The sequence below is a fragment of the Diadema antillarum genome, unplaced genomic scaffold (assembly GCF_040938485.1).
Source record: "Diadema antillarum isolate AM-2024a unplaced genomic scaffold, OU_Dant_1.0 seq00000717_RagTag, whole genome shotgun sequence".
NCBI classification, from domain to species: Eukaryota; Metazoa; Echinodermata; class Echinoidea; order Diadematoida; family Diadematidae; genus Diadema; species Diadema antillarum.
Genome location: NW_027271621.1, coordinates 727058 through 1015415, shown reverse-complemented (window position 1 = coordinate 1015415; position 288358 = coordinate 727058). Strand labels below are relative to the sequence as shown.

At 38.4% G+C, this 288358-nt stretch overlaps 6 protein-coding genes and 1 long non-coding RNA gene across 7 annotated transcripts; 6 read left to right on the top strand and 1 right to left on the bottom strand.

The window, feature by feature from the left end:
- Nucleotides 1-27182: 27182 nt before the first annotated feature.
- Nucleotides 27183-39166, top strand: LOC139737955 (lactadherin-like). Its single transcript, XM_071648620.1, has 11 exons — nucleotides 27183-27280; nucleotides 27769-27909; nucleotides 29392-29499; nucleotides 30566-30856; nucleotides 31150-31176; nucleotides 32102-32286; nucleotides 33274-33429; nucleotides 35164-35311; nucleotides 36430-36599; nucleotides 38799-38939; nucleotides 39161-39166. Exons 4-11 carry the CDS (start codon nucleotides 30694-30696, stop codon nucleotides 39164-39166), a joined length of 996 nt encoding a protein of 331 aa, XP_071504721.1. The 5' UTR covers nucleotides 27183-27280; nucleotides 27769-27909; nucleotides 29392-29499; nucleotides 30566-30693.
- Nucleotides 39167-39517: 351 nt separating this feature from the next.
- On the top strand, nucleotides 39518-41061 carry LOC139737973 (uncharacterized). The gene is made up of 3 exons (XR_011711409.1): nucleotides 39518-39617; nucleotides 40234-40401; nucleotides 40934-41061. It is a non-coding gene; the product is annotated as an uncharacterized lncRNA (long non-coding RNA).
- Nucleotides 41062-43353: 2292 nt separating this feature from the next.
- LOC139737954 (zinc metalloproteinase nas-39-like) lies at nucleotides 43354-52138 on the top strand. The gene is made up of 11 exons (XM_071648619.1): nucleotides 43354-43457; nucleotides 44128-44356; nucleotides 44781-44950; nucleotides 45478-45597; nucleotides 45913-46076; nucleotides 47112-47289; nucleotides 48414-48576; nucleotides 49179-49411; nucleotides 50530-50708; nucleotides 51552-51747; nucleotides 51945-52138. Exons 2-11 carry the CDS (start codon nucleotides 44139-44141, stop codon nucleotides 52136-52138), a joined length of 1815 nt encoding a protein of 604 aa, XP_071504720.1. The 5' UTR covers nucleotides 43354-43457; nucleotides 44128-44138.
- Nucleotides 52139-57295: 5157 nt separating this feature from the next.
- On the top strand, nucleotides 57296-89052 carry LOC139737953 (uncharacterized). Its single transcript, XM_071648618.1, has 16 exons — nucleotides 57296-57323; nucleotides 58678-58788; nucleotides 60157-60267; nucleotides 60707-60823; nucleotides 61889-62041; nucleotides 62458-62601; nucleotides 63239-63358; nucleotides 64086-64197; nucleotides 65932-66081; nucleotides 66365-66436; nucleotides 66877-66948; nucleotides 68711-68788; nucleotides 69216-70004; nucleotides 70329-70606; nucleotides 72719-73002; nucleotides 88903-89052. The coding sequence occupies exons 1-16, from the start codon at nucleotides 57296-57298 to the stop codon at nucleotides 89050-89052; spliced, it is 2769 nt and encodes a 922-aa protein (XP_071504719.1).
- Nucleotides 89053-89279: 227 nt separating this feature from the next.
- Nucleotides 89280-89846, top strand: LOC139737952 (putative nuclease HARBI1). Its single transcript, XM_071648617.1, has one exon. It carries the CDS (start codon nucleotides 89280-89282, stop codon nucleotides 89844-89846), a length of 567 nt encoding a protein of 188 aa, XP_071504718.1.
- A 56312-nt stretch (nucleotides 89847-146158) lies between these two features.
- On the top strand, nucleotides 146159-157155 carry LOC139737951 (uncharacterized). The gene is made up of 11 exons (XM_071648615.1): nucleotides 146159-146335; nucleotides 146941-146998; nucleotides 147535-147646; nucleotides 148892-149041; nucleotides 149484-149555; nucleotides 150159-150230; nucleotides 150960-151037; nucleotides 151463-152251; nucleotides 152559-152836; nucleotides 156139-156422; nucleotides 157006-157155. Exons 1-11 carry the CDS (start codon nucleotides 146159-146161, stop codon nucleotides 157153-157155), a joined length of 2220 nt encoding a protein of 739 aa, XP_071504716.1.
- A 17960-nt stretch (nucleotides 157156-175115) lies between these two features.
- LOC139737972 (GATA-binding factor 2-like) lies at nucleotides 175116-262131 on the bottom strand. The gene is made up of 7 exons (XM_071648640.1): nucleotides 262055-262131; nucleotides 255832-256141; nucleotides 233214-233352; nucleotides 207689-208312; nucleotides 193679-193824; nucleotides 190688-190810; nucleotides 175116-175667 (listed from the first exon to the last, which is right to left on the bottom strand). The coding sequence occupies exons 2-7, from the start codon at nucleotides 256090-256092 to the stop codon at nucleotides 175290-175292; spliced, it is 1671 nt and encodes a 556-aa protein (XP_071504741.1). The 5' UTR covers nucleotides 256093-256141; nucleotides 262055-262131; the 3' UTR covers nucleotides 175116-175289.
- Nucleotides 262132-288358: the final 26227 nt, after the last annotated feature.

Here is a 288358-nt window from a genome sequence, read left to right as displayed (position 1 = left end):
AGTCAGCCATTTCTACCACTGCTCGACTAAAATAAAAACAAGTAATCACAGTAAAATACACACACACGAATATTCAGACGATAATTACTGTAGAATTCCCGTTCACTCTACTCACAGAAACCAAATTAATCTGTAATTAGAAGGTTGGTTCTTTCATAACGAGGTTACATGATTGATGAGTGTTTGTATTTCATCATGTGCAAATAAAGGGAGGCGACCTCTCATTTGTGGATATATCAATTTATAGACTTCGCCTAATGGCGCTCTTAGGATATTAAATGTTCATCAGCAGAAGTCAGAAACGTCAAACTATATGATGATATCTCGAGTTTCACATACGACTGGATGGACTTGTGCATGTGACATGGCAAATTATTTGACAAGTCTATACAGTACTATGAATCATAATGATACTGTAATAGCAGTACGCAGAAATTTTTTCGGGGGACGGGGTGGCAAGAATATGTTCAATATTTCGTGTGGGGTGGGGATGGGGAGGAGACACGCAAACGAGGGAGCGCAGCGGTGGGGGGGGGGGGGGGGGGAGGTATTTGAGAAGGGTTATCCCACCCCATCACACACACACACACACACACACATGATAGCTTTTGCATCTATACAATTAAAATTCAACGATGTGATGTATGATGCACACTTTTTCTTTTGAAAGTATCTAAGTACAAAGTAGAAAAACTGAATATTCAGGTTCATGTGAATGGCTACTTTTCGCGCGTGCGTCTTTTACTGTGTATAAAACCTATGAAACTGGACTGGGGGTTGGAAGCGGAGCGTGCCCCATCCAACATAAGGAAGCTTTTGCATTTTCACAATAAAAAAAAAGAAAATAAAATAAAACGATTTGGTTTACAATTTTTGTGGAATAGTTGGAAATTTTGTAAACAAAAATGTCTAAGAAATAAATGTTCAGGGACAATATTAAAGGACAAGTCCACCATCATATACATTAAGATTGAGAGAATGCAGCAATATTAGTAGAACACATCAGTGAAAGTTTGAGGAAAATTGGACAATCCGTTCAAAAGTTACGAATATTTGAAGTATCTGTGCAGTCACTGCTGGAAGAGAAGACTACTACAGTGTATGATGTCACATGCGTACAACTATATAAGGAAAATAAAACGAGAATTTCACAAAACTTTACTTTTTGAATAAAGTGCACGGTTCTTCGACTTGCTACTGACGTATGTTAAGGGTAATATTATTCCCCCTGCCTTCTGAAAGAGAGAAGTCGAGTGTTCTTTTGTTATGGGAGAAAAATGGAAATATGTTGAATTTTCTTTATTCTTTCTTATATCGTTGTACTCATGTGACATCACAAGCTATAGTAGCCTTTTCATCCAGCCGTGACTGAGCAGAAACTTCAAAAATTCATAACTTTTGAACGGATTATTGGATTTTCCTCAAACTCTCACTGATGTGTTCTACTAATATTGCTGCATTCACTCAACCCACATGTCTGTGAAGGTGAACTTGTCCTTTAATGTCTAAATTTGGGTATCAGTCACCTCTTTATAGAAACAAAAGGAAACGATTTGATATACACTTTTAAGGTTGATGTGAAAGCCTATGCCAATAGAGGGCAGGGGATTCCTCCTTCCACTTGAATGAGCTTTTGCATTTTGGAAATTAAGATTCAACGATCTGTTACATACGCTTTGTGGAATATCTGGATAATTTTGAAGAAAACAGTAAGAAAAAGAAATATATTCAGGGATAATTTGAATGGCTAAATCCTGATATCTGCAACCACTTATTCCGCGTGTGAGTCGTTTTACTGTGTACAGTATGATGTTTATGGAGGAGTATCGAGCTTGGTGAAACCTTGGGGTATCTCCTCTCCGCTCGAGGGAGTTATGGCATTTTTAGAATTGAAATTCAACGATCTCGTGTACACCCTTGGTGGAGTGCTTAAATAATGAAGAAAATAAATGAAAAATAAAAACTTATAGACAATGTGAATAGCTGAATTGTGGTACCTGTCACTTCTTCTTGCGTGTGTGTCTTCACGGGTCTGGGGCAATTACCCCCTCGGTAATTACCCCGGACCCTTCCCCTGGCTCTAATCCTAATCCTAATCCTAATCCTGAACCCAATCCTAACCCTAACCTAAACTCCTAACCCTAAACCTAACCCTAATCCTAACCTTAATTCTAACCTTACCACTAACCAGTATTTAGACGGGGCCAATTTCCCTCTGGAGGGTAATATTGCTGTCTTCGCTCTGTAGTACTGAGTCTATGGAGGTGGATAGCGTTTACCGGCAATGACAAGATAAACACTAGTTCATGAAGTCGTGAAAGATAATATTATTAAGACAATGCCGTGTGTCACAACAGGATAGCGAGATTCGATAAAATCAAATGTAAGTTACCCACACAAGAAAATCAGAAGTTATTTCTGCAGTCACTTCGGTCATTTTCTTGTTTACTGTTCAATCATTTGAAAATCGTAAATCCGAGTAAAAATACAAACAAGCAAACAAACAAACGGGGAGGGGGTTGGCAATTTCGAGGGAGTACCCCTCTTGCCCCACCCTCCTCTCCCGCAACGTACTGTCATGCATACTGTGTAGGCCAACACTGGTCATATTGGTGATTTGATCACGAAGATCCATCACGGGTCGATGCGACTGCTTCAGCTAACATGAGGAAGATGTCTAATCGGCGTCTATCTTCTTCAAACAGATACAGTATGCGATAACCTTTACACGTTTAGCAGTGTTGCTCACACGTATTGAGCACAGGTCTATCTATGCCAGCTTTAATTCTCAGAGCTTCGTACGCCTATTGTATCGTGTGTTTTTGCACATGTATTTTCTGTTGTGGATTCAGCGAAAAGAGGAGACTGATTGTAATAACGTATTTCAAACAATTTCATGTTCGTATGTTCTCGTACACTTTTGATTGCATCCAAAGGCTTTCAGCTCTTTCTTTTACAAAATGCTTACATTTAAAGGATACATTTCAAGACATCCAAGAGATCAAGTTTCTCATTATCTAACATTCCCGTAATTTTCCTTGCGTGTCATGCAGCTGCTCTTTCTTCACTTTCGAAGTCAACAGTGAAGGGAGCGTCAAAATCTTAAAAAGGAAAGCAAACGATCATATTGAAAACAGTCACAGACATGAGTGAACAGTGAAATGTAATTATAGTTGAGGCTGTCCCTTCTCTTGACAGATTAATTTCCCCGTCTCTTGAGTGGTCGACAAGCATGGTCAGAGAATCACAAGTCACTTCGCCATGCAGGCGAACAGCAGTTTTTGTCACCCTCTAAAACCTTCTTCAGTTCCGTTGATGATTCCGTTTGCCATTCGGCGGAGGAAATAAAGCCGGCCCAAAGTAAGCAAATAAGTGTCATGAGGCATTTTGAAAGGTATTAATTTGTTTGCTGCCACCATTTCGCTCGTTATGTCATCCAATTTAATAATCTTTTACACAGACGATGACCGAAACGCCTACGACTTTTTAAAGGTTGATGTCAGTGTACACAGTAGATGGTCATCACATTGTGTCAGATTGCACTTGCTCCCTTTCAAATTGTGAAAAATGATACATGCAGTGTGTTTCAGTAAAAAGGGTCCAATTTCTTTTACTACAAGCCTTGATTACCAAAGTGGGAAACCGTAGTTGCACACCTTCTAATGTATCAATCATAAGATATCAGATTGACTTCATACTGACAGGAAAAGAAAAACATAAACGAGAAATGTATAGACAAAGATTTTTAAATGGCCGCCTCGAAGTGAACGAACCAATAATTATTCCATTCTTGTTAACTTAATAACTTTGGCAGCATAAGAGAAAATTGTTCCTCCTACACACAAAAAACCCAACATTGGCGAATTATATTTATATACACAAGCTGAAGATGGAATATTTAGAAAGTGATGTCATAGACACTAGATCAGAATGACTACATGATACAGATGCAACGCAACATGTCTCTTGACATTAATGAGGTTGTCATTTCTTTAATATTCTTTATAAAGCAGATCTGTAAAGTCATGGATGACGACTGTGTACATCGATTGGATACATGAAGCATAAGTAACTGTCTAGGACTTTATCGAGAATTTTAAAGCAAATTTTTACAGCATATTTATACTCACATGCAGATTATCATATACCATTCATAATAATGATATATAACCTCAGACGTATCAGAAGAAAAAAAAACTTGGTGAGGACAGTATCAAACTAATTGTCCATGCAGCCATTAATACAATATTAATGTAGACAACCGTGACCATAATGACGGGTGTTTTATGGGTGACACGACATTTGCTCCTGCGACAGTATTGTTGCTCCGATTTTATTTTCTCCAAGGACTTATTGTTAGGGTTAGGGTTGTGAGAGGGTAAATTTATAGATTTCGTTTGATGTGAGAATAAGGATTAGGATTAGGCTTATATTTGCAGGTATAACTGATGTTTGGCTTAGCGTGCAGATATTCTATGGGAGCAATATTGTCACAGGAGCAAATGTCATGGAACCGTTTTATGGAAGCCCTGCGTCGGGCGACTGCTGCAAGTCCGAAAAAAAAAAATGTTCTACAAGAATAGGTGAATCTGTATTAGATCTAGATTATCGAGGATAACTCCTCTTTTGATTGGCATTCTCCCCCTGGCATTTCCCCTAACATATTTTTACTCATGATGTACGGTACCCTTGACATTTTCACCCTTACCATTTTCCCCTAACATCTGTGCCTCTGACACTTTTACCTGGCACAAGTGTATATAAGAAGTGATAAATCTTGACACGAAAGAAATATATTCGTGGTCTCGTGCAGTGACAGTTTTAGAAATTACAATTACAAAACACTCCTCTGAAGGATGAACATGATAAAGAAATTCATCACCCCTTTCATCAAATTGATATTGCTAACATTTCAGATATACAAGTATCGTATATTTGTTCAATGCTAATGTTACTGCAGTACATATAGATTAGATTGCATTTCATAAACTGTCACTCAGTTCATAGTCAGTTATTTTAGATTGTGGAGCTTTACTGCGTCAGATCAGGGAGGTGGAAGAGATAAGTCATTTGTTTCCAAATTGTTGACATTATCATATCTATATAAAGTCAAAACATTGATAGATGTGTGTTACTATCATTAGAGTGGAAGAGGCGCATCTAATATGGTGGAGACAATTTGAACGATTGAGCCCTGGAGGAGTTGATTTGTAGGGATTAAGGGACACGTACAAGATACTTTCATTTATGTAATAGTATGAAATTATTCTCGCTTCGACAAATCAGGGAGGTGAGACTCCCTGGACAAATCAAAAGTTGATCTGTGATGATTACATATTGGTAATCGAGAAACTCCGCACCGACACGAGGCTTGAATATTTCATGGGTCTTGCCGTACAAATATCAGTTCGTGAAGAATTTGAAATTCTGAAGGCAGAAAACAGTAAAAGTATACGTTGGTTCGAGGGTTGACAACAGATGCCAAACCCTTTTATATCCTGTTGTAAAACAAAGTGTCGATTCAAATAAACATACAAATCAATAAACTCTGCTCAATTGCTATTCTGAAAACTATATTAAGTTATTTACCTATCTTTAAAAAAAAAATTGTGATGTCACAGTAGGGATAGTTTTACCTGTGCCATTGAACCATGGACTATAGGCAGGGATGCCTGTTGGTACTAAGGCCTTCAACAACTGAGTGCATCGGAAATTACCCGCGTCATTACCGAATTAAAAGAGACACATTACATCTGAATATCCATCGGTCGTCATGGAAATTGATGGCCTGTCACAGTTCCTTGTCAGGGATATTGATCAATTCATTTCTCGAGGTGAATGATTATATATAATCATTGTAGGGAAGTGCTCCGTCCGGCCATTTTGCAGCGAAATGTATATTATTGATATCCAGGCAGAGAGGCCGTAATTAGAACGCATGTAATTAGTCTCAAGGTGTTATGCACTACTGATCTTGGCACAGATTTGCAAGGTCGCTCGGTAAACTACCATCTAGGTATATTAGATAGGATTCGATATATTCATTGCCTTTTCACACATTTTTTCATTTTTTTTTAAACAACTGGATTCCAGAATCATATCACAGTAGACTAATATACATGTACAGTACATCAGTGTCATATGAGATGATTGTTAGAGTAAACATATTAATCACAAACATAAAAAATGAGCAAAGAAAATGGGATTCCATGAGGATTAGAACCCGAGACATCCGGACGGCTTGACTAGTGCTCTTACTGACTGAGCCATAGAAAGCCCTGTATAGTACTAGTATACAGTGTTCTCTGAAACCCCTCAATTTTCATTGCTCGGTCAGATGCAAATACACGTACATGTAAATGTATTACGTATGTAATAACATAGGTCTAGCAGTCCGAAGGTCTAGGGTTCGAAATAATGATGGAATCCCATTTTCTCATTTTCATTCATACAATAGATTATTATTATTATTATTATTATTTCTGGTCAGTTTCCCTTTGTTTCCATTTAGGTCCTAATATGACATTCTAAACAAATAAACTGCGAATAGATTATTTCATCAAAACACAAAATATAACATGTTAATGGAAATGTTCACTGTTTGATGATAAAAGGAGAGTTCCCCAATCCAGAAACAAACTCAGAACTTATCGTAATTTAAAACATTCTATGAATACTTCTAATTATGTTATTCAGTGTCAGAATAGATCTAACAGGCGAGCATTAGCTCTGTTCAGAAGTGGTTGTGCCCCTATTGCCCTTGAAACCGGACGTTATAAAAATGTCCCACACGATGAAAGATTTTGTAAAATCTGTAATTCTGGTGATGTAGAAGATGAGTTTCATTGTTTTATGATTTGTTCGGCATATGATGATTTCAGATCACAATTATTCAGTATTATATCAGGAAGAGATCCTACCTTCCCTCAGTTACCTATTTACAATTCCTTTTTGTAAAGTCATCAGAGTCACTGTGCTGTCCAGTAGCCAGTTTTGCCAACCTTATTTTAACGTGCCGTAACAATTTATCATATTCCCACAACTGAATATCTCTCTTATGTATTATTTAGCCCACCATATTCTCTCTTTTGTTATGTTAAATTATTTTTTATTGTCTGTATGTCTTACATGATACATTTATATATTTTGTATTACTTATCATGTTTGATGTACATGTATCACTCATAGGCCTTTTTAGGCCGGCCGTCCGTGTGACGGGTGTGATTTTTAAAGAATAAACTACTACTACTACTACTGTTACCTTATTTACATATTCTTATGTACAGTGCCCTTCTGTGATACTGTTGTATAGTGTATGGGGTGTGTGCAATGTAACAAGTGAGTGTAAATGTGCGTGCGCTGTATAGGAATGGTTCCCTTACGTTTAATGAGATATAATCATGTTAAATGTCTTGTGTGTAAATATGAATTTAGGTAGGCCTATAGATATTTCTAAGTATGTCTATGTCTAAGTAGGCCTAATCAATTTCAATGAAACTGAAGTGCCGTGTATATTTGACAAGCTACAACTCTGTTAAATGAAGTTGATTTTTTTAAGGCGATTGTATTTCATCACCCAGTGCATAAGTGGGCGGAGACCTGGGGCGTATTTTCATGAAGCCTTCTGTCCGACAAATTTGTCGGACAAATTTGTCGGACAAATTTTCTCTCAGCCAGTCAGATGCAAAGATTTCAGTAGCTTATAACAGTTTGTCAGAAAAAAAAATATAACAAAGCGCTCCATGAAGTGTAATGCCCCCCTCTCCCGATCTGTTTAAATTTGAAAGTGAGTGTGAGTGACGCTCTCCTACACGTGAATGGTACAAGTTCTCAGGAAATAATGAAACCCAAATATGTATGTCAAATGAGAAAATGCAGCAACATTAGTAAAAGACATCAGGCAGGAAAATCGGACAATCGGTTGAAAGTCGTGATTTTTTTTTTCAGGTGCCGCCATCACATGATGAGAAAACAACAAAATTTTGTGACGTCAGACATGGACAACAATATGAAGAATATAATGACGGACTTCAAGAACAGAACAGTTATACTAGCGTATTATCCATTTTTAGTGTCTTCCTATACAAAATAACTATTATCTTTGGTTTACGTTATTCTGAATTGATTAAACAGTCATTGTCAACTTAAACCCATGAGTCACCTATTGTCGTTTCGACATTTTCCAAAGTAATAGCAGTCTTCTGCTTGTTCTTCTCCTGAACAAGACGTGGTTTGCATGTGCACAGCTGAACTTCGTCGAAAATCTGTAATTATAATTTTGGTTATTTTCCATTTCAGGAGTTGTTCGTCGCACTATCTGACTATACCGCTTATAGCACAAATTTTTGCAACTGTCGAATCTAGCGCATGAATAGCCATTTAAATCGGTAATGACGGTGTCGTCAGTGTATGTATTTATTAATTCAAAAGTCGCCTCGCATTGACACTATACTGGCGAGAGAATAATCGCAACCCGTTGGTGCTTTGATATTTCAAATTCGCAGCTTGTTTAAAAGTCTCCCGTTATGTTGATGTTGTTATTTTTATATACGGCAATTCTTTTGCCTCTCTCTCCCATCGCAATTCGCACACACGGTGTACTATTGCATAGGTAGGTCCTAGTAAATGCAAATGAGATATATTACACACATTAAGTGAAGCTCAATATCGTGTTTGTCTAGAGGTTTAATACATTATTATAGCTTCTTTGAATGAAAATTATCGCGATATGAAATATTGCAACATTATACGAAGAATGTTACTTACTTATAGGCCTACTTGTGATGATTGATTCTGTGTATTTCATGCAGAAAGGCCTTTGCTGAATCATATATTCTTATAAGTTCGCGCATGTGGAATACAATGATACCCAGCAGTGTTGCAGTGGGCCTCAAATATCCCATTTCTATAGAGGTGAAAAGAGTAACATGTTTGCCAGATACCTGATCTGGATGCTTTGTTAATACGACGAAGGTCGGACAACGTTCTATGAATTCTTCATGTGTAGATAATGTAATGAAAGGCTACAATATTCACAAACATCCGAAGCCGATATAATGTATATTGACTTCGAAACTCACGTAGGGGAAAATGTCAGCGTCAGTTGCATTAATGTTTCAACAAGAAGTTGAATATGTCCCTGCCTTTTCAAGTGAAAAAGAAATCGTGAAAACCGTGTAGGCCCTACAGTACGAAATCATAAAAGTCAAGTAAGACATATGGTTCAGAATAAATTGACGCGATGAATACATTAAACCGATTCTTAGTAATGGAAAAAAATTGACATCTACAACCCTATGTTGTTTTAGAGGAAGTATTCATTCTGCAGGTTGTCTCGTTGTGGAAGGTTCGGATTTTTGTATGAGCTCTTTTGTTGTTGTCAGGATTGCATAACATTAATAAAAAAAAATCCAGTAAGTCTGTTTCAAAGGCAACCATCTGCACTATTTCAGCCGAATATAGCATTATATCGACAAGCGTTTATCTAGTTTATCAAATGCTTCGTCGGCTTTTCGAAATATCTGTAAAGTTTCTCATGTAAAAATACTATTAGCAGCGATATAGAGTGATAATCATGATATTTAAACAAACATAACAAAAATTACAAATAACAAAAACTATTAAGAAAATAACAATGATAAATACAGCATTTAGAACGATATCGATATTTGTTTGTTGTGCCTTGTCAGTAGACCGTTGTAGAACTGAAAACTTGTTAACATAATCCTTTCCCCACTCACTAGAATCAATGTCTAAAGACTGTGATAGATTGCACGTGACAACTACAGGAATTTATGAAGATCATTTCGGGCGGGGGGGGGGGGGGGGGAACCTTGCTCCGAACTATAAAAAAAAATCAAACACCAAACAGAAAAATATGAGAGTATAACTTATAATTATTATTCTTGTGACGCTCTTCTTTTCATTTTCTTTGTCACATTGGAACAAACAAACAAACAAAAAATCATCTTTCCGAACGCTTTGTTTTATCCCCAGTATTATTTTAAGATAACGTAAGAAAGCAGAACACAAGCTGCTTTCAGAATATGTGAGAAACATAAAATCATTTACATGCACGTGTGTATGTATAGTATATACGTATAAACCCATACAATCATGCAGATATACTGCTGCTGAATCATTCAAAACCACACATTACCACTTGAACACCCGATCATTCCATTCCCATGATTATGGAGTCAGTCATTTATACGGTATGACTATTATGTCTCTTAAATGAAATTTGGTTAACAGATCTGAAGTTCCCTCATTCGTCGATTCTGATCACGCATCCATTATCGGCGCTCGCTCTTACAGCATCCTCGAATGGGTAGAGAGAAAATTAATGGTACCTCTGCGATCAGAGAGTCAACCATTGGACGCAAGGTAGCCGTATAAAAGCAGGATTCCAAGTGCGGCGCTTCTTCACATTGCTGTTGGAAAGCTAAACACGTACTTACCTACCAGTATAAGCACAATCGTAGTTACCCCCAACAAAGGCGGTGAGGATCTATAGGTCCAGGATCAAGAAATCATGCCAGAATGATCTTGGATCCGTGTTTGTGTGGCGTTGTTTTGCTAAGCTTCTTCGGAATCGGTAAAAATTGAAATTTTTGTCTTTACTTTCGTAGTCTGGTAAAATTGATTTCACAGAATATAGAACGTTTTCCTTCTTTAAGTAGCTCAGTAGTGACTATACTAACTTTCAAGTAATATCATATTGTTTTGAGTGCCTTACTTCTCTTACTTCGTTGAATTTTTATTTTGCCATTCAAGATATTTGCACATCGGGGAGCATATGTTGAGTGAAATACTGCTGTATAAAACTCTTTTTAGTCATCGTTTTACATTGCATTGGATTTTTTATTTTTTTGGTATTTTATACAGCTGTCAGACAGAAGTATATGTATTGAATGGTGTAAAACGTTGCTTGCTAAATAGAGAGATTACTAGTGGTAAGAAAATCCGCCATATGGAAGGAAATGAAAGATACGATAGACATGGAAATTATAATGTCAACAAGGATTCATTGACAAAAACGAATACAATCGAGTCTATTGTGATCGGTTACACAAATTATCATTCTAAGAACAATGGATTTCGAAGTGGTTTTTATTAGGAACAGAATGGTACATATAAAACCAATATTATGACTAAGCAACAGACCTGTTGTCCATCTGATTTAAATGAAAGGTGTATATGTTGGTATGAAGCTAGAATTATAGTCAAATCTGAGGTACCGAAGAGACCTGAAGATGTATAAGTGGTTTGGGAATATTGGGTCCTTATATTCATCGCAAGGTAAAGAAACGACATGATTTCCTTGCAAGCCATAAGCCGTGTTTACACATCATGTTTGCGACAAAGAAACTAGTTAGCACTACAGATAACTTGCAACTAAAGAGCAACTTAACTAGAATTTGAAAGAAACTACGCACGCACTAAAACCTACCCGACATCATTTAACTGTACTTTGATTTCATGAGTTCAATGTTCCGATTAATGTTGCTATTTTTCCAGTACGGTTATGCGCGACCTTTAAAAATGATACCTGTCTGGTGAACATAATATTCGATCTGTAACAAAAAATGTATAGATTATGACTGTGACGTCTGGCTCACGCAACGGCTTGACAGGACCAGCCATCGGAGTACATCACCATGATTACGATAATGGTTTGTTCGATGTCATTAACCAAGCTGGCATGATAACATTTCGGAAGCAGAAGAAATTGAGCTTTTGTTAAAAGTTGTTAATGTTTCATTATCTGTCAAATGGTGTCCGGATGGAGTGCTCCGTAGGTAGTGCAGAGTGAGCACTATCAGTGCTAGTTGGAAATAATGCATCCAGTTACACAAACAACTAGCTATCATTGTCATTATTATTATTACTCTCTACATTCTTTAGATTGAGAAGAGGGACAAATCCAAAATTATATCGAAAATCTCAGTCTAATAGATTTAGAAGTTTTACTTTACTCAATATATGTTTGGACTGGTCCATCACCACAATCTTACAGATTTCCAATCTAAGGAACTTAGAGAGTATCATTGTTCATGTCGCTGATGTAAACATATTCTGTTACCTTTATGGTGTCACCAGTTTCATTGAGTTCGCCCACAAATCTGGCTGATTTTCCACACCTTGCCGGAGAGAACGGATTAAGGTGACATTAAATAAATTATGAAGGTGGCATGAGAGGGTAAAGGAATCGATCCGGTCTCTTCCTTCCCCTCTCCCCCTCCCTCACATTCTCTTTTTCCCATTTTGCCAACCCTCCTCATAGAGTCTGTTCTCTCCTCTATCTCACCTTTTGTCTGTCTGTCTGTCTGTCTGTCTGTCTGCCTGTCCCTCTCTCTCTCTCTCTCTCTCTCTCCTTTGTTAGCCATTTTTGTTTCCCCTTTCGTCCTATATATTTCTTTCTCTCTAAATTCATTCGATTGAGATGAGGGACTAATCCAAAATTAGATTGAAAATCTCAATCTTTTAGATTAGAATTCAATCTATTTTCGCAATCTAATTCTGGATTTGTCCCTAACCACAATGTTACAGATTGATTTACAATCTAAGTAATTTAGAGATTTCCATTGTCTTCATGTCTTTCTCTCTCTCTACCAGCCATTCTATATATATATTTCTCTTTTTTGTCTGTCTATCTATCTGTCTGTTTGTATCTGTCCTCTTCTCTCTCTCTCTCTCTCTCATCTATCAAACACTCTTCACTTTGTTGCATTGTCTCTAAACTCTCTTTTCCGATCTCATCATTCACTTTTTGTTTCTAAGAAAAAGAAATGATGTCATGATAATGGGTTCAAGGTATACAGCGCCATGAACTTTGTGAGGTGATTTTCAACCCAGGCCTTCACTCATAATCATTATTGTGCATGAAAATCAGATTTTATCGTATAGAAAACTGTACCTCCCTTTTTATGTTGCATTTTAGTGCTTACTATACTACTCTTAAACTCAGATGACATGATAATTTGTGAGTGATTAGCATTCTTAGTAGGCTTATTGATGCTTGGTTTGAATGATTCTTGATGGCGTGAAGTAATATACTTGTTTCATTCTCTATGCGTACAAATCTTAAATCACGTTTGACGTCAATAACTTCATGTACATACTTGCTGGATGTCTTTTTGTGTAATATATCAGCTCGTCAGAGACAGCAATCATTATTGACAACTCGTATCTAAGCATCTCGCTCCACGTTCGATATTTTTGTTATTTTTTTTTTTGCTCAAAGACATGAAAGCAACTATCAGTGGATTGATAAAACGCAAACTTGCCATGCTTTTTAATTGCATTTCCCCATTTTTTAGCAGTCTTGTAGTGTTTGCCATACAACTTTTTCGTTTATATCTAAAATGAATTGATATGTTCATTGATTGGGAATCTGAGCAAATGTAAGGTCAATGGATAAGTACAAAAAAAAAAGGACACCGAGAGGAAATTTTTTCTTGTTTCAGATTGCACACTTCATGAAACAAAATATTGGCAAAAAAAAAAAATCATCAAAGTGAAATTTGATACATACCCCCCAAATGAATTTTCACCCGACCCGTGTGGGTCCCGATACCAGCCAAAATTAACCTTATGTTTTGCACTTTTTAACAGACAACTTAAATCTTCGTTATCTTGAGGGTTTTTTTTTTTTGCGCACGATATATACAAAATTTTGAAGTAAATGCATCAATAGCTCATTCATTTACATATTTCTATCAATAATTGTGCGAGAACTGTCTCGCAAAAATTAGAGAAAGCCACTAGTGTCGAATAGAGATATACAGCGTGATGTAAATGTGTACTACTCTTCTTTGTCTGCATAACCCCAACCCCCGCAGTATCAACGTATTTTTATATCAGATACGCTGTTAAGATGATGATTATGACAGGTTTACACTTTTTGAATCCGTTTTAGTGCTGAATACAAATTGCAGCGCTGGTAACTATTTACAATAACCTGAAAATAAACACCAATTCCTTGGAGGTCATGCTCAAAAGCACATTATTTATTTTAAAAAAACAGGAAAAGGACAGAAATAAACAGTGCATTAAATCTTTGAGAAAAGAGAAAAACACGAATGTTGCGGGCTAATGAAATGATTTTTCATTGGACAAATCAAAAGTTGATCTGTGATGATTACATAATGGTGATCATAATGGTGATCGATAAACTTTTCACCGACATGACGCTTGAATAAGACTTTATTTTCAATGATGTCGCCGTACAAATATCAGTTTGTCAAGAATTCAACAATTAAACTCTTCTTAAGCACTGTCTTGAAAATAATATCAAGTCATTTATCCATCTTATGCGGTAGGGATAGTTTTAATTGTGTCATTGAACCATGCACTATAATAGGCAGCGATGCCTGTTGGTATGTACAGTATAGACCTTAACAACCGAGTGCATCGGAAATTAGCCGTGTCATTACCGAATACATCTGAACATCCATTGGTTGTTATGGTGATCGATAGCCTGTCACAGTTACTTGACAGGGACTGATTAATTCATTTCTCAAATGGAATATATATATATATATATATATATATATATATATATATATACATATATATATATATATATATATATATATATATATATATATTTGTGATATGCGCAGTTAGATGCTGATTATGACATGTTTACACTTTTTGTTCTGTTTTAGTGCTGAGTACAAATTAAAGTTCATCATGCTTATGGTATCTACTTGCAATACCCTAGATATAAACATCAGTTCTTTGAAGGATACGCTCAAAAGCACATTACTTTTTAAAACAGGAAAAAAAAAACATACGGTGCATTAAATCTTTACGAAAAGAGAAATACACGAATGTGGCGGGCAAATGAATTGCTTCATAATCAGTATGCCAAACTGAGATCAGATGAAAGTTGCGCTCTTTGTTGTTATTATTGTTTTTAAAATCGTTTTCTTTTCTCTGATGTACCCAGCGATGGTGGTGATGCTTTTAAAAGACAGCTCTATCTCTTCACATTGACGCAGTGATATTATTGCTCATAGTGTATTGTTCTGCACTGTTCTTCCGATTCAACATTTTGATTCTCTTCACCCATCCTTTAGTTCGTTTGTATTTACTTCATCTCCGTGTTATTACAGACTTCATTAACCACTGTAAACGTGGTAAGGTGAAAATGTTCGGTTTGTTTTTGTGAACTCATTTGATTTCCATTATATCATTTTAGTGCTACCTCGATTTGCTTTAAGTGGTTCCACGAACATCAAGATGTTTGCATATTACGTGTATATTCATGTGTATGTACATGGAGGAGGTGTATATGCAATGCACATGCATGTCGTTGGTTGTTTGGTATCTATTTCATGTACATATTCGTATTTACTCTGTTGTTTTATGTCAGTATGTCTTTCACGCGCTTGCGCAAATGAGTATTGTTACTTTGCAAAAAGTTTTGTATTAATTGGACGGGGGATCGAATGCAAACGTTCCACAGAATATGCAAAGATCCATTAGTGAATGACAACTTATAACTTACATGGCTGTCAAAACTTCAGATATGAACAATGATATGATTGCAACTGATTGACAGGTAGAGGGGGTAGATTGACAGGTAGAGGGGGAGGGGTAGCCCTATATATATATAACGAATTGCGAGTAAAAATAAGAACTGATATTGATATTGAAGGTTGTGAAAGCCTGTTTGTGGAAATCATTAATGATAAAATGAAAAATAAGATAATTGGTGTTATATACAGGCCACCAAATCATAAAACCGAAATGTTTTTAGAAAATTTTGATGAATGCCTCAACACGATTACACAAGAAAATAAGGAAATTTATATTATGGGCGACTATAATATTGACATGACGAAAATAGATACTTTAGCGGTAAAATTAAAAACTATTCTTTTTTCATATGCTTTCCATTCCCATATTGATAACCCAACAAGAATATCCCAAACATCTAAAACCTTGTTGGATAATATTTTTTCTAATAACTTTTCTGTAAATAAATTCATTAATGGTATTTTATATTATGATATATCTGATCATTTACCGATATTCATTATTCTTCGTTATTCTGAAAACGTCAAAAGTATTTCAAAACCCAGGCCGATAATGTACAGAAAAGAATCAGACGAGAATATTGAATTACTTAATCTTGATTTAGTGAAGGAAGAATGGCAAGAAGTGTATCTTCAAAATAACGCCGATAAAGCTTATGATATTTTCCTAGATAAACTTTTATATTATTATCGAAAAAACATTCCTTTAGTTAAGAAAAAACACGCAGAAAGAACAAACATCCCTGGATTACAAAGGGAATCATCAATTCAATAAAAACCCGTAATAAATTGTATAAACTGGCGATTACTACCCACAATACAAAACATTTTACAGATTACAAAAAGTATAGAAATATACTCAGTAATTTGATTCGTATTTCTCGTAAAATGTATTATTCTGATAAGTTTGATAATCAAAAGGATAACGTAAATGGTTTATGGGAAACTATATATGAAATAACAGGTAAAAATAATAAGGAAACATCGTCCGTTTTTTATAATGACAACAAAGAACTCATAAACCCTGATGAAATATCTGATGCTTTTAACTCATACTTCGTAAATATTGGCCCCCAATTAGCTTCAAAAATAAAAAACAAACATGTTCATTCAAACTTTACTGAATTTCTTCCACCAAACTGCGACAAATCCCTTTTCTTTACCCCAACAGATGAGGAAGAAATACTGGAGATTGTTAACAGATTAAAGCCAAGTAGATCTAGTGGCCATGATGAAATAAGTGTTTATATACTGAAGAAAATCATCAAACAAATAACCACACCTTTATCTTACATTTTCAATCTTTCACTGTCTTCTGGAATATGCCCAAACTCATTAAAAATTGCGAAAGTAGTTCCAATTTTCAAAAGAAAAGACGACCCTTCTCTTTTAACAAATTATAGACCAATATCGTTATTACCTAGTATTTCTAAAATTCTGGAAAAAAAAATATTCATAAACGCCTGTACATTTTTCTTCATGTAAATGACCTACTTATACCTAATCAGTTTGGATTTAGAAAGGGCCATTCCACCGATTTAGCTATAATTCAATTGTTAGATAAGATTACTGAATCTTTTGCAAATAAAAAACATTTTATAGGAATTTTCATGGATTTATCAAAGGCTTTTGATACCATAGATCATGATATATTAATTTACAAATTAAAAAGATATGGTATTCGTGGTTTAGCACTTTCTTGGATTATTGATTATTTATCCAACAGAAAGCAATATGTACTATTTAAGTCATCTAAATCTCCGAATTCTAATATTGTATGTGGTGTTCCTCAGGGATCAATTCTTGGCCCCCTACTGTTCCTTGTATATATTAATGATATAATAAATACATCAAAAACTCTTAAATTTATACTTTTTGCGGATGATACTAATATTTTTTACTCCCATGAGAACCTTGAAACACTGTTTAATACTCTGAACACGGAAATAGACAAAGTCTCCCGATGGTTTATATGTAATAAATTATCCCTTAATGTCTCTAAAACAAATTTTATACGTTTCAAACCTACTGCTTCACAGAACATTAACAGCAGTTATAATATCAATATTGATGGATTATCTTTAACTGAAGTAAGATTTACTAAATTCTTAGGAATCACAATTGACTCGAGTTTAACTTGGAACGATCACATTCATAATATCCACACGTCTGTCTCAAGAACTGTAGGAATTTTATATCGACTGAAAAACTTCATTTCTCAAAATTCCCTGACTATTCTATACAATGCATTGATCTTACCACATATCACATACTGCAATATCGCTTGGGGAAACTGTGGCACAACTAAAATTAATCCAATTTTTACTCTCCAAAAACGTGCTGTACGTTTGATTACCAATTCCCGTTACTTATCCCCATCCAATCCCCTATTTCGTCAACTAAAAACATTGAAAATTGAGGATCTTCACACCTTTCAAACTGCTGTTTTTATGTATAAATATACATTTAATTGTCTTCCAAAAATTTTTGATGGCTTCTTCACTCCAAATTTCACCGTTCATTCATATCCAACACGTCAGTCGTCCGATTACCATCTCGAAAACCCCAGAATCATTTTAGCTCAAAAATCATTAAAGCACAATGGACCAGATATTTGGAATTTTTTACCCCCTAATTTAAAACAACGTACGTCGTTGAACATTTTCAAACGAGAACTAAAAAACACCCTCATAATCCAGTATACTTCTGACACATAAATATTCATACCACCTGGTCAACAAACACCCTAAACAATGAGTTCACGGCCATAACTGAAGTAACATTCACCTCATCACACTGATACACAAAATAACACTCAACGTACAAACCAAGATTCATCCCAACACAATGCACACCGCACTGCACCGCACGCCCTTCGCACAATTACTTCCCACTCAGTGAGTGGCAAGATTTTCTTTATGTATCTCTTCGTTGAGCCCATTGCACAATTACCCCCCACTCAGTGAGTGGCAAGATTTTCTTTATGTATCTCTTTACCTGGGGCCATCATCCTCGTCAAGCTTAGCTTATGATGATGGTCCCCTGCATTTCATTTTTATCATTTCCTATTGCTTCCTTTCATATATGATATTCGTTCTTGAAAAAAGAAAGAAAATGTATGTAAGATCCAAACGTTACGAATATTAGCTGTGTTAATGACTATGTAAGTATTTTGTTGATTTGTTGATTTGTATTGATTTTGAAATGCAGAAATAAAAACTGAACTGAACTGAACTGAACTGAACAAATTACCCGACATCGACGTAACATCGACAAAACATCTCGACGGAAGAATTTCATGAATTTTGATAAAATAATGATATGAACACTTGTGATGCGCCGGTATCCATCATGAATAGATGCTCATGGCGCAAGAAAGAAAGGCAGAAAGAAAATACCAGTTAAAAAGAGGTATGAGAAAAGGAATAAAGGAAATGTTTACAAAAAAGCTTGTCTAAATAACCAGGTTTTAAGTGAGCTCTTAAACTCACTTAGAGAGAACAGATTACGAATGATTTGTGGGAGTCTATTCCATAGGAAAGGGCCAGCATACAGAAATGTATGATTGTTGTCATTTTCGAAAGGAGAGGCCTTTGGGATATGCGACATGCGAAAAAAAACCGCCAATTAGATATGAGGCTATTGTTTGAAGTTTTCAAAACAACCTCTTTGAGTTAAAGGGACTGTACAGTACTGGTTGAGACCTAATTTCAGGTTTCTAACATTTTTAGGTGAGATAATAAGAAATCTCATTCAAAATATGAAAGAGCATGCAATTCTATGAGAAATTCAATGTTTATTTGATAAAAATTGGTTTTGAAATGGCTGAGATATCCCAAAAAGAGCGATTCTAATAAAGTGTGGGACCCACACTTTGTAACGATCGCTTTGTTTTACTTTGTTTTTGGATGTTTCAGTTATTACAAACCCGATTTTCATCAAATAAACTTTGAAATGCTCTTAAAATGGTATGCTCTGTGCTATATCATAAGTGTTTTCTGGTATCTTGCAAAAATTTAAAAGCCCAAATTCTCATCTCAACCAACACTGTACTATCCCTATAAACTCTGAAAAGTACATTTCGAGATAATTGATTTAGTGATGACATTATGCCGCTTTTACAGCTCACATTAATTATGCATAATGCTCGCTTGTACTGTCTCTGCCAATGACCGCTAAAAGGAGAGGCCCATTTATGGGATGGGTGTTTGAAACAGTGTTCTCCAAACTCGTCTGTATTGCGAGGTGTCCATCTGAATTCTCGCTATTAGAAGACGACTGTTATGTTGGTAATAAACTATTATTTTATCCTTTGTCAAAATCCCTGTTAAACCCCTCTATGCCCGTCGATTCCAACAAGAATAAATGCAAATGTAAATGGAACCAAATATACTGATAATAATGAACACCGAATGAAAGGAACAAATTTTACAATGTTGAATCTACTACGTTTTCTTGTATAACATTGTGTACCACGTGGCTTGAAGAACATACAGGCGAGAGATAATTGTCCGCAGAACTCAAGCTAGGACTCAACCAGTTTTCATCAACCTATGCAGTCTAAATGTTCAGCGACGATGTTATAAAATCACATTTCCATCTACGACTGGTTATTGTCAAAGACGATGTTTCATGACATCATCATTGACAGTCCAGTGCAAATTAAAGAAATTATGTTCTCACATGAAGTAATACTGCATGACGTGAACCATTTTTAAAAAGGTGCAATGAGGGAAAACGAGACCTTGAAATTGAACTTGCGTCATTTTTACGTCGGCGAGGATAAGCAAGATAGACCGCTTTCAAAGACCGGACGTAGTCGTAGTGATGAATAACTGACAGAATGAGATAAACGAATACCTAAAAACATTAAGATATATTACATTAATTCGTTTTAAAATGAAAATTATTAAGTTACAGCATTTCAATTTCTCTGTGCTCTTCATGCATATCTCGTCTCTGGTCCTGTCATGACAGGCAACTTCATGTAGACGGAATTAGCTCTCTTCTCTTACAACGTGTGCGTAAACAACTAGTCGTTTTTAAAAATAATATTAGTTTTGTTGAAAATGTTGTGCTTTTCACATTCTTCATTACAAAAAGAAGAAGATGAAGGAAGCGAAAATCTGGTTCGTTTTACAACAGTTACCACCTTATCAATGCCAGGGGCCGAGGAATATCTTTAAGTGTGCATGTATGTGTGCATGGGGGGGGGGGGGCACTCTGGGGGAGGGGGGAGGTGAGCTATTACCCCCTCCTTCCCGTTTCCCTCTCTATGTGATACTATTTCTCCGTATTGCCCTTTTTTTAAAGAAAAGCCCTGAATGTTGCTTATCTTCCATCATTTCCTTGCAGTTTCTGCTCAGTGGGACTGCATCAGTGTTCTCAATGCGACGGAATACTACGGTAATGTTTCCGAGTACTGCACGTATTCCAGCTGCGGCCATTCCTGCGTAAATGGACCACCGTGGGCCGGTATAGGTTGGTGCACTTTCTTCTATCCTGAAAGAACATTATCGTACTACATATTGTAAGAAACACAAAAATATCGAACCAAGGCTCGAACCGATGATTTCAGGTGTGTTGGGCAGGCCTAAAATGTAAGTCAAAGTGAACAGCACTCTATTTGCACTGGAAATGGACTCCTCTCACAGTATACCACAAAGTTCGAGTGTGAGTGGAATACGTTTGGAAGCACTACAACCCTTTGTTAAACGCACGCACTTTAAGAATGATCGAAACGGTATAATGTGCTCTCATATTTCCCACGGTAATCACTGTTTAAACAACCAGGCTGAAGGTAGAACATTTTTCTGTGTCTTGGGATGACTCTCGTAAAGCTCTGCACATGTAAGCAGACGTGCAAAATGCATGAAAAGAAACATATCTTCACCTATCATTGTTTTAGAAAAAGCTGTACCACTTGGTAAAATAATCATTGAGATCATGTTTACGAGGTAAGCGTAACATTGCATGATCATGGTTGCTTGAATAACAATACCCGGCTGATTGTTCATGTAAAGATGTAGTAAAGTGTGGCGTCACATCCCGAAGTTGGCACAATATGGCCATACGAATACGGAATTTTTCAATTTCGCACGAAGTTGTACCACAACAGCCGAAGCAAATACGATGCCTACAGAAGGTCACACGATGACATCCGAGCCACACAATAAGGCTACACGAAGATGCATTTTTTTTTATAAATTACAAAATACATCTTCGCAAGATCTTCGAGCAATTTTATGGCTTGCCAAAGATTTTGCTGCCGCTTACGACATTGCTGCCTGAGCCTGAGAAACTCCATCGGTGGGTGTCAGACAATGGCTCAAAATGCCCTCATGAATGAATATGTCCATTATTGTGTGTCCGTTTTTGATCAATTTCGGGACAGTGTGACGCCTAGGCTAGAGTTGGCTGGCATCACACTGTTGGGACTGCCCTGAAATTGACAGAAGATGGTCATACGGATATGGAATTTTCAATTACGCGAGAAGTTACCCCCGAACTTGATTAAAAACCGATCAAAAGCGATTTCAAGCAAGTAGATGTTTTGGTAGTAGCCTGAGAAGCTCATCGGCAATTATACGATGGCTTGAAGATGCCCTCATGCATAACAACTGCATAACCCAATGTGTATACGATCAGAGCAGAATTTGAAGATTTCTTTTCGTATGTCCATCTTTGCTCGAATTCGGGACACTGTGACGCCGGCGTTGATACAATACTCGCCGGAGACAAATCTAGTCTTCACTTGCTCCGTGCCTTCACCTAGCCTGTAAATGACACTTACGCTCGGAAACGAGGGATTTCTCTGTCTAGTCCTCAAGTATCATGTCAGGAATATCAGTCTGAAGTGCTCTTTAAAATGTTTAGTCCAAGCGAGGGAGCGCAGCGACTATGATCATGCAGGGGGAGGATTAGGTATGGGAGTATTACCCCTCCCCATTGCACGAGCGATCCTTCTCACTTTTAGAATTGGAATTCAATGATTTGGTACACATTTTTGGTGGAATATTTGAAAAATGTTTAGTCAAGAAAAGTTCGACGTTCTTTATTTCTTATCAAATTGAAAAGAAAACTGTTAAAAAAAAACAACCTGTATTCATTACTTTGCTTGGTGATTTTCACATCTACTGTTGAAATCATTTAGAACAGCTAAGTGCAGAGACCGAGAGGGGGAGGGTACCAATAGGGAGATTTTGCATTAAAAAAACAAGAAATTAAAAAAATCTGGTGCACAATTTTGATTGCATATGGGAAAAATGAATTGTTGATGAAAATGCTATACGTTGATTATCTATATCAATATGCACCCAAAGAAAAAAAATGGTTTGTGATATTTTTGTGTTCTTTATTTCTTATTAAATCAAAAAGAAAAATCATACAAAAACCCTGTATTCATTAATTTGTTTGGTGATTTTCACATCTTCAGTTTAAATTATTGAAAACAGCTAAGCGCAGCGACCGAGCGGGCGAGGGTACTAACTCCAACAAGAGAATGATTTTGCATTTCTATAAAAAAAAAGAGAAATTAAAAAAATCTGGTCTACAAGTTAGATTGCATAATGTGTACACGGAAAAACTGTTAATGAAAATGCTATACGTTGATTATTTATATTAATGTGCACCCAGAGGAAAACAAATTGTTGTTGTGGGATTTTCACATCTAATACTGAAAATTCTAACATCAACCAAGCTACGGATGGGATAGGATATTTCCCTTTTCACAGGAAGGAGTTTCTGCAATTTTAGAATCTATTCTCAATAATCTGCTTCATAATTTGGCGGGGCGGGGATATATATTATGGAAAATTCAAAAAGGATGATACGATACGTTGGTGATTTATTTGATTTCCACTAAACAACAACAAATTAGATTTAAAAAAACTGGAAAAAGTGGAGACAAAAAATTTTGTTAAAGCCGACCTGCGTGCCAGCGGGACCTGCTGATGTAAATACCCAGCAGGACGTGCTAATGTACTAAAACGGAGATCACAACAACAATGACGAGACAGTTTACGGGAGTGCAGCAAATATTCTTAGCTTCATATTCCCTTAGGTGAAATAAGTGATAATGACAAAGAGATATCGTCAAAGGCATCCACTACTTTAAGAACGGACGATGACCAGTCAACATTAATACCGTTAATGTGTATGTGTGTGTATGTGTGTGTGTGTGTTCGTGTGTGTGTCTGTATGTGTGTACAATGGTGTAGGTATGTGGGTGGGTATGTGTGCGCAACAGTCAATTACGGGATGAATCACCTCACCAAGCCCATTAGTCGTCAATAGTGATAATTTGATCCTCCGTTAGGGCTGACTGATTGCATTTTGAGCATTTTGTGTGTTAGGCTGGCTTCGAGGTTTTGTTTTTTTTTGTTACCTTTTTTGTTTCAGTTTATTTTTTTCTTTTGTATGCTGCTGAAAAAACCAACCTTTCACTTGTCAATATAACAACTAAAATATACAACTCAATTAATGTTCCAAACATAAATGTAAATGGGAAAGACGAAGATAAGGTTCATATATACAGCAGTGTACGGAGGAGATGAGAACTGAAGAGATCTCTCCAGGCAATTGCCAGGCTAGCAGAATTTGCTAACTAGCAATACAAAGGGGAAAAAACCCAAACAACACAAGTAATTATGGATAAGAGAAGGATAATGTGCATGCACTTTCCGAACTGAATAATGGAGTACCTATTGAGATGGAAATGTGTTTATGAAGTGCTGTAGAACAATGCAGAAAGCATTGCTCTATAAAGTGAATGAATGAATTAAATGAATGATTGAATGTTATCATTCGCCCTGGTGTGTGAAGACATTGTTGCAGCATAATCTTGATAAAGGAATTGAAGCTCATCACCATGAGCTATGCGATACATTAAATGACTCGTATCTATTTTAACAAATGAAAGCATGAGTGTCATATAACATGGATGCAGAACAGACGTGGCAAACCTATGAAGCTAGGTAGCATACTAGAAAACACTGAAAAAAGTCTGATACATGTACCTACAATTTTCAATCTTTCTTTTTCCAGTCGCGGCCATAGATTGCGGGCATTCATAGCTAAAAAAGGACATTATCTTGGCAGGTTGAATCGGTTAAATCCACTTCTTACCCATAGCTAACATCGCATGTTTGTTTCAAGTTACATTTTGTTCCACGTTTTGTGTTTTGCTATTTCTTTTCTTTTCTAGAGACAAGACAGTTAAATCTTACATTAATAATTAAAAAAAAAACCAATCATGATTTGTTTTTGCCAGTTGTTCATGAAGTGCCCTTGAATAGTTGGATATAGACGGCCCGTAATGGATTCCGTTATTTGATGATCTATTTGTAGATGGAATGCTTCATCTCTTTAATCGATTGTAATGGACTGTAAACGTTTCGATAAGGTATAGTGGAACAATGAAGTTACATCAGATTTGAACAGGATCTTAGCTGTACAGGCAAAGGCTTCGATAAAACTTCAACGCATGAATGTTCATTGAAGACTTTGAAAATTCTATATAATACACTAGTATATTGTTATAATATTTGTTCAATGGGTCGTTTGCGACAATCTCGTATATGACAAAGTTGCATTGATAAGAGGACACTTAAACGTACACTCGTCATGTGCAGTGGAGAAGATTCATGTCATTACGTCACGAAGCATGGTGCCGCTGCGCTTCTGATTCGATGTTTTCTCTTACGACTAAATGAATTTGTCGAATGGCTAATGGTGTAATGTTTGCTCTGTAGAATTGGTCCGTCAAACAGCCAATAGTCCATTTCGAGCGAGATGTCAGATCATTACTTTCAAGAGACGGAGGGAGAAGCAAGAGAGAGAGACAGATTCAGATTCAGAGAGAGAAAGAGAGAGGGAGAGAGACCACACACACACACACACACACACACACACACACACACACACACACATACACGTACATACATTTATACATCGAGATTGGAAACACAGCGCCTGAAAAATATAAACTTTGGAATAGAATCTCGGTGTACGACGGAGAGCAAACTTTGTGGTACAGTAATTGTATAGCTGTAATTAGAAATTTCCAACGACTATTACGATTGTGGCAAAACTGTCACCTAGAGCCGTTAGGTACACAAATGGAGAATACGTTGTTTATCAAGTGGTTTGTATTTAAAATGACGATAATGCCTTTCTTGAAATGGACGTAATTGTCGAGCTTTTTCAAATTACAGAGGTCGATTAAAAAATCCGAATACATTTTAGTAGTATTCCACTGTATATTGACATCATAATCATGTTGTGTTTTATATCTTTTCTCGAAACCCTGTCGTTTTGCGTACAACCTTTCACTATGGTTACCTACTCTAAAATTCCTTACCAGCTCGAATATTGTGTCCTTGTAAGATATAATATCAATAGTATCAAGTCATATTTTCTATGCCTGTGAAGCCCTCTCCATTAAACGTGAGATATGTAGTTTCCTCTCCTTAACCACTTTCGATGTAATCACGAAGACAATCGAATATTTGAATTGTCATAATGTTATGTCAACATTATGAACAGATGTATCTGCATCACACAAAGTATTATATATCGCATCTAAAGGATTAACGATGGGAAATAGAGAGAACGGGTTTTTAAAAACGTAATGGTCTTTGTGATCTTCTGTCTTAGTGTTCATATAAATAGAGGAAAATCTAATTTAAGAGGAGAGAAAATATTGATAAAGTCAACAACGATCGGAGACACTGAAGAAAGACATCGATGAAGAATGCTCTATAATTGGAGAAATGATGGAAAATGACTTTCGAATGTCGACGGCAGTGATTTATCTTAAGCTTTATTACATAAATGAGCCCTATGGTTCTTTAAGCACAGTTATTCCCGGTAGGAACATTGGTTTTGAACGAATATACTGAGTTCATCTGTGGCTATCAAATTTCTTTATATTTTTGAAAATGTAATGATCTTTGTTTCACGCAAGTGAATGAGAATAATTCCTTTTTAAACTTTTTGTTCTACATTATAATGAGAATGATTATTTTTGTTGCTGTTGCAATACATCAAAAGGAAGTTAAAACCATATTCATGTCCCGTTTTTATATGTATCTTAATATTTCTACATGGTAATTAAATTTCTAGGCTGTATATACGATTAGTTCCATATTCATTGTTTCAAATCTATACACTTAGAGTTTTCAGTGTGTAATTCAGTCCAATTTTGAAGCATTGTAAAGTATAAACAGCAATTCAGCCTGTTGGCTGCTATATGTTTAACTGTATAATGTTTTTATCAATAACAGCTACTTAAATTCAATTCAATTGAATATCGAATCACTAACAAGATTGAATCCAGAGAAAGTGAAATGCATGATGCAATGTTTGATCATCTTGACCAAGAAGCCACACCATCAACCCATAAAGCCTAGAAAAGCGACCTTAAAGTCATGAAATAACCAGCAGAGCTTCCTTGTGAACCTTTGTGATGCTGATTAAATATTGTAGATAACCATCAGTGCGGTCGAATAATAGCTCAATTCAGCAAAATATCTGTCAGTTCTCTCATGGTTATTTTCAAGTTGATTTCATTATACCTCCAAGCATCCGAAGGGTTTACTTTTCGTCGTCTCTCTCCTTTATTTCAGCAGAATCCCAAGACGCAAAATGTCGATTCTACGATGGCTGGATTTTGCCTCAGTGTTATTCAAGCTACGGTTGGAGAGAGAATTGTGATATTCCATTGTGTAATGGTAATGATCTCTAATTTCAATGCATTTCAATAAAATCCATTTTTATGATAATCATTTTAATGTAACTATCCTGATCGTTGATGAAAATTGATAGCGACACAAATAAGAAGACAAAAGACATAATAAATCTATCGTCACAAAGTATAAAGTTGATTTGAAAAGACGGGATCATGACAATTTGGTTCAATATATCATTTCAGCCAACATCACACTGATCTAAACACTTGTACTTTTTTTTCGTATCATCGTTGCAGCAATTCATGTTTCATTGTATTTGATGTTTAATTTTGGATATTTTTTTCTTCTTGTTTAGATTTTCCACTATCTGAGTCACTTTTGGTCTCGATTCGGGGCACCACCGTTTAACTATCTTTGCAAATTTGATGATATTATGTGTGATTTCTATTTTTATTGTGTGTGTGTGTGTGTGTGTGTGTGTGTGCGTGTGTATGTTGTCCAATTATTTTTCTTTCTTGTTTTTGACGCAGAAAGATCAGGCTGCTATTTTGAAGACACCAATGGCACGGATTATAGGGGAACTGCGCAGTACACAGAAAATGGTTACAGATGTCTGCACTGGAAGGACGTTGACTTGGAAGAGTTAGAGGACGGCTCCTTCTTGGAATACGGTGAACATTTCTTACTCACAGTGATGCGCTATAAAGATATCTTTAAGTGAATCTCAAGATAGATGCTTACAATCAGATGTTCCGCATACACTGCATAGCAATGCTTATATTTGGATTTCAGATTTTGAAGAAATGAAACTATGGTGACAGGAAATAAAATTCGATAAATTGTAAAGAAGAAGGGGTGTGGGGAAATCTCCACCATTGCATAGCAGAATAGCCATTCTATACTCTCTTTCCTTAAAACAAAAACTGTCATTTTGGAATCACCTTTTTTTAAGACGACGAATAAACACCAACTTCACGAATTTCATAAGGATGTCTTTAATGACCATGTCGCCTATCCTTTATAACAACAAACTAAAGGCTTACATGACCTCCGGCTCTATACAAGCTTGCTTCTACGCAGGCCCCATCATATTTTTTCGCATTGTGATCTCAGCCTGTTCAACTCGCATGTATACAGACCTTGTGTTTGTACCAAGACAAACTTTTGATCATTCCGGTGTAGTTCTATTATGAATTATGTTATGTATAATTTTCGTATCAATATACTTTATATTGTGATATAAGTGAGAAATATGAAAATGAATTGAAATGAACAAAAAATGAAATGAAAAATGTGCAATGAAAAAATAATTCAACAATACGAAATCTTGCTAAGATGTGAATTTCGGAATTAAAATTTTGCTTTTGAAAATATCCTGAAATAGTGCTGACTGATGTATGCAAAACAAGCTGAACACATGACATGATGGTAAAAAAAAAGATACATATATCTTGTGCAAATTAAGGGTTTAAGCCAACAAAACACTTGTAGGACTAAGGAAACACTACTTATGACACCAATGATTTTCAAATGTGTTTGCAGTCAACGTTGCATGTTTTTGTGTCAGAACGTGTAAAGCCTCAACATCCCACTGCTCCCTGTATGGTAATGTTCGTTATTTCAAAGGTAAGTTAATCCATAAGTGAAATAAGATTCGCTATTCCGAAACAACGAATAACGCAACTTAGTTCAATTTAGGAATTGCGAACATGATTATGGAGTAACAAACCTTCGGAATAACAAACTTTCGAAATATCTGCAGCCGGCTTTGTGATATCCTGTTTTATGACAATTCTAAAAATAAAATAATTTTAGTAAGTAAAAGCACAACAATAAATGGGTCATCAATATCTGATTGAAAAGTTTATTAAATGTTACAGATTAGCTAATTTCTGTTGAACAATTTATTAACAGTTGATATGAATTTTGCAAATGAGTGAGTTGGTGATACCATCTTGATCATGTTTTCAATATTTTTGGTGCTGATAAATTCCACCCTTGCAGACTAACTTTTAATTGGTCCAGAGTTGTCATAGTGATGTGAATTAGACTTAATTGTTTCCTAGTTTAGACTTGATATTGAACATCATTGCACTTTGAAAGATTCACTCGTTAATTAGTTTAATACATAGACATATTTCTTTTCGTTCAAGATCTGAGGGAAAATTACTGCCGAAACCCTTTGGGCCTCGACCGACCATGGTGTGTATACGAGGATTGGAACGGAGAAGTGGACTGGAGCTACTGTCTCATACCAAAATGTACGTAAACTTTAATGAAACATTGTTAATTGAGATGTCGCTTTTGTAAAATGGCAACATGGTTTTCTATCTGTTATGCTATTCTTTGCATCTCCATAAGACATGTAAGAAGATGGACCTTGAAACCTGGCAATTTCATAGTTCTGTGGAAACGTTCCATTGTTGCTATAGTCATACTCATCAGACTTTTATTATAACTGCGTAGAATAACCATTGGTATCATAATATATTATATAATTTATCAGGGCCTACTTTCAGACTATCATCTTTATTAGTGCTATCATCGTAAATGTTACGCAAGCTTCAAATTTCAAAAATGACTTTAAAATCGTGATTGTAAACATGGAGAAAACTCAGATCATATTACATGACAATAGAAATCTACGGTATCTAGCATAATTCTTTTTTTTTTTCCATTGCAGAGCCTTTGATTGTTGGGTTAACTGCAGTTTTTGCTCGAATTTTGAAGTTTGATTAGAGATCACTTTACGTGAACACTGAAAGAAGCAATCAAATGCCCATAAGAACTCGGCTACAAAGGACCACCAGTTCCCTCTGGATGACTGGGCAGTGTAGAAAAGAGCCTTGCCTGAAGAAACTACCGTTGTTATCTGCTAACTCGGACCTTGGACATAATTTTGTCACAGGATAGTCATATTCTCTGATAGGCCATCATTTAAAATCATATTTCATTTCGCAAATCAGTAATACCAAAATATTAATACAATGAATATATTTATCACTCTCACACTTACACTCATGCTTACACTTGACCAATGCTTCTTAACCAATTCATTACAACATTTTCCAACTTACAATTCGCTGAAAACCTGAACCTCCTTTATGAGCTAATTCTTTTTTGAATTTTATTATCATTTTCATCGTTATTACGATTATCATTGTTATTATTATTGTCATTTTTATCTCATTATTATTATTATTATCATTATCATAATTATCATTATTGTCATTATTATTATTGTTAGTGTCATTATCATTATCACCATCATCATCATTATTATTAGGTACAGTATTTCGTAATCAAAATCATCACTCTCTATTACAGGTAACTCCAGCGTGCTGGACGAGTTCGTCCGTTTCCCGGACCTGTACATTCGACAGGTGTTGGGTCGCTCTTTGCAAGTTCACTACCACTTCTTCGACGACTTCGAGCTGGATTTAGAAGAACGATGCATGCGCGAGTGCGTCGAGCGCACCGATTTTGTGTGCCGGCAAGTGTTCATTTCGTTCCAGTGGAAGCAGTGCGTGTTCGCGGAAGTTGGCGAATATTACGAAGGTGACTTGGTGAACGGTTATACTCTCACCCACAGTGATCTCTTCGTCAGGAAATCCACACGTAAGTCCTCAATTTGTAATAGTGCAATTGGTAACATTGTTAGAAAATGTTTACTTCATGGTAATCGCGGGAATGACAAAAAGCATAATCATATTGTAAAAGTAACTTAAAGACGGCACTATACACTGTACTGAGAAAAGGATGAGTGCAATTATGTTTGCGAGCATGTGCGTGTGCCTGTGTATTGATGAAGTGGGATAATAATCATTACCCTCGCCTTGAAAATCATTCGCTCTGCATAATATAAACATTCATTTCTTTCTATGTTTTCCCCTCCTGATTGTAATTTACAGATTGTGACGGGTTTCTACCGGATTTTGGTGAGTGATGAATCTTTTCTGTTCATTCTCTTTTGTTATGTAAGGTTTTATTATCTCAAACAGAGGTTTTCTTTTTATAAGTAGTGACTAGCGAGACTAGCATTATACGTAGGTTGCCTAGTGGATCAACACGTTTAATGTCCATATTGTAATATTGACTATACAGACCAGGTCTGTAAAGTCAAAATTACAATGGGGACATGCCTGTAAAGGGAAATGTACAAGATTCAAACATACATTATTTTTGTTTGTCTACCTTTATAACATAAATTGCCCTGACAAGATGCTTGTCTGACTTTGAGTGACACATGGGTGTCTTAACAACAAACTATTGGATGTAGAGTGCATTCCAAGTGTGGGAATATATTGAGTATAATTATAAACAGGTTGAAAAAATGAAAGAAATGGGGTTCGTTGTTCCTGAGGTTCGTTAAATTTAGATTTACGTAAGTCCATCAGAAACTCTAAGTAGAATTATTGACGTTTAAATTTATTTATTTTTCAAAGAAAGCCCTTCTTCTAATATTCAATACTGTTTGGTTATTACCAAGTAACAATATCATTTTGATATGAATGGAAGTACTAATTCTCGTTGAATTTACGTTCAAAAATACAAGAATCACCCCCACATAAAATCTGTATATGTGCTTTGCCTTGCATTTTTCCATTGTATTGAGTATTCGTGGATATCATGAAAATGAGGAAAGGAAATTGACTCCGAACGAGATATATAGCTTCTTTAAAGCATGTAAGGGGCACATTCTTTTGCGACGCTTTATCAGCATATGAAAATTAGTATGACATACACAGTACATGCCGTGTATCGGTGTGTGTGCGCGACACATGGTATTTGGGCGTATATATTTTGGTGTATACACTGTACTTGACCTGTTGACACGAATTCTGCTTCGTCTCTTTCACAAAGAAAACAACAACAAGTGGGCTGCAAGCAAATGCGTGTTTCCTCTTGGAATGGAGGCGGGTTGGATAGGCGATGATGACATCGTAGCTTCGAGTTTTCTGGACGAGGACCACGCCCCACATAATGCGCGTCTCTATGGCAACTCCTCCTGGATACCCGACCCTAAGGAAGAGACACCGTATATCAAGGTAATTCATTGCAATAATGATAATGATGGTAATAATTTTAGACGATACGAATCTCGTGGCATAAAACAAAATATATCATATGAGTTCAACCTAATATTTTAAAATTTCTACGTGTATTTTTTCAACAAGTGCTTAAGTGTTTTGTTAGGGTAATTTGACAAATACTATTTCATAAAGATGTCCCTCATGATAAGGTTCATTACAAGAATCAAACAAGAATTTCGAATAACCATGACATGTTTTAATATCTTAAAACACACATACAAACACACACACACAAATGTTTCGTGTCATGAACCAATTCTCATGAAGCACAATGACGAGGTATAACGACAAACCTCTTACACGTATGATAACTGAATATTAGATTGACAACCATGACGATTGACAACCACGACATCATTTAATATCGTTAAAACACACATACAAACACACACACAAATGTTTCGTCTCATGAACCAATTCTCATGACGCACAATGACGAGGTATAACGAAAAACCTCTTACATGTATGATAACTGAATATTACATTGACAACCATGACGATTGACAACCATGACATGTTTTAATATCGTTAAAACACACATACAAACACACACTCATATGTTTCGTCTCATGAACCAATTCTCATGACGCACAATGACGAGGTATATCGAAAAACCTCTTACATGATATGATTACTAAGTATTAGATTGATACTACATATGCGATAATCATAAAATCCGAAGGAAAACAGATACAGAAACAGCAATATTACTGGTGATCAAAAAAAAAAAGAAGAAAGAAAGAAAGAGAAAAAAACAGGGCTTTACCTTTATAGCCTGCCAGTTCATGAAAGTATCTGAAAGTTAGATCTCAAGAATATCAGAGGTACATATCTGGCTATTATGTGCTCATGAAAACTTTAGATTTTATTTTCCAACGTACTGTCTTAATGCATATCATCGATAAGATCCAAGTGGTTTGGGGTTTTTTTTTTCTGCCACAGGTTTCCTTTCCTGAGCGCATGGTTCTTGTTGGTCTCCTACTCCAAGATGGCAGACACCATGATAGTTTGTATACACTACAGTTTCAACTGGCCTTCCGATTAATGGGCTATGACATTCCAAAGCTGTATTCCGTTCAAGGACGACGAGAACCGAAGGTAAACAAACAAGCACACAAAAGCACACCTCAAAACATAACACGTCCATGAATTCGTTTTGGGTTTTGCATTTCTTTCGTGAACGAATAAATTTTGTTTGCGAATTCGCGTATTGGCTCCAATGTAACGAAGAATAAACAATGCAATATTTCGCCAATATAAAGGAGTTTATTGAGCAACTCAATAAACTCAACTTGAGTTGCTCAATAAACTCATTCTTTCTTTATATTGGCGAAATATTGCATTACCGGTTTATTCTTCGTTTTATATATATATATATATATATATATATATATATAAAGAAATCCTGTACTATCTATATCAATTTAGTGATGTGGTACCGACAGCTTTTATTGCATCCCCTTGATGACTTTTGCCATGGTAATTTCTTTCCTATAATATGATACGATATATATATATATATATATATATATATGTTGCGAATTCACGTATTGGCTCCAATGTAACGAAGAATAAACCGGTAATGCAATATTTCGCCAATATAAAGAAAAAATGAGTTTATTGAGCAACTCAATGAACTCAACTTGAGTTGCTCAATAAACTCATTCTTTCTTTATATTGGCGAAATATTGCATTACCGGTTTATTCTTCGTTATATATATATATATATATATATATATATATAAAGAAATCCTGTACTATCTATATCAATTTAGTGATGTGGTACCGACAGCTTTTATTGCATCCCCTTGATGACTTTTGCCATGGTAATTTCTTTCCTATAATAATATACGATATATATATATATATATATATACAAATATATATATATATATATATATATATATATATATATATATATATAATCATACATATATATATATATATATATATATATATATATATAATCATACATATATATATCAGGGCTCGACACTAACGGTGGCCCGGTGGCCCGGGGCCACCAAAAATGAAAGTCGGGCCACCAAATTTCAAAAAAGGGCAAATTTGGTGGCCCGCCTCGGGCCACCAAAATTTTTTGAAAAGTATGTCAATAAACTCGCAACTTTTTGCGCCGGAAATTAGCAGTTAAATTTGTTTAAAGGATGGATGAAAAGGACTGAATGAGTGCCTGAGAGTGAGTGTTGCAAGTTTGTTGAAGTTTATTTATGAGTAGATTACGTCCAACTTCTAACTCTTACTATCATAAAACTTAAATATTTGACTCCTTAAAAAAAAAGACTTTTAATGTTTTTTATTTTTTTTTCGGAACACCAAATTTTTCTCTCGGGCCACCAAAAATTTGAAATTTAGGATTTTGGTGGCCCCATCGGGCCACCAAACAAAAAAGCTAGTGTCGAGCCATGTATATATATATTATATATATATATATATATATATATATATATATATATAATATATTACTCACGCTTGTATTAAAATGGAATATTGGAAGTAAATGAAGTGTCAAAACAAACAAGCAAAGAACCAGAGAGGTTTATATCATCTCTTTGGTGTTTCATCTCGTCAGTAATTGTTCTCCAGAGGTTATCTCAAGTTTTGTTGTGTGAAGAAGTGCTCTTAATTATTAAAAAAAAAACACCTCTATATGAGGGTATATATATGTACACTAAAATCCCTTCTGGAATAGTTGTACAATCATAAAAACACAAAAGAAACGTATTCACAGTCGGGTATTCCTTTACAACAACAAAAAAAAAGTCAACGAAAACTGAAGTCTTTGCAGTAACTCGTCATTTTATGTTTCTCCAGAATTTCACTGTTAACATGGATCCATCGTGCGTAACTTTTGTTGAATTCCCAACACCAATCTGGACAACCGAGTTACAACTGTTCCCAAGCACATCAGGGAATGAATCCATCGCTCTGAGACTGGAATTCCTTGGTTGCAAAGACAATGGTAATAACGCCCTATTAGATAATAGAAACTTTAAAGAGGAAGTTCTGAACAAAAAGCATACTTTACTAATTTGAAACAAAAAATTACTTACGTTCCGTATATAAAATTGCAAGTAGGCGAAGAAGCTAATTTCAGCTTATAGGGCGGAGAGGTTGCTCAGTTGGTAGTGTATCTGCCTTGCAATCGAATGTCACGAGTGCGGGCGCACTTTCGAATTCTAGTAAGTCTTGCTGAGCAATGGTGTGTAATATCATGTCGTCCCTTCTAATAGAAACAAAACACTCTGTCCCTCGGATAAGACACTAAAAAGAGGTCCCGTGTGTGAGAGAGTCACAACTTACGCACCCATATATGGCAAGCCCAATGTCCTAAATCGAAAAAAACTCGAAAGTAACTTAGCTTTTCGGAGATAAAGTAAGTTTATCCCTTTTATGGGACATTATTTGGATTGTTTATCCACCAATAAACCTGTTTTATTGCCAGAAATCCGTCGACAGTTTTTTTTTCCCGAATAAAAAGACAGTTGACACTTGCCATACAAGTAAAAGATCCCCCTTAAAGGGTGGTACAGTCTTGGTGGAGATGAGAATTGGGCTTTTAACTTTTTGCGAGATACCAAGAAAACACTTATGATATAGTACAGGGCATACCTTTTTCATAAGAGGAATTCAAAGTTTATTTGATGAAATTCGGGTTTGGAATATCTCAAACATCCAAAAACAAAGTGCAAAGTAAAACAAAGCGATCGTGATAAAGTGTGGGTCCCACACTTTACAAGAATTGCTCTTTTTTGGATATCTCAGCCATTTCAAAACCAATTTTCATCAAATAAACATTGAATTCCTTATAGAATCACACGCTTTTTCATATTCTATAAGAGGTTTCTTATTATCTCACAAAAAAATGTTAGAAACCTGAAATTAGGTCTCAACCAAAACTTTATGATCCCTTTAATTCATTCATTCATTCATATGACTATGAGTTACAAAATGATGTGATAGTTTTTAAAGTGTTAAGTAGCATTATGACCTTAGATTCCAATGAAAGTAAATGGAAAAAATTATGTTAATGAAAAACTGAGTCTGAATTAAACAGACTTTCTTGTTGACTCTCTTCAGAATGCGATAGCAGACTGGGCGTCGGCGGAAATCAGATACTAAACGACCAGATGACGTCATCTAGTTACGTTGATATGGAGCACCATCCAGCCTACGCAGGATTTAACCCATTCCGAAGAGGTGGAGACGGGTGGATGCCCCGCCGTAAGGATCTGGACCCATGGTGGAAGGTTAAAAAAAAGAGAGCTAAACAAAACAACCGCCCCCCCCCCAAAAAAAAAAAACCCAAACAAACAAACAAACAAACAAACAAACCAATGCTGTTTTGTAGCATTTTCCTTTTTCTTTTGCGACTCGCCCCACCGCTTAACTTATAATGTAGGGATGTGATGCGAAGACGACGTTTTCAAATAAAGTTTCAATCGTTTTCTTTCTCATAATGTATATACAGGACTGTGTATATGCATGTGAAAGGGTATATAATTATGGTCACCTTTTATATCAAAGAAATTGCTACACATTAAAATTCTAGGGCATCTGGTCTAAGAAATGAGTTTTAAAACAAATTGAAAAGGCATATCATTCATTTTGACTGTGACTACAACATTGCATTCGTTTATGGTTAGTGTACCACATGTTGCTTTAAAAATGCATGGTCGTGAAATATTGTAATGTTTAACTCGCATCAATAATGTATTCTTATAAAACTTATCATATTGCAATGTTTAACTCGCATCAATAATGTATTCTTTTGACACTTATCAACAAGGTTAAGATGTAAAGAAGATACTTCATTGAACAAATACTTAGTAATTATGCATATGTTTCAGCTCACCATTCGTGGAACACAATACATGTAGAAAATTAGAATGTCAAAATGAGTATGCTGCATTGAAGTGAATCAGTTATGGGCTAGCCATGGAAATGCGATGGCAATATGTTTTTTACACAAGAGACGAATCATCTTCATTTTTATGATTCTTTTTTTTTGGGGGGGGGCTGTACTAGAGTAATTGAAGAGTTTTATAGCAAATCGATTTATCTCCATTCTTGTTAATTTGAGATATTTGCGATTAAAGCTGCTAAAAAAAAAGGAAGATGAAACAGAAAAATATTACAAGAAATTATAAAAAATTGTACAATCATAACTTCAAGGATGTTCCTTTTAGTTCATACAAGTGAGGTATCAATGGAAAAGGTTTAATTTTGCTCCATTATCTGATGGACTTTATTTCGGGATGTTTAAAAATGGCACAACCCGTGTTGCGATCAAACTTTTCAAAATTTGATGAAAGGTAGTTATCATCGAGATATGGTACCCCTTTTTCGTAAGAAGACGTAGGTCATGGGGCCTGTGCAAAGTCTTTACGAAATTAAAAATCTTGTAGATAAAGGGTTAAGTTAGGGATCGAGAGGTTATGACATCTCAAAAGAATTTTTCTGAATATCACTTGATTCTTGAGCTTTGATATCTGCTCTCTGTTGTGCTCTTCATCTCAAGCTTTTTGCATCTACGACAACAACAATTATCACTATTCAACACAGATACGGAGGAAACTTCACCAGCAATATTGTATTATCTCAACTCTATGTAGGCATTGTCCGCGTTGCAAATGGATTAGTTTCACTATTCCATTAACATGCTTTTTTCCGGGATATTTCTATAGTACAAAACTAGTCCTATTACTTTAGCAAAATTTCAAAAGATATCTAATTCAATATGTCACAAAAGCATCAGTGATAAAATGAGGCTTAATTCAATGCCATAATGTAGACTAAGGCAACGAAAAGAGACCAACAGAATAGGATATACATTTATGATGAAAATAGATAAATAATCGACTCAAATAGAGTGAAATTGGAGCAGACTCAAAGAGAAGCCTGAATTCACTTACCCACTACGAAGTGCACGGATCCCTGGTATGACGTCAATCCGTGAGAAACTCACATAACGATTGCTTTTATTTGGCACCATGTCTATACAACTCATCAGGATATCAAAGTACAATCGCACCCATCAACCGTAAGCATAGTTTAGTCAGTTTACTTGTAACCTCAGCCTGTATACAACTCAACATAGAATATTAAATTTACTACAAAGTGATGCGTCCATGTTAATCAGTTGGAAGACGCTGTAAAGTAATGATATATTCTAGGGAAGTTCTTGAATCCTTACTGAGCGGTAGTATTAGCTGAGCTAGTGACCATGCAACATGGAATATAAAGAATGTCTTTTCAAGATGATTGTTTCCCTTGAATAATCGTATACATTTTTAGTAATCGTTGATGGATAACCTGTATACGTCTATTATAAGTTAGGTGTTTGATTTTATGGAGTTGAATAGTTTAATGCTTCTTCTTGTTCCAGTGACCATCTCACTAGAGTCAAACCAGTAATACTGATATCTTTTGCTTTCCCCGCATCCAAGCTAACTGTTCGATCCGACCATAAGATTATGGGTATCATCACTCGAAAATGCTTTGACCAAAATGGTCGCCAGGGGTGGATGGACCGCTTTGACTTGTCATGGACGCCACTTGGAAACACCACACTGAACCGCCTTAACAATGTAAGTTCAAGGCAAAACATGATGATAATACTAACGACATAAAGTACAATACATCAAGACATACGCATACATACGTATATACGTATAGATGTAATACATATGTAAATTTTGATATTCTTTTCATCCTTTTTCTCATACATTCTTGTTGAAACAAAAAATCGGTGTGTCGAGATGCGAACTCCTTAACTCTTCTCCATCTTTTGTTTGATTTCCTTCATGAGTTGTGACTCTCTCATACTGCACGGTACCTCCATTTTGATTTTGATGATTTGATTTTGATTTTCTGTCCTATCCGAGGGGCATAGTGTTTTGCCTCTTACTAGAGGGGACGGACGGCATGCACACAACATTATTAGAGTCACCACACAACATAATTATTTCATTTTGAAAAATCTAAACAAAATCCAGTAAAGCGACTTTTGACCAACAACATCTTTCCCAGTTAATAAAGACTTTTCTAGTCCCCCCCCCCAAAAAAAAAAAAAGTTAATTGAAATGGACAATACTAATCTTTTCACATGGAATAGCTCACCCTCACATATGAAGGAAATAGTTCCTTGGCTCGGCTCTACCTCGATCCAGTGATAACGCGAACAAGAGTGGTTCAAATTTATCCAACCAGCTGGGGTGGAGACTATCGTTGCATGATGCTGGAGCTTATTGGTTGCGAGTTCTCAGGTGAGTGTAAGAAAGAAACGCAATGATTCTTGGTCACTCAGCAAAGTGTATGGTAAAGGAAATATTATTTTTTGCACGGCATGCGACTGGTTGAAAAAGAACCACAAGTTATGTACGAATGTGGTTAACGGTCATGTGTTAGGGTATGTGGACATGAATTGTTGCGTGAAGAATCATTGCTATGACTATCAATACACTATCAAGTTGATGTAAAAGATGGTTCTGTGGCGCACTGTTCTAGATAAGGGACGACCTCGAATGCGTAGCTGACCCGTCAAGCAATCGTATTTCTTCTAAGCCTTTGCACAGTGTAATAAGACTACACTTGGTCTCTATATGCCTTCTTCGTGTATACGATTTATAGGACTATACCTCATGTGCTATCAGTTAAAAATAACAAAAACAACAACCAATGGAGTGCAATGCGCAGTATTCTTGTTGAACCATCATTATTTGTGTGGTATATCAGAAACATATATCCATGTACTGTAAACCTTTTGGCGTGGCTACCAGGCAGGCAACAAAGTGGTATTCTAGATGTTTCATATTACGCATTTACATTTGTCTTGCAGAGTAAAAACAGTGAACTATATGCTTTCTATTCAATCTGACGTAGAATGTTCTAGTCCTTTGCATCCCGTGGGAGCAGCGAACGACATCTTGAATATATCTTGCAAGGGGTGCACAAGAGGGACAGAATCGAGATGGCGTCTCCACGTCTACGATGTTAATGGGTCAAGTGGTGTTCAGTTCTTGAGGGGTTCCAGCGACGGCGTTGGCATAAGTAAGACACAAAAAGATTCCACACGTGTCTGTCCGTAAAAAGTGTGCATGTGTAATTTTGACTGCCATCACCAAAAAACTAATATCGTGTAAAAGGTGATGAGTTAAAGAAGTTATACAAAGGGTATTGGTGCTTGATTGCATTGGCATAACGTGACAATCGATATTTTCGCTTGATCATTAGCAGACAATTCTTTCATCGGAAATCCTGTTTTCAGTTGAATCATAAACGATGTTGTACATTCATCTTGCAAGACATGATAACTGTTGCATGATCTGCTATGCAATATTCTAGAAAATAAGCTCTTGGAATACATAATCAGACGTCATCGTCATACAAATTCTCTTCCTGCTGTTGGGATAACAATTAGTGGTTCTGTGTGTATAATCTCAATACTAGTGAATTGTACTTGAAATCGGGTTCGATATTGGTGAAGAGTTCAAAACGTTTATGTTAACATTCTTCGAGGTAACTTTACAAACTTTACAAAGTTGAAGTATATGGAACATATTATTATTGATATTTTTTTCAGAGTGGCTCCAAGTGGACTTCGCGAGGCTTCAAATCATCACAGGTATAATCAATCAGGGTGGGACATCTAATGGCTCTCTCCTCTTTGAGGAAGACGGGGATTTTGACGAGTTTGTCATCGAATACCAGTCCGAGGAGAGCGAAACGTGGCGTACCTACCTCTCTGACTCAGGAAAACAAAAGGTGTGATATTTTCATCACTTACACACACACACACACACACACACACACACACACACTCATACACACACATGCGATATAAACCTAAAATGGCATAAAACGCTTGGAACATCCTGACGGGGAAGTGCATATAAATATATATATATGCATATATATATATATATATATGTATGTATTATACATGTATATCGTATAGTTATATACATGAATTTTATACACAAGTGCGTTTGTTGAATAGATGAGTACAGCGAGATATCACCTGTTGATATGCAAATTAGTAACAATAATAACTGATATAATTTTTCATGCCTCCGCAACGAAGTGGCCGGAGGCATTATGTTTTCGGGTCGTCCGTCCGTCCGTCCGTCCGTCCGTCCGTCCGTCCGTCTGTCCGTACGTCCGTACGTCCGTCCGTACGTCCGTCCGTCCCGTTTTGTTTTTGTCGATATCTCAAGAACCGTGTGGTGGTTTTACATCAAACTTGGTATGAGGGTATATCCTTGGGGGATAATACTTTGTGTGGATTTTAGGGTCACAGGGTCAAAGGTCAAAGGTCACAGGTCATTTTGTGAAAAAAATTGAAATTTCATGTTTTTCTCCATATCTCGCAAATGGTTCAAGGTATCTTCATGGAACTTAGTATATATGCTTGTACCGATGGGCAGTGATTATCTAGGGAAGTTGGGGGTCATGGGTCAAAGGTCAGGGGGTCAAAGGTCGAGGTCAACTCCTCAAAATATCACTACTTTCCTTAAAATGCAATATGCCTGAAGGTTTTTTTTTTTAAACTTGATGTATGGCATTTATTACCCGATATATATTTTTGGGGAAGTTTCTTGCCTAAAGGTCAAAGGTCAAAAGGTAAAAGGTCAAGTGAAAGTGCTAAATTGCACTTTTTCCTCCATATCTCGAAAGTAACTCAAGGTATCATCATGAAACTTAAATATTTATGCATGTTCAACCTAACAGTGATTCTCTTTGGAACTGTGAGGTCAAAGGTCAAAGACCAGGTTGAGATAATGCTATTTTCCCATTTGATACTGAAATTATACTTTTTCTCAATACCTTGAAAATTACTCAATGCATAAACTTATAAAAGGGTCAAAAGTCAAGTAAAAATCATCGATTCCCCAAATACCTGCACTCTTACATTTTAATCATTCATCCAATTGAACCTAGTTCTAGGAAAGTGAACATTCAGCACATTTGTGTCAAACCTGTCATTTTAATATTTTGCCAATTGTGTGAAACTGTCATCACACATTGTGAAGACATTGTACTATAGACCTATTAGGAGAACCATGCATTATGGCGGAGGCATATCAGTAGCCGTAGCGATATATCTAGTTTGTGTGTTCTTCTTCTTCACCCCCAAAGGTCCTTGGAGACATCAATCCTTTTACAGTTTTAAAGGAGATCTCCGGATGATTTTCATATTTTTACATCTGAACAATGATAAATTACTTACACTGAGTACAGAGTTCCAGAATTTATAGTGATTGGGATGAGGAATAAGAATGTTTTCAAAATTTATAACAAATTGCAATGAACAAGGATGATGACATGGCAGCCTCACCATAAGAATGCATGAGTTGGGGCTCAAGGAAACAGAACAAAATAAGAAGGCCAGGTATGCATACATTCTACACAGGTGAACTTGTCGGTCAAGCAGTATTGTAATGGAATTACACTGCTACATTTCTGAAATACGTGAGGCTCCTAAATCACCAATACTGTTCAGTGTAATTTGTTTAATATTTTTCAGAGTATTGGTTTCTCTACTGAAAGACCACAATATATTCCACAAATATATCATGGAGCTGGCGATTTATGTATTTCACGATGTGAAATTATGAAAATTGTCTGGAATATCCCCTTAAGATACCCTTGTCCTAAATTCATGACAACAAATGTGAATATACATAGAATTTGATATCTATGTCGGTGTTATATATTTCTCATGCAGTCAGTTACTGTAGATGCCCTTGCTGCTTTGGCGAAATAGGTAAACACAATATCTTACCCCCCCCCCCCAAAAAAAAAAAAAAAAAAGAAATAAAAAATAAAAAATAAATAAATGAATAAATAAATAAAAAAATAAAAAAAAATGCTGAAATAATTTCGCGTTTACCAAGAGATAAGTTAGAATTGTAACGATTTTTCTCACATCATTATTTCTGGGTCTTTTTACACACAGATATTTAATGGGCTGAAAGACCCGTTTTCTCTGACAATCAACAATTTGCCACGCCCCATCCTGGCTACTAAACTCAGGATCGTCTTTCAGCGTGGAATAGATGATTCCGGTGGAATCCGGTTTCAACTACTCGGCTGTAGGTTAGGTGGTAAGTCGGAGAAATACAAATATGCTAGATTTGCTCAAATTTTCTATTTCTTCAAAAATTACTTCATTAATATGATATTACTTTGATATTGGATAACGGTACGATGCGATAAACAAGTCTCGACTAATGACATGAAGTTCCCTTTCAAAGAATAAAACACCTTTCCTTTTTTATTTGTAAAGAAGAACGTGATATAGGAAATTATCTATACCAAGACATACTTACTTATGTAAATACTTGGGCACTCCGATTAATCTTGAAAATAACAACATCATTATCGACATCACTGTTATTATAAGAGTGATACTTTTATAAAAACTAATCTCAGCAACTGCCGAAATTAAATAACATTTGTAGAAATATCACGATGACACATAAATATGTGTCCATGTTGGTACAGTGGCGATGTGGAATCTGACTGTAGAAAAGCGCGGAATTTTACTAAAATTCATTACCTTCTCATCTCTTTGAATTAATTACCGGAACGATGTAACAATTTTATTGATTAATCACTTTCAATCTGATTTCGCTGACAAAGTTTAAGTAAGTACCGTAAGGCTTTTCATACCATCATTATTGTTATGGCTTTTATTCCGTACTCTCGCGAAATCTCTTAGGCGATTGTTATTGTGTGCGACTTCTCTGTATTGTCTTAATGCTTTGTCCGAAGCCCCCAAGACTATGTGTGTATCGAATGAAGTCTTCTATGCTGGTTACTGTCTGGGAGTCATTAAGAACGACACGCAGGGGGCATGTGACAAGATATTCCGACCGGGCAGCTACGCGGTGGCTGTCAAGACGAGGAAGGTCCAAGAGTTCTTGGACAGTCATCAAAACACGCTGGCAGCGAGCGCTTCGAATTTGGTCATTGGTCTCACGGTCACGGCAAACAACTTGAGGTGATTTCCCGGTCAGAGCTACAGTCGACAGAATCGTTTTAAATCACACTTCTCAACTTTAACGACACTGAAAATTATGAAAGACTCTTTTTGGGTGTTACTTGTTTGCTGGCAATATGTTCGAGAACACGAGAGTGTGGAAACTGCTTAATGAAGTATGCATTCAATAAGCTGGTAGGTGTCAAAACTATTACAAAGTCCCTGTCGTTGCATTTGACTAATTTAATCAATTGGTCTACTTGCGCATGATTTAGCGTCGTCATGACAACCCCTGACACTTTAACAGTTCGTATTATATCAATAAAACATAACATTCAAACCTGATGACGTATTACAGTAAATGGCAAAGACTCACTTCGGCTGTGTTCTTGGTTAATTTATTAGTTGGCTTGCCCCTTTTTGTTCATCTGCGTTCTGTTTACAGATGGCCAGACAATACGCCAGCTCTATACACTAATTTTGCATCCGAAAATGTTTCTGAAGAGAACGTGAATAATACCACAGAGCAGTGTGCGTATATCAACGTGTTTTCCTGCTCCAAATGGGAGCTGTACAACTGCCTGCCGGCCGGACGGTCAACAATTTGTCAAGCTGGTGTGTACGCTTTCAGACGTTTACATTCTAAATGTTTTTATTATTGCGTCTTGCACAAGGCTGTAGAACGCAAGATCCTAAAAAAGAAAGAATATATATATTTATATGCGTGTTTATGTATTCACATCGATTAGTGTATTCAGAACAAGATTAATGTGATTGGTCGGATTGGTGCCGTCTGCAATTCATTGATTTCGTTATAGCTCACTGTCATCGACTATATACTTTTTGACTTACACAGGAAATCTAATGTTAAACAATCAGTATGTTATAAATCGATGTTATGATACACCTCATTTAAGATGACAAATGGCACATGCTCTTTAATTCATTACTTAGTATTCCATAGACGATACAAACACTCCGAATGCATACTGCAATTAGCCCTTGTGCAATTTTAACACTGCCTCAGTGAAATGAAACTGCATATGACTTAGGCTAATCATGCATTGTGAAATTGAGATGTCGATATCCTCAGCGAACCTGTTAAAATTGTGTCTATTTCATAATATTCTCAATTGTGTCAGATATAAACGAATGCGCAACGGACACTCCGAAATGTGAACACACTTGCGTGAATCATGATGGAGGTTACCACTGCGCATGCTCGGAGGGATATCGCATTGAAAGCGAGTTTGCATGTAAAGGTGAGCACTGTGTTTTGATCTCTCCTTTTCACCCATTCATTGATTCGTTCACATGCAGTAGAAATTGCAGTAGAATTTTCACTCTAAAAATGGTGTCATGAAATAGTATAGATGGACAAATTGAAAAATTGTTAATGATATCTGCCAAAGCAGAATTTTGGAAGTAAAAAAAAACAAGTTGCTTGTATATCGCAAAGGTACACTTTCTACATAACAGAGAGCATAATAATAACGTGATAAAAAGGATCACGATTATGATTTACGATACTTCTGAATGGCGCTGATCTGATCAGACATTCTTTGATATTTTGCAAGATGTCTGTGCGAGTGCCAGGCAAGAAGGACATGAGTGGACTATAGAGGGCGGCAGAAAATGTGTGTCCGAGTACAGATCGGCTGACAAGTTGGAGGATGCTCTCGAGAACTGCTTGGCCTCGGAGGCACGTCTACCGACGATACATGAGATTGCCGGTTTGCAGGTTTGAAAAAAAAGAATCCTTTTGACTGTCCCTTAATATTTCTGTCCATGGCGATCTCGACAGAATACTTGTAGACAGGGAGTCCCTAAGACTGGTGATCGTTATCCGAAGATTCATGAATCCGAAGGTTCGTTATTCCGAAACACAACAATTCCCTGTAACCTATATAGAGATTTGTTAATCCGAAAATGAGAAAGAGTTCACTTACTCGAATATTTTGGCGTTTTTACGAAGGTTCGTTATTCCGAAGTGTCATCAAATCGCAAATGAAATGAGGTTTTTTATTTCGAAGCTTCGGGTGGATGTGCGTGTTTTTATCTAATTTCATTGCTTAATATCTTCTTCTTTTTTTGAACTAACACACCTGCATTTCTTGTCTGTAAATGAACTTTATTTCAATGTCAGAATTACAAACTTAATCTCATGTCCGGATAATCGAACATTATTTCATTTTCTGATAATCGGACCTTCGGAATAACTAACCTCAATTGTCGGAATCACGAATCTTCGGAATAAAGAACTTCAATTCGGTTTTTTTATTATATTGATCGTCGGTTCAACCAACCTCTGAAAAAACGAACCCCATTTCATTCTAGAATTATCGAACCTTCGGAATAACGGTCTTCGGAATAACGAACACAAAGACTCGTAGAGTGTTGAGGAATAGGATTATGTAAAAATGAACACAAACGATTAGTTCACAAGGAGTCATGTAACAGATCTTTACAGGATTGATTAATTCTTAATCGCTTTTGACTTTAACTTCAGACTATCCACTCCAAATCACTATTGACTGTATTTCTGAAGTACACCTATAGCTGTTTATCCCTGAATCATCAATGTCTGGACAGTAACTCTCCAACTTCATTTCAAACAGAAATAAACATGGTGAAAAACACACAGCAGCAGCGTCGTATCTCATCGAATCTACTCACACCACTTGTAGAACACATTAATCATACCTCTGTATCTGTCGAGCTTTTACCATTCTACACTGTATTTGTGTTTAACCTTTTCATTTACCCAACACGATAGGAGTCATTACGCCTTCCAATGGGGAACCCATGTGTTGCGTGTGCTGCGGAGATGGTAGAGGCGACATCTACACCAGATGGGAGTTCGTCCGACTCTGTGGTCCTGTGTTCTCAAAACGGGAGCTCCTCTGCTCACTGGCAACACTGTGATGGCCCACTCAATTACGTCTGTATAAAAGGTTATACATGTTTATAGGCATATTAGCAGAAAAGGAAGGGAAAACATAACGTATCAGTCCGTCGTCAAATCGAAAGCAAAAGTAAGCGTGAGCTTTGACGCTGGAACCAGAAGTAAGTCACAACGTTAGCATGACAGTTGATGCCTTGGGCCTTAATGTTAACAAGGCTCTTGCCGCTGATACAAAATTATATATTGTTCTAGAGGCCTGAATGTCGTCGGATAAATGAATTTGTAGCAACGTTGCTTCTGCTGATCTTATCAAATGTTATGTGACACCCAATTGGACTCCTGTATTTACACTAATTTCAGGTATATTTGACCATGTCATTGTAAGAAAGAAGACCTTTAAAAATCTCCAGGTTCATGAATATCTAAATATACTGAGCCTAACTCTCCTGACTTGATTTCATCCACACTTTCAATCTGGAAATCGCAAACCACTGGTATTGATCTACGCTTTTGATGTCAGTGCCGTTTAATCTATTCCTAATCTTTTCCTTCCCGTTGATCATTATAATCGTTTATGCAACAAATTATTGACATCCGTCTGAATGACGAAATTAGAAAAAAAATATATATACGGCCCAGCTGTATACCATGCACTAAGAAGCTCAAGTTGAAATTACAAAAAGAACTCTTTTCTTTTTCGCTATTATGCCTTTCTGCCTCAGATGAATCTATAATTTCACTAATTGCAAAACATTGCATCCGGTATATTTTCTTTTATATCCCTACAATGAATCTTTAAAAGCACAATAAACTTGCTAAATCACTGGAGATCGGGCATATATGATGCAGGGCACTATACCATGGATGGCGTGACGAAATAGCACATTTTTGTCCTTTGTTATTTTGTTTTCAACATCATCAACATCATTATGATTGGTCACATGACATGATGAATCACTGGGAAAGAGTCTAATTAATGAGAAATATATTACCATATTATCCTGTTCGCATTCTTCCGGCCACTGTGAAATAACAATACATGAGATCTGTATACCAATCATACGTTCAAGTAGTGTTATTTCTATAACAAGATATATAATGTATTATATAATTAGTACGGCTGCAATGATTTAAAGAGTGTTCTGCATGTCCATGTGTTCTCATTCCCGCCAGATATGTCTTACATCCTGATTGAGGAACTGCAGAAGCAGGGTGAACACTCAGTAAAAGTTACCGAAAAGTTTGGTTACATCGCCCTACACCAGTACCCTCCGTGGTTTGAAACGAACTCACATTTTCATGTATCTTTCCTGATGAAAGAAGACTTGAGCATTTGGTAAGAATATATCCCTTATCAGCTATATTCAAAAGAAATTGTCTGTACAGCTTTTGCCTTCCTTTTTCTTATATGCAGCATTCTTTTGTCTGTATGTAGATTATATCAAACAATGTAAAATGAAGTGTGAATATAGATGTATTTTGGTGTTGATGCATTGGTTTTACAAATTCTATGAGGTATCATGATAAAGGATATATTCATAAAGGTATTTAGAACAGTTGTAGAAGTAGTATCAATATGGACGAATCTCATAACGTGAATTCATCGTTTAAACGTTTTGCTTGCATTAGTCATTTCAGTGACCACGCTTATGACTGCTACTCAAGATACTCATTTCCTCAAGATAATGAATGACGTATTGATTTCATTTCATCATTCATCTTGAGGATCCAAAATTGCAATTTATATGCAACTTTTTTCAAATGCCTCCCGTATTTCTTCACAAACTTTTTGAATTTATCAGACTGACAGAAGAGTGCAATTAAGAACATTGTAATCAGAAAATCAGAAAAGATTTGTGTGGGGTTGACATTTTTTAGGTAATCTTGAAATAAATGTAGAAAATTGTCATGTGTACCCAATCTAATAATCTGTTTCAGGCTGAGTGTTCTTTGGATCAACCTCTTGTCTGATGAAGAGGGCGGATGCATCGACCATCTCCAAATATATGACCCTGACCCCTCATCAGATATTTACGTTGACATCTGCGGCTCTCCGCCAGGATTTAACCTCTTTCTCTCCCGTCACGTGAGCATGAACGTCAGCATTGGCGTCTTGCGAGCTGATCGAGCGCAGGACACGACGGGGTTCAGTATGGTTTTTGAGGCAGTTGGTAAGTTATAGAGAATTGTATTTCCTTTGTCGTTTTTTTTTGTATTGGCAAAAACATGCTTCATTACTGTTCTTTGCGTGACATTTCAGGAAGGTGTTACAATTGGAATTGTGGCATATACCTTTAAAGGGCATTCATATACCAGTGGGTTATTACATCAAGGTCGAAATCGTTTTGAAACTCAGGCGGACGTCAAAATTCATCGGGGACTGTGTCTTAATCCGTCTCTGTTTCTACCAGCCAAAATTGTGAATTCATGATGTGAAGTCTTGTAATCAGTTCATATATCATTCAATCAGGTAACTAATACGTATATCATTACCAACTTTCCCTCTCTTCTGAAGACACTAAATGTATGATTTTCTAAAACTGTTTAAACCGTATACCGTTGTCATTAAACATTGATTCACAATTGTTATTATTGCCAAAATGATAACGGCTCATCCGCTTATCCGACCCCAAAACCTGCATGAGAGAAGAATTTGCAATATACCTATATATTTGTTTTGTTTTGTTTGTTTTGTTTTGTTTTGTTTTGTTTTTTTTTGGGGGGGGGGGGGCATTTCTTTTTCTCTATGTTTCGGTCATTTGCTGCACCCATGCTCCTCATCTCAATCTGTAGCTCGAATTTTATTGGCTCCACAAGCTTGCTTTTTAGTAGGTTCCTTTATATTTCTTTAGCATTCATTCCCATATTCCAACTTTTATCTATCGACCACTGTGTTTTATATGTTTGCAGTATTCTATGTATGTCTCCTAGCTGATGGATATTATGTATAGGCCCTATTTCATTTTTGTAACATCATGCCTCCTAGCTGGATATCATGCATTATTCAATTTTGTTACATTTGATGTATTTTTTATTATTCATTGAGAAATATGAAAATAAATGTAATGAAATGAAACGAAAGGAAGTGAACATAAGCGTGTATTTCAAAGCTTTTTTATTATTAACAATGCTGTTGAAATGATCAAAGAATGAAGATGAAATAATGAAACATCATTACATGATAATGGACAAAACCGGAGTTTGGTAAAGTGAGTTTTGTAAAGTGCGTTGATCATTCACCACCGTTCATCGTAATCTCGTGTGTTCATTTTCGGTTATCCAACGTTAGATTGTTCACAGATTGAGTGCACTCCTGGCTGCGGTTCGACTTCGCTAGAGTACACTCCATCAGAAAAGGTTCTACGTACCATGAACTTTCCCTCCAAGTTACAAGCCTTTAGTGACTGTAATACTACCATCGATGCTCCACAAGATACATTCATAGCGATAAAGTTCCTTGGATATCAGGTAAAATGGCGTGCATTGAAGGTAATGTTCGCTGATATCGAGGGAAAAATGACGATTTCTACGTATTGTCAGAAGAGGACGTTGTCTTCGTAACTTGCTATCGAAGCAGTTTCCCTGCGTTGGTCATGTCAGGCGGAGAGAATCAGTTTATCATCATAAGTTCAGGCAAAAGCTTTTTTTCCTGTTTCTTTGACGACTGAGCTGTAAGCTGAACGTTTAAGTTCAATTCCAGACTACAGTGATTATTCAAGTTGACTGGAGCCATGCAGATCAAAGAAACAGAAAAAAGACAGCACAGGTGGACTTAAAATGGCCCGAATTCACGAAGGTGGCACAAATGAAACCATGGTTTAAACCATGGATAAAAACCATGGAGCGCCAAGTGTCGCATGGAATATCTCGTTACGAAATCAGTCCTTTTTTCCATGAAATGATTATTTTGTAACGAAATGACAACATTTTGTAACTACATGAACATTTCATCCACGAAATTATGATTTCGTTAACGAAACGGTCATTTTGTCGACGAAATGACCAATTTCGTTACGATATATTCCGTGCGACACTTGGCGCTCCATGGTTTTTGTCCATGGTTTAAACCATGGTGTCATTTGTACCACCTTCGTGAATTCGGGCCAATATGAGACCGTCTATATTTTGTTTGTCTCTTTTAACAGCATAAACGTAGGCGTTGTAAACGAAGCGAAACAAGACCACACTTGACCCTATATAAGATGAAACACGTGCTATTTACAACTAAGTTATCTTGGTGACTATATAGGCTCGGACTGTATAGGCCTGTGTAAATTATGAGGTTATTCTCTTTTGTTTTCGTACCATCAGATTCGTGATCCCACTTCGGGTAAATGTGAAGATAGGATCATCTTCACCTCCCCAGTTTGGAGCCATCCTATCGAGTTCTTGTGTCGGGACGATATCCCGCCTGTCTTCTTTACCAACGCCAGCAGGATCTCCGTAGAGCTTGTCACTGGTTTCGAGATGGTATCATCTGGCTTTACCGCTGACGTCGAATTTTTCAGTGAGTCTGTGAGCTTTTGTTAGTAGACAAAACATAAATTTCGATAGAAGCGTGTAGGAAAGAAAAATCTTCAAATGCTGTTTGTGAATGGGCTTGAACATAGAGTTAAAAACAATAACGTCTCACTAGATATATGGAATTATTTAATTTAAGGACTAGGACCAACTCTGTCTGCTACATATTTTTGTGTATTTCAGAGAAGCCTGCGTGTGTTGTCAAACCAATGGAGACCTGTGACTCATCACCTTACGACTGTGAGGGAACTTCTGGTGTTATTACCCTCACCGAATTACCCGTGGCCCACCCACAACCACGCTTCCTGCCACTGGAATGTTCGTACACCAAAGGGTTCTTTCATCCGTTTCTGGGTCACCAACAGCACTTTCTCTGACACGTCTTCATGCGAGGAGTCGTATCTTCGCATTTCTGAAGACATCGAAGGCGACTCTTTCGTTCACGGCGACTTTTGCCGGGATAGGAGACCGAATTCCACTGTCGTGGTTGAGAGCTTCCTAAACGAAGTGGATGTTGAGCTGAGAACCAATGGCGATGCGGTGGTGATGCTTGAGTTCGAAGCTGCATTTTGCGAGGAACCCAGCGACTACACATTTGAGGGTAAAATAAAAAACAACTCTTATCGATCATCATAATGATAACGGTAGTCCAATCTAGTCTTGTCTCTTCAGTGTTTGTACTGCTCTCCCAAAAGGCCCTATCATTATCAGTGCCCAGTACGAAAAAAAAAAAATATTTTTACATCAGGGTCGAGAAAGACGTCGTGAGTAAAAAAAATCTCGCCCACGGACGTAAGCATGGTTGGTATTCGAACTCGAAACCTTCCATTTAAGAATGGGAGGCCTTTTTAACTACTAGTATATGACAGTGTTTTATAGACTTTTTTTGCGGGGGGGGGGGGGGAGGGGGTTCGGGCGTTGGTGATATTTAACAAATCCATGCATAATCCAATAAGCCTTATCAGAGGTATGTAATTATCATGGAATGAAAACATGAATTCCCAGAGAAGTAGCTATCTGATGATTAGTATTTACTCGTGGACGACTGCATATAATGGGTTATTCTTATCTGTACTGTTTTTTAATGGATATACCAAGGGTTATGGATAAGGGCTATACTTATTTCCTTCTAATTTAAGGGAAAAGCTTCTTACCGGTTTTAAAATGATTGCTTATGAATGGAATTAGGCGTTACAAAGGTGACTGCTGTGCACAGGGTCTTTAACGTGGTTTTCCTGTTTATTGGTCATGTACGGCAGGGTGCTGCTACATACACACCATTAATTTTTTACTTTAATCATGTGCATCAAGTTGAGCATTTACACAAGTTTTGGTAAAACTTAACTGCCTGAAACGACGAGCCAATTTCTAACCATTGTAACTTGAGAGGGAAACATCATAACATGTCATAATGTGTGATTTTATTTTCTACTGCGACAGCATGGCGTTTCATTAATTTTACACTACCTGTGATGATTTCACGGAACTCCTTTTGACAATTGTTTACCTTTTAAAGATTGGTCTTGTCCCGACGCCGATGGACCCAGCTGGATGAAGTTTGCAGATTCGTGTTATCGATTTGTAAACCATTCTCAGAAGTTGACATGGGAGGCTGCCGATCGGTACTGCCGGAGTTTGGCACCCGGATGTCACCTCGTTAGCATTGGGCACGAGAAGAGATGAAATTCATCCACGCCAATATGGTCAAGAAATGGACACAAGGCGGGACGAGCACGTACATCGGTCAGAAATAATATGTCACATCATGGTCAAGTTGGTTTACATGAATAGTGTATATAGAATCAAACGACTTGAACTTTAGAATGTTAAGCTTCCTTTTTTCCCCTTAGCATCAGTGGTATGAGTTCCGATCGCATACTAAAATTGTCAAAAGTGATGATGTTATCACCTCACAAATCTACCACCGAACTACACCAAGATCTCCATAAAATGTTCCTCCTACTGTAATATGATATCAATATGAACTACAGGATTATTTTGTTTCAAATTATTGCAGCTTATCATAGCCAGCAACCAAAATAACAAAGTAACGAAAACTATCAAAAGAACTGAGGTTGCAGTTGCTAAATCATTGATTAAACGATGGTTTTACAACATCTGGTGTACTAGCGATTGGGAAGATTTTCAGGCGATGATTATGATCGCCTCGTCGAATTCATCATTATTTATGAAAACATCTGAAACTTTAAAATTCCTTAACGTCATTGTTTTCGGCCACGATTTTGATGAAACTGCTATCATTCTATTTGTAAGAATCTAATCAATCTACAAAGGTTAACATCATTGTGGTATGGAATTATAGATAACGACAATTTCTCTCTGTAGCTATAGTAAGAAGCAGCTAAAAGTGTGAAAAGGTAGCATATCACATTCAATTTTGGCACGTAGCATATCTGTGCATATCCAAGTAATAGTTTTTGTTTTGAACATGCAGGAAATATAACACGCCATCTGATATCCGATCATAATGTACACAGCTGTCTTCATTCTGCAGGCAATGGTTTTCCTTGTTACAATTAGGTAATAGATATTTTCATCATTAGTGAAACGTGATGTGTAACTCCAACGTTTTCTATGATAGATCATTAGCAGATTACGGTTACGTTTGTTGCACGCGCGTTTAAATAGGAATAATTCATATAGAAGTGTATATTACTATTAATGATGTACATAATACATCTTCATATGACTCCTGTATACCACTTGTCGTCTGGTATATAGGTCTTGGAAGTCGGGATGAAAAAGGTATATTTCACTGGACGGATGACTCCCCTATGACCTATACGGATTGGTTCATACCTTCAATAAGGTACTGAGTAGTAGCCACATACTGTGTAGGTTGGAAAAATGTCTTTAATGTAGTCTAAATCTAAACCTTCTTACATATAATAGATAGATAGATAGATACATACATACATAGATACATACATATTATATCTCTTTGTATGTGTATATATATATCCGTACGTGTGTGCATGTCTTTATTTATAAAAAAGAACGATATATCGTAGCACTTGCCAAGAGGATTATGAGAGGGTTGAGAAATCGAGCAAAAAAGGGGTCACTTGTAGTTAACAATCACAATCTAAGCGATTAGCATGCCATGATATTAAATTCGTTGTCACACTGCAGCATATACCCGTAATTAATTCGTAGGCCATATCGCTGTAAACTTCAAAAGTAAAATGCCTGCAAAACGTACAGATATAGATTCAGTACTCAGAATGTGCGTATAAAAACTAAGACGATGTTCCTCCGTTTGCTTTGTTTTCCTTCCAGACCAATATTAAATGTTTTAACTTATTCCAACACTTGGTGGAGTCATGGGCTGCGTTTATCAACTTTCTCCTGTTTAAACGGCTTTCGAAAGCCCTTTCCAAAGCCCTTTTGAAGCCCTTTCCAAAGCCCTTTCCAAAGCCCTTTCCATAGCCCTTTCCAAAGCCCTTTCCAAAGCCCTGTACTATTAATGTTCCGCTTGTTTTCTGAGAAGGGACGGCGAAAAGCAATTAACATCATAAAGACATATCTTCCTTTGAGAGTGACGAGTCATGATGCAATGCCACATGAATCAATTGTCTTCCTATCTGTGAGGGCAGCTCCAGTTTAGCACATACTTCAAATATTTCTGAGTGGCGGCATTAGACTTTGGCTGCGTTTATCAACTGTCCCCTGTTTAAACGGCCTTCAAAAGCCCTTTCCAAAGCCCTTTCCAAAGCCCTTTCAGAAGCCCTTTAGAAACGGCTTCCAAATAGTTGCGTTTATCAACTCTCTTCGCGAACACGATAACTGGCCTGTCACAGCACAGCTGCATTGCGCAGTTCGACCCGAGGAGAAGAGGTCATATAAGGCGTGCATTGTTCGTGACTGCAGTACAATACTACAAAGCCGTTTCAAAACAGCTTTGCATTTATCAACTTCAAAAGGCTTTTACAAACAGGTTTCTGAAAACCTGTTTAGGAAACCTGTTTGGAAGCCACAAATTTGCGGCTTTCGAAAAGGCTTTCCGAAAGGGCTTTCAAACAGCTTTGCGTTTATCAACTCGTGAAAATTCCTTGAAAGCTGTTTGGAAAACCTGTTTCTGCCGAGAAAAAGAGTTGATAAAATCACCCATGGTGATGTGGGCCTACCTATGCCCGAATAAGCCAAGTGGGCCTACACTCTGAATTAGGCACGGCACCCGCAAACTAATACATTTGTATTTGTGTTGGCGTTATGGACACTCAAGACGACGTATCCAAAGGAAGCACGCCTATACAGTACATCCTCTGTCTTATAGAGAATATTACGTAGATGAACCGTTCCGTAACGTTATCATGACCACATAGGCCTTTGTACAAGATCCATCAGTTGCCACAGCCAGTATGGGTGAACTTCACAGATAGGTGATCTTCATACCAAGAACATATTAAACTGCTGCCGCCGTGCTTGCTGTTATGCCATACTTAGATCAGGATCACAGATTGTTTGTACCTGGCGGCTATCCGGAGAGGCTGTTAAATCTGTGAGAGGATACTGACTTTGTAAGATCCCTGACTTCCCTGCCCCCTTACTCTTCTTGTTTCTTCGAAGCGATCTTTGGTCAGCTGACGGTACAGACGAGCGGCCGGTCAATGAGCCAGATGGAGGACGCTTGGACGGCTGTGTGACCATCAAATTGACCAGCATTCGGTCAACCGCCTTGTGGAGTGATATTCCTTGCCTTTCGAAGGATACTGACCAGTTCATATGCGAGCTGCCTGCAACTTCGGCCTCAACGTCCGGTTCGTACACAAAGTCACCGAGCAACGTTAGGAATGGAATAAAGTCATCTACATAAAATTATGTCGTTAAAGATTAATACAACTTTTATTTTTAAGTACAATGACGTTTCCCTTTGACCTCTGCCCTTTCACCACTGAAATTTTATTCAGATTATTAACTTATTTTCTAGCATTGATAACGTGGAAAATTCCTAGATAACGCTGCAACTGAAAAATGTATTTTTTATACAATGAAGTGGTGACCTTCCAAGTTTATTCTCCGAGGATTTTGCTCAAAATCTTGTCAGCGCAGCTACACCTCAACTAGCGTATACCTGTTTCTGGTAACGAGAAAATCCAATGAACTGTGCTTCTTAAATCGCGTGTGGTACGGACGGAGAACGCGGAAACAGGACTCGGCACCCTTCGGTGGTAGGGCATAGAAACCTTAGATATCATTACAAAATTTGGTACAGCTCCTTTTTGTTTTACATAAGAAAGTGGCACCACTTTTTGTTGAATAATTTTCATCATTGTTGATAATTCGTTGCAGCAATGTCGTGATTGCAAAGCATCATTATACTGTGCTTCTTAAATTGCGTGTGGTACGGACGGAGAACACGGAAGCATGACTCGGCACCCTTTGGTGCTAGGGCATAGAAACCTTAGATATCATTACAAAATTTGGTAAATTACAGTTCATTTTTTTACATAAGAAAGTTGCACCACATTTTGTTGAATAATCTTTTTCACTGTTGATAATTCGTTGCAACAATGTCGTCATTGCATAGCATCATTATGTGTATGTGTGTATGTATCGATCAGTTTCGATCAGCAATGTTTATGAATGTACAATAACACAAATTTGTATTCTATGTGCACGTGATTCAGCATCTGTCATGTCATGCTGAACAGGGGGGGGGGGGGTGTTTCATAAAGCTGTTCGTAAAGTTACGAACAACTTACAAGCGACTGGTGATCAGTTCTGATGTGCTATACTATATAGCACATCAATACTTATTTCAATAATTCAGCACAAGAACTGATCACCAGTTGCTCGTAGGTCATTCGTAACTTTACGAACAACTTTATGAAACAGGGCCCTGGACTTCTATGATTTCGAAAGCTAAAGAACGTCATCCGAAGGACAGGGAAAAAAACACTTAGCGGACTGTTCTCGATATGGCTTCTCTGTGATCAATTTTTAAAAGATTATTTATGATAAAAGCTGTGGAACAAACCAGGGGCCCAACTCACTGAACAAACAGAATAAATCAGTGTTCTTGTTATAATATATATATATATATATATATATATATATATACATATTAAAGGCTCCTGTATGATTCAAGTCAGATATTCACAAATTAATAGTGATATCTGAATATTGTGGAATTCGCTTTGCAGAACACGTGCAAAAGATGATAAACGTCACACAGCCGACTAGCATTCCGGCATGTCCACCGTCGATTGTTTAGCTGCGACTCGGGAGAATGTGTTCACCTTTTCTATCAATGTGACAATATCTTGGACTGTCGTGATGGTAGCGATGAACAATCATGCGAGAATGGTAAAGATTGACAACTCTTGACAGGCCAGGTGGAAAGTAATGTGGCAGATAGCTACGATCTTAATGGGCCAGAAATCACACAGCAATGAAAACCCAATGGAGAGATTATTCAAATTTCGTCATTCCATGGACTGAACATTTACTTGACCTTGAATTTTTATGAATTCCAGCACAATATTGTGCCATGAATATGAATTTGTGTACTCCTTTCATAACACAATCAGAGCTCCATGGTGGTACTGTTCATAGTTGCCCTTATAACTGACCCGTAACTTGCGACTCCTACACAAACCACAATTTTGTATGTTCCTCACACGAACTTTTTTGTTCTCTGATTGCGCATTTTGGTAACTAATATCTTTAATTAAAAAAGAAAATAACAAAGTCTAATGTAGCCCGAAGGAAAGCTGTGGCTACGCAGATTTGTAGAAATAAACTGTTGAACGTGTTGTACGTTTTTCTTGAAACTTTGCTGATGTGTCCTAACAATATTTCTGCAATCAGTGAACCCATAACCAATGATAAACCGTATGATGCTGTAAAATAGTTTGCCATAACTGACCTCTTGTTTATCTCTCCTTTACAGTGACGACCTCAGACACACTGTTCTTCTGTAACGATGGCACCAACATATCAATATCACACTATTGCGACAATGTGACGCACTGCGCAGATAACTCGGACGAACACAATTGTAGTAAGTTGTGACGAGAGTCTGCTCTTTTCAAGCGAGAGCACTATTTTGAACCCCTACCCCCCCAAAAAAAAATGCAAAAAGAAGATTTCCAGCATGATGAAGAGAAACATAATGCCATGACGCGGCAAAATCTGGTCGCTTGAATTTGGACTTATAGATTCTTGTCAACAAGTAAACGTAAAGCCCGCCGCACACTACACGATTTTGCCCCGATTAATCGGTCTAAGACCTTAAGACTAGAAGTGTGACGTCACAGTCTTGCCGTACGACTGGGTCTTAGCGCCAGTCGTAGAGATTTCACATGTTGAATTTCTACGACCGGTCGTAGGCTTTCAGCCATTCACAATGCAGTAAAAATGCAAGCGCACGCAGTGCGCACTGCGCGCGCTTTACAATCGTAAGCCTGCTCGTAAGGTTCGGTCGTATAGTGTGCGGTGTCCGGTCGTACGACTGGTCTTAAGACCCAGCTTGGCTTAAGACTTTAAGACCAGTCTGATCATGTAGTGTGCGGTGGCCTTAAGAACCCCTCAATGCCAAAATCCTTGGTGTAATATTTTGACGTGTTTCGGTTTTAAGAAGGTCTTTGCTATCATACGACAGAAGTACGACAATATTTCATGCTTGGATGAGCACCAATTTGGCAAGGGGCGTGAAAATTAGGTTACACAGGAGTTCACTACCCATTTTTGCTGAGAGGAGAACGTCTCAGACAGACTTTCCATTTTTTAGTCATCCACATGACCCGCCGGGTGCACGTCACGAGACCGACACCCACGAGTCATACAGCCCACAAGTCATACAGCTCACGAGTCATACAGCCCACGAGTCATACAGCTCACAAGTCTTACAGCCCATGAGTTCGACACTAAGCCAACAAGGCCCATGAGAGCGACACATTACGCGCTGTGTTGTATCTGTCGAACTCGTGGCCTGGTTTTACTTAGTGTCGAACTCACGGGCTTTATTTGCCTAGTGTCGAAAACATGGGCTTTATGACTCGTGAAATGTATGACTCATGAATCTGTTTTCAATGTCGAACTCGTGGGCTGTATGACTCGCGGGTGTCGGTCTCGTGGGATGACCCCGACCCGCCTTCCCTTCCCATGCAGAGTCTCGTTCTTTATGCATGTCACTTACTGCTTTATATACCGAGCCACCCGCTTTATTGCATGAGCTCTTCCATCTCTCTGGTAATTCTTCTCCATATTATGTGGTCTATGTTGGCTGGTGGCCGTAGAGTTTGGTGTACTGCGATGATAACATTGTTCACATCGTCGAGTTACTTTTTGACACAGTACGGTCCCCTGAGTTTTGCTTTCAGTAATTTGTTTTCTTAGGCTTTTCTGTATGTTTCTTCCTTTATGTCAGAACCGTACAACTGCAGCGGGTTTGGGTGTGACAATGGTCGTTGTATCCCGTTCAATCAACATTGTGACTTGGTGGATAACTGTTTTGACGGTTCAGACGAAGCTAACTGCGGTAATTTTCTCCTTGCACTTGTAGTATGTAGTTGCTTTTGAATCATAAAAGCCGTCTAGTTTCTACCTCAAGAATGCTGCCGTTAACCCACAGGAAACACAACGTGGATTCATTACATACATAGATGTATAGGTACAAATGGGTTTGATAACGCATCGATATCAACATTGTTGATGAAAATAATGCTCTCATCGAAAGTGAAATTGTGCAGCATTCTTATAATTAGCGGAGGATCCCTTTTCTTCCAAACCAACTTAACTTTTGGGCTCCCCTATTAGGTTTGGATTGTGTAATTCCACGATATATCGATATAGGCAGCCTTTGCTATTTGTTGACATGATTTAGTCACTTTCGATTTGTGATTTTTATAACATAGTTATCATGAATTTGATAAAGCGATGAATGACACGAACTCTCAAATCCTTCATATGCACATCAGAAGCGTCAAACGTTTCCTTCACATGCTACAACGGTGATATTCATCCGCGATGGGCCAAGTGCGACGGTATTGTAGACTGTATCGGTGGCTCGTTTGAAGATGAGCCGGAAATTTGCGGTAAGCACCTTCACCAACTAGGCCTATCCCAATTTCGTATTTTTTCAGACAAAATGTATATTCTATCTTATAATGTTGGTCTGATGTATGAATAATCTCGTCAAAGATTTTGTAAGGTGATTGAATATTGCGAACTACAGCGACAAAAATTCCTTTGCTTTTGGCAAGGACTATTTTGAAACGTAGTTTTATCAACAAATATTGACACTCCCTCCTGCAGTGCAAACAGTGTTAAACTTTTTGCGTCGTGACTCAGAAAACGAGGAATAATTCGTTTCTAGGCATTTAGGAAAAAAAAGTAGCATGCTTTCCTTTCTCTTGAACTATGATTATGCAACTGTGAGCTACGGCATACAACTACCTCGTATTTTTTTTAAAATCTTATTGGCTCGGAGAGGTTTATAATTTGGTGGTAGTAGTAGTGTTAGCAGTAGGAGTAGTATTAGTAGAAGTAGTAGGAGGAGGAGTGGTAGTAGAAGTCGATAGGTAAAGGAGTAGTAGTAGTAGTAGTACTAGTGCTAGTATACTGTAGTATAGTAGCCGTAGTAGTAGTGGTAGTAATGGAAGTAGAGGTAGGCCTATCATCATACAGTAGTAGTAGTAGTAGTAGTAGTAGTAGTAGTAGTAGTAGTAGTAGTAGTAATAGTACTAGAGGTAGGCCTATCATCATACAGTAGTAGTAGTAGTAGTAGTAGTAGTAATAGTACTAGAAATATAACAGCAATACTGTTGACAAAAGGAAATAGCTTAGGAAAAATTAATCCACATTTATCAACAATGTCTGTACTTGAGAATTCTTATAAGTTCACCTTCAAATTTATTGCTTTAAATGGTCCCTGGATATCAATCCATTACACCGCTCCGTATCAAATGCTAGATAAACCTTGCGTTAGGCATATTGCTATTTCATTGATATTTTATGAGAGGGAATGTAATCTAGGCGCACATCTGAATGTATACAGTAGTATATGAAACAAACAAGAGTTCAGCTAGGGTGTCCGTAATTGTGTCTTGACAAATTACACTCTTCGTTTGTATTCTGTGGTCACGCCTTGTTCCCCACAGGCTATCGAAAGAAGAATCATTCGTGCAATGTGGAAGGCGAACTGCAATGCAATAACGGCGCTTGTGTGAGTGCAGATATCCTCTGCATCTACGATATCAGTCAGAGTGGCTACGTCAAAGGCTGCCGGGACCTTTCTCACCTCAGATCATGTGGCAAGTAAAGTAGCATTCTATATCCGTGACAACACGCTTTGAGCGAGCCTTCTTGCTTGCAGCAAGAGTAGCAAGAGTGGAAACTGTTACGAGAACTAGAATAGTCTTGCATATTGCATGAATTTCATTTACAAATTTCCAAAATAATTATTTTCCAGAGAGCGGGTACAGTAAAGAGAAAGAAGAATAAGGGGACGGGTTATTACGTTGTGTTGAATTATGAAAAATGTCTTGACAATTAGTTTGACTCTGATGTCACATGCTTAGGTGTTACTGTCCCCCGGTACTTTACACGGCTGCGGTAGTGGTGATGACGATGATTGTGACGAAGACGATAGTTAGAAATTCTGATAATTAATGATGATGATGTTGGTTAAAATCTTTCAGACTTCGTCTTAAATCCGTATTTCTTTCAGAGGATTTCCAGTGTCCGGAGTACACGCTGAAATGTCCAAACTCGTACTGCATACCTCTGCGCTTCAGATGCAACGGTCGCTGGGACTGCATCGCAGGGCAAGATGAGCTGAACTGTGATACGTCATCACCCTCATTGGCTGCCGGCGAGTATTCCCTACTATTCCCAAGCACCCAGAGAAACTAACTTTACTTTTGATTCACATCTATGCGATGAAAACATAATGCAGAAGTGATAATTTTGATAATAATGATAATGATAACAGTCATGAAATGATGAGAATGATACAGCTGAGATAATGGTACATAGAGATCATAAAATATTGGTATAAAATTTGTCACGGTTAACATCATTCCAGGCATGAATAAAAGCAATATCGTCGTTTTACACTACCCCCGCTTTAGTATCAAGGAACTGAAGTCAATACAAAAGTTGATAATTGGATACAAACCTGGGTTTTCAGCTCACACTTAAAATTGAAAAATATTTTTTTAAAAATTGATGACGCTGTAAGTCGTGCAGTTGATTCCTCATCATTAAGTCAAAATTATGGCATTGCATTGAATCTTTTTTTCTTATCATGAAACATAACCTAGTGTATGATGAACATGGGATACATTGTATATTCTGTAATTACCTGTATATCAAGTTGATGCTCGTTACTGAAGCTTTTGAATCCATTTCTGTTCGTATCTGTGTTATGGACCAACTGAGAAGATATTGCTCTTATGTATGTACTGTAACTAACCGTCTAATGTGAAATGTCCATATTGTACCTTCAGACCATGTGGCGTGTCCGAAGGGCACGTACAAATGCCACTCGTCCAAAGTCTGTCTGCCGCAGAGCGAGGTGTGCGACGGTTTCGCCCACTGCCCTGACAAGGATGACGAACAGTTCTGTGGTAAACAATTGTTGAGAAATATTATTAGTAAAAAAAAAATCAATTCAATTCAGTCATGTTGCCAGTGCCTTTTTCTATTTTTTTTATTCCTAAATTGTAATCTTTTCGACATTATTCAGAGCTGTTTATTTGCATTTTTTACAGTGCCTGTTAAAGGGTTTTCAAACTTGATACGTTGATATGATATCAGAGAAGGGATGTTAAATAGCAGTAACGAGCTGGTAATTCCACTTATCGTCCAATGTGACTATTGTTGCAAATCAGGATAGAGGACAACTTTATTTCATAAAAGTGAATGATTTTTAGTAGGATGAAGCACTCATAAACGGGTGCGCATTCACCACCGCAGAAGATATAGGCTTACTATTTACCATAGACGTGATAAGGAAGCAGGCATTTATTTCGACATTTTCTCCACTTGACGATTTTCATTTTTCATGTACACTGCTATGAATTTCTCAATTAACAGATGTGTCCATATATTTTGATACGGTATATTGAAATTTACTGAACAATATGCATTTATCTAAATTCATGTATATATATATATATATATATATGATATATATAATATATATATATATATATATTACATATACATCACATATATATATAATATATATAATATATATATGTATATTATATATATCATATATATATATATATATATATATAATACAAACATACGTATATGACCATGTGTGCGTTTGTTTGTGTGTTTATTAAGATGTGGACTGCCCTCCAGATTGCATTTGCATTGGTCTAGCGTTCATCTGCATCAGTCCAAGAAGCTCGAACATCGACAAAGAAATACGCTTGCCAGAATCTGCAAAGAAAATGTAAGTTCCTTCCCTCCCCCTCCTCTTCGTTTATATACTCGTCCTCTTGTACGCGTTTTGTAGGAGAAACTTCCAATATCTACTTATGTGAACAACAAAGGAGGCCTTGAAATTATTCAATTGCTTCTCTCTGAGTTGGTCTGGATATATGCAGCTATGTTTAACATTCAAAGGACAAGAACCCAAGAACTTAAGGGTGAATGAATCATCTACATGTGGATTGAGTGAATGCAAAAATATCATAACACATCATTGAACGTTGAGGAAAATCGGATAATTCATGTAAAGCTTATCAAATCTTATACGTGTTATAGTTTCGGTGCAGCCATCGGTGGATGAGAAGACTATACAACATTATTGTGATGTCACATGTGGAAGATGACATGAAGAGAATATAAAGAAAATTCAACAAGTTTTTACTTTTCTAGCGTAATAACGGAGCACTTGACTTCTGTCGAAAAGAGGGGTAATACTAATTCTCTATTACTCTTATCTCATATCAGTAACAAATCGAGGAAGTGTGAACTTTTCATTAAAGATATCTAATTTTGGAAATGTGGAAACCAAAGAGTGAATTGTAACATCGCAATGACAATTCTTTAGACACGACCTTTTAGTAGAATTGACCATCTTGTTTTTCTTAATTGGACAAAATGTTGTGATCACCAGTTGTCATTATGGCTAGAGACCCCAGCTTTGAAAACTATGAATTTGGAGCTATGCAGTAAACTAAATTACAATTGATATATCATTATATTTACAATCGTGCTTTCTTCACGGAGGTGGTTCTTGGGGCTGCAGTCCCTATAAAGATTTAAACTTTTAATTCAATAAAAAGTTGTGAAAATAAATTTACATGTAATGAAATCAAAATAACACATTTCACTGTCAGATATTTTATTTTTAACATGTACCACACGCGAGGCAAGTTTTCATTTCCATTAATTCGATCGAGTTGGGCACCAGGTCGATTAAGTCCAACCTGCAATGAAATATAAAGTAAGAAATTATATTAATGTTAGATATACATTTGGGGAATTGAAAATCCCATTATGTTCACATGTCACAGAAATTGCGGAATTGTTTGTTATTTTTTATATCTATTTTTTAAATGAATGTTTTTTTTTCCCAAGTAAACGGAAAATAGAGATGGAATAACACAATAATCACTTCTTTATAGTAAGTTCTTTCTTCTATATCGGGTAGTGACACTATCAAGCTGTGTTCACAGTAATCTCCTATAGCTTATTAAACTATGCATACACGATTATAGGAATCTTTTTCCCCTACGATTTTGTTCTATCAGTATTGCTATTTCTTCTGCTTGAAGAATGATTCTGTGCATTATGTTATTATGTTCATTTGTGACAGAAATTGCGGCAGTGTTTGTTGTTTTGCAATATATGTTAAATGAACATTAAATGTTTTGTGCAAATAATTAGAAAACAAGTGAAATAACACCATGATCACTTTTAATTTCATAACAAAAGAACATGAAAATGCCTACTGCGCATGATAAAATACATACTGTCTAAGAGCAAAACGTTTTCTGAAATACATTTTCTATGAATCCTAGGATACACTCGTTTTGCTTATCTCATTAATGACGGGCTGTATATATTACATGCGTGTACAGAGCTTATGCTTGGGTCACATCGCGAGATACTCTTGTTTCTGTGGAAGAAATCTCTTATAACGAGATAATTAATTATAGCTTACATATCTCCTCGCCAGCATCATTAGGTCTACATTCTTGCAATTTCTGACGAACGAATCCTCAGCCTACGGAAGCACAACCCCAATCCAGGCTGTCGATGAAGGCATTGTGTCCGTTGTTGGCCCATCCGGATTTTCACCCACGCGCTACCCTTTCCTTGCCGAGCTGTGAGTGTTTTTCTTTTGAAAGGGAAATCCATTGAAACTTTTGACTATTAAATAAAGAAAAAATGAAATGGGAAAAAAATTGCCTGCTACTATAGGTAAAGCATTTTCCTTCATTAAATAAGATGTTTGCACGAGTGTAGCTCTGTGTCAATGATCATCTCTTCTTGTTTGTAATTTCTTGACTTATTTTACAAAAGTGATTTAAATTGTTTGTAGATTGTTATAAGTATTTTTTTTCTAATCACCCGTGACAGCGATGTTCATATCCTTTATCAATCGACAGGGAACTTGTGTCCTCTAACATCGAACTTATACCAGCTGCGGCATTTAGCAACAATGGAGATCTGTACAGTTTGTGAGTATCATATTGACTGTTATCGATTGTGATAAGGGAGATCAAAGTTTCGAACTTAATTTCTTCTGTCTACCTCTATTTTCTCTCGGATTTGTTCAAAACAAGCTTATAAGATTTTTAGTAAAATTCCAGTAAAATGAATAAGATTGAAGAGATTTTTATAGACACTTTATTTTCAGTTACTACCCCCCCCCCATTATGTACCTATAGGTTGCATGTTGTACTTATCTTTATGATAAGACTAGTAATCTTTACTTTTACATGATGTTTACAAGTGTATCGTTGTGTGCTTTTCATTGCCATGATTGCCGGGTGTGATTCAAATTTCAGTATATTGATATGGTGTCATTTCTATACGTAATACAGCCCTGTAGTGGAAATAAACGTGAATTGAATCCATTGTCAAAAACGTTTACTTTGATTCTTATTTCTCTTTTCAGATCATTACTCGGAAACCCCATATCGAAAATCGAGAAAGGCGCATTTAGCAACCTTAAGAATCTGCGGAAACTGTAAGATTTACACAATTGACTGGGAAGATTGATGATGGTGTATAAATGATTACGTACTCCAGCTGCATGCAATTGTACTTCAGTTCAATACATTGTTTTATTTTATTCGTACAAGGAAAATAAAATAGATATGAGTATTATCATAATAAATACATCGAGAATGTTGAATGAAATGCAGGAATGTGGTCGACTGTAGTCTTCTTCTCATCATTGTCACGTTATTGTCGCTGCTCTTCCGAAGGAGTTCTGATTACTGACGCCTTGCGGCTGGAAGTATTTGTTTGATTTGATTTATTTCCGCATTCAATCACATACAAATTGAATGCAAATTTCAAAAGCACAAAAAAAAGAATAGCAAGTGCAGTTAAATCAATCGATAACAGTACTCATATAGATACACATAAGTGGCTGCATTGAGCAGTATACATACACAGAAACAAAAAAATAAAATATATAGCATTTTTCAGTAAATAACAGAGATAATTGATTGCAGGAGACCACCATCGTAAGCGATTAAGCTTGAAGTAGATGGGGCCTCATCATTTCTTTTTCATAATGAAAAACAATGAGTGTGGATTGAGTTGATTTTTTTATACATTTCAGATTTTGATGTGAGAATTAGTTTTTCTGATGAACATATTTTTGTGATATGCAGGCCTAAAATATATGTTTCATTTATGTTAAATGATGAGTTGTCATGATGATAGTTACAGTGTATGAAAATAGAAATATTGTCGACTGAGTTAAGTTATTCAGTTTTTCATTGCACTTTTTTGAAATTTGACACATGTGATGAATGTGATGTGCAGGTGTGTAAATTATATTTTTTGTTAAAATTAAACTCAATAAACGTAGTTGAAATGGTAACGGTATTTTTTATGATTAGCTGTGTAATGATATGTTGACAGTGATTTTTTTTCTTGTCCCCCATTTTTCTGTTTCTTTTTGTTTTTGATAAAGTAATCTGAGTATGGATTTGGCTGGTACCCTCATTGATAAAGTGTCATCATTAATGGAATAGTAACGATATGTTCTTTTTTATCAATTGTTGAGCAGTGTGTTGCCATGTTGACAAGATTTTTTTTTCTCTCTTTTTTCTCGTTTTTGTTAAAGCAATTTTAGAATTGATTGGGCTGGTACCCTTATTGATTAATCACTTCTTGTGATTTGCCACATGTGACCACCGTGAAGTTTATATATATATATATATATATATATATATATATATATATATTGTTTGTACATAGCACTGAAATAATCTGTTTTTATGATTATGATTGTAAAACATGTGCAATTCAGCCTTTGGCTGCCAGACATGATTTTTAATAAAACCTCTTCAATTCAATTCAAAATTTGTGAATAGAAAAAAAAATAACAGCTGAATTAATTCGAGGAATTATCAGCCATGGCTGTAAAACCGTCATCGAACACGACGCTATGATGAATTTGTAGCGCCCATCAAAAAGACAAGCTCGAGCTCGGGAGGTGTTACAGACTTTGTTTAAGACATAACCCTGCCGTTGGCTTTCCGTCATTTCTTCTGTGAAGCAATCATGTTCTATATCGAGAAGGACAACACATCTGTCACATTTATAAAAGACAAATCAAGCCAATACCTCCACCCCCAGGAAAAAAAGACGAATCGCTAACTTTTGTAGTGAGAGTTGTCATAATCAAATATCAATATTTTATATAAAGTAGATTACGCTCTTGTCTAGGTTTTAATCCTGTCCCCCAATTACGGTTATATCTTTTACATTAGGGACCTTCGGGACACCGACCTACCAATAAACAGCGACATACGTGAAGCTCTGCAGGAAATAAAATCTTTGGATTCAATGTAAGTTCTTTTTTGAAGACTTCTGCTTTGAGCAAATTTTTGGCGATTTCCAAGAGGTTGAGATGAATCGTATAATCGTACTCCCATGATTGTGTGTATAATTATAATCAATTTAATGCAGGCAGCAATTGAGTTTGACGTTGGCAAATCTTTGTCAACGGTTAGCTCCACACTAAGTCACCTCAAATATGAATGTAGGAGAATATAAAGCAATGAAATAAGATGATTCGTTGTGAATCCAAATGGGAAATTAAATGAAAAGTAGGAATGCTTCAAAATATTCGCAAATGAGATGTAGTTGTGAAATCTTAAAGGGTCATGAGAACTCTGACTTCGTTTTCAAAAAACCTTTTCAAACCGCTATTTATTCTTTAGCGGATAGAATGTGAAAGAAGAGTAAGTTCAATTTGTTTAATTCTTTATTCAGTTACGCAGATACTTTCACCATGTGCTGCATCATGGAATTGACACCGGCTGATTCGGATGACACAACCGGCTGTTTCGCACCGGCAGACGAATTTTCGTCATGTAGTGACCTTCTGAAGGACACTGTACTCCGTATTTCCATGTGGATATTGGGCATCAGCGCCATGGCGGGGAACATCTTCGTTATCGGACTTCGCGCAATCCGTAGACATCAGGTTGAAACCAGTCGAATCCAGTCACGACTGATCACTCATCTAGCCATATCCGACTTTTTCATGGGCTGCTACATGATGGTCATAGCGGGGGCAGATTTTTACTTCCGGGGCGACTACGCAATCCATGCTGATGCATGGCGAGCCAGCCTCCTGTGTCGTCTGGCAGGGTTCATCTCCACCTTGTCCAGCGAAGTATCCGTCTTCATCATCATGCTAATCAGTCTAGATCGGATCCTGTGTATTGTGTTTGTCCACCATCGGGATATCCAATTCTCTAATAAATCTTGCAAGATATGGCTAGCAGTTGTTTGGGTAATTTCGCTTGTCATATCACTTATTCCAGCAGTGGTCCCCATCCCTTATTTTCAGCAATTCTACGGCAAATCCAGCGTGTGCCTAGGGTTACCTCTAACGACAGAACGACTGCCTGGATGGGAATATTCGATTACTCTGTTTCTTGGTCTGAACTTAGTATGCTTCGTTGTGACAGCATTCTGCTATGTCGCTATCTTCGTGGCTGTTCGCAGATCCGCAGCTAATTTTTCGAAGAGCAAAGATCATGGGAGACATACCAAGTAAGCTGATTTGCTTCATCCATAGAGAATCGTCATCTCTATAGTCATTTATCAATCAATGACCAATGTAACATTGAATAGAGAAAGGAACGTTTCAATGAATATTCGTAATAGGAACAAATTTCTTCCCTAAGTTGTAGTCGCTAAAAGAGCTCATAAAATCGCAATCTAATCGACACCTGTAGGCCTATACTAGAATGGTGATCTTTTCTTGAGATAAGAAAGAATAATCATAAAAACTTACGTGTAACGAATTGCATATGCTTGTTTGTGTTTAATTACTACTTTATTGATTTCATGTGCTTTTACTCTTTTTTTTTGTAGGCGTGGAATGCAAGTACAGGTCAAATTGGCAGCCAAAATGGCGCTGATCGTAGGCACTGACTTCATTTGCTGGATGCCTATCATTATCATGGGGTTCCTGTCGGCCATCAGAGTTGTTGAGATCCCTGCAGATGTCTACGCCTGGACAGCTGTTTTCATTCTCCCACTCAATTCGTCTCTGAATCCCTATCTTTATACTCTATCCACTGTTTGGCAACGCCATCGGGCGCGTCAGCGTGCAAACTTGAAAACTGATTCGGATGGCGTTGTAGAGACAAGTACGTATTCTAGCTTACAAAAAAAAAACACCCAAAACTCCAAAACAAATAACAGTTACATGATTAGACATAACATGTTTCATCTTTGACACATCGGAGCCTATAGGCAGTATACTCCGGAGATCATTTGTATTATTCTTTGTCGGTAGCAGGATCTTAGAGCTCGGATGGAGGCATCATTGGTAAGCCTTGATGAAAAGCAAACCTTAAATACAAGCTATAGGTAAAGAGTTCTCTAAACACACCCAAAAGTTGTATTTACCTGTGACAGTCTCGACGACGGGATGTCATCTTTCTCAAACACTGGCTAATTGGCAACTGACGATTTGGCGCCAATCAGCAATCACCAAGGTCAGACATCCAAGTGATAGCGCAATCGTATGAAATGTCAGACAGTTGGTATGCACCCCCATCCCGGTTCATGTTGTGGGGGGTTCTTTTACTCCAAATGGCCTCCCTGATGCGTCTGTTCCTAAAGCAATTTTCTTGACGAAGCTCTCGATGAAAGAGTCCATATTGGCGTGCGTTGGTGATGATTATCCTGAGAAGAGTAATGTTCTGAGTTGGCATCAATTCCTTGTAATATGAATGGAGGGAATCGTATTAAATTCTGCATTGGTTTCCTGTCAATTATCATATTAATATTGTTGTAATTGTCTGTGATGCACCAGTCGGAAGCCCATTTGTTCAAGTCTCGTTACAGGCTTTCGGCACAGGTGTCTATGAGCTTTGGATTTTTATTGGTTTTAAGTTTTAATAATTGTTATTCTTTTATCTAAAACATGAACAGTTGATCTAAGCCTTTAGCCTCGGAAAAGTCCACCAGCATACGAAATTTGTGAGAATGTTTTTGGCCAAACTTCCAGGGTTGAGAGGGATTCGCTAGTTTTTCATGGTAAACTAGGAGGATCATTGACACCATCAGTTATCAAGATGAACATTAGGAGCAAAAGTGTTGTTTAGCATCTCAGCCTTATCTCCCGTCCAACTGAAAGGTTGATCATCACTTTGTAGTGGGAGTGCATCATAGGATTTACTATTGTCAGCACGATTCAACAAATTTCCATCACTGCTCGTTGTCTGCTTTACCTGTAGATTTGAGTTTCTACTCTAGCTGCATGCCGTGAGGAGTTCACATGAGCACGTCGTAGAGAGCGCATTCAGATTTGGATTATAATCATAACGTGCAATATCAAAGAATCTCGTGTATGGTCTTTCTACCACATTTCATTGACCTTTTGATTTCTTTGGACTGCTAAATGACACTCGTCATTCACTCAGGGTTTGTCAGAGTGCCGATGCTTAGCTGTTTTGAAAACACAAGTTAATGAATAGTGTACAAATGATGCACAGGATAGAGTGCGTTAGTGGAGATGTAGCGCACTCGAGGGTATTTACAATTGTGAAACATGCACTACATTGTAAATACCCGAGAGTGAGCTGCATCTCCACTAACGCCACGAAATAATTCTGTGCATCATTTGTTTTATAAAATGGATCGAAAACTAACAGCATTTTTCACGTACCTTTGTGGGTCAATACCAGTCAGCTACATGTAGCACTCACTTAAGAGTCAAGATGTCCGAAGATGTTCGTCCCAAACATTTACGCACGTCGCACCCGGAAATCCCGCACATATAAGTACTGTACGTATAAGAGTATACGTACGCCACACATGTTATGCATACAAGAAAGGCCGGCCGGCAGCCCGAACTAGAAGTTGTTTACAGGATTGACAGCGCGTATAGTAGCGCGCGACGCACTTGTAACAACTGATTGAGTGCGCACTGCTAGTGTAAACATTGTGACGTCAGGCCGTGCATGTTAGTGAGAAATTAATACACGCACACGTGACTCATTTCAGCGCTTCCAATTGACTACAATTCTTGAACCCATTTTGTAACTATTGTTAATTGTCCTTGATAGAATAACATCATGCAGTGACACTTTGCCCTTTTGAGAGAAATGTGTAGCCTGGTAACCAATAAGCTCTTCTAACTACATGTAGTAATATTTGTAACAGCATACATAATGATATAGAAGTGTTTGTGAAGTGAACATCAAATGGGAGTAATGAGCGGTTTTTGTTTTGTTTTGTCGCCTTTCCACTAGGGCTCGTGTCTCGGGTTGCGAATACCGTGGACCGAGATGACTCGACCCGAACGCGGGAGTTTCACCGCATCCTCACATCCCAGTGCCTACTGACACCTTTCAACTTGCCCTCTGCCACCCAGCGCGTTCTCCCTCTCTCAAAGTACATCGAGGAGACAGGGGACAGTCCCTCGCCCGAGGAGGCGGCTCTCATCGAGCGCTGCCTGCGCAAAGGCCTCACCTGCCTCCGCTCAAAGACCTCGAGGAGTTGGTCCATCACCGAGGACGAGATTGCTGTGCAAGTAGTAAGACACCTTATTCTGCAGCACATTTTACAGACGCACCGACTGAGTCAAGGGGCCTCTTTCTTAAAGAGTTTCGATCAATCTTTCGGTCAATAGTTGGGCGTTACTTAGTGAGATACGCAGTAAATCGAGCGTAAGATCAAAACTAATCGAAAGATCAATCTTATGATCACTCTTTATGAGCCCCAGAACTTTGAAATCTACTTTCTTCTGTAAACCCTCTAGATCTTTTTTTTTCTCAAATAAACTTTTCAGTTTCAGCTTGAATCAGGCGTGTATCTAGCGAAAAGAAAGTTGGGTCTTGACACATCTGTTTATCTATTATAAATACGACGTCTTCCAGTCGCGTAAAGACAAAAGCTGTTTCTATCAGGCACATACAGTGCCTTTTACATGTATTTCAGTGGCGTGATACTATTGCAAAATCCCTGTTCATACTGAGGGACACCTGTCCCTGGATAATGACAACCAAAACGCTTCATCACATCAGCATTAAGTTAGATTAACACTGTGATGTATCTTGGCGTTTTTTCTTTATTTCATCTTCTCAGAACTCTTCTGGTAAAGTGTCTCGGGCATTCATCGTGACCATTGACCCGGTAGTAATTGAAATGCTGGTGGGAAGCAAGGAGCAGAGAAACCATATCATTCATGCAGGTTTTATGAAGAAGCTTACGGAGAGTCTGGAACAAAATGCTGAATAAGGTCTGTGATTATTTCAGATCCAACAGCCTTCAGAAGTTTTCAACTGCCTTAGACATACTGAAAAAGAAGTGTTAACTGTATAATCTTGCAAATAAACATTTGCTTATTGGACAAACTATAGTTTTATAGCGTGTATAAATATTTCATAATTGGTAGTGGTTGTATTGCATGAGCAATGGGCACGTATAGTGAGGGAATTTATCACAGAACGTTTTGCATACGGCCCCTATGAATCACTGTCCACACACATATTGATATGATATAATCTATCGACATTGAATTTTGTAAGCTGTATGTACTGAAAACTTATATTGCATTCTTCGAAAACGTTCTTAAAATCTCTTATAACACTGAATGAACATATTATAGTATAGCAATGAATGAAGCTGAGATGGTATGTTTTTAGACGAAACTTCAAATAAACTAGGAATCATAGCCGTTTCCCCAAGGATGAAAATGCTGAAATATGATGCCTATTTAATTCTAGTTCTACCAAGGTGCCATTTCGGTTTTATTTTGTTGTGTTTCGTTTTTGTTTTTGTTTTTTTCGGGGGAGGGGGTTGGTGTTTGTGATATCAGTCGAATATTAATAACCAGTGCACATCAGCGAGGCTTCTTTCGAGCAGTTTTGATGGTATCAGACGAGCCACGATACACAGATGAATGTAGGTGTTGCTTACAATAGTGTTACTGTTGTCTTGTTGCTTGTTAGTAAATCACATATAGCACGAAGTCTAATTTGCCTTTTGTCAAGGCCCTCTCGCTGTTTGGTGAAGAGAGCCCATATCAGCCGAGCGCTGGCGCGCTAGGCTGGGCTCGCTTCGCTCTCCCGTTACAGCGAGAGGGCCTTGACAAAAAGCTAAAGGTCAAGCAACAAATTCCCTGAGAGTGAGAGTGGGAACCCCCGCAGTCTTTGCTCACGATTAACATGGTTTCCCGTATAGGCAAAGGGTTAATAAAGTAATATTAGTGAATAGTGATACCGATAACACAAGTGACTCAGCAAGACACTTTTACTTTAGAACATGTTATAGAGTATCGAAGTGATGATGTCACAGTCTTTTGCTGTAGCTCGGAATGAAACCAGGTGCGAGCATGGTTAGCAGATACAGTGTTTGAGCCAGGTGAGGTTGTTTAGAACCAGTTTCCAAGGCAATGGATGCTATGATAACATCACACTTTGGTTCTCTCGCGAGGAGTAAAACTGACCGGTGTATCCCCCAAAAATTTCGACAAACAGATCATCATTACCCTTTCCTTACAAGTCCGTATTATTCCGAGGAGTAAAACGGAGTTGTACATGTATATCCACCCCTCCCTTTAAAATTCTTTCAACCAACTAAGATCAGAGCCGACAAATTTCACGTTTAACCCTCCGAGGACCATGCTGCACCTCGAGACTTAATTCACATTGTACGTAAACTGGGTTATCGATGGTATTCACGCGGTTGTGCCACTTCCACTGCAATGTATGCCTGCTTCACAATGGCGTTTGTTTGCAAATATCTCCTCATAGAATACGTTTGCCATTTATCTTATGACCTCAGAAACAAAGCAAGGAAATCCCGGATCAATTAATGTCGATTCTTTTTCAAACATCAAGGCTTTGCCAACATTCTATGTTTTAAAAGAAAATTAATTGATAATGAATTTTCGTCACGTTTGTTAAAACGTATGCTTCGTGGCTATTAATAATCAGTATAACTCACCACGTGGTACTTGTATGAAACTATGAATCTGAATGTCTTAAGTTTTACTTCATACTCTCTGTTGTAACTGGTTCAAAATCATACTGATTCATTGAAGCTGTAACACGTCGTGCTTGTGTCAGAAGTGCTTGTGTTCTGTAGTATATACTGATATGGTGATCTAGAGAAGAAATAAAAACAAGACGAAATGTCAAACTTGCGGATAAAACAAAATAGATGCGTGTGCCTGTCATTTCCGAGTCGTTTTGTAGATCTTCAAACAATGCGTGCTTCCGATTAAAATCAGAAATTTCGATGACATACCCTTTGTGAGACAATCGACGAAAGTTTAAGATGAGCTGAGGTATACTTAGTGAGTCTTAAGAAAGCTTTGGCAAAATATTGTGGTTTGTCCGTATGCAGCATTCATTATATATATTATAGGGTACAGAGACACGTCATAACATCGAATCTTTCAACAGACGTGACTGAAAGCTGGAAATAGCAGTGAACAGGCTTGGCTAGAACTAATACAACAAAGCCTGGTCCGTCGGGCTCAGATTGTCTGAACATACTTCAATTTGATTTTGAAAGATTGTACATTTTCATGTTAGAACGTTATCAGCCAAATATATAATCAATATTTTGCATGAGTATTTGTTTTACATTTGTTTCAGTTACCATGCAGTTCTAGTTTATTCTATTCAATAATGCAATTTGTTTCAGCAAAGTTATCCTACAAATCCATGAACAATATTAAACGAACAATAAAAACAATATTAGAGTAAATGAAATAATTCAAGTTACAGAAAAAAACATCAAAGTACAAAGTAAAAAAAAACACCAATATCTAAACTGACATTGAACAAGATTTTAAAAAGGTACCAACAAATTCCCGGGCAGTCTTTTAAACTATCAGAGAAATATTAAGGGTTGGTTTAAAACTGGACAAAGAATGCTTACATTGCAAATCATGAGTTAACTGATTCCAGCTATGGATGCCTTCAAAAGAGAGCTTTCTTTTTCAAAATTCTGTTTTTACATTGTTACCACAAATCGATTTTTTCATACATTTCTAAAAAAAGAAACTTCGTTATGGGTTCTTCAAAATATTGCAATACATATTCTAGCAGCATTCCATGAAATTCGTTTTTTTTAACCTAACATGTAATACATTCTTTAGTTTTATTCCCCCCAAGTATCTAATGACAAGTAATCATATATAGATAACTGCACTTGAATATCTTTGTTCTACCAAAACGACAGCATGAAGCTATTTTTTTGTGTGATCTGACTCTTTTTTTCTAGTCATCTATGATAGACATTACAAAAAATTGTGTAAATGCAAATGAAAATCTCATGACCACTGATGATTACATTGGGTGAAAAAAAAACTTTATTCTGACAAAGGATATTCACCCCAAGAATGAATAAACTTTAAAAGAAAGACAAAAATATTCCTTACAGACCTATTCAAAAATGACAAGAATCGGATAAGAAATAGGGAAAATATGGCATTTTGAAATTTCACATAAAAAATAGTTCCTCTAGTCCTTATGAATATGGAAATGAGAAGCTAGTCTTACTGTTGTATTCGAGCCTTGGGTAAAACGGCCCATGATTAGAAACAATAGTAGTAGTAATAATAATAATAATGGATTTTATGCAAATAAAAAATTGAATCTTTAATCAACGTGGATGGGTATAGCAATATGCGGCAACAATATGAAAACAAAAGAACAATTTCTAAAATCCATCCAGGTTAAGAATGACGAGAATCCAAATTAAAGGGGGAACATCTTGCGTCACTTTCCCCTACAACACTCTTGATGTTGGATAAAATTGAATTTACTTGAACAAAGCAAAAGTTGATTTGTGATTATGACATAATGGTATAATCGAGAGTTTCTATACGTCGTATATGATAAGGACATTATGTTCATAGGTCACAAATTTATTAGCTCGTTAAACATTTAGACTTCCATTGACTGCATCGGAAATTAGCTGCATCATTATGTATCGAATAAAACAAGGCGCATTACTTCGAAACACCCCATGATTGTCACGGCAATCAATGACCTGTCACAATATCTTGACAGGGATTAATCGATTCATCTCTCTAGGTAATTATGGGGCATTCTGTCCAGCCGATGAGCGGAAAAAAGATTTATAGATATCAATGCAGATTGTCGGTAATTAGTATAGAACGCGTGTAATTAGCTTCAAGGTATGCACCGCTGATCTTACCCCGCTCGCTCGGAAAACCGCCGCCTATTCATTTTGAATATAATTTGATACTATTGTCCTATTTTTTTTTTTACAACTGGATTACAGAATAGCATGATGATAGATGTATCACATATCATACACAATACATCAATGACACCTGGTAGCACAAGTACATGCATGCATATAAAACGAAGAATCAAGAAATAAATAAGTAATGCATTTTTTTTTTGCCAATGAAGAATGAGTTTATTCGAATTTCTCCTGAAGAAGGTGGAGGCCACCGAAAATTCGAGTACAATAAACTCATTCTTCATTGGTAAAAAATGCATTGCTAGTTTATTTCTTGTCGTTATATTGGAGCCAATACGTGAATTTTCAACATGTTTGGACCTTGACTATATATATATTATGTGACCGTGCATTACAAAACGAATAAAAAGCCGCACGCACTGATTTTGGGTGAAAACTGAAAATAGGTGAAAAGGGTCAATTTAGTCAATCTTGACTTTTTTATATTTTCTGAAAGAGCAAGTCTTCTTCTACATTATATGCTATCATCTAGTATCATGAAATGAACAGGAAAGTGTGTTTTATAGCAGTTTATCTCGAACACTTTTTTTTTAGAATAGTGTGATTAGGTGTGTCTTTAGAGTCCCCCTTTCATTTCTTTAAAAAAAAGCCCTGTACACACTTTTCACTTTCAACTCTAATAACTTTAGAAAGGATGATGCTACTGCTTTGAAAGATGGGATTTATCATGGACAGAATGTTTCGATAGAACATGCTCAATTTCAGCTTAATCTGATAATCCCGTCATTGTGGTTAAACCGGTGATTGTCATCCTTTTTTGTCCCATTCATTGCACAGGCAGCACGGTTTGGTGAAGATTAAACGTTTGAATAGACCCTGTGCTTCAGGGTTACAGCTCGTTATTCCGAAGTTTCGTTATTCCGAAGGTGCGTTAATCCGAAAATGTGATGAGGTTTGTTATTCCAAAGGTTCATTGATCCGAAAATGAAATAAGGTTCGTTATTCCGAAGGTTCGTTAATCAGAAAATGAAACAAAGCTCGTTGTTCCGAAGGTTCGTCACGGACCCTATATCACTTCGGATCAACGAACCTTCGGAATAACGAACCCTATTTCATTTTCGGATAAACGAGCATTCGGAATACCGAACCCTATTTCATTTTCGGATTAATGAACCTTCGGAATAACGAGCCTTCGGAATAACGCCACAAATGTTTGGATTAACGAACCCTTTTTTATTTTCGGATTAACGAACCCCTAGGTATAGGGAGATTGTGTGTTTCTGATTAACGAACCTTCGGAATAAAGAACCTTCGGAATAATAAACCTTCGGAATATCGAACAGCACCCGTGCTTCAGAGCCTCTTTTCTCAGTCAACACTTTTCTGGTGTGTGTGCTTTCTTTCCAATATTTAAATAGGTTAGGAGAGTCCATTTAATTTGAATTACACATTATTTTAAGGCTTGGAGTCTGCTCTTTCAGAATATGCTCTTTTGATTTTTTTTTTTGTGGTGCAAGGTCACATATATAATACATGTATTGAGCTTTGAACTAGCTACGTAATTTGAACGCTTCATCTGCTCGGGCTATATACTACGTCTTTCACAGAATTGTCATATGAACTACTGTTGGCAATTATATATATATATATATATATATATATATATATATATATATATATGACATAATATAATATAATATAACATTATAAAAATTTGTTTTAATCTCCACCCAGTCACTTGGTGCAAGTGACTTACAATCTTCTAAAGATGCAGTCATACATGCAGAGATCCAGATGAAAAGGGTGCTAAAAACTGCCGGGAGAATCTAAATCTACCCTACGATTAAAGGGGATGACTAATAACTGATCAGTGGGAATCAGTGGGAATGCTGGGGAATGACTTTTCCAATTCTTGTGGGATTCATTTAAGAGTACATTATATATCTAGATTGTTATGTGAAAATTATTTGCTTCAGAACGGACTCATATATTTAAGAAATGTGCAGTTTAATGCCCCGTCACTGTACAGGCATGCTAACCTGGAAACATTCCAGCATTTACGGGACAACTTCAAAATAAATGGGAATTTTTTTTTCTTACTCACCCTGTAGAAAAAATAAATAAATATCACTAATACAAAAAAATAAAAGCCCTTCGCATTACATGTATTTGTAACGATTCATGGAGATGTTATACTGACGTCCCATTTCATGAAAATAAAATTTAAAAAATGACGATTTCAATCGGTTGCACTTTATAGGCCTATTTACGCACAAATCCACCAGCCATTCTCTCCCTCTTGTAATCTATTCCATGTTAATTAAAAACAAAGCTATCCTTTAAACGACATTCCAAAGAATTTCATTTGCCTTTGACCGGGACCACTTCTTTTTCCAAATCTATGTGTTTTGCTTCTGGCCCTAAATTTTGAAATTCTCTTGATAACAGTGCATTTTTTCAGAATTTCCTGTCTAGCTGAATAAGGTATACTCTTGAAAGCTCTAATTTCGGTCTTTTTCTTTTAATCATAATCTTTAATCTTCTATATCTTATCTATACTTTGGTGAGCACTTGCATTTCGTGCCTAGCGTGCAATAGTCTTGACTCTCCATTCATCTTCCTTCGCCACTTTTCTCGGTCCTCGACACTCTCATTCTTATATTCTTTCTACGCGAACCCATCTTTTGTATTTTTCAAGAGTTTCCTTGTGTTTGTTGTTTGCGTGGATTTCTTTTTGACTTTTTCTTCCTTTTGGAATTTTGCCTAGGTTTGTTAGTTCAGCATTTAGTTATTAGTTATTGCTTCTGAGGAGACTGCTTTCCATACCAGGTCTGCTTTCGAGCAGTGCCGTCCATTTCCAAACAACACTGAACAATGTTAATGATAATATTTGTATTTGTCGTTAAAGACATAAAACTTATTGCACTTTACATTTTAGCATTTTGCTTGATCGCAATTTTGTATCGATTTTGTCTATTTCAAATTGCGTTTGAAATGAACATATGAAATAAAATGAAAGTGTTACAAAGCGTGTCTGCTTATCAAAGACTATTGATTGTTTTGTAGAAATCATTTATTCATTCATTTCAGCTATTATTCATGATAATTTTTAAGTGTACAAGCCTGCAAAACATGTCAGGCTAAAAAGTACCATGTATTTTCTAAATTTACCAAAAATATATACATATGATTATATATATCACAATCACACGATAGGTTGTGTCATTAGTTCACACTGCCAATGTGAAGAATCGGAACAGTCCATAAATAATGTATACTAACCTGTTATGTGTCCTTCAAGTTTATGCAAGATTTCGTGGGCTCTGCGAGATATCTTTATGTTTCACAAGTATTATTATCATAAGCAGCAATAATAATGTGAAAATCATACATAAACAATCGTAGCACTTACTACAGAATTAAAGCGATTATGAAAGCGACAATGATAAATGTGGCGTTAAGAATGATATCAATATTTGTTTCTTTAATGTTGAAAACTTTTTTCATAGAATTCTACAAATTATTCAACGCTACACATCACTGCTTAAACACCCAATCATCCCATTTCTATGAGATGCAGGCAATCCCTTATACGTTGACTATCGCCAGGTAATTATGCCTCTTGAAAAATTGGGTTGTCAGATCTGAAGCCTTCTCATTCGCGGATTCCGATTACGCATCCACTCGTTGGTATAACATCCTCGAATGGGGAGAGAGAAATGGTAACGATGCGATGATTTAGAGAGCCAACCAGTGGACACATGGTATCTGTATAAAAGCGAGATGCAAAGTGCTTTTTCACATTGCTGTCGGAGAGCTGAACACGTACTTACCTACCACTTTATAATCACACTCGTACCACAGGATTTTTCTCCCCCGACTGGGCAGTGAGGATCTATAGGTCCAGGCTCAAGAAATCATGCCAGAATGACCTTGGATCCGTTGTTGTGTGGCGTTGTTTTGCTCAGCTTCTTCGGACTCGGTAAATTATTACATTTCATTTTTGTCTTACTTTTGTAGTCGCATAAAGTCCTGTAAAATCGATTTTGCAACAAGAAACACCAGGGCCCCATTACACAAAAAGTTGATATGATCGCAATTCTTGCTGGAATGCCAATTAATTTGATTTGATTTGATTTGATTTGATTTATTCTCTCTATGCCATTTTCTTTTTCAAATACATAAACTTTCTGCAATTTCATTAACAAAGTACAAAGTAATGGTAGTATACTTTCAACAATTATTATCATTTTCATCAGTTATACAATACATCTGTGATATAATCACATGAGTAACATCTTAATAATTTGCATAAAGAACGATTGCCGTGGTAATTATCATGGTAATGACAAAAATCCAGCTTCCTGGTTGGTTGTTGCTATGCGAAGTTGGCATTCCAGCAAGAGTTGCTACCCTAAAATCTTTTACGAAATGGGCCTCAGAGTGTTCATTAGTTTTTTACTAACTTTTCAATAATATAGTGTTATTGCATTGAGTGTCTCACTTCTTTTGCTTCGTTGAATGTTGACTTTGCCTCCTGTCGATAATAAAGACATATTGACACATCGGGGTAGTACAGAGTGATCTAATGCAGTCTAAAGCTCTTGATAGTCACAGATGAGCAATCACATACTATCTTTATATTTTCTACAGCTTAGAGAAAGAAATGCATTCATTAAGTAGTGTGAAACCCATTCTACTGAAGAGGTAAATTAGTGAGATATTTCGGTACTAAAACAGAAAAAAAATATTATCAAAAGATTATAATAATGTGAATAAGGATTCATTCACGTGGAAAATTAAAACGAGCGCAATCAAGAATTATATCAGTACATCTAGTCAACTGGCCGTACTTGTAATTTGGAGCATAGCGACGTTTCACGTCCTCTCCATCAGGCCGACTGATCTTTGGCGGCAATTGGCTGTTGACCCGTAACAGGTGGTGAGAAATTAAACGCTAACTTTAGGTTGATAAATTGAATAAATTCCTCCTTTAATTGAATGACTTACTATCTAAACAGATTGAGATGAAACGGAAGTGAATTCTCAAAAAAATTGAAATGAACCGTCAGAGTAGAACGCAGTGACCCAAATCGCTTGAATTTGAACGCTTTTCATTAATTCGAATGCAAATCTGATGAAACTGGGCGGGAAAAACTATTGATAACAATGATAACAATTACATGATAATGATAATCAGTATATAGGTCTATCTGTTATCGACACAATTTGAGATAGAATGATATATCGGTGCTCTTCTCCCCCCTCTTTTTTTTTTTTTTTTTAGATTAGGGATCGATCTTAACATTAGTGTTGTGCCCTTGTCCTGACAATTTTGAACCAATAACTATGTTTCTCATAGTATTTTCGGATATAGGTTTTCCTGGTCAATTTCATAATCTTTATTATTCAAGTTCCTATTCAGGTCAGTTCAAATCTATTTCGTTTTTTCACAATGGAATAATGTATAAACGTAAATCTCACTTTCTTCAGTGACAAAAATGATACATATACGTTTCATACAAAGTAAGCAATTATCAAAAACTTACAGTAAGGATACATCATATACAATGGTTGGTAAAGTAACGAAAGTGAAATAGTTGTCAATATGCACACTGCGAAAAGAGCGGTGTTAGATTTAACACCATGGGTGTTGAATCTAACACCGATCAAGTGTCAATAGAGGACCACACCGACAGGTGTAGAAAGTACGTTTTTATGGTGTTGAAAAGTGTTCACGAGGCCCTTTCTCATTTCACTGTAGCTGGTGGTATATTGACACTGCGCTGGTGTTAATTCAACAATGACACAGCATGGTGATGATTTGATACTGCTGGTGTTATTGTCAATGGTATAACACCCGTCCAGCTTCAAAAGGAGACTACACCAACTTGTGTTACTGTGGTGTAAATGTGTTTACACCTCTTTTTTTTTCAAAAATCAAGTACTTTATCGGAAAATTTTTGATTGTCTTGTTGAAGTTCAAAATCAATAAGAAGAACAATAACTAAGAAACTATTCAAAAAACAATTTTATACTTTGAAATGACAGCAAGAGGTGTTAGTCTAACACCATAAATGAGCACCGGATATTTGACACCAGATCGGTGTTTCATATTTAACAAAAAAAAAAAAAAAAAAAAAAACCGAGCATTCAGTTTCACGCATTCCACGCTCCCAGCAATCAACGATCCAATTCAAAATCTGGTCATTCAAATGCACTATATATCGGAGCAATCAATATTGTTCATTTGCGTCATTTAAATCTAAGGTTGGAGCATGCATTTCAGCAATGAGTATTTTGTATTCATTCAAAGCGGGGTTCCCACTATCGTGCGATCCGTTACGAACGCTACGATTGTCCAATCGTAACTGATCGTGGAAGTTTCGTTCAAATCATGTGAATTTCACGTTTGGAGACGAATTGATGCGAGTCGATACGAGTTGGTGCACTTTGATGCGATATGGTCAAGATTGGTCTATTTCAAGCGGGGTTCCCACTATCGTGCGATCCATTGCGAATGCCACGATTGGACATTCGTAACTGAACGTGGAAAATTTGTTGAACTCGTTTGAAATTTCACGTTTGGATACGAGGTTATGCGAGTCAATACGTGTTGGTACGCTTGGATGCGATATGGTCACGATTGGTCTATTTCAGGCGATACGATCTGTCACGATCTGGTCTGCGGTTCAAATACGATCCGACAGGATTGTCCTGATTGAGTTCACGATTGGCTTTCCCCGATTGGATTTCCCCGATCTGGTACGTGCAGCAACGTACTGATACGTTTCGATACGAATACCGCGAACCAATACGTGCTGCTGAGATAAGATACGATATCTTTTACGATCGGGATTGATTAGGCCTATTAATTTTATCCACAACCATTGATGATGGCAAGGCTTGACAGGTTGACGATGATGACAACGTAACCTTCGCAGTATTGCAGTAATGACGATTATGTTATCAGAGAGAAAGCAGCACCCAGGCCAGCCATAACCTCAGATATTCCCTCGTCTAACATTAAACGTAAAGAAAACAATAGATTATTAAATCGACATGCTCACCCTCCCCCCTCACAAAAAAGAATGAAATAACGAACCCAAATACTGTATACATAAGATCAGATGATTACCCCTCTTCCCCAGAAAAAAAAAAAACCAAAAAAAAAAAAACAGCAAGACAAAATGACCTTTCTCTCCAATACATGAAGAAAATAATTATATGATGAAATGGAAGCTAAGAATGAGGATGGGATCATTTTGAATGTTGTTTAACATAGTATTATGTGTTATATACGCTCGATATAACAAAGTTGGCCGAATGGATAGTATTGCTTATGTGTTCGATTTCATATTCGCAAAGTGTATGTATCATATGCCTTTTTATTTCAAAATGTCTTTATCTCATGGGTTATCAAAAGTATGGTTTATTCGGCTTGATTTAGTGTTTTACTTAACAATGTTTAACATAACTGATACACACACATAACAGAAAAGTGACTCCCTAATCAAAATGATGTCACTTTCTAACAAAAAAGGAGGTTTTAAGCAAAATTATTTCGCAGGGGTATATTGCTACACTTATTGAATAAATAACTGTGAAAAATAATAAGAGTGATCTTCATTGTCATAATCATACGGGTGATCTCACATCCACGACAATGGTCACTTTTAAATTTGCAGTAATAATGAGAGTTGAAAATAACCATTTTCCTCTAAAATTTTGCTCTACCAAACATACAAAAAAAGACATTCAAAAGTGGCAAAATAGATGCAAAGGGGTAAAACGATGGCTGATGAAACAACAACTCTTAATTACTATGTACAATACACAAACAGCAGGATACTGCACCCCCAAAAAAATACTCTGTAACATACTTTTAAAAATTAATCATTTGCCTTTGATATGTACCCATTCAAGCACGATTCATTAAATTATTCTCATCTTTGTAATTGACGTTAGTCAATACGTGCAGACATACAATTGCCATTTTATTCTTGCTCATTTTTTGTTTTCGTTACATAAGTTATCCCATATCCCGTTTTGTGTGTCTGTATAATGGTAATAACAACTCATTAATGAGAACATCATTAACATAATGTATGAAAACATCTAAAAATCTGTAATACAACTTTCATTTTATGAAATCATTAAAAATATGATTTTGATAATGTACCTTAAAAATTACGACAATTAAACCCCACACCGTCATACAATTTACCGTTTGGAAATGATAATCTAAAGATGCAGGCTACCACCTATCAGAATACAAAATAAATTAGTTTATGAGTAAAATAAGGGCAAATGGGCAAAAAATAATAATGATAATAAGCGGAAGTGAAGTGAAAAAGTCGATCCCGATCAACACGATTAAGAAGCACGATTAGAAGAAATTTGCTGCGTTTGGATACGATCCTAGACGATCTGATGCGATGATCACGATCAAAAACTAATCGTGTTAATCGTAGAAAATTTTTGAACCGTCCAAAATTTTCCTACGATTAACGCGATTGCCTCGATTGACCTTAAGATCTGATACAATCTGATAAGACCATCACGCTTGCTGCACGATTAAGACCACAAATTCAATCGTGGCGCCAATTGTGATAATGGGAACCCCGCTTCAAGCAATATGATCTGCCACGATCTGGTTTCCCGCTTTGATACTATACAATACGATTATCCCGATTGACTCGCCGATTGGGTCCCGATCTCACACGATCATAACGATCAGGGTTCCAGATCTGTAAAGCGGGGTTCCCACTATCACGATTGGCGCCACGATTGAAATCGTGGTCTTAATCGTGAAGGAATCGTGGTGATCTTATCAGATCTTGACGTCAGTCGTGGCAATCGCATTAATCGTAGAAAAATTTTGGACGGTTCAAAAATTTTCTACGATTAACACGATTAATCGTTGATCGAGATCATCGCATCAGGTTGTCTTGGATCGCATCAAAACGCAGCAAATCTCATCTAATCGTACTTCTTAATCGTGTTGATCGGGATCGACTTTTTCACTTCCCTCCTACTTATATACATATATTCATTCTTCTTTTTTTATATTTGCCCTTATTTTGCTCCAAGATCGTACGTATTTTGTATTATGTATTTTCATACATATCATTATTATCACTATACATTGTTTTACCATAACACAGACGCACAAAAACGGAGTTCCCCGTAATCAATTTGGGGTAATTTTTTAACAAAAAAAAATAGCAAAACTATAATGACTGTGGTATGTCTGCACGTATTGACTAAGGTCAGTATAAAAATGAGAATGATTTCCTGAATCGTGCATGAGTGAGCACACATCAAAGGCAAATTTGATTACTTTTTATAACTATACTACAGTAATTGTTGTTGTTGGGTTGTTTGTTTGTTTGGGTTTTTTTTTTTTTTTTTTTGGGGGGGGGGTAAAGTATTGTTTCTTGTGTATATAATTATCAATCGCTGTTGTTGTTTCATCATCCATCATTTGACCCCTTCACATCTATTGTAACAATTTTCATGTTTTCTTTTTTTTTTTGTGGTTTGGTTTTTAGAGGAAAATAGCTGTGTCTACTCTTATTAAACTGCAAAATCCATTTAGTTAAGGATTGTTGTCAGATGATGCAGCCAAGATCTAGCAGCCCATGTCAAGTGAGGATAAGAAAGAGTAGTTGTGTCTTCATTGAGTAAGCATGTACACTTTAAAGATGGAGCAAAAACTGCAAAACTGTACTTTTGAGATTGAATAGGGGAGGGCTGGCACAATGAATCCTAAAATAACACTATTGAAAGCAGAATGTTTCTCATACCCCACGAAAACTTTTGTGACTTTTGAAAAGTGACCATTGTCACTATTGTCATTTTTCACATAGAGGTTAGTTGATAAGACGTGTAACAATACCCCTGCGAAATAATTTTGCTTCAAACTTATTTTGGGTTAAAAAGTGATATTAGGGGAGTTACTTTTCTGTTGTGTGTATATCGGTTTTGTTAAACGTTGTTGAAAAAAACTATTTATCAAGCTAAACCCACCAAACTTTCAATACCCCATGAGATAACGACATTTTGAAATAGAAAGGCATATATACGTACTATGCGAATATGAAATCAAACACATAAACAATACTAAGTTCGGTCAACTTTCTTATACTGAGCCTATAACACATAATAATGTCAGCATTCAAAAAGATCCAATCCTCTCTTTAAGCTTCCATTTCATATTTTCTTCATGTGTTTCAAAGGAAGGCAAAACATTTGTCTTTATCTTTTTTCTTTTTTTTGTGTGTGGGGGGGGGGGGGGGCAATGATTTGATCTTGCGTATGCAGTTGTTTTTTGTTTGTTTTTTTTAAGGGGAGGGGGGTGCTGAGGCCGAGCATGTCGATTCAATAATCTTTAGGTTGAATTAGAAAAGGGAATTTCTGACGTTGTGGCTGGCCTATATAGGCGCTGCTTTCTCTCTGATGATAACGTAATTGTCATTCGCAATATTGCAAAGGTCACGTTGTCGTCATCCTCAGTCAACCCTTGCCATCATCAATGGTTGTGGATAAATAGGCCTAATCACTCTTAAGAAGTTAGAGAAATAATGAAAGACATTGTCAGTCGGACTATAATATTCCCATTCGGGTCCAATCGCGCCTTAAATCGAGTCGCTTTTGATCCCGATCGTGAAAGATATCGTATCTTATCTCAACAGCCCGCATTGCTTCGCGGTATTCGTACTGGAACGTATCAGAACACAGCTGCACGCACCAGATCGGGGATCTCGATCGTAATGATCGTGTTAGATCGAAACCAATCGTAGACTCAATCGGGACAATCCTATCGGGTCATATTTAAATCGGAGACCACATCGTGACAGATCGTATTGCTTGAAATAGACCAATCGTGACCATATCGCATCCCAGCGAACCAACACGTATTGACTCGCATAACCTCGTATCCAAACGTGAAGTTTCAGACGAGTTGAACAAATTTTCCACGATCAGTTACGAATGTCCAATCGTGGCGCTCGCAATGGATCGCACGATAGTGGGAACCCCGCTTAAGTGCAGACACGTCCGGATAAAGATGATTTGAGCCACGCTTGGACCCTGACGGCTATAAATACAGCCCCACTGACCACGGACTTCCTTGTTACTAAAACTTCTACGGAGTTAACATCCCAACCAGCAGACCCTGAAAATGACAGAACTTGAGGAAGACAACGTAACACTTGCGGTGTCACAGTGTTACTTTTTCTTACAGAAAGAAGATGAGCAGTTAGACCAGCCACAACCCAAACCACGAAAGGTCAGGAGAGCTGCAGAAAGGCAGTTCTGGGTACGACCGTGGCTCGCAGAGGGAATGAGACAACAGTTTGGTCACTTCGCCAGCCTTCTACAGACACCCAGTTGAGACTGGATGATCCAGTAACTTTCCAAAACTACACAAGGCTTACACCACGGCTCTTCAATGAAGTCTTGCACAGGGTAACCCCAGCAATAGAGAGGGAACACACCACTTTCAAGCAACCTCTTTCACCTGGACTGAAACTGGCAGTGACACTGAGGCACCCTGCAACAGGTGACAGCTATTGGTCTTTTGCGTACGCCTTCAGGTTTAGAGTTTCCGGCATCTCGAAGATGATTCCGAAAGCACACAAAGATGAGGTGTTCAGCCCACCTGTGACTCCTGAATCCTGGAGAGCCGCTGCCAGCCAGTTTAAGCAGACATGGAATATCCCCCACGCAGTTGGGGCTCTGGATGGCAAACATATTGCTATCAAAAAGTCATCCCACACTGGTAGCCTCTTCTACAATTACAGAGGTTGCTTTTCGATACCATTGCTCGCTCTTGTAGAGGTAGATTACAAGTTTGTGTGGATCAAATTTGGTGGAAAAAGGCACATGTCAGATGCTCAGATATTTGGTGACTCTAGGCTGTTCAACTTTTTGGAACGAGAAGTCCTAGGACTCCCCCCAGCATTCCCACTGACTACAAGCTCTGATGATCTCCAAGACATGCCCTTCTTCATTCTTGGTGATGGCGCCTTTGCACTCAGGAAGTTCCTCATGAAGCCGTACAGCAGAAGAAAGATGTCCAGTGAAGAGAGGATATTCAATTACAGACCCTCACGGGGGAGGAGAGTGATGGAAAATGGCTTCGGGATCCTTGCCAGCAAATTCAGATGTCTCCTTAGAACTCTATAAAGCAGAAGCCTGACACTGTGAGGGGTATGGTGGAGGCAGCAGTGGGTCTAAGATTGATTGCGATAACCACCATTAAAAGTCACGATTAGATGCGATCTTTTACGATTTGTTAACATGATCTGATGCGATGACCGCTAATCGTGGAACATTTTGAACCGTCCAAATTTTTTCCACGAATGTCGCGATTACTGCGATCGACTTCAAGATCTGATATGATCTGATTAGATCACCACGAGTACTCCACGATTAAGACCACGATTTGAACCGTGACGCCAATCGTGATAGTGGGAACCCCACTTTAAGCCGGCGACGAAATCTCGTCGGTCGTTCAAATTCGTTAAAAAGGTAGCCATGTTCTAAATAAGTGCATTCAATTTAAAAGAATAAAATCTCGCATTTAGTTAACTTGGGGCCGTGTATGTGTGCCTTTCTCACTCTCCCTATTCATTTTAGATGTGAACTTCACGAGCATGACGAGGGTAAAATGACAGCCATACACATGCACATCATGATGTGCCTGTATATACAAACGAGCATAATAGGAAAGGTTTCTTGACACCTTCGAAAAAACAATGTTGACTACATTGAAACTGAATACAGGAACATCGTCTTGTTTGTCAATGTTTGTTGTTTGGTTTACTTTTGCAGGAGTATGTGAGATTGTTGTGTGTCAGTTTGTCATTAAATTGACGCATTGTATGGTTAGTGTTGGGGCGTTGTCCTTTTTTTTATAAAGTGCGGTGTCATCAAGGAATAAGATTAATTTGTCAAGGTGTTGTTTAGATGCTATGCTGATTGGACCTCACAGGGTCTAATTAGAATTTCTTGAAATGAAAAAAAAAGAGTGCATGAACACAGAACTATACAGAAGCATTAAACATAATTGAATGCATTATATGCCTGTGTGTGCATACCTCTTTGCTTGTTTTTAAGAAACTTTCGCCCCTTTCTGCCTCCACCTTCACTCCATTGCCCCATTCTTCTAAAATCTATTTTATTTCCGGGTGCCGTTAGTTATTCCGAAGGTTCGTTAATCCCGAAAACACAATTCCCTACACCTAGAGGTTCGTTAAACCGAAAATGAAAAAGGGTTCGTTAATCGGAACATTTGTGGCGTTATTCCAAAGGTTCATTATTCCCAAGGTTTCATTAATCCGAAAATGAACTAGGGTTCGCTATTCTGAAGGCTCGTTAATCCGAAACTGAACTAGGGTTCGTTATTCCGAACGTTCGTTGATCCGACAACGAAATAAGATCCCTAACGAACCTTCGGAAAAACAAGCTTTATTTCATGTTCGGATCAACGAACCTTTGGAATAACGAACCTTATTTTATTTTTGAATTAATGAACTTTCGGAATAACAAACCTTATCACATTTTCGGATTAACGAACCTTCGGACTAATGAACCTTCGGAATAACGAACCTCCGGAATAACGAACTGTAACCTATGTTTCCTTCATTAAATTGATTGCATGAAATTGGAAATTAATCATCTAAAAATGAAATTGAACGCCCCAAACAAGCTCTGCGGGACTATGTCTCATTAGTGTAGGTCCGTGTGGGTCTGGATCTCTACAAGACAGACCACTTTCAAAGACCTGACATAGGGATATATGACTGACATAACGACGTAACGAAATTACCTAAGCATTTTGATCTTTTACATTGATTGTTGTTGTTGTTGGGTTTTTTTTTTGATAAAGAAGAGTCAGTTATGCCATATCCACATCTGTGCCCTCCGTATCCCTTCCCTTGTCGAGTCATGACAGGCAAATAGACCGAATTAGCACTCTTCAATTTCAAGAGATAGATCGTGACCACGTATATAACTGTCAAGGTTTTAATGTAAACCATGAACGTTTGCTTTGATTTGTATTTTTCAAAATGTTGTGCATTCTTCTTACTTTATGAAAGCAGAGAAAATGTAGTTTGTTTCACGATCGAAACCTTTACCACCAATGTGTAAATGCTAATGTCTATATTTGTGGGGCTAGTGACCGGGGAGGCCGGGAGGCAATTGTTAATGGTAGCCTACTTCACCTCCCCACCCCCACCCCCTCCCTAACCCCATCCCGTTTAGAATAGAATATTCTCCGGTGGAATCCTGAGAGAGACATTGAGTTCTTTATCATTTTCCCATATTTTCTTTCCTTTTAAAGAAAGACCCATGAATGTTGTTTATCTGGCAGATTTCGCTCAGTGGGACTGCATTAGTGGTCTAAATGCGACGGAATACTACGGCAACGTTTCCGAGTACTGCACGCATTACTCGGGCTGTGGTCATTCCTGCGTAAATTGGCCACCTTGGAAAGGTAGGTTGGTGTGATTTTTCTATCCTGAAAGACACAAGTTCACTGAGAAGAAAAACAACAACGACTAGATAAGCTGGTCTTCTGATTCATACAGTAATGTGTAATCACTGCCAGGTCATCAACTCATTGTAAAAATAAACAACAACAACAACAGCAACAACGGGGGGGGGGGGGGGGGGGGGGGTGTGACGTTGCATTATATACATGTATTCCAAAATTCATGGAATATTCTATAAAACATGATACCTGTACATCTATTATAAATGACACTGTACATTATATTGACCATCTCGATCGAATTCAAATGAATTCAATAAAAGTAATCCGGAATAAAATGTCTCTTCGTACCGCAAACAAAGACTGTGTAATAATGTCAGATTATGATATCAACCTCATTGCATGTAGTAAAAACATGTTTTCATCCTATATGAAGAGGTCGGTATTAAATCTTCCATATTTGCACAGTCTTTGTTTAAAACAGCTTATTACTTAGATGTATTTTTGTCCTCATCCTTATTGCCACTTGTTGCAAAAACCCACAAGAATAACGGATAATTCCACACAAATTTTCGATGATATTATCACGAATTTATCCACAGCCATTAAAACCGGTATTTTATATGACATATTTCTCATCATTACCCATGCAGTATTCGCCCATTTGCCAACAGGCATCCTTTCACATGCAATTACCACGTTCCCCAGGTATAAATTCACAGATAAAAATCTTCGCATTTTAAAAAGAACGCTAAACTGATTTGGACTGGTCTCCAGTGCGCTCACTGTCTTGTATTTTCACTAAGAGATTGAAGTTATGCATCGATGATAATATCAAACCACGGATTAAAAAAAGTAAAGACAACCCGTGGTGCGACAAGAGATAGCGTAGGCCGCCTGAGCGTCTATGTTACGTCGGCCGAGAGTTATTCCGAGTACAACGGGATCTCGTGAACTACCTCATCAAACGGGAAAGAGCTCTAACTTTGTTGGACTTATCGAAAACTGCGGAAATGACTCCAAGAAATTCTTCTTTATGGCTAATAGTCTTTTGAACCAGAAACAGAACCCCAACCCCCTCCCCCTTTTCCAAAAAATGCAAATAGCGAAGGAATGGCCCAAAGATTTATTCAGTTTTTCCGCTCTAAGTGTCGTAAGATCACACTGAAGATTCAGGAAAGTCTCACTCCTGACTTAACTACGCCTGAACCTGAACATCGGCATCTCCAGAAACGATTCAGCCTATAATCGTACTCCTGGTCAAATACAATCACTTCTCCGCTCTAAGTGTAGACTGCTAGCCAACACTTGTTTTTTCTTTGTTGTTCATTTTCCATCTGAGAAGATGGCTGGATAGCCCACATTCAGCTATATGCTAAGCTGGTCTTCCATGGGGTCCAGTTGGATGTGAGGCGGGACCACTTCACCGGATAAAACACCCTGCTCTTTGCGATGAATGAATTAAGCGGGATCTTTTACGTGCATGAGATTAGACTCCCTCGCACACGGGACCTCAATTTTATGTCCTATCCGAGGGACAGAATGTGCTGCTTCTTGCTATACACACAACATTGTTCAGTCCAGACTCGGGTTCGAACCCGGGTCGCTTGGGTCGGAGGCATAAGGAAGCAGGAGCCCGTCAAAAACACGGATGTACGTCGCGTAGTAATTCGAATTGCGACGCGACGTAAATAATTACGTCGTGTCGTTATTCGAATATTACGCGTCGTATATCCGTGTTTTTGACGGACTCCTGTTTCCATACAGGCAGACACTCTCCCGACTGAGCCAACTCACCGCCCACTTGTCAACATGACCTGTCCACACTATTCTTTTGATTTAGGGACTGCTCCTCTGTTTTAGCCTCCGTTAAAGGGGTGGTATAGTATTGGTGGAGATGAGAGTTGGGCTTTTAACTTTTTTGTGAGATACCAAGAAAACACTCATGAAATAGTACAGAGCATACCATTTTAAGAGGAATTCCAGGTTTATTTGATGAAAATTGGGTTAGGAACGGCTGAAATGTCCAAAAACAATGTAAAACAAAGCGATCGTAACAAAAGGTGGGTCCCACATTTTATTAGGATCGCTCTGTTTTGGATATCTCAGCCATTTCAAAACCAACTTTCATCAAATAAACGTTGAATTCATCATTGAATTACAGTGTATATGCTTTTTTATATTTCATAAGAGGTTTCTCATTATCTCACCAAAAATGTTAGAAACCTGAAGTTAGGTCTCAACCAAAACTATACGATCCCTTTAACTCACAGATTGTCAACTTCAGTATTGATCAGGCATGCTTACCTTCTGTCTTTAAATCGGCACACCTTTATCTTTTACTGGACTGTCAAGATTAGATTCAACAGAAGAGAGGTGAATTGGCGCAATAGGTAGCGCGTCTATGGCGCGCCATTTGCCAAATAATTCCTATAAACTCAGTTTATCGCCGATAAACTTAGTTTTTCGACCAATAAACTTAGTTTATCGGTCGATAAACTCAATTTTTCGAGAGAAACTCTGCATATCGACTAAAAAACTAAGTTTATCGCGATAAACCTAGTTTTTCACTCGATAAACAGAGTTTTTCGCTCGATAAACAGATTTTCTCGATAAACCTAGTTTATCGCTTGATAAACAAAGTTTAATGATAAACTCTGTTTGTCAAGCGAAAAACTAAGTTTATCGAGAATCATGGTTATTTCAGCTTTGGCGAAAGGGGGCGCTAGTACGCTCGAAATTAGATGCAGGATTAGGACGTGGAGTTTGGCACGCAGTGCCACGCACTAGCCGCAGACTTGCGACTACAGTACCCAGTAGTCGCGACGGCATCCCACGTGAAACGTTAACGCAAACCGACACAAAGTGCACATTGTCTGTCAAGCCTTAAAATAGGATGCGGTAAATCCTCTATGAACTGGTCCTGTACACGACCACGAGCAGTGGCAACGCTCAGAGCCACTCTGGCAACACTATTCAAAGCTCAAAGCGCCCACTACTGACAAATCTTGAATAACTCTGATTATCGATAAACTAAGTTTATCGGTTGATAAACTAAGTTTATCGACTGAAAAACATAGTTTATCGCGATAAACTGAGTTCATCGCCGAAAAACTTAGTTTATCAGTCGATAAACTCAATTTTTCGAGAGAAACTCCGCGTATCGACTAAAAAACTAAGTTTATCGCGATAAACCTAGTTAACTTAGTTTATTGCTCGATAAACAGAGTTTCTCTCGAAGAACTTAGTTTATAGACTGATAAACTAAATTTTTCGGAATTATTGGGCAAATGGCGAGCCATACGTGTCTGCCTCCAGATCCAAGGGACCCGGGTTCAACTCCGAAGTTTAATTGGGCAATTTTAAGTGTAACAACTCATGCACGTAAATTTTCCCGCTTCATTCATTCGTCATAAAGAGCAGATTGCATAACCCGGTGAAAGTGGCCCTGGCTCACTTCGCTAGACCCCATGGAAGACCAGCTTGTGCAGCTGAATATAAGCTATTAAGCCATCTTGTCGGATGGAACTGTAACAGACAAACAAACAAACTGGAAAACCCCACCCTTGATGGTGCATTGCTAGGCAATCACCGTCCAGCTTCTAATCTCGGATTTTCGTGTAAAGCTCTATAGAGGGTGGGGTTCTCCGTGTTGAATTATTAGGGAGCATTAGATTTTAGACGCGCGGACGTTCGAAGGGAAAAAAAAAAACATGATCTGAGCGTGCGTAGTAGCGCGGGTCAAGTTGACGCACGCTTCTGCGCACGCTCAGATCATGTTTTTTCCCCTCTGAACGTCCGCGCGTCTAAAATCTAAAGCTCCCTATTACTGTCTCGATAACGACCTCCTCGACCTGTTTCAGTCTGCATCATCGAATCCATCATATCTGAGCGTAGAAACTCTCCTGGCTAATTCATCTTCCTTTATTTTTCTGAAGATGGACGGGAGAAAAGCACATGACATTCCTAACGGTCAAAGCATTTCTAGAATTCAGCGAAATATCTTTCTGATGTTCAGTGGTTATTTTCAAGATGATTCCATCGATTAAAAATCTGAGGGTTTTGAATAGTCTTTGTTGTTTCTCTTCATTTCAGACGATCCGGACAGCACGCAATGTCAATTCTATTATGACAGGATTCTGCCACAGTGTTATTCAACATACGGATGGAGAGAGTACTGCGATATCCCACTGTGTAATGGTAATCATGACCGTATCGTTTGATTTAATAATGAAATTCGTTTTTAGTATTTATTTCAATGGAGCTGTAATGAGCGTTGATGAATGTTGATGAGTGACTTAAATAAAAGACAGAACAGGTAAGCATAACATTACAATGTTGATAGGAAAAGATAGAATTACAACGATTATTTCAATAAAAATGTAAATACCATCACAATGATCAAAACAATTTTCCTTCGTCCCTATTACCTCTGCAGTCGTTTGTGTTTCGTTGTATTTGCCGTTTAATTTGAGGCGAGACCTCGTTTGATTTGTCTTATGTATGTGTGTGTGTATGTGTGGGTGTGTTAGCTTTTTTCACTATCGGAATCACGTTTGGCCTTGTTGTACACACCTGTACATGGAGAAACTGTAATTGAAACAAACAATGAGTGGTCCATTGATCAGGGAAAGTGATTCATGAACAAATTTTGTTAGCAGGATTACAGGGAGTGTTCCACAGCAACTTCGGTCTACAAAATACACTAGACCACCACTCTGAAATGACACCTGAGTCATTTTTCAAGTTCAGTATTGACCGATTCGGGTTCGTTGAGGGCAGCAGACATTTTACGGCACAGGGCGCAGCCATAGAGGGTGTATCAGCGACCCCCCCCCCCCCCTGCTTTCCCCCACCCCGGGGCAACATGTCTATCACGCACTTGTAACAAAGGTTCGCGCACTAAGCAAGCATTCGCGCACTCAGTACGAGACGCCCATTGGCTAAAGCAGTTTTTCATTCTGCGCGCGTGCTAATGTAGGGAGAGGGGTGGGGGAGTGCGGAGGGGGGGGGGGGTCTGCTGATACACCCACTATGGCTGCGCCTATGCTAAAAATACACATAGCGCGTCACAGAATCGGTCAATAGGGAAAACTGTTGTCAACCGATATATTGATTTGAAAAATACACATACCTCATACACAAATCCTACCGTCAGTTTAACACAGGCAATCGCGATTGTAGACACGACATTTATTTGATCTCTATTTGCAAAGGTACTGATCTGTCATGTGTTGTTCTAGTTTTTGTTGTGAATGTGCATGTTTGTTTTGTTTTTGTTTTGTTTTTTTACTCAGAGAGAGCAGGCTGTTATTTCGAAGGTACCAATGGCACGGATTATAGGGGAGCTGCGCGGTACACAGAAAATGGTTATAGATGTCTGCACTGGACGGACTTTGAATTGGAAGAGTTAAAGGACGTTTCCTTCTTGGAATACGGTAATTCTTTTTTTGTTTCCTTTTTTGCTCAGTCTGGCCATGTCTATAGATCTAGACATGAGATTTTAACGAATTGTAACTGTGATGACAGCAAATGAATTTCGAGACATTTCATGGAGAGATTGAATGAGGAAGCCTATGACATTGCACGCCAGAATATTTCAATCTAAACCCCCTTTCCTAAAGACAATACCGTCATTTCTTGATTATCTTTTAGTGTAGAAATTCCAACTTCGTCAGGGGGTATGTTACGGCACATTTTGGTAGCTGCACATTTTGGTTATTTACCAAAATGTGCTGATATAGTGCACCTATACCTGACAGGATCAACTGTTACCAAAATGTGCAGTTAAAAGTGGATTTGCCTGCACATTTTTGACAATCTGCACATTTTGGTAACTGAACTAAAAACCCACAGAATGTCATTAATTTGGCCGCATACGGGAACTGCGAGGTACCTGCGTTGGAGTTACCTGCGAGGTGCTGCCGCTAAGGGCATATTCAAAATATGCTCCGAGTGAGACGCGGGGATACACGCAGAACACCAGTAGGAGACCCTTACCGGCAGCACCTTGCAGACAACTCCAACGCAGGTACTTCGCAGTACCTGTAAGTCACTCGTAACAGAAAATGGATCTGTTTCAAAGTTCTCACGCATGTCAAACGGAATACACGCAAGTAGAATGTAAGTAGAACGCGTCTAGCAAATAGCACACAAGTGCGAAATTCGCAAACATTCTTGTCCGCCCGGAGAAAATTTTCCTGCATGCTGAAAAATCCCTACTCGCAACAAGCCCGCGTAGCTTGCCCGGAAAGGTGCGACGCGGCCTTACAGGCCGTGTCACATCTTTCCGGGCAAGCCTTGCGTACGACTTGAGAAGAACAATTTTACTACCCGGAGGTCCACCCCCCCCCCATGACCTACACATAACAGTACGTAGCACATATCTCACCTGTAGTCGCCTCCGAGGCCTTGTCAACACCTTCTCGGGCAAGCTACGCGGGCAAGCTACGCGGGCTTGTTGCGTGTGAGGATTTTCCAGCATACCGGACAATTTCTGAGGGCGGACAAGGATTTAGGCGAATTGTGCATGTGTCTTACTTGCTGGATGCGTGCTACTTATGTTCTTCTTGCGGGTATTCTGTGTGACCTGCGTGCCAGGCGCGTGGGAGCTGGCAACTCAGAAATTCATCTGAAGAGATGGCAAAAGTCTTGGTAGCTCTGGCCGCATACGGAGAATGCAAAGTAGGCCTACCTGCGTGGGAGTTGCCTGCGAGGTGCTGCTCAAAACTTGGCTGCGGATAAATCGGAATTGCCTGCAAAGCTCCGGGCAACTACGGGCGAGAAAATTTTCCTGCGTGCTGGAAAAAACCTTACTCGCAATAAGCCCGTGTAGCTTGCCGAGAAAGGTGTGACACGACCTTTTAAGGTTACCGAACTCATTCGGTGGGGACAAAGACAAACTGCACTTACAATTTGTTTTTGTGATAATTGTGGAGGAGCAGAAAGTTACCAAAATGTGCCGTGTATGTCCTGCATATTTTTGTAAATTTACCAAAATGTGCAGATACCAAAATGTGCCGTAACAAAGTTACGGCACATTTTGGTAAACTGTACATTTTGGTAATTCACCAAAATGTGCAGTTTACCAAAATGTGCCGTAACAGGGTACGAGTTCTCAACACGACACTTATCCTTTACAACGACAGAGTCTAGTTATTACTGCAACGACAAAATGATTTACAATGATAGATATCCTACTAATTTTCAGCTAGATTTGTAATGTCTAAAGCCACATCTTTTTTAGATTAGAACTGATTGATTTTTCGTAAAGTATAAAAGCTTTACATGACATGGGGAAAAGAGGATATGTTGTGCAAATTCGTCATGTTCGTGTGTTTTCATGTCCGATGAGATCATCGTACTTCACCTTATTGCTTCCTTGGTTAAACTTCATCTTGGAGTGGCAAAAACACTTTAGGAAATAGACAAGACATTTTTGATTAGTTGCATACGTATCGTTTTTTCCTTTCAAGATCTGAGGGAAAATTACTGCCGAAACCCTTTGAGCATGTTGGGCTACGAACGACCATGGTGTGTATACGAGGACTGGAACGGAGCGGTAAACTGGAGCTACTGTCTAATATCAAAATGTAAAGAAGCATTGATATTGTGCTGTCCCTTTCATCAGAATGTAAAGAAATGGTTTTGTGTGCGAACGTATATTATGTTCTTCCTTGTGTAATGCCAGATCTTCTGTTCTCTTAGTGTTAGAAAAAAATAATTGAAATAGGCCTTGAGAGATCATTATTTTCATAGCTCTGTGGAAATGTTCATTACCGCTATAATGTATACTTGGACGTTTTTGCTATCATTACTATTGGAAGGGCCTACTATCATGAGCGTTACGAAAGGGTACTTATTCAGAAATCATTTAAAAATCGAGAGCGTATACAAGGCATATACAATTTAACATGATTTCAAATAAATTGTAAATCATTTCAATGTATGGTGTAACATTTTATTATTTTTCTTTGGTAGGTTTTGCTGCTCGCATTTTGAGTTGTGACCAATAATCACTTGAACACTGAAAGAGGCAATCAAATGTCTATAAGCATGCAACTAAAGGACAAATAGCCTCTTCTGGAATACTAAGCAATAGAAATAAGAGCCTTGCCTTATTCTTATTTCTGATACTTATCAATAATCCCTAACTTCATAGGTATACATTTTCTTCAAAACATGACCCTCCTCAACAATTGATTCTTACTCAGCTGTGGTATTTCGAAATCACAACTCTCTATTACAGGTAACTCCACCGTGCTGGACGAGTTTGTTGGTTACCCGAAAATGAACAAGCGAAATTTATGGGGTAGCTCTTTGGAATATCGCTATCGCTTCTTCGATAAATTCGAGCTGGATATGGAAGAGCGATGCATGCGCGAGTGCATCGAGCGCACCGATTTCGTGTGCCGGCAAGTGTTTGTTTCGTTCGTGTGGAAGATGTGCATGTATTTGGAAGTTGGCCAATATTACGAAGGGAACTTAATCAAGGGTTACAATCTCAGTCACAGTGAACTCTTCTTCAGGAAATCCACACGTAAGTCCTTAATTGGTGCAATGACTAGCTTGTGTACAGCTAGAATGCCAAAAAAAAAAAAACAACAAACACAATTCACCTATAGTAACCCTGAAAGGAAACATATTTCGATGAATCAGATCATATACCTCTATTACAGTTTGGCACGTGTGCTCCGTGAGCTATTGTGATTAGCGCCGGTACTGGTATATGCTCGTTTTAAAATTTACATTTAAACCCCAATACCAGTAAATAAAAATCGGAGTCACAAAAAAAAATAGTTTGCAGAGGGCATGTTTCATTTATATTCTACAAATATAGCAAACTTTAAACTCAAGGGATTTGTACACTTAAAGTGTAAGTGCACTTCATGGTTATCTCTGGAATCGCAGAAAAAAACTAAAGACGGCATGAAAAGAAGAGATGAATTTGTTTGTTGACGTGTGTTAAAGAAGGATAATGCTATTGCCTCCAACTGAAATCATGTCGAACTGTGGAGCATTATGATTGTGAACATTAAATTCTTGCTATTTTCATTTCCCTTGGCGGTTATTCACAGACTGCGACGGGTTTCTACCGGATTTAGGTGAGTCTCAACTCTTTTTTCTGCCTGTTCTTGCGAATTCTTGAAGTTACGCGTATTCAATCGTTTATTATCTGAAAACAAATATTGCTTTAGCATTGCAAGAAAAACATTGGCATTTGCAGATCTCCAGGTGGAATGCATTAAATCTGTATGATTATTCGTCCACGGTCATCCGAACCGTCGTCCATAACCCAATTTCCGATCAAATTTTCGATTTTGAGTTTTCCATTCATTTCGATAATAGACATTTCGTTGCACATATTGCGAGTTTATTTTCAGTTTCTAATTTCATGTAATTTTGTGTAATTATCACTTTAATAGAATCTTGTCATTTCATTTTTTTCATTTCCCCATAGGTGCGCGTGTTAAGAAACAGTGATACAACGTCCTCTCCTCCTCGAGTGACCGCAAACATATATAGTGCAACGAAACCGTCGCATATACTAATCATTAAGGCCGTGTCACACCAGCCTTGCGTGCGACTTGCAAAGAACAATTTTGACTACCCAGAGGTCCCCGTAGATATCTGCACATGACAGTACCTAGCATGTTTCTCAAAAGTAGTCGCCCGGAGGTGCGCACGCATACTTTTTTTTTACCCGCAACCGTGTTTAGGCCCTGTCACACCTTTCCGGGCAAGCTACTCGGGCTTGTTACGTGTAGGGATTTTCTAGCATACCGGACATTCCTGAGGGCGGAAAAAGATTTGTGCGAGTCAGCGCATGTGTCTTACTTGCTGGACGCGTTATACTTGCGAGTATACTGTGTGACCTTTGTACCAGTCGCGTGGGGCTGACAACTTAGTGAAGGAATTCCTCAAATGGAATGGCTGAAATCTCACAGAATTTCATTATCTTGGCTGCATCTCGCCACAAGCCCGCGTTTGTGACACGGCCTGTAGGGAGCTTTAAGGCCGTGTCACACCGTTCCGGGCAAACTACGCGGGCTTGTGGCGAGGAGGTAGTTTCCAGCACGTAGAAGATTTTCCGCGGGCGAACAAGAATGTTTGCAATTTTCATTCATGCCTTGTTATACCGTACGGGGGAAGTTTTGCGGCTTGACTTGCGGGAAAACAAATTTACTCCCCGGAGCTCTCCGCAGTTGGTCCGCACCTGACAGTATCTAGCGCGTAGTTGCCCGGAGGTGCTCACGCAAGTGCGATTTAACCGCAGCCAAGTTTTGAGCATGACCAAAACTTTTTCCGGGTGAATCGCGGGAATGCCTGTAGAGGTCCACGCAGAACGCCAGCAGGAGGCCCTTAGCGGCAGCACTTCCCAGGCAACTCCCACGCAGGTCCTTCGCAGTCCCGTATGCAGCCAAGAGAATGAAATTCTGTGGGATTTCCGCCATTCATTAGAGGAATTCCTTCACTGAGGAACTGACTCGATATGAAATGAATAAGTTCATAAAAGGGCATAAAAACTTGTGTACATATTATTTTCTAAGCTTGTATAAAGCCAGAGCACCAATAATGCATTCACGATACATGGTAAATAGATGTGTATACGCGTTACGTATGTACTGCATGTTCAGGCGTATCTGTGTATACACATTATTCGCAATTAAAATACATTTCTTTCATCTCTTTCACAAAGAAAACAACAACAAGTGGGCTGCAAGCAAATGCCTGTTTCCTCTTGGAATGGAGGCAGGTTGGATAGGCGATAATGGCATCATAGCTTCGAGTTTTCTGGACGAGGACCACGCCCCACATAATGCGCGTCTCTATGGCAACTCTTCCTGGATACCCAACCCCGACGACGAGAGACCGTACATCAAGGTTATCCATGCAAAAAAAAAAATTGATGGCCAATACGAATCTCCTGGCATAGGACCACATTCATTACATGAGATCAACCCAGTATATTTGCACAATAATGTGCGTGTATCAAATTCGTTTTCAACAAAATAATACTGAAGTATTTTATCATAGTTACTTTTTCCAGAAAGATGCCCCTTATTGTGAGTTTCCTTGCAGCAAACAAGCATTTTGACCAACCATAGCACTCTTGAATAACTTCACATATGTAATTATATATATATATGATAAAAAATGTTTCGTCTAATGAGGAATTCCCATGTTATATAATGTTATATTATGAAAGGGTTTTTCGTATAATCTTCTATGATTGTTAGATTGATATTTCTCAGAAGATTAGCTTATCATATCTGACGGAAAACAAACACAAAACAGCAGTATAATTGGTAGTCGGGAAATGGGTTTTACTCTAATACCCCGACAATTCATTAACATACCTGAAAGTTAGACCCAAGAAAAACAAAATAGTGGTAACTTCTGGATTGATATGCTATGAGAACTTTTTCCAACAGTCTTAATTCATGTCATCCAGCGCCTTGAGCACCTTTGAACGGATTATGTTACGCGTTATAAATGTCTATTTGATTATTACTATTATTATCCACAAGCTTCCTGCTTTTTTTTTTTGCTTGCTTGCTTGCTTGCTTTTGTCACAGGTTTCTTTTGGTGAGCGGATGATTCTTGCTGGTCTCCTAATCCAAGATGGCGGAGACCATGACAGTTTGTATACACTAAAGTTTCAACTGGCCTTCGGATTAATGGGCTATGACACTCCAAAACTGTATTCGGTACATGAAGGGAAACCAAAGGTAAACAAAGAAAGACATACATGAATCTTACTTTTTTTTAATTTGGTTAAATATGTCTTAGGTGTTCAAAGTATATCAATCACATTCTCTATTGATATAGTGATGCGGTACAGGCTATGTTGCCATGGTATTTTTCCTACGATGTGTCGCGATATTCCATATCCCATTTGGTATTGGAAATTGAGTAAATACCATTTAATGAAATGACAAATAAACAAACAGCGAGGTTCACACAATTTTGATTCATTGATGGTCATCCATATTTGTCATTTTTATGTCATTTATATTTTCATCTCATTAGAACTTTGTTCGGGGCTGTCTATCTATTTCAGTTTCGATGGGACATGGAGGATGCAATAGACTAGATTGCTCATCTGTATGTGAATTTCATTCTTCAATTTGGAATGCTGTTTTGGGGTTTGCTGTCTTTTCCATTTCCTGGGCCATTTTGTTAATAAAATGTTGCCTGATATCGCTGTTATTGCCTCCACTACGTCCTGAATAAATACGACTTTCAATTTAAAGGGATAGTACAGTATTGGTGGAGATGACAATTGGGCTTTTAACTTTTTGCGAGATACCAAGAAAACACTTATGATATAGTACAGAGCATACCATTTTAAGAGGAATTCAAAGTTTATTTGATGAAAATCGGGTTTGGAATGACTGAAACATCCAAAAACAAAGTAAAACGAAGCGATCGTAATAAAGTGTGGGTCCCACACTTTATTAGAATGGCTTTTTTTTTTTGATATCTCAGTCATTGCAAAACCAATTTTCATCAAATAAACGTTGAATTCCTCGTAGAATTACATGCTCTGTCATATTTCATAAGAGATTTTTCATTATCTCACCAAAAAATGTTAGAAACCTGAAATTAGGTCCCGACCAAAACTGTACGATCTCTTTAAAGAGGTCCTCCGGACGCTAGTATACTTAGAGGTTGGCCACTGCGTTTTGTCTCAAACAATGTTTTCCTGCTGTTTTCCTTAGGCTACTTCGAGTTTTGTGGCCTAAAGTAGTGCTCAAACTGAAACAATGCAAACCTTTCAAAATGAGAGTAAATAACCATACAATCAGTTCTACTCGAATAAGACTTGATCGCGCATTAACATACCATAAGGGGAAACGTATTTTACTGTGAGATTTTCTAAAAAAAGAAACTAAAACCAAACAGATTAGATAAGCATTGATGTTATCAAGAAATTTATCATTTTCTGTCTCTCTAGAATTTCGCTGTTGCTGTGGATCCATCGTGCGTAACTTTCGTTGAATTTCCAAAACCCATCTGGACAACGGAGTTACACCTGTTCCCAAGCACATCGGAGAATGAAACCATCTCTCTGAGATTGGAATTCCTTGGTTGCAAAGACAATGGTACTGACGTCCTAATAGATTATAGATCAAATACTGCAAAGACCATGATTTCCTCAACCGAATACGCAATTTCCAGTTAGTTAGAATTCAATATATATGGAGTAAGAACTCGTTTTTACATCACACACCATTTTTGTCTGCACTTTTATTTCCTCCTGTGTAAACTTGTGGCTTTATTCTTCGGGTGTCTTCAATACGTCTTTGATAACAATTGCTTCATTATGATTTATATGTTTCATCTCTTTTTTTTGAGTTATCCTCAACATTATTTTTTTTTTTTGGAACAAACAATAGTGTATAATTTCTCATGTCTTTTTTCTCATTCATTCTACCAATTCTTTTTTCTTTTCCTTTTTTGGTACCAATACTTCTTTCATTAAAGATTTGTTGACTTTCGTAAAATCTCTCAAGTGATGCTTTTTTTACAGCTTGACAGTCTCAGTCCCAATGATGATTGATTTTAATAATTCTTTGTGAAAAGGTAAACGCTGTCTTCTTATAGTAACTTGAGGGAGGAGGACTATTCGAATAAAATGGAGGTGGGTTTTATGTAACCTTTGCTCGACGACGGATAGAAATGATGAAGATTTTTTTTTCTTCTCTGTCTTAAGGAAGTGTAATTAGAAAGTCTTTTATCCCCAACCCTGGAAGATGAAAGGTTGCGCGAAATTAAAATTTGTGACTATCAGTTCCAAAACAACAACTGTCATACGCGTTGTTTTGACCATGTAAACAGCATGTTAAAGGAATTTTGATGATCTGAAACCAAGTACCTGTATACGTAAAACACAGAAACCGTTTCGTGAAATTCTGAATCTCATTGTTCTTATAACCTCTCTTCAGAATGCGATAGCAGACTGGGTGTCGGCGGAAATCAGATACTAAACGACCAGCTGACGTCATCTAGTTACGTTGATATCGAGCACCATCCAGCCTACGCAGGATTAAACCCATTCCGAAGAGGCGGGGATGGGTGGATGCCCGAACCGCATGATCTGAACCCATGGTGGAAGGTAGAGTCAACCTCTTTCTCCGTGTCAGTCACTATGACACTTGCTCATTTACCATGCGCTGTAACTCTAGCCTGTCTTGACACTTTGAATTACCCAGAAGAAATCTGGTTGAGGAAAAATACAATTGAATGATTAGTGTCATCCAAAAATAAGCCTGTGTATTGACGTGATGTAGTCTTACGATTACCTTCAATACAAAAATAGCTGCTATTTCACAGATATACTTCGTTCAAAACTGGCCTTACAAACAATAACTTCCAAAGGACCCAACTTTTGTAAAGGATCTGGTCAGTGAAATAATTCAATCATATCCTATAGTTCCTGTAAGCGTAACCTCACATTCTTTATATTCTTTTTAAATTTAGATACCAGGTAAAAATGACACATAAAACTGTCAGAGGTACAAATGTCACAAGTAAAAATGTCAGAGTTAAAACATCAGAGGTAATAATTTCAGAGTAAAAAGGTCAGTCAGCGGTCAAAGGTCAGTAAGAGGTGATAATGTTTGAGGCGAAAACGTCAGAGGTAATAAGATATCAGAGTTAAAAATGTCCAGGGAAATATACTTGTATAATGTCAGATGTAAAGATATCACAATTAATGACATAATAAGAAATCAACAAATAAAATGATAAAGTTTGATCGTATTCGATAAAGTAAAATCGTAATTTGGAAATGACAAGTGTGTTGTTCTTATACCTGTATTACCATTATGAAAGGAATACCGTATCTGCATGAAAATAAACTAATGAAAGTGGGTGTGTCTTTCAGTACATACAAGAATATGGGTGGCGAGGAACACACGCATTGCAAAAAGGGTAAAGGATATGAAAATTAGCAAAGCAGGGTATCTTAATACGTGTGATGCTATGTTGAAAGGGTATAAAGGCTAGGATTTCAGATCTATCACAATCAATGCGAAAATTTCAATGATTTCAAACTATAGTGTTTGTACACGCAGCACAGCAGAGCTTGCGATCTTAATGACATGATACTTCTAACATTTATGCCTCTGACATTATTATTAGTAACATTCAACAGATCTTTAATTCGATAAGTCACAGAAGCATATTATAGATGACCACTGGACAGAAAGTTGAAATGTATACTATGTGGACTCGAGTAACACAGAGAAACTAAAAAGAAAATGATATGAAAATTAATAAGAAATTGACTGTATGAAGTGAAATTGGTACAAATTTAAAAAGAAACCTGAATTTAATGCCCACTTCGTACTCAGTGCTGGTGTGACGTCTATTTGTGAAAATTTCACACAATACCTTGACAATGTGTCTGACAACTCATCAGTGTACTTTATTTACAATCGCATCAATCGATCGTCAACTTGAAATGAAGTTTACATGTAACTGCAGCTTAGAACTCAACGTATGATGTATTATGAAGTTCCAGCTTAAATGCGTCCATGTTACATTTCAACAGCTGGCAGATACTGCATAGTTATACTAGTCATGTGAAACATCTTTATTTCAACGAATATGAAAGGAGGTATTAGCTGCCGACTATGTTATACAGGCAGTGACTGGGATATTTAGGATGCTACCAGCATCTCAAGAGGATTTTTGTAATGAATGATCGAAGGTCAGCAATGCTAGTGGATATACCCTTTGGCCCGTTTCATAAAACTTGTCATCAGTGACAAGTTGTCATAGATGTGACAAGCTACTGTAATCCTTGCATCTGATTGGCTGAGAGTAAATTTGACATAGAAATGTGGCAATTGTCACTGATGACAAGTTTTATGAAACGGGTTCCTGGTTGTGTATAATTTTTATTTTGATTTGAATTCATTGAATTGCTTAGTTGACTTTTCTTGCTGAGTTGAACAAGTATAACATTAATCTCTCTTGCTTTCCTGTATCCAAAGCTAACGGTTCGATCGGACCATAAGATTATGGGTATCATCACTCGAAAGTGCTTTGACCCCAACGGTCGCCAGGGATGGATGGACCAATTTGACGTGTCATGGAAACAATGGGGAAACTTTACACCGAGCCGCCTTCACAACGTAGGTCCAATTTTAGATAACGATGGTGATGGTGATAGTGGTAATACTGATATTGATGATTTTTTCAGACACGACAGACTTATATGATTTATAGAGCTTGCTTCCAAAAGGAGCTAAATTCACCATTTTCAATGGGTTTAGCGCCTTTTGGAAGCAAGCTCTTCATACATATGTGTGTGTGTGTGTGTGTGTACACATATTTTCTATTGCTTGTTCTCTGTTGTTCTAATGATCGTTAGAAAAAAATCCGTGTGACTTTCGTTTGATCTCTTTTCCACCTTCTCATGTAGCGTAAATGGGCCACCTTGTTTCAGTGAATGCTTTATTGTCGGTGGTTTTGTTTGATTTTGTTTTGTATATTATCGCTAGCACTATTGATGTGATTCCCAAAGTTAAGTCTCTCACTTTTCGTGAATAGGGTATGTAAAAAAAAAATCCCACTTCTCATGTCCAAGATGACTTAAAATGTATATCTGAAAAAAAAAATCTAGACAAAGTCCATCATAAATGGTCTTTTGAAAAAGAGCGAAGCAGCTTTTGTAGTGAATAGAGACTTTCTCTTTCGGAAAATAAAAAAGGTTGATTAAGATTCACAATACTTATCTTTTCTTATGGAATAGCTCACTCTCAAATATGAAGGAAATTGTTCCCTGGCTCGAATTTACCTTGACCCGGTGATAACGCGAACGAGAGTGGTTCAAATTTATCCAACCAGCTGGGGTGGAGACTATCGTTGCATGATGCTGGAGCTTATTGGTTGCGAGTTCTCAGGTGAGTACAAAAAAGAAACGTTCCTAGCCTCCCAGCAAAGTAGTGGTAACGAAAACATTGTATTCTGCACGGTGTGTTATTGGTTGAAAAAAGAACCACTTGTAAGTCATATAGGAATAGTGTTTAACGTGTCACTTCAACGTGGACATGGATTTGTAGTGTTCACACCTTTTCTTTTCCTTGTATGCTTAAAAAGGCCACAATTATGCATAGGGCCTACGATCTATTTCATTAGTTCATTCGAGGGCATGCGTGTACTATCAGAAGATGAAAAAAGCTCTTACCTTGCACGTCCAAGGCTCAAACCTCACTGAGCGCAACGTGAAATACTCATGCTGAAACGTCACATTGTGGTATATGAGATAGCTATACCCACAGAACAGAATTAAACCCGGTATGTTCTGTACAAAAATGTTTGGTACGTATGCTTACCAGTCAGACGAGGAAGTGGTATACTCGCTGTTTTTTTAGATTTTACAATATACCTACGGTTGCACCGTGACTGGAGAGTAAAAACAGTGAGAGGATTCTAGTGTACTATCAGACTATGTACCCTATTATTTGATTCAACGCAGAATGTTCCAGTCCTTTGCATCCCGTGGGAGCAGCGAACGACATCCTGAACATATCTTGCAAGGGGTGCACAAGAGGGACAGAATGGAAATGGCGTCTCCACGTCTACGATGTCAACGGGTCAAGTGGTGTTCAATTTTCGAAGGGTTCCAGCGACGGTGAAGGCATAAGTAATACACGAAAAAACAAAATACCACATGTGTCTGTCAGTAAAAGTATGTATATATATATATATATATATATATATATATATATATATCGTCTGTTGAGAATGAGAGGGGCGTTAAGTTGTCTCGAACACTATGGGTTTTGTGACAACTTAACGCCCTTATCATTCTCAACCGACGATATATAAACATGTTGCGAATTCACGCATTGGCTCCAATCTAACGAAGAATAAACCGGTAATGCAATATTTCGCCAATATAGAGTTTATTGAGCAACTCAATATAGAGTTTATTGAGTTGCTCAATAAACTCTATATTGGCGAAATATTGCATTACCGGTTTATTCTTCGTTATATATATATATATATATATATATATATATATATATATATGATATCATCACTTGATAACCATTTTTATCGTATAAGAGGTGATGATTTCAATTTGTTTCACAGATTGTTTGAATCAACTACCTGCTTGACTCATCTATAAAAAATTCAAGTCAAGACTGATTATACTTTCACACTAGCTGCAGCATTTATGAAGTTAATGTGGTGGTAAGAAAATCCCAAAGCAAACCACAACGAACAATATTTCTCACCGAGCTTCGCTCATTATTACGTCATAAAAGATTATCATTGGCATTAGAACCACCCTCAATGCCAGTAACTTTGGTAATAATTCGCAGACATTATTATTCAAAGGGAGAACAATAATTCCCGTCATTTGACAATGAGAAATGAAATGATTCATATAATGCATTTATTCTGAAAAGAGTGGAAGAGGATCGGCCCAAAAAGACTTAAAAAAAAGACTAAATTCATCACCTTCCTCCATCGCAAGAAATTCTTTGAAAGGAAATTCCGTCTGCAATTGGATAGTAAACTATGTTATATATACATCTTGTATAACGTAATAAAAATGTCTCTTGCTCTGCCATACCACGTTATATCCCTCCCCCCCACAAAAAAAAAACAACAACAACAGGGGAAAATAGAAACCTGTTGAATGCATAACAATTAGCCCTTAGGCAATTGCATTCCTGCTATAGCACGTATTGGGTTAATAATATAGTCCTTTGTAATCTACTATTTAATTAGTTCATTTGAAATCGGATGCGATTTTGTTGATAATTTCAAAAAGTCTAAGTGAATATTCTTCGAGGTAACTGTACAAAGAATCATTCAATTTCAAGTTTGATTAATATTAAGGGCTCTTTACGAGTGAAATAATTTGATTCAAATGTTTTTGCTTTTATGTTTGTGTAGAGTGGCTCCAAATGGACTTCGCTAGGATGCAAATCATCACAGGTATAATCAGCCAGGGCGGGACGTCTGAAAATGCCTCTGTCATTTTTGACGAAGAAAGGGATTTCGACGAGTTCGTCATCGAATACCAGACTGAGAATAGCCAGACGTGGCGTACTTATCTCTCTGACTCAGGAAAACAAAGGGTGCGATATTTTCATCACTTACACATGCATGACTTTTATGTACACACAAGCAGATATAATATGTCAACATAATTATATTATGTCAACGCTCTGCACCAATTTGTTGTTGTTGTTGTTGTTGCCGGTTCAGGCCACCAAAATCATAGAATTTTAGTTTTTGGTACTTCGAAAAAAAAGAAGAATGTGCAAACATCAAATAAAATAATTTAAGGGAATTGTGACAAGCAGTAAAACTGATGAAAATCATTATTGAAAATGGATGCCAGAGCAAAGGGAAATGTCTCTTAAAGCATGTTATCCATAATATCCTTTTTTTTTTGGGGGGGGGGGATTCACGCCTTGATGAAATCGCGTGTGAAAACTGGTTTTCTTACCATATTTTCGCCCCGGAGCACCTCTCTTTGGCGAGCCGAAATTAGTCACGCCATTCTGCGAACGCATATCTCCACACGGGTGTAATGCAGTTGATCATTATTTGCCTGTAGTGTATGCGAGTCTCTGCCCAGTGCTTCTTGAGCATGTTTGGTATGTGTTTCTTTGGTGAAGCATCACTGTATCCAATTCTGTCATTGATATAGATTTTGAGTTTGATATCGAAAATTCATTCGATGACGATATTGACAACGACACCAAACATGACAGTGGCAAAGTCGAGGAGGTATAGAAGGAAACGAAAGGGGCCAGTCAGCACGGACGACGCTGTGTTACTAGCAGCTGAAAATACAAATTTCAGCAGACAGATTTTAGGAAACTGGTAACTTTAGTTTAATATTATGTTGAATTACTAGAAATCTGAAACACTTTTCAAGTAGACTAATATTCGGTGTCTTTGCTCCTAAAAAGTTTGAATTTTTACTTTGTCTGCACAGAACTTCACTCGAGTGTTGAAACTGCAAGAAAGAAATATTTAGCGTCTACAATTCCAACGGGAAAACTCATATAACAGAATATATGCTAAATATGCTGAATAAGACTCAAAATTACAACAGAGGATGTGCTCAAAGTTATAAAGAAAATATGCTAAATAAGAGCATGCAGTAAAACAAGAAGAAACACGTACAGGCACAAATAATTTTTGAGTCTTGTTAATGTCCGAACTACACACACACACACACACAAACGAATGAAAAACGGTTAATTTTTTAAAGTATGTTTTATGTATGCCTATATAAAAGCTGATATGTGAATTTTTGGGGAAAATATTTAAACTGACACAGTACACGGTACGTGACGTCGGTATAAACATCTACGATGGTAAAGAGTTAACGAATGTTCGAGAGTCGAGACTTCATGATTACAACTCTAAAATCTACATTTCTAGTTCCGAGCAAGATTACGAAATAAATAAGAGCTTCAGAAATTTAAGGACAATGTGCATTTTTCCTGAGTCTGTGAAGAAGGTAACATATCATTGATTATTGCTTATTTAGTGTTCGACATTATAGTTCAATCATCTCACTGCACCATATTAATTGTCTATCCGTATTCGTCATGCATGCTTATTGGTTGAATCACTGTAGCAGCTCAGTGCGCAGCTCAGTGCGCAGCTCAGTGCAGTTTCGTACCCAGAATGGGGTCATATTTCGTTCCCACATTCATGACAATAGTCTTCAGATCGGGTTCTTATAGCGTTCAGTAAGGAATGTCAAAAAACCTGCTCTCAATCTAAAGCTTCCTTAAGAAAAAGACAGATTCGGAAACATAATTGTTCATTTTCCCACAGGGCTGTGCTTTCCAGAAATATGTAAGTTGCCTAATTTCTGCTTAACAAGTGATTTATTTTCATGTGACCGAAGTATCAAAAGTATGCCTATTACGATAAAGCAATATTTATGTAAAACTTTGCATGTATGATAAAGTGCATCAGTACTGTGACAATGAAGTGAGAAAGAAAAAATGGAGAAAATGGTAATATCTGTCGAGCCTTGAATGCATATTATACACTACACACACATACACACATCTATCTATTTGTGTATTTATAAGTGTATACACACATTTAAAACGTATGAGACTGTTGATTAGATAAGTAAAATGAGAGCTCATCCGTTGATGCACAAATAAATTGCAATGACAGCTTAAATGTAAGTGCATATGTGTTTCAGTAGATTTTTACTTTTCTTTCATCATCCTTGGCGACATCAATCCTTTCATTTACAGTTTTCAATTTGAAGCCCGTATCCAAATTTTATGACAAATCTAGAACAAATATAATATATAATACATATACATGATTTACGGTGTATTAAACCATCTACTATGCATATTACATGCAGTCAGATACGACAGAATAATTTGCTCCTATGATGGAACGAGCTATTTTAACAGATAAATTAACTCTGTCATTTTTGGCCTTATCCAATCACAAACAGGTCTTTACAGGGCTGAAAGACCCATTTTCGCTGAAAACCAACCACTTGCCACATCCCATCTTAGCCACTAAACTCAGGATTCTCCTTCAGTGTGAAATGGATGTTTCCGGTGGAGTCCGGTTCCAACTGCTCGGCTGTAGTTTAGGTGGTAAGTTGTAGATGTACTCGTAATTATAGTAGTCTATCAAGATTCGTTGAGTCTTTCTATATCTTTTAAATGTTTTTTATGAAAGAATGTTACAACTAAGCACCGATATGTTAAGTGACATAGGTGATACAATCGTATGGGATAGCATGCAGTTGTATGAGATATTGTGAACATTCTGATGAACTACGACAGATGCCTAACATTAAGAAGTATCACTTTGGTGTGAAATATATGAGCATTACCAAATATTTTGACATTGAAAATTATAGATGTTTAGGAGTATCACTACATTATGATGAATAAATTTGTCAATTTTCTGCAACAATTCCTGATATTTCGGAAACAGGTTTCACTCTTTATTGTGATTAATGTCTTTTGACCATTTTATGGGGCATTGATTGCAAATACTGTGCATTTATCTGCTTTTTTTTTTGGGGGGGGAGGGGGTTGCACATCTAACTTGAATATTTTTTTTATTTCATTTCATTTATTTCAAATAATACAAAATTGTTACAAAATAACAATAGTCAAATGCACAAACAGGTGATAAGACATATAAAGATATCACAAAATGAAGAGTAAACTTATATACTATATAAAAATGCACATGAAATAATTGGCAAATCACCAAATAACATGCATAATGTAGGCCTACGTTCGAAGTTCAAAGTTCAAATCTAAAATACAAGTGATAATGAGTAACAAAATGAAAAAAATTGTGTATTTTGTTTTAAATAGATACAGGCCCATATGCATGATACACACATACTGTACAAACGGCAAATAACCAGTTGAGAACAAGTTAACCCAATATGATTATGTGTAGATTGAGTGAATGTAGCAGCATGAGTAGAACACATTGGTGAGAGTTTGAGGAAAATCGGACAATCCTTTCAAAAGCTATGAAGTTTTAGATTTTCACTGCTGCCATCGCTGGATGAAAAGGCTAAAAATCTACAGTTTGTAACGTCATTGCTGGTAAATGATGTTAAGGAAATATTAGCAGAACTCAGCATAATCTCTTCATATTTCGCTTGACTTACCTCTTTCAAAAGGCAGGGGAATAATGTCAGCTAATAGGTCGAGGGAATGTGTACTTTTCGTTAAAAAGAATGGGAAATTCTCTCTTTATATCGTTTGTCACGAGTGGAGTGACAGACGCTCTCCTCCACTGAGGTCAATTTGCATGGAATTTGTAAATAGGTACTTAAGCATGCAAATTGATGCAAACTTTTTAACATGTCAATGGAAGACATTCCAGACCGCTCTCGGTAGAGCCACGGTAGTGCTATGTGTGGCAAGGAGCGGCAGTAGGACATCAGGCCGGGAAGGGGACATCACGCTGTGGTGCTGTCTCCGTGACACATGGTATGAGAATGGCCACTCGGTAACGGTGACAGGGGCCGCCACCCCAGTCAGTATTAACTAGAGATACCCACAGATAGTGGTAAGTGCATTAATTCTGAAATGTTTATGTATTCAATTGGCATAATTCGTTTGTGTAATGGATATCCGAATTGAGAGTGAATTGTGATAAAGGTTTCAGTTAATATGTGATGTAGATACAATGGTTATTGTTAAACGCTCAAGTTAATATGTGATATAGAATATAGAATGGTTGTTATTTATGGTTGCATGAGCTGAGATACATTTGTATATTTATAATGAGGTAATTTGAACGTTGATTAGGATAATATGAATGTGCTCAAGTGCTCTGGCTGTAAGTGATCTGAATATTTTAATATTTGAAGGGTTTCCGGGTTTCCCGAAGGGTCAAGGGCCCACTGACATTGCAAGAGGCAGGTGCATAAAGGCGTCGTAGACTGTCGACCAGCTCCGAGGCAGTAAGGGAGCATAGACTGTCGACCGGACTTCATTCCTGGATGCTGAGGAGACACCGCTAAGACGTCCGTCGGGAGAGCGACCACGCGAACGGCAATCGCGAAGAGTTGCTACGACAGACCACGCGACAGTCCATCCCAGCACCAGCGTAACGGGGCCCCGTCGTCGACCGACATCGTCATCGACCGGCATTGTCATCGTCATACATCGTCGTCATAAGCCATCGTCACGCAACGTACACCCGTGACAGCCATTCGAGGTGAAATAAGTCCAATTTAAGTTAAACATAATAAAGTCCTAAGAGCCAGAAAGCCACTGAGCAGGAATAATTTATGTTCGTTTTTTCTCTTTTTATAATTTGCTGTAAAACCAAGATTCACAGTTATAGACAATTAAAATATTTGAGTTAACTGAATGCACATTGTTTCCTCCGTTTCATCTTGTATGAGTTACAGCCTGCCAACAGTTCTCAGAGGTTATGAAGATTTCTTTGTTCCGTTTATTTCCATATATAAGGATGGAAATCGGGCAAATTCTGTGACAATTGGGGGCTTGTCCGGGAGAGAGAACTTGGCAGGGTTTATTCATACAAGAATTTGAGACGTTGATTTGTGTAACCTCATGTTGTGTGTATAAGATATCACAATGGAATTAGAGAAGTACATACAGTTAGGTAAAGATTGTGGACTGCAAGGTGCAGAACTAGTGGAGTTTGCCCGCACTGAAAGAGACAAGTATCTCGAAGAAAAGAGACGAGATGAAAAGTTAGAAAGAGATGAAAGACAGGTACAGAGGGAAGAAATAACCAAGCAAAAGAGGATTGAGTTAGAAATATCTCAATATAGGAGTGTCAATGTGAAGGGAACAAACAGTGTAAGGAGTAGCTTACCAAGCTTGCCGGCGTTTCGCGCTGACTCTGACGATTTGGACGCTTATCTGTTGCGCTTTGAGAGATATGCAAAACAAAGTCAGTGGCCAGAGGAATGCTGGGCTCCTGCATTGGGGAACCTTTTGACCGGGCGCGCTTTAGAAGTTTATTCTCTCTTACCGGCAAATGAAGCCGACGACTATGAAAGTCTGAAAGATACACTCTTGCGGCAGTTTGCGCTAACTGAAGAAGGCTTTCGCAAACGTTTTCGAGAGGCGCGGCAGAAAATGGGCGAATCATTTGGGCAATTTGCAACGCGCATAACCGGATATGCTACTAGATGGGTAGAGATGTCGGGTACAAGTAAGTCCTATGAAGGGCTACTAGAGCTAACGGTGCGTGAACAGCTGCTCGAATGTTGTGATCGTGGATTATCTGTTTTCATTCGTGAGAGAAACCCACGATCGGTGAAGGAGATGGCAGATATCGCAGATCGGTATCGGGACGCACACGGGCATGGCGGCTCCGGTAAACGCGCACGCGACGATAATAAGTCTCGTAACCAGGGCAACGAAGCAAGCCAAGCAAAGAAAGGGGGCACTACGTCACGTGACAACCAGGGTTGCTTTGTCTGTGGTAAGCAAGGACATTTTGCTTCCAAGTGTCCAGACCGTAAAACTGACCAGTCGAAGGTAACTAGCAAGCAGTATGTGCCAAAGTCAAAACAGACGGGGGCAACATGTGTGGTAGGAGTATGCCCGACTCATGATGCCAACGAGAGAGGGAATATTTGTGGCACACCTTCTGTTAAACTGATGTGTGGTCACGAGTTACCCCTTCTTAGCGGTGGGTGTAACGTAGGCACAGACATGCCGACATGTGAAGGTATGTTGAATGGTAAAAGAGTTAAGGTGCTGAGAGACACTGGTTGCAACACCGTAGTGGTGAAACGTCAACTGATAGAGGAATCACAGCTGACTGGTGAGATTCAAACTTGTGTGCTCATAGATGGTACTGTGAGAAAAGTGCCACTAGCAAAAGTTGAAATCGATTCACCATACTTTGTTGGAACAACTCATGCTTTATGTATGACGAATCCTATATACGATCTAATCATAGGTAATGTTAGTGGTGCTAGGCAGCCTGGCGACGAGGACATCGGATGGAGCGGAGAGGATGCTAGGGAGAAGTCGTCAGCTGACGAGATGACGACCTCCAGTTCAGAGGCAGAGTCCGCGGAAGCAGAGTCTTCGAAAGGGACAACGCAGAACGGCATCAAGACGACCTCCGACAGTCGTGATCGTCCCCACACTGACGAGAGTGTGAAGCAGTCACCGACACCCCTACCTACAACCAACGAAAGTGCAGCAGTAGAGACAAGAGGCATGAGGAAATCGAAGGAACGGCCTTGGAAGAGACTAGGATCAGCAGACCAGCCGACGATCACTGCAACCAGGGAGGAGATGATCAGAGAGCAGGCACGAGATGCCACACTGGAGAAACTTCGAAAGTTGGCGGAGAAAGGTGAGGCTAAGGCTGTAGGGAAAGGAAGTGAGGTCAGATATTTTTGTCGTGACAATCTTCTCTTCCGTGAATACAGGTCTCCCTACGTCGAGAGAGGAAAGACATTCACGCAGCTAGTGGTGCCCCAGCCGTATCGCAGTGAAGTGCTCCGACTAGCTCACGACTCCCCTCTAGCAGGTCACCTGCAGACGAAGAAGACGGCTGACCGGATTCTCGCCCACTTCTATTGGCCAGGAATTCAAGCCGATGTCAAGCGCTACTGTGCATCATGCGATTCATGTCAACGCACCACGCCAAAGGGTAAGATAGGGAAAGTACCCCTGACCATCCCCCCTTTGATTGATACATGTTTCCGTAGAGTGGCGGTCGATTTGATCGGACCACTGGAACCGATCACTGAGAGAGGGAATCGATATATCTTGACGATAATCGATCTTGCTACTAGATACCCAGAGGCGGTAGCATTACCACGAATCGAAGCAGAACGGGTAGCAGAGGCGTTAGTTGAAGTATTCTCGAGGTTAGGCATTCCTAATGAGATACTCTCTGATAACGGCACTCAATTCGTTTCAGGTGTGATGAAAGAAGCAGCCCAACTCCTGGGAGTGAAGCAATTTCACACGACACCATACCACCCGATGGCGAACGGCGCCTGCGAGAGATTCAACGGCACGTTGAAACAGATGCTGAGGAGGATGTGCCAGGAGCGACCTAGCGACTGGGACCGCTTCCTGCCAGCTCTTCTCTTCGCATATCGAGAGGTGCCTCACGAAAGCCTTGGCTTTTCTCCTTTCGAACTCATGTACGGCCGAGTGGTGAGAGGACCCATGACTGTACTAAAAGAACTGTGGACTAAGGAGATCCCTGAGGAGGAAACGAAGACTACGTACCAGTACGTCATCGATCTCCAAAACCGACTCGAACAGACGTGTGAACTCGCCAAAGAGGAGCTGTCCAAAGCATCAAGGAAGTACAAGAAACACTTCGACGTGAAGACGAAGGAGAGACGCTTCGAGTGCGGCGACAAAGTGCTACTCCTGTTACCGACGACGAGGAATAAGCTGCAAATGCAATGGCGAGGTCCATTCGAAATCGTGCAGCGAATTGCCAGAGACGATTACCGATTGCTAGTGAACGGTAAGGAAAGGACCTACCACGCCAATCTCCTGAAACGGTACATTGGGAGAGAAGACGAGAAAGTCAACGATGTCGAGAGCGAAAACCAGGGACAACTGGAGGCGAACTACGTCAGTGTCGTGGACGACCAGGTAGATGATGACGGATCGGTGCCCATCTCATTTCCCTCCATCGAAGCGTCGGAAGGCGTGCATGACGTGAAGCGCAATGACGAGCTAGATGAGGAGAAGATGAGGGAGGTAAAGACTCTCCTGCTGGAGTTCTCGGACGTCATGAACGATGTCCCGGGACGGACCGACATCATCGAGCACGCCATCGAAAACTTCTTCTCGAAACGCTTCTCGAAAACTGCTAAAACGCGAGCGCGTGTACCCAAACGCTGACCGCGAGTGTCTAGCTCTTGCGTGGGCGGTCAGAAAGTTCTCGTACTTTGGTATGGCCGAGCATTCCAGCTGCAAACTGACCACTACCCGCTTGCTCATCTAACACACGCGCGAATGCAAAACCCAAGAGTCATGCGCTGGGCGCTTGCACTGCAGGTATATCAGTATCGTGTACAGGTAATCAAGGGCTCAGAGAATGTTGGGGCTGATTACCTCAGCAGATGCCCTACTGAGTAGAAATAGAGGTGTAAACAGCCCATGTATTGTTATCTCTATTATATGTGGGTTAATCAGAATGTAATTTTGCAATGAATTTATCGTTATATACATTGTATGCTAGGAGGTATATTGGAAAGCTACAGCATTACACAAATTATGTATGCTGAGTATGAGGTAAGATAGGCAGTTGAATCATACATCTCTGAAATTATTTGACTGCTCTGAATCAGACACCCCGGTATAATACCGTGCATAAGAAGGTTTTGCACATTACAATTTATTTTGTAGCAACAGCTAATGCACATAATATGCGATTAGCACAGGTATCATAATATTCTCCAATGTTATACTGGCCAACAAGAAGAGTCTGTTGAAATTGTGCCGAAAATGTCAATTTTGTATTGTGCGGTGCAAAAAAAGGTAATTTTATTATTGAACTGTGGCTGGTATAATAACGCAAAAGAGTGTTAAAAGAGATATGATGAAGTTTATATGTTATCTAATTGACTGAGTAAATCAGATTGTATAGTATACTGTGGAGTTTGTTGGTTCGATAGAATACTCATATAAACTGTCTCCATGGACAGCAGCCGATATTTGGAACAGTAGTGTGTCATGTATCACGACAAGTGAAGTTATGAAGCAGTGAATTGTTATAAGGAGTATAATGCTTTTGATCTAGAAGAGTAATGGTGAGAAAGTACTTACCTGCTACAGACATTTGATTTTTATTAGAGAAATGGCTATTGTTTCAGAGCGACTGTCATCTTAAATGGGGGGTTATTTGTCACGAGTGGAGTGACAGACGCTCTCCTCCACTGAGGTCAATTTGCATGGAATTTGTAAATAGGTACTTAAGCATGCAAATTGATGCAAACTTTTTAACATGTCAATGGAAGACATTCCAGACCGCTCTCGGTAGAGCCACGGTAGTGCTATGTGTGGCAAGGAGCGGCAGTAGGACATCAGGCCGGGAAGGGGACATCACGCTGTGGTGCTGTCTCCGTGACACATGGTATGAGAATGGCCACTCGGTAACGGTGACAGGGGCCGCCACCCCAGTCAGTATTAACTAGAGATACCCACAGATAGTGGTAAGTGCATTAATTCTGAAATGTTTATGTATTCAATTGGCATAATTCGTTTGTGTAATGGATATCCGAATTGAGAGTGAATTGTGATAAAGGTTTCAGTTAATATGTGATGTAGATACAATGGTTATTGTTAAACGCTCAAGTTAATATGTGATATAGAATATAGAATGGTTGTTATTTATGGTTGCATGAGCTGAGATACATTTGTATATTTATAATGAGGTAATTTGAACGTTGATTAGGATAATATGAATGTGCTCAAGTGCTCTGGCTGTAAGTGATCTGAATATTTTAATATTTGAAGGGTTTCCGGGTTTCCCGAAGGGTCAAGGGCCCACTGACATTGCAAGAGGCAGGTGCATAAAGGCGTCGTAGACTGTCGACCAGCTCCGAGGCAGTAAGGGAGCATAGACTGTCGACCGGACTTCATTCCTGGATGCTGAGGAGACACCGCTAAGACGTCCGTCGGGAGAGCGACCACGCGAACGGCAATCGCGAAGAGTTGCTACGACAGACCACGCGACAGTCCATCCCAGCACCAGCGTAACGGGGCCCCGTCGTCGACCGACATCGTCATCGACCGGCATTGTCATCGTCATACATCGTCGTCATAAGCCATCGTCACGCAACGTACACCCGTGACAGCCATTCGAGGTGAAATAAGTCCAATTTAAGTTAAACATAATAAAGTCCTAAGAGCCAGAAAGCCACTGAGCAGGAATAATTTATGTTCGTTTTTTCTCTTTTTATAATTTGCTGTAAAACCAAGATTCACAGTTATAGACAATTAAAATATTTGAGTTAATTGAATGCACATTGTTTCCTCCGTTTCATCTTGTATGAGTTACAGCCTGCCAACAGTTCTCAGAGGTTATGAAGATTTCTTTGTTCCGTTTATTTCCATATATAAGGATGGAAATCGGGCAAATTCTGTGACATCGTTATACGAAGTACAACGTAAACTCACAAGTAGTCTGCTCATCAAAAGAAAACGCATTTATACCTATTTACATAAATATACTTTGAATATTGATGAATGAGCACTCCGATTCATTTTGACCATGACAATGTTGTTTTCGATACATCGTCTTATCGAGACAGAGATCATTTACAAAAACTAACTTCAGTATAGCTGAAGTTAATACAACTTTGTCAAAGATGGCAGATGATATACACACGTTTTTTTATTGATTTATTGATTTAGCGGTGGTATGGGCGAAGAATATCTCGTTTCTTTGGCTTACTATTTTGCAAAAAGCATATAAACATGGAGGAGCGATATAACAGTTTCATTTAATTATCTCTTTCAATATACATAAGGGCTTTTTACACTTGTAAATTTTTGCTTAGTCCCGTACCAACGGTGGGGCTAAGGGGGGGGGGGGGCCTTAGCCCCACCGTTGGTACTGGACTATCCTTAGCCCACTTTCTGTTTACACTCGTTTTTGCCAAAGTGGGCTAGCCCCACCGATAGTCCGTTACTATCTGGCCCTGCAAAATAGCAGGGTTAGCACCGCAATTGCGGTGCCAAGCAAGTGAGTGTAAACAGAACGAAAAAATAATCCTGGGCTAAGCGACGGAGACGAAGTCCGACCCCCAATGACCAATCAGAAACGAGGTAATCAAGTGCTGCCGGTGCGTGCGTGTACGTGTACAGTACACAGCGTAATCATGAATATTCATGTGGTTTGGAAAGTCCGGGCTAAGAAATACGAGTGTAAAAAGGTCAGTTTTCTCCTTAGCCCCGGACAAGAGATAGTACGGGACTAATTGGCGAGTGTAAAAAGCTGAAAAAATTGGTACGGGACTAACGATAGTCCTGTGTATGGGTCAGAGAAAGTCCGGGGTTAAGAAACACAAGTGTAAAAAGGGCTTATATTCACAGACAAAATTTGCCGGAACAACGTAGGGCTTACTGAAGTTGAAAAGTTCTTTCATGAGTTTTATTTGTGTGTGTGTGTGTGTGTGTGTGTGTGTGTGTGTGTGTTGTTTCGTAACTTATTTACAGAGTGTCATCGAAGTAAATAAACACTGATTATTCAGTGTTTGATTAAAGAAAAAGAGGAAAACGTATTTGGGTGCGATTCGAACCCCATGAGTTCCTTAATGCTGGAAAGGCGCCATATCCACAAACCCACAGAGCTTCCAGCTGATTGCAAGTGAACCCTTCATAGCAGTGGGCACCACTTATTTATTCAAGTTGATAATTATTTTATCGAGTTGTTTCTGTATCTTGTTTTTAAATAAAAACGTAGGGCTTTGTTAAACCAGAGAGGTGTTTCCTCCTGCCTGCTTAAACCCTCATTGTTCTCTTGGCTTTCAAACCGCACTGGTGTGATATCTCTGGGGGCGATTGTTTTTGTACTTGACTTCTCTATATTGTCATAATGCTTTGTCCGAAGCCCCCAAGACTATGTGTGTATCGAATGAAGTCTTCTATGCTGGTTACTGTCTGGGAGTCATTAAGAACGACACGCAGGGGGCATGTGACAAGATATTCCGACCGGGCAGCTACGCGGTGGCTGTAAAGACGAAGAAAATGCAAGAATTTCTGGACAGGCATCTTACAACACTGGCAGCAAACTCTTCAAATTTGGTCATCGGTTTCACGGTGACCGGAAACAACTCCAGGTGATTTCCGATCATGGGCCTACTACCCAAATGAACTATGAACGCAGGTTTTTCTTTGATCCATCGTCACCGTCGCCACCTAATAAAAGTGTATCTTAATGGGTACATTCAGATGTTTGGAAAAAAAATTGACGATTGTATAATCATCCTCAGTTTTCCGTCATTTCGGTCTTATTTGGCTGAGGTGCCTTTTCAGACTCAACTGCCTTTGAATAACCACTAATGATGGGGAGCAGCAAACCTCAAAACATGACAAATTTTGAATCTCAAAACGGTTATTACTGAAGTGGACATTTGTGGACACGCATGCATGTACTGTTGCTTGAAAGTAAGGAATACCTGTGCCTACCGTTACTGTCCATGTTAACTCTAAAACAATGTTTGAAAAATTGAAGAAGAAAAAATCAGATTACGAATCACAATCAACCTGCCAAAATATTTCATTTCTCTTGTAAAGTACGTACATTTCGCAAATAAAAATGTTTGAGAGATGACTTTCAAATATACACTTCAACTGCCTGTTTTTTGTTTTTTGTTTTTTGTTTTTTTTTTATTTAAGAGAATTATCTTCTGCGCGTGTAGTTTTAAGATTTCTCAAAGCGTTGTTTTGTTTTTATTAGGGCTGGCTGTCGGAGATGATGATGAGATCAGAGCAGGGAAGTAGCGATACTGTGACGTTTTTGAATAGAAGCGGGTGCATGAATTAATCAACGAGCAATGAATGTGTAGTAAGGAGGTCGGTGTTCCGATCATGCTACAGTAGGACCGAAACTTTTTTGATCACCTTAATCCTCGATAAAGCCACTAAAAACTATGAAAGACGATTACTTGTTGCTTCTTAAACCTGCTAAGTGGCATTAGATCCTAAAACACAAAGTGTAGAAAAGGATTAAAAAGTCAATGTCACCGTTTGTGATTGCATGTATATGCCTATATGCATGAATGGTTTAGCGTAGTCTAGACAACTACTGACACTGCCAGTTTTTTCCATATCAATAGAACATACCATTCAAGTTTGTAGATTATGCAGTAAACAAACGTATTCGATGTGATTTTGTTCTTGGTTCATTTATTGGTTGGTTTGCTCACATGTGTTTTGTACGCAGATGGCCTGATAATACCTCAGCTTTATACAATAACTTTGCATCCGGATATGATTTGGAGGCAAACGCGGATACCGCGACGAAGCAGTGCGCGTACATCAACGTGTTATCCTGCTCCAGATGGGAGCTGTACAACTGCCTCCCGGCGGGACGGTCAACGATATGTCAAGCTGGTAGGTAACCCTTCAGTCGTATACAATACCATGGAACTACTACACACATGGACTAGTAATGAAGGTCTTTCTTTGATCCCATCATCACCGCCGCCACCTGATTATGTGCATCTTAATTAGTATGTTCATGTGCTTGGATAATGACGATTGTGACATCGTGCATCGACACTGACAAAAGAACCATTATCATCCCTCATTGCCGCCTTATTTTGCTGAAGTGGACACTGTGGACAAGCATGTAACATGGCTTTAATGATAGGACATAAAGTCATCTACGATTAATGTCCATGTTAACTCTGGAACAATGTGCGAAAAATGGGAAAAATTAGATTACAAATCACAACTAACCTGCCAAAATAATTGCTTTCTCTTGTAAAGTACGCGCATTTCGCAAATGAAATTACTTGAGCGATAATTTCCCAATGTACACTAGAACTGCACATGCGTTTTTCTTGATTTATAGAGAGTAATTAGGTACTGCGCATGTAGTTTTTAGATTTCTCAAAGCTCTGTCTTGTTTTTATCCAGGCTGGCTGTCGGCGGTAATGATAAGATCAAAGCAGGAAAGCATGTTTCAGATGCTTTTGTGCCACTTTTGACAGAAACAGGTACATGAAATAATTTAACGAGCGATGAACGTCCATGTGTAGTAGGTCCATGACAATACAATGATCATGCACAAAGGTTTTATCATTGCGTAACGGGCCAGGCAATAGATGGTTTAGGAATAAAACCCGTACTTCTAATTAAGTATACATTGATAAATACAGTAACAACTGAGAATATTGCTGTGTCGGTTTATGAACGAGTTAAGTGGTAACTCACCGGGCTTGAAACTAGTTCGCGACACCGTAATTTCACAATGGACGTCTCAGACATGTCAGAGTCGCAGGCTTTCGGAAACATCTCTGCAACTAGCAAAATCTGCAGTCGCGAGCCAGTCTCAAGCCCGGTGAGATATCCCTTAATTCGTTCATAAACCGACACGACGATATTCTTACTTCTCACTGTATTTATCAATGTATACTTAATTAAAAATACGGGTTTATTCCTAAACCACTCATGAACTCACGTCACTGCCAATCATGCCTTTGAATAAACCTAATAAATAATTAGCGACATGCTCTAATCGCGATCGTTAAATATGTATTGGTTTAGCAATATGTCTCTAAACAGCTTTGGGAATACGAGATACTACAAATTGTTTCCTAGATAATCAACGATCCATGATAAAACACTAATACCGCAGATACCACAATATCAACCATTTATATAATATTATGACAATTTCATGATCGATGGTATAAAATGCCTTTTTCCTAAATTCATAGAAATCTTAATCGACTGTTCTTTGTTCACGAAACAATTGTCATCTTATCTAGTGATATTGATCAATAATGGTTGTATCATCAGCAGAATATCTTCTATTTCAAAACCAAATTGGCTGGGAGCCAACAAACTAATGAAATTTAGGAAAATAAATAACTTCTTGTGAATAATCTTCTCAAGGTTCTTGGAAATATATGGCAAGATAGATATGGGCCAGTGATTTGTACGAAATGAAGGGTCATCTCTCATCATTTCTTTTTAAGTTGGCATCACTTTTGCTATCTTTAAAGAATGAAATTTAACGATTTAGCCATTCAAATTTTTCCTGAATATCTTTTTTTAAACCGTTGATTGAAAATTTTCCAAATACTCCACACAAGAAAATATGCACCAGATCGTTTGATTTCATTTATGACAAGTAAAGCTCCCTCGTGTGAGAGGGGGATGCTCCCTTCCACACCCTCTTCAGCTCGCTCCCTTCGTTCGATTGCACATATTAGGGGCCTATCTTCTGTTTTGTATACCCCCAACAATGAAAACGGATTGACGCCCCTTAGTATACTTTTTTTTCTTTATCATATCTTCTAAATTGTGTCAGATGTAAATGAATGTGCAACGGACACCCCGAAATGCGAACACACTTGTGTGAATCATGATGGAGGTTACCACTGCGCATGCTCGGAGGGATATCGCATTGAAAGCGAGTTTGCATGTAAAGGTGAGCACTGTGTTTTGATCACTCCTTTTCACCCATTCATTGGTTCGTTCCCATGCAGAGAATTGGCAATTTTCACTTTCAAATGGTGTAATAACGTAGTATAAATGGACAAATAAATCGCTGTTTCTTTTTTTTTTTAATATAAATCTGCCCTAGTAGAATTTCGGAAATAAATTCAAGACGCTTTTATATTGAATGCGTACACTTTCCATATCACAGAGGGCATAATAATAAATAACAATTTTTTTTTGATCTGCCCTAGTAGAATTTCGGAAGTAGTGTCAAGATGCTTTAATGTTGCATGCGTACACTTTCTATATCACAGAGGGCATAATAATAATGTGAAACATGGATCACGATTATAATTCACAATACTTGTGAATGACGCTGATCTGATAAGTCATTCTTTGATAATTTCCAAGATGTCTGTGAGAGCGCCAGGAAAGGAGAACATAAATGGACTGTACAGGGCGACAGAAAGTGTGTGTCCGAGTACAGATCGGCTGACAAGTTGGAGGATGCTCTCGAGAACTGCTTGGCCTTAGAGGCGCGGCTACCGACGATGCAAGAGATTGGCGACTTGCAGGTTTGCAAATTGTCTTTATTCAATAAAAATTGAGCTGTTCGATCCTGTAAAAAGATCCGTTTGACTGGTATATGGACCAAAAAAGGAATGATGGTAGACAAGGAATCACTACAGACTCTTTGAGGAGTAGAATTATGTAATCTGAATGAACGCAAACACAATCCACGGGATTAAAAAAAATCCCTCTGGATTACATGTGCTGTGTACGTAAAGTTCAGACAGTCCATTTCCAATTCCCCTCTTAGTGCTTTAAGCCGTTTTACATCATTGCCTGTTAATCTCTGAACTACAAATGTCTCGACAGTTACTCTTCACTTCTTCAGAACAGAAATAAACTTGGTGAAAACACAGACAGCAGGAGCGTCGCGTCTAATCAAAACTATTCACGCTAATTTTAGAACACATTAACATTCCTCGGTTTCCATGGAGCTTTTACCATTCTACACTGTTTTGTTAAACCATTCCATCTATCCCACACGACAGGAGTCCTCACACCTTCCGATGGGGAATCACTGTGTGGCGTGTGCTGCGGAGATAGTAGAGGGGGCATCTACAGCAAGGGGGAATTCGGTCGACTCTTCAGTCCTGTGTTCTCAAGACGGGAGCTTCTCTGCTCGGAGGCAACAATGCAATCGCACATTCAACTACATCTGTATAAAAAGTTAGACACGTTCACAAACATATTAACAAAAAGGGAAAGAGAAACAATTTATACCAAGTCCCCCGTCAACCAATGTCAAAGGGGAAGTAAAGTTGACCCTGGATGCAGAAGCAAGTCCTAATGTTGACAAGGCCAAGGACCCTGGACATGCTGGAACCAGTAGGTCCTAATGTTAACAATGCTCGTAAAGGTCCTGTTTACCTTTGGGAGCAGTGATTTAAAAAACTTTCAAGATATCTTATTTGATCCAGATGTGTAGGTCTGTTGTATCACAAAACTTCCTACCATATAAAATTTTCGCAATAAAGCCTAAAATTTAAGGAGATATCAATATTTTTCTTAATAAACCATAACTGTATACCCTTTAGTCTGGAAACATTTTTAATGTAACTGTTGTTCATATTTGTATACTTAGCAATTATAAACCTTGATTATCCTCATTTTTCTTCAGCACCATCAAGATCAGAGCGACGTTACGATCGATCACATGACAAAATATAGACAAACCACTGATGAGGATTTCACTATCGAGGGATGTAATGCCGTCATCATGTTTTCATTCTTTCGACTATAAGTGATGTAATAAAAACGTGGCGTCGGCCGTGGATTTGTATACCATTCGCACATTCTGGTACTGGTATCTCTGTAATAAGAAAGAGGTTGCATACAGGCATGCAGTTTGTGGGAAGTGTACAAATTCATGAATTAATTCTTCCGCCGAGTTGTTTTTATTGCTGATGACAAATTGCCCTGCATCGACTTACATAAGCCCTGAATTGAAGAAAGAAATCATGGGTATACATATTCGGGCAGGATTCGAACCTACAACCTCCTGATATCTGGACAGCTAGGCGTCTTACGTAAACAAATTGCTTATTTACGTCGTTTTAGGCCAATTTGTCTGCCAATCCGTTGGAATAAGCACGTGTTGCGTATATTTACGTGTCTCTCATTACCGCCATGCAGATATGTCTTATATCCTGATTGAGGAACTGCTGCAGGAAGGACAACACTCGATACATTTTACCGAAAAGTTCGGTTACATCGCCCTACACCAGTATCCCCCGTGGTTTGAAACGAACTCACACTTTCATGTATCTTTCCCGATTGAAGAAAAGTTGAGCATTTGGTAAGAATATGTACCTATTCAGGTAAATTCACAACGAATTGTGAACAGACTTTGCTTCCTTTTTCTTGTATGTAGCATTCTCTTGTCTGTATGTAGATTTCTTTTATAATCTACAGCCGCAAGGTAAAATCTAAATATAAAATTGAGATATATATTTGGCATTGATGGAATGATTTTACAAAATGTAGGGTTATTGATATAAATCATTATCACTATTAATGTAAATCATTATCACATAGGTATTGAGAAGTGGTAACGATTTTGACTAACCTTGTACGAGAGTTCCTCGAGTTAATGTTTTGGTCGCATTAGATATTTCAATAACCAGGCTTTTGATTGCTTTTTGATTGTTTTTTTTTTCCTCAAGATAGTGTATCACGAAAATCGCAATTTACGGGTTGTCTATTTTTTGAATGTGCATGATGTCATCGTTTTGATTTTATCATTATGAGGATCCAAACTCAACAAATTCAATCTAAATTCTTGAATGCGTTCTATTTTCTTTACAAACTTTTTGGATTTATCACGGACACTGATAGTAGAGTTTGATTCCTATCATAATGACATCAGAAAAAATGTGTATCTTTTTTTTTGTGTGTGTTTGTACTTTTGATCCCATCTTGAAATGATCATAGAAGGTATAGCATTCTGAATCCAGTCATTTTTTTTTCAATTTTTAATTCAAATTTCAATCTATTTCTGCATCTCTTCTTTGTTTTTGAAAAATACCGACAAACCAGAATGCAGCTATAACTCAGTTTTTTTTTTGCAAGATACAATTCAGTATTCATAGCAAAAAATCAATGTTAGAAACAAATTCAATAAATCATTGAGATACAAAATACAGAGAATTGTTGCATTTTTCTCTTTCATGACATCTTCTATACACGTTGCATGGACAATCACAATAGACGTGCGTAATGATGTTTGATGAGATTGTAGCTCTTTCCTCTTGACACTAAGGCCAAAACAATATTCTCAAGGATTAAAAAAAGGAGGTGGTGCAAGTGCAGGGGGAGGGGAGAGGGAGGAATCACGAATGGCTTGATTTGATTTGACTCTTTTAAGGAATACGATTTGCTTCAAATGATCATAGATTAACATTACTCTGCATATCTGTATACTTGTGAATACCGCACTAAATTTCAATATCTTTTGATAATCTTTCATCTAAAAACAATATTCATCTATCATAAATAACTCGAACTTTGTTCGAAAGGGTTTTAAGAAAGATATGAATTGCTTCAGATGATCAGAGAGAGCATTCCATTCCTCATCTTCCTATATACTGTGTCTTAAGGAGTTTCTAAGGCAACATGATTCAAGGCTTATTTGAATTAATTTTATTGCAGGTGCAGGATGGATACGGATTAAATATTTTTGATGTTTGAAAAATGATCTTTAAATGCTTGAGGTAAAAACATAAATATTGCTGTTTGAAAGGTAAGGTATTCATGTCATCTAATTTGAGATCGTTTAATTGATGAAAGAAAGGATCAGTTGGTGTCATAAAGGTGGAATTTATAACAATTTCAGCAGCTTTTTTGTGAGGTAAAAACATTTTTCAGTTTGGATTTAAAGTCTTAATTTTACCAGAAGTACAATTCTTATCATAACATTGCTTTGATTTAATAGTACACTCTTGGCCTGTTTACATTGTTTTCGTCATAAACATCCTACCACCCTTCATATCATACTCAGTCATCATGTACAGTCGTAACATATTCACTTAGCCTACTTTTTTCCTATGCAGTGCTGATTTTAGTTTGGTATCATTCTTACTGATTAACAATAAATAATTAATTGTGAAGATATAACAAAACCTATAGCAAGTAATCGGATGCATCATAATAAAGAATACCACTACAACTGTCTTTATGAAAAGTAGGCCTGTCGTAAATATATTGTCAATATGTGAAGAAAATGATGTGGTTATCCTGCTTGGTTTATCAATAGTTTAAATAAAATACTAATAATGCATGCAAAAACTTTAATCCTATCATTAGCATTTTGTCCAGTTAAATTATTGTCATAGACTTGTGGAACGAAAGTCAGATTACAATAAGTCAATGTTAAAATCTGCAGGATAAAGATATGCTTATTTCCTCAGGAATTTTCATCAAAGGTTTCATCAACCCCCCCGCAAAACCGACACCCACGAGTCATACAGAAACAGCCCACGAATTCGACAGATACAACACGGGGCTTAATGTGACGGTCTCGTGTGCCTTGTTAGCTTAGTGTCGAACTCATTGGCTGTATGATTCGTGAACTATATAACTTATTGTCTGTATGACTCGTGAGCTGTATGACTCGCGGGTGTCGGCCGTGACGTGCACCCTATAAATGTCCACATAATTATGATATTTCTGCGAACTAATTATTCATTTCTATTAAAAAAAGTCAGAATCTGTCAATATGTATGGCTTTTATTTACTCTAAATGTTTTTTTTTTCTTTTGACAAAAAAAAGAAATGATCATTCCTTTTTCCTTGTTTTAATCAAAATATAACATTTCTTTCATGTAAACTGAGGGATTTGCCTGGAGGCGTGTTTTTTTTAGACGGCACAGATTGGGGAAACTACAAATTTATCGGGGACCCTATGCCTAAACCTAACCCTAATCCTAATCCTAACCCTAACCATCAAACCCTAACCCTAACCCTAACCCGAACCCCAACCCTAACCCTAACCCTAACCCTAACCCTAACCCTAACCATAACCAAAAACCCTAACCCAACGTTTTTCCCATAGGTTTAACACGCGCCATGCCCCAATCTGTGCCGTCTTTAAAAAAAACGCTGCCTGGAGCCAGGTTTGGAATATTCTAATAACGAAAAGGGAATGCGGGAGTGCTTCAAATGAGTGCCATTCTTTTTGAATACTTATTGAATTGGTATTTAAAAGTCTAAGATCAGCACTATTTGAACAATCTTTAAGACCATTTAAATCAGTATCTTTCCTGGAAAGGAGAAAAATTCTTGAACAGTGTAAAACTGACAACCTTTAAATCTATGTTGACTATTCAAAGAGACCATGTAGCCTAGATATGAATTCCTTTGAAAAGTGCATATTGCTTCCTTATGGCCATTCGTTAACAATAGTGCAAGTAAGGGGAGTGCAAAGAGTGATACTAGTGCAGAGGGGGTGAATAAACTATTAACATGATAAGGTAAGTACACAAGTAATGTCGTGACATTAAAAAAGAATAAATTTTGTCAAGTCTCAAATTGAATACTTTTCATGATAATGATAAGGGACAAATTCCTACTATGATATGCCGTTTGCGTTTTATATACAAAGCCAGAGAATACAAGGAAATATATATTAAAGGACTTTACCCACGTAAGTGAATTCGTGCATCGTATATAATCTATTTCAGGTTGAATGTTCTTTGGATCAACCTCTTGTCTGATGAAGAGGGAGGATGCATCGACCATCTCCAAATATCTGACCCCTCATCAGGTATTTACGTTGATATCTGCGGCTCTCCGCCAGGATTTAACCTCTTTCTCTCCCGTAACGTAAGCATCAACGTCACCATTGGCATGATGGGCATCTTGAGAACTGATCCAGCGCAGGACACGATGGGGTTCAGCATGATATTCGAGGCAATGGGCAAGTTATGAAGAATTGTACCTGCTTGTTGAAATGTTCATATTGGCCAAAAGAATCATACATTACAATTGTTTGAGCAACTGTACATAGGGAATGGGTTACAATTAAGTTTATGAAAAAAAACTTCAAAATGTATATTTACACTGGGATATTGCATCAATGTCAAAATCATTTTGAAGCTGAGGTGAGTATAAAGTCCCACGAGGATCATATCTTAATGCGCTTCTGCCTTTTCAATAGTGCCCATACTTGTGAATTCATACATACCTCTTTGTGTTATGCTTTGTAATCAGTTCATCAGTTAATCAGATATAAAATCATGTCTTCACTATCATCACCATAAACGTACATTTCAAAACTTTTGAATTGCAATGTTGATGAAAAAGAAAACTGAATTGCTGAACATGAAGGTAGAATAATGAAACGTCATCACCAGAACATGAGTTAGGTTAAGTGCATTGATCAATCACAATGTCATATTAATCATAATTTGGTGTATGCGTTTTCGGTTTGATATCCAACGTTAGATTGTTCACGGATTGAGTGCACTCCTGGCTGCGGTTCGACTTCGCTTGAGTACAACCCATCAGACAAAGTTCTACGTACCTTGAACTTTCCCTCCAAGTTACAAGCCTTTAGCGCCTGCAATACTACCATCGATGCTCCGCAGGATACATTATACATCGCCATAAAGTTCCTTGAATATCAGGTAATATGGCCTGCATGGAACATCCTATTTACGGGGGGAAAAAGATGACGATTTGTACGTATTCTCACAATAGACGTTGTCTTCATGACTGCTATCGAAACAGTTCACCCGGCGTTGACATTGTTAGGAGGAGAGAAAAATCAGTTACCAGAAATTCCAGAAGAGCCTTTTTATGTCTGTTAGAAATCAATGAGTCAATGATACGATTTCCTCAACTATTTTGTATTTGCCGCTAATCGTTTTTTTTTTGATAGAAAACAAAATGAAACACCCATTATTTTTTATAAACTAGACCCATTTTAATGAAATCTCTTAAGGGGTCACTGTTTGGGTCATCTTGAAATGGAGAGGAAATCCACTTGAAACGTCACACGAATGCTGATGCAACTATTTTACAATACTATAGCTACAACACGAGCTGGTTCTTTTCTATTCGGACGGTATATCTTCATCCACTGAGGTGTAATGTTTCAATTCAGATAAAATTCAGATGTATTTATTGAAATAATATCAGATCAATAAAAAGTACAGGGGTACATTTCCATGGAACACGAGAGCTAACGGTGATTGATAATGGGTATGGTGATAAGTTTTCTTTACTTCAATTAATTCATCTTATGTGTGTCCTTGAAGGGTTGCTCATACTTTAGAGGGCGTTGTACCTACTAAAATCACATTTTCGATGGTTTATATTTTCCTTTGATTGCACTATTGACGTGCACTAGACCGATGACTAGATAGAACTTCATCTACCTCGTACAGAAAAATAGGGAATGTTGAAAACACAAATCGTTGCTGGGAAGTAGTTTCACACTAATCTCTGAATTGTTTCAAGTTCTGCCCGTTTATATCGATGTAACATTTTTACAATAATGACCATAGTGAGATATTTAAAAAGCGTTACCACCTTTTTCTGTGTTACAATATTTAATGCGAGGTTGCTCACTCTTTTATTTTGTTATATTTTAGGTTGTTATCTTTTGTTTTCGTTTTTAAAATCAGATTCGCGATCCCACCTCGGGTAAATGTGAAGATAAGATCATCTTCACTTCCCCAGTTTGGAGCCATCCTATCGAGTTCAGGTGTCGGGACGATCGGCCGCCTGTCTTCTTCACCAACGCCAGCAAGATCTACGTAAAGCTTGAAACTGGTTTCGAGATGGTGTCCAGTGGCTTTGAGGCTGAGGTCAAATTTTATGGTGAGTCTATGAGCTTTCTTTAGTATAGGTTTTCCCGGCCAATTTCGCACCTTTTTCAATCCAATTCATTATTGCTGCATTCAATTTAGCAAAGTTTAGCCTAGATGACATGTTCGGTATTTCAATCTTATGATCTCTTCACTCAAATTCATTTTGGAGCATTGAAATACCTCAGACCCAATTCTAATTAATACTTTTTCAACTGAAATTCATAAGACAAGCACCATTTCATTATTCGTTCATTCAATGTAGAATGATATAGTCAGGTGATCATGTAAATGGTGCGCTCGTTCATTCAAATTCATTTTGGGCATCCAGTTTAACAATATCTGCAGTCAATTTAGTAGACATGTTTATGCTTCGGCTCTTCTTTATTTTCTTTCATCATAGTTATTGTTTTGTAAGCACCGTAACATTCTTTTGGCGACCGTTTTTTTTTTTCAATGTGCTTATTGAGTCTCCCTTTCCAAAGATAGTGCATGTGGCCACAAAAATCTCCCCGTTAAGTTCTTTATTCTGAGTGTGTCGGCTAGTTCTAGGAAGTCAAGGTTGTGATCCTTTAATGTTTCTACAATTCTTTCTCTGTCTTCTAGAGTTATACGTTTGTCTCTAACTTGTACTGATTTGACTGTATTAAAGAAGATGAAGTTTATATGTAGTACTGGTACATGTATAGGCGTATAATGACATGGCATGTATGAAAGAAAAAGGCGTTACAGAACAATTTAACCAACTCGAGTTATATGGGGTCAAAATACGATACTTTTATTGCTAAACAGTATGTGGATGAAACAAAAACTAAAACCTAAATTTGAATGAACATGTTTGGAATATGACTGCCCATTGGCGAAACTGGATGACTCAACTACCCTTTTCGGCGAGTGATGGCAAATTTGAATGAACGTAGAATACTAGCCATTTTGAATACCCTTTTTACGAATTCGAAAGACACCTGTGCAATCTCAGTGATCGAAATGCTAAATTGAACGCACAAGTTGTACTTTTTAAAGACAGACTGTGTGATAACGTGGATTTTGGCTAAATTGAATGAACCTTCTATCAGATGGACTGACTAAAGTGCGAAATTGGCCGCGGTAACCTATAGTAGACCAAAACAATGTGACAATAGAAAAAAAAAATCTTCTATTGCTGTTTCTGAATGTGCTGGAAAATGGGGTTTAAAATGTCTCATTAGGCATATGGAGCTATTGACAGTTTAAAGTAGTAGGACCAACTCATCTCCTACATATATATTTCTGCGTATTTCAGAAAAGCCCGCGTGTGTCGTCACACCAATGGAGACCTGCGACTCATCACCTTACGACTGTGAGGGAACTTCTGGTGTTATTACCTCACCGAATTACCCGTGGACCACCCACGACCACGCTTCTTGCCACTGGAATGTTCGCACACCAAAGGGTTCTTTCATCCGTTTCCGGATCACCAACAGCACTTTCTCTAACACGTCTTCATGCGAGGATTCATATCTTCTCATTTCTGAAGTCATCAACGGCGATTCCTTCGTTCACGGCCACTTTTGCCGAGATAGGAGGCCGAATTCCACTGCCGTGGTCGAGAGCTTCCTAAACGAAGTGGATGTTGAGCTAAACAGCAACGCCGACGTGGTGATTATGGTCGAGTTCGAGGCTGCAAGTTTGGAGGAACCTAGCGACGACACATTTGAGGGTAAAATAACTCTCCCCGATCATCATAATCCAGGGTAACACATCCATACATCCCAAACAAGCCTAAAGGTATCGATCACCACTTAGAAACATCAGGAGAATCTCATGAGAGGTGTGCTCGTTGTAGCAAAAAACAATAACACACAAACAAACAAGCAACAAACAAACAAACTAAAAAGCTTATTACAAACAGAAACTAAAAAAGCTTATTTAGACTTGTCTTTGAATGATTACCTGAATTCCCAACAAGTGGCTATCTGGTGAAAAGTATTCACTCGTGGACGACAGTATGTAATGGGTGTATTCTAATTTCGAGGAAAAAAAAAGTTCCTTGCAAATCTTAAAATGATTGATTACGAACGTTAGATCGATGGCTACTGTACTCAGTGTCTTTAACACGGTTTTCCTGTCGGGATGGGGGAGCTAGGTTACTACGTACTATACATACAGGTGGCCGCCGAGGCAGATTTGACTGTATATCTTTGATATGCATCAAGTTGAGCATTTTACGCAAGTTTTATCAAAAGCTAACTACCAGAAACTGCGAGTTGAAAACCATATTAATCATTGATAGGGCAACATTATATCATATTTGATTTTGTTTCCCACTGCAACAACAGGGCATTTAGTTGCAGCATCTCTTTTAATTGTATGAAACTACCCTTGGCAATAACTTTCCCGTAGGTTGGTCTTGTCCTGACGCCGATGGACCCAGCTGGATGAAGTTTGCCGACTCGTGTTATCGATTTATAAACTACTCTCAGAAGTTGACATGGGCGGATGCTAATCGGTACTGTCGGAGTTTGGCACCCGGATGTCACCTCGTTAGCATTGGGCACGAGAAAGAGATGAAATTCATCCACGCCAAAATGGTCAAGAACTGGACGGAAGGCGGGACGAGCACGTACATCGGTCAGAAATAATATGTCACAACATGAATGATGTAAAATCAGAATAATATGATTTTAGAATGTTGGAAAATGATATCTTTAAGAAGAAAGCAATACAATTTTCAAACTGGTCACGTTTTCACGAATCATTAATGTCAGTGGTTTAAGTCGCAGCCACATACTCAAATCACGGGAGTGTACTAATGATGTCTTCATCTCACAAGTTTAGCACTGAACATTGCTGAACTGCAACCAAATCTTTACTAAATGTTTTTCGTGGTATGATATCGAGAAGAACTGCAGGTGTGCTTCGTTTGACATTATTGTAAACGATATAGCTCTTTGAAGAACAGAGGTTGCAGTTGCTAAATCATTGACCAAAGACATGATTTTATAGAATCATTTGTGTAACATTCAGAGGGACCGGTGATCTGTGAGGTGATGACATGATCGCCTCTCCTATTTCATTATCTGATTAAAAAAAAAAATGAGTCTTTATAATTCTGTAACTTTATCACTTTGCGACCTATTTTGATGGGACTGCTATTATTCCGAATGTAGGGAATATGTAAAATGTCCACGTTAACATGGTATCGCATTACAAATTGCGACAGTTTCTCTCTGTAGCTTTAGCAAGAAGCACTGAAAGCGTAACAGGATAGCACAGTACATGCAATTTGCACTTAGCGTAAGCACAGGGATATACAAATAGTTGCTATTGTATTGAAAATGCATGCGGCATAAACCCAAATGTAAGGTATACAGTTGTCTTCATTCTGCGGGTAATGGTTTCCTGGTTACAATCAAGCAATATTTTACATCACCTCTAAATAGACAATGAGCAATTCCAGTGATTTGTGTCTTAGATCATTAGCAGATTGTGGCTACAGATGTTGCAGGCTAGTAGATATTTGTACAAGCAATTCATACACAGATTTTATATCTATTGATAGTGATTATGTTCATCAAATGACCAATTGACAGGGTAACTTATATATAGCCTGTCGTCTGGTATATAGGTCTTGGAAATCGGGATGCGAAAGGAATATTTCGCTGGACGGATGACTCACCCATGACCTATACAGACTGGCACATACCTTCAAGGTACATGTACATGATCCTATAGTAGTCACATACGATAAAGACTTTCTTTTCTGCATTCTACATGAAAGATAATTTACATTATATTTTGTCTGTCTATCCATCTGTATGTGTGCAAATACATTTACTGAAAGAACAATATCTTCTAGCACTTCCCAAGTGGACTGCCGGGGTGGGAGGAGTAGGAGAAAGATACTTGTAATTAACAATAACAATCTAGGTGTTCATCATGCCATGATATTCAGTTTACTCACACTGCAGTAGTCACTTAATACTGTTTTGTAAAACTTTGTGAAATCTCTATCACCCTTAAACTTAAAAAGTAAAATTATTCGGAGTATTTGTTAAATTTTTGAGAGGATACTGACATTTTAAGAAAATGAAACCCTTGCCCCTGACGCTTCTTGTCCCTTCTATTAAAGCGACCTTTGGTCAGCTGACAGTACAAGCGACCGGCCGGCCAATGAGCCAGATGGAGGACGCTTGGACGGTTGTGTGACCATCAGATTGACCAGCATTCGGTCAACTGCTCTGTGGAATGATATTCCCTGCCTTTCTAAGGACACTGACCAGTTCATATGCGAGTTGGCTGCAACTTCGGCCTCAACATCCGGTTAGTACATAAAGTTACTAGGGATCGAATGCAGTCGTCTACATGTGTCGTTACAGATAGATACAATTTCTATTTTAAGTACTTTGACGTCTGGATTTAAACTTTGCTATTTCACCACTGCAAATTTATATAGATCAGTTGTACACTTTCTGCAAGTACAGTATAATACCAATGGAAATTCCCACATGACGTTGCAACTAGAAATACTTTTTTTTCTTTTTTTTTTAACGAGAAAGTCATCCGGAGGGGGAAAGAATATCCTAGTTGGCTGTTTTCGATATGGCTAAACTCTGTGTGATAAATAAAAATAGACTTTATTAGTGATTAAAGCTGTGGAGTAAACAAAGCATAATAGTGATTTGTTCCCATACAAGCTTCTTGTTTGAATCAAGTCAAATATTTATATATTACAGTCATTTTATGGATTTGACTTTTCAGAAGAGCTGCAAGAGATGATAAACGTCACACAGCCCACAAGCATTCCTGCATGCCCACCGTCAATGTTTAGCTGCGACTCGGGAGAATGTGTTCACCTTTTCTATCAATGTGACAATTTCACGGATTGTCGGGATGGGAGCGATGAACAATCATGCGAGAATGGTAAAGATTGATGACTCCTAATAGGTCAGGTGGAAAGTCATATGTCCGTGATGACAGATGGCTACGATCTTCATAGGCCAGAATTCACACAGGCATTGTAAACCCAACCCATACGTTATGCAGATTTCGATAACGCAATAGATATCCAATAATGAAAGCAAACTGGCTTGCATACATGTGTATATGCATGGTATGTAAACGCCCATTTCGCTCTTGTTTTTGTCCATGGATTGAAATTCCAGCGCAATATTGTGTTTTGGATGTGACTTTGTGTAATTCTCCTAATTAAACATGGTCTGATGGTAGTGCTGTTGATAGTTGCCCTCATAACTGACTAATTGTTTGCAAATCCTACAAAAACCACCACTGTGTGTATTTCTAAACCAAATGGTGTAAGTTCTGATTCATCCAGTTAACGATCAATAAAAGTACAACATTAAATCAATTCATCTGGACTTACTGTTTTTAGTTCCGAGGTCACGTCCGATCCTGAACGCTTCATCAGCTCGTCTGATTTGATGGCGGGAAGGCGTCGTTGCCAATCGGCGCAGACGCACTACCGACGTTATTGTTCGAAGTCAGTCGCCGGGGAATTCTGAATTCTGAATTCATTCGCAGGCCAATCACCCTCTCACTGGTTTCGGTATGTGGATGACACCTGGGTTAAGATCAAGACTGCAGAACTAGAAGCCTTCTTCACACACATCAATAACTGCGACCCGTGTATCAATTTCATGGTTGAGACAACAAAAGACAAGCAACTAGCGTTTCTATATTGTCTTATCACCATCCAAGACGACGGGACGCTCCTTACCTCTGTCTTCAGAAAAGCCACTCACACAGACCAGTACCTTCTGTTTGATTCACACCACCCCCTCATTCACAAATTAGGAGTAGTACGAACACTCTTTCACAGGGCGTCCTACATTTCTTCCACTGACGAGGCAAAGGATAAAGAACAGGAACATCTCTGGGAAGCACTTCGCGCTTAGACCAGTACCTTCTGTTTGATTCACACCACCCCTCATTCACAAATTAGGAGTAGTACGAACACTCTTTCACAGGGCGTCCTACATTTCTTCCACTGACGAGGCAAAGGATAAAGAACAGGAACATCTCTGGGAAGCACTTCGCGCTTAGACCAGTACCTTCTGTTTGATTCACACCACCCCTCATTCACAAATTAGGAGTAGTACGAACACTCTTTCACAGGGCGTCCTACATTTCTTCCACTGACGAGGCAAAGGATAAAGAACAGGAACATCTCTGGGAAGCACTTCGCGCTTAGACCAGTACCTTCTGTTTGATTCACACCACCCCTCATTCACAAATTAGGAGTAGTACGAACACTCTTTCACCACTGTTCACAGGGCGTCCTACATTTCTTCCACTGACGAGGCAAAGGATAAAGAACAGGAACATCTCTGGGAAGCACTTCGCGCTTAGACCAGTACCTTCTGTTTGATTCACACCACCCCTCATTCACAAATTAGGAGTAGTACGAACACTCTTTCACCACTGTTCACAGGGCGTCCTACATTTCTTCCACTGACGAGGCAAAGGATAAAGAACAGGAACATCTCTGGGAAGCACTTCGCGCTTAGACCAGTACCTTCTGTTTGATTCACACCACCCCCTCATTCACAAATTGGGAGTAGTACGAACACTCTTTCACAGGGCGTCCTACATTTCTTCCACTGACGAGGCAGAGGATAAAGAACAGGAACATCTCCGGGAAACACTTCGCGCTTGTGGTTACCACGGATGGAACATTGAGAAAGCCATCTGCCCATGTAAACGTCAATATCGCGATCTTGAAACACGCCCAACAGATCAGCTCCGGGGAATAGGTGTCTCGGTACTCTACGTCAGCGGACTTTCTGAAAACATCCAACGGATTCTTTCAGGCTACCGGATTCCTGTCTACTTCAAACCGGCTCACATACACTCAAACAGAAACTGGTCCATCCAAAAGACAAGGTACCGAAGGAAAGGAGAAGCAACGCGGTCTACGCCATACAGTATCAAGGAGAGGGTGGCAAAGAGAACTATATTGGCGAAACCAAGCAGCCGCTACATAAGCGCTTATATCAACATCGAAGACATAGTACATTGGGCAACAATTCGGCCGTCTTCTCCCATCTGAAGACATTCAAACATAACTTCAATGACAAAGATGTGCGCATTTTAGACATGGAGCCTCGGTGGTTTGAGAAGGGGGTCCGGAAAGCCGTCTACGTCAACTCCGAAAACCCCTCCCTTAACAAGGGTGGGGGACTGCGACACAACCTCTCCCGGGTGCGCTTTTTTTAGACGGCACAGATTGGGGACCCTAACCCTAACCCTAACCCTAACCCTAACCCTAACCCTAACCCTCAAACCCTAACCCTAACCCTAACCCTAACCCTAACCCTAACCCTAACCCTAACCCTAACCCTAACCCTGACCCTAAATCCTAACCCTAACCCAACGTGTTTCCCATAAGTTTAATACGCGCCATGCCCCAATCTGTACACGCCTCCCGGGTGTACAGCTCTGTGATCCGGAGAATTCCTCGGCGACTGACTTCGAACAATAACGTCGGTAGTGCGTCTGCGCCGATTAATAATAATAATAATAATAATAATTGATATGATTTATATAGCGCCAAATCCACTCTGCAGAGTGCTCTAGGCGCGGAAGGAAGAGAAAGTGAAGGAGATAAAGGACATACAAATATCAAGTACATGTAATGAGTAGTCAAATTGAGGCTTTAAACAAGTGAGTTTTTAGACCGCTTTTAAAGGAGTCTGATGAAGAACAATTTTTTACAGCTGAAGGTAAGTTATTCCATAAGGTGGGAGCAGCATGGCCAAAGGCACGTGTGCCCCATATTGTAGTGAATCTTGTCTTTCAAACCTAACCAGGCCGATGCCTTACATGCTTTGAGTCAGCTTGAGAATGCAATGAACGATGTTTATTCATGGCTGAACTCACATTCTTTGAAATTGAATACGGATAAATCTGAGTTTTCAATGTTTGGTTCGAAGACACAATTAGGTAAACTTGACATTAAACTTGACATGTTTAATGCACCCAACATGGCTGTACAAAATATGCATATAGAGTGAGGCAACCCTCAAATAATTCAGTGACGGCACTGTAACAAAATAAGCTTACCAGAGCCACAAATTTGTCTAGTTGATTCTCTACACGAACAGAAACCAGATGGTACACAGCACAAGCACAAACATTATACAAGATCAGCAAAATATAAGACAAAAGCAAGAGCAGTGTGGGCGGGCATCCACAAGGCGCGCGCAACCCGAATCTTACTTGGCAACGACGCCTTCCCGCTGTCAGACGAGCTGATGAAGCGTCCACGATTGGACGTGAAACCGTCCTCGGAACTAAAAACAGTAAGTCCAGATGAATTGATTAAATGTTGTACTTTTATTATTTCGAATTTCCTAAACCACTATTTTTCTCTGATTGCGCGACTAAATTCTTTAATAGTTGGAATAAAAGATAGCAGTGTGCTGTAGTAGCCCAACAGAAAGTTGGAGCTACGCCGATCTGTAGAAATAACTGTTGAACATGTGGTCGGTTTTTCCTGAAACTTTACTGATGTGTATATGTGCATGCATTCAGTGAACCCACATATTCAGAATAACTTCCCCTATGATTAAACGTATTATGATGTAGAATAGTCAGTCATAACTGATCCCTTGTTTATCTTTCCTTTACAGTTACGACGTCAGACACACTGTTCTTCTGTAACGATGGTACCAACATATCAATATCACACTACTGCGACAATGTGAAACACTGCGCAGATAACTCTGACGAACACAACTGTGGTAAGTTTCTTCCTTCCAAACTAGTTTTCCCCCATCGTCAAATGTCGTCGTGTCGAGAGTCTGCTCTTTCAAAGAAAGAACACAACATTCAGCACGATTAAAAGAAACATTATGACATGACACGGCTACTTCTTTCTCAAACATAATGGTCCACCATACCCAAATCCGTGAAATGTTTAAACGTGTTACGGTTTAATAAAGTCTCCTCTATTATACGCCGCCAAACAAAATGACAAAAGGAATAGAAAAAAGTCATGCTTACGTGAGCATTGCCCACTTTGTTAAAGGAAATGAAAATTATTATGCGCAGGAACTCTCTATCCGTTTCTGCCGAGATAAGTTCTCAGAGGGACTTTCCATTTTGTTAGTCGTCTACATGACTGCCTTCTCTTTCCATGTAGAGTCTTGCTCTCCTCTGCATATCACATACTTATCTTTACATGTCTTATCTTTATACTAAATTATACTTATCCATTCCCCCTTTCTTTCATGAGCTTTTCCATCTCTCTGGTATATTCTTTACCTTATTGTGGTCTAAGTTGGCTGGTGGCGTAGCGTGGAATTTTTGAAAAGAAAAGCTGTCATGAATGGATGGATTGGAGTGGAGCAAAACGCCTTCCAGTATATATATATATATATATATATATATATATATGTAGGCCTAAATATATGTATATGTACAGTGTCTATATATATATATATATATATATATATATATATATATATATTTATATTACAAGTGATTTGCGTGTTTAGACTTTTCTGTATGTTTCTTCCATAATCTCAGAACCGTACAACTGCAGCGGATTTGGATGTGACAATGGTCGTTGTATCCCATTCAGTCAATATTGTGACTTGGTGGATAACTGCTTTGACGGTTCAGATGAAAAGAACTGCATTAAACATCTCTTGGCACTTACCAGTGGTCCGCGTATGTAGTCACTATTACTTCATTGAACCCGTGTAGTTTTTTACCGCAAGAATTCTGAAATTGAACAGGAAACTCAACGTGAATTCATTAAATGAAAATTAAATCAAATCAAATTAAATACACAGATATTGGTACAAATAGTTTAGATAACACATCCATAGCAATGCTATTGATTAAAAAAAAACTCACAGAAAGTCAAATTGCAGCATTTAGTCTTGTGATTTGTTAAGGATTTTTATTTTTCCATCAAGCCAACTCAACTATCGGGTACGTTTGCCTGTTACGTTAGGATGGTGTAATTCCACGTATGCTTGTACCACACTGCTTCACTCATTTTGTTAATTATCAATTCACTTCCGATTTGTTTTTCTTTTTGCGCCATTTCATTAATTGATAAGAGCCGATGAATAACATGAACTTTTATATCTTTCCAATGCACACCAGAAGCGTCAAACGTATCCTTTGCATGCTACAATGGTGATATCCATCCGCGATGGGCCAAGTGCGACGGTATTGTAGACTGTATCGGTGGCTCGTTTGAAGATGAGCCGGAAGATTGTGGTAGGCTCCTTCACCAACTTTGCCAGTTTCGTATTTCTTTCGGACAAAATGCATTTCTTATCTTATAATGTTGACCTGATGAATCTATTAGCTCGTGAACGTTTTTGTAATGTGATTGAATTTTCCGAAGTGTATCAACGATAAATCCTTTCCCTTGGGCAAGGACAATTTTCAACGTATTTTTATATTCAGTATACCGTCCTGCAATGTAAACAGTATCAACGTTTTTTTTTTCTTCGCAATGATTAAAGAAAGAATAGCTATAGTATTTTATACAACTGCCATACATTCTTAAAACTGTCTCGACTAAGAGAGAGTCATGTGGTGATATCAGCAGTAGCAGTAGGATGAGAAAGGATAGTAGTAGTAGTAGGAGTGGTAGTAGTAGTAGTAGTTGTTGTTGTTGTTGTAGTAACACCATTATTGATAACAGAAAATAAACTTTTGGAACAATATTAACCTATCCGTATCCGCGATGCCTTTATCCAATGCGGAATTCATGTCACTTAAAACTTAGTGATTTAAATAATCCTTGGAAGAGGGAATCTTGATGTGGACGCACATCTAAATGTATACACCAGACAGACAAATGAGCGTCGCTTGCAGATTTAATACTATGTATACTGAGCTCTTTATTGTATCTTGACAAATTACACTTTTGGTTTGTATTCTTTAATAAGAATAATGCTCACGCCTTGTTCCCAACAGCCTATCGCAAGAAGAATCTTAGGCCTACATGCAGTGGGGAAGGAGAACTGCAATGCAATAACGGCGCTTGTGTGAGTGCAGATATGCTCTGCATCTACGATATCAGTCAGAGTGGCTATGTCAAAGGCTGCCGGGACCTCTCTCACCTCAGATCATGTGGCAAGTATGGTTGCATTCTATGCCTACAAAACTAAGTTTTGAGCGAACGCTTAAAGATAAATAAACATTGTGTTAGAAAGAGAATACATCACAGAGAAAGAAAACCCAGGAGAACGGACATTACAATGTAATGTCAAACCGCGGTCTTCACACTGGAGAATCACCGTGGCCATATTGTTATATTCTGTATTTCCCAGATAATTACTATGGCTCTAATTCCACATGGTTTATGTTATGTTTCCTTGCATCTTTCATCGTTAGTAATGTCTTAACCATGGCTACGATATCGAAGATTGTGATGGTTGTGACAGTTAATGATGATGATGGCGGTTATAATCATGAAGACTTAGTCTTGAATCCATGTTTCCTTCAGAGGATTTCCAGTGTCCGGAGTACATGCTGAAATGTCCAAACTCGTACTGCATACCTCTGCGCTTCAGGTGTAATGGTCGCTGGGATTGCATCGCAGGGGAAGATGAGCTGAACTGTGATACGCCATCCCCCTCATTGGCTGCCGGCGAGTATCAAAAGCATTCAGTGAAAAAGAGACTTTCTCAAACTTTACTTTTGATTCGTATCTATTCAATGAAAGCATAATCTAGAACTTATAATGTCAATAGTTATAATTTGGGATAACAGTAATGAAATGATGAGCATGATAATGTAGAGATGCTGGTGATGAATATTGTTGACATTTCAGACACGTAAAAAAAGCAATAGCGTCGTTTCACACTACTCCAGCTTTAGTCTCACAAGAAATTGAAGTCTAACTTCGATAATTAGATACAAACCTGGGTTATCAGTATACACTTGATTAGAATTGAAAGTGAAATATATAGATTTAAAAAAAAATGTATTCCACCGTTTCTCATGCAGTTAATACCTCGTCATTAAAGCAAAATTATGCCATTGCGTTGGATATTTTTCTGTTAGCTACTCTTTTATCATGAAACATGCCTAATCGTATATATCTAGGCCTATTTTATGTATATGTATGTATATATGCATATATATATATATATATATATATGCAGAGAGAGAGAGAGAGAGAGCATACATATGTCCATATCGTAAATTCAGACTATGTGGAATGTCCGAGGGGTACGTACAAATGCCACTCGTCCAAAGTCTGTCTACCACAGAGCGAGGTGTGCGACGGCTTCGCCCACTGCCCTGACAGGGATGACGAAAAGTTCTGTGGTAAGCAATTATTGTTGAGAAATATTACAATCATTTTCATTGGGATGGTTACAGCCACCGTATTGGAAACATTTTTAGTGAAAATTTTCAGTTAATTCAGTCATGTTGCCCATGTATCATGAAGTAATGACTTTTAAAAAAGTCTAATTCAAGTCTTAAAGTCTTGATTTTGAATTATATTCAGAGGTGTTTATTTGTATTTTTATACAGTGCCTGTCTATTTAGGATATTAAACTTGATGTAATCTATGATATCCGAGAAGGGATGCTCAATATGAATAACGAATTATTAATTACATTTATTTTCCAATGTGACTATTGTTGCGAAGCAGGATTGATGACAACTTTATTTCTTAAAGTTGAATGATTTTTGGCTGTGAATTCCTCAATTAACAAATGTGTCCATATTTTATACGGCATATTGAACTTTACTGAATCACATGTATTTTCTAAATTTATATTTTAATTGTAGATACAATTGTATAATACAAACATACGTATATGAGTGTATGTTTGTTTGTTTGCGTGTATACTTAGGTGTGGACTGCCCTCCAGATTGCATTTGCATTGGTCTTGCGTTCATCTGCATCAGTCCAAGAAGCTCGAACATCGACAAAGAAATACTCTTGCCAGAATCTGCGAAGAAAATGTAAGTTATTTTTTCGTCTCCTCATTTGCATACTCGTCCTCTTGTACGCGTCCTGTGGGAGGACCTTAATTTCTCTACTTATGTGAGCAACAAAGGAATCCTGTAGATTATTCAATTGCTTCTCTCTGCGTCGATCTGAATATGCGTCTAATATCAAAAGAACAAGAATCCAAAGAGTTAAAAGGTGAATTAAGCATAAATAAACATGTGGCTTGACTGAATGCAGAAATATCAGGAGAACACATTACTGAAAGATTTTATGAAAATCCGTTGAATTGTTGTGAAATTTTATAATTTCGTTACAGCCATCGCTGGATGAGAAGACTACAAAATTATTGTTACGTCACAACAATGACATGAAGAGAATTATGCAAAGACAATTCAAAATATTTTCACTTTTCTAGTATTATAAAAGAGTACTTGACTGACCTCTTTAGAAAAGATTGGTAATAATATTACCCTTATCCTCTATCATTAAGGCCAGAAGACTCCAGCTTTGACAATCATAATTTGAAACTATGCAATATAATAAATTAAAACAAAATAAATGATTCATTATATCTGTTTGCAGGGGACAGGGCATTGGGGCTGCAGTCCCGTTAAAAAAGCGAACTTGTTATATGAATTCAAAAAATATGAAAATGTATTTACATTTAACAAAATCAAAACGACACATTTCACTGCGAGATATATTTGGAACATTTATCACAAACGAGGCAAATTCATTTCCAATAATTGTATTATGTTGGGCATCAGATTCGTTAAGTTCAACCTACAATGAAATATAAAGTAAGAAATGATGTTAATGTCAGACATGCAGATAAATTGGAGAATTGAAAACTTCGATACGTTAACATGTTCATTTGTCACACAAGTTGCAACTTGTTTGTTATGAAATTTTTGTTACATTCGTTAGATAAATATTTTTCCTAATAAATGGAAAATAGAAATGAAATCATACGATGATCACTTCTAATTTCAATACAAAAATATGGAAAAATACCCTTTGGACAAAACATATAAAACTATAGTTCCAACGTATATGTTTACTTATATAATTGTACAGTGCAAAATGTTTTCTTAGATACATTTCTATGAATCCTAGAGTACCTTAGTTTTGCTCGTCTCATGAATGACGGACTGATACATTACATCCGGGTACAGAGTTTCTGCTTGGGGCGTATTGCGAGATACTCTTGTTTCTAAGGAAGAAGTATCTTAATACTTAATAAATTTTCTCACCAGCATCATCAGGTCTGGGTTCTTGCAATTTCTGACGAACGAATCCTCAGTCTACGGAAGCACAGCCCCAATCCACACTGCCGATGAGGGCATTGTGTCCGTTGATGGGCCGGCCGGATTTTCACCCACACGCTATCCTTTCCTTGCCGAACTGTGAGTGCTTTTCTTTTTGTGTCTTTTGAAAGGGAGATCGATTGAAAATTTTGACTAAAAAAGGGGGATATTCTGTGCTACTACAGGTACAGAATTCTGATTCATTAGAATGCAATTTTCGCTTGGCTCTCTGTGAATAGTAATCTCTTCTTGTTTGTAATGTCTAAAGTATATCCCTGCTGGAAAGAACACAGTATGCCACAGTGTGAAAGACATTGTGAAACACAATGTGAAATCTCTTCACACTGTTAATTTCGAGCGTTTTAACATTGTGAACACATTGTGAATCATCTATTCACAATGTGGGACTGTGTGTTTTTTCCTGGGGTATTTTACAAGAATGACTTGAATTGTTTGATACATATAGTAGTTTGTCAGAAGTAAATGTTTGCTTTTCTAATCGTCTGTGACAGCGATGTTCATATCGTTTATCAATGAACAGGGAACTTGTGTCGTCTAATATCGAAATCATACCTGCTGCGGCATTTAGCAACAATGGAGATCTGTACAGTCTGTGAGTATCGTAATGACTGTTGTTATAGGAGAGGTCATACTTTCGATCTTGATATCTATTTACCTCTATTTTATCTCGGACTTGTTCTGTACAAGTTATCAGATTTTAAAAGTAAAATTTCACTAGAATGAGTAGAAATAGAAATGAGTAGAATTGAAGAAATCTCATGAACACGATATTTTCTGATACTTTACCCCCATTATGTACCTATTAGGTTGAATATGCTCAAGACCAGTAATCTCTACACCTGTTTTTAAAGATTTAAAGATTTGCTGTGAAATATATCATCATTTCACATGATTATATATTTGTAATGTGAACTCTTTTTTTATATTTTGTGAATAAAATGTTTCATATTGTCATACTTATTTTTTTAAATAAGTGGAGAAAGAAAACTTACTGAAACTGAAACTGAAACTCTACTTTTGCCTATGATGATAACAAGTGTATTGTTATGTGCTTTTCACCCCCACCATTGCCGGTTATGATGCAGACGTCAGTGTGTTGATATGGTATCATCATTTCTACACGTAATAGTGGAAATAAATGTGAACTGAATTCAATGTCAAAAACGTTTATTTCAATTCTTATTTCTCTTTTCAGATCATTATTCGGAAACCCCATATCGAAAATCGAGAAAGGCGCATTTAGCAACCTTAAGAATCTACGGAAACTGTAAGATTTACACGGTTGACTAGAGGAATGATGACGGCGAATAAATGACTGCATCCTGCAGCTGCGGTTGTACTTCAGTTCAATAGATGTTGAATAAATGTTCAATGGTTTTTTTTTTATTTGTACAAAGAAAGTAAAATGGCATATATTATATAAATACATCGAAAACCAAATTGAATGCAAGTGATATAGTTGACTGTATCTTCTCATCCTTGCCACGATATTGTCACTTTTCTTCCGAAGGATATCTGATTTTAATTGACGCTTTTTGGCTGGACGTATTTGTGAATATAAAAAAATAACAGCTGAATTAATGGGAGGGATTAGCAATTGTTGTAAAACGGCGCTATGATGAATTGGTGTTAGTGCTCGTAAAGAGTGGAGACTAGATCGAACACGCGAGGCATTAAAGGTTTTGTTCAAGACATCACCCTGTCATTGGCTTTCCGTTGTTTCCCCTGTGAAACGATCATCATGATCATGTTCTTTATCTGGAAGGACAACACATTCGCCACAAGCCACTATAGCCCTCCCCTCCCCCCCCCCCCCAAAAAAAAAAGAAAGAAAGAAAGACGAATTACATATTTTTGTAGTGAGAGTTGTCATAATTACAGTTTTCATTCTATATAGAGTAGTTTTTTATGAAATTAGGCTCTGGTCCATGTTTAAATCCTTTTCCGGTAAAATTACCGCAATTTTGCGTTTGTGTATTTTTTAAATCTACATTAGGAACCTTCGCGACACCGACCTACCGATAAACAGCGACATACGTGAAGCTCTGCAGGAAATAAAATCTTTGGATTCAATGTAAGTTCTTTTTCGAAAACCTCTGCTTTACAGCAAATTTTAGATGTTTTCCAACAGATTGAAAAGAATCGAGTAATTACACTTCCATGTGTGCATGTTTATAGTCAATTCAATGTAAACACCAAGTGATTACATTTTTACTCATGCATTTTCGTCATAGTTAACGCCACACTAATCATGTCAAATTTGAATCTTGAATTTCAAACGAGGAATTGAGATGATTCGCTATGTAACCAAATGGTAAATTAAATAAAAAAATTAATTTGGAATGGTCCATGATAATCTATAATGAGATTAGATAAAATGTAAAAGATGTCATGAGAACTCTAACTTTGCTTCCTAAATCTTTGCAAACCGCTATTATTATTCTCTAGCGGACAGAAGATAAAAGCATAGTAAGTTGATTTACTTCACTTTTTATTCAGTTACGCAGATACTTTCACCATATGCTGCATCATGGATTTGAAACCGGCCGCTTCGGATGACACAACTGGCTGCTTCGCACCGGTGGACGAATTTTCGTCATGCAGTGACCTTCTGAAGGACACTGTGCTCCGTATTTCCATGTGGATATTGGGCATCAGCGCCATGGCGGGGAATATCTTCGTTATCGGACTGCGCGCAATCCGTAGACATCAGGTTGAAACCAGTCGAATCCAGTCACGACTGATCACTCATCTAGCCATATCCGACTTTTTCATGGGCTGCTACATGATGGTCATAGCGGGGGCAGATTTTTACTTCCGGGGCGACTACGCAATCCATGCTGATGCGTGGCGAGGCAGCATCTTGTGTCGCTTAGCAGGGTTCATCTCCACCTTGTCCAGCGAAGTATCCGTCTTCATCATCATGCTAATCAGTCTAGATCGGATCCTGTGTATTGTGTTTGTCAACCATCGGGAAATCCATTTCTCCAATAAATCTTGCAAGATATGGCTCGCAGTTGTTTGGATAATTTCTCTTGTCATATCACTTACTCCAGCAGTGGTCCCAATCCCTTACTTTCAGCAATTCTACAGCAAATCCAGCGTGTGCCTAGGGCTCCCTCTAACGACAGAACGACTGCCTGGATGGGAATATTCGATTACTCTGTTTCTTGGTCTGAACTTAGTATGCTTCGTTGTGACAGCATTCTGCTATATCACTATCTTCGTGGCTGTTCGCAGATCCGCCGCCACTTTTTCGAAGAGCAAAGATCATGGGAGACATACCAAGTAAGCTGATTTGCTTCATCCATAGAGAGTCGTCATCTATGTCGTCATTTATCAATCAATGACCAATGTAACATTGAATAGAGAAAGAAGCATTTCAATGAATATTTATACTCGGGATGAATTTCTACTCCTAAGTTGTAGTCTTTAAAAGAATTTAGCAAATCGCAATCTAATCGACGCCTTTCTATAATGATGATCTTTTCGTGGGATTAGGAAGGGTTAAATGTGAAATTCAGTATAACGAATTGAATATGCTTGTTCTTTAACTGTGCTTTATTCATTTTCTCTGCTTTTCATCTTTTTGTAGGCGTGGTATGCAAGTACAGGTCAAATTGGCAGCCAAAATGGCGCTGATCGTAGGCACTGACTTCATCTGCTGGATGCCTATCATTATCATGGGATTCCTGTCGGCCATCAGAGTTGTCGAGATCCCTGCAGATGTCTACGCCTGGACAGCTGTTTTCATTCTCCCACTCAATTCGTCGCTAAATCCCTATCTCTACACTCTATCCTCTGTTTGGCAACGCCATCGAGTGCGTCGGCGCGCAAAGTTGAAAACTGATTCGGATGGCGTTATGGAGACAAGTACGTATTATAGCTGAGACAAAGATTAACCCAAAACAATAACAGTTACATGAATTGGCATAACGTGTTTAATATTTGACACATCGAAGCCAAGGCAGCTACTCTCCCGAGTCATTTGCATTTCTTTCTTTAATAGTGGCAGAATCTGGGCCTAGTGGAGCCATCGTCTAGCTAAAACCTTTAAATACAAGCTAATTCAATGACTATGCAGATCTCAAGAAACCACTTTCTTATTTCATTTGATGACATCGATGACATCATTCGACGAATGTGCACTTCTGACTTTAAACAGTCCATATTAGGAAACAAGGTTAGTTGGAGAGAATTTCATAACCTGGCGGTTCTTGGGATGCAAGAAGAGTAGGAGATGGAGATGGGTGATATTGGGAATGTTGAGCGGAAGGAGTGACATAGGTCTGCTATTCGCAGAAGATCTTAGGCAGGATTCGAGCTACCTTTGGTGGATAGTTTCATGAAGAAGTTACAGCAAAGTAAAGTAGAGTTACAGTAACTTTCCTCCTGTACTCAATTGTGGAATTCCTGCTTTAGTTGGATCTTCAATTTTCAAAAATCAAAGAGCCCTCCTCTGCAGACTTTCTAATAGTGTGAGAGCCGTGGTGCCTCCTGGGCTTTTTGCTATGACATAAGAGAAGCGTACTCCGTGAGTGTCGTACTATGTATGACTTTTAGATGGTGATTTGTGCTTGGAGTAGGAGGAGGTTTTTTGTAGGTCCCCCAGGATGTTTAATCTTATAGCAGTTTTCCTGACAAAGCTTTTGGTGAAAGAAGTCCACGTCAATAGTGTGTGTTTTGATAGATGATGATCCCAAGAAGAGTTAAGATTTGGCTTGGTATCAGTTCTTTGTATTTGAAGTAGGGTGTATCGTATCTGTACCGGTTTCGTGCTGATGATCATCTGAGTTTTGCTGACATTGAATGAGTCAGAAGCCCAATTCTCAACTGCATCCAAGTCTCGCTGTAGACTTTCGGCAAAGGTGTCTCTGAGCTTTTCAGTTGCAACGTTAAGAGTTGTGTCATCTGCAACCTGGTGGAGGGCATTCTCTAAGCGCGAAGTTAGGTCATCAATATACATCAGAAAAAGTAAAGTACCAGGAAGATTCCCTTGGGGCATTCTTGCAGATAGAGGTATTGCTGAAGAAGTGAATACATCAAGTACAAGGAACTGTTGTCTATCAGCTATAAACAATGAGATCCGATGTAGCTAGGTCTCCTTGGAAACCAAAAGAAGTCAGGTTTGACAGGAGTAGAACATGATGAAAAACTTTCTTAAAATCTAACGCGAGCATTCTAGCTGGGAGTCACGAGCATCGTTCCACCGCAGGGTGATATGAGAAACTATGTCATTTATCGACCTCACGAAATGCATGCTGAGTGTCGCAACGAAGCTAGCGTTTGTCAAGGGGTTTTCTAACATGGTCACGTATACGAGGCTTTCCATCCGGGAATTATTGGCAGCAGATATGGGCCTGCATTTTGAAAGGTCTTGTTTGTTTCCTTCTTTTTAGGTACGGCTATCCAAGGGCAGATTTCCATGTCTATGTTTCAGGAGAAATCTGGAACAGCTTGGCAAAGTTTGGGGCAAGCCCGGATGCACATTTTTCTTTAAGTACAGTCGCTGATATCTCATTGGCCTTGGAAGTAGCCACAAAGGAAGCGGCCACGAAGGTTTAGGAGAATGTTTTGGGGTATTAAAGAATTGCAAAGTTAGGAGGGATTCACTAACTTTCAGTGGTATTAAAGGTAAGAGGACTTCTGTCGGTACACTTTTTAGTATCATCAAGCTGCCGATGAGCATTAACAGCAGAGGTGTTGTTCAGCAGCTCAGCCTTGACTGTCTCTCATTGAGTTTGACCATCACTTATTGGTGGAGGAACAGCAGAGAATTTATTACTGCCAGCATAGATTTAGCAAGTTTCCACCACTGCATGCTGCCTACATGTTTGAGTTGCTGTTGTAGCTGCTGTAAGAACTGCACGCAAACGCGTCGAAGAGCACTCAGATTTGAAGTATAATGTCGAAGACCCAAGAATCTTTTGTAAGATCCTTCTGCCACGTTTTATAGGCTTTGTGCTTTCTTTGGACTTCTCCGTGGCACTCGTCATGTAAGCAAGGTTTGTCAGAATACCGATGCTTAGTTGTTTTCGAAGGTCCGAAGGAGTCCATGACATCGCTGGCGTTTAACCTGAGATCTCCTGGGAATTCCCAGTAGCATGATAGGCATCTTAGGTAAAACCCCGGGTAAAATGAGGGTGACTGTTTAAAAATCTTGCCACCGAGCCGTCCCTGGTTAACTCCCAACAGTCCCCGGGTGACACTGTAGCATGAAAGACATCACGTGTAAACTCCCCCGCGTGAAAAGCAAAGGTCAGCATGCCAACAACGTCTTGCGGGCCATTTCGCACATGCACCATGATGTGTACTTGCATTACAGAAGATCAGACTAGGGATAGTCAACCAGAGGCTCATTCGATTTCTCCCTTTGAATCTCCCTGTTACCCCCCCCCCCCCCCCAAATCCGTGACTATAGGGTCAGAGGGGTACTATATTCCTTTCACTCTTAGCAAATTTCACCGCTATTTCCCAGGATCTCCCGGATGATGATGCTGTGGAGGGAAAGGCGTCGCGGGTAAAATGCTGGATAAAATGCCCTTTTAGAAATCTAACCTGCAAACCGTCCCTGAAAAACTCCCGGGTGAAAAGTGGTCAGCATCATGTATCCAACAACGTCCTTTGGGTCGTTTGCATGCGCCATAAGGTATACTTCTACTGCAGAAGAGCTGACGAGAGAATTTGAATCGGGAGCTCATTCGCTTGTTTGAAAGAAATTTTGGCGGGTATTCCTTATCTGATTCTAAGTTGAATCTTCCGGGTGATTCTCCAAGTGACTAGCGTAAAAGTGGTAGAAGCGTTTCACACGAGGTCCCCTATACATGGAGCTAGATACTATACTGAAACTCCATAGTCACGTCATGTAGCACATCCTGGTAGTGACACATCCTGCCTCGGTACCTTGTAATGTCCTGTTTGCACCTCGTAGTGACGCAGGGTACCGAGTAGGACGTCCTGTAGTGTCATGTAGAACCGTGCTTTTCAACATTTTATTAGGATCGCTGTGTATTACTTTGCTTGCGGATATCTCGGCCATTTCAAAACCGATTTTCATCAAATAAACTTTTAATTCCTTTTAGAATTGTACGCTTTTTAGCATTTCACAAAGCTATTTCTAAGTATCTCGCAAAAAGTTTAAAGCTGAATCCTCACCTCAACCAATACTCCACCAGGGCTCGTGTCTCGGGTTGCGAATACAGTGGACCGAGATGACTCGACCCGAACGCGGGAGTTTCACCGCATCCTCACATCCCAGTGCCTACTGACACCTTTCAACCTGCCCTCCGCCACCCAGCGTGTTCTCCCTCTCTCCAAGTACATCGAGGAGACAGGGGACAGTCCCTCGCCCGAGGAGGCGGCTCTCATCGAGCGCTGTCTGCGCAAAGGCCTCACCTGCCTCCGTTCGAAGACCAGGAGGAGTTGGTCCATCACAGAGGACGAGATTGCTGTGCAAGTAGTAAGGCCCCTCATTCCACGTCACATTTTATAATAATAATAATAACAATAATAATAATAATGATAATAATAATAATAATAATAATAATAATAATGATAATAACAATAGGGTCGTATTTACCCAGGGTAGCCTCTTCAGTTTTGGCACTACTCTACCACAGGGCCCTGCCATCATCATTATTACCCTAGCGTTGCAAGGTACCCATTTATACACCTGGATAGAGAGGGACATGGTGGGTAAAAACATCTTGTCCAAGGACGTAAGCACTGGGCGGGATTCGAACTCGAGTCCTCCGATTGGGAATCGAGAGACTTATCAACTATACCACAGCGCACCCACTGTGGACCGACATGGTCTATCATATCAGGGAGTGAACCAAACACATCATACTAAAACATTTTAACTGAGACCCGCAGCTCCTACCTTTCAGACTCTTCAGACATCATTTTGAATGATTGCAATACAGGTGTATTTGTAGTTGGGTTATTGTGAATTGAGCACGTCCAAAACGCTTCATCACATCAGTATCAAATGAACACTGTGAGGTATCTTGATGTTTTCGCTTTATTTCTCATCTCTTTAGAATTCTTCTGGTAAAGTTTCTCGGGCATTCATCGTGACCGTTGATCCGGTAGTAATTGAAATGCTGGTGGGAAGCAAGGATCAGAGAAATCGCGTCATCCATGCAGGTTTTATGAACAAGCTTACGGAAGTTCTGGAACAGAATGCTTAATTAGGTGCGTGGTCGTTACAAATCCAACAACTTCAAGAATTTTCCAACTGCCTTACTAGACATACTGAAGAAGGTGTTAATACGTATACCTCCATGATCTTGCTAGTAATTATCCACTGATTCACAAACTATGGTTGTGTATAGTTTATACTATGCTTCTTTCGATGTCTTATCTGTAGTGATAGCATCGCGTATGTAACGAGCACGTAGTGACGCTTTTTAAGCGCGTTTTTCCTTGCGTGCGTCGGCCACACACCTTTCTCTATCGATACTGTATAACATGTATAATACAGTCGTAAATATTATTGGAATGTGTATGTTATGTACGCAAACGTTTATTTTCATTCTTCGATCAAACTTTGCTTAATGTTCTTATTACTGAAAATATGTGGTATCGCAATGAATGAGATTGAGACTGTGTTCTCAGATTAAAACTTCAAACATTCTCACAGATCAATGCAGATGTTCCCGAAAGGATAACACACTGAATTATGATGCCTTTTCAACTCTATATCACGTTGCCATTTTCGTGATTTGTGTTTGTTTGATATTTCCTGTGAATATTAACAAGCACATCACTGAGGCTTCTCTCCAGCCGTTAGTTTTTTGCTGAAACATGACAGACACATGTTGCCATTACCTACAGTGTTGTTACTGCAAACAGTCTTTGCTTTTAAGTAAATCCTTAAGTTTTTACCTAACTTAATCCCTTACTTGAAAGCAATTCCTTCCGAGAGTGTTAAACCCTCGTATAGTCTTTGTTCATGGCACACAATATTATGTCATGGTATCCCGTACAGGCAAAGGATTATTTGCGTCTGAGGTCAATGTCAGTGATTAGGATGATAACATGATGTTTTTGATACAACAAGACCAACATCATCACCCTTGAAGCCTCTCTATGCATCATTGCCATGAGTAAAATTAACTGGTATATCCCTCCCCCTCATTGATTATTTGAAGAAGGATGTGGGCCATGGGCTCAAAGCACGGGGTCAAAGGTCCAGTCAGGAAGTTCAAGTTCTCGAATAAGTGCTCTCTGAGATAGTTTCGCCATTTAAATTGAATCCGGTTTAAGGAATGTATAAAGATTAAATGCATGTGGGGTTGTGTTATAAAACTTTCAAATACGTTACTTCAGTGGAGTTTTTTTACCAATCATGTGAAACTGTCTTCTCACACTGCCAGATGTACAAAAGACCTATGAGAGAAGGAGGTATACCCAGTCGCCATAGCGACATTTCTTGTCTATGATTATATTCACCACATATATACTCCATCATAGTGTTTGTCTGTTCAGAATTATAACTGTGGATCTCATTTGTCTGCTCTTTCATCCATGTGATCTGCAATTTATATAGGTCATTTATTTCTACGGTACAGTATTTGAAATTAAGTGTGTATACACTAAATCTGTAAATAATGTATGTGTTTTATCAATGTTCCTCGGGGACAAATATGTGGGTTCCACGTGGCTGCGGACAGAAGTACAGATGACTTTTGTGTGCCCTGACCCACATGTATAGTTGCCATCTTTACCTCTATCAGTTTGTGTTGCATGCACAGTACAGTGTATCCTTTTGTAATGTTCACTCTTGTTTTTGTCTTATGTTTGTACTGTTTATGATATGTATATGCTCTTCATCTGATCGAATATATAATAATGATAATAATAATAATAATAATAATAATAATAATGATAACAGTAATGATAGCAGTAATGATGATAATACTGATAATAAAAGTAAGAACAAGGCATTTCATCATCATCACCCTCACCTTACAAGTCTGTCTGTCAAATTTGATGGTCTGTGTCATTGCAAAAAGTAAAGCAGAGTGGTATATCCCTCCCCCACCCCCACCTTCACCCGCACACGCACACACACACACACACACACACACACACACACTATGCTTTCAGCCAAGATCGAAGCCGGGCAAATTTAGCTCTCTTGAGACCAGCTGCCTCGGAAACTTCATTCACATTGTACGTAAACTGGCCTGCCGATTGTACTAAGCGGGATTCTCGCGTCTCTGTCAGTTCCATTACAATTTATGCCTACTTCAAAATGGGGTTTGTGAGTAAATATCCCTTCACAGAATGCATTTGCAAATTATGTTATGACCTCAGCAACAAAGCCGGGCGGTCCCGGATCAATCATTTTCGATTTTTACCAACTTTACCAACATTTTCTTATAAGAAAATTAATAAATGTAAATGAAGAACTGAAGCTAGAATTTGATGTTATTTAATGTTGTGTTCATGTCTGTGATCTTTCTGTTCAAATTACTTGTTGGTTTGGTTTGGTTTGGTTTGTTTTTTTGAGTGATAGCCATGTAAGTAAGTAAGTTTATTCATTCCAATAAAAGATCAGTGGTTACAAAAAACACAAACAAAAATCAATCAAAATGAAATCATTGACATAATTCAAACAATAAAATTCACAGTTTACATATTTGCCATATCAAACAGTACATGGAAATGAAAAAGAGAACTGGAGAACTGCCTTGACGTCTTGTATGAAATAACTTCTCTCAGGTATGTATGAGTGCTTTTAGATGCACATTGAGTGTTTTACAATTTCAAACAACAACAACAACATACAAATGTAACAATCAAATATGCAGAAACAACAACAACAATACGGTTAAGTACTTATCAAGAAAATACTTTTTGAGAGATTTTTTTAACGTCTTTAGATACCTGACAGTGTATATCATTAAACTACTTTGATAAAAAGTCCAAACGATTAAAACGGACAGATTTTTTTTTAGCAAAAGATGTATTAACTTTAAACATGTAAAATGAATTAATGTTACGAGTATCATAATGATGGATGCTGTTATTTAAAAAAAAAGATGAAGAAATATTAAGAGGTAACAGATTCTGAAAATACAGAAAACCAATTATTGCTGTATGATATTATATAAATAAATCTTGAAAATTCAAGATATTATAGCCTGCACAATGTTCTTCGTATTATACAGAAATCAGATTTTAGACGCTTGAGTCACATTATCTTAAAGCTTTTAGAAATGAAAAATAAAGTGTTTTTTATGTAGTAGGCGTGCAAATCGACGTTTTTTATGAGACTATTCACTCTTTATTCATTTCATAGGGATAAAGGGTCTTGAAATATCCCGATTGTTTCACTCGAATCACACTGTATGCACTCCATAGCATGTGTATGTTTTCTTGGGGAGGGGGGGGGGAGGGGTATTTTCATAAAGTCTCATCATGTTTGCTGAAAAGATACCGTATATAATGCTTCGTGACTGTCATCATGAAGCTGTGAGTATGTTATATTGCATGAGTATTTATACTTTTCTAGAAAACTCTTAATCTATACATTGCTTTATGGTCTCTATCTTCATTGGGGTAAATATTAAGTCGATTTAAATTGTAACGTGTCATGTTTGTGTCAGAAGTGTTTATGTAGTGTATGTATATAGATTGGTTTAAGTGAGTGGTCTAGAGAACAAATAAAACAGAGTAAGATGTCTAACTTGCCCGATGAAACGAATGATGAGTGTGTTTATCGTTTCGACTCGATTGTAGACATTTAAAAAGGGCGTACTTCCCGTCAAACTCAAAACTTTGCGATGACATGTACACTCTTCTACCCGCCATGTTATGATAAGATCGACTAGTTCGAGGTGAGCTAAGTCAGTGAGTTCTTGGGAAAGCTTCGGCAAATTATATATTGTAGGTTGTCTGTTAAGTCTGGCGACTCGTCACAACATCAGATCTTTCAACAGAAGTGAAGGAAAGCCGGAAAGAGGCTCGGCTAGAACTAACAACAAAGCCTAGTCCTTAGGGCTCAGGTCGTCTGCATATCGGAATATTCCGTTTTAACCTCACAACTTTTCAAGAGTCTTATCAACCAAATAAATACTAAATATTTTGACGTGAGTGGTATGTCAATGCAACGCGACCCTACAGAACACAAAAAATTCTACTTGAGTAAAAATGAGTACTTGACGATCAAGTAACAAAAAAGTCATATACTTTACTCATATTCACAATGACTTGACCTCTTAAAACGTTTAACATATCATGTGATTTGACAGTGGTAAATCAAATTGGTTTTGAATTGGGCTTTAAAGTAAAATGCTCGAGAGTAGCAAACAAAAGCTTCCATAGCAGACTGACGCGTCATTTAATATAATCTATTAATTAAATGTTCACATCTCATGCGGGTTTAACACTAACCGGTTGTTCCTCACTGCCGGAAGGCTTCTCCAAGTCTTGCTTACCTGGCGTGGCAACAACTCTTGAATGCCAATTGCGCCCCATACATTGACGTCACAAGTAAATTTCATAGAATCTGTGGTCGAAACAGGAGAATTTAAAGTGTTTCTTTTTACGAGGTCGAAGAAACGTCTTTACATCTAGTACAGACCAACCTAATGCTAATGGGTAAAAAACAGGTGTGTATTATGAACTTATCGGTCATTTCATTATACAATTGTAGGACAAACTTCAACATTTGTTCTGATATACCGGTATGGGGTACAGGATATCACACGAATTTCTGCTGTACTGCGTAAATGTAAATCAGGAATTGGAAAGTGATGACACTATATTTAATTTTTTTTTGTCTGATTGTGTCTGATTGTAGCAATACAATCATCTGAGCCTTCATCTTTTCTGCTCGAGCTCGACAGTGTCAATGTGACAAAGTTAATGTATACGCCTGATCAATAGGTGGCAGCAGATAGTTTCGGAGGTTGCACGGTACGGACCCGACAAACTTCAACCTTTGTTCTGATGTACCGGTATGGGGTACAGGATATCAGACGAGTTTCTGCTGTACTGTGTAAATGTAAATCAGGAATTGGAAAGTGATGACACTGTTAACATTTTTTTTTTGTCTGATCGTGTTTTCTTAAATGTAATAAAAATATTGGTTCTATATATATACTTGAATAAACACACACTCACCTAATGCTGTCAAGCATACATTCCATAAGAGTTGTACGTCAACTTGCCATTACAGAGTCTTCGCCTTCACCTTAATAAACTGTTATAATGACAAAACTATACACAAGCTAACAAGACCTTTGCTTGACAACATTGGTTTCATTTACAACACGATGGAAAGACAGAAGTAACTTTCCATCCACACATTCACATGAACAGCAAACATGACCATGATGACAGGAATTATGGATGTCTTCTGAAGAATACAAGCAATAAAGATTGATATCAATCTTTTCTCCATGGATGGCGATGCATTAAAGGGGAAGGCTAGTAACTGATCAGTGGGAATCAGTGGAAATGCTGGGAGATGATTGTTCCAATCCTTATGGGATTCATTCAAGAGTTCATTGTATATATCTATTGTTGTGTGAAAATGATTTGCTTCAGAACGGTCTCATATTCAAGTAATGTGCAGATTAATGCTCCGTCACTGACCAGGGACGGTAACCTGGAAGCATTAAACTGCACAAGGATTGGAACAATCATCTCCCAGCATTTCCACTGATTCCCACTGATCAGTTACTAGCCTTCCCCTTTAAGAATTTCACCTATTGAAATCCTTTATTGACACGATTATTTCATCATGCCCACATTATACGATATTGAAACGGTGATGCATAGTTCAATGAACAGAAATCAAGGGGCTTTACGACGATTCATCACATCCGATCAAGGTGGTTTCGATTTTGAATGGGTACGTGTTGGAGGCTAATTGAGACATTGGCCGCAACAGGGTTACTGTAACTGACATATCTCCGAACTTTGATTTCACTTTTAGAGAATAGAAATAGCAGCTATAATTGAAATGAGAGACCTCTTAAAAAGAAAAACACGACTAAAACATGCATGCCCACCAGATGTATCACATGAGTATCATATCTTCACTTGCCAGTGTGTGTTCCATGTGTTTCATGTTTCATTTGAAAGTGCAGCGTTTCTATCTCAAGAATCAAATGCAAATATTTCTGGAATTGGGAAAATCCTCAGGGCCCTGGAATTCACGAGCCTTTTAATCAGACGCGGGGAGGCAAGTAATGCGGTGCATGCCGAAAAAAAAGTGTTTATCGCCTCCACAGATTTCTTTTTTTTTTTCTCATTCTCTTCTCTCCTTTTTTTTTTCCATTAGCGGCCCAACCACACCCCCTACACACACCCCACGTGAGGAAAGGGGTTTGATGCTAATTAGTCGCGATCTTGGTCCTCAGCGACACTCCCAATCTGATAGCAAGAGTTTATGAAGACATCATCTGACAGAAAATTTTACAAACCCTGATATAGGGTCGTGGTACGTTAGCTCTCATTTCCCGGCCGCATTCTACACGAGTGCTGCAGAAAAATGAATTAGAAAGTGAAAAACAACAACAACAACAACAATTATTTTCTAAAAATGAAGGATCATAGTGGGATAGTTTGTAGGAATTGTGAACTATTGGAAAACCCACACCCGGAAGTCCATGCTGTCAAAACATACAGTATGTGTTCTGCAAACAACTCCTCAGAGTTAGTATCTTCGTCGTGGTTTCATTATGCCAAGGTAATTTCTCATTCTTCCATCTGTCTGTACTCTACTTGCAAAAATTTTGATTTGTGTAGAATTTTCTGCAGTACTTAACGATCGATAGGTTCTGAAGAATTAGACGTACAATATGAGAGTAAAATTTTGTTTTAAGATTTTTTTTCATATTTCCATTTGTAGAATAAAGATTTATCGTGGAATTTGAATTGGATGCATGACGGTGCATGCTGTGCATCGTTACATCATAAAAATGTTATTACTTCACGCTGACAATCAGTCTGGCGAGGCAAAGACCATTGAAAATTATTATTTTTTAATCTGATTATGATTTGCTTTACATTCTATTTACCATTCCAATACGATGGAACCGCAAGTAAGTTTTATTTCTTTTAAGAAGTTAAATGCAAGTGCCCTTCATTAAGATATGATTTCATTCTTCAAATAAGCAAATCAAGATGAAGTAGATAATAGTCGTTATAGCTAATGAAGAATACGTTCATAATACTTTCTACACAAGTACACACATTATATACCCACACGAATACACACATAGGCCCTGCACAAAGACAAGCATATACACATAGATAAACGTACACATGCATACGAATAAACAAACAAATTATGAATTTTCGCAAGATTTATCGTTACGTTGAGCAAGCAAGGTCAACGCAAAGACAACTACCTAACTCAGTATGAGAAAGGAATGTAGGCGTGTGTCATTTGCAAACAAAACTTTAACGTGGTATATAAACAAATAAATGGCATGTATAAGGTCAGGCCATCATTGACTTTTAGTGATATTGGTCAGTGTCACACATTGCCCAACAAACCTTTGAAAAAGCTTGTAAATCCGTCGTTGTGACAAGCGATGCTCATCATACATACATACATCATTAACTAAAATAGTGTGATACTGTAGGATTACTCGCGCGAAGAAGAAAAACAACAATCAGTAAGGAGGAACGTACATCAGAATGGTGGAAAACACTTGTCAAAGGGATTATATCTGTACCAGGTAAATAAACAACGAACCACAGGGCAAAACATTAGTAGAAAGAGGACTTATTACATTATGAGCCTAAAGAAGGGGAATACTTAGTACGTTGGTGCTTGAACAACATTGCAATGCACGAGATTAAACACAGCAAGTAGCATACAAGGAGTTTGTTTATGACTTCATGGGTGTGTGTTGTTGTTATTATTGTTTGTGTGTGCGTGTGTGTCCTTGAGTGTGTGACATATTCTTACGCCTAATGCCCTTTTTTAATTCGTTTTGTTTTACACGATTCTTGCCACTTTCCTGTCTCCTAACACCATGATATAATCCAGTTGACAGCTTTCCTGTCAAATTGTTCAAAATCTTTGCGACATACAACCCAGGGGGACCAGTGGATTCAAATAGAATTCTAAGCAATGTTCAATCCAAAACCTATTGAATTTGACATTTAAGTTATTTCCGACAACCTGTTGAATTTTTGGAAGAAATCTAATCCTCGTGCTCCTTGCGAGTATATCCAATAAAAGACATTAAAAAATTCTCTCGCCAATTTCTGTCATTCTATTATTCCCTGTAGAATACACTACTTGAGCCTACTTTTACCAATCGAATGAAAATGAATTCTCCCGGGAGTAGTCGCCTGCGATTGGCTGATGACGGAACCAATCATGTGACGAATTTTCATAATCCACGATTGACGTCATACGTTCGGGCTCGCTTCCGTTCTCAAGAAGCCTCCGGAATGAGCGGTTTGAATTACGAGACCTTGGGCCTTGTCAGTTTAGATCCGTGCGTAACGGAGATCACCGACCTAGTAGTTGAGAGCTTAATTATGAAATGTGAACGTTGGTGACAGTATTCATCAAGCATTTCATATACGACATTTTGCATGACATTACCAACCAGCAAAGTCAAACTGGATCTTGCAGTAACTTGAAGCATCCTTATTATTTGACAGGAAGGAGAGAAATGAAATTGTGTAGATTAAAAATAACGAGGAAACGGCCACACGCAGGGCGCATCATAAACGTGACTATTCAAGTTTACTTTGCGTCGTCATTGCAGTTGAAATGTTATGTACAATTTTTCTTTTGGTTAATGTCTTTCCTTTGGATTAGTTATGTTTTGTTTTGTTTTTATTGTTTTGTAACAGTTTTGTTTGTTTGTTCTTGCTTTGGCGTCCCCTTTACATGCACAATAATCATTAATATGTAAGCTTATACAATAACCCATGACTATCGATTATCATATTCGAGAAATTAATTAGGCCTATACATGGGTGGATCAACTAAAATGTTTGGCTTCGAGCGGTTAATTACTTGCATTTTAGTGATTGCAATACTTACACGTGTTCTTACAACAATGGCGAGTTCCTACATAATCCGACGACAAAAAATTTGAAAGGAAGGAACGTTAACTTCAAAGATAAAAGCAAAAGGAATCGCAGTTGGAATGTGATTGTAAAAGCGATCATTTGACAGTTGAAGTGTAGTATTGTTCTGATGTTATTCTCTCCATCTCTTTCCCCTGTGAGGAAAAAATATAGTAAATACGTTAATCTGCTGCTAGCTCTGCCCAACTTACACGTTCGGTAGTGTTATTGAACGTGAAGGATGGAATAACTCCTCCAAATTTTCTCCCACAAACTAAGATCCTATCTCGGTGATGGGGGATATTTGTTCGTGGAGCACGCAGATACGACCCAAGGGAGGTATATGAGAAAACTTTGGGGGAACTGATAGTAGGCGTGTGATCTCGTCGGTCGACTGGGCATGCGCACAGAGGGGACCTCCTCGTGGCCAAGGGCAAGAACGTATTTTTAGGCACGTCGATACCCAAGTGGCTGGGAGACGACGCAATTCCTGCAAAAGAGGAGAGGAGAAAATTGAGAGAGAAACTTTATCGAGGCGCGGAGTAAACCGAGATGGGTGAAAGTTGTAGGATATGCAAGGAAAGGTATGACAGATCATATTTGTTTGGGTTTCCAATACATCGCTGCCTGTTATCGTCACTGCGATGCGGGGTGCCTCTCGGAGTTCAACAAGGAGGAAAATCGAAGCCATGAGAGGCCTGGACGTTACCATGGTAACGTAATGTGACGATGTAGTGATGTGATGGGACAAGATATATATATGAAAAAAAAAAATCGGCTCAGTGGGACGACCGCTCAGGATACAGCAGCTAATTGTAAGAGCGCCATCTATAGTATACATTGTCAACCTGAATACCCGCAGGCAAACATGAAGGGGGTGGGGGTGGGGGGTGGGATGTATTAGCCTGCTACAATGTGTACTTATACTGAGGGGAAAAGTTTATTCTAACAACAATTTCTCTCACTCAACGCGTCATGAACAGACGTCATGACAAGAAGCAGTGGTTATGGTTACCATGGTGATATCTGCATACTGAACGACTCTTCAGGTGTTTCGTGTTTTAGTCACCTTCTCACGAGATAAACAAGAGAACAAACAATCGTCTCACCATCGGCATGGTCGGAAGCACACAAACCTTATGCCAACTTACTTGGCGTTCTAAAGAATCCTTTTAAAGAATAGGACTCTTACCTTTATTCTCATTTAAAAGCAAGATACAAAACATCTTCTGGTTGGCACAACGAAGAACTCTACTACTTCCTCCCCATCAATTAAGTTCGATTGTAGATTTACAACGATAGATGTTTTGAATGGTTTTGACTTTGCTGCTTTAGTTAGGCCATAACGAAGGTCAGTCTGAATAATTTACTACGAAGATGAAAACTTAATCTAACAATAAAACATGCATATGTATGTATGTATATATGTATATGTATATATACATATATATGTGTGTGTGTGTGTGTGTGTGTGTCTGTGTGTGTGTGTTATACTCAGCAAAAAAAGAAAGTAAACACTTTTCAAGTTCATATTTCTCATAGAAAATTTGGATAAATATTAATGTTTTATATACATGTTAAAGGTAATTTAATAGGCTATCAACCAGGTAGGTCAATAAAAAGGCAAACTTTACGCATGAGTGAACACATTCATTTTTCTCTTCCAAAGCACAAAAGTAAAAATTGCAAAAATGGACAAGTTGTCATTCATGCGTATGGGCTCTTCCATATAACAATGACAACAAAAGACAATCCAAAACAATAAAAAATACAAATCAAATTTTAAAAATCATCCTATGATCTCTATAATGACTTTGTAGCTCGCAAAGATAAGAAAGGCGAAAAAGTAATAGAGAAAATTAAGAATCTTCTGTCAAATCCAAATTCAAATGTTATGAAAGAGGCAATATTAACAAAAGTTCAAATTAAGAAATTTGAAAATGATATTTGGTTCTTGAATTTGTCTCATGAATCTTTTAATTCCTAAATCACAAGAACGAAAATAAAGAAAGTATGTAAATTTTATCACCTTTGCGACTTACTCCCTGTGTCTTTTCAAGTTAGATTCGACAGAAAACTCTTATTATTCCCCTTTGGTTTCCCACTTTGATTGTGTTTGAGGATATAAAGAGATACAAGGAGACGGAAACTTATTTTTGCCTTTTCATTCATGTCTCTCATTTGTGTTAAATTGGTCTTTTGTTATCATTTCTATCTTGTAGGGCGTTTGCAAATGAATGACATGAGTTTTGAAAGACAAAAATCAATGTGTTCACTCATGCATGGAATTTCACTTTGTATTAACCTACCAAGGTGATAGCCGATTAAATAACCTTTAATATGATATATAACACAATGATTTTGATCAAAATCTTCTATGAGAAATATGTGCTGGAAAAAGTGTTTACTTTCTTCTTCTTTTTTTTTGCTGAGTGTATATATCTATATATGTTTATATATGATATTATGCATACTTACAAACGTACTTACATAATGCTGATCTCAAGATGTTATTTTTAGCGAGTAAGTCAATAAGCTACAAGACGAACATTTTATTTCAAACTGAGACTAGGATGTTTGGATGTGTGTTCCGGTAATGTCAGAAGAGGCAACTTTACTTTGATAGTGGCACTATTGATATGGAGCAAATTGTTGTGAGTTTATACATCTAAGAAAATTCTTCCAAATTTGAGTTGGTTTCAAGAACATCTCTATCTGCTATTCTAATTAATAAGACGTCGCCCATTCGCCCAATTTGAAGCATTTCCTTTCAGAAGCTACGAAATATTTGTCAGTTCGATAGTAAATGTAATTGAAAATTCGATATGCAAATACGAAAATGCAATTATGATAACATGATCATTGCCCTAAAAGCTGTAGTTAGAATGCCCCCGCACGGAATCACCTTTTCCTTACCCCTGTACCCACACCCCACTCCAAAAAAAAAAAGGAAAAAAAGAATAAGAATTCAAGAAATAAAAAGGAATAACCTGCACAAAATGTCATCACACGATTCCAGCTCCTTGACGTAAGTATTGCCCTGCGGTAATTGATATAAGAACACACAGCCCTCTAGTTTAAAAGCGTGGAACAAACATATTTGTTGCAAACCAGAGAAGCGACTGACATATGGGGGTTTGATAGCCAAGCTATTTTTGTTCCCTGGGCAACCAGTTCTCTTATCACATTATTGAGTGATTTTAGATGTTATTTGCACATATGTGACAACGGGAGCTATACGAAAAGACTTTGTAGATGTTATCAATACAAATATGATTCATTGCACTAACTATCTGACCATGTAAATGTATAAAGTTCTGTTACAAAAGATGAGTTTTATTATACACTGTATATGTAGTAGCCAAATATCCTTAATAATGTAGTATTAAAAGTATTTTGTAAGACCAATGTTCTTTTTTTCCTCATTATCAAACCCGTGGAAATAATGTCCGACTGAGAATTTGCTGTGTTCACTACGAAAGAATAATATATATATATATATATATATCTTTTTTTCGTGGCATATCATAGTATATGTTCCTATTTGTTATTGTGTTAAGACATGTATAACAGGAAGATATCGTAATTCTTCTCATGTGAACAATTACCATCAACAACAACAACAACAACAACAATATCACTATCATCATCATCATCATCATCATCATCTTCTGCATCGCTTTTAATGTTGTCTTCACAATAACTGCTCACAACTAAACTGATAAATGGCAGGTTTAAAGAGGAATTCCAGACCAGTTATAAGTTAGTCTGAGCAGGGGAGTAAGATCTTACGAGTATAACAGTGAAAGTTTGATCAAAATTGGGCAAAGATTAGGGAAGTTATGAAATTGTGACGTTTCTCTAATTTCTGCAGAACTAATCTCGTACAGCTGATATGAATATGCCAATGAGTGAGATGATGTCATCACCTCATAAATTGATTGCTTACAACAACAACAAAAAAATGACGAAAATTCAATGTTTCTGTTATTATAAGTGTAATACAGAAGTTATTGCTCGTTAAATAACTTCATGATAAAATTCAGTTAGATATGTCAGGATTTGAGACTGGGGCGTAATTGCATTTGATGAGAAATTGAAAATTTCACAAATTTTGTGTACAAACTATACGGGAGGTTGTGAGGGGAGGACATCATTACTTCACTATTTGAATACTATCATTTCATTCATTTCATTTCATTTATTTCATTCCTTCTTTCTTTTTCGTCAAACATAACACGAAATGAATCAGAAGATATGACATAGGCATGTATTCGACTTTACATGGTAGATAATGGTTAACAAATAGGAAATTATACATGCATATCGGCAGAATACAAAGTTATGTTTGGAGGAAAAAAAAGAAAGAACTGAGAGGTTCACTGAAAAGCATGCTTGTAAATGGTGAATCACTCAAAGCAATCTTGTGAATACATTAAACTTTTTTTTTAAAAACAAAGACAGGAAAGAACAAGACAAGACAGAACAAGACAGTAGAAACACAACGACATTACATGACTTTACGGTAGGGTATACCATGACAGTAATAAAACACAAAAGAATAATGGAAAGGAAGGAGAGAAAGAAAAAGGAAATGAAAGGAAAAGCCAACACGCTGAACATCGGGATCGTAAGAGGGAATTGAGGTGTTTCAGCTCAATCAGCCGAGCAAAGTTTATACAAATAAGATAATGTAAAAAAATACACAATGATGAAATCAATGGTTGACGATGAACCCTTAGGCTGTAAAGACTAGCTAAGTAATGAATCGTATATATCTTAATATGAGTTCAACAAAAAAATATTTTAACTTACGCTTAAATGAATTCAAAGATAAAGAATTTTTCATATCACAACTTAAAGAATTCCAAAATCTAGGGCCAGTGTATATAAATGTATTTTGAGCCAATAACGTTCTCAGTAGGGGTAAATGAAAGCTGACAGCTGAAAGAAAAACAAATCTTTGATTTTTAAAATCTTATATCTTAATACGAAGTGCCTTTTTTTTTGTAATAACAGTAATCTATCTAATAAAGTTTGATGGGCACTACCCCATGCTAAGATTCCATAATTTAAATAAGGTAATATTAATGAAAAATACAACGTCAGCAAAGAAGACAACGGGATATGAGATTTAAGTATATCCATATTGACTGTTCAAAAATTGTGTCCTGAAAAAGTATCAAAACTTCAAAATGTCGTAACTTCATTTTTCATCCAATCTTGATCAATATTTTTCATTGTTGTTGAAGAAAATTTTACTCCTTCTTTTTAGACTAATATTCATATACGTACTGGAATTCCCCTTCACAAGCTGACAGGAAAACGAAAACCTCAGCACGTTCACTGGGACGCCTCTGCCTTCTCACACAACTGATATTCTTCCCTTTATATTCAAATTTAGTTAATAAGAGATGTGTTTAGCACTACCGGGAAATTCTTAATGCCTTTCCTGGTCGACGTTGTCATGCGACCCAAGAAAATGAAGGTTTAGTACATTCCGGAGGGTAATCCCGGCCTTGTCAAGCTGGACAATGATAGTTTAGCCTAGGTTCATCTTGACCCTTGATCATTTCAAGCAAATCAAGCAAACCCATATCATTTATTTTGTCCAATTATCCTTGTTAACATTTATTTTGAAATAAATACAGAAAGGTGTCTGCAAACAAACAAACAAACAAACAAATGATTATCTACTTCCTTCAGACGTCTATCCTCACAAAATCATGATGTTTCATTTGGACTTTTTAGCAAAAGTCATGGCTAGAAAATAATACTGCCAATAAAAGAACGGTGAACTATGACCTTGACGTTTGATCTTAATCCCCTTGAAATTCAAGAAAACAACCCTTACACACACACACACTCACACACACACACACACGCACACGCACGCACACACACACATTCATGCCTATACACACATAAACACGCACATTAAACATAAAAACACAGAACGTTGTACTCAGTACGTTTAAGACATCATTTCAAAATAATGCACGTGATTGCTATACATGGTTTAACTTGGAATAAATTTAATTGCTCATTTAAATATACGCATTCATTTTTACATTTACATCGTATGTAATGCGAAAGGAAACCATATTCGACAACACAGACATTGTATTATTCACTATTTGTACACATCAACTTTCCACGATTACAAAACCATATCATTATACTCTTTCGGGAATACTTATTTTCTAAACCTTTAAACATGATTCCGTCAATGATATTGCCATGTTTCCGGGTCGTTCCATGTGGCTATGGGAAAAGTCATCTGAAAATGATTGAGAAGTCAAGGAAAAAGACAGAAATAACCTCGGATAAAATGGAGATGGCGCTATATATCCTTTCAAAGACAAAGCAAAAAACCAACAACAACTGAGACACACCAGCAGTCTCGATGTAGACTTCCATTCAGGAATATTTTAGTGCTATACGATCTTGTCCACAGTCCCACTTCACACTGAGTTTATGATTCGATGTACGAAACGCTCTGAGCCGTTCCGTGTTCTACTCCAGAGATACCATCGATTATGAATGGAGAACTGGCTATCGATCTAGATCTTTCATGTTCGTCACGCTATATCATGTGCACATTGAGAACACGATCAAGACTAACACTAGAATATCGATGGTTCCGCTTTTGAGTGTCGACAAGTGAACGGATTAGAAACACAAACAACAAGTCCATCCCTATCTTTAAAAGAAAAAAAAATCTTCTAACCAAGCTATAGTTTCCGTGTGCAAATACTGACATACACATTCAATCCTGGCTTGCGGGTTATTAATATTTACAATAGTTCACTTTACATCAATAAATATATCTGATCATTGAAAAAAAAAATCTTCAATATCTTGCGTCCAATATGAAGAGGAGGTATAAACATTTATTATCATTCCATAATGACTGACAATAACAAAAAAAAAATGCTACTGAAATATTCCGACAAGCAATGTCTTCGGTTTCAAGCCACAGCATTCCTATGATGCTCATATTTTTCTATCTTCCATCAATATCCTGAGAGTATTTTTGGCCATGATTTTTAGGAAAAAAATGTAACAGCTTAAAGCAGGATTAGATATCCAAGTGGAATTTCACACGGCATAGTTAAGTCGTTTCACTACTATGTAAATCATATTTCTTGTAGCGGTAATGAGCGCACTTTTTAACAAGTTTCTTTGATTTTGTTTCATATATCTGTTTGTAGTTTCATTAAGTCATTATTCGTTCTCTTATGTATTTTCTGAGGGTCCCATACCGGACAAGCTTTTCTTTTTTGTGGGACCCTCCATTCCCATTCCAATCATTGTATTATGCATATGTATTTACCTTTTAAAAATGAATATATGCTGTTACTCGTGATCACATGTATTTTATTTATTTACGTTTTTGAAATATATACAAATATGTTCTGTTAATGCATTGTATATAATTTTCCCTGTTTATTTAATGGAAATGAAAAATAAAGTTGATTGACTGATTGATTGATTGATTGATTGATTGATTGATTGATTGATTGATTGATTGATTGATAGATTGATCGATCGATTGATTGATTGAAGTAATGCTTTTCTGAAGTGTGTGGTTACATCGAGGAAGCGACAGATTGATGAAGAATGTTTCGAGAGAGGGCACTACTTGACTGTAAAGTGTGAATTAAGATTTCATTGACAGTAGACAGACACTTAACTTAAGTTAAAAGCAGTGTAGGCATTGGCACAGAACAAAATTATGATCCAACAAGGATCCATGTATAGTTTTCATGACGAAAATGATTCCAAGAGAATTTTTAAGCACCCCAAAATGCCAATAACTGGTTAATTTCCGTCTTCTTTTGTTGGACCACTTATTGGTCTTCGAGAGCATCATTAGTGATTTTATATTTTCAAAGTGTATTCACAGAGAAAGAATGAAAACCAAAATCTCGTTCTTCAATATGTATGATGTATAATTATGTATTATTTTACATAGAGGACAGGGCGGAGGAAGTGCGGGAGGGGTTTTGCCATTTTTTTATTGTGGGCGTGTTTCATGAAAACTCTTTCAACACGTGTTATATCAAGGAGGTACTAGGCGAGCTCGCCTAGTAGGCCTACCTCCTTGGTTATATTAATACCATCCTTCCATTTCACTCGAGCACCTCACATTGATTGAGGGAGAGAGGTGGGGGTGACTATGCTACTGCATTAAGTACATACAAAAAAAAAAAAAACCCGTGCATATTGAACAGCCGAGTAACAACATTATGACATGAACACTCTGATGATCTCTCACAGTGTGAAAGCTAGAAAATCTGACACATGTCATCCACAACGACAAAAACAGGCGTCTCGCTGAGATCCTCTATCTCAAAGACTTTTTTTCTTTTCCATATTCGAGACAAATAAACTCTGATTGTAATTCATTTGGCAACTCTTCTGAGTTTCTAACAGGAATGGATAAATCAAAGCGTACACTGAGCAAATCTTCACATATAAGTGCGTGTATTGGTCTATTGTTACCTATGTGCACTCTTTCGTTGTAGGCCTAGTTGGTTACGAAATTGATCGTATTTGACCAACGAAAATATATCCATACATGACATGCTTACCCAAACAATGCGTTTTAAACTAAGATTCAGAATACAACGGCAGTGACGGCTGGCTGATTAAGGGTCATTGCTTAACTTAAGGCTTCCTCGCAAAGAACCGTACATTGAAACAAAACCGAATTCAACTCAGAAAGCATCATTATCCTTATCAGTTACTGACGACGGAAATATCTGCGTCTCCTCATAAGACAACATATCCTCACATGCTTTACAACCGAAGACATATCTCTGGACTTTGGCAAGCAAAGAGAGCACGGGATCAATTATCCAATACCGATTCCAGAATGAATACATTCAATCACTTAACGCTACAGCTACAAATACTCATTTCACACATTCTGTACAGTCTATCTACACAAAGCGGCGATTTTCATGGCGGCGGCTCCCTTCTGTTTTTTTGAAGTCGATGATGTTGATGATGATGGCGCTGATCGTGGCAACAATATCACGCGAACTCTTGCCTTTGTCGCATCCTTTTCACATTGTGATACATCACCGGGAGGGATATGTGCCGCGTATGTTTGTTCATCTATACTCATTGTCAGTATAAATAGGAATGAGAAGGCATGGTTGAGCCTTCGTCCACAATGCCACAGGCAAAGTCTGACAGAAATGTCTTCTCGAAGTCCAGGTTAGCAGCGCCCTCAACGTTTGATCTACAATGACACTCACGCCAGGGCCCCTACCATATTTGTCGCCGGAGAGGATAGCGATAAACTGCAGGGCACGGGCACGTGTGTCGGCGTGCCCGGATAGAGCGGATTGCAGATACTGGAGGTCGGGTAGGGGACTGTTGGCGCGTGCGTGGCGTACGCAGACGTGGCTGTCATTCCATAGTCCATGGCCGCGCCACTGTGGTGGTGTGGGTAGTGCGAGGCGCCGAACGCCTGATCGCTGAACGTAGCGAATTTATGCATGTCCTCAGGGGAGAGCGCCCGCAGTCCGTCCACGCCGATCAGCTTTCCTTTGTTCTTCTTCGACTTGGATGATAACTTCCGGTTTCGGGTCTGGATTCCCTCCTTCTTCATGGTGAGTGGGCGATTGACCTGCAGAGGGAAAAGGTCAAACAGACTCTTCCTGTTATTGTCACATGTCACGAAACACGCTCTCTTCAAACATAAACAGTTATCACTTGCCCCCCAGATCTCGTTATTTTCGCCCTCTGCTAGAAAAAGAGAAATTTACATCATCTGACTTGACGTTATCTCTCGCGCACACCAACCAGACATATATACACAGTTCAGTTTTCAGTTTCAGTCTTCCCTCTGTACCATCATTCAAGCACACACAACAGACGTCAATGTGACAGCTATTACTTTATATATTGAACACTCATGCATCATCAAATCCTTGCTGAATACAAAACAAAACAGACTGCGTCACATATTTCCCGATTACTCGTCAAATGTTGTGCTGACCATATTCAAAGGAAAGTTCACAATATATTTTCATCTTTAAGTTCACTACCTCTGTGGTTCAGTTGTTCGCATTGGCCTCCCAAGGGATTTCGCAGTTCAATTAAGACCAAGAGATTACAGGGAGATACCCAGATTTATGCGTACAGGATGTGTGAAAGAACGATCACAAAAAATCACAGTATGGTAATTTAAACGGACGAATGATAACATGCTCCATGTGAATGAGCAACACGTGGTCATGGTGGGGTACAACTTTCTTGTTGTGGGCGATGCCGGTCTGAAAAGGGTACCATCATGTATCCTTTGCCGACCCCTAAATGTCAGTATATATTTTTCCCCGACTCAATTGTAGGAGTCCTAGACTTTTCTTAGTGTCTTCATATCCAAGTTAGCAAAGATTGGGATCTCGCTCGCATTTGTGAACTGAGTACGCAACACTATAACAGTCAAGTTTGTGTATAGGCTGGCATATTCTACAATAATTGTACCTAGCGTTAAATCGGCTAAACACCAAGGCAGTTGTTTCTTGAAGATCGCCGTTTAGTATACGTTAGGTGTATGGTAACATTTTGCAATGCATTCATTGTTTACTGATTGAAACAGGACTACCGCGAAAAACAAATTCAGTCTGAAATCAGGTGACGACAATCTGGTTCCCGTGTTCACCCCTCTGCGATCGTGACCCATTTCCTGATTATACCTATTATGTTCGTGCTGGATAGATCCTCCTAGGGCAAGACTATTCTGTTAAAGCTTTCATTGCACAACATGCGTACTTCGAAGTTACTTTGCGACCGAAATTGTTTGGCGTTCCAAACGGGGAAAATGAATTGAAAGTCCTTCTCCCTTCGTTTTCAAAGACGGGTGATCAGAAAAAAATTGTGCACACCCTCGGGGAGATTTTTCCCCTCAACACCAAATATGGTCATCACGGCTCGCGAGCAAGGTGGTTGTTGAAATGTTGAAACAGCCAGTCAGGAATAGCTGTACACACAGGTCCTTGCCGGCGGGACCTCATAATCATAAATCATATGTCGCTTGCTCTCTCTCTCTCTCTCTCAGCCCGGCTTCGACGAGATACGAAGAGCAGCCGCAGAGAGCTTCATCCCAACGACCCGAGGTCGTGACCCATAATCACAAAGCGAAGCTATCGAGCCGTTTCGCCATATTAACTCTCGTTTTTTAACTCCCCTCCCCCCACCCACCAAAAATGAGAGAAAATAGTGTGTAGAATCAGAGAATATCGTGTTGTTTCATGATTCTGAACTGCGATGTTGACACAGACGGTATCCCCAAAGCATAAATAAATATGTGGTCGACAGCATGTGGCCCGATTGAACCATTTCTGTTTTTTGTGCCCTTTCTAAAAGTTTGTTTGCTTTCATTATCGCATATGTTCAGGCGATATACCCGTTAGGTCCTATACAGTAAATGCGATGAGATAATGAAATACTATAATGTCGCATATGCCTTGAGTACTGGATATGTCTTATTAGGTTACAAACAGTTACTTAAGATTCATGGTTCGAAGTGATTGGTAATGACTTAAACTCCAAAGTTCTTGAAACAAGTCTTCTATCCATCATCTTATACATCAAATTTAAAACAGAAGTGGAGAAGAGTTTCAGAAAGAATCTGCGACGATGTTTCTCTTTGCTCTTCCGTAGTATCGATTTTAATCCTCATACGCCAGTCCCCGCCCCTCCCCGGCTTACCCCTGCCTGCCCCCCTTTCCCCCCTCCCCCTTATCCCTGGAAGTGAAACTGGGGCGTGGAAGATTGTTTCACCTGAAGCCCCCATTAATTTTATTCCAAATTGTGTCGCGCGCCACGTGCTCTGCCTGCGCGTGTTGTCTGACCTTCTGACACCGCGCCTCTCCACAAACCGCGAGAAGAGTATAGGGGGAGAGAAAAAAAAAAGCCTCACACTTCCGCCTTCTTACACGCTGGTACACTCACTGTGCTGTGGAATAGCGAAACGACAAAACTTGGAATCCAATGTTAACCTGGCTAAATCTGTCCCCTAATGCCCAACTTCCGCGAACCAGCAATCTTGTTCGACTCCTGACAAAACTTGGCGATAATGAGGTTAAATGACTGCTTCACAGAGAAACCACACAAACAGTTTGAGATGAAAGAAAAAAAAATACGAGGGAAATAATACGGCGCTACTTGCCCACGAGCAATGTCGAAATGTCATTTAATAGCGCACAGGAAGTATGCTACTAGTAGTGTACGAATTAGCACTCTGGAGCACATACTGTATTACTACCATATTATAGGGTACCTACAACTGAATACAGTGTAACTTATTGCAGTGAAAACACGGTAACCCTGAACAATGCGTTTCCTGACTTTTGTAATTCGTTTACGAATAAAAATGGTATATTTGGAGCTAGGTGATGAGCGTGAAGTTACCGTACAATCGATGAAAAATTGATGAGGGATAGAATTAAGCACTTTTTCTAACTTTCTTCCGCTGTCACGTGATCAATACGCCTGGTTGTAAATTTGATACCTGTGACGTCATAATCATTATGACAAAGTAGGGGCATAACCACGTTCGAGTCGTGCACTGGATTATGTGAAACATTCATGTCATGTTATCTCGGCTGATCGAGTACCCATGATACCGCTGAACCGAGATGGTTTTATTCCATGGCCTCTGAGGACGTTTGCTGCACTCTGTGCATGAAATCAGCACAACCTTGGCTGACAACTGCTGTGGTACTCACCTCAATTTTCTAAATTTCTTCTCCCCCCCCCCCTCCCTTCTCTCTCTCTCTCTCTCTCTCTCTCTCTCTCTCTCTCTCTCTCAGTCTCTCTCTTTACTTGTCTCAGTATGCTAACAAATGCTGACTAGGTTAAGGTACAAACAAACAAACAAAGGAGGCTGTTTGGCACGGTTAGATTTTCGGCGCTTCCTGAAAAGGGAAGAGAATGGGATACATGGTCGTAAATGTAGCCTGTTATGGGGTATTTATTAGGTAGCTACCTTTAAAGCCCTGAACTTGCACTCGTCCAGATATCCTGGTAACTTTTATCTTTTCATCTTTCTCTCTCTCTTTCTCTTTCTTTTTCCTTCTCTCTCTTTCTCTCTTCCTTTCTCTCTATGTCCTCTTCCGATCTTAAACTGTGAGTCGTCTGTGAATACCCTACCTGTTATTGGAAGTAGGCCTATACATTGTATGAGGTCGTGCAAAGGTTATTTTAAGTTGACATAAGAATTAGATAATATATAAATATTACGACTTTAACTTTTCCTTTCTTGATGATTTTGACTGGCACGTGGAGCGCGTAAAAATCAAACATCAAACTGGAAGTGGATTAGATGTTTAATGACCTTGAAGAAATCGGTCAAACTCAAGCAATTAGAATGGTAGAAATCTGATTAAAAAGATTTAAGAAGATTTACATGTAGCCATAGAACAGAGACAACCGACATTGGTCACATGTCCACGCTTATACAGAACAGATGAGAGAAGTATAAAGGTCACTCTTTCGTACAGATATGTTAACATTTACAAATCTATATTATTACTATTTTATGTTAAAATTTAATGAAATATATACCACCAAGCTTATTTCGTTGTACCCTTGTGATTACAGCAAGCTTGAACACGGAGTAGAATATCAATTTTCTTTTCACAGATTATGCCCAAGTTAGACGTTGAAGGAGTGTCCAGCAACACTGGCAAATTTCGACTTCATTGCGAACTGAATATCCTTATGACACATTATGATTATGATGATTTTCATTATAATATCATAATCGTTATTCTATATCTTATTTTACTTTATAAGTATGATTATCAGTATTGATATAATCACATATATTTGTATTGGCATCAATATCGTAAGTACTAATGTTTATCATTATTACTTCACGTATTGTCGTTGGCAGGGAGATGGGAACAGTGAGTAAAAGGGACCAGGGGCTTCGGCATACTTGAGTCGACTGGTGTTGGAGGAAGATGTGGCTGAGAGATCGAAAGTGAGAGTTTTGCAATATTTCGTCAACTTCATTTGCGCCTCTCCAAGCACCAGACAGGATACACAACGCGGGGGGGGGGGGGTCTGATACACTTTCATTCTTTCGTTTACGAGAGACAACTCAGAAGAATAAAGAATAATTAAAACGATAAATTACTGTTGGATTCTATCATTACTACAAACAATGATGACTGACTCGACATAACGAATTTTGAAAAATTTGAAAAGATCTTACGACAACAACAAACCGTCGCTTGTATTATCTATTATTCTGACGGCATTTTATACTTTTAGTTGACGATATAGATGCATGATGGAATTGTGATATGTATGAACTCCTGGTACAAGCTTCATCGTACTTAACAAAAGTTTTCCTCTGTACATGAGAATATTGCGATACATTACTCTCCTGAATAATGAGGGGAGTCATGAAAAAAACTGTTGCATTTGAAAAACAACAACAACAACAACAACAACAGCCCGAGAACTTGGCCACGTGTTATATCAACATGAGGGGTTCAGCAGTGACTGGCGTCTTGGTTGCCGGACCAAGCCACCGATTTGGGTGCCTGTGCTGTAGGACGTACTGATGTAGATACAACCAGCATTCAGTGACATTCAAATACTCTTAAATTATTTCTTGCTAATTAACTGTCTGAATTCGCCACACTTAATTATCATTTTTTTGGTCTTATTCTTCATGACTTTATCAATATAACTTTGACTTTGTAATGCATACACTTTTACCTCTAACCTTACCATCTCAAATCCCCCTAGAGAGAGAGAGGAGGGGGGGGGGGGGAGAAAAAGTCTCACGCACGACTGAAGTCATGTTTCGAGGACATAATCAATGAGTTTCACAACTTGAATTCGTGCTCGTCTTCTGTTTTCCTCTTACCGCTGCAATATGATCTTTTTCCACTCCTATTCTCCTTCATCTCTCTTACTCTTTTTTTTTCCCTCTCCATCGTTTATACACCCTCCCTTCTCTCACTTTCTTCCTTCCTTTCCCATATTTTGCCTGTATGCTACCCTATCCCTCCAGCGTGCAGTTCATGATTCTACGTCATTTCTTCTGGTGACGTGAACCGCCCGGTTTGATAAGCTTCGACTTATCGGCGTCCGATCTAACTTAACTTTCAGTTAGCTCACAGGTAGCAGGAACATCAACAAGACCCAAGAACCCTGGGCTATAAGGAGGGACTTCTATCAAGCAAAAAATATGACGAAGGGACCGGTGTTCTGGCACGCGCGATTTTCCCAGATACGATCTACGCTGATCTAATTTTAGAGCCTCATCCCCTCCATGAAGAAGTAAGATTCTGTACATCGCAGAGCATTTTACGTGCCTTCTCTTTTTCTTCTTTCGTTCTTTGTTCCTAACTTGAGCTTTGACTGATATATCAAGCTGGGCCGCACGAGGCTTGCGAAATAGCGTCTCTCAAATAACAAAATTAACTTAGTGGGGGAGCTTTGCTTTGTTTAGCTTTGTTTTCTGTTTCGTGATAATTTAGTCCGAAAACTGAAGATCGTTACGAATTTCCATCGAGTCCCCCATGGGACTAGCGCCCGCTCAGTTTAGCTTATCCTTCTCCAGGAACCCGGCTTCCCATAACGGAAGTCGATAACTTGACTAGAGGATGTTTGATGTGGGGAGATAAGAGATCGGTAGGAAAACCCCTCGGTCGTTGTGCGCCACTGGGGGCAGCCCACCGCGTGCGCGCTGACGTCATCGAAGTGTCGACAGGGGATTGGACCATGATGCCCACAAGACAGGTGGGGACTGTGGCAAAACTCTCCGCATTTCAAATTCGCCAGAGTCCGGTTGTCTCCCCTTTAAATTAAAACAGCGTGTAGCAGCAGCGTGTTTTCAGTAGCCGTGTCACTGTCTCAGATGATACTGGAACTTTGAGTTGAAGAGGAAGGAAAATGCACGCTTGGCTGGTTTGAGAGAAAAAGTACCCATCATTCGAGTAATTCAAGAGATTTTTATCTTCGTCAAATACTTCCTCGGTAATTGCAGCTCACCTCACCGCGGGGAAATCCCAAACACCTCCATGGACCCGTGTAACACGGTGATGAAAGAAGCAAGTTTCCACTCACCCGAAATCATCAACACTTTACACTCTGACATTATCCTTAATTAAAGTGCAAGTGCTCTGACAAAATGAAAGCGAAACGGAACGCCAGACATAATTTATACGGAGAACTCAGTGAACCATAGCAAGATTTTAACTTCCTGGCTACTTCATCCGGTACAATATGCGGTATATAACACATGCAATGTGGTACATCCAGCTTGCTTCATTTTCACATGCTATTCTTCAATAAAGATCTGTGCGAAACTTAGTTGATTTAATATCACCATGTCAATTTACATCCTTAAAGCTTTTAAAAGTTAAAGGGATCATATAGTTTTGGTTAAGACCTAACTTCAGGTTTCTAACAATTTTGGGTGAGATAATGAGAAATCTCTCACAAAATATGAAAGAGCATGTAATTCCAAGAGGAATTCAATGTTTATTTAATGAAAATTGATTTTGAAATGGCTGAGATACCCAATACGGAGCAATCCTAATAAAAGGTGGGACCCACGTTTTATTACGATCGCTTTGTTTTACTTTGTTTTTCGATATCTCAGCCATTCAAAAACCGATTTTCATCGAATAAACTTTGAATTCCTCTTGGAATGGTATGCTTTGTATTATTTCACACGTGGTTTCTTGATATCTCGCAAAAAGTTAAAAGCCAAATCCACATCTCCACCAATACTATACTATCCCTTTAATGTCTCCGTACTGAAGCATGTGAACATTCGATTATATCAAAATGTATGTCTACATTATAGTTATTTGTTTTTATTGTTTTATATATATATATGTATATACTTCAGAAATATGCAGGTATGGTTTGATATTGTGTTTGGATCTATTTGACGTGGCCACTAAAGAGTAAACTAACCCGCTTCGAGGGACTCGTGTTGCCAGGGAATTTGAACCAGGGACCTCAAGATCAAGGTGCCTTGGTCCTAACGGGTAAAAATATCACATTGTTCCTTCCTGCGGCCATTTTTTATTTGTTTTCAATCTGAAATACAGCACTGGTTTGACAATTCCGAATGTACAACAAAGTGGGATCCTATGCAAGGTTACAAGGCTATAAAGTTATATAATGTTGATGTAGCAATACACTTGCCATGAAAGAGTGCAGCTTGGAAATATCATTGGTGATATTGTTATGCTTAGGGAGATCTAAATCCGTGGTCGTGGTTTAAATATTGCAGGTACACTATTGGCAGACAGGGAGAAAGGAGAGCAATCACCACTGCATCCGAATGAAATAACGATTTTGGTCCTTCACTGAGGTATAAAATCTCATCAACATTATGTCTCCCCCTATTTGTAATACTTTGATTGTAGGAGTGCTTTTATCGTTAAAGCCAAGTACAGGCCAGCTCATTCAAACTGTCCCCAAGAAGTTCTTTTTTTAAATTTTTTTTATTTCATGTATTTCAGTGCGGCACATGATTCGGCCAACACGTGCATCACGAAGTTCTTCCTCATGTCCGTGCATCACGATGTAAAATGACATATTACAAGTGTGATATACCAAATGTATCCAAGGTCAGGGACCCATTAATGCCTACTTTTCGAGTCGCGTCTTCCTTAGTTTATGTATTGTACTTCTCATATTTTGGGAAACATGAAATTCCCATACAAAAGAATGTTTCACAGGGCTTCAAGTCAGGGTTGTAGCAGGGAGGTAGCATGGTGCTACATGGTTGTAGCCTGCAAGAAGACATGTTCTTCATGTGGGAAGCTTCGGGAATCTGAATAGGTCAAACTTAGCCTCGCTGCAAGCCGGTTCGTCCGACTTTCGCTTCAGTTGCCTTAGGCTCTTCCACCTCCCTGCTTCTCCTAACTAAAGCGCTGTTTCAAGCTTTCCATTACCATATTTCACGAAGTACGTTAAGCTTTCCGTTGCCATGGCAATCAGAGTATGCCACGTGTGCTCAATGACTGCCTTTCTAGAGTAAAAACGTATCAGGTGAACGAATGAAAGTCTGGAAAATAGCCTACTGTCACCATGAGAACACTTCCCGACGCGAAATTCGAGGAGCCAGTTTTGGGAGCGCGAGTATGGAATGATATTACAGATTATGGGAGATTTGAAGGTTAGCTTCCACATAGAGAACGCGATTTTAATATACATCTAGCACACTCATCGACCAAACATGAAGTTGCGAGAAGTTTTTACACAAACGCTGCCATGAATTCATGATCATCCAAGAGTTGATAATACACATCTCGTTTGTGTTATTGCCATTTTTTTTCTTTATTTGTCAGAAACATACGAGCCACGCGCCAAAATGTCAGTAATAATCCAGGCGCTAATGAACTTAAGTAACAAACAAATACATGTACATGCCTCTCCACGTTTTCCTCCCTCTTGCCACCCCCCCCCCCCCCACACACACACACAAACACACTGAGACAACACACACCGCGTTCTCTTTTACTTCTGTCATCGGTGTTCGGAGCGAGTCGGTTAATTGAGTTGATTAAGAGTGGCGCCGTAAAGCGCGAGTCCTCGGATACACGCTGAGGGACGGACTTATCGACTTTTAAGAACATATATACATACACTCCACTCCCTCCCCCCCCCCCCCCCCCACTCCCTTAATCTGCCACCCTTCATAGCTAGCTAGGTATTCATACGTAGCACGTTATGGCAGGTAGTGAAAGAACAGGTCGTGAAGTGGTTGTGGGCAGGATGTTGGTCTCGCTTCGACCTTTCAAATAAGAGGCATATATACTAGCGCGAAAAAAAAATGAGAATCAGGGTTGCTGTCGAGTTCAAAATGGATCACCTAAAACTTGTGACATGCTAGAAATACTATCAAACTTAGTTCTCGTTTGATCAAAAGTTCCCCTATAGAACTTGATGAATTAAAAAAATACACAGTGCAAATTAAATCATAAAGGACAACGAGGTTTTTTTTTGCATTATATTTTTTTAATGTGAGTGGTCCTGAATATGTTCGATCTCATACTAAAAAAAAATGGTTGCTGTGAAGCATTTCCGTTTCACATTACAACTGACATTTTAAAGATAATATAAAGTTTTGGTACCTCAAAAGCTTCCCTGAGTTTCCTTGTCTTAGTTTGTGTTTCAGGTTAAAGTACCTTTCATATAACTAACACTGTGAGACTTACTCGCCCCAAAGTGCTCTCATGTCTTCATAATCATGCAATAATGGTTTCGTACAATACGTGTATATTGATTGTCGCGGTACCGCGTTGAGTCAAACTAACGGCTCGTTCGAATTTTTCAGAGCCTGCTCTGCTCTGGTACGAAACCATTATTGCATGATTACTAAGACATGAGAGCACTTTGGGGCGAGAAATTCTCACAGTGTTATTTATATGAAAGGTACTTTAACCTGAAACACAAACTAAGACAAGGAAACTCAGGGAAACTTTTGAGGTACCAAAACTTTATATCATCTTTAACGGAAACATTCTTAAAAACTTTTGCACTCACATACGTTTTCATTTTATCAAACGGACGATCATGACGGTGTTATCTTTGATTTTTAACAAATTTTAAGTTTGTACCCGGCCTTGCAAACTGCATTTGCACAGCCACGCTCAGAGATTAGTGTCTGAAATCACTTGCCAAGAAATCGGTCTAAAGAGATTCACGACTTGCTGAAATCTAGACCAGGTTGAAGGTCGAGTCTGAGTCCTTTTGGGGTTTATGGAAAGCCAGGTGAAATAAGTGGGTTAAGAGAAGAAGAAGGAAAAAAAAAAGAATACAGCAGCGCTACCTCGAGATCAGCCGTCAAGTGTACTCATCAGATCGACAAACACGGATTGCCCGGCACGGAAGCGATTGTCAGTCCGCGAATCATGTTAGCAAGTGCCCGGGATCTCCGAGTCAGCCTCGGCAGCTGAGATCCTTGTCTCGAGTCAAACTGGGAGCTCTGTTTTTTTTTTGTTTTTGTTTTTGTTTTTGTTTTTTTTTTTTTTGGGGGGGTTGTTTGTTTGTTTTTTGTTTTTTTTTTGGGGGGGGGGGTTTGCTTTTTGTCAGTCCTTTTGTCGTTTTCTCTCTCCAATTTACTTCTAATGCATACGATGCAACTTGAATATAACTACTTGTATACTAGACAAACCGAATTTCTTATAGACTCGCGTATCGATATTCTACGGGAACATTCGGTACCACTGAAAGCTTTATACTGTAATTTCCTTATGATCAGACGATACGTATTTGCTTCTAGCAGTTACGAACATTTCATGACTACGATGTCTTTATCTCCTTTTAATGCACACAACCTTCAGGTCTGACTCAGATAAAACATATGCAGACAAATATCAATCGATGAAAAATAAATAAATCAGTATAGGCTATATGTATCATTGCGTAAGAAAATAAGACGGGTTAATTGTCCCATAATGTTGACCATAGACTATATCACGAGCATGGCAAACTTGTTATGCATGAGGGATAAGATTATGAAGTTCTGTCTTAATGACAAGTGTAAAAATGAGGTAAAAGCAAAAAAAAACAACATATATATTAGCAAACAAAAGCTAAGAAAACAAATACAAAATAACCCCCAAAACAAATAAACAAATCGGTTGTTATCTTCAAAATCAAAGTGACATAGATGAACTGACTGTGAAACTCGACCTGAAAAAGGCAGAATCCATGGCGTATTTCGTGGAATTTTCTCCTTTTTTAATCGTTACCATCAATTCAGGACTCTATCGGGAGATATTCAGACATAAGAAATATAACGGGATATAGGCCTACGTGCTTCCCAAGACATGCTTCTCATCATGTTAACATTTTTTCTCATGCGGCACACTCAGATCACATGCCGATGTGTCACACACTGTGTCGATTAGATGGAGATATTCCAGGAATATCGCAATCTGATGTTGTTGTGGGGGTTTTGCTTCCATTTTGAGGTATGAAATGTTCGAAGTTTGTGCAAATACATGTATCTTAAGTACATACTCACTCTTGTGTGTGGGGAGAAAACTAATTAAGGCCATCTTGGCAGACACCAATCATTGTGGAAGTACCATTATCTGCACCTGGCTCTCCTCAGTATAGTCGATCAAGTAACCGTCATTAAACAAATGTTCCAAAGTGTTATTTTGATAATATTAATTAATATCTAGCTTCTTGTAAAGCGCAAATTCCATCGACGACTAACGCTCCTGGCGATTTAAATCCGAAGTGTTACAATTAACATTGGTACCAAACAATTAAAAAAATATATATTGTATCAAATCAAAGAGATGTTGGGACTTCAGCGAGGATATAAATGTGTCGGTGTTAGAGTTTTGAGGCAAGACGTTATTAAGTTGAAGCTTTGGGCCTGCATCTAAAATTGTGCGAATTCCCAATGTTTTAAGTCTGTAGACTATCTGAGTTCAAAGTCACTTGTGACAATGATTTTTTTTTCTTGAGATTCGACGAAAAACTGAAATTCGAATTAGATGTGGTGTGCAAGTAATTAGGCCCTACATCATTCAAATATGGACATACAGTTTTAGTTCTGTTTGTATGATCAATAGAGATTCGGGGAGATTGAGGAAAATTATTGCTCTAACGAATCAACCGCATTATGATTAACTGAACATTGCGAAATTCTAGTGTCATCGGATTGATGAGAATGAGAACATTATCAAAACGCTTTTCTTTTTCAACTGCAAGGTATGACGGAACCGATACCCTATAGGTACATCACTATTTGATCACAACCACAATTATATTAAATTATAGGCTACAGTTAATTGCACACAACAAGTTCAACCGCAGCAACACACGCATTTCGTTCACTATTATGATCAAGGACGAAAACCATTAAATATCACACAAACGTATATCCTTCGGCAAGACGCAAATTATCTCCTATAAAAACACATAAATATTACACATACAGACACACTCATTACATACATAGCACGCACACTAAGAAGAGACGCGGTAACGTGATGCCTCAATGGAAATCATACGCAAGATTTTGTAATTTTGTTGAAAAAAAAGGAAGAAAGATAATCGATATAAAATGAAACTCATCTGAGATATTGGAACCCTGCGAATCACACGGATTATCATTAGCGAAGGAAACACGGGCGGCCTTGGCTAACCGAGACGACTATGCCCATTTATTTTACTTATCATCTGTGTCTTAATCGCGGAGTTTTAATCCTAATCCGCTGATTGGTCTACGCGTCTGACTGTTCATGAGCCGATTTGGTTTTTCCCTTCTCTCTCTCTTCACCACTGGGGCATTCGTTTTGGAAATGTTAGTCGGGGGAGCGCGCAGAGACGCACATTTTGATGGATCGTTCCATGCGGCTGATAACCTGGAAAAGGGATTAAAGTCAGTCTCATTTCAAAATATCGCTGAATGAAATTGGAGACCGTGTTGAGGTTTAGTGAAATAAGCGAGGAATAAAGTACAGACGATGGTGTGGGTGTTCTGACTTCTAGCAAGTGCATAAATGTGGTGCTACTAAATGTGGAGCTAACCATGTGCAATGAATAATATGGACGAAACTGCAAGGGAAACAAACTCGAGAGATTCATCACTGTAGGTTTGCATTCAAGGGGACATGAGAAAAACCCATTCACAGAGATGAGACAAGATAGAGTCAGTGCAATTGGAGAGGGTGTATCGGGATGGAAATTATGAATGAAGGGCCAGAATACGCACTTACAAGCATCCTCTTTTTATTTCTTCATGTGCAGGAGGGGGGAGGGGAGAGGGGAGATGGCTTTGGCTGGGGGCAGATTCACCCGAACGGAAATTCTGTGAAATTCGACTAGGATATGCAGACGACAGGAACAATTGGTGCAACGCGCGAAGACGAATGGAAAACATTTGGCGGGAAACCCGCTAGGCAATGCAGTTTGGTAACTTCGAGGAGAAATGGCGATTTCCACCGTGTGTTTTCCAGTGAATAATATTATTTGAGATAGATTATTTCAGGATACGATTGCATTATTTCTTCATAATATTGTGCCTACTGGATAGACTTCAAATGCAAATGAATAACCCTCACCCCCCCCCCCCAAAAAAAAAAAAAAGTAAGTAAAGGTGCAGGATACGAGCGAAGTAGCCATTTCAGTCGGCGGTATTGGTATTTTGACAGCCAATTCCTGACTGGCAAGATAGATAAAGAGTTAACAATCCCGCTAAGTGTGATGTGCGATTAGGAGCGCTTCTTTGTTGTGCATAGCATCACAGTCAGGAGGAAAAAGTTCAGGCATCAGAGGTCAGCAGCTTCAGGCGCATCTGGTGGCAACGATAAGAACTGCTCGGAGTGAAACGGGGCGAATTCTATCACTACGGGCGTCCCATCGGGCCACTCAGTGGAAGATTAACGTCAAGTTTCATCCCTGGAATCTCCATCACATTGGACGAGGAGGAGAAGTCGGAGAGATGGGAGAGAAATGAGGAGCGTAGAATTTATAGATTTCTCCTTTTTTTTTGGGGGGGGGGGGGGACGTTGACTCTTTTCCGTCTTTTACTGTCAAGTCCATTGGGACATTTTGGAGCGGATTGGCGCTCATTAGGACGAGTAGTGCCGCTCTGGCCCGCGCGCCTTGCCACGCCGTGACATCAGCAAATTCGCGCTAGCGTGCCGCTAATTTTCAGCACACGTCCTACAACAGTGGGGCCTGGCGTAGATGTCAGTTTCTATCTCGCAGTAGGAATTCACACGTGTGTTTCCTAACATTGCATGACATCGGCTGAAAACTTCGCTTTGATTGCGACTCGATTTTGACAAACTTCACTAAAAACACCTGTATGACGCCTTATTGGGCGGATCCCGTAAACGCGAGTCATAAATGGAAATAACCAAAAAGAAACAACCTAATGTTACTCCTGTATATTATAAAATTAAGAAGTTATCGGTGCTTTTGCCGATGCCACGTGGAGTTGTCGAGTATAGCAAGAAGGCCTACATTCTCTCTTTTAAACATGCGGGCAGCATAATTGTTCTAACACAACTTCTGCTTAGGAAATGTTTGTTTACCCGCTATGTGAGCCGTGGAGTAGGAGCTCCGGAAACAGATTTCATACTGGGCGCCAAAGCAAATACGTGGCTGTATTTCATTCCAAGCTAACCGGTTCGGGTGTTAATTCAGGCTCTCCACTCGCCTGTTTCCCCTCCCTCAAAACAGAGACAAAAAAGGACTCAAAATAGAAAGTAGGGCTGGCACGGGACTTGCACTTTACCAGTCTCAAGGCCATGTTCGGCTTCACATCATTTTGATACAATGCATTTACTTCTTTCCACATGCTGCAGCTGTGCTCATGTAATGAAAAGCCAAATGACTTAGCGAGCGTATGTTCAAAACTGTATTGATATATATATATATATATATATATATATATGCATGAAGTGCCTTTATTTGTACTCGCATGTGGATATAAAATCAGAAAGTAGGACTATGTAATTACACATGTGCATGTATACACCGTACGAAATAACATTATGTCTATACATTCATAATTGCTTTTATTTCAATTGACTCTACGATTTCAGCGGTTCTTATCTGCTTTGCTGGAAAATGATAGACACTCATGAAGACGTAAAACCGAATCGTATATAATAAGACACCTACCCCGTGGAGTTTGTAGTAGAGGCCGCAGGCGTTGCAGACCGGGTCGCCATTGGGGTTTCTCCTCCAGAGAGTGGTGGTGGTTGCTTGGCAGTTGGCGCACGACGTGCCCGTGCGCTTGGCGGACTGGAACGTGAGAAATTATGGAGAAATAAATTCAATATTATGTCCTACCGTGCCTATAAACGAACATCCACAGAATCAAAAGACAGAGGCATTCCACAGAGCAATCGATGACATGCTCTTGTGTGAAATTGATCTCAATAGGCGATAATAACTGCAGAATAAAGGAGCCCAGGCAGCTTCTGGTTTAGGACTTTTGAATCAGTTTACGTCATATACCTGGTGTTATAATTTGCTTTCACATTTCGACGGGGATTTGGTGTTGTGGAGCTTTACATAGGATTCTGTAAAAGAACAATTATTGTTCTTTTATATACATAGGCCCTATATATTTCATATATATTTTAGGCCTATATATTTTGTTTTGTTATATTCTAACTAGAGTGGATTCTTGTGTAGTGAACAGAACTGGTAGTCATCTCTATTCTCAGTGTTTGTCAACCAAAGACTAAATTAACCAAAAGAGCAGATGCAACGTCACAGGTATACCAACAATGATTAAAAAGAAGTGTAGATCCCTTCCCCTTGAAATTGTGACACTTTACAGCGGAAGTATTGGCTATAGTGGTTTTGCCATTTCGCCCTCATTAAACGTGTGATCACTCCCATCAGCTATAGGTCAATGCACTAATTTGTAGTTGTGAACGTAAGTACAGTGACTACCAAAAAGTCATCGGTTTGATTGGATTTATGTCGATGGTAATTCATCAATCACGACTGATGTTATTATGATTGAGACTGATATCATTGTCCATCTCACCATCGGATTTCCTATCAAGAAATTGATTTTTATTTCGTTACAGCTTAAGTTAAATATACAAATGAAGTTCAATCAAATTCATTCGGTTTTTAAGAACCCCGCTTAATTAAACAAGACGTAAGGCCATTGTAAACAAGCCCTTGCAGTTACTAGTGCAACTTAAATTAACCACACCGAAAAACACACCATATGAATAATCTGTATAAAAGGAGAATAAAGGCAAATAAGCTCTTCATTGTATCAGTCAAATGAAGGTAAAGCAAAATTCAGATACACTGTCCAACATCAACATGGTCATTCTCGTCTTATGACTTTGAGGGTTCCATTACAGTTGCTCCTGCGACAATTGCTCCCATGAAATATCTGCACGCTAAGCCAAACATAAATTCTACCCCGAAAACATAATCCTAACCCCAATCCTAATCCTCACGTCAAACTTACCTAAAACCCTATCACAATCCTAACTCTAATGTTTGATTACTGTCATTGAAGTTATCATATTATGGTCAATTTCAATTGTGAGTCCAGAAACTTGAAGGAAGCTTTATTTTAACGGGTTGTTATAGTGGAACCAAAGGCGCGTGTGCATGTCACAGTGTAGTGGTGGTCTCTGTGTTGGCGAACGTTCTCAAAATGCTCATAAATATTTCCTGAAGGACCCCAGCTGGGACGCAGCTAGCAACCAACCGTACACATGTTGCTTCCTCATATTGTTCCCGAGAAACATAAATCTTTCATCAATATAGCTGCCTGGTTGGCGAGGTATTTCCTGGACTAAAAATTTGGGGAAGTTGGGTTGACAGTAATTTTCGATATCAGTGGCATCGATTTTCCATGTTTGAAAGAGGAAGAGAGAGAAAGGGGAAAGAGTGCGCGAGAGAGCTACTCCGGCAATACCAAATACCAAATTCTGTTGTGATGTCTGCTTCTCTATACTGGAAGTTAGCTACCAAGTTAGTGATATATTATTAATATACCATATCACTGAAAAGCGAAATTCGCTTAGTAAAACCAAGATATGAGCCAACCAATGCGAGCAGGCAAGTACGAAAACTGGCATTTCGGGATGAGGTTTTCGATCTCTTGTTTGTCCAACTGTGTAAGAAGCTTGTTCAATTTCGTCTGTTGTTTCTGTACTTCTGAAGAAGTGTTCGATCCTTGGATAGATTGGTTAGAATGGTAGCTGCATTGAGAGTGAGAATTGAACCGCAATGACAAAGTCTCCAGAAGTAAGCAAAATTATTCCTTCTGCCTATTCAAGCTCATCCTTACGCATCTGGTGGATAACGAAACATTACATTGATATTCAAATTTTGTCGCCAGACATAAATTCTGTTGCATATTTTGCGCAAAATCCATGCATGATGAACTATAATAATCATGTGGTTACATTTATCCAAGAAGCCTTTTAAGCGTAAGCACCGTTCTTCCCGAGGGACATAAGTAAACAGTGCCCCGACTACCAAATAAATGTGAACTTTGGGGTAAAGCGGGATATCATGGTTTAAATATCTTGTATCCCGGATGTTAGCAGTGGACTGAATTCGAACTCAGAATCTCCAGTATCAAGGTCTGAAACTTTCTTTAACCATCAAGCCATAGTACTAGCACTACTTGACTTAAGAAACGACCAAACTATAGATCTGGTGAGTGTCACCTGCGGAAGTCACTCAACTTACGCCGCTCTTCTCCCCCTGTCCTTCTATCGATCATTTTATTCCTAATTTAGTGGTTAAATACACGCATCAAATAGGCCTGGGGCTATACACAAATAACTCTACGTATGTGCGTGTGATTGAAGAGTAATGCACTGCAATTGATCAGAAATCTTTGTGAATTAATTCAGATTATTGTAAATAGACTATGTCGTATAGATTGGCGTTTGTGGACCTCACTCATTCCCAAGCTGTTGAATGCGCTTTCTCCTCAGTGAACGTCTACAGTTTGCCAATAATCCCTTTGGAATATTGGTTGCCTCTATGTTTTCTCTTGAGGATGCCTTCGACGAATAGTGGAATGAAATAAATTCAAAATGCACTGTCTGAATTGGAAATGTCTGAAGAAGGTGTGGAGAAGGTGTGACGGTCCCAACACGATTAAACCCGACTCACCAATCTTCGCTTGGGCTTTATCAGCGGGCGGTTCTGTCCGTTCATTTTGTGATACAGCCCGCAGGCGTTGCACAGGTAGTGCCCGTTGCCATCTCGTCTCCAGAGCGGCGTGGAGGTTGCTCCGCAGTTCACGCATTCCCGCCCCTCTGCAAATCAAGAACATTTAACAACAAATACAATTTATATCAGACTTCCATTTAAACAAAATGCAGCCAGATTTTCACATAGACATATATAAAGCCAGAGCGTATGCAATGAGAAACGGAGTGGCAGATGTTGCAATACAAATACAGCCGTTTTCATGACGCCAATTAATTATTCCTCTTTGATGTATAAATCCTTCAAAAAAGATAAACATACAATAAGATCATGACATGGAAAGAGAAAAAGGAGCATGAAAACTTCATCTTTGCAGGGTTGTGCATACGCCAATCATAAACAATGTCATATTGGTGTTTTGGGTGGGTTTTTTTACAGTAATTCTGCCACAAAAAGTACCGTCAACTTACGTCAGTGACACAATAAAAGCCAACTGGTCTTACATCCTGTCAATCGGAATCTTACATCCGTTGAAATATTTGAAACATAAATTTAGCTCGAGTTAGCTGAAGAGTAATAGGTGAAGGCCAAGCCACTTAACACTGGTAATAATGAAGTTATTTCCTTTGTTTGTATGACGCGCGTGCAGTATACGGCTGTAATGAAACAGCGTGTGGCTGAGATTAAGAGTGTTACGTAAAACAGATTAAACAGTGACGTACACTGAATCATAAATTCATTAATCATAATTAAACGCTGGATTGCAAACACATTGTGTCAATCCTTTACCATGGTACACCCCTCCCCCCCCCCCTGCTATTTTCATATCTAAAACAAGTTTTGGAGAAGGAGCGAGACGTGGGAGGAAGACCCGTCGCCGACCCGCGGCGTGGGGCGGTTGACACTACAAATCAGGACTACCGGTCAGTGGTAAAAGGTCCAGACAACTGACTGTTGTCAGGCGCTGTAAGAATAAAAATCTTGTCTACCCCTGAAGAAGCAAACCACTAAGTCCACTCGCCTCCCTGGCTTAATTCTATGATGAACAAAACTTCATCACAAGTAGTTTACTCATTGATCTGTTTGTCATCGAAACTTTTGTTATCCATGAAGTCAAGTCTAGCCATAACACACTTATTTCATCAATCGTATCATTCAGTCTATAGTGTAGTATATCTGGTTATGATAGCATTCCAGAAAGGGGAAAAAGGACATCGTTGGAAAGGATAAAATGATTTTCTCACATCTGCAATGAAGACTACAATTTAGGATTCAAATGAGGTCTTCTATTTTAAAGAGAGAAACATGAAAATCCATCGATGTATTCCTCCACGAATGTCGCTGAAGATTAGGATAGAATATCCGTAACAATGCAAGAAAGTTTGCTACAACTGCATTCTCAAGAAAGTAGTTTGAGGTCAAAAGTTGAGTGCAATAAACAGGGTTGATGTCAGGTGGTCCGAAGTGTCTCCCCCCCCCTCCCGTAATTCAAATTTCCTCCCAGTCGTTTGAGAATAAAGAGAGTGAGCTAGAGTATTAGCCCAAAATGTAAAATGGCGCGCGAACTGTGCGTTTGTTGAGCTCCTCACTTTCCGATAATTTCCGATTCCAATTACGCACCAATTCTGCCGTTTAGCTAGCGGGTTTCTTCTTAATCTGCTCTTAGAAAACCACTAAACAATACCAAAAAAAAAGTTAGAAGGAGGTTATTGTAACTGCCTTAATGTATAAGCAAATAAGCTATGGAAAAAAATCTCGAAAATTCGTCGTTTGTTATGAGGGATGAAAAATGATAGGAATGCTATCACATCAGTTTCGATACATTTCGAAGTCAGAATGAAACATTTCAAATGGCAAGTATAATGACAACCAACAAAGAAGTGATAGCCACGTCGAGTATTGTCGTAAAGATTAAGGATATACCTTTTATACCTTTGATTGTGACTGAACGACGGAGAATTTAAGTAGGTCACTAGTGATAATTAACCTTTTTTTTTTTGACATAAACAATAGCTTGCCCGACACGTATATAGAAGTGAAATGTTGTGACAAATGAATGAATCACAGACGGATAAATGAAAGAAAGGATTCTCAGTAATTGAAACTACAGAAATAATTGAAGAGACTTCCGAATATTTCTCTGAGATGTATCAACAAAAAGTAATATTCGACCGAACGCATTGCCATTTGAATGCGAAAAGCCACAGTCGCCGTCATTTGATATCATCTTACGATCTACGACAGATATCGTATTGAAATACGTCTAAAAACTATGTGACGTTCAAAATAGATTGTTGAGAGTTGAATATTCGTTAGAGTAAAGTGTCTCTTAACCTTATTTGCAGCAACTTAATTTTGGTGTTGACTTGAAATTTTTGGTGTTGACATTGTTTTTAATACTCAGTGCAAAATTAGACAAACAGAACAGTAGAGGTCTTTGTCAAACTCTCACGTGAAACAAAAATGTACAGAAAGTTGCCATTTCATGTGCAAACCAGACGAGGTGGCAATATCATTACTGCGTAAGTCTCCTATAGTGACATACACATAAGACTACATCTTCACCAACATGTCTTCATCATATTCATTATGTCCTCGAGGAGAGAAATTTGTATCCTTCCAAACAAATGGCATTGCGTTGCAATAATTAGCAATGACGTCGGAGGGGGGGGGTTAAAGTTGAAAATCAATGTTCAAAAATCATGATATTCTTTATGACATCTTGGCACACAAACAAATGGGAGAATTTTGAGTTGATTAAATCATTACCTCGGACAATTTGCAAAGTAGCGGCGAAATTTTGAATTGCAAAACTTTCTTTGAAGTTCAATTCGATTTTGATGACTTTTCTATTTTCTGTTTGTCTGATTTTAATCTTTATCAACTTGTGCACGGCGTGAGATTTCTGTTAAAATGGCCTTTAACTGATACTTTCAAACATAATGTCATTGTATAGTGATCCTTTTTTTTTTCAGGCACATGCACAAAGGCAATGATTTGTCCTTCAGGTTATCACCTGTCATTATCAACTTCATGAAGGTGTAATCTATCGAGAGATCGGTATCACAATGCTTCAGATATTTGTTGTTGTTATTATGATTTTTTTTCTTTAAAAATGAGATCGATGGCCTATTTCGATGTCACACTTTCAATACGCGTTTCCTGGCGTCATCCTTATTCAGGAGCTATGGTTATGAATACAAATCACAGGAGGAGGGGGTAATGTGTTCACTACATCGAGAGAGGGGAAGATGTTTGAAAGCAAGTAAAAATCAAAAGACGCAAGGGGAATAACAATCAGATATCTATTACTAATCTGCAGCACATTTGACCAAGGTCTCGACCTATTTCACTCGCCTCTTTCTTCCCCTTTCCTCTATGACGTAATGGCTATCCTGCATTTTGTGATAATCGCTGCTGAATAAAGTATGCTGTGACGACGTAGTTTGCAGGCACAAACCCTTGTTGGTCGTATAGAAGTCTGCATGCGCCAAGACTAATACACGCACCACTACACTGCAGCCTCTCCCAACAAGGGTTTGTACAGACTTCTAAAAACAGTTTCTCACGGTGAAAATCAAACTCCACCCTCTACCCATGTGATTGGTTGCTTTCCAATGTCCATCACCATCTCTGGGGACTTCGCTGGCAGCACCCAATAACTGGATAATTAGGAAGACAGATATCACCAGTCCATGGGTGAAATAAAAACAACACTGGTCAGACAACCCTTCCCCCATTGATACCAGTACACCAGATTCCAAGGGGTGACCGTTTCTCCCTTACACAGTACAGTCATCTTTTCCCCTCTAAATCTGACTCTTCTGTAAACCATGGAGCAGCATGTGGATTCATGGTGTAAACCATGAAATGACTAAAATGTAATGAGATATTTTTTAGGGCATCATCTGCTTTTCTGAACAAGATTTCAAGGCATGTTTTAACTTTTTGCAACATTTAACGAGAATCCACTTATATGACTATCAAATGAGCATTGGCCCGTACATACTATTCTATTAAAATTTCGTTTGACGAAAATCAAATTTGAGATGGTTGAGATATCGCCAAACAATTGGTCCTAATGAAATGTGGGAACTTTCTCTTATGGACCACTTTGCTTTACTTTGTTTTTGGATATTTCCAAATCCGACTTTCATCAAATAAAATTGTAACTACTCTTTAATATGTCAAGTAGTTTCTATCATGCAAAAAGTTAAAAGTTGAATCACCTTCTCAACCAAAACTACCATCCCTTAAACGCCTTTTTTTTTTTCTTTTACTCGCTGGTATACTGTGTAGTCATGGGCCCACTAATTACACACAAACCTAGGTTCATTGTTAGTGTACCAACCTATGTGATAATTTAAAATTAATACCCTTGAATTTCATTATGTATAGGTTCTGAATAAAACCTAAACTTTGAGAAGATCAAGGTTGAAAAGCAAAGAACAGTTCTGGTGCAAACCTATGCATGAACCAAACCCAGAAAAACCTTACTTCTAAGAGGTTTTCTACTTCTAAGAGTAATCTTTAATAAGTAGAGTCAGAGATGGTCTTCTGTATACTAGTAACTTCTCTCCCTAGTTTGATCTCTCTCCTATTGCAAGTTCCGACAGTGTTTCAAATTCACTGTCAATTCCTCTCTATGTATTGGTCTGATAAAACAATGCATTTCCCGAGTGAATTTATACATACATCTTTTAAAACTTGTGATAGATATCAATGTAAAATCTCCTGGATGCTGAATCATAACTTGCAATTGATTATAATTCTCTATTCTATACTAGTAAAAATCAGTTGCTGGTTGCAATCAATTGTTTTCCATCTTTATTAATTGCATAACACTGAAAGAGCTAATACTTACTTGTCATATATTCACTCAAAATGAGTTGAATCTGCTGTGTCGTAGCTGTAATAATCTATTAAGTGCATTTTGGAAATGAACCTGCAGTCTGCTGGCAACAGCGTAATATTTGTCACTGTTGACCAATGTTTTGCCATGATAACAACATTATTCATATTTTTAAAATCATTTACAATTTTGTGGATCAAACTTTTTCTGTTTTTTTTTAAGCCATTTGAGTTGCAATTTGGGAATCATGACCACTCTATAGTAATGCTATTTTGCACAACACTTAAATAATACATTATAGAATTTTCAATATGCCTCTTTCCATGGAACATTAGTATTTTTATGGATAAATACAAAGTCACATGAATTGACCTAACTCCCTCGCTTTTTGAGCAATAGACTTGAAATTTGGCACGTGTGACCACCATTGTAGGCCTATACTGTATACAAATTGTATCTTTCGTCATTGTCGACAGTGTTTGCCATTAACAGCATTTCTGTCAAAAACATTTGTGGAACAAACTGCCCACTTTTTGAACATTTGATTTGCAGTTTTAGAGACTGATGATCACTCTTACTACATGTAGGGCCTATGTCATTTAGCAAGACATTTGTGTGTGTATGTGTGGTTTTCAGTCTGTCTGTTGCCATGACATGAATATTTTCTTACATATGTGGATTGATCAACTGTAACTCCATCAGTTATTGGGCATTATATAGAATTGAAATTTCGCATATATTTTGGCTGCTAAAATGTAAAGTGAAGATATCCAAACTTCATCTCTTGTCATTGCTGACCCATGTATTTACGTGATAACATACAAATTACTAATTGATTTAGCTAAATCCAGCAGTTTCTAGGATTTGATTGAGATTTGACACATGTGACCAATACACATTTCAATTGCTCAAAGCATTTCTTTCCTCAATGTTGGACAATGCATTCCCATGGCAACATTTTTTTTGATAAACAAATATTGTGGATTAATAATGTAGAGCTTACTCCCTCAGTCTTCGAACATTTGACGTGATATTTGGTACATGTGACCACTATAGCATGTTGATGCTTAAACTCTGTCTTTGGAGTATGGCAATTCTGTGTTGCCATTTTATAGGCATTTTTCATTAAAAAATGTTCACTTCTTTCGTCATGGACGGACAGTATTTGCCACAAAAATTATGAACTTTTTGAATAAAAATAAATAATACAAAAACATTATGGCTTATGCTATTTTCCTCAGTTTTTAGAATGTTGTTATAGCTTTTAATAGATTCGGTACATTTTTGGGGACCATTATAGATATATGTGCATTTATATTGAAAAACACATTTTTGTCAATGTTGAATAATGCATTGCCACGGTAGCAACCTGATAAAAAGCACACAAAAACATTGTGTACTGTGCTAACTCACTCAGGTTGAGGTCCATGGGGTATTAATCACATTTAGTGATAGTTCTGGTCTGGATTGCATGTATTGTTGCTGCCAGTCCTCGCCTGTGGTACATTCTCTTTATTTTCTGAGCAACACATTTTTGCTTGTTTGTTTCAATGAACTTCTGTTTGTATTTTTAAAGAAATGTAGGTAGGCTATTGTTCTTTAAACTGCAGAGACTCCATCTCTCCCGCTTTCAACTGGAGATCTCCCGCCGAAAGCCCGTTTTTGCCAAATCTCCCGTTCTCCCGCTTGAGATTTAATTTCTCCCGCCCTGGCTCTGTGTCTCCCACTTAAAATGATTTCTCACATTGTGTGTTCGTATGTTGAAAAATAAGCCTTAGATAGCACAAGAGAACATTAAGAACTCTAATTATTAGAGCTTCCAGAGCTCAAGCGGGCCCTGGACCCTGGCCGCAGGGAAATTCGCGCTCGTGATATGCGCTTGGAGTCTCCCGTTTGCCAGGGGTTTCAGGCAGGAGAATCTCCAGATCAGAAGGTACTTGGGGTTGAAGTCTCTGAAACTGTAACCATTTCTCTTTTAAAAAATGGGCATATATTCCTTGGTAATGAAGCCCATATTATGTGTGGGAGCTTGATATTTTGACCTGGTTATAGAAACTTCAAAATAACTTTTTCTTTATCTAATTTTCCTCAAACTGTCACTGATATGTTCTAATAATGTTGCTGAACTCTCTCAATCCACATGTATTTCAACGTGAACTTGCACAGTACATATCACTTTTACGATATCATCAAAATATATATCATCTCTTTTCTTTTATCTATTCCCCGAAAGCATTACAACATTACTTCAGTTATGCGTTCATGGCTTTATGACAATGCAACACTGTTTTATAGAAATATCAAACAATCGCAAGAAATATTTTGATGATATCGGTAAAAGACAAATTCACATTGAAATACATGTGGATTGAGAGAATTCAGCGATTAGAACATATCAGTGACAGTTTGGGGAAAGTTAGATAAAGAGAAAGTTATATAACTTTAAAAATGCATAACTTTGTTATTAAGCTCTTTATCCACAATATTTGTAAGAAACAGTTTGAATGCATGACAGTTACAAATTTGACTTTGGTGTCAGATTTTTACTTGAATGGATTGATCCAGGTTAGCTAATTTTATATCTCAGCTCCTATGGGCCTATTGGCAAGTATTTCGTTGAGAATTTGAAAACTTGAAATCGGGTATATGTTGGTACATGTACCTCACATTAGCAATAGCACGAGCAAGAAATTACGTAGGCCTGAAGGGAAAGGTCACCAAATCATAAAGTATAGTAATCTATTACTGTAGATGAATAAGCCTTGGTACATTTATTATCAAAGTTCGAGTAGGCAAATTTGACGAAATGCATGATAAGCAGGCACTATGCATAAATAGGTGAATGAAGGTTTTATGTAGACTCGCATTAAATCAGAATGTCACATACAAAGCTACTTATTTCTTTTTACACAGATAAAGGTTAGGCTCGTAAAGACATATAGTTTGGTATAATCTTGATTAAGACTTAGGAATGTTTATAGCTCTTCATGAAATAATAGAAATATGAAAGAAGGAGTTTAAACATGACACCTTACATAAGTATGTACGCCAGAGGCCCAAAAAAAAAATATACAGGTTAGGTAGACTGATATATAAAAAAACTACAAACTTGCTCAGATATTTCATGCATATGGGGAATGCATTTTCAATGTACCAAAACAGAGAATGATTTATTTAGTATTTCTTTCACAAAGAGATTTATTGAGAGAAAGGTGAAAATAGAGGGAAAATCATGTTGGTCTTGATATGATTCGGTAATTATGAAGAGTAGACAGAAAAAAAAGAAAGAATAAGATCTACTGAGAGCTTGAAAAGAGAGAAAAGAAGAAACAAACCGAAAGCAGGGAGGTGGGAAGAGATTCCCACCTCCATGCAGAAAGGGAATGGCTGGGATATGTTCCTTGGTTCCTCATAAGGAGGTGGTCACTCATTGCAGAGGGGAGCATTCTTGCTCTAGAAAGTACATCCCAAGTCTTACATAACAGTTCAAACCACCATCTGGTTTTCTACTCAGGTTGACCTTTATCTCAGTGGTGGTCAGCCAGACAGCCCCCTATAGGGCATGTCAATCACGGTTACCATGACAATCCTCTCAGAGTGAAGCTCCGCCCAATAAACATGAAAAGGTGTTTATGGACCCAAAGGTTGTACAAACCCTTGTTGGGAGAAGCTTCAACACAGGGCCTATGGGACAGTGCCATATGGTGCATGTAGTAGTCTTGGCGCAGACTCCTTTACGACCAACAAGGGTTTGTGCCTGCAAACTAGTGACGACGTAGTTTGCAGGCACAAACCCTTGTTGGTCGTATAGAAGTCTGCATGCGCCAAGACTAATACACGCACCACTACACTGCAGCCTCTCCCAACAAGGGTTTGTGCCTGCAAACTAGTGACGACGAGTCAGCTGGCTGCTAGCCCAGAGGTACAGCGCGCGCTCTTTTCAATATGCGACAGGTTTACTTGACTATTAGCTGTACGTCTGAAATTTTGACGTAATCGAGAAGGCTAATTATAGGAGCCACACTATCCTATGTGAGGAAGCAAGCGGCGAAGCAAGAAGGGAATATATGAGCGTCCTGGAAGTTTCGGGTCGCTGTGTTCCCCTCTTCTTGTGTTACGCAGCCGTTGAAAAGGTTTGTCCTCGCATTCGCATAAGTAAACGGGTCACGAGGGGCGAGTTTCGGCATAAATTATCCTGAATGAATCGCACGATATGAACAAAGGAGTGCTGAATTCAATTTAAGATAAAACTCACAGCGATATGATATTATTCGAGTCTGCTATCCTATAACACAGTGTGGCTCGTTTGAAATAAGTTCGCGCATTGCCGCATTTCCCAGCTTTTCCACTTTGTATTTCCGGCATTTAATACAATTTGATCATTTACGATTCGAAGAAAGGGCAGCCGAAAACCGAAAGTTACTGGCACAACAACATGACCTGTCGCCTCTTCACTGGACTTCGGCCAAGAGTTCACCGCAGTGGTATAGCACTCCTTTACCGCTGCTGGAATTGGCCCGACCAATTAATGGCTGTGACGTAGGCAGCGATGTTCAACTCGCTAATAGTTGACAGAGGGGGTACCTGCTTGGCCATTTCCGCTCGGCATAATGTAATTGTACCTTTCCACGTCTGATCAAATTCGAAAACATTCATCCCTCCTTCTCGCCCGCTTTAGAGGGAGAGATAAAATCAAAGTATACTGCAAATTCTGAGCAAACCAATAAATTGTAAGAATGTTATGACTGCATATTACGAAAAGAATATGTTTTTTAGAGTTTCACGCAAGTATGGCAGTTGGAATGGGCGAGTTCTGACTCATAATCAGATCGAAGTAATGGCATTCTACAAGCCAGTTTTGTTTTGTTTTGTTTTTGTTCAAATATTAATCTATTGCATAATTATGATGTTAAATCATGCAAAATGCCTTTCAGTCGCTACTGTTCAACTTAATGATGTCCATATAAACACAAATGTTAATTAAGGTGCAAGTTTTTCTTCGAATGACTTGGAATTTGCAGGGTTATTCGTTTTTCAGGATCTGTTCAGACACGACCTCACATAATTTAAAATTCCCCATTTTATTCTCAACTCTTTTGAGAGTTTTTGTGTAGGCCTAATCTTAAGAAAAAGCACTACAACAGATTATGATTATATCTTAATCACATTCCAAATAACCACACAACAATAAATCTATATATGATTCATGTGATTAATACCTGGATGTACAAGTGTCATCGATGATAATGTTCTGAGTACCAATTTATATGTCATCGCATTTGACTAAAATCCGTTTGATGTTGACCCAGGGGTCAGAGAAATAAAGTGAATTTAAAATGGGCAATTCTCTTTCTATTTCAACGTTGACAAGACTGCTTAGTCACATTGAAAGAATCTTTCTTTATCTATTTATATTCAGTATTTTATGAATTATTGACTATTTCGAAGCGAGTTGATTACATGTTGGTCATAAACCATGTTATAATCTTGTTTCGCGAACACAGACAATTAGTGCCATCAGGGGTTGATTTTATCGCTCGGGATCGCTCGGTTCCTTAATCATCGCCAATTTCTGGATCTCGCCTTATCGACTCAAACATCTGAGGCCCGTTGAAATGTTTTCACCGATTCGCTTTTTATTGTCGCTATTCTGAAAACGACTCAAAGTGAATTTAGTGGCATAAAGGAAGACGAGGCAAGATCTCCTTCAAAAGATATCTTTAACAGGAATAACATCTATGGCTACATTACTTCTTCTTTTGGGGGCATGTCCAGGGTTAACCATTGAAAATGAAGTAATGAAGTTAAATGGCAGATCCCAGCTGTAGGTATGTTTTGCGGGATTTGCGACATCGAGTTATTTGTATTGAAAGCCAGATCATAATGTGAGTGTGAGTGCGTGTCAACATTGTAAAGACATAGGATGCACAATAACAATTGACTTGCCAGGAAAGTCATTTTTACATTTGGTGAACATTGAGAATATCATTTCGAACCTTCACTAAAGAGAAATTACATAAAAGTATAAAGATGATTGCTTGCCCCTTGCAATATCAAAGTTAATTCTGGTTAATCCTTTAAAAAAAAAACCGGATTCAATATATTGATTTTTTATTGTCATGACATATTACGATCACAGCCTTAATTTTTCTGTTTCTGTTACTTGAAGATTGTTGATAACACCTACATATGATTTTACAGTCATTTTTTTTTATTCAGCAATATCTGTACTATCATGATTATAAATTACCGAAAAATTAAGTGAAATCAGTCCAGCGAGCATTATGAAAAGAATCTACATAAACATAATTATTGAAAGTCAGTCAGTTCTAAAATATGGCGAGCAGTGACGATCTCGACCTCGCGTTCTAAGTAGGGGTGATACGCCACCTCTGTGTTCTAAGTCACGTGACCCTAAGTGGCTGCTGTTTTTCTATTCGATGTGTAAAGACCAATCAAAAAATAAAAACAAAATAATATCTATTTCGGGGAACAAATTATCCTTCTCATGGATGACGGATGATGCTATATATTAGAAAAAAAACACACACATTCTTTAAATCATACACTGTTCGAGGAAATGTAACAAGTGAAGTACATTAACTACACAATTTAGTGACGTCAACAATCCGATCACTCAATCGATATGTCACTCCAACGTGATATGAGATGACAAACCAGAATGAATATTAAGGTTATAAGCTTTGTGGATTCTGCCCTCCGATAATGTTCAGCTCAAAATAAAATGTTCTACCAAATAAATGGAATGCAAATCAAGTTTTATGATGCGGTCTTCTTTGCTGAACAGTTTAGATGGGACAAACTAATTCAATGCCCCCCCCCCCCCCAAAAAAAAAAAAGTGAAGTGGTGTGGTGTGGCACACCTTTGCTAAAGCGTCAACACTGAGGAAGAATGAGAATACATCTTCCTAATTAGGAGCGACAGATATTAGAACATGGTTGTAATACGTGTTTCTACGACAAGGGACATGGTATATTTATGAGGACGAGGTGGGTGGGGTGGGTGGGGTGGGGGTGTGAGGGGGAGATGTTTTGAGTTGATTCTTCTCACACTTCTTTGACCCAGACTCCACTTATAGACTGAGTGACAACCACGTCTGCGTTTCAAGATATCGCTGATATCGCTCAACAGACAAAGAAGATATTAAAGCGCCACTTGTTACTATAAATTCAGAAAGTGCTACACCTCTCTACCCCCCCCCCCAAAAAATACATATATACGCTATACAAATGATATATATATTGTCGTCACAATTTGTAAACAAGAGAGATAGTTGGTTCTCATCTTGTGGTGATACGGGGATGCTTGCCCACAAATGGCCATCACGTGTGAGAGAGCCAGCTGAAGCCCTATTTGGCTCGATAAACATCGTATAAATGGTTACAGGTGGCTTCGGCGATCTGCAACCCGAGAAGCTGGCTGCCAAACGGGGGAGGGCACGAGGGGTCACCGCCCGGCCTCCGCGGCGTGATGCTATGTCATGTAACGCGAAAGTCGTGTGCCACACACGCGATTAGATTCAATTTCCCATCTCCGTTTTTACTGTGCTCTTTCTCTCTTTCTACTTTGGGCTCGTGGACCAAAAGAAAACGTGACAGGTCGCGTAGAATATGACAGAGATACAATATGTCTAGAATCACGATTGGAAAAAGGGGGCCGGATATTATGCTTTGAGGTATTGCCCCCGAAAACGAGACAGAAAAATTGACGGGGTCCTGTCCAATTACAAAAAGTAATGTGTGAATTCGGAGATATTATTATATACCTTAACTAGTCTCCGTTCCAAACGCGCCCTGAAACTCTCATCATCGCGTCGCTACTAGCCACTACTGCATGCTGTATCAGCAATAATTCCGTCCAGTCTCGTAAATAAGGAATGTTGTAGGCCTAAATAAATCTGTACGTCGCGCCATAACTCATAGCTCATCTACAGAAGGAATAGAACTGAAAATGAAAATAACCTATTCAATAAAAGATCTTCACTTTATACGATCTAAAATGGGCATTTATCAAAAATGTATTACTCCTGGTAGCCGAGAACAAAAAAAAATGATCATAAAAATTATGATGATGATGATGATGATAATAATAATAATAATAATAATAATAATAATAATAATAATCTCGAAAGGTTAAAGAGAAACGCGGTCCCTCCACTCACCCGTCCACAGGTTGCAAGAAAAGATGAACGAATTAGTTTTAGCGGAGTCACCTGTGCTTGGGCACCATACTGTGTGTCTGCCTGAGACGCGTTTCTAAAGCGCGAAGGCTTCTTCTTGAACAGGCGGCTTAGGGCGCGAATGGATGAGATAATCGTCATCCTGGCCCGAGATTATCGCGATTATCGACCGATTACTAGAGCCAATATCGCCAGGGACTCGCCTGGGTAGGTATACTGGGATCGCGAGGTAGAAACAGGTTGCTTTACTGGCTGTCTTTCACTGCTGTAGCACATTAGAATTGAGTATGAAAGAACTTTGAGCACAAAACTACGATAAGTGGTTGTCTGTTTCATAAACGGAAGGTGATCTAGAGCTGAGTAGTTGCTTTCCTTCATACTTTATTCCGGTATCAGCTCGACTTCCATTTATCATTTTTTTAATATCATAAGGAAGATGAGGTAACAAAAGCTGTGTTGCTCGGAAAATGGACATGATCGCACTCTTCTAATGTGGCTTTATATTTATGCATATGACGAAATTACGCACGTCGCTATACATCCTGCATGGACGTGCTGTGATCTCGCAGAAAGAAAAATAAGAAACGCGACGCACGTAAAGAAGTTATGCACTTTCCATTTTCAGTCACATTGCTATAGCAGAGCCCACATTCGCTAGTGCCCCTTACATATAACATTCCATCAAAATCTCCAATGATTGAATATGATGATAACTGAAGGTTGAAAATCAATATTCAAATTTCAATATTCAAAGAGTGCACAAACACCGTCGCGACGAAGCGTCGACTCACAGATTAAATTGTGTTCAAAAATTGCAGAAGTAATTATTGCAAGTTATTCTACTCCTCTTCCTAGTTTTATAACTTTCGAGTGGAAATGATTATGAAAATGAAGAAGAAGTTTAGTAGATATACTCACCTGTGGTGGACCTGCTTTTGTTTCGTGGCTTTGGGGCTGGTGCTAGACTTCTGTTCGCCAGGACTCCAGGGTGGTGGAAATTCAGCGCCCCGTTGGGTAGGTCCGACATGAAGGGTGCGTATGCCGCTGGGACGTGGTGTGGGGCTTGGGAGTAGGCCGAGTCGAGAGAGCTCGAAGTCATGGCTGATGAGGATGGAAGCGAGCTCGGGTTCCCGCTCGTGTTGCACTGGATCGGTTTCGACGTGGTCGATGAACTCGCGTTCTTTAACTCGGAGCCGTAGTCCGCCGTGGTGTGTAGGCTGACGGGTGTTAAGATGTTATCAGGCGTGTTGTCCTTAGGTGGCGTTGGCGGGAAACTGAAGTAGTGGGCTGCGGCGGCGGCGTTGCCCTGGTGAGTAGCTGATGGGACGGTGCTGTGGTGGCCGTGGGAGCCAGGCGCTATGGGAGCAGAGCCTGGTATCGTGTACGAGCTCGTTGGACCAGTGTGGGGGGTTGAACTTCCGAATGGTCCTCCACACCAGGCACCTGAACTCTGAACTCCGTGCAGGGACTTGCCGCTATCCAGCCACTGAAATGTCGGTGTGTGGAAATGTGGTCTACACACTTGACTGCTGGCGACTCCAGCTAGGGTTTCATAGGAAAGACAGACACAAGGAAGAAAAAAAACACACACATAAAGTTCACTAAATATCTCGAATGAAGAACGCTGAACTTCAAGATTAATCCCAAGGGTAGTTAAAGTAATGATGAATTCTGTGTTGAGTAGGACGAACTCGATCGCAACATACCCGTCCGCACAACGGGTGAACTAAATAACAGTGTTACTACTGGCATCCGAGGGTAGATTTATACCGAAGTCAACGTAAACCAAGTACAGGAAGCAACGAGGAGTTTCCGGCTCAAGCGACAGGCACTAGACCCCTGGGTGCAGGCTGGTACTTGCAGTCTGAGACCTTGACAAACTTGTGAGGCGCGTGTGCCGCTCGCGGAATAGAGCCGAGAGACACGCGTTAGGGGAGCAGAGCGGGTCCTCGTTAAATTCGCCCCAATAGGTTTAGCAGACTCTGCAAATTTGGAGAGCTAAAACGCGTAATCCTTCCCCTTTGGACGAGAATCGGTCTTTGCAGGCTCGTATGTGCGAGCCAGCGTGTCTCGCGAACGTTTACGGACTGCAGAACGTTTCTGTCAAGGACAGTCTCGAAAGAAGTGGGGGTTAAAAATGTTTGTTTCCTTGATACCTTCAGAGGAAAAACATCTGGTGGTTTACGGCTTTTTTTTCTCTCTTCACTTTTTTTTTTTTCGTTGGAACGTGGAGCGTAACTTTTATCAGTTTTGCCAATCAGGTGTGTTGGGGTGATTGTAGGGCTGAGGAAAAAGAAAGACTTGCCGTTCGACCGATCAGCAATTTGATCTCGCCTGTTTGAATGAGACGAAATTACAAATTGCTCACGACGTTCGCCATGCTGCGAGTTAAAACCACAGCCACGATTCACGCTGATGATTCTGCGATAAAGTTCTTCCCCAAAAATTGAACCCATTCACGTCTAAGATAAGGTATTCACCATTTGAAGTGTCCTAACAGAGACCCACAATGACTACATTTCCCCCTCACAAGCTGACAAAGTAATTAAAGACACCTTTTGAATTGGTACTCTGCTGTCATCAATATGTAACGCTTGTAGTGTGTGTTGGAAGATCCCGGTTCAAAGTCGCCGTACGGGTTATCTTCAATAGCTCGTATTTCGGGGTTTTCCTCAATAAACGCGCGCATCGAGCTAGCAAACGCAATAAAAGGGCCTGGACAATCAGCGCGGGTTGATAGATGATCGGAGAATGATAAAATCAGCCCATTTATTCCAAATTTGATTCTTCACACTTCGTTTTACAATAGAGTCACACCTGGACCTACTAAATAGATGTCGATACAGTCAACACTATTGTAGGCCTTGATGCGTTCTTATCTCTTGGAACAAATCGCAATGAATCAAATCAGATGTAAGCACTTCTTTATCTATTTTTTTTTTTTGGGGGGGGGGGGTAGCAACTTTTAAAATCTCATGCAGGAAAGGTTAATGTAACTCTGAAGTTGTGTATTGTGAAAAGTTGTGGGTTCAACTCCGTGCGTCGCTCCCGCAGGTGACAACAATTAACACCACTGTCTATTATCATTTGAGAACTGCATGTGATATCCTCCGACGCAATGATCTGCAGTCTGGGTGCTGGCGTTACGAACGATCTGTCCGACTTGGCGCCTCGCTATACTCAGCTATAACTAATAAAACAGCAGAGCTTTTGGGAACTTTGTATTTGGTTGGCTTTACAGTAACTAAGTGCGATTAAAGGGACTATACACTACTGGTTGAGGTGAGGATTCAGGTTTATAACATTTCTAGGTGAGATAATGAGAACCCTCTTATGAAATATGAATGAGCATGTAATTTTAAGAAGGATTCAACGTTTATTTGATGAAAATCGGTTTCCAAATGGCTGAGATATCCCAAAAAGTGATAATAAAAGGCGACAGGCCACGCCTTTTATTAGGATCTCTTCATTTCACCTTGTTTTTGGATATCTCAGCCATTTCAAAACCGATTTTCATCAAATAAACTTTTGATTCCCTTTCTTTGACATCTCATAGAGTGGTTTCTGAACATCTCGCAAAACGTTAAAAGCTAAATCCTCACCTCAACCAGAACTGTACAGTCCCTTTAAGGTTGACACATATTCTTGCTTGATAATAATTAAGGAAATATTTCACAAGTGATCGATCGCGTGATGGGTCAACAAAGTAGAATGCTTTGCGCTCTCAAACGGACATGTAGGACACAGCGGTCAGCGACACTGGCATAATTTCCTAAACGTCTGTAACCATGACAACCGTAAAGATGGCAGGCACAGTAAATCATCAAACTGTTTTTGTCATTTAACCACTGAGTTCTATACAGTTTGGCCTATGCTGTGAAACCCACTTCATCTTTGAAAAGAGCTATTGAACTATGACCTAGATGTGAAATTCATCTAATCACAGTAAAAGCATATCTGATTGACAATTATTACTTGTAGTTGACAACAGAGTGAGAAATCATGCAATGTTTCAATCAGAGTGTTATTAAAATGCATTGGGATTGTCATTTTCATCTTTCAGATTGAAATTTCACATACACACTTTCTTCCCAAGCAAATGGAAATAACAATTAACTTTAAAACAACTGGAACAGTTGTTAAAGGGATGGTATAGTTTTGGTTGAGACCTAATTTCAGGTTTCTAACATTTTTTTTTTTTTTTTTGGTGAGAGTATGACAAACCTCTTATGAAATAATATGAAAGAGCATGTAATTCCATGAGGAATTCAACGTTTATTTGATGAAAACTGGTTTTGAAATGGCCAAGATATCCAAAACAGAGCGATTCTAATAAGCATGGGACCCACACTTTCAGTTATTCCAAACCCGATTTTCATCAAATAAACTTTGAATTCCTCTTAGAATGGTATGCTCTGTACTATTTCATAAGTGTTTTCTTGGTATCTCGCAAAAAAGTTAAAAGCGCAATTCTCATCTCCACCAATACTGTACCATCCCTTTAAAGTACATTCCTGCAAGAATACGATTGATATTTTCTACCAGACGCCACTTGAATGCTTTTTACGATTATGTATTAGCATTGGCATCAGTTGCTCCATAAAAGGCGCTTCTAGTCTAACCTACTTAGTTCACACAACTTTCGGCAAGGAAAAGAGACCAAGACGGTTTACAGGGAGGGTAGACTACAGTATTGTACTATTTCACTAACCTGTCGAATTCGCTTACATGCTTCCTACGCAATTTTCATGGATGATATCCCAGCAACAATTAATTGCTGCTGAATTTCAGTTTTTGTACTGATGAGAAGAAAGCAGGCACAACAAACAACTAAAGACGGGCAGTCGGAGCAGAAACATTCTTGAATTTGGGTACATGAGCTCGTAGATATACGTGCGTCATATTTGCACAAAGGGCGGAGGTTTCAAATGAACGTTAGCGCTCTTTCACGTGTTACACTGACTGATCAGGGAGGTGGAAGAGTTTCCACCTCCCTGGACTGATGTAGAATGCTAAGATGTCACGCAACTTTCCGTAAGTTTCATATCTCTATACCTTTCTTTCGACCAGACGTTTTGAAGAAGAAAAGTACTTCAGATTCAAAAAAAAACCCGTATAAAACACGACTTACTCACAGCGTTTCATGTGTTTGTGTTTTTTCTGCGTTTATGAACATGTTTCATTTCAATCAAGAGAGTTCTAGAGGAGGCTTCCGGTTTAAACTCTGTATAATTGCAAGTCTGGATCTATAGGTCTATTTATCAATAACGCGTGCTATTAGAGCAGCAAGCTTCATTTCGCACAACCAAGGTAACTCAACATTGATACTGATGCCAACAGGTTGATGTCTGCAAAACGCTTAGGGGTCGCCCCCCCCCCCTCTTTTTTTTTCTTCGCGGATAACTCAGACGCAAACAGAAAATAGAGAAAAAAACAGATTGATGGATATATTTGTGGAGGTTGCCGAGTTTCTAGAATTGAAAGTCCTCAGCAGTCTAGCCCGTGAGCTCTGCACTACATCTCTCGTCTAGCATCTTTGCGAAGGAAGCCAGAGTTGTCAACTGCGTCCTCCGTCTAATTCGAAAGGGAAACCTGCAGCAGTGCAGAGAGCACTGTTTCAAGGAGGGGACACACATCGCGATAATTTTGACATCAGTTCGTTCAGGGAGGTCTCTCTCCCACCTCCCTGCTTCGTTATCTCGCTCAAACAATCGCCCTTCATCAGATCACAGCTTCGTTAAAAAGGTAGCTGAAGAAAAGAAGAAGACGACGATGAAGAAGAAGAAAAAACTTTCTGTGTCTGATGCATCAGCCCCCTACTTCCCTCCTGAATTTGCTTTGTCCCCCTGGAGATCATGTGACCGGGGATTCTGAACTTTGAATGCACCTTTGGTTATGTGAACCATTCAAACATTAACCTGAGTTCAGATAATGTCCCCCCCCCCCCCCGCGCCCCGCCCGATCTTGTGAAGGAGCATAATACGTGTACAATGATGAGTAGGGCCCACCTACGTTTTTGTTTGTTTGTTTGATGCTTGTTTGCTTGCTTGCTTTTTGTTTCGTTGTTTTTTTTAATTTGGTTTGGTTTGGTTTGTTTGTTTGTTTTGTTTGTTTGTTTGTTTTTGTTTTAGTGTTGTTGTTGTTGTTGTTGTTTTTGTTTTTGTTTTTGTTTTTGTTTTTTTTTTTTTGGGGGGGGGGGGTTGGTTTTGGGGGTTTTTCTTGGCGGATGGGATCTCTTCTACATGCCTGGTTCTACCAAACAGGTAGGCCTACTAAACTACCTCCTTGTTTTGACCAACGACTTTGGACGTCTCCTCCATGGTTGTACGGGCGGTCCCATAAAATAATTGACACTTGGTGTTTCAAAATGAAGACTGCCATGTCTTTGTAAAGAACTGTTTTAATCTAACTAAAGAATGACCTAATTCGGTTCATTGACCTTATTACCCCCCCCCCCCCCCCCACCACCACCACCACCACCACCACGGTTTAGAAATGATTTGTTAAATCTAGCGGTAGTCTGACCTAAGAGCGACTAGATGGACCAGGTATCTTCTTGGTGTGACCAGGTACATCTTTGGTCTGTCATAAAAGTCGGTTCTGGTCTACTGGAGGAGATCTCGGCCACCAGCTCTTTAGCGACCACATCCGCATCCGTTTGTTCGAGGCGCCCCGGTAATCATAAAACTGTAGTTACGCTCATTGCTCTGCGTCCTGAAGGCCTGATCAATCAGACATGAAACGAGCCTTTCTGTGTCCATTAACCCTCTTTAGACAAACATCTTATACTACCATTGACATCGTACATAAACGTGTTACCAAAGGGGTTAAAAGAGTTAATTGGTAGACAAAAGAGATAAAGATCATCGTTGCATGAACCATACTCTGCAAAGACAAGAAATATTTGTTTTAAGAATATATACTGTACAATGTAAAATGAAAATCATAGCTTGTGACCTGGTTTTGGTCTTGGCTTTGACCTGTGATGATGGGCCGATAATTATGCAAGCGCGGAAATATAAAGTGGTCATTAAACCAGACGTGTTAATGGGAGTGGATGTAAGCGCATAAACAGACGAGATATTTGTTTTTATAAACGTTGAGTCACCGCGAGTGTCAAGGAAATCATAGGCTTGCTCGCTACTGCCGGAGAAGACCGGGAAATGTACGGGTGCATGTACACGGATGCCCTGGCGCCACGGACCTTAACTCGACGAGGCGGTGTTGCCAGGTTGCCAAGATCATCCAAAGGTTTGTGAAGCATTCCACATTTTTTTCTATTAAAGAGTGAACTCCACATTCAGAGAATGCAGACACTTCTTCCGGATGGAATTCATATGTTCCTCTGTTCGATTTAGATTTCTTGCAAGTTGTTCACGTTTTAAACATAAGCATGTCCTGCATATGAATTAGCAATGTTATTCATCAATTATGTATTACAGTAATGTTGTGTAAAAAATATTCTTTTAAAACTCCTTTTGGTGGCAAAATGGCAAGGACAATTTCAAAACTGCAGGTTTCAGATGAGAACTTATGTGTCATTTTGATTCTTGCTGCTGTTGTTGTTTGTGTGTGTATATGTTTATTTTTACTCAACTAGGCTTTCGAAGAATTACCCAATTTGTGGGCAACGTAAGAGTCGACCAGTTCTAGCCCTGATTTGAAGAATGTTTATCCCCACGATCACACAATGAGGGGAATAATTATGGTTTAAGTCCTATACCCTCCATCCTGTCGTTCGAGAAAGAAGCCCCTTCACCGTTTACGGTGGACAACCGAATTGCAGAGAGAGCGCCCTCAACGCTTTTGTTGCATCGCAAGTCTTGTGACGTCATCAGGTGCTGATGTATACAAGATAATTTCTTTTGCACCAACAATGTATGGATTAATATGAGACAACAATTGAGAGCATTGTTTGCACCATTTTTATTTTCTTCACATTTTGAATGTGTATTCCAACTTATCATCATATCTATCGACTGTTGTTATTCAATACAATGAGGTGTTGATTTCATGACTTCGAAATTCGTAAATACATAATAATGTCCTGAGGTATTTCCTCCTTGCACTTCGTAGTCATTCAAGGCCAAGTAGAGTCTGTATCAATCATATTCTCAAACCCAAACAAGGCTAACAGATGAAAATATCCCATTTGGAATTACTTCCTTTTTTTGTGTGTGTTTACTCCTTCAGGTTTGGTATTGGAAACACACAAACTTACTCACACACTCACATACACAAACAATCGGACATATTCACCTAATTTCCTTATCATTATAATCATTATTGCTATCTGTGCAATCCGGTTCTTATCAATTCACGATTGTTATTCGTTATTACAATTATTATCATTATCATTCTTTTCAACATCATCATCATCATCATCAACACAACTATACTACTATTGTGATTACTTTCCTATTTTACTGTTTTCCAGATGTATGCGTCGTGATCGTTTTACAGATATACATGACTCACACGTTAAACGTGTAACACGTGTCACACCATTGTGGATCACAGTGGTACATTTACATGCAAGTCAGTCACCTTATATAAGGCAACTGAACGACGCCTTCCGTATTTGAGTGTTTCGAGGACTCCTAGAAAGAAGAGTGGGCCAAAGTCTTTTGCAAAAGTCGCGGTTCACTGAGAACAGCCTTAAGTAGTCAGTGACAGTTGAGATTCGATCTCAGTCTCATTTTCTTCAATTGGATGGCTACATGTTGCCGATCCAAGGCATTACCCGCGAATACGAAACCAGAGAAGTCCACTCATTTCTAAAGACTTCACACCTTGGCCATTGTCATTATACCGTGAGACAAGACAATACTGCTTGCTAGAGCCATGTAAACAGTCGGATTTTCTCATACATCAGCTGTATACGCGTGACCTTTAATAAGTTGAAAGTTCTCCTCGTTATGACAGTTTGGCAACGCGATACAACGTCAATTATCATATCAAACTATCTGGTAATAATACGGGGGGGGGGAGACAAAAGCAAAACTGGAAGGATTATGTAAACCTTACAAAAACAGCAGCAACAGCACAAACAACAACAAACCACGTGTGCATGTGAATGACGGCAAATGATTATACTAAAAATCAGCGTGAACAAGACATACATAACGATATGAAGTCCTCATTTCGGTAAAGCACCAAAACAAAACAATACAAAGACTGTGAGCTGATTTGACCAATGAACTGTGGTTAAGGTGAAGGAAACGATCTCCAAGCTGAACAAACAGAAAACGATTTCCTGGATGCGACACAACGAGCAATCCTGATTTGTTTGGAGCGTATCTACCGAAGTTATCGTCTTTACAATGGTTCTGAATTCTTAGATTTTTTTTTTACTTAATATTCAATTCAATTTATTTTCATATTTCTCAATGAAGGAATGTACATCAGATATAACAAAATGAAGTGAATCATAATATCAGGCTTGGATGCACAGTAAATTAATGTAAACATATTAAACATGGCGGTCAATCATTGTAGGTTTGGCTCTAATATGTATAAACGCTAAAGAAATATAATGGAACCTACTTAAAAGCAAGCTTTTAACCAAATTCTGAACAGAGTGTGAAAAACAGATGAGGAGCACGGGTGCAACATAGGACTAAAATAAAGAAAACACAAATGAAGCAAGGATACCCGGGGCAATAAAACCTTCTTAATACAGACAGTGATAAACAGACAACCACATTCTGCAGTCATATAAACAGCTGATTTATAGCAATGTTAACAATATGGTGTAATTTTGAACACGAAGGAAAGAAATACTGATTTTTTTTTCTTTAAAAAAGGTTACCTCCTCAACTTGTGTATGAATTATGTGACATATAGCATGATTATTACCACTATGTGCATTAATTTTCAAACAAGATATATCAGGGAAATATTTTACAGGTGGCCAGCCAGGGCCGTCAGGCTACGAACATGCAGAATATTTGTTTCAATTGTTATATTTATGGTAACGGTCAAATTTTATGAATGTATGAGAACTGTATTTGTTTCAGCGTACAGTGTAACGTATGAACAGTTTTTACACAGCTTATTTATCATAACTATTATTCTTTGTCTAATTAGATCATATCGATTAACGTGCACAAATATGATATCAATTATGGAGGAGATAACACAATAATAGATCTTGTTTTTTCTTGGCTGTGGTTTTTCTTTAAACTTTTCAATAGCCGTCTTGCCTGTCTGATGAAGTCATTATTCCCCACCATGCAGCGTTTCGCTACTGTGGTAATATCATGGTAAGAAAACAAGATTCTGTTTTGAGGCTTTTTTTTCAATTGCAATTCACGGGGTTTAGGCATGACTTTTAACACATCGTGTAGCTGATTCATTTAAACTCACATAGAATTAATGACTTGATTATCGGATTTTGTTATCGACACACAATGATGACACGTTTGATCTCATACATGTACATTGTCATAAATCGAAATGTCTGCACACAACTTATTTGAGGGCAGCAGAAATACACTCTTCATATGAATTACCAAACTATGTCAACGCACCTGGGTTGCTGTTAATGTTTTTGCAATAATGCAAGGCATAAAGCTGAGACTGTTTGAAGTCACTTCTATGCCGACTTAATGACAGGAAGCTCAATCCTGAGAAAAGGCCGACCTGTTGCATGTCAGCTACATTATACATTTTTGAAAGGAGATGCATGTTGTGTTTTGCCCTCCGAAACATGTGTATATTATGCTCCTTGTTCGTGCTCCTGCGCATTCAATCTCTGCAGCATCTCCCCCTCCCTCTAAGACCGTGTGGTGAAAAAAAAAGAGAGATATTTACGACATAATGTTGGTGAAGAGGGAAGAAAATACCTAATAGCCGTGGTAGTGGCATTGTCCAAGGGCATTTAAGTTCAGTTCGGGCGATCAGGTGTAGTTTATACCGCGCTTTGTGCTAAACGCAGTATCATATAATCTCTTGTCACCTCTTTTGTCTGCAAAGATTGAATTTTTACTAAGCCTGCTAAAGGGTAGTTTATTTGAATTCCCTTTCATCTGCGGTGAGATCGCACCTCCTGATAAAGTGTATGAACGGCCGTTGGGGCCTGAATAGCATTTCCTTCTCCTCTCTAAACAGCGTTTCTAATTTAACGCTTGGCTTATGAGCACACCTGGGAGTTACAACTCCGATCGGTAACTTTTCATTTTTGATTTGCGGGGCAGATATGATGTTAATCTCCGGAGTTTGAAAACTCCCCCAACGATAAATGAATAGACATTCTTCTCTCCGGCTCCACGCCTTCCTAAACATGGAGTTGCGATTTGGGAGGCGGAGAGAGAGGGAGAGAACGGGAGAGGTGATCTCGGGGAGGAAAGACAGCAACCGAACGGAGATTGCTTACTTGTGTTCTCCTCCCGACGGAGAACTCTCATTATCGGGAAAGGGGAGTGATATAAAAACTTTTTTAAACCAATAATTCCTCTTGTTCGCTTGTCAGGAATGTGTTGCAAAATAAAAGAAGGCGGAGAGACAGAGAAAAGAAGGCTGACACATTAAATTAGAGAAGAAAATGTCAGTGTGTCGGTTTTGACAGAAGGGTTACGTTTTCACTTCCAGAGCGCGATTCCGTTCATTAAGAAACATCGCGTTAGGTGAGTTACTCATATCGGACGTGATTGTTCAATTTCTTTGCGGAATTCTGTCCCCCCGAAACTGTTCCCCTGATTGGTTTATTGTGATCGCATGATACATATTCTGAAAATACATAGGTTGAGACAGACATTTGTGTCCAGTTTTGCCAGAAACAATAGCTCCGTGAAGCCGATAACTCGACAGAGGACGCCGTCGGCAGCCAAATATTTTCGTAACTTATTGGTTTGAAATCATTAGCAAATGGGTAAATTCTGAGGGCATGCATAATGCGTCATGTAGTAAAGCGTTTATTTCATATTTTCCATGAAAAGTTATAATGGACTCGACATGTTACAGACATTATAGCTAGGTAAATATAATTCTCTCGATGCCTTCTGAAGTGTGCAAGTCAGGTGCTCCTTCATTACGCATGAAAAATGAAAATTTGTCAAATCTTGTTTTTTCTTGATTTTGTTTCGTTGCTGTGACGTCACAAACTGTTGTGGCCTTTTTATTCCGCAGCAGTGGCATATGGAACTTCAGACATGTATTACTTTTGACAGGATTGTCCAATTTCCCCCAATCATTTCTGATGTTTTCTATATACATGATATCTCTGCATTAACTGAATCCACATGATATGTGGGGAAATTATCCTTTGATAAATTCATAACACTATCTATAATCCACCAACAGTCTTCGACATCATTATGCCTGCCTTCTTATTCAGATGTGGTTGTTTTGTTTATTTCTTTTTTTTAACCGAAAAAGTTAACTGATACCGAAAAGTACAGGGCAATTCCGTATTGGTGATGGTATTCTAAATCATTTTTCTTTTACGAATCTTGTAAAATTTTGTTTGCTTTTGCCCTGTGTTTCACTTCCACTGAAGTCAAAAAGGCACGTATTTAACCATTGCATCTGTGTAACAACGATCTGTAAATCCAAGATTTGATTTCAATGTTCCTTCAATTTCTCATTAAATTACAAATGTTGGACAAAGCATATAAACATAAAGCTAGATACAAATAACATGCAAAATGTCAATTTTGTAACATTGCTTCCATTCACATAATTATAATTCATAACGTTATGAATAGCACGAAGACAAGATTATGTCGCATACCATTTGACATGGTTGATGCCAAATTACCGTGAAATGCATGCCAGTTCACAAAATCAACCACCGCAGCACGTGTATTTAGGACCATCCGTTGCCTTGACCGAGTAAAAGAAAAAAGTATTTGCTACCTCTTGCTATACTTCTGCCTGCAAAGGTTCAGCCAGCAGTCTGCGGCCGGAGTTTATAACCACCAGTCAGCCCCGCTCCGACAGGGGATAAACGGCGGGAAGTTTAGGGTAAAGCGTTCGGTCAACAGCCGTAAGAGGGAAGTATACTGGGAAGTGTTGGGTCATGGGCTTTCGCCCTCAATTACGATCATCCTTACAGCAAACTATTTAGCTTCTGCTTTCCCTTAGGAGGAAGGGATTCCCGGAAAACAGGACTCAAGGAAGTATCGCTGCCTACAGGACAACTGGGCAGCTTATGAGTCGCCAAGACGAATGTACCACGGGGCTGGATGTGGAGCGTTCGGTCTTGCTCTTTCGAACAGCACAAATCAACGGTGTTGTGCGAAATGACAAACATCATGGAAACCAATGTGTCTCCTATGTAATAAAGGCAAGAATGCCCTAATAAAACCATTTTCAATCACCTAATTCCTGGTATTCCGGTACTTTTGATATGCAATCCATACAGAAGGAAGCAAAAGTTATCATCTTTTGCGCTGAAGTCGCTTGAGGTTGAGAGAGAGGGAGAGATGGAGAGAGAGAGAGAGAGAGAGAGAGAGATGTTGAGATGTCTGCGAAAATCTTCACACCCCTCGTATCGTCTTGTTACGGCATCCGGTAGATTAGCTCCTACTGCTAATTACTCAAACGCCACATTCATTGGGGTTTTAAAAGGTCTCGGTTCGTGGACTTAATTTCAGAAAGCATGTGTGCATACGATATGAATGCGGATGAATATCTCTCACTCACATCTTTTATCATCCCTTCAATAAAACCTCCTCTTCCGTTTCTTCATTTTTTTCTGTCCTTATTTATATCTTTGGCTCCCTCTTTTATTTCCTCGCCAGTTTTTCTCTTTCGTTCTTGATCTCCTTTGCTTCTTTCTTCCCTTTGCTGTTTTTGCCTTTATTCATATTTCTCTTCTTCTCCATACTCAAAGTCTTGATTAACAACCAATACTTTCGTCCATATGTAGTCGATGAAATTTCCCAGAAGCATGAGTTACGCCATTGCCAGAATCCATAACCAACATCCAAATTCTGGCCTTTTCTTGACTATGTAAAATACAGGAAGTTACTAATCGTGTAATTCAGATAGAAATTGATACCCGGTATAGGTTCATCCACTCAACAAATTTAAATACCAGTTTTCATATTCCATAGTAAATTTTAGGTAGCATTCTCGGATCGCAACACTGAATTTGTATTCTGAAACATTTTACCTCTCATTGGTGGGGAAAAAAAGAAAAGCAGTACATACAGTTTGATACATATTCCCATGCTCGAGAATCAAGAGATCATACCTTTACTTCGTCGTATGCCAAAATATTCTACCCTTAAAGGGGAAGGCTATATGATCAGTGGGAATCAGTGGAAATGCTGGGAGATGATTGTTCCAATCCTTATGGGATTCATTCAAGAGTTCATTGTATATCTATTGTTGTGTGAAAATGATTTGCTTCAGAATGGTCTCATATTCAAGTAATGTGCAGTTTAATGCTTCCAGGTTAGCGTCCCTGGTCAGTGCCGGAGCATTAAACTGCACATTACTTGAATATGAGACCGTTCTGAAGCAAATCATTTTCACACAACAATATATATACAATGAACTTTTGAATTAATCCCATAAGGATTGGAACAATCATCTCCCAGCATTTCCACTGATTCCCACTGATCAGTTACTAGCCTTCCCCTTTAACTCGAGATAAAAACAAGAGCTTACCCGTCACAAAAAGTGTGTCAAAATTACCATCTAAACCTCCCGTCACATTCCCCTAATAGATTTCGCCCGCCATGCAGTATAAAGATATTATTTACACAATTCGTCATTCATACTGCTGCAAAATCATCAGCAAACAACAATTTTATCTGCATCAAATTACAGGACGATGATTCTCACAGCGCAGTATTTTCATAGAACTCCTCCCTCCCCCTGCGATTCCAAGGAAGCCAACTGGGTTATATATTTCTACTTCCCACCTGAAACAGACTCTTCCAATCACATTCAGGATGTCTCTATAAATGCATGCCTCCCATCATTCGCTTCTTAGGAGACTAGCAAATTCCAGCTTGGGATAGGGTTGAGATGGGGTGAGGGCAGGGAGGTGGGAGAGCCTAGAGTCTCCCGAATCAGAAAGAACAATATTCAGCGATTAAAACAAGTGAATGAAATAAATTTGCGGTTTCTGTAAGATATCGGGTTTAAATTAAAAAAAAAAAATTGCGCAATCGTGACGTATCAGTGACATTTGGATTCAACAGGCAGACAGGTACATTCTCCAAACCCAAAAATTATGTATTGTCGTTTTAAATGTTACCTATATATGAATTTGGTTAATGCTCAATTTTTATTCTTATTTTTTAATTTTGTCTTCAGTAACCGAGTTTTGAATTTTGGTCCAGTTCCGATTCTGCGCGCTCAAATGAAATTCACTCGCTGCATTCACCTTTTTGCTATTAAGAATATCACGTAGTGTGTTTCTCAGGGCAAAATGATGTTTTCATAAGCTTCGCCATCATGGCATTTGTACTTATTCTTGTCATTCTTCCTGTCTGCAAACGTAGCAATAAACTCCTTTGATACCGCGTGTGGTAATGTACATTAATACACAATGGCAGAACGCTTTGCATTGCTTTTGTAAATCGCGACTGATTCGTATCTACATTTTGTGGTAATTGTGATTGATTCTGACCGAGCTTGTGAACAACTTCCCACCTAAACAGATAAACTTTTCACGAAGCTCTATGGAGGCTATAATCATCATCCGATCTCTTAGGTCTATGCGTTTTGGAATTTGAGGAACTGACGGAATCTGAGCCAGCGGTGGAGGTGGGAAAAAACGACATCATGGCGACGCGTTTAGTGATTTTAAAGTAAAAATTCACATCATAATCAAATTTATTTCAATAAAAAGAGAAACGTCAAACGAACATAGCATCGAAAGTTTCGTGAGAATTTTGTTTAGATTTACATTACTCTTCAAATCAAAGACATGGTTTGTTTTTCAGGTTGTCCTTGCGTAACTTTCTCTTATCATTCGCCATTATGTTCATATGTGTTGTAGGCGAGCTTGTACTTGCCCAGCGCAATACTTGAGTGTGTCCTTTTCTAGTATCGGACAATAACGCCATAAAATCAAATGAACAGGCCTTGGAGCCACTGTAAGTTTTGCTCATCAAGACTGAAAAGATGGAACTTCTGGTGTTTTCGTTTGTTTATTTGCTTGTTGTTTCTTGTTGCTGGTTTTCGTTTGTTGGTGTTTTTGGGAGGGGTATATGTTTATAGGTGGTGTGACAACTATCACCTTCTAAATCAATATGTTTACCATGACTAACTGCTGGTCATTTTGTTAAACTTGATGTACTTTTACACCTAGTATAATGAATTCAATAATGAAACACTAACAGGGATGCAGTGAATCTTTTGGTCTATTCCAGAATTGGTATTGTTACTGATTGTAGTGGGTTGTAAGAAGTGCACGGAAAGCGCACTGTACTGTAACACACTTGTATCTCGGATTCTCGGGCAGTTGGTTGCTTTATGGGGCCTGGTTGCTTGCTCTTCTTCTTTATAGATAATTCAAGTGTACTCTCACTGCTCTGGCGATCAGTGCTAGAGGGATACTCAAAAGAAAAACGTAATGCATATGCTAATGACCAATGGTTGAACATTCAGTCAGCTCTAAAATATGGAAATGAATAGCCTTGAAATCGCAGTCACAAGGAAGGAACCAAAATCATTCGATGTGACGTCTAGAAATGAGACTACACCCTCACGCTTAACAAGTAGCGACTGGAATACGTTACACCGTAATTGGGAGTAATAACTTTTGGAGGTTGCTCGAGGGTTTGGAGACAAGACACGCGTGCTGCTTGACCCCTCTGCGAACTAATTTAATCTAATTTCACGTGGGATATGACCCCAAAAGTTCACGGCAGAAACGACTGGAGTCAGAAAACTCGGGGAAAGAGCGCAGACGAAGTAACATGGACAAAGATGAACGAGGAGAGAGTTTAAGGCGACTTGAGAGGATGGTTTGAGTGTAGAAGTTTCCCTTCTAAACATCTAAGTTGTAGTTGAAGTTGACACAATCGCCTTGCTAGAAGACGGCGAAGGCAACTTAGCGTCAAAATAGTAGTGACATTCAACAGGTTGAAAAGAAGGTGTGGTCGATAATAGCCCGAAAGGCATACAACTTTCATTGACTTACTTTTTACGCTGTCACGATCCGCCGGAGGTGAAAGCCGGTCGGTCTCTCTGCTTCTGGTGTTATTAATTTAGGGCTATTACTTCGCATTTATCGCTCTGATATTTTCTCTTTTTGATTGGGGGGGGGGGGGCAAAACTGCAACTTGAGTCGTGAGAAAAAAAAAGAACACAACAGGTTTTGTAAGTGCAAATACTTGGACCTATGCTGGGTTATTTTGGCTTTGAAATTGTAAGGATGCCATTTATGCCATTTAAAGGGATCGTATAGTTTTGGTTGAGACCTAATTTCAGGTTTCTAACATTTTTTGGTGAGATAATGAGAAACCTCTCATGAAATATGAAAGAGCATGTAAATTCATGAGGAATTCAACGTTTATTTGATGAACATTGGTTTTGAAATGGCTGAGATATCCAAAATCGAGCGATTCTTATAAAGTGTGGGACCCACACTTTTTTACGATCGCTTTGTTTTACTTTGTTTTTGGATGTTTCAGTCATTCCAAACCCGATTTTCATCAAATAAACTTTGAATTCCTCTTTGAATGGTATGCTCTGTACTATTTCATAAGTGTTTTCTCGGTATCTCGCAAAAAGTTAAAAGCCCAATTCTCATCTCCACCAATACTGTACCATCCCTTTAAGATGATGTTCTATGGCTCCAGTAACAACAACGACGACAATGACAACATGAGTGTTGTCTATGTGGCTGTGTAGGGTTTCTCGATGTCACATAAAATATCACTACTTTTCACATTATTTTTGAAAGAGTATCAGTAATAAGATTCTTCTTCAGATACAATGTAGGGCCTACAATTCAAAAAGACGTGCAAGAAAGAGGAAATTATGATTTCTACAAAAAGTGTTGAAAATTCAATGTTCATTCCCTCACGTGATCGTATAGCAGGGAGGGGACGGTGCATCGCATGAAGCGTCATAGTCGCGTGATCGACAAGACTTACAGGGCGAACACAAGCAAGAAAATCCATGATTTAAAGACAGTGTAAATCCGTCACAGGTTTATTATACTTGTTGTCCGAATTCCCTCACGCGGTGACTGATAACTGTTTCTAGCGTTTCTGTCCTAAAAACCTTTCTGTACCTGGGACTGGGAACGGTGTGTTCAACCCTATGGGATTTTCTTTGCCAATCGGTATCCAAAGCATGCAAAGGGTTAAAACATCTTTATCTCGTAGTCATTGAGTGAAGTCAACGTTTAATCAAAATCGTTCGAATGGGGGCTCCCTCCCGGAAGAGAACGATGAATTTCTCCACGTTTGCCAAACAAGCATAATCGACAAACGTGGCCATAAAGTTTGCGAATCACGAGAGAAGAAGGTTGGTGATTCGTATTTCGCCTTGATAGTTTGTTTAATCGCTTGTCTTTTCAATAGAAAGATTGGATATCAGTGCAATATCTAACACGGAATTCAGCGTATACTGGAATTATTGCCTTTGTGACGTAAAACATTGCTTATGATAATCAGTTGGATGTATAGTAGTAGGGCTACACCTTTCAAAAGTTTTGAACTAACCAGTCAGGGTGCAACTGACAGTGAATTTCTTTAATACCTCAATCCATATACCTCACAATGTTAAATATCACGCATCTTGTAATCGTCTATAGATTTTAGGCATATCTTTCAAAAGATGCAAGTGGAAATCTCCAAATGTCAGTTTTTGAACAAGTCATGGTCCTTCTTAGTGTAACTTTGTGCTCGTCTAATAAGAAACTAACCCACGTTTGAAGAACGTGGCAGTGTTGCAGACTTCCGACACGGTTGTTGTGAACCAAATAAATCTGACCTAAATCAGATCTGTCATCTCGTGTCCATGGCAACCACGTCTTGCGTCATCAAACTAGAGCTAGACAAACTCGCTTCGGCGTCAGGTGACCCACTCCTTGGAATAATTATGACGAGGACGCGTTTTGCGGGCAAGACTCGTTCGTAACGGAAGGGGGCGCTATATAGCTTCTGGACCCTACTGAGGGACACGGCTCTCTCTTTCTCTCTCCATCTCTCTACGTTCACCCTCCTCAGGTGCCTGCCCGTTGTCATCATCAGCAGCTCTTTTGAACGCGCTCTGCGGCTATTTTTAGGCCAGCTATGATCTTGAGAGAAGGTTATAGAAATAGATAGCAGGGGTTAGATAGCATCGAGTTTGTCGACTGAAATAATTTTTGAACGCTGATTTCGCTTTTTGGAGTTTCTTGTCCAGGTACAGCGAAGATGACTCAACTCCTGCAAGTTCGATGACGAGATCAGGGTCACATGAAACTTAATTTACCTGACTAAAGTTTGACGCGACGTCATTTTGCCCCTTTGAACTTCTGTTTGCTTCTTTTCCAAAATGCATTCTTACAACCAAGTTTGATGCATGTGAATGAGTTCACGTGCAACTTCCCTTTCAAAACATTCAAACAAAACAAACCAGTGAGTGGTAAATTGCTCGTTTTAGGTCAAAGGCTGTGTTTGACTGCCCCGTGAGAGTGAGCTACGGGTCACCGCGCATTGAAATGAAAGCACGCCCTCTCTCAATGCTACGATGTCATTCTTTCTTTCTCCTTTCTCGAACCGCTGACAAACCCATCAGACGCAGCTGTCCTGGTAAAGCAAAAATATTCACGTGGTGGCTTCTATCGAGCTGTATAGCTGCGCGGGGAATCCTCCAGGGATGTGGTACAAGCCTGTCACTAGTCCCCACCTCATGTTTCCCCCAGTAAACCTTCCCCAGGGACCTTCCCCATGGATCACTGTCTAATACGACTCGACACGCAGTCGCGATAGTTGTGGCTTGATTCTTATTTGCCCTGACTTATCGCCTACCAAAACCAGTGTTGGTCGGTTTCCTGCGCGATAGAATCCGAGATTGGCTTGCAAGAGGACTGTTGCGCCGAGAGAGAAAAAGGGGCGCAGGAAGGGCCCGTGAGCAAATTGAATATTTCAAAATATGGGGATCGCCGAGTGATTGGAACCAATCTATCATGGCCCTGTCCTGTCACAGAAATCAGATCATCAGTTTGTGGTTTCTATTTTATTTTTCATTTTTAAAGAATTTGGCAGTGCATAAATATCATAACTGATTCTGGTAATGAGCGATAAAAACATAATGACAAATCAAATTCATATTAATTAAAGGGATAGTACAGTATTGGTGGAGATGAGAATTGGGCTTTTAACTTTTTGCGAGATACCAAGAAAACACTTATGATATGGTACAGAGCATACCATTTTAAGAGGAATTCAAAGTTTATTTGATGAAAATCGGGTTTGGAATGACTGAAACATCCAAAAACAAAGTGAAACAAAGCGATCGTAATAAAGTGTGGGTCCCACACTTTATAAGAATAGCTCTTTTTTTGGATATCTCAGCCATTTCAAAACCAATTCTCATCAAATAAATGTTGAAGTCCTCATAGAATTACATGCTCTTTCATGTTTCATAAGAGGTTTCTCATTATCTCACCAAAAAATGTTAGAAACCTGAATTTAGGTCTCAACCAAAACTATACGATCCCTTTAAGTAATGCTAAAATCTAGAATGTATGTGTGTGTGTGTGTGTGTGTGTGTGTGTGTGTGTGTGTGTTGAGTAAAACAAGATATTGGATTTTCTGGCTTACAGAGGTTGTAAGAAAAAAACAACTTATGTTAACTTTACATCCATAATAATGATAATGACAGAAATATAATGATCATGATCAAATTGATAATAATATAAATAATAATGATATTGATATTAACGATATGATCACAATGATCACACTAATAGTGGAAGTAATAACAGAAATGATATTGCATTACATCTTTATCCGTATCAATATTGCTGATACCATCCTCACTGCTCATTAGTGCGGGCAAAGTATGATAAATAGTAGCAGATGTTCAGTGAATTGGGTGTGGTATATTTCGAGTGTCATATATACGTGCGTCTCTACTAACACCAACATAACAATGACGCAAAGATATGATATCCACGATGATTCACTGAGGAAGGTATAATGGTCCCGAGTAATTTGAAAAACATATCATAACAGAAATTTGTGAGATTGTATGAAAACCCAGACAAGAATTCCAAATGCACCGATCAGATTATAGCAATATGGATTTTGGAGCTGAAAGATGAAGGACTCATATTGACCATGTTTTTATTACCATTACCGACATGAAAATCATTGGAAAAGAATATCTTGGCTGTTTTGTTTTTTGGGTTTTTTGGTTTTTTTTACGAAAAAAAAAGTGAAAATCCGCACTATGTTGCAATTAACTTTATAAGAGAGAGAGAGAAAAAAGAAAAAAAAAAGAACTTAAGAAGTTTCCTTAGAGAGGAAATCCACCCCAAAGTAAACTTCAAAAGAAAGAGAAAAATATTCCCTACAGAACAATACAAAATGACAAAAATCGGATAAAAAATAAGATAGATATGCTATTTTGAAATTTCACACTTTTTCTGAAAACATTTCTTGACCAGTGACTTATGATTACTCAAATCAGCAAGTTGACGATGTCATGCTCTCACAATTTCTTATTCATTTCTTATACAGAAATGACAAATAAAAATCATATTTCAGCTGTATAAATGTAAAACTTGCCTTAAAACCACCCAAAATAAAAAAGAACAAATGTTAACTCTGATATGTCTTGATGGATTATGAGAACATCCTTTTACTGGTATTAGCTCAAAATATATTTTCCCCCAAATTTCTTATATAATATACATGAAAAATTGTAAGCGTATGACATCATCAACTCTCTCATTTGAATATTCATAAGGATTGGCAAAGAAAATGTTTTCCGAAAAAATGTGAAATTTCAAAATATCGTAATTATCTTCCTTATTTCTTATCCGATTTTTGTTATTTTTGTATCGTTCTCTAGGGAATATTAGATATTTTTCTCTATCTTTTGAAGTTTATTTGTTTTTGGGGTGGATTTCCTCTTTAACTCTCTATGTCCGACGTAGAAGAAAAAGTTTAGCAACTTTAAAGTTTCAGTCATAATCGTACATAAACTTGAGATGGCGTAATAATGCCATCACCTTACAAGTCTTCCATGCTCTTGCCCCCGAAAATCCTCACCGAACATTTTTATTTTAAATGGTAATAATATATATGAAAGAGGACACCGAAAAGCGTTCATATCATATCCATGGCACGCATTGATTGCAGAGTTGCAATAACTCAGCAATGAGCAACCGTTAATTAAGGTGAAATTGGCTTTGATAGCTAGATTACCGACCAAAACCACGATGTTGATATTCTCTTCAAAAAAAAAAAGTAACGCAAAGCCAGATTTTCATCGTATGTGTCTAAATCATTAAATAGAAAGAGTAACATAGCAAAAATGGCCCGAATGGCAAAAATCATATGCTGAACAACTCTGCAGGTGAAATATATTATAGGGTAGCTTCGTTACACTGCATTCTTAGCCTTCTTGACATGATGTTTCCATGGATGTGTATTCATTAGGAAAATTCAACTTTTGCGTTACTTTTTGTTTGTTTGAAGAGTACAATTTTATGTACAAATGGAAAAAAAGTATGTGCAAGGTGACAATATCATCTTAAGTAATTTGCATATTTGATTGCGACAGATATTAATGTTACATGAAAACAAGTAGTTAACTATTATTATTCTCGACTTTAATGAGACCGCCACTGATCTGTTTGGTTAGTCATCAAAGCCTACCTATTAAAGTGTGTTGTGTCTTTTCATATTTAAATTGGTCAGAGGAGGATCTATTGTTTTCACTGTTGATTACAATTTAGAATTAATGTGCATCATATTATTTCTGAATTTTCATATTTTCTTTTTAAAGGCACCATACGAGTGCTCCCCCTTGCTTGGTAAATGCCGTGATTGTTTGGTATACCATACACTGGTTATTCAATTCAATTCAATTCATTTATTTTCATTCTTCTTTTTCCCAACAAAACATAACACAAGATAAATCAGGCATTACATCATAAACAAAAACATTTGCCTTTGCAATAGATAAATGAAATCAATAAACATAAGAGCGCATACTGGCAAAAAAAAAGATGATACAAAGTCATGCTTCAGTTGAAAAAGCCGCACCGCTGTTCTCAGGGCTCATCTCCGTCCACTGTGAAATCCTTTGTCTTTTGCAGTAAATTAACAGTCGCTTCATATTCATCAGTCGGTTGAATGATCCATCTATTTGACTTTTAATCTTCCTCCACTTTCGATTTTTAGTCAGTGATTTCTTTTATGCACTTTCTTTTCTGTGTCCTTTTCTCATTTATAGGTACGCTCAAAGGGCGTTTTCCTCACCTATACCCTCTGAACTACATGTCTCATAACGTACTTCAACCTTACCACTCGCTCCTCATCACATTATATCAAGTAATATATGGTAAATCATTAGGATGAAGTGCATGGTGGTATAATCACGTCGTGATTTGAAAGAAAACGAATACTTTTATGTAAAGCTTTTACTAGAGTGCATTAATACAATACAAATATTACGATACACTGCGTGTACTTGTGTAAAGTGTATTGTTATCAAGTACAGTACTTACTTCTACTTGTGGCAAATGTACATTTAGTTCTACTTAATGTTTTACGAGCAATGTCACCAAGTTCAACGAGGAGGCGTAGAAATGAAAGGAAAGCGATTCAAAGCGAGTCAAAATAAAAGTCAACATTCGTTGAAAGTATTGCGTAAGTTGTTCAGGCAGTCGCAGTTTACCCTTGCCAATCCACCTCCCTGCCTACACGGCTCGGTATGAGAAAGACGCACATGATAAGGGTCCACGTGTACCCTCATTGATCGCGTTTTGGGAGTCGGGTCGAGAACCCCTACGGGGTACCTACGGACGAGTCGTCCAATTCAAGTGTATGATACGATCACCGATTTGAAGGTTGCCAAAGAGACAAAAAGTTGATTACAAAGAAGAGTCGCGAAAGGTAGCGACAGACAAACGATAATCAATATACGAATACCCATTTTGTAGGTTGCCAAAACAAATCTTCGTACATTGATGAAGGCCCGTACACGAGGTGAGAACAGGCGAATCAAAGTCAAGTATCATACGAACATCACTTTGCAGGTTGCCAAGATATGATATTGATTAGTAGTCTTTCATTTATCATGACCTGATACTATACCTCTGTTTTTGCTAAATAGCTGGTGCATTCTACAGCTCACTTTGCTTTTGACACAACTGTTAGGTGTCCTTTCTTTGAAAATGAAAATGAAAATCGTCTTTTCATAGAACCAAACCATCACGAGGGCGTTAAATCATTATTCTCGTTCATATAACAGCGTGAGAAACGTGGCTTCTATTTGAGAGGGATATGAGGTTAACGATTATCTCTGCTACAAGACAATAGGTGGCTTTTGAATTTAGTTCAACTTAATCTGGTAGTTCACATCGATTTCTTACGATGTTGAAAATGAAATACACAAGAGTTAGTCCCATTATGAGGACGATATTAGAGATTTTTAGAGTGCAAAAGATTTACCAGAGCAAATTTACAATTTCATGACAATTTTCAATGATCTTATATTTTAATTTCGAAGTCTCAAGAGTTTGTCTGGACAGACTTGTTTCCAGCTGCACTGAGTCTTGAGAAAGGACGGACGTCTTGCTCGTTTTCATCGTTCTAAACGGGAAGATAAGGTTTGTGTCTGACTTGCAGATAGCATGTGGCGTGAATAAAGTTTGAGAACAATATTCTTTCCTCAATGTTTGCACATTCTCCCTAATGAACCGTTCATGTATGGATTATATTCCTGACACTTCTGACGGCGAATTAGAGTCAACCTCTCATATAGTGATTATAGATGAATGTCAAACATATCACACTTTCTAAATGCTTAACTTCACTAAGGTGTGAGCACTTCGTTACCCTGACTACTTCAAAATAGAATTCTCGTCGATTTTATCGTCATTCTCCTCCTACGTAAATGTTTTCCTTACTTTGGTTCTTGTATAAGAGATTATTGGCTCCATTTTAGAGCATAAATGTCAGAGTCCATCCATTATGTTTATCTCCCGGATCAGAATAGAAAAGACATTAGCGGTACATTATGCAAAATCATACTTTAGGCAGAAATACATTTGGTAGGTATATCCCACCGCTTTGGAGCGGAAGACGGGAGGACGCCCGAACGCCAACTAATTCCCACGTGACTGCTTCACGCATAATGGCTCTGGTTGGGAGTGTGATTATCTCGAGTTGCAGTGAAAGGAAACGTCAACGGTAATGAAAATTAATTAGAATTAGTGACGAGAAATTTCATTCATTAATTTCTTAAATCAACGTATTCCTTTCAAAGCGATGCGGAGCGTTTAGGGATGTCACAACCGATCGAGGCCTGGGAGTGACGAGAGATGGAGAAGCCATGGAGAAGAGAGGAATTTCGATTGAAATTATGACGAAAGGGACAGAGGGAGAAAAGTGCGCGAGAGTTTCCACTACCCCGGTTGTGATTAGGGCGTTGGGAGTCTGATGCTGAGCAGACGTGATAAGGTAATCCCGATTTGATGAACTAATTTGTAATCGAATTGGCGGGAAATATTGGAGAAGGAGCCCGAGAAACACGGGTACGCATCCGCGAAAATTAAGCGCCCATCTGATAACGTCTGGTGGCGTTTTACGACATTCTCGGTGATGACCGCGCGTCATGGACGACCGCCAAGCGAGATATTTGATTCTTGCTTATCAGAACAATTTGAACGCAGTATTCGATACACTGACACTGAACAGTGTACTTCATTTCGTTTCGTTTGATCCATGCACACACTAATATTTAGATATGATACCTCAAGGCCAACCGTGAGTATTAAACAACACAAGAATTGTGGATAGAGACGTGCGGTTCGCCACGGCACTGGTTGGCATGAGATTTTCGTCTCCGAAACCGACGAGTTTTACAGGTGTGTGTCCCCTCAGGTGCAAAATGACATCTACGCTACTCCACTTACCAATGACCTTTCGTCTTTTTGTTGAACACTTGACTTGATATTGCAAGTGACATTTGATCAATTTCTTTCAGTAATTTTCCAAAACATGCGTAGAAATAGATGCAGTCATAATATGTCACACAGAAAGAGGGAGAGTATTATGACATTGAAAGAGGAAAATGTGAGATCATCGTGGCAGATAATCTCACTGGTGAACAAACTTGTTTCATGTAAATAATTGGTAGGCAGATTTCTGTTTTCAGCAAATTGATGTTTCAATCAATCAAACAGGTCTGGTGAATGCATTATGATATTTCATTCATCCTATGAAAGTATTATCACTTCATCTACGAGGCATCTACCAGTTGTGGGATGGTGAGGAATGGTGACATCGCTGAAATCACTTACCGTGAGAGGGTCTGTATCCATGCATGGCTGCCGCTCTAGCTGCCGCCGATCCGGAGTAGTAGCTGGCCGCGTGATGCGCTGCGGAGGAGCCGACGTTGTTCCCGTCCAAGCCGGTCGAGTGGTGATAGTACACGTCCACCTGTTGGGATGGCACAAAAGGAGGGCGGGGATTACCAAGTCGCCTCGGAGGAGAAAACGGTTTTGTCAGAGATACTGGGTTTATTAATATAACAAGACCGCAAGTACGCCGTGAAGTGGGTTAAATCACACACTGAGACAAAAACAATGTCTCAGGCCGTTCTACTCAAGCCCGCTGCCCTCACCACTCGCTGCATCAACAATAAAATCATCGGCCCGTCACCTAGCTGATTCTTGACATCTTACCTATTTTTGTTTACAGTTTCCTCCCCGTTCTCCTCACTTCACCCAAACTTTCCCCTTTTGCGCGGGCTCTACACACATAAAAACGTGAAGCGTTTGTAGGAGGAGAAAGGAGTTTGCATCAGAGGGGAATAAAAGCGTGCCTGGGACGAGATTATACTGAGGTTTATCTAAATTGTGAAGCCTTCCTGTTTCACAACAAAAATGGCAGGCTCGTGTTGCTTTGTACGTCACTGAGTGCGTAAGAGGCACACCGCCTGGCACTCGCTCCCCAGCCTACTCTCGCTTGGCCTTAGCGGATGACGCATCGCTCTACGGGGACACAAAAGATACTCGATTAAGGTTGGTACCGCGGAGCTCGCAATCCTCCGCGGAGGAAGGGGAAACAGGACCCCAACGCCCCCAGGAGAGCGAAACCTGTAGGGCCCAATAAGGTTACAGGGGGAGGGGGGCTGCTCAGGATTCGGACGGACTCGAAGGCTAACCAAGTGGCATTCTTGGCCGTGGGTTAACACTAGATGGAAAGAGTAGGTGCTAGGGGACCCCTTGAATGAACTTGACGTTTTCTTCATGGAACACGTCCCTGAAAATATCCCGCCACGTACCTGAGCGGTGTGCGATTAGAAGAGGACCGGGCGCTGAGCAGGACGAAGCAGGGAGTGGTGGCCGGGAGCTGACAGGTTGTCTCCGGGGGCGAATAGGGGATTACCGGTTTGTAACGGGAACTGATATACACAAGGGCATCGCAGTCATACCAACCAAAATACATACATTTATTGCGCCAGCTGATTAACATTGTGGCAAGCATCCGCCCAGAGTTTTCGACCTTTACGAGAAGTGTCGGAACATATCTAGCTCCAGCTGGCACGGACGGGGGCAAACTTGGGACCCGCTTATAGGCCGAAGGTGCCAATGCGCTGCGCGAGGAGGGGTAAGAAGGTGGAGAAGAAGGTGTGTTTCATACCACCTGTCCCTCCCCTTAGAGTTGAGTTGGCTTCTATGTGCGGAATGGTATCCGACTGAACGAGAGAATTAGAACACACAGGTGAGCAACACCTGCTTATCTATTGTTGGAGAAAAAAAAAGCATTCAAAAAATCTTGAAATTAAAGACAGGTGAAATACTGGAGGCAGATACAGAGACTAGATACAGAGACAGAGAAAAGAAAAAAAAAAACCTCTCACGACAATGTTTTGATTTGGAAATGATTATCGTAAAGCATAAAATATTGAGTTCAATGGGAAACAAACTTAACATCATAAAGCAAAACTTCAGAAGCTTAAGAGGTTTGTAAAGAAGAGGAAGTAGAAGTCAATACGGTATAAGAAGACAGATTATCGAAACGACGGACAACTTCTGTTGACATCACTATTACTGTAGATAGTCATAGGAACTCTTGACATTGATTAAGAATCAGAGGTATGCTTATTGACAGGGATTAAAAATCCTACGAATTTCATAAACCAAAACATTTGGAGTAACCCCCTCCCTCTCTTAAATTGACAAAGTAAAACAGATTTCTAGAAACAAAAACTGCGTCAATGCAAGCGCAACAGTGAACCTTTACTGGAGAAATGTTACATATCATTTCAGATATCAAGCTCTAATGACGCTTTTCGGCTCGTCAAAGGCTTGCTAAGATTAACAAAATAGGCAGGCTATTGGATGAAAGTGTAAAGTCTTACATGCAGAGTTGCTTATTTTTTTCCATTTCCTTTTTTTTTTCAATTTTTGTTCTCTAGAATGGGAAATGTATTGAAGTTGAGGAGAAGGCCAACGCGAAGAGAGAAAAGCATTAGCAGTCCATGGGAAGCGGAAACCATCATATGCCGAGGGCAAAAAGTTATCGGGGATTTAAAATGTTCCGTCACGTGACCTCTAAATAAATAGTAACTCGGAGAGGGAGAGGAAGCCGAATTAGGCAACAACTTGAAATTTTACGGTTGACTCACTATTATGTCCTTTGTGCCGGCCAAGTTCACGGCCTGGCAGCGGCCAACGTGCGACTGCATTCATAATTTAGGCTTGTTTTCGTTGGAGCGGGTTTGAGTGTGATTCATGCTATTGTTACGTCATCGAGTGCTTGGCAAGCAATTCCTTGTGTGGTTTACATGCCTCTGTCAAATGCTGCGAAATATAATTCGCAACGAAGGTAAAAGTTACGGCGGTGGGAGGATGATGAGGTATTCAGTCTATCTTTATCCTTCAGGCAAGCCAACTCTACACCATAACTCACTGTCTGGGACAGAAGAATGAGCCACCTCTGTACAGATCACTTTCTAATAAAGGAAACTACTTGTAAGCGATAGTCTATCTTTACCAAATGATTAACTCATCTTATTTTGGGGATGTGATCAAAATTTTGAGCTCCCGAGTTAGTCTGCATCAGCTTTCGAATCATACAAGATATCCAAAGAGTTTATAAGTGGGAAATTTGCCGAGAGGAAGCAATATCAATTTTGATAATTCACTTAAAAATGATTAATTTGCTTAATCTGTATAGAGCGAGATAAATCCGTTCTTACACTGAACATTTTTTCTCAGTGTTTCTTTGTCATAATTCTATGTGTCAGAAGAGGTAGTCATTTTGAGTAAAGCAAATTTTCTCAAAATATACCATGCATCATGTAGATAATCTGGGACTGCGTACTACGATAATTTTGAAAATTACACCCCTCTTTTTTTCGGAAGGGGGGGGGGGGTCTTATGGTATGCAGCTTTTTTCGCTACACTGCAAAAAGTCGGGTGTTCAATATAAAAGATCGAGATGGTGTTAAATTTCCGGTACTCATTTGTGGCGTTACATTAACACACAAGGGTGTTACTTCAAAATATATAACTTTGTTGAACAGGCAATTAGTTACTGTTCATCTCCTTGATATTGAACTTCAAGAAGACGAACAAGAACTTCCCGATAAAGAACTTGATTTTTGAAAAGAAATTATGAATATATTTACACCACAGTAACACCAGAGGGTGTGGTCTCCTATTCACATTGTCAAATCAGCACCATGTATAGTGTCATTGTTGAATCAATACCAGCGCAGTGTCAAAACTATCACCAGCTACAGTGTCAAATTAACACCAGGTGCCAGGTGAACACTTTTCCACACCATCACAACATATTTTATACACCCGTCGGTGTAGTCCTGTATTGACACTGGTTTGTGTTAGATTTAACACCCGTGGTGTTAAATCTAACACCGATCTTTTTGCAGTTTTTACTTGCAGATAGATGTCCTTGATGTAAAATAACATGCATACCTGTCAGTGTCGCAGTCACAGATAACTCCCCTCCCCCCCTCCCATAAAAATACAAAAAACTGAATAGAACAAAATAGTACAAAGGCTTCCACAACCGCAAAGCCTACGTCTTTCAGTGAGAGTATTTAACGAGTGAGAAAGCGGAAGTGGGAATGTGAGATGCCTCGAGCAAGCTTTTAACAAATCAAGTGCATTGTCTTCTTAGCTTGTATCATTTTTTTCTTTCCTTTTTTTAAAGATAGATTTGGTGCATTCCCAGGGATGTATTGCTTTGAAATTTGTTACAATGTCACATTGGTGAAAGAAAGAAAGAAAGAAAAACTCCGAAAAGAAAATCAATTATTGCGTTAAGAATGAAGTATAACGTCAAGTATACTGAAATACATGTAAATGTATACTAAATTTGTTTAACACAAAGGGAGATGCGGTTTTCAGTGGCTTACGTGTACAGCATGTAATGTTAATTTCATATCATATCAAGAATAAAATAAAATGAGGAGATGGTTGATTTTTTTTCTCTCTCTCTTCATTAAATATTTCCATTTGAACGTTTCTTCCTTTCTTTTTTTTTTCTTTGTTCGATGCAAAACGAAATGTGTCTGACAAAAAGAGAACTGACATGGTATAGCACTGCATTAACTTCACTTTCATAAAGACTTTTTCATTTTCATTTACTTATTATCAAAGTATTTTTCAATGAATACATCTCTCTATTATGTCAGGGGCTACTCTGTACCTTTAATAGACCCCCGAAAAAGCCACATATCCTTTTGGCATATCTCTGTGTTCTACATAATGTCCAGGAATACGTTAGAGAATCGCAAAACACCCGACTTCTATTGTAGGATTTTCCTCCAAATAATTGATGAGGAAACTTCGCGCAAGAGCCACAGCACTTCCAATATCCGCTCCAAGCTGTGAGTTGAGCTTGTGTTACCCCAAAACAAGTTCCCCAGTTTAACCGCGGAGGAAAAACGCAGCAAACACAATACCAATAATAACAACACGACTAGCTGAGAAAAAAAAGAAGAGAAAAACAAACCAACAACATGTTTAACGTCCTATTCTCCTTCTGGGTCAAGACAGGAGATTTGTGTTCTAAAACTGAAAGTAAAACCAAGTCACTACCCTCAGAGTCACCTACAAAAACTCACTTCTGACCCACAATTGGATAGCATTTCCAGTTATCTTTTGTCACTTCTGTACGTGTGGAATAGTTTTTTTTTATCATAGATATCACATCTATTAATGTTGTTCGATACTCAGTATGATTCCACCCACGTACGATTAACTTTCTCTTTTCACTATCCATGATTATTGATACAATACTTCCGGATAAAAAATCCTGATCATAACAGCGCACTTAAAAAGACACAATCTTTCTCTTTTCTTTCTTTTTTTAATAACCATTTCCGCACTGTCCTTTCATTACTTTTTCATTGGATTAGACAAGACATTTTCGGGGAAATAGTGAGTATTTCAAAAGGCTAAAAGGAATTTAAAAAAAATAATGAAATGCAATTTGCAGTAAGCAGGTTCGTGACTTGATAACATTATGTTTGATGTGATGAAATGATATTTAGAACAGTGATAATCCTCAAGAATAACTACACAATATACATAGTATTACTGCTGTTATCACCATATCACTACAACCACTACTACAACTACTACAATTACTGTATACTATACCAAATTATGACAATGATGATAAAAAGAAATTATTATAACTTTTATCTTATTATCATTTCTAGCATATTTATCATTTTATTATTTGTATAGTCATTATCATTATCAGTGTAAAATGTAAACGATCACGATGATTATGAACATTATATTACCATTACATCACCGATTTATCTAAGTGCAACATACTCGTGATTTGAGTCAGTAAATTTAAACTTATTACCAAGGGCTTTTATTTGTTTTATCTTAACCTGTCATCCTTTAACGTGAGAATAAGTTTTAGCTGAATGTCATATCTAGATTGAGAGAATTCGCTGTGGGATTCGCGCGGTGATGAAGGAGCGTCAACCATCCGGGTGGGCTGGGGGTATAGCTGCACTTCCAGGATGACTATCGCATTCCACGTGTATGTGACATGGAAGAACGGGGGCGTTTTTGGTATTCTTTTGGCAGGTAAAAACTAGAAATTTGCTTGGAGAGCACGCAGACATTCTCCAGAGGCAGCTCTCTTCCTCCAAAAATTTGTAACGAATTATCTTATAAAAGTAACCATTCTCGACTACCAAATCTAGAAATTACCGGTATCCGGATCATTTAAGCCTTGTCGCTTTATGGAACTTGTCATGAGGATATGCCTTGTAGTAGTTTTTCGTTTAGCTATCTTTTGTTTTTGTTTTTGGCCAAGCATCATCGTCATTCTGCTAAAGAGATTCTTGGTGGAATGATAACTGTCTCACCTCGCAGTGTTTGTTTGTTTATTTGTTTTCTACAGATTTCTGAATTAAGAAAGTGATCTGGATGGCCAGCAAATATTTTTTTGCCCTCCCCCCCCCCCCCTTGCTGTTCCCTGTCTAAATCCGTTCTTAGACAAAGAAATAAATAAACACATAAAACATAACTTCCATGGGAGAAGTAATAATGTCATCAAGAGGTGCATTGTATGAAGTAAGTTACTTATTAAGAAAAGGTCCTAAAATATATGATATATAAAAGCATGATACATCAGAAAAAATTGTGATAATGCATGTTAGTGTGTGATCAAAATAAAGGGGAGCTGTTAATGTCAAAGAAATTTCCGATATCCGCTGAGTCTTAGTTAGATCTAAGCTTAATCCTAAATGATAGTATACTAACAGTAATACAAGATGGGTACATTTAAAAAGAACAGGAAAAAGAGGAATAAAAAGACGTAGTAGTAGAAGAAGAAGAAGAAGAAGGAAGAAGAAGAAGAAGAAGGAAAGGAGGAGAAGAAGGATGGGAAGATGAGGAAGAGACAAAACCAATTACAGTAAATCTTGAATGCAATATTAACAATTAGATTGTGGTGTATGGTGAGGGTCTATATTTCAAGAATCATTCATTATTTCGAGTTATCTGAGAGTAAAAGTTTGCAATGAGACGAAACAGCTGGACACATGCTCCATTTCAGCTAAGAGATTCTCAAAGAAAATGATACAAAGCTCATGTTATAAAAAGCAGTAAAAAAACAAAAACAAAACAAAATAACACTATGGCGCACCGCCACTGAATGAAAAAAGGAAACAGATGCTTGTAACTCTGAACGCGAGTCATCACAAATTCATCGACCAGTGATAAATCAATAATAAATAGCCTGATGTGATAAGAAACAAGTCATGTTGCCCGTCAATTTCCTGACTCGGAGCCAACGTGACGTCACGATCAATGAAATAGTACTGTCGAAGACAAGAAGGCGTTGTTACAACGTCTGAGGAAAGAACTCTCCATAAACGACTCATCTCCGCCTCATATCAAACATTTGTTCCCATGTATACGTCAACACTCACATCTGATAACAGAAGGCCAGAGATCGCTCCATAATAGTACGATTTTCTGGGATTAATAAAGAGGGAAGATATTCATGAAAAAGCTAGAAAAATTCGTCCCCGTAATTAATCCCAGCTGCGGGAGAGGCTCTGCGCATTCCTAACAGCTGAATCAAGTCGCCTTCGACGAGAAAGGGAAATGGAAATATCAGAAATCCGTAGGAGACTTTTCAGCAAACGCTCTTAATCTGACGGCATTTTGCGTGAGATCGCAGGTCTTCCAGCGCAGATTTGCGACGCATTAGCATCTAATTCCATTCCCTACAACACTCTGTCGCTTCCTTCGTATTCATGTTCATAATTCAAATCGACACAAGCACATACAGGCGTGAGATTCATGTTTGCAGAATAAAAAAAAAGTCTCGTGTTAATCTGCAGAATTAACATTTACTTAACGAATATTGTACGTGGATCTGTAGTAATTCAGATTATCAAATGGGTTTCACTTTATGGATAGCTGCAAGCATGCATGGAGTATCAACTATTCAGATAAAAAACCATAATTGTTTGAGCAAATAATTTCGCGTTCAGTTATGCCTCCCTAATTAAGACTTTTAAAGTACATCTTCCCACCTTCGAACACCCGAAACTAGGACTTGTATTTTACATTCAATTCAATTCAATTCAATTAATTTTAATTCAAGTTATTTCATTTTCTTCTTCCAAAGAACATAATAGAAAAAAAATCACAAATGATCGTGAGTACACACAAGTTGACTGTAACATGGAAATTAGAGGTAATTATGAATTATATAAAAGCATATATGCATAGTCACAAATCAACCTTGTTACACGTTACATTGTAGATGCTCTGAGGAAAGGCAAAAACTGAGGAGTCCACTAAAAAGTAGAGTTTGTACATTGCTGACAAATCATACAGTCGACTCAAAAACTTGCAAAAACGTACAAAAGAAAAGATAAATATAAAGTTATTTTGAACAAGACAGACACAACAAGGCAGACAAGACAGAAAGGGCAAGGAAACAAACAAAAACACACTACAAAAACACAAATCAACATGCGTTAAAGATAACTCTCCCATAACTCTCCATTGTGTGTTCTGATTTTGAATATTGTAGTAGAGATATTTGTGACTGAAAGCCGAATGAATGATGATAATAAAGTGGTGAAAATAATAGGGCCCTGTCTTATAGCCATTATCAACAGTACGCAAATCAATAAAAGATTAATATGTTATGATGCCAACAAAGATCCATTTGATAATTCATCCATAATAGCAATCATCGTCCTATAGAGGGATCTTTGATGGAGAAGTTTTTTCAGGTGGAGAAGGGAAGGGGTGGGGTGATTTCGAGAAAGAAAAAATGATTGACAAGCGCACCCAATCACGCCACAAATTTGAGGCAACAAAGACATTTCTGCTCTCGCCGTTTGCTCCAGTTACATCGTCCTTCTTATCGTGGAATCAGAGACGCCTCTTATCTGATGATGAGGCTGATGATGAGGATGACGACGATGATGATGATGTCAACGAATAGGAGAATGAGGACTTGAAATTCATAGCACGTATTATACTGTCCCTTAAAATGTGTCATAAAAAAAATGTGTTGTCTGTAGTATTGAATTCTGGGACCCCGTTTACTTTATAGTGCAGATGCTTCATTCATAACTTCAACGAAACAAAAAATGTGTTGAGTGCTGGGGCCCCGTTTACTCGTATATACTGCAGATGATTTGAGAAGAATTGCCTATAACCCAAAGTATTACTGTCTTTTCATTTTCTTCTCTTTTATTTGGTCCTAACAAATGTCTAGGTCGTATCCGTGCTCCTTCTCTTTATCTCCACTTTCGGTTTATAATGGGACCTACGCTTAACAAGCTTGCTTTTAAGTAGGTTCCATCGTATTTCTCGAGTATTTTTACTTAGATTCAAATGTTCATATATTGACTTCCATATTCTATATATGTTTGTAATGTTCTTTTGTGCATCAAAGCTAGATATCACGCATCATTCTATTTTGTCATATTTGATGTATTTTCCATTGAGAAAAATGAAAATAAATGGAAATGAAATGAAAAAGCACAAAATGTGTTGAATCGTACGAAATTGTTTTGTTTGATGGATTCTATATAATTTCTCTCTCTCTCTCTCTCTCTCTCTCTATATATATATATATATATGCATGTATGTATATATATATATATATATGCATGTATATATATATATAGATATATATATATATTGTGAGATATGAGATATAATAAAAACAGATAGACAGATAGAGAGAGAGGGGAGAGAGAGATACATATACACATACATAAAGTATATGCACATATGTTTTATATGAATGGATAGATAGATTGATAGATATTGAACAATATCAACCGAAAGACATTACAAAGGCCTTCGCGAATGTGGTTTTTTTTCCGGAACATTCTTCTTTGTTTAATTTTGCCCCAGTGATCCAATATTCATGAAGTTCCCCGTCATCGCGAATAACTCACCTGTTCATGACTCACACGGACTAGTTTATCTTTGGACCCAAAGTCGAATCAGGTCTAAAGAGGTGATATCGCTTTTTATGGAGAAAGAAAGTAACTGACTGACAAAAAGACAAAAACAAGAGACAGACAGACACACGGGTGGAGGCATTCTGACCCACATAGCCGCTTGAAGGGCAGTGCAGCCTTTTTTTTTTTGCGATGTATTTCTGTCTTGTTAACATCATCACAGCAGCATTCACGATGACGTGGATAGGATATCGTATTACTCTACAAGCATCTGATAGAGGCCTGTACGTGAGTCATTCAAAACTGGGCTACAGAACTTGCCGTCTCTCGGCGGAGGGGAATGTAGTGAAAGAGTAACTATTATTAATACGCGTTGTGTCATCACCCCCATGTACGTTCAGCGACTGCAAAGCGTGTGTCACCTTCTTGATCATGTTTTATGCCGCGCCGTTGTCAGTGTCAGCTGACCGGTGTGACGTCATGCCAAACATTGGACCAACCACACGTGCGCTGGGGTTGCCAGGCAACCAATTAGGTGCAGCGAGTGATGGCACTCAAACGTGATATGTTTACGTGCGTAAATTTCATTTACGTCTTGCTGGCTGGTGAACGCTCGTTAACCTTGATAATACAGACCTGTTGCTGTTGTAAGGCAATTACCTGCTACGTTGGCAGTCATAGAATTACTATCATGAACAACTCGGGGAATGTTCGTCTACAAGACTAACATCATTCCTACGCACACAACATACAAATGACGTGCCCGCTGCGGCACACACACCCGATGTCTGTTTCATACGGGCGTGCTCTCTGTGTGTATTTTTGTCAGTTTTGTTTGTCACTTTGTCTTTTACTTTTTGAGGTTTGTGGAAATGTATGATAAACGACTTGAACATTCATTCAGAGCACGTTCATGCTCTGAACGTTCTCGTTGACGTTAATACAAAGGGGGAAACAAAACATACAGAACAGGTGAAGTTTCATTCGGACGAAATATAAGATGGTTACAGAAATTTTCCTGACATTGTTGGCAGTTACTGTTAAGGTTTTGGTTTTGTTTTTGTGCTAATGTGGCTACACTTTAAAAAAAAACAACATCACAAGTATTATGCTATCTGCACATGGGCACTTTTTTTGACCGTTGAAATAGTGGTGATCTATAAAGAAACAGTATTATTGTTATTTATATATTGTTATAATCTATTGTCCATTTTCCAAAATCTGGTAAATTTCAAGAGACATCTTGTTTATCTAACGAAAGTAAATGAAAAAAAAAGAAATTTGCACAAATCAGAACACTTCAGATAAGTACTGATAAGTATTGAAACTGGCTGAAGTAACATGTAAAATATCATTTTCCTATTTGCTTTCGTAGCTACTCTGAAGCTGCACTTCAAAATCATTATCAAACTGAATTTAATCCCTCTCTTACTACTGCAGTTTTCTCTATAAGTGATAAATCGATGCTATTCCAGAATGATTCAATAGTTGAGCCATGATTGTCGCCTTAATCTCCTTCTTTGAAATGCAGGCTCATACTAAAATGGGCAGAGATGCATTCCCCTGGGAGAAATGAAGATATTCCCCTGAATAATAATTATGGAGTATATAGTGCGTGTGATGAAAAAGGAAGAGAATCATTTCACAGTCATGTCCAGCAAATTTGAACTACGTTAAACAAAATTTTTGAACGGTTCATAGTAGTATCCTTAGCGCACTCTACGAAAGTCAATATTGCAGACTCCGGACATCTGCAACATGCGTGCCCTGGTCAAGTGTGATAGACCGGGAGCACTATGCGTCTTGGCTGGTTCTGACAGTCTATTTGGCGATCGCTGTAACACGAATATCTCTGTACCTTTGGCTTGAGTTATGACTGACTATAATTATGTTCACACTTTCTTTTTGTCTTTTTTTTCTGAGGCTGCCATAACTATTAAGCACCTGCTAAAGTGCTTAAGTTGGCAGACTCCTTCATTTTTTTTCCTTAAACTTGAAATAAGTGCATTGTTGATTAATCTTTGATCTCCTTGTATTTGTTCAAATTCTTAAATTGTGATTATCATACTGTGAATTCATCATGTAGGCCCACATTTTTGTTTAAAGAACATGTACCTTGAATTATGTTTGATTTTTTGTGGGAAAATGCAGATATTAAATTAAACTAAAACTGAAAATTGTAAACTGGAGGGGGTCAGAGGTTCCCATAAACTGGTCACCGGAGTGGACAGAAGTCTACCCTAGTAGGTGTATGCAGTATAAATGTTGTGCATCAAACATTGTAAAAAGGTTGATAGAAGCATAAAGTCTTATTACATATGAATGACTCTGTGAGGGTATTACATTTGAACAGAGGACCTTACGCCGCCGATTTGTTTACACGAAATTCAACCTTGTCACACTTAATGCCATTAATTGCTAAATGAGATACTATTTGTTATTTTTATTGAAATATTCGCAAAGCAAAAACTTGTCAAACATATATCAGAAAATCGTGAAATATATATCGTGTGTGTGTGTGGGCGTATGTGATTGAATTAGATATTTCCCTTACGTCTCATTTAGAATATTGACTAACTTTTTTGTATACACTTCACTACTACTAAAAAAAAAATGTTCTTCAAATGCAGATTGATCAAGAGTTGGATAATTCACACTTTTTCTTGAGAAGTTTTTATATTGCTGTTATTTCGGGCCAATTCACATTTGGATGCTTTTGTGGACTGCCTCCACCCCCCCCCCTCCCCCTCCCAAAGAAAAGAGAATTAGCGACTTCTAACTTCAAACGACAACCGGAACGTTTCATGTCGATCTCTGAACGCAACTCTATATATAAATCACAATATATCGTTTAACATCTGCGGTACAGGAAACATGTCTAATTACACACTCGTCATTTTGATCACATACTCCCACTGCTATTTGCAATGTCTAATTCAAATGTCGAGAGTTAAGACTGCATTATCAACTTTCGTTCTCTTATATAGTGTTCAAGGTTGCACGCAGGGGGTTGAACTAACTCCTATTCATTAAAAAAAATAATTGAAACTCTATTCAAAGTATCTATCGATTTCTACGCGTCATTCACATAGACAATATTTCGTCAAAGCATCTGTGCATTTATAATTCTGGTCAACACTGTTTTTATTTCTAATCTAAGCACAAACATTGATCTGTATTTCCCCTTGGGCGATCAGCCGAACATGATACGCTACTGCTTTCACAACTAGACACGACGCATTTGAAAATAGCATTAGAGCAGACGTCTTGGCAAAAAATGCATTAGATACATTAAATTGATTTGAAATAGATTGCACCAAATTCAGCTTAGAATGTTATATGACGAGATTACCACTATATGTACAGTTTTTTTTTTCGCAATTTCTTAATCTGAAAATATTATCGGTTTATCTTTTCCTTTTCTCAGAATCATTAAAATTGCACAATATTAGTCTGGCATGTGATTTCAGATATCTGTGCTTGACAAACTATTTGAATTTCATGAGAAGGCAAAAACAAGAACCAAACTTTCAACCCACGGTAGCAAACCGAGATCTACAAAGTCACGATTCATCTGTAATCACCGTCTAATAAAATCTCGCTTGTCTAGAGGTTTTTCTTCGCACCTTCCCACACAGAAATCCCTCTTGCTCGTCCAGCAAAACATGCTAGCAGAGAGCCCCCATCGCCCTATTCCAGCTCCGTGCACTCGAGCGCCAGACTCAAGGCTAACAGAGCTGTCGCTGGCAAAGCCAGCGGATTGTTGGGCGGCACGCGCGGCTTTCTCTGCGGGAGCTTGGCCCGAATAAGTCTGTCGGGAGAGGGTTATACTCGCGAAAAAGCCCCAACGCAGGAACCATCGTCTCACAAACAATTTCCGCTGCCCATTAGCTCTGGTGAGCGATCGGTGGAGATCGGTCGACCAGATAGTCGATCGATGACAAACGACACGAAGAAAACAACAAGACAAGCTTTAATTTCCAACCATATCAGGAAGTCATTTAGGGCTAATCAGTTCATAGTTCTGGAGCTGCCCGACACCAGAAACGTTTAGATAGCATGCTTTGAGACTCGGAGTACATTTATCACGTGTTTGAAGAGGCCTAGGCAAATTAATTCAAACGCTTTTTATTTATCCTTAAGGTAGTGGTAGATATATGTATGCATAAATGTACAATATAAAGAGAGAAAGAAGAGATATGAATTTATATTATAAGATAAGAAAATACATGTAAGTTTTTGGAATAACTGAATATTTTCTTGGACGCTGTTTAATTTTTACTGTAAGTGTATCATGTAACTTTCGCCTTCTCTGTCCCATCAAAAAGGGGGAGAAAACCCCCAAAATGCAATTTTTCGGACGTATAGCGAGTTGTTTTCTTGTTGACTTTGGACGGCGATGATGTACGAAGACGTATTCGCGCGTAATCCGACACTGGCGCTCTCGTCGGGTTCGAACGCTTGACTTGTCCGCGTCAGGGTTGCCACTGACACGGGTAGATTGGGGTCATGCATCTCTCTATTACACTTGTCATTGTTTTAAACTTCTACCACTCGACCCCTCCTAGTTATTAAGGAGAGATGATTTCTTTCTTTCTTTCTTTTTTTCCTCTCCATTCTTTCTTGCCTTCGTCCTGCTTGGAATGGTATAAGGGGCAGGCTGTCGCTACATTGCTAGTCCCCGAGCAACGAGGGTCTAGCAATGTGGCCCGAGGGCGGGTTACATATCGCAGTAATTTTATCGAGCGGTATACACTGCACTGATTTACTGAGAGACGGACGAGTGGAATTGGTCTGCAGGGATTGGGTTCGAAGCACGTACGGATTTCCTAGCCTCGGTTTATGTTATCTTCCCATGCAGTTGAAGACTGGTTTTATGAAAGACGGCAGCAAAAAAGGATTAAGACAAAATAAAACAGAGCAACTAAAACAAACACACAAAGAAAAAAAACGAAAAATCAATATAGATATGTAGTAATACTGTTAACCGCTACGATATAGGGAGAATAAAAATGTTATCACTATCATGGAAAATGGTATTGGAGTCCATCACACGATGTGAGGTGATATGATATGATATGATACGATACGATACGATACGATACGAAACGATACGAAACGATACGATACGAAACGATACGATACGATACGATACGATATGATATATGATATGATATGATATGATATGATATGATATGATATGATATGATATGATAATGAGATATAATTTTAGAGGACGCGCATGCGCATATATCAATATGGAAACGAAAAAAACTAGATATACATGCAAACATCACCTTTGCAGTCTATTCAAAACATACCTTCAGTTTTGGTTGTACAAGTTTATCGGAGAAGATATAACTCTTTTGACCATATTATAGCCCAATTATCTTCTTCTTCTTTTGTCCTTGACGTGGCTCAAAATGGCAACCGTTGCTATTTCGTTTTCTGCGTTCAAAACAAACTCATATTCTCTATTAGCTTTTTGAGACAAAAATAGCTCAAAACTGGCCAAAAATTAACGCCTTTATGTTCTGGCTCTATGCAACAAAAACGAGAAATGCATCAATGATGGTAAATACTGGAAAGTATTCTTGTCTCTCTCCCCCCCCCCCCCCCCCCCCCCACTCGATCTCGATCTCTCTCATTAACGTCGCTGAAGAATGCACCTTTGTTTGTGTTCGAATTTAAACAAACTTGAACTTCCGTGTATTTTTCTTTCAGCAAATATAGTTCAAGAATACTGGTGTCAAAGTTGAGAAGAGTTATCGAAAGGAACGAAACAGTTTACATTGATTTAGCAAAGTCAAAGGCCAGTGAAAAAGCCGCCATGCACCAACGGAAGGTCGCCCATGACATGGTTCGGGCTACAGTGACTAACAGAGAGATGGCGTGATACCAAAAGATGAGTGTGCACCAAAGATACCGAGATAGCTAATTTTAGGCGTTTTGATATCGCGGAGAAGGTTACGCGCCACTCGTTCCTTTTTCAAAACTCATATGGCGGCATTATTTATGCATGGTGAAGTTCTCCTGTTTCCATGCGAGAGATTTCAAAAAGAAATCAATGCGACCGAGATTTTCCTATACGTTATGGATTAGTTCAATTCAACATTTGAAAGGCAATAACACTTTTCTTCTTTTAAAAGCGAAAAGAAAAAAAATAAAGATTAAACGAGTTTTGGATTGGCAGATGACAAGAGGTGAAACGGTATAAACAGATTTGTTCAGCGTCGCATTGTTTTGTTTTGTTTTGTGTTCAAGTAATACATCGACGTGACGCGGTTGGAATGGTGCGATCAATTTTATCTTTTCAAAATTTAGCATGAGTCACGTGCATCAAGTCCTCTGATCATAAACAAGGTATTGTACTTTGCTCTCTGAACATGCCGACATTATTGCGAATGATGAGTGATGGTATTGTTCTAAGGCACAACTGCCGTTGTTTTGACGTTTCTCAGAGAAAACAAATGAACATCATGACATCATGATTGTGCCGTCAAACAATAACTTCATACAGATTCTTGAATGTTAAGTGAAAAAAAAAATACAATGAAGATGTGATAGATAGAAGATGTGGTGTGACGCACCCGCTCACAGAGCACTACAATCTGACAACAAAGGAGATCATGAAAGATAACAAGTCCCTACTGAAGAGTGATTCAACAGACACACATTCCTGACTAATTGCTTGAAACAAAGAAGACAAGAGAGAGAAGGGTCGAACCTCCCTCCTCCTAGTCAAGACATCATCAAGAGTCATCCATGGCCATACTTAATGTCAATGTCTGTGTTTGTTTGAAATTCCGTCACAGCGAAAAACACAACGGGGTTCAGAATAGATCGGCCCTAGGGACTGCTCACAATGCGACAGGTGTACAGGGCTTGAGTAATTAAGCAATGTGAGTCGCCTCCAATTAGGTGTGTCCCTTGAAAGGGGTGCAGCTGTCACCCCATATACCTATACCCGAATCTTTCCTCTGTGGATTTATCTGCTTGTGATTAACCCTCTCATGCCCAGTGTTTAGATATTGCATTGTCAATGTGAATGATATTCATGGCTCTGGCTTTCATAGACTTAGCCCAAGGAGTGACCTGAATGGACACTTTTCGTACAAGCCTTAATAATTCTGAAAATTATTTCGAAATCTTTGGCATTTATGTTCTGTCCGTCATAAATTTATCATATGGCATGAGGTAGGGCTGCACGAATTTAGAACGTGTTCATTCATTGGGGTCGTCTTTAAGTTCGTATTTATATGAACTTTCAAAAGTACTAAACCTTTTCTTCAATTTATATTGATTCATAGTCCTTCTTCATCGTATGTTCCATCTAATATCTAATAGTGATAATGATGACAATAATAATGAGAGTACTAACTGATGATATTATTTTCGATAGTCATTAAGAAAACTGCTGGAGTTCTCATGGTAAAGAACACTAAGCACTATTGTTTGACTATGTTAAAGAATCTTCAGAAATTATGACGAAGTCAACAGGTAAAGTATAGTTGGCAAAACAACTGTCTGACGATATTGTGAGTCAGAAAAGACAGGATGATCATAAGGGGTGCTGTTCGTTATTCCGAAGGTTCGCTATTCCGAAGGTTCGTTATTCGAAGGTTCGTTAATCCGAAACACACAAATTCCCTATACCTAGTGGTTCGTTAATCCGAAAATGAAAAAGGGTTCGTTAATCCGAACATTTGTGGCGTTATTCCGAAGGTTCGTTATTCCGAAGATTTGTTGATCCGGAAATGAAATTCGGAATAACGAACCTTCGGAATAACGAATGTTCGGACTGAAGAGCCTTCGGAATAACGAACCTTCGGAATAACGAGCTGTAACCAATAATAAGTGTGCAGCCTTTAATGTAGTTGTGAGTGGAGTAGAGTAGTACGTAATTATGTAATGACATCTGGGTTGACTACATTTGCTTCCATATCAAAGGAATAGATGCGTTATGGGGAAAACCACGGTATCTACTCACTATGATAAGCATAATAATACTAATAGAATGAATATCAAAGATTATTATGCTAATAAAACACTCATAATGAGCAAGACATAAACATGATATTACGATGAAAATCATCAAGATGGTGATGGTAATAGCAGCAGTATTTATTAACATTATCAGTATAACTGGCATATAATGTTATAATGGTAATGCTAGTGAGAATCTCTCATGCGTCAATTCCACAGTTAAAATATTCAAATTATCCGCACACAGCTCAAGGAAAATACAGAGAGACAGGCAGGCAGAGCATAAATCCATCCAAAAGCAAGATTTTACAAGTCACCATCCAAGGGAGAAAATATGATGATATCTCTTTTACCACCACCGCCATCACCATCACTACCACCACCATCATCATCACCACCACCACCATCATCGTCATCATCACTACCACCACCATCATCATCACCACCACCACCATCATCGTCATCATCACTAGCACCACCATCATCATCACCACCACCACCATCGTCGTCATCATCTCTGTAATCACCGCCATCACGATAATCACTGTTGTGCTGACGGTAACTGGCTTAAAGGGAAATTTCATCCTGATATTATGTTGTTTTGTATGAAACACAGAAAAATCAGAAAATTATAGATAGGTTAAAATTTGGGGGAAAATTAGACACACAAACACATACAAAAAAAAAAGTTGTGAACTTTTTACAGTTTAGAGAGCAGGACGAAATTGGCAACTCTGAGTGACATAGATGCTGAGCAACAACATCCCAACATCCCCAAATATTTGAAAATATGAAAATTTGTGAATTTTTATGATCAAAACAAATGGAGAGGTGCTCAACACCTATGTCACACAGAGTTGCAATTTGTCTCACTCTAAAAAAAAAAAAAAAAAAAAACCCTCCAATCAGTTCATAAGTTTTGTGTGTCTGATTATCCCAAATTTTTACTGATCTATTTCTCTGATTTTTTTCTTTTCATACAAAGCAACATTATATATCAGGATGGACTTAACGATACGGAAGGTACAGCCTCAAACCCTAACCTCTGTACCATCCCGCCCCTCCTACCCCATCCCACTTGGCCCATCCCACATACACGCACACCACAATTATACACTCACAAGAACAATGAAGAATCTTTGCTTCTTGGTGATCGTTTTGTTGTTGTTTTTGTTGTTGTTGTTGGTGTTGTTCATGGCAATATGCTTATCATGCATGTCTTAATCGTTTTCCATTGACGATAATTATTATTGAATACATGAATCCTATAATTTGGTGGCATTTTATGCTGAAAAAGGCGTTATTCAAGCAATGCTTCTTATTTGAATGTCTGAGCTACATGGTCCAGGGCCATCCTCCATTAAGAGATGACATATAGATATGTTATGGAAAATACTCTTTGACAGTAGACAATAATTAAAACGTTTAGATAAAAAATACCTACGCCCAGTTATCAATGACTACATTGACGAAGTGAACTGATGCACCGTTGTAAATAACCAATCATCATAATTGACGATCTATGCAGTGCAATTATCAGCCTGATTAAAAAAAAAAAAAAAAAATCTTCAGTTTATTCCACATCGTGTACAATTCGAGTTGATAAAACCAGTAAAATCAGACTAACAAAACAAAAAAAAAAAACATAAGGTTAGAAGATTTGGAATCTTAGAGTTTACATGTTTTCACTGAAAACTGATACAATAAACTGGCTGAGGAAATTATGTCATCCACTCACATCTACCACTGCATGGGTGTCATAAAATTTAGTTGTGTTTGGGCAGAAGATTTAACGAAATAAATTCCCCAACTTTCTTACTCGAAGCTCAAAGTTGGTGAAACCTTCATCATTCTGTTTGATAATAATCATGTGATGTGGAATTGCACGTACTAAAGATTCTGCTGGTTGCCACAGTCCAATGCTGCGACCCAAAGAGCGGAGCAAACACTAGCGACACTAGAATTTTGTCTTGTATAAATTATCTACAACATCCTTCACTGCAGCCTAGCCTTGGAACAAAAGCTACTCTAAACCATTCCTTATCGTCCATTACGTAAAGGCGATAAGAACATAGAGCTTTTACTAGTCCTTTTGTGTTTTTCTAATTTATCCACATAAGTACCTTCCCGGAAACGTGAAAATCGTCCATACTGGTTTAAAAAACGCATGGTACATGTAATCAAATTGAATGCGTGGTGTAGAACCACAGTGTATAGTCCTCTCGTTACACATCATGCAACATCAGTTGGATGGTATCGTCGATAGCTACATAAAAGCTGTTTTGGTCACGTGACTTTGACGTCTCTCATTGGCAATATTGTTTGAATTGACTTCAGCAAATGTATGTATCTTCCCAAGAGTTTCCAAAATTGAATCCAATCAACAATAACCGCAGAAGAAGCGAATGAGTTAAATCTGTCTGATTTTATCTTATTTTTCCCTTGTAGAACATGCATTTTTAAAAGACCCTCATCATGATACTTCGAGAATATTATTTGTCTATTATCTTGATCAGAAGAACAGTTATCAATTTCAATGAAATTGATTCAAACATGACAAATGCATCGTTGCTGTAATAGCATAGATGTTTGAAGCCAAAATGTGTAATGTTTATACGTCAGTCCCATCACGAGTCACATGACCAAGACGGTTATCCAAGACTTCGTTTTACTCGCCATGCATTACAAACGGTGTCCCCAGCTATTCTTAGTCCAATGTCGTTGTAAGTAGTACTTGAGTCATCTCTCTTTATTCTGTTAATTTAATTCCACACGATTTTAGGATGACATTGTTTTCGTCAGGTATCTCAACAAAAGGCTATCGAGGCCAGTTACATTACTTACGTGAAATTCCAAGCCATTGATTAACTGAGGCATCACTGCTTCTGTTGAACAACAAAACGTTTAGGCAGACGCAAGGCCAATAGCCTGTCGGTCTCTACTATCACATTCTCCTATACAATATCCATATCTCAGTGAGCTCTCAGTCATTTCTAACGAAGTGTCGATGTACGTAAGTCACGCTGATGAAGTTAGGCCATAATGGTGACTATGAGATATCATTCTCGGGCGAATTCTCGGTAGAAATTCTCTGTGTGAGCTGGCATCGGAATGAAAGGTGTCAGATCCACTTGAATCGCGCGGTGAAGCGATTTCTCAACACTTCGTTCGTAAATAGTACTTCCTTGGACGTGTTTAGCACATAATAAGCAGCCTTGCTATGCATGTGGACACTTGATCCATCGGACAGCCTTATTACTGCCAAGTAAATCTTGCATTTCATCAATCTTTCTCGCTCTTGTGGCTGATTCTAATAAGTTCTCTTATACTTGAAAGTTAAGAAAAGTCAAGATGCTGGCTTACAACCGCATCACTTCGTACTGCCATTGTCACACGGGTTAAGAGAAATAACCAATCTTTTTTTCCCGCCTCATCTTTACAGCATAGCACTGCATCCAATGAATTGATAAAGCAGTGCATTTGTCAAACGACAAGATCTGTTTTCTTTTTTTCTCGAAAGGCAGCAGATGTTTTGAGATCTCGAAGAGACAGTTTAAATTTGAAGTTCATTTTTTTTCTTTCATATACAATTACCATTCCGAATACTAGGATGATTATTGTTTTATTTGTAAAAGTAATACATTGGGAAACATCACTTATCATTCTCTTCAAAGATACGTGGGAATCGTCATTTCATTTCATTTCACTTCACTTCCTTTCAACAAGGAAGTTACTATTCGTCTTTCTTCCGTTTTGATTCTCAAAGTGAGAATGTAGCGCTTTGAACGGTGACCCTTAATTTGGTCACCGTCGCGGGTTAGATTATACTCCTTGGTTAGATTACACGCTGATACCAAATCTTGGCATACAATCATGTATTGATCACTATCAACGAAGCCGTAGTCGAAAGGCTGAACGTAACAGCGGCTGAGGTGACAGTTTACTACACGGTGTGTGTGTGTGCAGCTGCAGACGATACACTCTTTTGGTGCACACATACGCTCTCATCATCGCATGCACATACACGCACACAGTTACAAACAATACTTTTTTATTATTGTTAAAATCAATGGAAAGTCGCATTATCATTCGTAACTTCTGTGATTCTGCCGCAATCAGGTGAGTAAACCTGCAAGATTTAGCTTTTGTGAAAGGGTCATCGCTAACAGACATTATAGACACATGTCATAACATAATTATTTTGCAACACGTCTCTCTGAGACCAAAATCTTGGTAACAGAAATGATGTTCACATTATTTTCCACTGGACAACTACAATTTTCCCAGTCCCGTGTACCTAATTCTGTGTGGGCACTTTAAGATATAGATTATATAATAATGTGGTCTCAAACGATGTTTTCCTTTTCTATTGTTAAAGTCTAGAAAAGGGATACATGGAGCTGAGCTTGATGAACACTTTAAAACAAAATGTAACCAGTTTATGTTTGTGCTCGTCCCTGAAGCTGAGTAGGAACTGTACCCAAAAGACAACCCATATAGTATCACAAAATTGGGGGAAATAAAATCAGTCTAAACAGTCAAGCTCATCGTGCTTTAATCTTTCTTTTCGTCTGTATAGTCACGTAGAAATGACAGCTTTAAAAGTAACATGAGGTGCTGAATGCTTTCATGGGTACTCGAGTTAAAAATGGAAATTTCACTGATATATTTGTAACCGCACGCTTAAAACAGTGAGCTCACATGTCACGTGGGCGAATGAAAGGCTTTCGTTGCAATCTTCCTTCGTGGGACACCGGATTATTGGTCGCATTCCATGAATACAAAATATAATGAGTGTGCGGCCTTGTTCTCATTTACCACGACCACGCAACATGACAATCAACTCTTCCCGTCTATCAATTACCAAAGTCAGAAACATTTGGACATGAATTGGATAAGTGCGTGTGGAAGATTGTATTCAGGCATTACTTGCTGAGGATAAATACTGGTGTGAATGGTGTTAGGCCTATCTAATGCGGACTTACCTCGTCTGGATGGGCCATGGCGAACTGAGACGAGTCGCCGAGATGCAGTGGTGCTACAGACGAGCCGTGTGCTGGAGGGATCCGCTCCCCGGTCACTCCCGGGGTGGCGCCCGACAGAGAAGCATGGTGAGCATGGCTGCCGTAGTGGCTGGAGTCCACTGCCCCGCCACCACTTCCGCCACCATGTTGGCTGCTACCACTTCCCGTCACGCCACCACCGCTGTTGACCACCATCCAGCGGGACGACTCCCCGATGTCCATCTCAGCTATACCCGTAGGCGGTCACCGCTATCACAGTTCTACGGGGTAACTGTTACGAGGGAAGAAGCAAAGAAAAGACCGACGGTGTGAGGAGGATGAATCTACACGAGCCGGGATGCCCTCCGCATTTCTCGCCTTTGGGCTCCCGAGCTTGTGAGAGATTAATGATTCATTACTGAGACTGAGTAAATGGTGATTCCCCTTACTGCTACCTAAAAATAAACGCCATTTCATGGCGGCTTGAAAAGGCTAAGTGGAAAAGACGTCTTACTGTCTTACGAGAGGAACTTTACATGAACCTCCGTGCGTCGGTGCAAGAGTACAAACAAACCGGGCCCACGTAGCTATTTTGGAAGATTCACTCGGATTCACTTCGAATCTGCTTTAATATCTCGTGTTGAGCTGCCGAATTAGAGCTCATCGCATTTCGCGAGGGAGGAAGAAAGATGCGATGTTAACCAATAATGCAATAAAATGCGCATAAGTAACGAAAATACGCTTCGCGGCAGATTGAGAGGATATAAAATGTGTCAATTTTCGTAACCTAGAGAAAGTTCGAATTGCGTCAGCTGCGTGGATACGGAACGGAACAGCTGATTCGTTGTTTGGAGGCATTCTCAAGATCCGCATCGGCAGCCAAGGTTAGAAATTAAGTCCCGAAGTGTCAATTGGATCAAGAGAGGGAGAGGGAGAGTAGGGGAGAGCATGGAAAGCCGAGTGACAAGAGTCCCAGCATCGCTAATCTCGAGTGGAATTCAACTCTCAAATACTTTCTACGCCTCCCCCACCCCACATCTTACCAGCCTCCCCCCCCCCATGTCATGTCAGTCACACACAGTTCTGTTGTCATACTAGCCGAGTTTTTTTTTTCTCCTCCTCTCACTCCCTTTCCCTCATCTCTCGTGAACCCTCAACCCTCCCTACTTAGCTCGCTAAATACATGCAAAGTGAAGAACGCGAGTCCTTGGGCGTACATATGGTGCGTTTCGTTCGGCCTCGCCATAAAACATGGCCGGGAAAAACAGGCCTACGCAGAGACATTGGCCGGGGATGTCAGACGACTGATTTTCGGGCTAGATTTTCACTATTTCTTTTTACAATTTCCGGCGAAGAAGCACTGAGTTATGACAACGATGATTAGCAAGGCAGATAGTGATGTTTGCTGAACTCTCGGCTGATTATTAAAAACGTTATAATCGCACGCGATATTTCATAAACCTACCGATTACGTTTTTTCCCCCTCTGGCTGGTGAAATAACAACAAAGTGCGTAGAAACCGGGACTTGACCTTGAACGAGGCAACCACGGGTGCTACAGCGCCCGAAGGTTCTGCGTAGACGAAGAGCAAATAACGCGTCGAAATTTCTTGACCGTTTAGATTAGAACTACCACTGGATATCCAGAGCAGAAATAAGATACTGTAACGGTGGAATTATTGGCAAACACTCATAATGCAGGCATCTGACAGCCCCAATGGGCGTTAGAGGGTGTCAAACAAGACACAAAGCGAAATTTTAGCCTCGTCCGCAGTCACCAGCCCAAGTAATCGCGTATACCAGGGCATTTGGAAGCACTTGGCCAGAAATCGCTACACACAAAAAAAAACTGAGTATTAAATCTTTTGCATTCAGGAAGGTCCGTATTTATAGATTTGTCCAAATTTAAATGATTTCCACCCCTGTGCAAAATGAGAGAGGCGTGAGAGAGGGGAGTTGAATATTGCAGCTCCCAAGTGCATGGCAAGAAATCTTGGATAAGCTGGCTTTACGGAGGCTGGCATAAGGGTCCCGGGTTTCCGCTGGCTGTCATAATGTTTACATAGCGTGCCACGGAACGAGCCTCATTTGCTCAGATGAGCTCGACTTTTAGTGGATGTCCAATGTAATAAGGTGGGCCCGTGTCATGTAGCGATTTCTGCTGCCTGCGCCCGAATTTACACACTTTCGGGGCTCCCCACCCTCTGCCGTGTTTATATTTATCTCGCTCTCATCGGCGGGACAAGCAATTACGACCGCTGTGTGTCGTCTGCTTACGAATCGCGTAGCGCGAGAGTACGCAAGCAGTATGGTTACACTAATTAGCTTTTGTAAGGCCTTTCCGATTCCCGTATTCGCGCGATTATGTTTGAGGTTCGATTAGTTTGCCGTGACTCTCGAAACAGACAACATCCACGGCATCTTGTCGGGTGAGATTCGGACGTAGGGAGGGCGGGGGAAGCCCAAGTGTCAAACATCTAACGAGTCGTACACCGAGCGTGCCGGGCGGAAACATGTGGAGGAGGAGCAAAGCTACAGGTTTAATAATGACATTGAAGATACATGCTAACATGCCCGATGGGAGGAGCAGTTTTGAGTTCAATTAGGACAAATGTTTCACGGGATTGAGGGAAGGAAATTGGAAAATGAAACAAAACCCTGTCATATTTATTCAAGCGACAGAAGATCCTTAAAGAGGCAAGATATATTTTTTTCTTTAAGATTCAAAAGAGGGGAAAAGTCACCACTTGGGGAAAAGCGTACTGTCCCAGAAGAACGTAATCATATTGCATTAGCGATGCTAAGACACATCAACTCATATCTCAAATATTGATGGATGCATTTAACCTTTTAATAATTCAAGCCCCGATCGCCACGTCAATTAGAGCGAGATGGCAATCAAGAAGAAATTCTGTCGATTCACGGTCTCTATAAAACTCAAAATTAAACCCAGGCTCTTCATTCAACGGGATTTAGACTACTCGTTTCCGAGGCAGAACTCGTGAACTCAGTGAATTGATGGGTGGCATTTCGAGATCAGGGGAAGAAAGTTTCAAGATGCAGTTTTTCAACAATCTTGCTTCAACCAAAAGTCTTGGCACGAAGTGGCAGAAACAGAAGCTGTTCTGTTTGACAGGGAGTCGCATACCGAAACACTGATGAATGTAATTACAGGGTGTCCACCTTCTCGTTCGCTTAATGATCTTCTGTTTATTTCTCTTCCACGGCATGCCAAGCTTCCTTGAATTACCACTCAATCGCTGAAAAGCGAGCCGCCACGCGCCAATTAATCTCCGCAGCACGCCTCTAATGATTTATCTAGGCCAAATTGAGTTAAGGGAGCGCGACCTCCTCATCTTCACACCTTGATTGGGCCTATTAACTAGCTCGTTTTCGCTGCGCAGTGAGGAGCTGAAAGCTCAGCCAGAAAACAAAACTACTGTTTACGTGGACGTCAGTTACAAAGAGAGTGAGAGATTTGGGGGGGGGGGGGGGGGGGGTGAGAGGTGGTCTGTGAAAGTGTCAAGAAATAGGAGCGTCTCCCCTTACCTCTTCCTGCTGCCTTTTAACAACTAAACTTTATCAGATATTTTCTTTGTTTGATTTTACAACGTAAAACATTTATTTATTGTCATTTTCAACAAAGAATGTATGTAAACAAGACATATTATGCAAAAAAAAAGAAAAAAGACATGACTCTTTTGCTATCAGGTTATGAATAAAACCTCGATGTCTGTGTGCGGTTTTTGTGGGTTTTTTTTTTTATCTACACCAAGGGGAGCGTCGTTAGCTGGATGATGTCACCATAACAGATTTGTTTTATGCCTTTTTAATAAAAATCTATAGAATATATACAATGGATTCAGAATTACAAAATTATTTCAGATATGTGTCACCTGTGAGTGGACTGGTACACATGGCTTGCTGGCTTGCACCCCCCCCCCCAAAAAAAAAAATAGAATAAACAGAAGGATTTATCCTAATAAGGCTATGGTAAAAAAAAAAAAAGAACAGCTGTCTGCAGCTCTGTCATCTATTGTGATAATTATGATTAGTGTGAATTTCCAAGCTTTTATCTTTTGTGTCCCCCTTAAAATAATTATATATTTCTTCCATGGTGAAGTGAAAACTTGGGTGCCTTTCTCATGTCTTTCGTGCGAGTTTTACGTAATGTTCTTCTGTCCGCATCCTCTGCATACTTGATTTTATGCTGTCTTTTCATATCACTGAAATACCAACTCATTTGGCCATTCACTGTTAAGGTATACGCGCAGAAAGACAGTTCGTATTATGTTGCCGACTACATGTGAAATCCAAGATTGTGTATTGTACCAAGGAGCTTCTGAAGCTCCTTGATTGTACAGATGTAAGTTCGCATAGAGCAGGGAGGTGAGCACCTCCCTGCATGTGCGTCCAGTGAAGTAACATGCCGCAACGCGCGCAGACTCTCCTCGAGTCCTCTGTTTACCGTAGGCGGAGACTCATGTTTGCTTTGTCTTTCTCGATGGTTACCGCCCCCCCCCCCTCTTGTTTTCTTTCTCTGCTCCTCCTCTGTAGGCCTATATCCATAAAGTATAGATGAGCTAGATTATTTCATAAACAATATCTTTACTGCAAGTATATATATATATATATATATATATATATATATATATATATATATATATGTATATATATACCTTACCTGTGCTGTGGTTATCGTCGTGCCTTTGTAAACAAAGTAAAGAATAAGTGTCCTCAGTAGAATAGCACGGTACTCAAGTATGGCGGAGGTGGTTTTTTTTTGTGTGTTCATTTGCTTGCTTGTTTGTTTGTTTGTTTGTTTGTTTGTTTGTTTGTTTGTTTCGATAGGCTGCTTCAAAGAGCAAGTTACTTAAATAACATAACAAGAGAAACGGAGACAATTCATCTAACGGCACAATTATGATTAGTTGAATTATGATCATACACGAATTGCACAAACATCCAGAACGCAACGTTGAGTGTATACATGAATTTTTCCATTTACAGTATCATAACCTATACACCTTGAATTAGCTGTAGTTGATCATGTGATTTTGCTATTGCTAGCTTAGACCTTTTCGTTTGTTGACAGCACCAACTGAGCTGATTCATATGGAATATTACCATTCCTTCGATACTTCCATAACAGTTACACGGCACTTTGACACGCGAAAGGAACCTCACTGTAAAATAACCTTCAACTGACTTGGCACATACAAATGTCGCTTCAACAAAACATTATATCTCTACAGTGTTTTAGATATGCATCTCGAATTCTCTACACTCTTCAATACACATCACAAAGTGCTTTCTTATACGAAGACTTTTTGAGACAAAAGTTGTGCTTACTATTGCGACATAATAGTCACGTAAAGAAATGGTGATGTAATGATTTAAACGACGGTGCCTTTTTCGATGTTCTAGCGACTTTCAGACAAGATAATTCACGGGTATGCCCTTTTGTCTGGTGTATAACATACTGCTAGTAACTCAAGGTTATTATTCCGTAATTTTTGTTCCCAAAAATCGGAATGACTTTCACAGAATCAAAACTGCTTGTCTTTGCTTATCTACAGATCCACAGTATTCCTCGATTTAGAACAGAACCAAACAAAGACGAAATGTGGGCCGGAGCACTGCGTGGCATAGTGAATGAGACTCTTGTCTTTTAATCGGAGATCCCGAATTCGAATCCCGTCAAGAGCCTACGTCATTTTACAAGATGATTTCACCCACCACGTCCCTCACGACCCAGGTGTTTAAATGTGTACCTGGCAACGTTAGGGTAATAATAATGACAGGGCCCTCTAGAAGCTCTAGAAGAGCAGTGGCAACACTGAAGAGGCTACCCTGGATAAAGAATGTCATAATATTATTGCCATTTTAACACTAGAGGCACGACTGCTCTGACCGAAAATTGTCAAAATCTGAATTTCGTCAAATTTAATACATTTTTCTTTTTCGTAGCAGTCATATATATCTGAGGTTAAACCTTACGTTTCTTAATTTCTGATAAGAAAATGCTATATAGGAAACTGAACATTTATCGAATTATAATACCTGATAGTAAAATACTGGAAAACTGGAAATGCATGAAGCAATAATGCCTGCTTAAAAATACCTGGATTACCGAACAGAAACAACTAGAAATCGACATCCGTTATAAACTTAGAATTGTCCTGATAGCTGCTTGGTTGCTGTACCTGAGATCTGACTATCCATCTTCTTGGCAGTGGTATAACGGGAGAAGACAACAGTGAACTGAGAGTCACACCAAGAGTAGCACTGAGGAATAACCCAGAATAATTTCCATGACGTCGCTTCAACTAAATGATGTATGCTACTGAACTCAGTTGTGTTATATTTCGCGAAAAGTTTCGGCTAGTGTTTGGTGGAGTAGCAAAGACGAACGAGGAGATGAAAGACGAAATGATTGAGAATAAAGCCGAAAGAAAGGCAAAAAGACAGAGAACGTAGAGAGAAATAGAGAAATAGGCGTAAGAAACACCGCCTACTAATTTCACTGGCCTGCCACAATCCCGCCCGGGAGCACCCCGGCAGCTTAGGGCCTTACCTGGCGCCAAGAAGCTCCTGAACTCAAGCTCCTGAAGTCAACGTTTGGAAATCTACACTAATGACCAATCGAAGGCGCCATTATGGATCGCCAATTGACAACTGGTCCGGAGAGGACCAGGAGTGACAGGAAGAAATCCCACAACTTTGAAATATTTAGCGCCAAGCAAAAACTTAACCCCGACTTTACACCCGATGACGTACAGCTACCTATTTGTCAGACCCAACACGCCCGGGACTTGTGTTTTCAGCACTGCGCTGATTGTTTTTAACTTTCACGCTGCACGGAGCGGGCAGGAGGAACACGAGTACTCTGTGGAGTGAATGAAAATTGCATCACCATAGCAACGACGTCCACCGTTCACAAGAGACATCGGGGTACGCCACCTGTCAGATCTTCCCGCCTCAGACATGTCAGCGGCCGAGACTCGCCCGCATCATGAATGCCGGGGAGAGAAGTGCTCACCAGTCCTCTGTCTGCTAAAAGACCAAACTATATATTCAAAGAAAAAATTCGGTAGCTAATGCGAAACTTTTGACTACGACGTCAAGTTGAAGTAGGGAGCCATTTTCTGGGGTGAGTGCATGTTTCATGAAATCCCGGCTTATCCTTTTCAGGTTTTTAAAGTTGATCTCTGGAAGCATACCCCTCTTCTTCCAGCCAAGCCCCTGAGGTGGAGCGTCTCACCGAGCACGTCGCCCCGGGGTGCTGGGGGTGTCGGGTGGCCCCGGGGAACATCGCCCAAAAACCGAAGCTTTGCGGCTCTTATTGAATTCCCCCTCCATCGACGGGCAACCCTGATCCACGCAATTATCAACTCCACCAAATCAGATTTCGCGCTGGGCACGTGCTCCATTTCACATATTGCCCTCTTTCCCTCTCTTTCTCCCCCTACCCCGCCTGTTTTACACACCTCTGGTTTCGCAGACAATAAAACACCAGTTGCAATCTGGAACACTAGAACTCGAGACCACTTTTTGGTTTTGGAATCGGAGATTGCGGTCTTATCAACACTCAAGTACCAGAGAATTATGAGTATTTTCGCTTCTTCCTTCCTTCTCATATTATGTAGACAAAAAAAAAAAAAAAAAATCACTGACTTCTGGCCATCATTGCATTCGTTTCCAAATGTATGAATAATACATGACAATGCATAAAATGTGTTAACCACGTGAAAATTGAGAGTAATGAAGGAAAAAATATTAAATGCTTCGATGCGATGTTTATCAGATGTGATTTATCATTTCATGTTTGCTTACTTCATACAGCTTGCTTTGTTGTCTCCGTTCTACATGCCATGATAAGTGAGAGTTGGTTGTTTGACTGACAGATCAAAATTTTCATTCAGTACAATTTAGAGGTTTAAAGGAAAAATACTTTCGCCAGAGTAATTGTCTTATTTGGAAAGTAGCGCATAGTTAAGTGGACAATACTCAGGATATGTGTAAAGATAATATGCTGATTATCTTATCATAAAGTCTGTACAGATAGAAAATATACTTGCGGGCATATATAGAAAAAAAAAACAAAGACAATAGTTTTATCCAAAAAGCCGATCAAAAATAACGGAAATAAAGAGACTGAAGCCTCCTTAATGATCACATGCACACCTACGTGAAAAGCTTAAAACGACATAGATTTTTTTTTTAATAGTTTTCAGATTTTGTGGTTTATTCAGCTTGTGTGTGTGTGTCAGCGAGAGTTGTTTCTCTAACTTGGCCACTACGCTTGTATAAAAACGTCACCATGGTTACGGCTGACCATTGCGAGGATAATGAGAACATTGCCGTGGTGTTCAAATCGTGAGTTTCAATCGGCCACAACAGATTTTGTTGTTACCATTGGCATGATTGGTGATGTTTGACTTAGGAGTTGACCACATCGTAACAAAAATTCATTTTCTAATACAGCTGTTCGTTGCATATTTTTACATTTCCTATGAAATTTACCCGGAATGTGAGAGGTCATGCCTGGGAGAACACGTTTTAGCTTAATTATTTTCATGAGACAACGACGTCCCTTCAAGTTTCAAACAATGTGCGCTGAACTCACATTGCAGATGCATGAGGGCGGTATAGTACGAAATGAGCTGGTTGGATGACAGTTCGTATTCGACTAATGGACCGAGTTGCTGAAGTAATGTCCATAAGCTATACAGAGGTGCATTCCATTGGCGATTTCGTCTCTCTTAAAACTCATAACTATAAAGCGGTGTGAACACCAACGGAGCCAACTAAAAAAAAAAAGAGAGAGAAATGTTACACCACTAACTTTGATGTGCCTCCGAGAAACTTTAGAGGTGAATTACTCATTTTCCAGAATTTTAAAATAATGCACATTTACTGCTATAAAGTATGTATCACTAATGGATACTATGTGAATTGCTATTTCTACGTGAGATGCAGATGTGTGTTTGTAAACTTGCTCGCAAGTGTTATTGTAGCAATAAGAAGAGACAAGTTCAACATAGTGAGGCTGTCATATCGTGTAGCAGACGAAGGAGTATAGATGTTCAGGGGGCATTCGTAGTCGAGCGTCGATTGTTATCACATTGCTGTACAACACGGCGTAGAGGAAAACATAGAGACGTATAAAGTTCTCCGGTGATATTGATAGCGTCTCGTTTCTAAGTAGCAATAAGGTGTGTGCGAGTGTGTGTGATAGCCCTGAAGTGAACGACCGTCCGTTCATTGACCCAGAACTTGTCTGACTCGACTCCCCGCTGGATCCCACCCCTTGAGGGATGGGGGGCTTTTCTCACAGAGTTCGACAAACAACTAAACAAGCACAATCGGTAGGGGAGGTGCAGTCTATGTACGAGTGTCCAGTCTATGTTTGTTCTTGTTTCTATAGTCTGTGCCTTTTTTCTTTCTCTTCTAGACTTGGTTACATGCAACACACCCTGTTGAAAACATGTATAGCGTTCTTAGACTCATGCAGTTTCATATTTGTTCTGATTATTCATTCACTGTCACGTCCGGTTGTGTTACGTAAATGAATATTATATCTTTGCTGGTTAGGCCTATTTTGCATTTCTTGTAACGGAATGTATTACCTTGCCAAATCACCTCTATGTTTGACAGGGCTGGAAACATATATAAAGCGCCAAAGGAATGTGATGACGGGGATATTATTTTGTAGTGGCACGTGTGAGCCCACAAGTAGATTCACATTCAAAGACATTGGACTAAAGTTCGTCGACTAGACTTTTCAGAGGAGGTTGCAGACTTTAAGCATTCGAGTGATACAACAAAAACAGCGAATCCATTCGAGGAGTGTATCACACAATAGTGTGAAAGTTAGTGAAATATATAAAGTCTACAATACACCATCACGTACTTATCATTCTCATCCTCTTCGATTCTTCCCTTTTGTTAGCTAAACAAGCAATCTAGCCACTCATCTTCTAATTACCATACTAGTATAACGCTAATAATCTAAACGATGTCATGACTTTCGAATACCGAAAATGTTCAGCATTCGGTGTTCTCTTACCTGATACCAGAGTTTACCGCGAAAAGATGAAGTGACATCCAAATGACCCATTAGTACAAGGAGATGCAACCTTTTTAAGGTATACCAGGGCAAACTCTGCATACAGAAGCGTCATCGGCTGACACGCAGAGCAACAAGCTGCATTCACATTTAAAATGATTCGGAACCCTTTTTGCCGTCCGACTTTTTACGCATTATGTCTGCCCGCAATCCACATAGCCCTGCTATTCATGACAGTAGGGCGTGATCTTTTTTTTTTAGTATTGAAATGAATCCCTGTCTATTATGTTGATGATATGTGCATTCTGATAAAAATCAGACACATACTTTTTTTCTTGATAAGAGATTCGAGTTTGTGTTGGGAGTCCACACCGAAACTGGCTTATCGATTTGTGTTAATCTTTGCCCGTTTCCGCGGATTGTGAAGCTCGTCTGCGAGCCTATGTCATTATTAGTAAACTAGCTCCCTCTACGTCCATTCACGCAAACGTATACACTCGTACTAGTAACCAGGCCCAAGCTATTGGGACTTGGTGTATCAAGTTTCACATACACTATTCATACTTCGTATCGTACAATTTGTGCCCGTTTTAGACGTTAAACGTTTTGATCAGTTGTGTCGTCCTTTCTATTTAAGAAATCATTTTTTTTTCAATAAATTTCCAAAGTGCTATAATGCTTTTGAAGTTTTTACCCAGGATCCTCTCAAACAAATGGGATGTTTACAAATTGATTTAAAAAAAATAATATGATTTGTGTTTTTATTGGGAAATCATACGAAATCATTATATTTACAAGTGCTTCAATTTATTAAAAAATAAGATCACTGAACTAACAACCACAAGGAAAAAATCAAGCAGTTGATACGAAATAAGATGAAATGGCCGTAATCGAAGGTAAAAAAAAAAAACACGTTTATTTAAGAGCAAGTAATACTATTTTTATTGCCTTCGATTTGGGCCATTTTATTTCATTTTGTATCAACTGATGCTTAATGCTTAATGACATTAGGCAGGTTATCATCTGATGTAATGGTGAATAATCATATACATATTCTAAGCCAAAACAATAAACTGTCAATACTTGCAGCTGTTACATGTATAGTGTTAGATATGACGACATAACATACGCTTGGAACGGGCAAAAAATGTAAACATTTTAGCAGAATAGCATCTATTTTGGTTTGTTTAATCATTGTAAAAATTCCCTGATTGCAATATTTGTTATGCATACCCTTAATGTCTAATACAATAGACGATACAAATCAACCTGGTGCATCAAGTATGAAGCTAAACTAAAGCAAAATCGAAAAATATATGTATTTTGAAATTCTTGTAAACCGCGGCATTATGATCCACGCAGTCAGGGACTGCTAAAAGCGTTGACGGGACTGTACGGGACAAGAGATTCACAGTACGAAAGAATAGTGTTATTGTTTTCTTAAAATCTATTTTGTATCTCCTTTCTTGTCGGGAAATAAATGCCTGCGTATATCTTTGATTCAATAGTGATGTCAGCGGATGTCATGTACGCGATTGGGACATAACGCGCTTCTCCTTTTTGTTTTCCTTACTCCCTCTCAGGAATAAAGAAATAGCTGATTAATTTACGAGATAACGGTAGTTTACGTCTGCTCTCAGCGTCCTTGCACATGCAGTTGATGTCATTCCCTCCAGATCATAAATATTAGCTGGTGAAGCAAGTGAAATCATCTGAAGCTCATGAATTTTACATCCTCTTTGTTGGCTAAGGAAAGGTCGTGCCAGACCAAGAGTAGAACCAGCCGAGATTTTATCGCTGCACTGCTATTTGTTTTTCTCTGCTTTGTTACACAATAGTGAACATTATTTTGCCACAGGAAATCGTACGGTATAACGTTGTTTGGCTGAAAACATTTGCTCATTTGGAACCGTCGTCAGCAGACTGATGGTACACTACAAATTTTTCTGAACAAAGAGAGTGAGGTTCAAAGTGAAATAGTTCGTAACATACAGTGATGGGCTTGGGTGACAGCCTAAGGAGATATCTATAGAATAGAAAAAGAACGACTGAAACGCATTCTCGCCAACTTTAACGGAATTTTGTGATCTATTCTTGCAGGTCATCATTCTAAATCATCTATTTGTTTACATTGGATTAATTAAAACGCAACTATACCATGAAGCAATATCACACACGCATTTTTGGGGGGTATTTAATGAGTGTTTATTTGTTTGTATTTAATGAGTGTTTGTTTGTGTGTCTGTGTGCACCGTCTGAATGTGTGTATCCAGATTTTCAAAAAAAAAAAAGACAGCACGGTGTAGTGAAGAACGGCAAACTGGTCATGAACAAAGTTGTGTTCTCTAGCTCTGCTCTCGTCATGATAAAATCGTTAATATACTGGCGGTGAATGTCTACGTTCCTGAAACCACCCCTTTATACACTGACCATGCTGACAAACACTAATTTTGGTCATCATGATGCTTACAGATAGCAATTTAATTTCAAAGGAAAAAAAACAATCAACATAAAGTGCATGCAGTTGGTTTCATCAGCAATAGAATTCTGAGAAAATCCCTTGATTTCAAACAATGTAACTACCACTATTTCAATGTCAAAGAATATTCCAAGAATGTTAGTAAATCACTCTTTTCTTCCAATTCGACAATTTTATTGTTTGCGTTATGATATTCTTATCATGATGATCACAATATGTGTAAGAAAAAATAACAAGGCACTATATGTAAGTTATCTGACCAAGTCACTTCAGAAAATTATTTGCTTGACTTTATAGATTTACTCTAACAACACGATTTCAGTTTACGGCATGCATGTTGTCTTGTTGAAGCATCGTTGGTATTCACTTTTCGCTACACTTATCATTGTTTTAATGCGGGGAAAAAGATGGCTTGCGAACGTCATACGTGACGGACCTAAAAGCATTTCGCATCATGCAAAGGTAGATTGATTCTCGTGATAAACCTAATTTATTTTTTCGTCCTTGCAAATCAACTTTTACTTGTATTTGTTGTTGTTTGTTGTTGAGAGCGGAGTTCGATGAAAATTATTACTATCTCATGAATTTACCACCCACTTCACAGATGAAGGTGCATGGAATGCATTCTAATAGCTGACTCGATTAAGATTTTATCGACGCACTCAGTTTGTCAATTCAGAGTTTTTAGCGAGTTGACGCTAACCTGCCCTATACCACTCACTTTAACAATGGGGAATGTTATATGCCATGAGCTTACTTTTTGTGTTTGGGTGTACATACAAACACACACATACATATGCGAACACGTGTGTGTATGTGTGTGTGTTCATAAATATACATGTATTGTTTGTGTAATGTAATTATTTGATTATGATTTAATAGTATTTTTTTTTCTTTCTCTTTCGCCCATTCAGGCATTTCAACGTGAAACGTTTCCGATTAAAAAGAAAAAGATACAAATTGTATTTTACATTCATTTTTTTTTCTTCAAAACACATTGTCTAGGATGAGATATCTTATACTCTTTCTTTTTCCCACACATTTCAAATATCTTATTGATTTCCAGGCGAGTTCTGATTTCGCGCAAAAAGTTTGTTCTCTTTATTTGATCTGCACCTGTATCATTCCTAAAAATCAATAATTTGTAAGTATTCCAAAATGCTAGATTTACAATATTATCCTTACTCTTATTTTCCCCAACTTTAATGATATTGATATATTTATCTGTAAATTATTTTTGTAAACAAATTTTACTAATGTTCAGAATTTACACCTCAATAAAGCTGACGTGCACCCAATAAAGCATCCTCATTATCGTTACAAATTTAGCATAAATCTTTATAACTGCTAAACAAGTAATATTTGTTTAACCGATAAGTAATGAATTCTAAATTTACAATAGCATATCCGTACTCTTATTTTTCCCAACTTTAATGATAATGATATTTTCTTCTGTAAATTATTTTTGTAAACAAATTTTACAAACTTTCAGAATTTACACCAAAATGAAACATCCTCATTATCTTTAAAAAATACACATGTATCATTGCTCAACAGTTAATGTAATATATAGGAGATTATTTAATATCTTCTATTTTCTACTGTCTCTATGAAGTTTTTTAAGAATACTTCCTCCCGATTGACATTTAAGTTCATAACTTTTTGCAAATACAATGAACCTTCTGCTTCACTTTCTATCAAAAAATGAAATAAATAGGCTTGCTTGACAAACTATCAATGTGTTTTTGCTTTTGAGATTGTTCTATGTGATTTAACCACACATTTGATATCGCTAATCACTATCTGATATAATCAGGTAAGAGAGTTCCTATTCTATTCTTTATCATTTCTTATATAAAATCCTCTATCAACACAAAATTACCTGATCCAATACAAATATCATTTAGGCAAATAATATCACTTAATTACCGATCTTCGTAAATATACTGTTGAACTTCATGACAGACATACTTATTGTACCACATAATTTGCTGATCAAAATATTATTTCGTTCACCAAACATCAATAAGAAATGAACTACTCTTTCAAAATTTCTGTGTTTTATAAATGACAGTTTTCTAACACAAAGAAAGTTAATCATTTTCAAATCTAGGCAATATTATTCAAAAACAATTTCAGACCCCCGCTTCAAAGTATGTTAATATAACACCCGCTGATAAAACAATCTAAAATTCGTCTCTACCATCTAAATTCAAAGTCTGTATCAAATCAAGAAAGTTTCTTTTCCTCCTCGACTATAATCTTTCAAAACTATTCATGCATCATTTCTCACATTTTATCAGAAAAGAATATCTTTTTCTATTCTATGTGTCATTCATGTATAATACTTCTAATGAGATTCCCGAGTTTTCTTGGCGAAAAAAAACCCTCTAAAAATGGCAGACGTCGTACATAAGAAATTGTTGCCCTTTCACGGTTTCATGAATTTACGAGATGGTATCAGATACATCTGTTAATCAATGGGTATTAAAAAGACAAAATGCTCTACCAATATCAGTATTTTTTTTTAAGAACACTGAACTTTGGCAAAAGTCTGAATATACGAGGACGCACCGCGGCGACTGTCTCGTGACATGTTGTTTCATTATTTTGACTGCCTTTCCTAACCTTGTCTGCAAAGTGAGACAGAGCTTCACCTTAGCCTAACCGACCAGTGAACTTGTGGTTTTGTTCACCGTAGGTCACTCTTTCGACTACACAGCTGACGATAATATTGTAAAGGTGGACACGTTCCTTACGATCGCGACTTTCGAATACAGAGTGAGTAGAAATGAAAAACAAGCTAGAAGCGAAAACAAAAAAGTGACATCAGTTTCGTCCACTATTTCCAAGAACGCCAGTATCAGATGATTATGACACTGTCAATATGCAACCTTTTATTCTGCGTTTCCGCGTCCTGACACTCTCTGCCCATCATTGCTTGCTATTTACAGTGATTATGTAGCTCTTAAAGGGATGGTAAGTTTCAGTTGAGATGATGGGGCTTCAGGTTTTCAACGGCTTTTTTTTTTTTCATGATAATTTTGAGATAGTAAGAAATCTCTCATGAAATATATAAGAGCATGCAATTCTAAGAGAAATTTAAAGTTTATTTGGGGGAAATTGGTTTTTAAATGGCTTTCATATCCAAAACTATAAGCTATCCTTAGAATAGGTGGGACCCGCCTTTCAGTAGGATCGCTTTGTTTTTGGATATCTCAGCCATTTCAAATCCGCGTTTCATCAGAAAGACATTGAATTCTTCTTAGAATTGTTTGCTCTTTACCATTTCATAAAGGGGTTTCTAAGTATCTCGCAAAAAGTTAAAAGCTGAATCCTCATCTCAATAAATACTTTACCATCCATTTAAATGTCTTTTATTATGCTAATCTTCATCCCTACTATACTGCGACTTATGTGACTTTGATATAACTCTGATTTGTCTCCCATTTCTATCAACACAAAATACAATCTGTCTTCCACACACACATTCTGCCCACATAGGTTACACAGAGGAAAAGATGTCAATAGACGATTAACACGTGAAAATCATGCTTACGTCTCAATGATTTGCACTTACCTTACTCTTTTCAAATAAGACGTAAACTTTCCGAATGATTAGGGCCAGTGACGGTCAGTGACAGAATAATCCTTCAAAGAATGTGTAGCTTGTTTTAAAAATAGTCACATGAGACACAGAAGTCTTCAATGTAGTTTTACTTTTTGTTAATCTTTGATCGAGTCTTTGTTGGACGGTTCTAATATTGCTCCTGAATGGATTATCTGCAGGACTTCTAACAGAAGAACAGAATAGCTGTCGATCGGCATGAGGATAAAGTTGCCTCATGGATGTGTGTGCGATTTTTTTTCGGATTGTTTGCGAGTTAATTGTTCATTAATAAGGTATTAATTAATCATTGCGTAAAGTGACCCGCTATGTTTACCCAGTCCTGACTGAATCGAGTGAATGACCATTAGAGACGGGTCCCAGATTAAACACCCTTTCGGGTAGTCTGGCTTATAGGGCGATATGTATATTTATTCCCCCCCCCCCCCCCCTCTCTCTCTCTCTCTATCTATCTCTTCAATGTTTGTTGACTAAATTTGCAGTTCGGTGTATCATTTAGTTAGATCACATATACACGCGATTTAGTTAGATCACATATACACGCGCCAAACGTATAGCTCATTTCTGTTTTCCTGGCAAAACATATCACTGCTTGTTTATCTAGGTCCTACAATGTCACTATGTTTATCAATGCATGAAATTAATAGAAGCAATTAATTTGCCACGGTGGTTTTCACATTTTCATTCGATGTTGTCCCAAAACCAATAAGAAAAAAAAATTAAGTAACATTTTATCCCTTTTTTCCCCTCCCGGAATGCTTCAAAAGATATCACTTGGATGTTGAGCAGCACACAAAGGGTGTTGTTGTTGTTTTATTCAAAAAATACGTTTTAACGCTCCGAGGACGTTTACTTTAAGACCGCTACTAACATCATATGCATTGTAGTTTCCTGTGGTAATGTCGGAGTTAAGTGGCAGGTTGCGCTGAAATACTACTGTATGTCAACCTGATTACTCATTCCACTGATTCGGCTGAGAATTGCTGTCCCATTATACCGATGTCCCGTCATCCGAAATAAGACCCCTAATCTCGATAATGAAGCGAAAAGGAAGGCGTCCAAAAACCGTGTGCGCATACAAAAAAGAGCCAAGAAAAACAGAGCGACATGAGGACCGCGTGTGTTTGTGTAGTGTGTGTTTGTTTGTATGTTTGCTTGAGTGTGTATCTGTCTTAGACAAAGACAGAAGAGGATGATAGGCCACACAGACTGAAGGAAACAACATTTTGAATGTATCCACAGCTTATGGGCAGAGTGATTTAAATGTTTTACAATTTCCCGGGGGGGGGGGGGGTTAGATATATAGCCCTTCGAGCACACGGCTGTGTGAGCTGCCGCAATTTATGATGACGGTGGTATGAACTCTGATACAAATCAAATATCAATATTATAATACTGATGCCATCACCATTATCATTACCTCGCTCAAATTTCTGCCTCGATTATTTGGGAGTGTGTTCTGGCTTTCGCATATCATACGCATACTTCTTCCAGGGGGTGTTTCACCACGAAGACTTTTAAAATTATGGTATGCAGTGGCTTTCTTTTTCAGTTTTATGTATTTTTTCAGAGTCCACTTCAAATTGTTATCAAAATTTACAGAAAAAAAAATCCATCGTTTGTTATTTCATTTTGTCAATTAATGCCTGCATGAAAAAGTCTCAATAGTTTTCATTCTTATATGAAAGTTAGAATATCACTTAAGTCACGCACAGCTTACCATAATTTTAAGTTGATCTTAAATTCTTTGTGAAACACCCCCAGGTCATATATGATTCACCTGTGATTTGATTTGAAGCTTTCAATTACAGAAGTTAGGAAAAACTGTAGGTTTTTCTCGCGATCAATTCAAACGAGTTTTAGGAGATAGGTATTTGTGCATATTATTCAGCTATAATCCATGTCCTTATAACAAGCAATTCAACGAAGAGAAAACTGTGGACAAAAAAACTATCAACGATATGTACCGGCCACACATCCAGGGGTTGGTTCTCACTTTTAGTGTTGGTTATTTGTATGTAGTGTTTCTCAACTTTATCTCAATAACATTGCGTTGAAAATGTGTTTATATCTTCCTCTATCACCTCAACATAATGCGTCGCCTTTCTCCTACAATTTTCAGACTTTACATGTATAATAATTATGTGCTGCTACACTGCATAACGTATTTTGTTTTCTTTCATCTCTTTCTGGGTACTTCTCTCGTCGGGATATTTTCGAGTGTAACGTTTGTGGTCGTTATTCTCTATTTATCTTATTCCGTTCCTTCTCTCCCTCTCTTTCTTTCTCTCGTTCATTCCTTCTTCCCTTCTGTCACTCTCCTTCTCGTTTTGCGTTCTGTCACCCCTTGTTCTCTTACCCCTGTGATTCAGATGGCATGAGTGCTGTTATCTCGCCTCGGATCAGATTTTTGCATATAGATTTATTCCTCCCTGCTTGGTAATAACATGATGCATGATGGGATACGAGAGGAGAGCAGACGGAGAAAAAGAAAATGTGAAAGAAAAAAAAAAAGAAAACCGAAAATTCGACGAAAAGTGCGTACCAGGAGTACCGTGCTTAATGCCTCTTTAAACGAAAAGCAGACATTGTCATGATAAATTATTATCGATATCTAGTATAAGCATATTTCCGGTGGTCATTCGTAATTCTGAAAGTTCGATTTTTCTGAATAGTATTAGTTTCCTTCTTCGCAACATTTGTTGGATCTGAGTTGTGCATGCTGCAAAAGAAAATGAAAAAAACACTTATGTTTTTTTCATGCACTTTTACTTTATTTCATGTTTAAAACCTGCTGAAAATGAATAGATAAGAATAACAAGACGATGACAATCTGTCAAAATGTGTTTATAAAAATGGGTCTTCATATAAGTATGACGTCCGAGGATTGATTTTTCGCTTGAATGAATATTAGAACTAGTTTGTGGGTTATTGAATTTTTTTACAATTATGTGTTTCCATACAAATCTGTAATAGTTATTACGTCTTGTATCAATTGTCTACATTTCGGATAGTTTAAGGCCTATAATGATATTTGTGCAATCGTTTATTTCTTTAAACACTATCACTTGTGTCTGTGCACATTCAGCACAAACCTATTTTCTGTAATATGTGAGCGCGTGTGTGTATCATACTTTTCATATTTATATTTGTTTTAAGGGGTTTTTTCATGAGTGTTTATGTGAGAATCGTCGCAAAATGAAAGTGTACGTGATAAGAAGCTTTAATTAGCAAATGTATTGCACAATGCTGAGTAAATATTTTGCGTATGAGAAGTTAATTTTGGTCTGATGATAGTCAAAAGTTTCATCCCGGGCTGGCTTGCTAGCATACGGCAGCTCGCACCTCCCCTACACTGCAGGCATCCAGAATCCATGAATAAACCCCACGGAACGGGGGAAGATTAATCTCCGATAGTCAAATGGGGCTTTGCGCGATCCGCGCCTATTCATAAGTTCGACTAGATAAATCGGCTGATATTGTATCGCATCATCACAGCAAGGATGGCGAAACATGGGGATTTACCATCAATCTGACGGGATATATGACAACTGGGTACAGGATTTTCAGGAGATCCAGACGTAAGATCTGTGCGGGAAGAAATGGTCCATTCAGCGTATCATCGACTTTATCGGTAAAACAATTACAGATAAGATAATTTTATTAGCATGCCTTCGGCAAGCTAATACCTGAGCGACGCTAAGGTAACATTTCCGAACATACGAAGGAAGAACAAGTCGCACTAGAGAGCTGAACTTTTTACTAGCTGTAAACGTATAAAAGTGAGTCCTCAATTTTACTTCGACATTTCCAGTGATAGCTTCATTTTTATATTGTCATTTTTTTAATCAAAGAGAAAAAGAAAATATCGCATGGCAACGTGTTTATATCAGCAATGATAATGATAGCAATTTGCATTTAAAAAGCGTTATACCGTGGAAGACTCTATGCGTTTTGCAAAATATTCTAAACACCAGGAAAAATATATGTTTTTAAGATTTTGCAAAGTGCTTAGCGTCTGTCTCAGCCCTAATGTCTGGCAACTTATTCCACAAAATTGGTGCAGCAATTGCAGAATAACGATCTCTTGTAAAAAACGGACCGGTAGACGGAGCTGGTATACGTAGTAAACGCTTATCAGAAAAGCGGCTGGATTTCTGGTAAGCATGTATGCCATAATGACGTTATTTGAATAGAAAAGAGATAATCGATTATGACACCATGACAATCGTCATAGAAGAACAGTTTTATGCACATTTCTCTTGGATACAGGTGTCCAATTATTCTAACAATGATATGCGTCCACCACTTTTCTACGTCGATTAAAGCATTCAAGAATGCATATAGTTTTGGAATACTAGTATGTGATACGGACTTTGTAATCAACTCGATCAAAGTCTCGAGCAATACATAGAAATATTTGTTGGCACACTTCAAGCTAAGGTTCCCGCGGGTCGGGGCAGTCCGTTGCGAGTACACCAGTAAGTATACACCCTTTGCCGCCTTTTCGTGCGTCTTCGTGGGAACAGATGTAACACGATATGGCGAACATTATGCACATTCTTTCTTTCTGTTTATCTTCTCTTTTTTTTTTGTATATACATAATATTCCATACCGGATGGACTATTACTCCATTAATCATTTTCAGTGCAGATCGAGGGACCAACACGTCAATCTCGACTCGCTCTCTTGACACGACACCGGCCTTATCGGCTGACATCGAGATAAGATGCGATAAGATGTGCTAACCTCTGATTAATGATTAGAGGGATAACGGAATGTCGATAGCGACGAGTCATAGATTGTTAAACGTTGAGCGGCGACACACCGGAAGGGTGCATGACTGGTGCTGAAAAACACCTTTGTATAGAGGACTCCATTCGCCCTTAGTTACGTACATCATAATAATCATACCATCATTTTTGGATGTCTGTCATGTTCATCTTCATACCATCTTTGTACTTTCTCTTTCAACACTTGTAGGTACATATACTTGTATTAACATAAGCAAGATACTTTAAAGCAAGTGCAATCTCAAATTTTTTTATGTTTAGCTAATATATACATATATATATATATACATACATACATATATATACATATATGTATATATATATATATATACATATGTATACATATATATATATGTATGTATATGTATATATACACATATATGTATATATATATATATATATCAGTTATAAAGAAGTCAAATTGTTGATAAATTTGGTATATTGTTTTTTCGAGTGATCTCTGTTTTACAAGCTCTGCTTTTTATAGATCTCTCTCTTCCGTCTCTATATAATCTTTGTCACCATTGCAAAGTATGCCTGCATTTTTACTATTCATTGGTTGATATGTTTTTTTATTAATTTTATGATTCAAATCTTTTTACCAATAATTTATATTGTTTACCACAAGATTTATCAAATGTATCTGTATAACCTTTTGCCGTTGGATAGAAATGAAGCACTGTTGAATTGAAGATAATTTTTGAACATGTTAATGTGATAAATATCAGATTTAAAAAAACGTTGACTACTGAGAATTATTTTTTTTTTTTGCTCTCATTTTCTTTAATTCACCGAATATTACAATCTAATAGGATTTCTGCCAGTCACTTGTGCGTGCAAACACAAACAAGTTGCCCTATAGTATTAAGTCCAATAAACTATTTCATACGAATTTGCAAAGTGGGACAAATACGACTTTAAAAGAATACTGGTTTTGCTTGTTGCTTTTTCTTCCTCTCTCTCTCTCTCTCTCTCTCTCTCTCTCTCTATCTCTCTTTCAATTAAACATAAATAATCGACTTGTCATACTTTTCTTTCGGCTGGAGTTTGTTGTATTGAAATATACTTTATTTATTTTTCTTTCTTCCAAATGAAAATTTTTCCAGCTGCTTTGCTTAGGGATATACCAAAAAGAAGATCATCATTCATATATGTTTTGGGGGAGAAAGGCAAATAGTTGCAAATCTTTTAGGTAATAGTTTTCTCTTTCCGACTGGTGTCGGCGCCTTTGATTTATTGAAGAAAACTTTGGCTGTTGTGACTACATTCATCGGTTTATTATGACCGGATAAAGGCGAACTTGGCCTAAGTGTGATCGCGATTAAACGATACGCTTCGGTTTTATTCTCCTATATACAAGAAGAAGGAGGCGAGCGGTATTCGCTTTTGGTTCGCATTCGAGCTGACAATGTAAATCCGCCAAACGATAGTTTCCACCGGAGAACAACAAAAAGGCGTATTTTTGATTAAATCTACCGCATTTTGTAAGGCGGAACAAGAAGTAGGTATATGCCGAGCGTGGGTCGTGCGGAGTATTGACGCTTTTCTTCAACGATTGATTAAAGTGTAATTTTTCCGCTCCAGCTTTTCAATAAACACACCATTCAATGCCATTCGAAGACAAAGATCCAAGTTGGCCAGAATTGATTGATTTATTCTATTTTGCCTGTGGTTGTATTTTTTTGTTTATTTGTTTTGTTGTGTAATTGTGTTTCATCGTTTTAAAAGCTTTTCGTTGGGGGGGGGGCTGATTGGTTAGGATTGATGTTTGAGAAATAAACAAAAATCGAAATAAAAAGTTTACAGCTATACTCAATGTTATCCACCAGTAAAAGCAAAGACAAAAGTTATATTTCTTTAGGTTTGCATTCTCATTCAAATGATAATAATAATAAAACACAATTTATGATTGTGTCCCACCATTCTCATTCGAAATTACATGTAGACTCAAACAATATGAATACTTTGGTCTATGTACACGTCATAGGATAAAAAGCATGTAAAAATATCCGCAATACGCATTTCCCATCACACACACATGGATTCTTGCATGCGGTTTGACGTGAAAAGAAGAGAATTTTATACTTGTTGAGAATTTGAAAAATGAGAGTTCACTAACCTTTTTGCCTGATCAAAATTATTATCATGTATCAACACTATATGAAACGACGGTGCAACAGTTAAAAAAACAACAACAGAGGACCGAATTCATAGAACTCATTTGAATTTAATAATATTCCACGTCTTTGACCGCCAACAATGTAACGTCAAGATCAGCCATGATTGATCGCCAAATCTCCGGAAACAGGTCTGTCATGCAATAATTACATCATTATACACCGTAGTACCAAGTCACTTATCGGTCATTATCCCGCCGCTGTATTAAGGTATAGTAGTAATAAATTGACTAAATGCCTCCGCTGATTTCGCCACTGTATTGTCGCAAATGATTTGCGAAGCATGAAATTAATAGATTCCTCAAAAACAGGCCAGCAAGCCAATGGTGTCCGCTAGGTTTTTTTGGTATAGCAGCGATGCAAGCAGATAGAAGCGGAGAGAGAGGGGGAGAGAGGGAGAGCGATAGGGAGGGATGACCCAAACAAATTGGGGTGAGCGTAATTAGTTCTGATTCATTAAATGGGACACCGCAGTGCCCGCTCAGCTGCATCTAGCTCTAACACAGATCCTCCATTACATGGTCCTGGAATTCTGGACTAATAAAGGGAAAACAAAAAATAAGGAGGTATAGAAATAAAATGAAAAAAAAGAAGAAAATCGGCGCGAAAACAGACCGAACAATAAGCAGTAATTCATCTCCCCAAATTGAATCACTAAACGATTCTCTCTGTGATAACCTGATGAATATCCGCTGGGTATTCATTTCACAGAGGTGGCAATGACACTTTTACAAAGTGTTTAAGCGATTGACAAATCAAATAGATGCTCCTGTTTACTGCGGTAACTTGTTTAACATTCATCATTATTATCATTTGTGAGATATTTTGAATCTTGCGGTTTTATGAGGCAGCGAGTGTAGATCCGTAGGCCGCTTGTGATCCTGTGCGGGTTCACACGTTGGGACAAAGGGGCAGCGTACGTCAATCCGTACCCGCGGTGACCTACGGGCGAGATAGCGCGTTGACAATAGGATGCGATAATCGCTCTGCTGCGACCAGAAAATGAGCTGGAATTTCAATTCTGGCAATTTTTTGTGCTCACTGAAAGACGCCGCTCTTCGCCAGGTGAGGTTGTTAATGTTGCAAAGCTGGCAAAAGGAGCGAACAATGCCGGTTATATGATGCAGGTGTGCTTGGAAATCAGAAGAGAGATGCATTTGGAAAGTAACAGGACATTAAACTTTTCCAAAGGTTCATGGCTGTGTAATGAAACTCTGCCCAGGGGAACCATCAATTGTTACAGTGTTCAAAGAAAGAAAAAAAGGACGTTATCATCTTCAACACTTAATGCCTATTACTGAATCAAGTAAGGGAGAAAAATACCTTCAAAGATTAGGAACGATTCCATAGTGAACAGCGATAAAGTCCTATAAAATGCACAGAATCTGCGTTGGTCTCATCATTCCTATCCGTGTGGAAATAAATGCTCAGAATTGTTCCCTCCACATAGTCATGATACCTTGATATGACCTTCGACGTGTAGCTATCTAACCCGGTAAATCTCTTTATGAAAAGGGAATATTCCATATAGACATGTTCATGGCCTAAACAACGGGCGCTTCTTCAAATACGCCTTGATTTTATCAGTCCGTGTTCTTTATTCAGATTGAATTCAGAAGAACTATGACTTGACTAACACTTTGACGTGTCTCTCGTATGAATGAACGCCCGCTGTGTGAACAACATAATCAACTCACTATTGATAATCTTCTGACAATTGAGGCATGGAGCCAAGAGACAAACTTTTTGACTTGAAACAACCATCCGGAAAGGAATAAAAGTTGGCGCTGTGACTAAACACACCATCAGTCTTCTAACATGCAATGATATCAGATCATCAGATTTTTTCGAGAGATATGGTTTTTTCCGTTTAAAGATCCTGTTCTTGTGCGCTCTCTTGCAGGATAATAACCAAAGAAAAAAAGAAAAAAGGTCAAGTTTCGTGACATCACAGCCTTCACACCCAGACTTTGCTCAAATATAAATATAGGAGTATTTTAGGCCCAGTATCACTCACAGAACAACAGGAAGATTAGAAGAGAGAAGCTGGTCTGAGAGAACGGTAGATACTGGATCACCCAATAACTCACTCCAGCCTCGCACTTAAGTCCATTTTCAATCAGATGGTAAGTATTGTAAGTCTTCATCGATCCGACTGATAGAAAACAAACATTCTCAGTTTTTCACACATTTGAAAAAAAAAAAACATTGGTCAGGTCTGACTTAAATAACTACTAAGAGCACACATCCGTCAATAGTTGATGCACCTATAGCAGTAAGAGAAGAGGCTGCAATTGAATATTGTGAATGGATGAACGATATAAAGCGCTTTGATAATGTCAGGGTGTACCAAGATGCGATGTGTTGATTTAAAAGAAGATTTAATGCAACTAGTAACATATGCGATAAGTAAATGCAGAAGCCCCATACAGACTTGTCTGCGTTGTCAATTTGTAAGAATTATATCATTGTTCTATGATATGCATTAACAAAGAAGCATGATCAAATTATAAAAGAGAAAAGTTAAACCGAATTGCATACCATTTGCAACAATATACTTGATTCATTTGAATGGTTTATAGATCTTGTTGTAACGACGGATATCAAGCTTCTCATGTAGGGATCTTGAGTTCACTTGGAAATAATATTCAACACAAGCAACGATTCGGGTCACTGTATCATCTACAATAATATTGTTGCGTTGATACGTGGACATTGATACACATGAATACTAAACTCACTCCGAACTAAACACACATCCACTCAAGCGATTCTGTTTGTATTGGAAATATGCAACTCTATATTTAAGCGCGAAGTCTGTATAGGTATATCTTGTTTTACTTGCTTCCAAAACAAACCATGAATTCCTTGTACATACTGTACAATGTATATGTGTTACCTTTCATTATCTAGCATATTTATTGTGTATAGCATTAAGGAGCATCGCTTAATTTTGATCCAGTATGCAAACATTTCGAAAAATGTATGAATAGATGAAAAGATTGAGACGAAACTATTATGATAGCTTGAAGTGGGGGTCTTTGCTTAGAAAATAAAACGAATAATGGCGATTTTGACTGCATTAGAGATTGTCTTTGAACTACATCGTTCTTGTCAACTTATCAAATGACTGACATGCACTTCCAAACGAACTTGCATCATAGCTAAACAGGGATGAACGAAAAATATAATCATATCGTTAGAAATTACTCTTCATTAAAAAAAAAAGTTGTATTTGTTCAATTTCATCACACATCGTTAGAGGCTTCAGGAAAAACAACTTTCTTGATGTTTTGTAGTAAATTCTGTTGAGCCTTTATTGCCTATTCGGGAAAAAAATGCGTTGAAATGATTTAGTAAAACACGATAAGATTATATTCAAAATGTAACCCTTTATATAAAGAGGGTGCCATATCCATATAATGCAGTTTATTTCAGTATATCCAACAACAAAAAATCAATCGTGCTTTGAAAAAATTATCACATGTAGGTCGAATTGATATTCAACTACCTTTTCATTAATCATTCACTCAACATATTTCCGATAGGATAGAAATGATACTGAAAAGAGTGAAACATGTATTACGGCGCAGTTATTCGGCCAGTTTTGAACAAATCAAATGTCTAAATAATAGTTTAATTTCAAGTTGTTTGGTTGAAGACAAATTTTGAACTACATAACTCGAGAAATGTAGTCGGCGAAGCACTAAATATGCAAATGACTGACGAAAAAAAAATGTCTGCATATGGTATACTGCAATGTACGGAGTGGATGAGTAATCACGCATATATACTTTATAGCTACCTGAAATGATTAAGTTTTGATCGCCTATTCACATAAGCCGATAAGTTCATTGCGTTGCGACAGGAGAAGTCAATGCACGACATAACATTCAATAAGATTCAATAATCTATCGTGATGAACAAATTTCTGTTTCCATGGAAAAACCATCAAGATAGGTTGAATACTATAACTGTAATAGTGTTAATCACACCAAATATGGTAGGCTATGCACTTGATTTCTCTACGTCATTAATCATGCTTGTTAGTACATAAAATCCCTATTATGACAAAGTGCTTATACTTGGAAGATAAACATCTGACTTATTTGCAAGAAAAACCAGCAGGTCAATAGAAAATAATTATCTGTCATAAACATCATGGAACTCGATGTTCGAATGGTGACTTCCAAGGGCAGAGAAAATCCAGTTAATTACTATTCCTGGATGGGACATAAATGTGATTTTTGTTTGGTGAGAGCAAAGGTACAATTTTTTTTTTAATCTTTACCAAGATATTAAAGCCCTCTTGAGAATTGTCCAGTGAATCGATGACCTGTGAAGCACTCTATAAGCTTGAAAAGATTTTCTGAGACGAATCCAGGTGAAATAGCTGGACATATGTGCTCATTTTTCAGGCGCGAAAGTGTAAAGCACGGGTCAGCAAATGGGAGAGTCAACGGGAACATTTGACATGACCGCCCCGGGCTTTCCGGCTACGGTTGCTTCAAGCTGTCCCATCAAGCCTTTATCTGCACGCATCTACTCAAACGGCTAACTCGCCGCATCAACCCGCTCCCCCGCTCTGTCTCCCTTCCATCAAAGCCCCCTCGTGGGCTGGTTTCAGCCGAGGAAATGACTTACAAAAAAGGGGGCGTGAAACGCTCATGGGATTTGAGGAATGAAAATTGAATCTTAAGATAGGTATTGAGAAACAATGGATTTTTTGGCGCATTACGCCACACTGTTCCACACAAAAAGCGACGCAATCAGCGAGGGTAATTATAAAAACATCGCGCGCTGCCGCGACGGACGATTGCGGTCCTAACGAGAATAAAATGATGTCAGAAAAAGCTTTTTACATGCTGACCGTAAAGTATACAGTATCATTACGCCGTTATGAAGCTAACACCAGTTACATCAGACAATCGGACCAATGTCTCGACGGTCACAAGTGCGAGCGGAAGACTCGAGTATCGAAGTTTATTTTGGCGGGATAAAATGGCTGAGAATTCCCCAGAGCCCCTCTGCGCTCCTTGCATCGCAAGCCGGACGTACGGCCGCGTGTGTAGACGCTCCATGACTCGATCATCTTATGAGCTGTGTTGCTCGCGCTCCGTGGCTCTTCGACTACTACATTGGCGTCAAACTATCATTTTGGCGTCTTACGAACTCTCACTGTTTCTTTGTTTTTAGTACATCTTTTATATCACATATAAGCAGGAGGAGAAGACACATTTTTTTTTTCTCAGCTAAGTCTCTTCAATGTAAGCCTCTTTGGGCTTGTGACCGGTCACGTGACAATAGCGAAGGCGATCTCAAATTATTTCCCGCAAAGGCAGAAAAGCGTTTCATTCTATAATAGGCAATCACTAGTTCATCGTGGGAAGAGCCTGCAAGTAAAATATTGACGTTATTCTAAACTACCTAATCGGATTAATTCAGCGCTCTAATCGGATCATCAATTCAAGGCAACTTTGATTGAAAGGGTCAAATTTAGGATAAAGAATTATCAGTGAAGATCTCGATTTTTTCCAACAGTTCTATTGTCATCTCGACGGTTGCCACCATGGCGGAAAGTAAAACATTATTGAAACCTGGGAATAAAGCGACTTTGCAAACTGTGAGATAACCTCAGTTGGTTGTAAGTCATCGATGTTTCAAAAGTAATCCATATAAATTATACCTTTTGAAAAAGCTATTTTGTGCTCATCGAAATGTCCCCAGGATCTGATTGGCGATTTTTGTCTTTCCCATGTCCCAGCAGTTTTTACTATTATTATCATTATTAATGTTATTATTATCATTATTATTATTATTATTATTATTATTATCATTATTATTATTATCATTATAATCATTATTATTATTATCATTATCGATTTTATCATTATTATTATTATTATTATTATCATTGAACCTTTAAAAATTGGTGATACTGGGTGTTGTATGACTACTTGAACACGTTTTCTTTCCTTTTGTCACAAGACAACATAGACTTTTATTTGAATTTTTGGCTCAAGTGCTATGACATCAAACCAGCGAAAGTATAGTCGTTGCCATGGAATTTTCGTCTTTCGCTGTCATTTTCTGCATCTTCAAAGAACATAGTTATCTTTCATTTAAATTACAGTTCATACAGATATCTATTGCAGTCATTTTCGGAACATGAAGTTGTACTATGTAGGTGTGAAAGGGGGAAATAATTTATGATATATACTCAGAATAATGAACAAATACTCGGACATTTCATCGAAAAGCATCACTTTTATGCAGAGTCGCATGTTGAGATATTTAATGTCTCCTACGGTCATTCTTTTTAAATCTCACTGATTGCCTCAAACAGACGAAAATCTCAAACTGAGAATCAAATTATCCTGAGAAAAAATTATGCAAAAAGATATATTGTCTTTGATTCACTCCTGCTAAGCCGGAATGTCATTGGGTTTTGTTACAGACCTTGTACACAACTGACGCCCTGCATGCACACCTATCAGAAAATCTGATTAAGAAGTATGATGTATGATTTAATCTTAATAAAACTATTTCAGAAATATTTCAAAGAGTGAAATTCCATTTTAGTACAGATGATTGGGCATAAATATTATGAATGTTGATTCAGCAAACGAGGGTGAAGAAGTATGAATACTGAATAATAGAATTACTGTGCCATTATTGCAGATATTCATGTTACCATTACAGCCAAGGAACCTAAATCAAAACGCCTTATCATATATGATATAATGTAAGTCCCAGAGCAGAAATACGAAAAACATTCGTCGAAACATATTGATAAATACCATTCAGAATGCCTTTGTCTGGAATAATTTGCGTTTTGACACCCAAGTTTTGGTTCAAGACATAGACAGTGACTCCATGTTTGCTGCTTGAGTTTTGACTGTTCACTATCATGTGAATGAATGTTTTTCCCCATACCTTTCCACTGTTAGTTTGCGTGTGAGAGAACTTACAATTGATAGCAGTGTGGGGCAGCACAGATCGCCAGAACCGATAATTGAATATGAAAATGAACAATTTATCTTTGTGCGGTATTTCTAATTTTCTCGTGCTTTTGGATTCCACTGGCATAAGCGAGAAAAATTTGTGTATGAATTTAAGGTAGTCAGGTCAGAATTATAACTAAGTTTTGCTAACCATTTCGTTTCATCTACTTTTCAGCAAAAATAGAATTGCAAATAGGCATTTGAATACACATAATTACACACAATCAATACAACATTGCAATCAAGGAAACTACTATGAACTGAAATGCAATAAATGTTGTCATTTTTTGACGAATTCCTAATCAAAATTGAAAGGAAACGAAGGGTACTGCTAAAAAGCAGAGTTAAATTGCAGTCTCCTAAAAATACCATAATGATGTGAACACAGGCATTAACGCCTAGTTATATCAAAGATATAAGTTCACCATGACTGATTGAGCAATTCCTTGCTATCTGCAGTGAATTAGTAGTAGTAGATTTTCGCATCAAAAGTTGTTCTGCTTAGAAAAAGGACAAAGAAATCGCATGTATTCTTAATGAATTTGACACATTCATGTACAGTTTAATTTCCACTTTCAGGCAGGATTATATCTTAACAATTCAATAAATGGATTGATTTACAAATAAATAAATTTAGAAATAAATTGACAAATAAAAAGGAGAGAGACTGGACAGAGAAATGGTATCATAATCCACCCCCATTGATAGTTGACAACACAACGATCAATGGCAAGATTTTACTGGGTTCAAAGGGGAATTCCGGACCAGTGAAAAGAGTAAAATCTTACATGCACAGCAGTGGAAATTTTGATTAAATTAAGATAAAAAGTACAGAAATAATGAAACTTTAAAGATTCGCAAAGTTTTTGCAACTCATTTCTAGGACAGTTAAGATGAATATGAAAATGAGTGAGCTAAAGGCGTCATCACATCTCATCACAATTTCTCTTGATTGTGCATAAAGAAAATAAAAATTCAATTCTTCTGCTACAAACATGATTAAAGTTTAAAGCATGTTATTTCTTTCTGAGTAACTTCAAAATAATGATAAGTCAGATGTATTAGAATTTTAGACTGCTAAACAAACAACTTGGCAATTTCAAGACTTTATGGACGAAGTATTATATATCTGTCAAGTTGTGAGGTGATGACATCGACTCACTATTTGCATATTCTGTTGAAGAACTGCTTTGTAATAATTAGCAAAACTTCACAATATTATAACTTTCCTAGTTTTTATCCGAACTTTATCAAGTTTTCACTGTTGTGCTTCCAGAATGTTACTATTTCTTTTCACACTAACTTGAGGGTCAAAGAGGAAATACCTCTTTATTTCATTTCATTTCTGACGAAAGTATACGATATGGCATTTGCATATAAACAAAGTAAAGTACAATGTGACTTTTACGTATTCAAATGAGATTTAAACGCACGTCATTAGTTTGCAATGAAACAAAACATACTTTTAGATAAAGAAATGCATGGGCAAACTGTAACTCGGATTCGGAAATGGAGGGGACTACGAAAAAGCCTATAGCTTGTATAATGCAGTCCTCTCATTAACCTTCATTACTTCAATATCTTCGCCTTCCCAGCACATGACAGGAAATTGGTAAGCAACAGCTTTAAACAAATTGTAGAACATACAGTGGCTAGTTCGTTTATGTGAATGTAAATCTACATGGCTCTGAGCACAATTTTACGATTTGTGAAATCATAATTTATGTGTCACAAAAGCTTCATCAAACTACAAAAAAAGCGTCAGAATTAAACTCCAACCTTGAGACAAAACTCAGTTTTAAAACTGCTTAGGTATGTATGTACACGTATGATTATCTTAAATGTATATATATACATTTATATTGTATTTTATCCGCATGGACCTGCGAAAGAACAGTCCCCGGACTGAATGTGCCGTGCTTAAATACTGTATAAGAATGAAATGAAATTAAACATATACATGTATATAATATCCTACAGCATGTAATAGACACGTGCACCTCATTTATAGTAACATACTTAACAGCTCTTCTGAATGACTAAAAGACACGGTTATAAGATGGATTATTTCAGCGTAAGTGTGCAAATACAGAGTAAATTTCAGTAAGAATAACAAAAACAATGAGCTTGTATAATGAGTCACAATTTTTGTCATTTGAAACCCCGCTTTATTGCATACAAAAATAAAGATACACTATACAAAGAATTTTATAGTCATAACCAGTGCACTGTGCAGTATATCCCGGAAGAATTCTTTTTCCCCTTTAGTCACTGAGGAGAATTTCAGGGTGCCAATCAAGTTAACTGTCATCTAAAATGAAATCTAATATCTTATAGTCCTTCCGATTACTTTTTC

Coding starts and splice junctions, on each gene's coding strand:
- LOC139737951 (XM_071648615.1), top strand. CDS start 146,159: ATGTTTCCTTCAGAGGATTTCCAGTGTCCGGAGTACATGCTGAAATGT. Junction 146,336..146,940: donor GCGAGTATCAAAAGCATTCA/GTGAAAAAGAGA, acceptor TGTCTACCACAG/AGCGAGGTGTGCGACGGCTT. Junction 149,556..150,158: donor AATGGAGATCTGTACAGTCT/GTGAGTATCGTA, acceptor TTCTCTTTTCAG/ATCATTATTCGGAAACCCCA.
- LOC139737953 (XM_071648618.1), top strand. CDS start 57,296: ATGTCGTCATTGCATAGCATCATTATGT. Junction 60,268..60,706: donor TTCAGACGAAGCTAACTGCG/GTAATTTTCTCC, acceptor TATGCACATCAG/AAGCGTCAAACGTTTCCTTC. Junction 60,824..61,888: donor AGATGAGCCGGAAATTTGCG/GTAAGCACCTTC, acceptor TGTTCCCCACAG/GCTATCGAAAGAAGAATCAT.
- LOC139737955 (XM_071648620.1), top strand. CDS start 30,694: ATGCGCGAGTGCGTCGAGCGCACCGATTTTGTGTGCCGGCAAGTGTTC. Junction 31,177..32,101: donor CGGGTTTCTACCGGATTTTG/GTGAGTGATGAA, acceptor TCTTTCACAAAG/AAAACAACAACAAGTGGGCT. Junction 36,600..38,798: donor ATCTGGACCCATGGTGGAAG/GTTAAAAAAAAG, acceptor CCCGCATCCAAG/CTAACTGTTCGATCCGACCA.
- LOC139737972 (XM_071648640.1), bottom strand. CDS start 256,092: ATGGACATCGGGGAGTCGTCCCGCTGGATGGTGGTCAACAGCGGTGGT. Junction 208,313..233,213: donor TGGATACAGACCCTCTCACG/GTAAGTGATTTC, acceptor ATGAAACCCTAG/CTGGAGTCGCCAGCAGTCAA. Junction 190,811..193,678: donor TAAAGCCCAAGCGAAGATTG/GTGAGTCGGGTT, acceptor CTCACGTTCCAG/TCCGCCAAGCGCACGGGCAC.
- LOC139737954 (XM_071648619.1), top strand. CDS start 44,139: ATGTGTGTATCGAATGAAGTCTTCTATGCTGGTTACTGTCTGGGAGTC. Junction 47,290..48,413: donor CAATTACGTCTGTATAAAAG/GTTATACATGTT, acceptor CATTCCCGCCAG/ATATGTCTTACATCCTGATT. Junction 49,412..50,529: donor TATGGTTTTTGAGGCAGTTG/GTAAGTTATAGA, acceptor ATCCAACGTTAG/ATTGTTCACAGATTGAGTGC.
- LOC139737952 (XM_071648617.1), top strand. CDS start 89,280: ATGATTCCGAAAGCACACAAAGATGAGGTGTTCAGCCCACCTGTGACT.